The 243793-nt window shown below is 39.2% G+C and overlaps 2 protein-coding genes and 2 non-coding genes across 4 annotated transcripts; 2 read left to right on the top strand and 2 right to left on the bottom strand.

Moving 5' to 3' along the window:
* Positions 1 to 8314: 8314 nt before the first annotated feature.
* Trnas-uga (transfer RNA serine (anticodon UGA)) lies at positions 8315 to 8396 on the bottom strand. Its single transcript has one exon. It is a non-coding gene; the product is annotated as a tRNA-Ser (tRNA).
* Positions 8397 to 9110: 714 nt separating this feature from the next.
* Trnas-cga (transfer RNA serine (anticodon CGA)) lies at positions 9111 to 9192 on the top strand. The gene has a single exon. It is a non-coding gene; the product is annotated as a tRNA-Ser (tRNA).
* A 16966-nt stretch (positions 9193 to 26158) lies between these two features.
* LOC134531057 (exocyst complex component 4) lies at positions 26159 to 170479 on the bottom strand. The gene is made up of 15 exons (XM_063366571.1): positions 170330 to 170479; positions 162326 to 162487; positions 150204 to 150373; positions 148846 to 149011; positions 140436 to 140641; positions 139017 to 139164; positions 124518 to 124793; positions 105692 to 105919; positions 104992 to 105309; positions 95576 to 95796; positions 87053 to 87287; positions 73056 to 73253; positions 57896 to 58069; positions 56403 to 56609; positions 26159 to 27337 (listed from the first exon to the last, which is right to left on the bottom strand). The coding sequence occupies exons 1-15, from the start codon at positions 170399 to 170401 to the stop codon at positions 27170 to 27172; spliced, it is 2949 nt and encodes a 982-aa protein (XP_063222641.1). The 5' UTR covers positions 170402 to 170479; the 3' UTR covers positions 26159 to 27169.
* A 52062-nt stretch (positions 170480 to 222541) lies between these two features.
* Positions 222542 to 226279, top strand: LOC134531056 (serine/threonine-protein kinase mrck-1-like). Its single transcript, XM_063366569.1, has one exon. It carries the CDS (start codon positions 222632 to 222634, stop codon positions 225308 to 225310), a length of 2679 nt encoding a protein of 892 aa, XP_063222639.1. The 5' UTR covers positions 222542 to 222631; the 3' UTR covers positions 225311 to 226279.
* Positions 226280 to 243793: the final 17514 nt, after the last annotated feature.

The following is a 243793-nucleotide window of genomic DNA, read 5'->3' as shown; positions in this document are numbered from 1 at the left end:
ACGATTGCAAGTCTTAAAGGTTACGTGATCGCGAGGCTATAGGACTACGAAGCTTCCAGAACGCATGGTCACGCGACTGCATGACTAATTGGCCGCGTGGCTACGAAACGTCATGTCTCTAACTGACTACAATAGCAATATTCAGTGGTGAGAGTTAATTTATCTCATGCAAAGGTACTTGGTGCAAGTAGTTCCGCTTTTCAACATCAGATGACGTCACGTGTTGCTTGCATGTAAATAATATTTCCTTTATGCGGAATGCGGGATGCTCACTATCGATCGCATAAGAAGGATGGCTTCAAGGAAAAGGAAGTTCATCCTTCCTGCTAGTGCTTCTCAGATTTCTCACGGTCCGCCATCTTGGAATGCATCGTCACGGCGGACATATTGGATGGGTGTGACCTTGACCTTTGACCGAAACCGCAAGATTGATCGCAAGCACACGGAGAAAACCACCAAAATATTGACAAAAATAATAAGCACACGGAGAAAAACGACACTCGTTTTCTTTGAAATCATAAAATTACAGGGAAAAAAATTTAATAAATAACAAATAAATTAATAAAAAATTTAAAATGGCAAAAAAATACAAAAAATACATAAACAGATTCTGCTAGCTTGTGAACTTCTCATTGTTTAGCAAAGATATAGTTCTAGTACAAGCCAGAATTTTATGTATTTTTTGTATTTTTTTGTCATTTTAAATTTTTTATTAATTTATTTGTTATTTATTAAATTTTTTTCCCTGTAATTTTATGATTTCAAAGAAAACGAGTGTCGTTTTTCTCCGTGTGCTTATTATTTTTGTCAATATTTTGGTGGTTTTCTCCGTGTGCTTGCGATCAATCTTGCGGTTTCGGTCAAAGGTCAAGGTCACACCCATCCAATATGTCCGCCGTGACGATGCATTCCAAGATGGCGGACCGTGAGAAATCTGAGAAGCACTAGCAGGAAGGATGAACTTCCTTTTCCTTGAAGCCATCCTTCTTATGCGATCGATAGTGAGCATCCCGCATTCCGCATAAAGGAAATATTATTTACATGCAAGCAACACGTGACGTCATCTGATGTTGAAAAGCGGAACTACTTGCACCAAGTACCTTTGCATGAGATAAATTAACTCTCACCACTGAATATTGCTATTGTAGTCAGTTAGAGACATGACGTTTCGTAGCCACGCGGCCAATTAGTCATGCAGTCGCGTGACCATGCGTTCTGGAAGCTTCGTAGTCCTATAGCCTCGCGATCACGTAACCTTTAAGACTTGCAATCGTATAGTCTCGTAACCTCATGGCTTGTATTCTCGTAGTAATGATGCAATGGAGCCTCGTAGACTTGATGCTACGTAATCAAGTAGCCTTGTAATTCTTATAACATAATGCTGTTGGAGCAGATGGATCAAAAGAGAAAATTCCGACGAAGACAGATGCGTCAATTGGAGCCTTGTAGATGAGTAGCTTCGTAGTCAAGTACTCATGCAGACTTGTAGTCCTGTATCCTCGCAGTCACTTAAACTTGAGTTCTAGAAGCTTCGTAGCTCTGTAGCCTCGCAGGCATGAATAACTCCTAACCAGCTAGATCCTTTTAGACTTGTAGTCTTGCGGCTCATAGTCTCTTAGACTCGTAGCATTCTAGCCAAATATATTTGACGCTGACGAGACAAAAAGCAGTTGGATCCTATGACTTTAGAAGCTAATGACTTTTGGAGCCAAAATACTGTTGTAGTCAATGACTTTTGGAGCCAAAAGACTGTTGGAGACAATGAATATTGGAGCCAATGACTATTCGCGTCAATGTCTATTGGAGCCAATGTCTATTGGAGCCGATGAATATTGGAGCCAATGAATATTGGTGACAACGAATATTGGAGCCAAAAGACTTTTGGAGCCAAAAGACTGTTGAAGACAATGAAAATTGGAGCCAATGAAAATTGGAGCTAATGAATATTGGAGCCAATGAATATTGGAGCCAATGAATATTGGAGCCAATGAATATTGGTGCCAACGAATATTGGAGCCAAAAGACTGTTAGAGCCAAAAGACAGATGGAGCCTTTTGGAGCCTGTTGGAGTATTTGGAGCAATTGGAGCCAATTGATAATGTAGCCCATGAATATTGGAGCCAATGAATATTGGAGCCAATGAAAATTGGAGCCAATGAAAATTGGAGCCAATGAATATTGGAGCCAATGAATATTGGAGCCAATGAATATTGGAGCCAATGAATATTGGTGCCAACGAATATTGGAGCCAAAAGACTGTTGGAGCCAAAAGACAGATGGAGCCTTTTGGAGCCTGTTGGAGTATTTGGAGCAATTGGAGCCAATTGATAATGGAGCCCATGAATATTGGAGCCAATGAATATTGGAGCCAATGATTATTGGAGCCAACGAATATTGGAGCCTACGAAAATTGTAGTCAACGAATATTGGAGTCAACGAATATTGGAGCCTACGAAAATTGTAGCCAACGATTATTAGAGCCAAAAGACTGTTGAAGTCAATTACTTATGGAACTACTAACTGGTGGATACATAGACTTATGTAGACATTATATCCTAGCTTAACACTGACGATCGCATCCTATCGAGTTTAATGTAAGTGTGAATGTACCTCCTTTTCGTTAAATGAGCTTTCGTTTTGTAGAATGTGCTTCCTTTTTATTGACGGCGCGTCCAAAATGTGCTGCCTTTTTGATGGTGCTTCTATTTTTAATGTAGATTTGACTCTAGTATTATTGTACATGGTTCTTGATTTGACTAACGTATTATTCCATACGGTGCATGTATATAAGCGAGTCCTAGACATCGGGTCGCTCAGTTTGTTACTGACGACGTTGTAAGGATCACCTAATTTGATTCACTGGTGCATAAGTCACGTAATTACTTGATCTTGCGAACTCGATGGCATCTTTACCGACTTTAACGACGAATATGATGGACGTTGTAGCATCGTCTACGGGAACCTTGACGTCAGCGACGACTAAGAAGGTGCAGATCCCGTTGGCAACGAGGACGACAACATTGGAGGAGACTTCATCAGTCGTGGTACCACCAGCAGAAGAGAGCTTAATGACTACAGAGCTGGCTGTGCAGGAAACCACGACGAACAACGATTCGAACTCGATGGAGACTTCAATGGATGCTGATTTGACAACTAACGAACATCGGTGCTGTTACTGCGACAAGATTTTCTCAAACAACAGCAATGCTCGACGCCACGAGAGGAGCGAATGTGCCAAGAACCTATATCGCAAAATGTTTGTTTGTGAGAAATGTCATAAGCAGTTTGCTAGAAAAGATAATATGAAAACGCACATGAAGGCATGCAAAGGTCCTGCCGTGCGGCAGAAAGTAAAGGTTTCGGCGCAACAACGATGCATCGATGTGCATAAGAGTATGCCTGGAAATGGTACTACTGTTGCAACGCCTGTATCTGGATTAGGTCTGAAAGGCTCGTCTATATCTCCACGGTATCCTTGCAGCTACTGTGATACGTCGTTCGCATTTTCGCATGGCGCACGAAGACATGAGCGGAGCAAATGCATGAAGAATCCTTCTCGCATGAAGTTTCGCTGTGATGAGTGCCTTAAATGGTTTACTCGAATTGACAGTTTGCGACATCATGCGAAGAAATGTAAAGGTGGAGTCTGTGCTCCTACTGCTGAACTACCTGCCGACATTTCGACTCCTCGCTTTAGATTGAAGGCTCGTGAGCGTACAATCAAAAAAACAGATGCGCAGCAACCGATTGCTATGACGACTGAACATGGACCTAAACCTAAGACTGTGTTCGGAGCATTACAAGTGAACGATAATGGCTTCTACTTGGCGCAGACTGCATTTCGTGGAACGTTGAAAGACTACTATTATCTAAATACGTTCGGTGAGTCGAAGGATATTTGTACTTTTCTTGATGATATCAGACAGGACATAATCAATCAGCTTACTGATGACGTAGCAACAAACGGACCATTAAAATATAACTTGTGGTTGGACTGTTTATATGGAAAGCCATATCCGTTAGATGACAAAGTGAAGAAGTGTGCATTCAAGACATCGGCTGCAGTAATTTACAGTTCTAACGATGTGAAGCAAACTGTTAAAAACGGTATCCAGAAACTCTGTCAAGAAGAGGAGAACTATGTCAGTAAAGGTTCTGGTTGGACTCTGTCTAGTATAAACCGATTGGAGCTAAGAATTAGTCATTTCACACCGATGCGGAACTAAATGATTGATTATAAAGTTGCTGGCTTTCGTAAGTGATCCTGTAGTAGAATAGAAATTATGTAATAAATATTATGTTTGTAAAAGAACTTGTGTTGCTTTATTTCTCGGACCTGCCACTATTATATTTAATATTTTTTTCATCGATCAGAATCATACCAAGGACCTAAGTCGATCTAATTAATCGGTACATTGATTGGAAATTTATTTAATGATTTCTGAACGTTTTAGCGAATCTCTAGCAATATAATTACGAATTTTCCAAGATGGTGGTGTTGATGGCTTATAGGATGATGGTAGTAGAGGTTTTAAAGTCTCTTTAAGAATGATGAACATGGTTTATTGAAATTATTATTTTTTTACATAAAATTAAACATTATTGTATCGATCGGGTATCGAACCAAGGACTGAAACTGAACGAATCAATCTGTAAAATGATGAGTGATTTATTTAATGAATTTTGGAATTTTTCCCAAATTTATAGCTAAATAATTATGGATTTACAAGATGGCGGCCAAATGACAAGATGGCGGGTGTCACAGCAATAATAAATGATTACTGCACTCTGGCGGATAAGAACTAAACTAACATGGCATCATCGCACTCTCGCCGATGAAAACAAGATGGTGGTCTCCAGCAATGAAGACAAGATGGCGGACATGACGTCATACTAGGTGACGTTATATATGCTTTAAAAAAAAAGTGTTGGGAGTCAGTCTGCCTGCAGCCACTGTGAGGAAGGATCGGTCGCCATTTTTAATTTTTTTTGCCCTCGTCGTGATCGAACCGAGGACTCCGAACTCCGTGTCTAAAAAGTACAATTTTTAAAAAAAAATATATTAAAATTTTATTAATTTAATTTTTTTATAATTTTTAAAAAAATTTCATTAAAATCGAATAATAAATAAAAAAGTTAAAGATGGCGGGCGTAACGGAAAATGCAACGGTGACGTCATAATCCTATAAATGGCTTAACTGAGGCTTGAGTTAAGGATGCTTAAGCCAGTTTTAGGAATTTTCAGCCGCTGGGATTTTTAAGGACTAAAAACGGGAATTTTTCCCTCGAAACGGGAAATTTTTCCCTCGAAAAGAGAAATTTTTAATTTGTGGAATTTTTTGAGATTTTTTGGCGGAATTTTTTTCCACAGAAATGGAAATTTTGGCGAATTTTGAGGAATTTTGGGCAAATTTTGCCCAATTTTGGTGGATTTTGGCGATTTTTGAGGATCAAATTCAAGGTCAAGGTCAAAGGTCAAGGTCAAGGTCATCCAAGATGGCCGCCGTGACGTCACAATCCAAGATGGCGGTCGGCACCACAGGCACCACAGCCAGAAGCCATGTCCCAGAAGCCCCATTCCTATACTACTTAGGTGGAATAAAAGTACCATCAGCACAAGCGCAGACGACTAGTGTATGGATCTGACCTCGTTCCCCATAAGTTCTCTTGTAAACATATTTATTCCCTACTTGACAGACAACCTTATTTGGTTTGACCACATAAGCAAGTCCAGTCTCCTCCACATTCCAGATTCTTGAAGGCTGATCTTTAATTCCTAAGTTACACAAAAGGGATCTAACTTACTGAAATAGTCATCAATAATGACAGGGTTTGACATTGAAGCACGATATGCAGACAAATTTTCAGGAACCCTTAAGCACAAATTATAAAGTTCCTTGAATTTTGACCACCACCATTTGCTGGCAATTATTTTTAGCAGGATTTAACAAGTGTTGACGATTCACAGACTCGGCGAGGTCGTAGCAAGCTTTCTTAATTGTGTCACTGTGAGTCCAAATCCAAGTTCTTGCATTTCAATAATGAAGTAAGTAAAACACACACTGTTCAATGTCTGCAGGTAGTGCGTACGGCCGACCCAGTTTAAGCACTTGACACTTGAGGATGATCTAAGTCTTCATTATCTTTAATTAAATTTTTCAGTGTATTATATGGTACACCAAACATCTTAGTAGCCTTGTAGATAGTTATGTTTTCATGTTTCACTTTTTTTTTTTTTGCAGCATTGAGTAACTCAGAAATGTCATAGTTTCTGCAGCGTGCCAAATTTTTATCACTAGACTTTATTGAAGACATTTTTCGCTCCACTTCACATAGGGCTATGGAAAATACTCTGGCTGACAGACATCACACAAAGAACTGCACCTAAAAAAGGAATCGTATTTTATTAAATTCGTAAATGAAACATGGGTAATGTAAAACCATAAAACGGTGTATGATATGTTAAATATTACTTACAATCAATCAGTTTCCATAAAACAAAGCAAATGCAAATTGTGTAAATATAGACAGGTAAGTTCACATGGTACCTTCAAATATGGGTATGTAATTTCTAATTTGGCAATAGTCCTAAACGTAATAACTGTAAAACTAAATTAAAAATAAGACCTCCTTACAAGCAAATGTAATATTTAAACAAAACTAAATAGCTCATTAAAGCTGGAAATAATACTTGTTTCCGCACATTCTACCATTACTTCAAAATTTGGCTCAGATTGCTAAGAAACAAGGCGTGATTGCTAACGCCATAGCGTCAACAGAATAAGGAAAAAAAAAAAAAAAAAAAAAAAAAAAAAAATCGGAAATGAAAGGTTAAAAAACTACGTTTTCGGCACTTGTAACTGTATATAGTATAGTCATTGTTACTTACATGCATGTAATTACAAAAAAAAAAAATATTAAAAGATGTATAAAATGGTCTTTCATCACAATATGAAACGCCACCGTACGTTTTCACGATTTCTGTGGCGCGAACTGCCGTTTAGAAAGAAACACGCAGATGTGTGCTCCGAAGCGGACAGCCTATGCTACCTGTCGGAGGAAAGACTTCTAGCACGGAAGGGAAGTTAGCAATGGCCTAGTGAAAAAATATTGCGAAATTACCTGTGCTGCAAAATAACCTTACTTTACCCTACAAGGTGCCATTAATAATGAGTTTAGGAGTTTCAAAGCCAAAAAAAACTACTCTATTAATATAATAAAATATTCATAGATTGTATGATTTATTGATTTTTTTTTTTTTTTTTTTTTTTTAATTTTCTTCGGGGAGAAACCCCCTAACTTCCGTTTTTTTTTATTGGACATAGGTACTCATTCAAAAACATCTCTCTACAGCTCTGGAAAGTATCGCGATCCTACTGACATGGGACAGGACATCAGGAATATTTTTTTAGCAAACTAACTCAGGACCAGCTCGGGCCTGTTGAAGACAATATTTAGAGGAAAAATATGGGTTTGCGTTTTTATGTACGCGTGTAGAAGTTATACTTACTTGGCTCAATAAAAAACTAACTTAAATTTTGCGTGCAAATAATTAATAGAAATGCAATAATAAAAGGATTTCAGTGATACGGTTGGTAAGGTATTTATTATTTAATATTAAAAAGTTTAAATAAATACTCATTATTCAAAATTAATACAAACATATGTATAAAATTAACTAAATCATTTAGTGAAGGCATCGAGATAAATAGATAAATATTAATTAGTAATTAAAATTATTAAATATGCTAAGTGTTTATTCTAATTTATTATGTTTAACTATGTATTTATGTAATCATTTATAATTTATTTTGCAAAATAATTTTACGTACGGGATTCTAACCTCACTTATATAATCATACCTGGAAAAACTTATAAACACAATTTATACCATTAAAATTCACAATAAATAAATAATATGATTTAAAAGCACATAGGTCTACATAATTTTTATTAGTATGTAGATTTTTTTTATCCTGTTAATTTTTGACGCAAGCAAGGTAAAAAATTACTCTTATCAATATTTTACATAACGCGCCTAAAGAAGTATAACTAAAAAAAACAAAACATTAAAGCAGATATAAAGTTGCATTAGCATTTCAGATCCTAGCATGATATGAAATGTACGCCAATATACTATAGATAATCTATAATGTCAGTCGGAGTGTGCCGTGTGTGCTTGGCAGCATGGATTTCTTTATTGAACATACTTTTATGAAAAATCAACTAAATATAAGAAAAAAAATATTAACATTCATTTCCAGCGAAATTAAACTAAATAGTCATGGACTTTTATTTATACTTCAAAAAAATTCGCTGCGGACAGGATTCGAACCTGTGCGGGTAGAACCCATTGGATTTCAAGTCCAACTCCTTAACCGCTCGGACACCGCAGCCGACTGATTAACACTTGGGAAATTTAATTATTTATCATATGTAGCAAAGTAAAATCTTTTGTGTGTTCATGTTTATTATTATAGCTTTAAGCTGATATTTAAAACACATTCTTAAGATACAATATATAAATTACCTTATAATTAATATATTTGAGTTAATATATTAGTGAGCATTACATTATTGACGTACAAATAAATCACCCTGCAATCCATTACAAAACGATTTTTACATAAATTTAAATTTTAAAAATAATTAACCATTTGTGTTTTGACAAAAGGTATTTTCAAATACATTTAGGTTTATAATATTACTTTTTTTGTTTGTATATTATATTTTTCAGAGAAAATGTCTAAACAATTGCACAACGCATTGTATTAAAATGCATTTAAATATTTTTAATGTACTTGCAACAGTTTTTCGAACGATATCGATAACTACATTGGAATAAATATTAGCCTGGGAGAAAGATAGCGCTATCGTCGTATATGTACATACTAGTGCCATCTTCCGTGTTTTAAGGGAACTCTCTTTACTATTCGCAGTACGTTATGCAATCTTATTGAATATAATGCAATTTTATTGAATTTATATCAGCTCTGGGGCACGTTGTAAGAAATATATTATTAAAATAAATTATTATAAATAACATTAAAAATATAAAGTATAAATAACAAACTTTAAATACTACAATAGTCATATTAGATTCCAACTGCGCTGCGGTGTCCGAGTGGTTAAGGAGTTGGACTCGAAATCCAATGGGCTATGCCCGCACAGGTTCGAATCCTGTCCGCAGCGAAACCTTTTTTTTATAACGCAGTCAATAATAAATTGCTGTTAACATTTTTAGACATGCAATTACTTTTTTATTTTCTCTCTTATTTATTTTAATAGCTTCATGACAGTAATTATTCCTTCTAAATTCTTATTTGTATTTATTACCACTTGGTTTTAAATATATTTCACCTTTAATTAAAACAGCTTTATTACAATTAAATGTACTATACATGTGTTTGTAACATCTGCAATACATTTTGTGTGTAAAATTGATTAGTTCTTTCGAGCAATGAATTGTACAATTCAACTTTTATTAACCTTTCAAATAAAATTTATGGATTCAGTACAAAGTAGGTTCTCTGCATTATCAAACTATATAAATTACATAATTTGTTATGCATTTAGACATTCATTTTAACATTTCTGTTGGCAATACTAACTGGTCAATGCACAGACCATAGTTTCCAAGCAAGTAGTAAGTATTACATAACAATCTGTACCATCAACTGCCATTCTGGTTGTCAAAACATCAACTAAAGTTAATAATGCAACTGTCAACATACATTGCAAGAATCAGGGTCGTAGTCAGGATTTTGAGGAGGGGGTCCGGTTTAACTATTATATCATTTTTTGTGATTTTTCTTTAAAATATAATTTCTGGGAATAGTATGATTTTATAACTCCACCGTTTATACAGAAATTTAAGCAATGCATTGACTTGAGTAAAAACAACTGAAAATTTTTAATTTTGATTTTTATTTAATTGTTTAAATACTTTGTTCTTTAGTCAATTATTTCAATAATTGGTTGAAACAAATCATAAATACATACATATTGTTATTAAATGTATGAAACATTAATGTCAGGTGTGTATGAAAGAAATGTTTCACAAACACGCGTGCAAACTGAAATTAACAAACTTGGAAACACAATTACTGCTGCTTTTGTGTGTGTGAGGCAAGTCGGGCTATACCGGTAATGGGTTAATGGGTAGAATATATGTACATTATTGTAGCCCACTAAGGATTATAAAAATCCTTCCAAAATTATGTCTATGTAACCTTATGTAGCTAGGTTGCTATAATTATGTTATTCGGCTTAGCTTGTTTTTCCTCTTTTAACTCCTGGAAGGGAGGGATCCGAACCCCCGGACTCCCCCTCACTTCCCACTCGGCATCATCCCTGCAAGGAGCTTATCAGCCAACAATAACTTTGGAAGAAACCACACAAACCTCTTTTATACTGACTGGAATGTAATGAATGGAATGAATGAATGATAACATTTCATCAACACAAGAGGTCATAAAAGACAGATGACTGGTGGAATGTTGATGTGGAGCAGTGGGGTGAAACAAACAGGCTTGCTGCGGTGCCAGCGGTGTCAGACAGGCACAGCGACACAGCTTCGGCGCGCCGCTCGGCTCGGAGCGCCGTGGTGGGGGTAGCTCCCCATAAGCCAGCCTAGGAGCACAGTCCAGGCGTGCGCAACACTATCCTGTGCGCGGCGCGACATTTCTTGTCCTGTTTCTTCCAGTTTTGCTCGCTCTTCGAGAATGATGACGGCGCTGTTTGTCACGTGTTATTGTTCTACTTTAGTGCGTTTAGTGCGACGTTTAAAAAGTTTGTTTTAACTACTAAGTTAAGTTACTCGTTATGGCCTTGAGTAAATTAACAGTCTCGGACATAAAATCACTGGTGTTCTCTAATATGTCTTTGGAAAGGAAAATCGAAATAAAAAGGATCTGTGGATGCGAAGAAACCAACCGGCTCTATTGTTTTCCCTGCCTGCTCTTCGCGAAATTAAGTGGTGAATCTAGTTGGGTAAGTTTTGGCATCTCAGATTTGTCTCACTTAAGTCAAAAAATAAAGAAGCATGAGAGTGCAGAAACACATTTGAATTCCGTCCTGGAGTTTCATCTTTTGGGGAAATTAGACATTTGCCAACAACTTGATTGTGCCTACCGTTTGAACATTAAACAACATAACGAGCAAGTTACAAATATCGTTATGTCTTGTCTAAAATTATTGTATAAACTTTTGCGGGGCGTTTGAACTCGTGCTGCGAGGTCACGACGAGACACTAGAATCTGCTAATCCTGGAATATTTAGAGGGTTAGTTAATTTTTCAGCAGAGTTAGACAAATCTTTGAAAAACCACCTTGCAAATGCAACTGTTTTCAAAGGGACTTGTAAAGAAATCCAAAACGATTTGCTAGAATACATCAAAAAAGAAATTTCATGTGCAAGTTTTGTTTCAGTGATTGCAGACGAAACGACAGACATATCAGCTTTATTCCAATTGGTTATAGTTTTTCGCTAGGTATGTGTTACCTAAACGGACAAGCAGTAGAACGATTCTGGCAGTTTGTAAATCCTCCAGGACATGATGCTGCATCAATCACAAAATGTATTAGCATTGTTTTGGAAAGTATTGTTGACAAACCCGAGAAATTGATATCTCAGAGTTATGATGGGGCTAGTGCGCTAGTGTAATGAGTGGGCATTACAATGGTGTTCAGGCCATTATTCAACAAAATTATATATATGCACATTACATGCATTGTTATGCGCATCAGTTGAATTTAATTGTGGCACAATCTACAAGCCAAACCAAAAAACCAGTGATGCTCAAAGAAAGTTCTGTCAAAGGAAAAGATTAAAAATTAAATTAAATTTGTGAATACCATATGTTTATATTACTATTGTGCTACTGTAATTATATTTTAGTGCTTAAGGAAAGTAAGTTCAAAGGAAAAGTATAAACTACCGGTACCTACTTCAAATTTTGTAAGTCAATGCTGTATTTAAATATTGTAAATGTAATGCTGTTGTAAATACAATATATATATTTATTTACATATATATACATAATTACCAACAAAACAATGGATAAAATGATAGACCTTATATAGATTTCAATAACACATTGCTAGCAAACTGTATCAGAATTTTGTGTACTTTACATTTTATGGTAATCATTTGTATTTATTTTAAAAATACTTCACACTGCATAATTTAACATTTGCTACATTATCAGTGTGAGTGGCATATCTGGTGGCTATTTTGGAGGTACAAATTTCACTTTCGCCCCACAATAACTTGGAAAAAATTGTTGGTATTTATGTGATTTAAAATGCCCAAAAAGCACCATTTTACACCTTAATTCCAATTTTTTCCAGGGGGAGACCCCCCGACCCCCTGCTTCAAAAAGGGGGGGGGGGTTGGTGATTCTTTACATAAAGAGCCCAATGCTGTGAACCCCCCATTTTCAAAAGGCACCAGCCGCCACTGCTGCCATGATGTTGCAGGTGTTCTCGGTGCTGCTTGGGCGAATCAAAACTCCAGCTCATTGCATTTGGCATGGAAATGCGGTATTTCCATGAAAACACAAGACTGTGAACTGGTGTGGACTGTGGATTTGTTGTCATGCAACTCTGAGATGTGAGTGGTAGCCGTATCATATCACAGTAAAGGAAGATAAAGATGTACTACAAGTCCCTTGAAATCTTTCAAGAATCTATACCGGGTATTTCATGCCTAAAAATTATTCTGAAAACATGTGTTTTAGCCATTTTCAATCTTCTAACAATAGAGCTTAAAAACAAAATACGGAAATAGAACTACTCATATATACTCAAAAGTATTCTGCAATGATTTTCGAAACAGATAACACTACACTATCTTGTGCAGTTTTCAATTGCATGTTTATTTCTGAATCTCTGCACGCCTGCGGGGCCCTTGAAGGAAAATTTGACTAAATAAGTGTTATAATGTGTTTCTGTTATTAATACAAGATATATTCTACTCCTTTTGCAAACCATGTGCATTATAGGCAACTTTTTTTAATTTTATAATAATTAAGTTTTTTAATTTTTAAAATTAAACTTAAATTTATTGGCCTACTGCATTTTTCAGCCCAGTGTACGGCCGGGTAAATTCTTTTTGTAGCGTGTTCTTACCTCTCCACCCCTCCCCCTATTCAAACCTTCAGCTCTCAAGCTCGCCGAAGCTGAGTTAAGCAGCCATCTCCTATAATTACCGCCTCCAGTCAGGCCCGGCGTCTCAAAACCCTACACGATTTCGTGACTAGAAAAGCTGTGGCGAGCACTGGCGTCACACCCAATGGACTTCGTGGAAGTATGGCCATCAGCAGTCTTCAAGCCGGAGCAGACACGTAGCGGCGTTCGTTCGCCGCGAATTTCCATCGCCCAAATGGAAATTTCCCCTCTCCCCGTGCCTAGAACCCTGCCTGAAGTGACCCCGGGCGGTCATAGACCCCTATCGGTCACTGTTCCTGGCTAGGTTTCCCCTTCCCCACAGGGCCGCCATCTTGGGGAGGCCTTTCAAAAAAACTTCTGGGCGCTCGCTCCATCTAACGAGAGAGACACCAACTAACCATGTGTCCTTCCCCCAGACCACCACCAGAGTGCAGCACTGTCCACCCCCCTTTTTTTTGCAAGGCAACTCGCAGGAGTCGACCATGCGCTCGAGGGTTCGAGAGATCGAAGAGTTCCCCCTCCACCTGGACACAAAGGGCAGAGCCCCCGCTTTTAATTAGGAAGTCCTCTTGATCGAGGAGGATTCTTTGGGCAGCTTTTCAACAGAGCAGACGGGCGGGTTCACCGCTGATCCGCACCTCACACGCATTTCGCCGAATTCCGTCATCCGCCTGCGGAATGTAGTTACCTACATTAAAGGCACCCTGGCCTTATTACTTTAGTCTCACATTTATTCTTCGGTAGTCTGCCCAGAGCAGTTAGAAAAATTTGTAAATTATTTGCATATTATTAAGCTTCAAGAACATGGCTTCCGCGAACGACCGCGTCTTCGCGCTATGGGCACCAACCCGGTACCGAGACGGCTGAGTTCTCCCCGCTTCGGCGGGTTCAAGAGTAGCGCCAAGATTCCACCAACCTGACGGCTCCAGGAGTTCAGGCCAAGCCTCCATTGTTCAGCCCCATTAGCCGGTCATCAACTGGGATACCACCATTCTGGTCTTAACTTCGTCCCGGGCAACTGGGCAGAGAATTTCCCACCTTCCGCCGGCAACATGCCCTGAATAAAATCAAGTGCCAGCTGGGAGATAATTTAAATTTAGTTTTTTTTTGGTCTTTATAAATGTATGTTATATTATATTATATTGTGAAGAATTTAACCTTAATGAATAACTGGTATAATTCTGTGTAGGGCCCGGGCCAACTTAACTTAGTTGTTGTTGTTTAAAAGAAAATAAAAGAATTTGAATGATTTAATTTAATAAATCAAAGGAATGCTAGCAACCCTAATCTTGACTTTTTATTTAAGCTCATAACCAAATGATCCTCCAGCTCCTTGTAAGCCATTTAGGGGCTGTATGAAATTTCTTGTACCCTCTCTCTCTCGTGCACCTCTGTTATTCTTTTTGACCAGTTCGTTTCCAGCAATTTCTTGTAATTCAGATTTCCATTTCAGAGTGTTTCCTAATTTTGATAAGGAACTCAAATAACTTTTACAAGACGCGAGGGAGGAGCGTAACAACCTCTACTTTTTGTATAATGTCTGGCAAATAATGATAAGTAAACATTTTTGCCTGACTAATTGAATCATGATCACTTATTAGATGTTAATTTTCTTGCTTTTTTACAGCTGGGTAATTTATACAACTTTGAATCATTTGTCCTTTTTTTGAAATATTAATTCTAAAACAAAAAAAAAATTAACAATATAGTTAAAGTTGAGCCTTGTATTCTTCCACAGAATATCTAAATAAAATTACCACTGTTATAATGACTTTTTGTTAAGCATCTGAACAAATTGAAAACCAAAATAATTCATTTTGGAGGCCAGAAATAGAACATATAATTTTTAAGATATAGTAGGTACTTCGTAAGAGAAATCTTTGTCTTGACATACTTCCATTCGAACTGGTGTGACCCCGACAAGAACAAGTTGATTCATTCAATTTTTTTTTAAATCAGAGATTGTTTTCTTGGGTAGGGTTTAAAAGTTTTGAGATAAGCATCAATAAACTGTACACAATGTGAACTTTTAACTGAGCAAAGACAATAAAAACAACTGAACTAGTTGCTCTTGGATCTGGAGTGACCGGTTTTGATTACTAAATTATGGCAGACAGAAGTGTGCTTCATAGCCAGCGCTATGTGAGCTATATGGGGATAAACTTCCTACAGTAGTGCATGTCATTAGTCTGTCAGCTTCAGTGATACAGTGAAGAAGCTAGGCTGACCCAGGGGCATTTGCAGAAGGAGGGGGGGGGGGGGAAATCCAAAATCCACACAGTAGGCAAAGAGGTTCTATCTCCCCCTACTCCTCGAAATTAAATTTTGTGTACTCTCCTGGGCTGGCCCTTGGAGCCTGGCGTACAGTTTGCATTCTACCACCCCAAAAACCACAAACACTGTATTTTGGATAACCTGGTTACCCAGCTTATGAATACAAAAGTTTTTTGATATTAAGATTGTTTCCTTCAAGTTTAGCAGACTATACCTCCACTGTACTCACAAAGAGTCTACATACGGCATGTGTCGGACAAGCTTACTTGATGTCAGAGCAAGAATGTGTCCACACTTGGATTCCACAAACAGGTCAAGAAAAAAAGAAGCTGCCAAAGTGGATAAAATGACTGCCTACTAAAAAAGGTTTGATTTTAAAATTTCTAGCTTTACTTTATTTATATTTGTACAATAAAGTGTGTGCATTTTGGTGTCATGAAGTACTAAGTACTTCCATTTATTGTTCACAGTACAAGTCACATCCTTGCAGAAAAATATAGTTGGTGAATTTTTTTTTTTAGTATTTATATTTGCTTTGTTACAAGCATTACAGACTATCTATTCTGATGTACTTCCTAGAATAAAAAAAAAAGTGGCAGGTTGGAACGGTTTTTCTTGTAATCATCATGTGTGACAAAATTTCATGTTTAAAATTAAAGCAAAATAAATTTTTAATTTTTAAAACAGCATTTCCAAAAATTATTATTGAATGGTCTTTAAGCTCTTATCATTCACTATAACTTCAGCTAAAGTGTCATATTTACATAACTCTATGAAATTTAGTTGATTGAAAGTTGTAAGATTTACAAGCTACCATATTTACTGTTAAAGCAATTTAATATATAGACATACACACACACGCACACGCGCACACACACTTTGGAACAATGCTATGTCATTTTACCTGACCGTAAAGTTTACCATTCTACTGGGTAGATATTTACTTACGTTCTTTAAATGATTCATGTAATGTGGAATTTTGATTTAATACAACTTCTTGGACATACATCATTGCAAGAAATTGTATTATATCAGATAATTACTTAGTTAACCAGCAAATATATCTATCCAAAGATAAAAAAAAAAAAAAATGTTAAAAAGCCCTTTGAAAATTCTTACACATGACCTTAGTCACCCAATATCGACTATACATAAACCTTGTTGTCGGCCAGGGGCTACGTCCCTCCTGCGAGCCCGATGTGAGCCTCCAATGACCACCCTTCCACCTTCCCTTCTCCGAGTGTTTGAACCTCCCGCCAGCTGCGTGCGTGTGCACGTGTCGTCACAATCCCGCCCCATGAGAGGCACAAGCAGAAATTAACCTAAATAAAAATGATGGCATTTCCACATTTATCATTTCACATCCCAAGTGTTTTGTTTTACATGTTTAGTATAATAAGGATGGAGCGGCCCCATGAGCAAACATTTCGAAATGCTCCCTCCCTAACTAGAGCAGGTTAGTTTTCAACTTTAAAAATTATTATGTAAATGTGTACAAAGTATTATTAGCTCCAGATAATTGTAATTTAATTAGTGAAGTTTTAAAAAGGTTACACTTACCATTGGCACACTTTTAAAATGACCAAAAGGTGATCGGGGGACTTCCCATGCAGCCATGACACCCTGACCACTCCCTAGTGTCTCTCAACCACTGCCCAGACTAGGACGCAGCTGTCACACCTTGTCGACTTCACATTGTGAGAAACTGACTGTTGGCATCTGCCATTTATTTAAGTACTCTAAGTCCTTTCTTTTATCTTTGAGCCCTACTCTGGAAGGCAAACTGTTTAGCCCAAATAATTTGTTTAGCGATGGACATTTCAAATGCAACAATGATATTCTAGATGAGGTCACGTGGTGTTCCGGTCCGCACTTACATTATGTGCTGGTTGTTTTTTCACTGTTTGAATTTCTCTGACATGTGAAGTAACGAGTATAAAGTAAGTGTGGAATACCCTAAGAACCCACTAGCGACCATCTATCCAGCAGGCCAGGTCATGTGGTTGGATGAGTCTAGAGCACACACGGGTCTCGTCACAGCCCCATAACGCAGTGTCGCCCGGGTCCACGCGCCCTTCCACGAGGTGGCATCCATGTTAGAGGACCGACAACTCCTGGCGTAAGAAAACCTCTTAACCCCCCGGAACATAAACCTTCTGTCTGAATAAACTAATTGCATACTGGAGTGCCATATTCCTGTCAAAACTGTCTATGAACCTCCTCTGCCAAGCCAAGCCAAGCCAAGCCAAGCCAAGCCAAATCTACCAGTGGTGGCCCTCTTAATTGCCTGCCCTATGGTATTTGGAATGACAAGTGTTGTGGCTGACACTTTTGGCTATTTACTGACTTAAAATCGCCTTGAAGTTTCTACATGCCCTGCACAACACATTTTATTCCCCCAATACATTTGTCATCTGCAGTACTTAACATTTGACTTAGAAAGTACAAAATTTAACTATGTACACTGTATGCAGGGCCACAGAGAGAAACCACAGGCTAATAATAATAATAATTTAAAATGTTACTATGGCCACAAATGTAAATGTGATCTGAGGTACGTTTTGCAATACTTGTAAGGTTTCCTATGAATTTAATTAACACTTGTAATTTTCATCCCATCGGAGTCAACCCACTCTTTAAATAAATCTGAAGACTCAACCAGGCCCTCCCGGTGTCTGGCCCCGGCATCCCCGCCACTCACATAGGTATGGGATTTGCAGCCACGGACTCATCACCATCTTTCTCATCAGTTTGCTTCAACAGCACACATTCATCTGCAGTTCTGTTGGCACATTACCGTTGCTGGGACAAGCATCAATAAACTGTATGCAATAAACTTCCTAAACTGGTAAAACTTATGTACTAACACCAAACATATGTTTTTCTAGACTAATCTTCCTTTTATATTTGTGTATCGCAGTGTTCTGTCAACAGCTAGGTAATTAAAGATGGAAAGACACAAAATTATTAGGCTGGAACTCCAATCCAAATCCTTCCTCAATCAATAACAGTGTGATATTTTTACATACTCAACACAGCTTTACTGCCACAGTGACTTGACAGTGGATCACATAACTTGGCTCTTGCCCAGGTAATCCAGAGTCCATTCCCAGAAGGAATCTGTTGCAGCTTCATCTCCTCCTTGTGCCACTGGATTAGGGCATAATCACTAGAGACATGCATATTTCGCGATTGCGATAAAACGAATTTTTACGCGAATTTGAGTACATTTTTAAGAATAACGCGAATTTCTCACATTTTGGATAATAACGCGAAATCCTTGAATTTTCGGCGAACAGTCAGAACATTTTCCTCATTCGAACACGGCAATTCAATTTGTAAATACAGTAACAAACGTGAAACAACAAAAAACCAAAGATAACTACCCACACAGTGTATTTTATAACATGAAAAGTTGCTTTTATTTCTAAACATGTAACAATTTAAGCCTAGGCGTGTAAAAGTCCGAGTAATTACAGCAGGAGACAATCTAAAATGTACTAGGGAAAAACGTAAACTCACGAATATAGAAACGTAACGGAAATGTCGGAAATATTATCGTAACATTGTAAGTGCTGATACTGTATTTATGTCACAACTTAGCCGAAATACTGGTACGAGACATGAACTTCACAAGATAAAATGAGTGGAATCTTGGTAACTGTTTTATACGTATTATATAATTTCGGAAGTATTATACTGTTGACGCATATTTTTTAAACTAACCATTTATTTGTGGGGATCGTAAATTATTAATTATTGGTATCAAGACATCAAGATGAACGTAAACTTGAACATGTCACGGCAGCGAGTAAGCGGGTGCGTATACCAATAACCTGGTATTAAAACTGGACAAAACTGGTACACGGGAGGTGGAGCTTATATTTTTTTCCGCTAGGCTCGCTTCTATTGGCTGGCTGCTGATGGAAGGTCACGAGTCTGGGCGGAGCATTGAATGAGTTATACTGCGCATGCGCAGCTCAGAGAACAGACGCCGCACTGGGCCGCACTGTAACAACAGATGATCGAGTACAATGACCTTTCTCCGCGCAAGGCGCGCAATTGACGGTAAATTTTCATCAATTTGCGCCCCTTTTTTATTTATTTTTACTGTGTAATGTAGCCCGTTCTGAACGCGGCAGGATGCGACTGTATTTTAATTAACTTTAACGTATTTCTTACTTTTCCCTTTATTTACACTTTCCCGCTTTTTACACTTTTTTACTTTGTCCCCATGAAAAGTGCAAATAAGGGGTTTTGCTGTATTTTGATATTCGGCTCGCCTGGACAGTCGATTATCACGGTGTTTACAGCAGGTTGTTTCTCGAAGCGTTGTTCTCTTATATAGTCTTTAGCGTTGTTTGTCCATTGCGTCCATTTTTATTAACCAAATACCAAATTTAAAATGCAAACACGGTGACGATTCGTAACATTCTGTTGTGCGCAAGTTAAAGTTTAACGGGTCGAATTTTGTTACAGATAGTTTTCAACGTCTGTGAAATAAATTAAAGGTGTACAATTTAAAGGTCGGCTAAAACATTAGGCCTATTAAAATGCCTAAAGTGCCGGTAACTGCAAAACAGCGAGCCTCTGAATTTTCTCAACACGGACTTTATGCTAGTGATTCAACCACACTTTTTTGTCGTCACTGTAATGTCACCGTCTCTTGGGATAGGAAAGACTCATGTGAAAAACATGTAGGCAGTGAAAAACACAAGAAGCGTCTCTCTTCATTGCAAGGCTCATCTAGTGCGTCTGAACGCCAGTCGTCAATATCTTCAGCGTTTCAGACAGCAAAAAATAATGTCCAAAAAGACAAAAAGTTGGAATTTATAAAGGAAACAGCAGAGACCTTTATAAAGGCAAATATACCCCTTGAAAAGCTTGATGATCCTAATATCAGGGCATGGCTGAACAAATACATCGAAGGTGCTGGAGACATGCCACTTGCGAGAACAGTCCGTGAGAAATATGTAGGGGACATAGCCAAATGCAGAATTGAAGATGCCAAAACTGCATTAAAGGACAAAAAAATTGACATACTGTGCGACGAAACAACAGATAAAATGGGTAGGTGTGTATTTGTTGTTTTATTTAGAATTCTGAATCTTCAACAGGATAAACCAGAAATATTTGTTGCAGGAGTTCACTTTCTTGAAGCTGCTAATGCCACAAACTGTGTGAGGGCAATTTTAGATTCACTCAAAATGTACAATGTACAGTATGGTGATGTGCTCTCAGTAGTAACCGATGCTGCTCGTTATATGACCAAGGCTGTTAGTACTCTCGAAGTAATCCTTGGAGACCAGTTAACGCATGTCCAGTGCTGGGCACATAAGTTAAATCTAGTTGGCAATGTCTGGGTGAAAGAGTTGCCTGAGTTGAACAATGCTATGAGCAAAATAAAAAATGTGTTCAACAACACCAGGAAAAGAAGGCACCTGTATGCTAGCTTTCTTGAAGAAAAGCATGGAGAGAAACGTCCATTGTTCCCACTTCCTGTTGTTACTAGATGGAATTCCTGGTTCAACAGCGTTTTTTATGTAGCAGACTACATACATGACATTGTTGATTTCTGCAAAACAGATGAACTAAAGGCAACACAAAATTCAGGGGTTGAGTTTCTGTGTTCACTCACAGAAAATGACATTTCTCTCATTCTTTGTCAAGCTGTCTTTGTGAAAGAGCATGCCAAGAGCCTTGTAGAGCTAATACAGAAACTTGAAGGTTCTTTGTATCCAACTGCCCATTCACTATATGGGGACTTGCAAGGTATAAAAAAAAAATTTGAAAACATCACTCGTGGCATTTATTTTGAGGCAACCAGTAGAGCTTTGTCTAACATGCCCCCCGCTAAAGCTGCTGAAGCTAAAGTGTCCATCACAAGAACAGCAACACAAGCCCTTTCCAAACTGAACTCTCTCATGACAACTGACCCAAGTAGAAAGAGATTTGAAGCAATTCAAATTTTTAGTCAGGAAAGTTTGTTGCTTGCTAAATTAAACCCAGAAATGGTGCAGAAACTGAAAACTGTCCATAGTCTCTACTCCATAAGCACTGAAGAATTAACAGCTGGTTTTGGTCAGCTTCAGGACATTGTTACAAAACAAATGGAAACAGACAATTCAGTGGACGTAGTGAAGTCATTGAATGTAGTAAAGCTGTCACAGCCATTGTTTGCTTCCAGCTGCCTTGAAGCCATCTGGATGCCTTCTGCAAACGTTGACTGTGAACGATTTTTGTCCTCATATAACACAGTCTTAACAGACCGCAGGACAAATTTAAGTGAGGCTAATTTGTGTATCATGGCTACTTTTGCTTTCGAGAGCTAAAGTTTGAGGATTTTGTTCCATGTGTTTATGTCACTATTTTAGAGACTTCATATTTATTCTTGCTGGTTTAGGTACTAAAATATTTTCAATTACTGTATGTAAAAAGTGATGTGTAAATTCGATTGTAAATTACTGCTGCTAGTGCAACTGTACAATGCAAGAATGTGTCCAAAATTTCAAGGTATGCTTAGCTTAATTTTTTAAATTTATAGTGCTAAAACTATTTAAAAAATAACACCGCTTTTGATGTATGATAACACCACTTTTAAGGGTAAATAACAACGAATTTTGCTATAAAATAAACCCCAAAACTGCATGTCTCTAATAATCACCCATGCCCGTTTTTATTATTTTTGAGAATCACAACATAAATGTTTGGGAACTCCTTAGCATGAATGTGTGGTCGATGAAATATTATAATGCCTTAAATTTGGTACTTTCAGTTGTTTATTTGGACGCACACTCGGTTTTGTGCAAGCTCAAATGCTTCATTATTTATTATCAACAAAAAAGAAAGTTGACATATGATGATTGTGTTCTAAACAAACACCTATGCATAACTGCCAGTCCCATTACATTCAGGAAACTTGTGAATTATGATTATTCTTAATTCTGTCACTCTGCACCGCCACCAGTGAGTGGCTTATTTCCATTAGGGACAGTCCTAACTGCCACTGCCAAAGATACAAAAATGAAGTTGCAGCCTTCACACACTGCAGCAGCTATACAATTTTTTTGTGGTCAGCCGGTTGCACGTGGTCAAGTCATGTATAAGCATAAAGCCCGTAACCAAGTGGTTTGGAGACCACAGTTAATAAGTATGGCTCATTATCCACACAGACGAATAACAGTATTTATTACTGTAAAAAACTAACCAATCTATACTAATATTAAAATTGTTAGAGGCAAAAAGTCTGTACATTGGATGAAAAGAAAAAAAGAAAAAAAAAACTTTTGGAAATGGATATTTACATAAAAACATAGATTTTAAAATTTTTGTCTGTTTGTATGTTCCAGCATCAATTGAAAAATTGATGGATTTTGATTAATTTTTTTTATAAGAAAGGTCTTTGGCTAACTTAAAAACTAGGCTATCAGTATATTACTACAGAATACAATTCTAAGGGAGTGAAAAAGGGTAGATATAGCTTTCAGATAATTAATTATATCTCAGAAACTAATTAAACATCAGAAAATTATTCAGTATCAATAATTAACATATAATATCTACCCAATATAACTTTATATTTTGTGTAATTCAACACCTGAAAGGAGAAAAAGGATTAAGAAAATTTTAAAAAATTAATAATTATATCTCCTAGTTTAATTAAGCTTAATAAATGATGTTGGGTATCCATAATAAACATACAAACACTATCAAGCACAAATTTTTCATATTGTAAATTCAACCTCTAAGAGTTGAAAAAAGGGTATGTATTTATGTTTTTTTACATTAAATATTATTTCTGTACACCTCATATGTCTGCACCTGTTCCTCAGTCCTGGGTACATGACTGCCCACTTTGTGGATCCACCCCTTCCACTTGAATAAAATAATACTTAAATCAAAATTTAAAATAATTTTATGCAACAAAAATTTATTTTCAATAAAAATAATGGAACTAATTATAAATATCCTATCTTGGATTAAACAATCTAAAGTTTTAAGAATATTTAGTTTTTTGTATTGCACAGTTGTCTTTGTTAAGGCAGGAAAAACTCATTAGTAATTTATACAAAAAGACCAAAGATAAAGTATTAAAAATGTAGAATGCAGTTTCAATTAAGGTTTGAAATAATTTAACGTTAATGGCCACAAACGTCTGTTGTAGAGAAAGGATAAACTGTTAAAATAAAATATGCTCTAAATAGAATTTTACAACTGAAACAAACATGGCATCCATGAAACAGCATAAAGTCTAACAGTTGTTTCTCTACTTAAAGACTTGCAAGGAATATTGAAGGGCGTAAATCAATACTGATGGGTGAATATAAAAATAAAATTAATTAAAAATAAAATGCTTGGATGTGCAAATGAATGCCCCCTAAAGAATCCACCTTACAAATTCAACACCTCTAGGCCCCTCCTTCATTCGCTACGTGAAAGACAGAAAAACAAAAATCCATTCTTTACTATATAGATCATTCAGTAACCAGTACTAACAATACATTAAAATTATAAATCTTTCCATTTATTACATGTTTTTGACACACTATAAGTTTTGTAGACCTTGAAATAGAATTAAATACAGCTAGATCAGCCAAACTTCATTTTATTTCATTTCATTTCATAACTATGATACTTTCAAACTACAACAGTTCATGGCTCAATTTACTCATCCATGCAAGATTAATCAACAACGATGATCCAACTGAGTTTCTGTAACAATTATAACCACCAATTTGTTATTAAAGTAAAAGTTATTTTCTTTATTGAGTATTCTGGTGACCCACAATACTAACTACACCTTGGCTTCAGGACCAAGGCCACAAATGTTAACGTGGTGGTGTGCCTGGTGTTTCAGCATGAATTGCACAGCCATCACCAAGGCAAAGGGCAATCAACAACTGAAGGACAGTAGTAGTTCTACTTATACAGGACCATTCATAGTAAGCTGTGGTTGGTCCCTGTGGGTGGCCATGATTGGATGACGGTCTGGCCAATCAGGACAAGTCTGACTAGTAGGTGCACCCACAGGGGCACGATGCATTGTTATAGTACTTGCTACTTGGACCATACATCTGAACAACCAGCATGACATCATGTATATCATTAATTAGAAAGGCTGTAAAATTAACAGAGGTGAATTGTATGGATTATGCAATATCTGGAATTATTTGTTTTACAGCAACCATAAATGATTACCATCCACTCATACGTCGCACTCAATGATGCTGCACTTACAAAGTACTTAGCACTGTTTGGTCAGACCCTTGTCCAATCATTGTCACCTAATAAGGAATAAGTATTAATAAGTTTTTATTATTCAAAAATTATTTTGTCAGAAAACTTTTATATTAAAACGAAAGGCTGCTTATACACAACACAAGTGTTTGTACCCTGGTATTAGCAGACAGTACAAAGCAGTATTAAATAGGCCTTCTACTGTATCAATAGTGACAACATGTATTATAAATGAGTCGCAGATAGAAAATATTACATTTCATCACTAGGAGATTACGATACTAATGAAAATCGTCAATATAAAGGTAAAAAAATTAATGCTTGTACATCTACTGCCATAGTGATAGGTGATTGGCGCGCATAAAATAAAATTAAAAATATACAAGAATTTAACAGTTATTTAACATTTTTTAATATTATAAACATTATTATACTTGCAATCTATCATGTAGCAAATATAAGTTACTTATAATAATCGTATATGGCCAACATACACGAGCAACCCATTGCTGATGTGTCAGCCAGTGTTTGTTGCACTTTAACGTGGTTTTATTATAAGCATATTTGTTTCAGATGGGTTTTTTTAACAATATACTTCAGCCTTCTTTGAATACTTTCAGGTTCTCAATACGCAGAATTTCATTTCGGGGCAAGCTTTTTGCATTCAAATTATTTCATTTTAATTGCGGGAATGATAGATTTATTTGTTACTTCTTAGGCTTTTTTTTTTAGGGGAGGGGGGGAGATTTATTCCCACATCTCACTCTGCATACATCCCTGTAGATTAAAAAAAAATTTAATGCGGACCACATGGTACAAACTCCCCACCCACTACATAGCAGATTTTCCTACACCCACTCTTGCCATACTGCACCTCACATGACTGGGTCCAGGACCTAGGTCCCTACCAAGCCCTGATCCTCCCAAACATCACTCCACTTTAGTTTTATGTTCGGTTAGGATGAAATATTCGGCATTCAGTTGTAAATGAATCTTGAACATGGCATTTTAATGGTGTGGCATCAACCCAGAAGCCAAAACATTTTTGGTGACTGGCTACGAAAGCCTACAATCTGGATCTAGCGTACTCTTGGTTTCATGCTGCTGAAGCACAAACTATCACCTACCATTTCAGCCTTCTACGTTACAAATTGTGTTCAGTGGATGGCATGGCCTGCATCTCTTGTGAATACGTGAAGGCCACTGCACATCAAATCATAAAACACAGCATTACATTAATAAGAAACATAAATCATTAGTGAAAGGAATTGTGGTTGGACTTGAAAACCATTGAGAAAAAAATAAACATATACGTACTTTTCAAATAATTTGAGAACAGAGAATGTAGACACTATTTTCAAAAGGTGTGTTCTATCCTTAATGCTAGATTTGCACAACCTGTTCATGATTATACGAAATTGATTTGTGTCAAGATAGTACAGTGGTTCCTTGTTCACAATTATTCATAAAACAAAATATTACAAAATTTGATTTTATTCATGCAATTAACATTAAGAACAATTATCAGAGGTACATAATCATCACAGTTAACTGATTATAATATTTATAATAATACAGGCTTTATATTTTACAATATATAATATACACTGAATAACTTTCCATTGTAACTCTTTCTAAAGAGCATATTATATGTATGCAATAAATAAGATTTAATCTTTCTAACAATCTTTCATTTGGCTTAAAGCACATCATATACATTTAAACAAAAACAATTTTTCCATATTGCACACTATATATCTAAAGTGTTGCTCAAAATGAGTATCTAAGTAAATCAAGCTAGCCAAAAAGCTGCACACATTATGCCACAAATTTATAATGAAACTTATGTTGTTAGCAGTAATCACTAAGATGAGATAACAGCAATAAAGCTCTCAACTCAAAGCCCAAGGCTTCTTTTGCTATGATGTAGCATCACACAGTAGCTCTTGACACAGGCTAGGGTTGAACCATGAACTAAAGATGAGTGTATAGTGAGTTTTGTCTTCTGCTCACAGATCCAACATTGGCTCCTAATCTGACAGCAGAACTGTCAAATACAGCTAATGTAAGCAATATCACATGCCTTTGTTTACAAATGGTTCTCCAACAGACACAAATTTTTATTAAAGTTATTAAATATGAAGCAATAATTTGATGCAGTACATGGTTTCAATGCATTAGTAACAAATGCATATCAATAGAGGGCAGGTATTCACTACTAGACTGCAAAATGGTACACTGGCACATGCAGGTTTTTCCTTGAAACTGGCAGCCATCTGTGAGAGAAACTGTTGTTGCCTTATTTGATCGAACCACTCAGATGGTGTTTGCTTCCGAAATGAATTACTTTGAATCTTTTTGCAGAAAATGCATGCTCCTACGTATTATTAATATTATAACCTTTACTGCACTGAAATTGGCACATGCAAAGTGATGGGAGACTTTAAACCCTCAAAATCGCACCAGCTGTGACCACCACGTGACAGTTGTCACACGGTGACCCCAACCTCGCCCAGGATGTCCGACAGCCGGCCGAGGTGTGCGTTGACGGCAGCAGGGTCGGGCTCCGGCTGGCTGCGGTGGAGCAGCTGGAAGGCATTCATGTACTCCAGCTCAGAGAACTCCGGGCCCTTCTCCATGACTGCGCTTAGTATCTCCTGCAACACCACCAGGACTCTCGCTAGCTGCAATAACCACCCAGCACTGCCAACTTTATTTATTAGTTTTTTCTGATTTCCTCATCTCATCACTTTCACACTTGATTACAACATAAATTATGCAATATATAATGAATGAATTCATTTTTGATGTATAAATATCTTAGCTCTCGGTATACGACATTTGGTAGGAGGAATTTTGTGAATATGGAACGGAAGTTGATGAACAGAAATGTGACACGATGACACACCCACATGTAGCAAAATAAACTCGTGTACAGACACTTTCGTAAACATTAGGGGACATACCAAACATAAATAAAAAGGAATCTCAAGTTTCAAAACACAAAGAAAAATAGCATTACAAAAATTATATTACATATTCTCTCTCTAAACTGCCAAGAGGCTTAATAGCACTGCGGTAAAGTGCATGCTTGTAAACCTAAAGAAAGGAAATGGTTCAAATCTCATCCTGAGAATTTTTTAAAAGTTTTTGAATAACATTATAATATGTTGAATCAGCTCAATAAGGTTAAGGTTTGTTTGCAGTTAAGGGGCCGTTCAAGTATTACGTAAGCACTATAGGGAGCGGGAGGGGGGGGGGGTCCTTTGCTTTGTTTATTTTTGATGACATCTTTAGGGGGGGGGGGGGGGGTCTAGATGGTGATTGCTTCAGCAGTAGTTATTTACTTTTTTACACATATGGCAACCCACACATTTCTATGTTTGAAAACGAAACACATTCTTGGAGATTCCCACAAATAATATATACGTTTAGGTACTCGATTAGAACCGAGTAGGAGAATTACCGCGCGCTATTCACTTGTCTAAATTTCTTACGTCAATCTATTGTTTTCTTTGGTATGATTGATTTGACGTATTGAAAGCAAAGCAAGTTAATGTTTGTGTTACCGTTGACCCACTTTCGCCAAAGTTGAATTGTTTAATTATGATGTCGTTTCAAATAGACGAATCCAAGTTATACCAAAAATTGTTCGAAAGTTTTAAAAAATCTCATACAAATACGAAGTACAAAATGTACAGAAGTTACTTAACGAAGTGTGGCGTAATTATAAGTTACAAGCAAAGTCCGATAAGGAACTTGATATTATTGTCTCTAAGAGAATTGAAGAAGAATTGCAAGCAGCGACTAAGAATAAATCCGATATAATACGTTATTTTTCCAAGGTGAGTGATGAAATCATTTTAGGTATGAGTACTAGAAATATTACACTACACTAGAGATATTAGAAATTGCCAAAAACTATCTCTTTACATTTTGTAAAGAAAATAATTTAGATGTTTAATGATTAGCAGATATATTATGAACTACCTCAAATTTTAGAGGTAAGTTCATTAGATAGATTTATTCCTTATGATTGACTCCATCGATTGGTCACAAAAATACAGGGTGTTAATTTTCTGTAATTGACGGGTTCGATTCCCGGCTGTGGCTTTTAAAAAATCTTTGAATGCATTTTTTGATGTGGCCTAAAAGAGTATTTCAATCACAATAAGAAATAGGATTGATAAGCAAAAAAGTATTTTGAGTTGATTAATCATTTTTCTCTTACAAAATGTATACAAATTTTTTTCTTCAAAAATTAAGGACTGTCTCTTAGGCACACTTTCTTGTAACTATAACAGTATCATACCCTTACTGACACGTCTCGATAATCAACCCTGTATTTGATCGGATAAATGTATGAAACTGCGAATTCATTTTCGCTATGTTAACGTAAATTAAACATATTAAATGTACTCACTATAGTGTGTATGTAACAAACCTTTTTGGTCACACCTTTATATTTTTGTAGCTTAATAAGAGAATCATTAGCAGTACCTAATATAGAATGTTTTAATTTTTAGGCAACGAATACCTGTAAGCCTGCAGAAAAAACACAAATTATATAGCGAGCTTCAAATACTAAAGAACAGGAAGAAGACAACATAACACCCAGATTGGAATCACAACAGCAATGCGAAAACACAAAAAATACAGATAAACAGCCGAGAGAAAAACCTTCTCAGGAAGCTATGAAAAAAAAGATTGCTCTACTCTAAAAAAATCTGAATGCTTTGTATTCTGCCAGAGATACTATGCCAAGCCATGTTGAAGTTGATAAACAGATCATTAAGTTGTGCGACGAATTAAAAACAGCGAAACAGTCTTTAAACAGGAAGATTCAAAACACAGTTACCAAAAAAAAAGAGATGGTATAAAAAGAAAGTTAGAATATATTTGTCATGAAAATCCAGAAAAAAAAAACTATCCCTGAGGGATTCAGTGGGACGTCCTAGCCTAGAAAACGATCAACCATTACTATTGAAAACAATTGCGGGTATTACTTTATTTGGGAGTGCAGCAAATGATAGAAGACGAACGGAATCTATTCGCAGTGAAAAAACTCTTAATGAACTCACACAAGAATTACGTAAAATAGGATTTGGCATTAGTCGAAGTGGGACATATCTTCGTTTGATTCCCAGAAAATCTAATTCTGCAGAGGGACGAAGACATGTATCGACAGTCCCTGTTAAGCTCATTCGGGCTCACACTGATTACCACAAAAGCCACTTAGATAACAATTTTGCTGAAACATCAATCCATTATTTGGAGAACATAGCATCCATACTTGGACCAGATAAAGTATTTTTCATATCTCAAGATGATAAAGCTCGGGTCCCTATTGGTGTAACTGCGGAAAATAAGCAAGCACCTCTTCTAATGCACATGGGATATAGAATCAAATTGCCTGATCACGACTGGTAATTGCTGAGCGGCATAAATTAATACCATCAGTTTATGCTGGTATCAAAATGACTTCCAGCATGCTAGGACAACTGCAAGCCGTTGGATATTCTGGACCAACACACATCCCTATCCGAAGTGGAAAGCATAGTTCATCTACTGCTAATACTCATGCTCAGGATTTCGAGACGCTTCTTGAACTTGAAGAGTTTCAAGCATTAGCTAAAACTGACCATGGAGTGGTAAAACAAGTGGTAATCATGACAGGTGATGGAGGGCCAGATAAAAATCCATGTTATCAAAAAGTTATAGTGTTTGCTATACAACACTTTAAGCGACATGATCTCGATGCATTGTTTTCAGCTACCAATGCTCCTGGCAGAAGTGCGTTTAACAGAGTAGAATGCAGAATGGCTCCTCTTAGTCGGGAACTAGCTGGTTTGATATTGCCTCATGACCATTTCAGGTCTCATTTGGATGAATGTGGCATTAAAATTAATGAACATTTAGAAAGATCCAATTTCGAGTTTGCAGGAAATGTGTTAGCTGAAGTATGGAGTTAAATGGAAATTGATGGCTATCATGTTACTGCAACATATGTTGGGCCGGGCAAACAAGATATTCCTGATTTCCCAGACATTAAATGGTATTCAGAACATGTGCGTGAAAGCCAATACTTGCTTCAAATTGTAAAATGTAGAAACATAGAATGCTGTCGTCCAAGAAGTGGCCTATTTAGATTACTAGAGAACAGGTTTCTTCCACCACCAGTAAAAGTAAAACAAACAGTTGATGACTTGGTTTTGGATGACGGAGGGCAATTTCTCAATCTTCCAGTCAATTTAGCTCTATGCTTAAATGCTTCACTTAAAGATTTCCTGCAAATGCCCTACGATTATTTTTGTCCAACGGTAAAATTGAAGCTATCAAGTCGAACATGCAAAATATGTGGTCTTTATCATGCTTCCGTCAAGTCACTAAATCGTCACATCGAGAAGATCCATAAAAAAGTAAACACGCACACTGATATGAAAGTTAGGCCTATAAGAGTCGCTGCTTGTCGTGCTAATGAACTGATGTGCATTATTCAAAATTTAGAGCATCACGATGTTGAATGGCTCAATGAGAACGACGTAGACATTCCAAAATAGGATGAAAGTGAGCAGACACACAACATTGAGCAGCAAACATCCAATATCATCAAAAACTTAGAATCATGGATTCGGGTGTCATGGACTGAAGACTGTTAATTGGAATTAATATGTATACCAAAAATTTAAAAGAAGTTTGTTTTGTTCGTAATATTACTTAAGATTATAATATCTGTACCTACTCTATGTTGAATACCGTGTCAATAAAGTTTGTTTAAATGAATATTATGTGCGTTAAAGTCCGCTATCCAAAATATATTTTCTTATTTCTAGAATTATAACTGCTGCTCATGAATCAACAAAAAAAAAATTAAAAGAAAAATGCATACAACAATGTTTAGGTAAGCATGGGAAGAGGAGGGAAGGGGGGGGGGGGGTGTAAGAGCTTTGCTTACTTTTACTGACAAGGGTGATTGGGGGGGGGAGGGGGGTAAATAATTGTAATAAATCTGCTTACGTAGATTGGGGGGGGGGGGGGGGAGGGGGGGTAAATAATTGTAATAAATCTGCTTACGTAATACTTGAACGGCCCCTAAGTATTTACAGACTGATTTCAGTCACTTAGGCAAAAACAAATATACAGCATATACTTAGGGTTCTAATAAAAGTTTTCAAATGTTTCAGGTTAATATTTTAGTAATACTTCAGAAGGTTTTATTGGGGCCGTTCCTAACAGTTTAAAATTTCAAGTTGTTTCGTGCTGCTATTAGAGATGAGCGGTACTATTTACGATAAGCAGTATATATAATGGTTATGAAACAATAACAGTTTCATTACGCTGCTGGGTCTCTGATAACTGGTTATCTAAGAAAGAGAATCTAATTCTCAACTGTACGGTAGCACAAATCACAAGATCTAATGGGTAAATAAAATACTGCGAGTTAAACTCTTGTGCTTAACTAGGTATCACAATACATGCATTGCATTAGCGGAAGTCCAGTTCTTGCCATCAATAGTACAGATTCTCAAACAGCAACAACTATTTTCTGAATGAAACTATCTATACCATGCTTTTCTTTCACACAGTTCTCGGTTATCAAATAATTGTTTAGCAACTGACATTTTTAAGTTCTTAAAGTAATTAAGCAGGTAAGTTCTTGAAGCAATAGATAATTTTCTAAGTAACATATTATAACAAAGTTATTTGTTCACGATCAAAGTAAATATTTCCGTGCTTTCGATCAACAGAAACAGTTATCTGCTCGCAATCAACATAAACAGTTCCCTGCTCACATTGTTACATTCCAGGTTGGCCCAGCTACCAGGGTTGGAAAAAAAAAACAGTTTTTTTAAAAAAAAAAAAAAAAAAAACAGTGTTTTTTTAATGTTTTAAACTGTTTTTTTTTGTTTTAAACAGTTTGTCATGTTTTAAAGAGTTTTTTTTAAGTTTAAACTTTTTTTGTTTTTAATATTAATTTTAATCAAAACCACCACAATATGTTTTGCACATATGGTTTCAGCAGAAGTCCCATCGGGTGTAAGGTACATGTATTGCTACACATTTTTGAATATGGAATTCCCTGACATTGCCTGGTTTTCCCTGACTTTAGCCATTCTGGATATTATTAAGTACAAGGCAAAAAGTTCACCTTTCAAGGAGTACTTATTCAGTCCTGTAACACTAAAAGAGATTAAACCTCTAGTATGGTGGATGGCTTTGGAGAAAAGTACTCATCATGCAACTCTGAACCTGGCACATCAGTTACACAGTGCAGTGGCTTCGTCAGCTGGTATTGAACGTCTTTTCTCCACATTCGGGTTTGTGCATAATACTGTAAGGAACCGGCTAGGAACAGAGAAGGCTGTCAAACAAGTAACTGTTTTCCGTGCACTTAACTAACAGAAACAAATTTTAATTAGGTTAGATGAACATAGTGAAACTGGCACCCTAAAAGGTATGACTGGTTTGACCCCAAGCAGTGCTGGTATTTTATGTTTACGTGAGGAATGTGTTTCACTTCAAAACTTCTCATCCTAGTCTGGATATTTATCACAATTGGTGACTTACAATGAGACAGTGATGCTTGCGATGAAAATGTCAATATGCAGTTTTCGTTTTCGTAAGAAATAAAACTTTTTTAAAATACATATAAAAAAACATGTTTAGAACAGAATGTTTTAAACATTGTGTTTTAAACTTGTTTTATTCAGAGTGTATTGTTTTAAACAATTTTGAACATATTGTTTTAAACATTTTGTTTTAAACGTGCCAACCCTGCGCAGCTACGAAACCCAGAATAATAACAAGACACTTAAATCATCGAAAAGTATATGATGTTAATTTTTATGACTTCGAAGTTATGTTTTTAAGTTCCACTGATTGCCAACATTAAGAATAAATTATTCTTACAATTGTTAAATTAAATATCAATTCATTTTCACGAGCTGTTAACTACACAACCGCACACAGCGACAATCGAGCGACTAGTTGAACAAATAAGTTGTTATCCCTTACAAAGATGAAAACAAGGGAGGCAAACCTGTGTCAAATGACAATCACAAAACAGAACCAGATATATGACCATATACGGAAAGTGCGTTTCTAACATCTGTTCCCTTAAAGTTTGGAAAGTATCATCACACCACATGGTTCGTCCTGATTGGCTGGCAAGGTAGCACCCTGTGAATGTTCTACTCCACAGCTGCACAGTTATGTGCCTACGTTGTGGGTTTTCCTAACAACGCACTAACTTGAGGCGCGAAAAATAACTTGCTGGCAACAATGTGTTATGCCCGTTTCTTTCTTTTTTTAACACTTTCTCGACTGTTACAGCCTCACTAACCAGAAGATGCTTTAAAATAAAAATAAAAAGTCATTATTAGACATTTTATTTTTTACTGACCAAATAAATAAGAGTGAAAAAATATAATCATCTTTATGTAAAACCTAAATAAAAATAATAATATATATTTAAGTACAAAAAAATATCTTAAGTACCTATGCATCATAGAAGAAACACGATTAAAATTAATTATGAAACCTGAAGAGCACATTCTCATTTCAAATGTTATTAGTAGCAAGAGGGGGGAGGGGGGAGGAATTATGATATGATACAGCATTTGACATAAACCATTCTATGCTCACGATCAACATTTTAACCAGTTCTCAGTTATTTAACAACTATAAGGAACTGGCAGTTATTCATTATTTTGTAATTGTTTGGTTTTAACAGAGTGATTCATGTGTGCATCAATAGACTACTTATTCTATCTGCACATCAAAGTTAAGTGGAATATGAGCTAAATTATATAAAATGTGTCATTCATTCAGTCAGTAGAAATTTATTCGTAATTATGCATAAATAAGGTGCTTGGATCAAATTATATTGTTACGAACGTGACACGTGCAGGTGCAGAGCTGGCTGGCGGCCACCGCAACATGAGACACGCCATGCACACCTGGAAGATTACAAGGATTGTTGCTCTCCCCCCCCCCCCTCCTACCCACCACTCCCCGTGCGGCACTGATAGCTAAGACACCTGACAACTCACAGTTGCGGAGTTACGCGAGCAGCCGACACGTGTTTCGAGAGATTTCTGCCGTCGGGTCGGCGCGGAATGACGCGACTGGCCCCAGCCGTGCTGGGGAGTTCTGGAAGGCGTCTGGGCCTATATATGTGCCCGGGATGCCGGCCTCGGAGTGAGAGTTCAGGTGGGAGCTTTCCCGCGGCGGAGTTTTCAGGGCGATAATGCCGCGGGTGCAGCAGAGTGGCGAAGTCCTTGGATGAAGGTTCCAGGGCAGGGAGTGAGTGAGTTCAGTGGAGTCGGGAGTTTTCCCGCGGCGGAGTTTCCGGGCAATAGAGCAGCGAAGTCCCTGGACGAAGGTTCCAGGGCGAAGAGTTCAGTTCCGGGCGTTAGTGTCGCGGGCGCGGCAGAGTTCCGAGCGAATCGCCGAGTGGGATCTCGGCGAAGGGAAGTGCGATGGCAGCGGCGGAGTGCGACGACGGAGTCCCGCGACGGAGGACCACGAGGGGTGCTGCGGCGAGAGTTGCGTCAGAGGTGCGGCCCAGCGAGGCGTGCGGTGTGCATAAACGAATGACTGGGGAAGCAACATTTTTTTAAGTGCAATTGATTATTTGCCATTTTAGAAGATTAATTGTAAGTGACATAAGTAGTGGCCATCAATAAAACTGCTTAGTGTAATAAAATATTTAATTGGGCTATGCTTTACGAACCCGGTAAATCATAACAATATATAATTATATCAGCAACCACAGCATAATATACTTTTCTTTTGAATAAAAAAAAGAGGAAAATTAAAATGAAAGTACTAACACTATGCCATAATTTCTGATAGCTGTAATGATTTTTAGACACACTGTAGTTGAAACAGTGAATAATTGAAAACAGACCTTCATGACCAATAACAGACACCGGTAATCATCTAAATAACCAGTTATTTAATTGAAACCATAACTGCCATAACTAGAGTTGGAAAATAATTTTGCTCATCCTTAGATGCTATCTGCGTTTGATGGTGGCAAGCAATGTTTACGATTCAGGCAGCGAATTCTAGTGGTGGGCGTAGGAAGTGTGTGTGAGATTCACATCCAGAAAATTTGGCATTTGAATAGTGAATATTTTATTTATCAATTTATCATGCTTGGCATTATTGTAAAAAATTATACATTAAATTTTGTGTCTTAGTTTTGTATTATAAGTTTATTTGCAACATGAACAACACAAGAAAACATGCATTTCCTTGTCACTGAGGTTAGATGTTTATACATCACTGAGTTTTCTAAGTTTCACTAACTTGCTAACAATTTCATAAATGTTCTTAAATAGAGCAAGATGATGCAGTGGTAAGACACTGGGTCCAGGGTTAGAGTCTTCTATATTTCAGTTTTCCGTGGTTTCCCTGTATCATCCTAGGCAAATGCTGGGACAGTTCCTCTCTACAGGCCACGGCCAATCCCCTCCTCAGGTCTCTTGACCATAGTTTCTTTGAAAAAGTTGAAACTTTGCTGTGGACGAGAGACAAAACCAAGAGGAAAAACCAATTGGGTGTATTTTTCAAATTTAGTTTATTCAAGTTCAGAAAAACATCCATAATCATTTATATTGAGTAGAAACATGTAAATGGTAGTAAATAAAATATATACCATTTAGGCAAAAAGTTAAAATAATATCAATTTGAATACCACTTTTACATTACCGGTATTTTTTGTAATACATTTGAAAAAAAAAATCCAACAACTACTGACCACTAATTAAATATATGTTGTTATTCACTTAATACCCTCCAGAGATGCCCAAATACTGCAATCAAATTGAGGACCCCATCCAATGTTTTTCCGGCTCTCTTTCTCTCTGTGTGTGCGCGTGTGTGTGTGCGCGCAACAACTAAATTTCCTAAAAGGGGGGTGGGGGGGGCAATATACCTTTTTATAAAGAATCATCGATCCACCCTATTGAGGCGGGGGGTCCGGGGGTCCTCCCCCGGGAAAATTTGTATTTCAAGGTGGAAAATGGTGCTATTTAAGCAGTTTTACTATCTAAAAATTGATTACACAGCACTTTCTTTGCCCCCATTTGCCCCCACTTCAAGGTTTCAGAGGGGGGGGGGGGGACAAAATACCCTTGACCCCCCCCTGTTGTTGCGCTCCTGTGTGTGTGTATGTAAATATATATAAAAAACAACTGAGATTTCTATAATTAAAACAGTTCTAATTTGGATGTATGTAATTGAGAACAGACACAGTAAACAGGCTTATTTTTAGATAATGAAACTCATATTTTACGTAATCATTATAGCAAGTGAAGTGGCATTATCGATTAAATATTTATTTTTATTTTTTCTTGGTTTTCACGTGCGAGCCGCAGACACCACTAATGGCTACCTCAATAATATATTATACATTTACAATAGTGATGAGTTGGTCCTGATTCTCCGTTCCGTCGGTTCTCAGAAAATCAACCGGCACCGAGAACTGTAAATATATTCCCAGTACCTGTACCAGTACCATGGAAAGCATAACAGCTGTACTTTCCCATGTGAACATACACTAGACTTTTGATAGAACACCATGTCCATGGTATATTTATGGCTACTAACACATCTTTTTTAACTTCACTTTAAGCCCCATGTGACAACTGAAGGGTTCTTTAAAAAATTACACGTTCCACCTACAAAGGGCAGTCTCCCCTTCCCTTCTAGCCTAGGACAAAAATGTTTCAACACCTAAAAAATTTGTCCACAGTTGAATTTTTGCACAGTGGTAGAATCTACTATGCTTAAAAACATACCAAAAGTTTACTGCTGTAGATCTTGCGTGTATCACTGAAAACATGCAGTTAAGTTCCAGATGACATTGACATTTATTTGTCCATTAAAATGCATCCCATTTATACAGTTTTTTTAACGTTAGACTCTCCATAAACTTACCAAAAAAATCTAGAAACACTGTTATACACTTCATGTTGAAAAAATTTCCGAATGTTAATATTAAAGGTATGATATAAATCAATTACATGATGAAATAAGTTTTTGACGTGACGTCTAATACATCGATGAATGCCGGCTGCACTCACGAAAAAGTGTTCCGTAATGAACATTGTCCCACTACGATGTGTCCCGTTACGCTCATTGTACGCTTGCGCCGCATCTCTCTTCCACTCGATTGGAATAACCATCGATTTGACTTTTCAATCATGTTTTCGTCGTTTGAATTATTAATATTATGTAATTTAACGATCGTCCACCGATTTTAAGCACAATTGGTATGGTTATTTAAAAGTAATGTTGAATTTTCAAATATGTTTTTGTACGAACAATGGTGTTTTACAGTTACACATAATAATTCAAATTACACCCAGGATCTTTTGCACAATGTTTGAAAAAATATTGTAACACATTATAAATAAGTTTGGTGTATTTGGGATGCGTATTTGTAATAAAATCGTATTATAAAAACTAAATAATATTCCCCTACGGTGCCGACATCTACAGTGACGGACGCGAACTGAGCGAATCGCGCTTTCTATCCGCTTCAGCGGCAACTAGGCACTTGTTAATACATATTTTCCTTTGTTTAATGCGAGAGGCGTTATTATTAATGAATTAAAAATAAAATTTCGTGCCCGGGGTCACAATTGCATATCATTTTGAGCACTGGAAAACATAAAAACGTAAAATATTCTCGACAAATTTTAATCTCTGCCCCAGCGCACCACGAGCATCTGGGTTGGAGATTAAAGCCGAAATTCTTTCTTAAACTTACTAATACTTATTTTATTAACTGCAAGGGCATTTTTATTAAATTCTACATTTAATTTCACGACGAACAAACTTTGTCGTTAAATGTGTAATTACGAAAAAGATTAAAACATTCTCGACGATCTTGAAGTTAAATATCAAACATGTATAAAAGTTATAGTTAAAATAATTTCTTCGTTAAAGTAATAAACATATTTTAATTAATGAGTGCAAATAAAAGTAAATTTATCAATTAAATTATAGATTTCATTTCACTCCTTATTTGTATCCATACAAAATAGAGATAATTCAATAAAAATGATTCAATTTTATTCATAAAAGTATGAAATCATTTCATCAATGTTTTGTTATGACGTTGTCACGTTAAACTATCGTCCGTCAACTGACTTTACAGACTACCAATTTTTTTTTTATCACAGTTAAGGATATAAAAACCTGATTCACATAAAAATAAAGAGTCCAACATAATAATCACTTTAACAAAAGTTGTTGCTTATTTCTTAATATTAAAAATGACACATTTTCAAGAGGCTACCGTAATTGATTGCATTGCTAAAGCATTCAGAGTGTAGGAGTGTTGTGTACATACTGCAACAGTGCTACAGCCACAAGGGCTGGGGTGACTCTCGCTCCCACAAATTAAAGGTTTTTTAATCTCTGGAAAATTCGACTCAAAGAGAAATTTAGTACAGTAGTAATATCAACATTTTCTAGTAATTGTGAAAATTTACCTCTGCATACCTTGTGCATCACACAGAAAACGTGCAAGTCAAGTCCTAAATAATAGCTTCTTGAGCGCTCCACAATATTGCATTCCGTAAACATTAGGTATTATTGTAGTAGACTTTACGCAAACCAAACCTAATTAACTACAAACTATTTCTAAATGATAATATTGATAAAGGTTTCAATTGGTATGTTTTACTAAATATGCAATATGTTCAATAATATTAGGAAAAAAGGATTTTATTCAAATTTAAGAGGAATGAAAATATATATTACATAAATATGAAGAGCCTGACATGTAAATCCCATAAATAAATGTTGTAGCATATTTCGTAAGCTTTTTTTTTTTTTTTTTTTTGAGAGTCTGGTACAATTATACTGATCACTGAAGCGTTCCGAACTGCATAGTATGTACAATACTGTGGTGGTGCTAAAGTCACTCGAGCTAGGATGATTTTCGTTCCTAGGAAACAAATGTTTTTAATATATAGAAAATTATTCAGACTGAACTTCGTACAATGGCAGAATCAACATTTCTCAGTAACATATCAAAAGTTTATCACTGTTAAACTTGTGCTTCACACTGGAAACACGCAGTTAAGTACTAAATGATAATTTCTTGCCATGATCCACAAAAAAGCATTTCGTAAATGTAATTTATACAGAATACTCTCAGTATGGACAGCAAAATAATTGAAAAACATTCCCTACATGACGATTGTGATTAAAGTGATATAGTTATAACATCTTATCATCAAAAGACAAAATAATTAAAGTTAAGAAAACAAATCTGATTCCATTTTCTGGAAATATATATACAGTAGTCTCGCTAATCCAGACTTATCCAGACCAGACCCTGTCCGGATCACCAAAAGTCCGGATTAACCGTAATCAACTTTAAAATGTATCAAAAACAAGTTTCATAGGCTAAAGAAAAAAATCTTTATGCTTAAAAATCAACTGTGTTTTATTATAAAGTACTTAAGAAACTATGTACATATGCATGTGACATATATAAAACAATAATATGTATTGTACATACCTACATGTAATTACAAAGTATAAAACAATTAAAGGTTTAAAACAATTACAATTTACACTAAAAAGTCTGTAATATTCTTTTGTTTAAATGAAGATTGCCTTCGTTTTGCCGTGCGATCTCGTACGCGCCACAAGGTCAGTAGCTCAGCAGACAATATGTCACTTTGCTTCTCAAAGTAACTCAGCAACCCCTCCAGCATTGTAGTCGCTTCGCCATGAGTTGGGCCAGCTGATTCCTCCGTACCTCCATCGTCATCTTCTGAACTGTCTGTTTCAGTTGCCGTGTTTGCAATGCATGCCTCCACGATTTCATCTTCACTTAACATTTGATGTCCAATACTGCTGTCACTGTTAATCCATTCTGATATGTCATTCTCCTCTATGTTGGCACAACCCTCCAACTGTTGAAAAACATGTACAAAATCAAAGCTAGTTGAAGTTGGTTGAGTTTTGTCTTGTTCCTGTTTTTCCTGTAAAATGCTTGGCCACAAATTTTTCCAGCTTTTTTGAAGAGTTGACGGCACGGCCTTAGCAATAGCTTTCACATGGGCGGGGGGGGGGGGGGGGGGGGGGGGGAAGGTGTCCGCGGGTTAAAGCTAAAAATCTAAACGCTCAAATCATAGTCATTTAGCAATTACTTAAACATGAAATGGGTACACACTAGTTCAGCAACATACAATTAAGCTACATACAAACAATAGTTACTTTAAGTACATTAAAATAAAATTTGTAGGTAATGTCCGTAAAGAATTTATTTAACTATAATAAGAGTAACAAAGTAGAAGATAGATAACATAAACATAATAATGTACATCAATAATTTTTTTTAAAACTACATAGGTATTTTTATTCTATCTTTGTGATGCTTCGGCTTTTATTTATTTCCATATTGCACATAAAACATTTTGACATAAAAAAAGACTACAATCAAGTAAAACATTTGGCATAAAAAAAACCTTCAAAATAAAATAATAAATTAGAGGTAAAAAGTTAAAAAATTGAAAAATTCAAAGTATTAAATTTAGCCATTTACATCTTATGGCCAACATATTTATGATTTCATCCGAACACAGTTCAGAAACTATGTCACGATGAACGCTCATCAACGCAAGCCCAGTTAGTCGTTCATCTCCCATGCTGTTTCTCAAGTAATTTTTTAACCTCTTTAGGGTTGAAAAACATCTTTCTGGGGTTGCTGTGGACACTGGGAGTGTGGCCAAAATAGTGAGCAGCTTTTTTATAGTAGGAAAAAATTGATTCTCGTACTGATCTAGACTTTCTAGTGCGATCGATGGTTTTTTCGCCATATGTTCCCAATGATTCTGCCATATTTTATACTCATTTGAAAAATTATTTGCCTCAGTTTCTCCCAAAAATAATAGTGCTATTTTTTTAAGCCTTTCGCTTATCCTGGAGTCCTTATTGATCTTCTCAGGCAGAAGCATTTGAATCCCTTCTATTGTTTCTTCATGTGGTTTAAAGCATACATCAAATTCTGTAATCACATGGTCAATGAAAGGGTAAAAATCATTTCGACAATAATATATCTCAGCAGTTTCTCCTGGAACATTACTGCGCTGAGTTTTCCTTCCAGTCGTTCTTGGAACATTTATGTCGTTTAAACTGATATTCTTTGCTTGCTCGAAAAGGATCGCGAACTTGTTTTCATTCCAAATATTTTGTAAAGTATTTTTTATTGTTTTAACATAACTGCAAATATTGGTCAAATCGACATTGATCTTTTGCATTGCCTTATTTAGATTTACTGTATATGAAAATACTTTTCTCAGTACAAGTTGAAGCGTCAGGATCGCCGCATCATTCGAAAACCGCGCGTCTGCGCGGGCATTGGCACGTCGTCCCCTCCTTCCTTCCCCCTCCTAGTGTGTGCTTGCTTGTTCCTCGCCTCCCCTCCTCCGGTCGGCGCATGCGCGCTGTACCGAACCTATGCCTTATATACGGCTGTAAAGCCTTAATTCGGTCTTGTTTGTCTTGTCTCGTCTAGCTTGTCTGGTCTCATCTTAGTCGCTTTCGAGAGCTTGAGTAGCTAATACAGCATGTAGTCAGTTAGGCTTAAATTTGTACGACGTGCGCGAGCGACCTCGGGGGAAAGAGAATGTAAGTCTGGTTTGTTTGGAGTGAGGCGGTGGCCCTTGCCTTAATGTAAGCTTTTGTAATGTAAATTCTTGTTTGTTTTGTTTAAATTCCCTTTCGGCCACCACCTAGAAAATTTACGTTTGAAATTAATTGAATAATTTAACTTCACTTTGCTTGTAACTGTTCTCCCCTGAGACGTCCGCGTACGTAAAACGTAATTTTAATGATTTGTTTCAGAATGTAACTTAACCATGTAACTTATGTAGTAGGTTTTCCCTAAATTTCAACTGATCGACTTTGTTGTAAAATGTGCTGTTCTCAATGCGTCTACCTTGTGACGCCCCCTTTTGATGGCCCGTAATGGGACCGCGCAATGTTTCGCGCAATGTTTCGCCGGCGTAACTTGTTAAACTTAAAACGTAAATGGAAATCTGTTCTTTAACTTTTGTGGCCTTGATAATGGCATTCACTTGCAATTTTGCTGTATCTATAATCAATGCATTTGATTCTGGATATAATTAAGCTGTTGTTTCAGTATTCAATTTGGTTTTTTGGCCTAATTAAAATACGTATTTCATAACTATTGTTCTGTATGCAAATACCTATCCTCAATCCTTGCCATGCTATGGCCTCCTTCCCCACCTCAATGCTTATAGGCATTACAAACTAATGACACAATGAATTGGCTGTTTTCCATAGCTATTTGCAGTTGGTATGCTTCAGTGCTGACATTTATATTAGCAGAATCCTGAAGTGTTTCAAGTGCTGTGGTACTACTGGAAGCATTTCTGCGAATCACTCAACAGCCACATGTTTTTCTGTTCATCGCGTCTTACAAAGAGAGATAAGCATTGAATGAGATGAGTTATTTTGATCCACAATTTTCTTCATAAGACTGTCTCTAAGTGGAGATTGACGAAAAAAGTTTACTATACTTTTTAAGGTTCCGATACAGTTTCTTATCATAGGTACCTCACTTGAATGCACTAGAACCAAATTCAGAACGTGAGCCATACAGTGTACGAACTGCGCTTTTGGGTATTGTTCCGACTTTCTGTGTATATAGGTAGTTTGAGCATGTTTAGTGTAGTGTATAGACTTTGAAAATTTTAAAATTCCCGCCCTGCAGGGCATTGTGGTTGGTCACTCTGGAGTGGCCAGGAAGTAGGTTGGTGCACCTGCGCACAGGAAGAGGACAGTCTGATAACCAACATTGTGGTGAGTGGACGTTGGTTATTCAGTCGAGAAGTCAACATATCGTAAACACAACGCTAATTGCTCTCTTCGTGATATGTCCTGAGTTTCATCTGCTAATACAGTAAAGAAACCTACTTGTCGAACCCTTTTAAGCATTTGTGTTTGAATAGTATTACCACATATTGCAATCAGTTCATTTTGTATAACTGATGAGGTATACATGGCTCTGTTGTGTTGGTTTTGTGTAATTAAATGATTTTTAAGTGCTTCATCGCCCGATAGTGCACGAAAACAAAAAAGCGCGCGTCATTATGCATGGGTTCGTTTATTCCAATTTCTCCAGAATCTCGACTCCCTCTTAACGCCATTTCCTGCCGCCCACAAAGAAGAATTGTTTCTATAATAGCTTTCAATCTTTTTGTATTTTTTGCAGCAATCTTGTTATTTCTACATTAATACACTCACTATTATCAAGCGCCTTGCCTTCCGTAATCTTCATGAAATTTGCTGCTTGTTCGATAGCGAACTTATGATACTTCGTATCTGCATGGTGATCAAAGCTCTCTAAAGCTTTCTTACAGTTAGTAAATGGCTTACTAACAAAGGCTCCAAGTTCTTGGTGACCACGACCGCCTTGCATTTTTCCAAGTAAAACACATACTTTGCAAAGTGCTCCCTGCATGACATTTGAATAAACAAGCCACGAATATTTGGCAATCCAATGATGTTGAAAGGACAGATTCTTTTTACCAGTGACTGGAAACTTGAATGTATCCGGTGGAATCCAAGGTTCTTTTAATGCTCTTAGTTTTTCCTCATCATTGTTTGGAAGATGACATACATATCTTCCAACATCATAATTCATGGATATATCCAGAGACAAATCTACCTTGGCTGTAAAAGAGAGAGAGAAAGAAAGAGAGAGAGAGAGAGAGAAAAAAAAAAACTGAATGACACAAAACACAACACTGTTTACATAAATATTAGACATGCATCAATTTTCAATATTTGAGTAAGTACATATCTAGTGAAATTAATTGACTAAAAGATCAACACTTCACGTGGTTGCGTGAAGAACAAGTGTCATTCATGTGAAGTTCGTGGGATGGAGATTGGCTGTTGTTTATGTTAATAAAATAATTTATCATAAATAGAACTAATGTCATTTTTTATGAAATCAATTTGAATGATTAAATAAATAGTTTACTGAAAATAAAATTAATTAAAAATTCCAGGCGCTGTGAGATATTTAAAATATCATAACTACCTTCGCTCCAAAACCCGATTTTACCAAACTTGGATATCCTATCCGGCACTGGCAAGCCAAAGATTTGTTTTCTTAACTACATTACTGATACAGTAGAACCTCATTTTTACATATTTCAAGGGACTGGGAAAAAAAATATGTGAAAACCGGGGAGAAAAAAAAAAAGGAAGGAACTGTTAAAAAAAAAAATTATATATATATATATATATATATATATATATATATATATATCACTATGATAGAAACAATAAGAAGCAAATATATCACACTAAATAAAATGTCAGGAATGCTTATGCTATTTATATATTTAAAAAAAATATTTCACACAGTAAAAAAATTCATCCATCCAATCTTCCAATTCTTCATGATTAGGCTTATTAAAAGCTGAACATGAAATTTCCAGTTCTTGAGTAAGAGATCTTCATTTTGAAGCTACCCAAAATGTCCACTTAATATTTTGATATTTTTTTTGCCCCTTTTTTTGGGAATTTGTGTGTGTGTATAATCACGTATCGAACATTTAATTTATTTCAGATGTTTATTGTAAACAATTATATTTAACAAAAAAAAAAGTCTTTCAAAAGATTGTTTATGTCTAGAAGTAAAAAGGTCAGTGGTTTCCATTGAAATGTTTGGAAATTCAGTGCTGCGAACTGCCGTTTCAATAATATTTCAAATGTAAACGATAATTGGCGAAAATGCACGAAGACGCTTATTTTCAGGAATATGGTAAATAGCATAAAATTATGTCAAAAATGGCCCAGTAATCCACTGTTTATGTTAAAAAAAGTATTTACCATTTATTTCATGCATAATACATTGAAGTTAAAAAGAGAGAGAGATATAAAACTGAACTTAATTTTGTTGTCACGGCACCAAAGTGTAAATTCATGGCTGTATGGTTTACCCTGGTACAAAAAGAAAAGTTGGTTGTTTACAAACAGCGAACAAAGTAGCATTTGACCAAACACAGAAACGTTTGATACATTAACTTCAAACTATTCACTTTCAACTTTTATTGTTTATGTTTAGTAAAAACTTTTCTGGTGGTTTGCTATTAAAAGCAACGCTGTTGCAACGTAATTTGCGAGAAATGCTTTCGCATAAAACGGGAAAATAATGCATTAATATTATAGGGAAAGTTACGATGCAAGTAAAAAAATGTTAATTACGAGACTTCGATCCCAGGAAGATAAAAATTAGGTTGCATTGTATATAGGTACTTAGGTGTTAGCCGTTATTAATTACAGATAAATAGTACATAGCTACAACTGTAAGACTTACCTTTCTTCGCTTCATCTTCATCGTTAATGTTTGTGGACGGGCCCGCGTCCGCTCCATCTACTTCTTCAAGGTGGGATTTCACTCTCTCCTTTTTTGCAAAAAAATCAAAAAGTGATACTTGGTTTGATGACCGTTTCATAATAAATTTTTATTCAAGAGTAGACATTTAATAGCAACAAAAGATGGCTTGAAAAAACATGTTGGCTGGCGATGGCGCGTGGTTCTATCAAGGTCGCGAGACTCAACTGTTGTGCGCATGCGCAGTAAGCGCGTCGCGCGGGAGGCGGGTGTGGCGCATGCGCAGTATGAATCGTGCGCAGCAGTCGGGAGAGGGGATGTGCAAGGCGCAGTGTCCACGTAGCATATATAGGTAGTTCATTGTTGTGACGCGTGCTCATATTTTGTGGGACAGATTATATTATCCGTCACCAATATTCTGCTAATTTTAATTATGTCGTATGCTAAGGGGGGGGGGGGGATCCGGATCACCTGAAACACCCCCCCCCCCCCCCATATTCGCCCATGGTTGATGGCTTAATTTCTTCCCATGCTTCTGTAGCCAAGTAAATGACAGTCTTCATTGTCACTTTTTTAATATGATCCATTAAGTTTGCTGACGGGTCTGCTTCGTGTTGCTCTAAAAGAGACATGATCAATTTTTTCCTATATCGCAGTTTTATTGCTTCAATCACACATTGATCCATAGATTGTAGCAAAGCAGTCACGTTTGGTGACAGAAATTTTACAAAAATTTCACCATCTTGCAATTCTTCTTCACTCGGGTGGCATGGTGCATTATCAATTAACAACACAGCTTTTTCTGGGCGGTTTTTGTCTCTCAAAAACATTTTTGTTTTAGGAACAAATGTTTCAAAAAACAAAGCTTTAAACATTTTTCCGTCCATCCATGCTGATTTTTGTTAAGTGCACTGGGCTGGAAGAGCATTTCTAGTAAGATTTTTAAGGGCCCTAGGCTTAGCTGATTTGCCTATAACCAAAAGTGGAATTTTCAAGTTGCCATAAGCATTACTACAAGGAAGCAAAGTTACTTTTTTTTTTTACCTTATGACCTTTGGCTACAGAATCCAATTTTGATTCTAATGTTTTTTTTTTTTGGAAGCATTTTGTAATTTAATCTCGTTTCATCAGCGTTAAACACTTGGCAAGGCTCTAAGTTTTTATCTTTAAAAAACTTTTCAAATTTTACTTTAAAGTCTTCACTTGCACTATTGTCACCTGACAAAATTTCACAACTTACACTAAGTTAACGAACACCGTGTCGATCATTCCAATGAGATAACCATCCCACACTGGCAGTAAAAGCATGATCACCTTTTAATTTTTCGTTGAGTTTGAGCATGAACGCTTGTAATGTTACGCCTTGTTCACGTTGTTGGCAAAACCAAATGTACAAAGCCTCGTCTAAAGTTTCGTTGGATGGTTTTTTAACGTGCTTCTGTATTAACAACCCAGAGGACAGCCTTCCTCATGCAATCCATTAATAATAATTTGTTATAAATTTTTTTGTCATATTTCAGGTTAGGTTTTCAAATTATGTAAAAAATTTTCCTTTTAGACGTTATTGTGAACAAAATTCTCCGGGTTTATTGTTTTTATTTTTTAAATTCATAAGTTTATTTTCAAGTATTTTTTTTGTGCTGTCTTCTTTGTGCGGGAAGGCATGCTGATGTAATACTTCTTCGTTTTTCCACGACCGAGGCTTTGTTTCACATGCTAGGCGTGACTCACGGTCACGGGAGTGTGAGAAAGATACAAAATTGCTGCATCGTGGGAACAGAAGTAAGCATTTCGTGAAAGACTCTGTTGCCATGCGCCGTGATTGGCTGAAAATTACGTCAGTGAGCCCAGGACACTGCCTGCACAAAGGGAAGGAAGGCTGTAAAGTTAGTCATCGTCCGAGCACCGTGCCGGGTGGTTGTTGTTCGGGCACCGGGCCGAGCAGGCCGTGGTCGGGCGATGGCTCTGGGGTTTATCTTCTTTTTAATGTATATATAATTAATACTTATGCTGTTGTGCTAAATATTTTGTGATTTTTACATGAAAAAGAAAACAGGTAATACATTGAACATGGAGCAAGAATTTTTTCGTGACCTGCCACATAACCTGTATGTTCCACTCATCACCTAATTTTGAGCTAGCCCCGGAGGTGGTGAGTGGTGACACTGTTACCCAGACTGTCCTTACTCACCATTTTGGGACTGTTTTGTATAGAGACGTACAACACTGTAAAATCCATATAAAACGAAACAATTAATAACAATTCACTCGCGAACAACTCGATTGGCAGCAAGCGTGCACGATAGCACAACTTACCGCCATGATGGTTCAACAACAACTGTTGCTTCGTTGCCGGAAGCTGCAGGGCTACCTGCCTTGGCAGGCAGCCAACTTGAAAAACTTGGCGTTGCTAGCAAGCAGCGCGGGAAGTTCAAAATTCAAATGTTTCAAACACTATACACTAAATTACACACAATATTTACAAGTCCAAACAGGGACAATAATCTTAAATTTCTTTCCGATTTTTTTCCCTAATCAGAAACAGTTTGTTTTCCGACTCCTAAATATTCAATTCTAGTTAATGATTCACCCGCATCAATACGAAATAAGACTTGGGTGTTTTTGCTCCATTGTTACCGTCACTTTCTTACGTTTAGTAGCCATTACATTACGCTTAATATGTGCACACAATACAACACTTCCACTGAATAAAAATAACTGTAAGGAGCACGTATCACCAGCACGAGTAACCATCGACTGAAAGGAACAAAACAAAACATCTCGCAGGTATAGAGTGAGTCACTTCTTGGAAAACAGACGATGAGCGGAAAACTAGCGGTAAGACTCCCGGCAACTGAGGGCAAATGTATTTTCTTATTTTCCTTTGTCACAAATTTTTTTTTTCATCATTTTTATTTTTTTAGTTTCGTCCGGATTAACCGGATGTCCAGACTAGCGGGGTCCGGATTAGCGAGACTACTGCATTTAGAATTACATAAATATGAAGAGCTAGACATGAAAATCGCTTGAATAAAGATTTTTGCATAATCCATAAGCTTTAAATTGGTATATCTGTTGAGAGTCTGGTAAAACTGATATGACCACTGAAGCGTTCAGAGCTGCGTAGTGTGTACTGTACTGTGGCGGTGCTAAAGTAGCTCAGGTAGGGACAATTTTATCTCATAGGAAACAAAGGTTTTAAATACATGGAAAATTATCTCAGGGCTGAACTTTTGTACAATGGCAGGAACAACGTTTCTCAGTAACATAAAAGTTTACAGCTGAATATTGTGCGTCACACCAGAAACGTGCAGTTAAGTCCCAAATGATAATTTATGGCCACAATCCACAAAAATTGAATACAGTAAAACCTTTTTGTTGCGACCCCATTTATTGCGACCACCTCTCTATTACAAACCGATTTCGAGGAACCGTGAAAAAATTGTCGAAAATCCGAAGAAAATCGGACAGAAAATAAGTTTCTTGTGGTGAGTAGCGTGTTACTGCGTTTCTCTTGCCGAGTGCTGTGCTGCCTTAGGCATCGCATATCTAAAAATATATACCACTTCCTGTCGAGCACTGTCAGCGGTTGACAACCCCCATTCAATGTCCCTTTGCCGGCAGGGTGCAGATAAAGGTTTATGTGGCAACATGGTTACATTTAGCTTTTTGCGAGTGTCTAGTGTGGTACGCAGTTAAGGCAAAGCTAACTGCTGGATTTCTCTTGATTTTGATTACTATAGGTTGACAATGTTTGCTTAGTTTTTGAAGTTCGATTTGGTATATTTTCTGGCTTTAATTTGTTAACTATTGTTGACTTATGCAGGTTTTTTTTTTCGATTTTGTATATTATGACTTAATAAATAAATAAAATACCATTAAATATTTATTACTATTAATACAACGCACGAAAAACCCTCTGGCCGCAGCGTGTGAACATGGTAGTCGGCCGCTCGCTCGCCCTCGCTCACCCTCTCCCCGTACCGTGCACTGCGGACGATCTCGGATGCTGCTTGTACTTGTTAACAATCACGTTATCTGCTTCATTTTAACGAGAGTAAAAATATATTAAAACTGTCAGCAAATTGATAAAAGCTTTATGTGTCCGCAAAACAGGGCAAAACACTGGCCCGCCAGTTGTTTTAATTCAAAACATGGCTAAAGAACTTGTATGGATCAGGCTGAAAACATCCGGCAATACGTGTAGGTTATAAGTAGAGCCAAGATTATATGGTTTTATGCGAAATCACGAATTTTCACGTGAAATTCATCCCAAACCGCGAAAAATGCGAAATGTTTTCTAACCACAAATAAACATCCAATATTGATTTAAATCGTTAACTACCGACTATTGGTTGATTGACAAAAATTCCGTATCTGTTTGTAGAAGAAATGGTCGTCATCCAACTGCAGTGTGGTGGTTATTTAATGCGTTAATTATTCATCTTAAAAAATTACAAGATATCACAAAAATTGACGATTTCACGTACAAAAAAAGATCGTTATCGGAGTTAGGTTAGGGGTAACGCATCTAGTCACTAGAGATCACGCAATATTAACAACTGACGATCGTAAACTTAAAATTATCAAGTTAACAAACACAACAACGTGAAAAATCTCAGCGCCTTGTTTGCTGTATACTTTGAAAAAGTGAAAAAAAACTGCATTCATTAAATAAATACGTATGAAAATAAAATAAAAGCGAACATTGATATTTAATGATCACTTAATATTTAATGAAATTTCACTGTAACGCAATTTTGTGTGCTTGTTGAATAAGCAGTTTACCGTGAAGCCTTCATTTTCATTTCACACTTCACGTTCACAGGCGAGAGTGCCAAAATCGTAACATAATCGAAGTTTTCCGATCGCTAATGAAAAAGCACCATATTGCAAGGATTTATTTATTTTACGGTCATTAAATATTTTAAATAACGCTTACCTACCCAACCCTCCCGGAAAATAAATAAAAACATTTATTTCACTGACCTGACATAACCTAACCTTTTACTTCGGGTTGAGTATATGGCTCTCTCGCCTGTAAAAAGTAGGCTTCCCGCGGTTTATTTTTTCGCTAAACTTCAGTAAATACTAGTTTTTGGTACCTCCGGGCTTTGTTTACAAATGACGTGCATAAATGAAAGCTAAATTTCTTAATCATGCCGAAAAATAAAGCTACTGCGGCATCACGTGCTGACGAGTTTAAGAATGAGGGATTATATGTCAGTGACGGAAAAATACTTTTCTGTAAATATTGTAATTGCCGTTTGGAGCATGAACGTAAGGACACGGTAAACAAGCACATAATTAGCGACAAACATGTAAAAGCTAAACGATCCCCATGCACTTTGAAACGACAGCTTTCTATCCCAGAAGCAAAAGTGGCGCAAATATGCGCAAAAAAACAAAAGGAAGATTTTGTTCTCGAAACTGTTGAAGCCTTTGTAGCTGCAGGTCTTCCTCTTGAGAAACTTGACAACAGCAAGCTGACTGCATGGATGCAGAAGCATGTAAGTGGTGCTGGTGATCTTCCAACAGCGGATTGGATGAGGAAAAAGTACATTCCCCTACTTAGAGAGAAAAAAGAAGTGGAAATCAAGCAGCAGCTCTTGGGGCAAGATGTGGTCATACTCGCAGATGAAACCACTGACAAGAGTAATAATTGTGTTTTCAACATCTTGTTTAAAATTCTGAAACCAGGTGCTGAACAAGATGTTATCTTAGGGGCTTCTTGTGTCCTTGATGCAGCAAATGCTGTTTGTTGTTCTCGGGCAGTGATTGATGTATGCTCCAAATATGAAGTCAAGGAAGAAAACATAATTGCGTATGTTACAGATAGTGCCAGGTACATGACAAAATCTGCTGGTACCCTTGAAGGTGTATTTGGTGACCACATGTACCACATACAATGTTGGGCCCATAAAGTAAACAAAATGAAAGCGGATTATCCTGAATTTGCAGCTGCTGCTTTAAAGTTAATATGGATACCTGCAACGAATGTGGACTCAGAAAGATCTTTTTCTAAGTATTCTGTAGTTGTAAGTGACAGAAGATGATCTCTAAAACCAGAGAATGCTGAACTGCTGACAATGGTGGCTTTTTCCTGAGCTTAATTATATTGCATTTATAGAACAAAAGTTTAACTGTAGTTTCTATTTTAATTAATTTAGACTCTCTCCTGAACTCAGGAACAGTACTTACCTGCATAAGAATACTAAATATTTTAGTTGTTAATTTTTTATGTACTCTCAACATAGTATTGTTTAATGTGCATATTTTAAGTCTCTAACCACGAATTATTGAAGCATTTGATCAAGGCAGCTCTGCTAGGTGTGTACATGTTATTACATGTGTTTTAATTTTTTATGACAATAAAGACGAAATCCACAATTCTTAATGACGAAAAGTCCTTTTTCATAACACCATAAAATCTTGGCTCTAGTTATAAGGAATATTGTTATGAATTGAGATGTTATGTTTTTCGAGTAGACATACACAGCGACGGACTGGATGCACACCTGCCTCGACTTGTTTTAACTGCCGCAGCGATGTTTATTTTGACAGCTCAAGCAATTATCTTTTCCCGTGGGTTGACAGAAAAAGGTCGCTTCACCCAGCATAAAAAAAAGTCTACGCCATTTATTCCCAACGCAGGAAACACACTGGCTGCCGTCTGTCTCCCCTGCATTTATCTTTCTTCTAACATTCCACGTCTCGCCTCTCGCGAGCAATAACGAAGCCACCACGCATTGGGCCGTTTTATGCTTTGTTTGGTGACAGCAGCTTCATTTTATTCGGTATATTCCTTTTCATAGGACCCTTGCTATTAAAATACATTTATATTTAAGTTTGAAAGCTTGTAAATTCCTTGCCAGAGATGACTGAACTCGAACTTGGTGTGAAAAGTGACATATTTTGACATACTTTTTTTTTGGGCGTGTTTGGAGAGGAGGGAGGGGTCCGAAAATATTTACAACAATCTTACCCCTCCCTCTCCCCTTTAGTACCCCATTCATAATAGCCAAATTTTACGGGAGAAGGAAGGATGAAAAGAGCATTTTCTCACTGAAGGTTTTTCAAAGGGGAGCGAAGTTGGGGTGTTATAAGGGAGGACACTAGAAGGTCTGTGTGTCTGGGAGGGATGAGCTAGCCTTGAAGAATGTGAACGAGGGGAGGGAGGGGTGAGCTTATGCGTCATGAAGCCGCTGCCGCCAGCCAGCCGGGCGAGCTTAGTGTGTGCCCACTCGCGTTGCAGAACCTACAACTGCCATATTTTTAAAGGAAAGGTCCCATTATTTTTTGTTACTCTTACATGAACATTATTGGAAGAATTAAAGCCGACACAAAAATACGCTGTGTGTTAAAATTAACATATTTTAATGATCTTTAATTTTTTTTTAATTTTTTCTGATTTCCACATTTTGGTCAAAATGTCCAATTTTTTGACGGTTCCCGAGAATTTATTCGTAAAATCACTGCTTCGTTAATTCCGGGGTTCGTGACATCAGGGTTCTAGTGTATTTAACTACGGCAAGCAGAAAACGTACATGTAAACTAACCAGTAAAAATAAACTGTCTTTTGACATATTTTCATTAGAGGTGGCCTGTAGGGCGACGGACTTGTCATGAAGGTTGAAGTGGGTTTAAAGCAAAAGCCATCTAGCATTGTGAGTTACAGCATCCTGCCATTGTACGGCTGGTTTCTTAGCGAGTAGCGGTTGAGGGAGGGGGGGGGTTTGAAATAACTGAACATTTCGGAAAACATCTGTTACAGCATCCTGCCATTGTACGGCTGGTTTCTTAGCGAGTAGCGGTTGAGGGAGGGGGGGGGTTTGAAATAACTGAACATTTCGGAAAACATCTGTTACAGCATCCTGCCATTGTACGGCTGGTTTCTTAGCGAGTAGCGGTTGAGGCAGGGGGGGGGGATTTGAAATAACTGAACATTTCGGAAAACATCTATTACGACCCCCCCTCTTTTACGACCCTATTCCTGGGAACCGTGAGGGGTCGTTTCAGAGAGGTTTAACTGTATCATAAATGCCATTTCTAAAGTAGACTCTCAGTATGGACAAAAAAATACTCTAAAAATATTACTTTGTCGCGAGGCTCTTCTCTGGCTCTTCCAGAATGGCCTTAAGGGTCAATCTTTAGTTTGCTGCCTGGGTGAGAAGGGAGTGGCCCCACGTTGGGCGCCACTAATTGTCACGAGGTGAGGGTTGCTTCCTGCTGGAGCGAGTCCCCTCCCTGCGTCCAATATTTACTGTGCTGCCTGAATAAGAAGGGAGCGGCCTGACTGGCGCGAGTAACTTCTGGCTGGAGGTTCCTAAGAGGGGTAGGTAGGATTCTCCCCCACCTTGGGATGCCCTGAAAGTGGCTCCCAGTGTCCCTCTCTGATGCTTACTTACGGGCTGCGGCTGGTTTGGCTCTGCGGTCTCCCAGTAGTAGGGCTGACCTGCTTGCTGGCTGGCTGGCTGGCAGGCGGGCGGCTGGCTGGCTGGCTGGCTGGCTGGCAGGCTGGCTGGCAGGCGGGCGGTTGGTTGGCTGGCGGACTGGCTGGCAGTCGGGCGGCTGGCTGGCTGGCTGGCTGGCTGGCGGACTGGCTGGCTGGCTGGCTGGCTGGCTGGCGGGCGGTTGGCTGGCGGACTGGCTGGCAGTCGGGCGGCTAGCTGGCTGACGGGTGGCTGGCTGGCTGGTTGGATAGGTCCCCGAGGTTCGCCCTTACCCCGAAAGAACACTCTCCGATATGCGGTACGAGTTTTATTTCGCACACTCGCGGTTGGTACTGACAGCCTCCCGATACACACTAACTCGCGGACCCAGTTGTCGGTCTTCTGCTCTTGGCTGGCATGCTCGGCTGCCGGTGAAGGCGCGGTGAGCGGTTGATGGCGCGGTGAGCGAGGCTCGGCAGCCAGTGGTGCCTCGAGGGCACCGACTTCCTGGCCCAAGGGCCGGCCTTATATACCCCTCCTGAGGGCCAGGGCGTGACGTAGGAAGGGCCGAGGGTTCCAAGAATCACGGGCGCTTCCAGGAATTCCAGCCGGCCTACGTGACTTGGACGGACCTCGGCTTGGAGGGTAGGGGAAGGCGGGAGGAGGCGGCTGGGCAGGCCTAGGTGGGTGAGGAGGGGGAGGCTGCGCGCGCACCCGCTCGGCCTGGCAAGAGAGGGGTAGGCGAGGGGTGGCGGCCGGTAGCGGTGGTGGGTGAGGAGGGGGAAGCTGCGCGCGCACTCGGCTGGCCTGGCGAGAGAGGGGTAGTCGAGGGGTGGCGGCCGGTAGGAGTGTGCGCGCGCACCCAGCTGGTTGGCATGGCAACCAAGGACGCGGCGTGGTTGTCCTGGCAACGGGCGACGCGGTGTTGGCCGGACGGTGACAGCTGTCGCGGCCGTCAGTGGCGGCGGCGCGCACACGTGTTTAGGAAGGAAGGGGCTGACGGCTTCGTGATTATAGACGTGCGCGGCACGTCGCACGTCAACTTTACATGGTAATATTGGAAAAAAGTTATAACGTGTTAATATATTATCATTATCACAAATCAAAAAAGTTGGGAAATAAGTTTTTCTTCCAAATCCATGGTAATAAAAATACAGATTACATAAAAATAAAAGTTTCATAGTAAAAATCATTTAAACCAACGTTGTTGCATATTTCGTAAGCTTTGAATTGGTATATTGGTTGAGCATCTGGTACAATTGTTCTAACCGCTGAAGCATTTCGAGCACGGTAGTGTGTACCGAACTGCAGGAAATAAAAGCTACAAACATGCTATCGACAGTATACTGAAGTCAACACGCAAATTCTGAAAGAACAAAGTTGAGACACACATGTCCTCTTCTTTTCTACAACCTGTTTTCAACGACCACAACTACCTTGCTTCTCCTGAAAGTAACTAACTTTCTGTCAACAACCTGCCTTCCCAACCCCTTTCCTCTTACTCATGTTCTGTCAGCCACAAAACCTTACGTAAGTTTCACTTTAGAAAATAACATAAAAGAAAAAATGGGTGTTAGAACAGGTGATAGAAGTGAAATTTCATACATTAATAATCCACTTGAACAATAAAACAAAATATTTGATAATTCACTTCAAAAATAAAACTTAACAATGGCGGTTCACAATTATACTGAACATGGTGATGGAAAACCTGCAGTGTTTAAAATTGTCTTGGATCTTTATTTTATTTGTTAATTACCCCCCTCCCCCACAAAATTCAAAACTGAGTCAATGCCTAAACTTACCTACTGGCTTAGAGAACCAGTCTAGTTTAGTTTGTGTGTGAATTTGTTCCTGATGTACAGCTGATACCACGCTCACCTCCGGTGTCAGGAAGAAGAGCTCGTAATAGTGGCGGGCATAGTCCAGCGCCACCTCCCGGGACATAGTGATGTTGGTGAGGGTTTGCTGCAGAGCAAACACATTGCGGCACATCTTTTGGATCCCTGCTTCGTCTATGCGATCCATGAACTGGGCCGAGGTGATCAGGATCTTGGCTATCAGGTGGCCCAGTCCCTCAAAGATGTACTGTCAGAAACACAGGAAAACGCACCTATTCATGAAACACCAGCAATAAGGATACAACAAAACTATGTGAGTAATTTACAAACTAAATATTAAACTTTTAGCCTCAAGAGAGATGGTTGGTTTGACTAAATAATCTGTCGATGATGTAACTGACACTGGGAACCGTAAATAAGTATGATCACGGTACCACAGAAATCTTAACAGCCAAACCTTTACCAGTAAAAATTTATGAAAATACAGTAGAATTATGGTAACACACCCATTTTAGAAGGACATATACTGCATTGTAAGGAGACACACATACTGCCACTGCAGGTGACCTACACACATATTTCCTTTTAACCAATGAATAGATACTAATCAGCACCCTGTGAAAGTGCATGAAAGTAAAGGTTTGTTTACAAGTGGGAGTGAATTGAAAGCATAAATAAGAGAATTTAAGGTAGTGTGCAGAAAAATATCACACATATTATGAAAACTATTTAAATATTATTTTCTCTGACAATTCTTAAGTTTCAATGAATTATGGTATTTTTGCAATGGATTTACGTTGACTCTAGTTACAGTAGAATCCCGCTGATGCGACCCCTCACGGTTTCCGGAAAAACACACTTATAAACGGAATGGTCGCAATAGAGAACTCGGGCCAAGGTTTTCATGATGCTATTTATTTCCCACATTTGTAACTGCAACTTTTCATGACGAACACTGCCGCCACTGCACTGCAAGATGCGCACATATTGTAGCCTCCTCTCTTTGATTTACAAAACTTTCCTGTGTTATGTCTGTGAAAAGCACACATTGGAGAATTGGTGTATGAGTGCAACTTACATATTCCTCCAGCCTGACATAAGTTTCTCTGCATGCTAGTTTATGAAAGCACAAGAAACTGAGAAGAAGGAATAACTGCTGTTGAGGGGTATAAAAAATTAATAAGAGGAGGGAGGGGGAGAGGAGGGGGTGACAGCCGCCTTTCCACAGACGGAGAAATACAGCATGGACTTCACTCGTCCTCAGAATTCTACTGAAGACAAATATATGATGCGACCCAAATTCAAGGGTGGCCCTTACCGTAAAACGGATCATCAAGGTTTTTTTTTTTTTAAACATAATTTTAATTATCTGAGCAGCAGTAGGTCCCAACTAAAATGAATAATTGATAGTTTACTGTTCTTTAATGTAATTTCTAATTAAGAGCATAAGTAACATTTTAATGTGGTTTATGAGGATGATTTATGGGAAAAGAAGAACGGGATGCAGGGCATGAAGCAGATGCGGGGCCTCACCTTGGACTTGCGGACCTGCAGGCTGGAGTTCATGGCCTCGTCGATGACCACGAGCACACGGCTCAACTCCAGCACGCGGGGGTCCGGCTCCTGAGAGCTGAGGCCGCCTCCACCCACGAACCTATTGTACGAGTCGGGCCGCGGCAGCAGGTAGTGGAAGCACTGCACTCGCACCTGCACATTAACACAGCCACCTTCCTCACACTGCAAGGCAGAGAGCTGGAAACTAAAACCATCCACTCAGAGCACAATACTGATTACTTTTAAATGAAAAAAGGTGAAAGGTTATAGATTTACATCTCGTTGTTGAGGTCATGACAGATTGACACGTATACCACAAGTTAAGGAAACCAGGGGATCATGAACAAAAGTAAGGTACCGACCACATCCAAGCATTTGTTTAAAATGGTTTCAGAAAAATGATAACAGATGGACTGATATTCAAAACCTCGAAATTACCAAAGGTGAGCCCAACATTTTATCATTATCTCTCTTCATTCCGTAATAAAAGTAATGAAATTGTAATAATGGCTACAAATATTAAACTCTGTTGAAAAGGTATGATTTTATAAACATGTTAGATTTTCGAGAGAGAAAAATTGCACTATTTTGAAATACATCTTAAAACCAACTCTATATAGGCGAGTGAGAACTGGGTACTATAAATATGTGTGTATGTTTTATTTGAACATTAATGATATAACTATAACTAGTAGGGGGATTGTGCAATGAAAAACTTTACAACCTAAATCAAAGTTGTAGACAAAGAAATCGAAGTAAGTCACAACATTTTTCAACATTAAAAAAGTTCCATAGCGAACCACTGAAAAAGTGTTTTAACAGCACATCCTGCATAAAAAAAACATATTAAATAAGAACATTGTGAGAAACAGTTAGCAATTCAACCAGCTACCACTACTTGTAAATAAAACATACATTGTAAAACCAGAAATTACTTATGCAATATTTTAAGTTGAACATACTACATTAGGCACTGTATGTAACTAAGTATGTTTTGGAAAGGATTAAAAATTAAATGAAGCTGCTAATGCTGGGCAGGACAGGGAATCATGTGTTGTTTAATTTCCTACCATTCTTGTTGGCACTGTCTTTTCTTCAAGACCAAATTTTGCAGACAGCTTTGTGGTGATAGAAGATATGATGGATCAAAGACTGAAAAACAATTCTGAATGTTTTCAATGAATGTACTGAGGTACTGCAGATTCAATTTCTTGAAATTAACATAGGTATTTGGTTTTGAGTGGTCTAGAGCACATTTATTAGAGTACATTTCCTAGTAAGTAACTACTTCATGATCATTTAAGCCCTCAAAATCCTTCGACCTCTTGAGCTTTGTGATGGTTGAATCTACAAATGATCCGACAATACTAAGATCACCATTCACTTGTTGAAATAATTTTGAAAGAATTATTAGAAAGGTTTATTGAAGGTAGTACTTTACACATAAAAAAGAAAAGTAGCAACAAATAAGATCTCAATTTAGTCTTCATTCGACGCTCAACCACCAAGTTTGACTCGGCTGCTTTACCTTGCCTTGTGGGTCCTGAGGAAAAAGAGACTACAATTCCTGAAGACCAGCACTTCTCACAGAGCTATTTTGATTAAGTCAATATCTGCCTTATATTGTTACAACATTTTTTTTTACTCAAGTTGTCTTTACAGCTGTATGTGATACAGCCAAATTCAATCTGTGGCCAGCACAATGGACACTTACATCTTCGTATGTGTTGACAATTCCTAATTCTTGTTGAATTCTATTTGTTCCTGTTGAACCTATTTAGAATCCCATTATTTTTACCTGTAAGTATTGGTGCACTTTATGTCACAATACCATTTAAATTTTAGAAACACAGATCTATAGTTTCTAAATATCTAAAAACCACATTTGCAATATTACTCGAGTTGAGTGCAACAGCTGGTGAATCAGGGATCGGAGTTTCAATGTAACCAAACTTACCGCGATACAAAATTTTTAATAAAATATATATATTTTTTTATTAATTCATTACGAATATATATAGCAAGTGGGACTCATTCAAAAAATATTTAAAAGAAAAAATATGTAACATGTGTGAAGCTAAGAAAATTCATTGACAAATTTGGATTTGTTTTCTGAAATATAGCACATACATCATTTTTATGTGTAACAAATAAATTGTGATTTATATATTATACACACACACACACACAAACTTTATTTTTAAGTATATAACCAGATAGAGCAGCAAAATAATTTTCAACTTAAAATTTTATTTGTTAAGAAAATGCATTGCCAGGTTTTTTCTTTATATTTAATTTTCCACCATTTTATTATGGTTCCATATATTTCTCTTTTTTCCCTCTTACTGTATTTTGCACAACATTTTCTTGATCTCCAGTGAAGTGTGAAAAAAAAAAATTTCATTCATTGTACGGAACTTAATTATGGAATAGCTGCAAGACAGTGTGCTATGGGGAGCCGGTATTGGCTTCGTCAGCAGAGAGAGTTCGTTGCCCCTCGTGGTAGAGAGACAGAGATGTGGTTATATTTGTCAGCACCTCCTACTATTGTGCGGAGATCCCCCCCCCCCCCCCCACAACCAACCATCGCATAGTAGACCGTCAGAGGTTACTCACTGAGGAACGGCCTTACAATAGCTTCGCAGATGGACGTGTTCAGAGAAAGTTAAGTTTTAACGAGAGCTAAAGTAATAATAGTTGTACCGCAAAGTGCATAAGATTGACTTGTACAACAGAATGAAAATATCAATGAGTATAGTGGGTTGCCAACCCCTTTGGTCCGTTGGTACTTAATGCAAGTCATGCACGCTGAAGATCTTCGGTTTGATACTAGGGAGAGTACTCATGCGACTACCACCCCTCCTTTCGTCTCCGCTGAAGTAGGAGTGACTTGGACCTTCTGGGCGATTCGAGGAAGAAGGGGAAGCGCGCCTGAGGAGTATATGTACCCCTGATCTGAGCATAGAGCACAGAGTGCAAGAGGAAGGAGCATGAAGCACACCTCCACGATCGTCATCCTGCCACCGCCCAGCCAGACCACCAGGAACGTCACTATGCCCGAGCACGCATTGAACTTTGAAAGTGGACTTAGTCTCTGGGACTGGTAAGCTCAACTTACAAGTTACTTTGGAAATTGGACTTAACCCAGTCGTCGAGGAGGGATCCAGAGTGCAGTGCTGCAGAGAGTGACTCTTAGCGAAGAAGGTAATCATCAGCGATTTGGGGACTTGTCGGGCGAGTTTTATGTGAAAGTTGCTCTACTGTTTTAGGACCTGTGGAAGGTGGACAGTAGCACCCGAGGTCTGAAAATGCTTGCAGTTGATGTGTCACTTTTTACTCACTGAGCTAGTACGAGATAGTAAGCAGAAACTCTGAAGGAAATACTCATGGCTTATGTGTGTGACTGCGGTGGTTGGTTTGTGGCTGGCATGTCATGGCTGTGTAATGATATACCCGACTTTGAATTTCTTCCCGACAGTGACTTTTAACCCCAAGGCAACTATTATTGACTTTTTGTAGGAGTGTTGAGGGTGTGCAACGTAACTGTTTTTTTAAGCCCCCTGGTTTGAGTGTAACAGGGGCGGACACACTGGACGTGGATGAACAGGGCTGTGGCCTGTTCACGTTGCTGTGTTGCAGTCGTTGGGGCAATTCGTTCCTGTTTGGAAGCCCACCATCGAAGTCCGGCTTGAGTGCTGTTGGGGCAGGAGAGTGACAGTCGGCAGGTGTGCTGGTGGAAGAGACGACTCGACGGTAACCCGGGACAGTACGCCCTACGAACTGTAAAGCGAGTGTCCGGCCAGTTTTTACCCACAGACTAGCGAGGTTTCATTTAAATTTGGTAGAGTTTTTGTGGTTAAAATACCGTATTTACTCGCGTAAAGGCCCCGCCCGCGTATAAGCCCCCCTCCTTGTTTTGTAAACATTTTTGAGAAAAAATTTAAAAACGTGTTTTTCTGGGTTTATCTGAGGGCAGGGCAGCTTGGCATGCATCAAACAACAAGCCATGTATTGTGAGCGGCGGGAGGTGATTTTGTAAGTGGCAGTGATACAGAGACTGATTGTCCATTCTCAGTAGGACTGTCGTGAGGCATGCCAGACGTAAGCAGTTAGTCCTATCTCAAACGACATAAATATAAAGAAAGCTGGACTCGCGCGCTGCCGCTGTGTTGATGTGGAGTGTTGTCGGAGTAGAAGAGAGGAAGTGAAGGAGGAAGGGAAGTGGGTCAAGGATTCTAACACTCCTTTGTCTGGTTGGCTGGCTAGCTGGCAGGAGGGAGGTTAAGCCACGCCTCTGCCTCTCTCTCCCCTCCTGACAAAGCGCTGCCTCTGCATCTCCCCCCTCCCCCCCCTGCGGAGTCTTTGCCTCTCTCTCCCTCCTGCCGCGTCGCTGCCTCCCCTGTCTTCCTCATTCGAACAGACGCACAACTTGAAAAGAAAAATCTATTTTTTCCTCCAAATTCGCGTATAGGCCCCCTCCCCTTTTTTGGAGTCAAAATTTGGGAAAAAAAGGGGGGCCTTTACGCGAGTAAATACGGTACTGAAGTTTGAGGCATTGTACATGCAATCAAAATATTGGAAGATAATTGTAATATTGTAAATAGTTTGTTAAGACATTTTTTTTTGTCAAGTCATTTTAGCATGTGTATGCCTCAGATATTATGCGCTTAAAATATTATTTGCTTGGCTTAGTTTCATTTAATGTATGTGAGTTTTCGATTTACTTCAGTCTTGCTACTGTAAATATTGAAGGCAATAATTATTGTGTAAACATAAACATTCACTTTGTTCATTTTTGTGAATAATAAGATTCACTATATGTTAAAGCTAATGTACGACTTGGTGATAATAAAATTGTGTTTGTTGATTGGCACATTCTGTGCGTGTCCTTGAGCAAGTCAAGAAAGAAAGAACATGTACACAAGACCAATTGAGTGCTCGGGATTTATCTGTCTTTGTTAACCATATATTTCCAGATAATAAAATGTGTGGCTCTCACAAGCCATTTCTTTGGTTTTGCTCGAACACAAACCTTTCTTGTTTCCCCTCACGGGGGATGGGGGGGGGGGGGGGGTGCAGGGAACAAACTCACATAGCAACATGCTTTCAATTATTCAAAAAATAACACGGTTTACGAGTAAAGATAAATGTTACATAAATGTTTTATTTGTGAAAAATAATTATTATATTAAAGTAGATTACAATATTTTCCTGCCCAGTATAGAAAACTAACTTTGGTTTGTACAATTAGTATGGAAAAGTATGTACAGCAAATTATGGTTTTAATCTACACTAAATTTTTTTGAAATGTGTTTACAAATTAACAAATATAACTGTGAAAAAAGCAACCCTCTAAATTTTAGTAAATGCTTATATTAATTTTGTGACTATACCATATCTGAAGGAAAAAAAAAGGACATAAAATGCATTCTGGCAACGAAAACTCCAACTACAATGAGAATCGAAGGTAGTGAGTGAGTATGGCATCATAGAATTTACTCAACACAATCCTAGTCATAACTACTGCACCCATTGTTTTCCTCTTGCATTATTTCAATAATTAGGTACAGTAAGTCCTCTATTTACGTTGTACCGATTTACGTCGTTTCGGATTAACGTCGCTAATGTTTGAGTACTCATGTTTTAATTTAAGTTGTCGCCGATTCACAATAACGTCGTTTACAATGACCGTAAATCTTTATTTTAACCAAAACACCGTATATAATTCGTTTATAATTCTTTGTTTCCTTCGGTAGTTAATTTATGCTATGTAGCGTAAGCTACACGTTCACCGCCTTATCTTATCATACATCATGAGGGACGCTTCCTGCTCTTACGTACAGTATGTACTATATATCTGTTTTTATATTTCAATCAATAAAGGTAATAAAGCAGCTGGTTAAATAACCATTCTATAAAGCTGAGAAGTACTAGTTGGACTTGTTTCCCACGCTGTCGGTTGTCATTTGCTGATAAAATTGCCCGTTGTCACATCTGTATGCCAGCGCTTCCGGCCGACCTTGGGCCGTGGCCGGCCGGTGGCATGAAACATGGCTCATTTTGCGTCGTTTCTATTTACGTCGCGGTTTTCAGGAACATAACCCCGACGTAAACCGAGGACTTACTGTATTTAAAAATGGGCCTGAAAATGTACTGGACCAAGGCGACCAAATATGAGTTCTACCAGAGGCGGAAAACGAGCGGCGAGCATTCAACATTTAGAAATTTTACACTCAAGAACAAATGGGGTGTAAAGGAATGGACAGTAATAAGCTAACTTAAAAATAAAAACACTGAAATCAAGTATTTTAGCCCATAAATTTAATACTGAAATGCCTCCACAGTTTTTGTGCCATTTTGGCTATCCTTTCAAAAGATACACTAGAACATATGGTCTTTAGTGGGGGCAAATAAGTTGTTCCGGCAGGAAAGCAAAAAATTACTACATTAGTTAGTTAACGTATTAATTTTGTTACAAATCATTCACCCATAAAAGTTAAACATAATTACTTTCTTCTTTCTTAAGTTAATTAGCCAGTCTGGTGATTAGCTTTTAGTCTCAAAGAAGTAAATTTATAGTTTTTACCTTTCAGTTGTAAAAATTTAGCTGCAAGCATGAGTCAGTGGGTGGAAGTTGAGACGGTCCATGAGAAGGGGGAGGGAGGGAGGGAGGGAGGGAGGGAGGGAGGGAGGGAGGGAGGGAGAGAGAGAGAGAGAGAGAGAGAGAGAGAGAGAGAGAGAGAGAGAGAGAGAGAGAGAGAGAGAGAGAGAGAGTTCACTCAGAAGGATTTTATAGGCCAAAACTGGTACTCCGAGGTAGTTTCCCCATCACTTGGACCCCACAGAATGTGGGGGTTGTCAGGAGTTTGCTAGTCCCTGGTAGGAGACGACCAGGGCCCTATTTCATAAACGTTACAATTCTACAGGTGACAGGTGACAATGAATTGTCAGACATATTTACAATTCAACATATGTTCGTTTCATAAAATTTGACAAGTCTACACAAATGTATGTCACGACAAATATGTATAAATGTATGACAATTTGACATATAGCTGTTCCATAAAAGTTTAAAGCTGACAGGTAAAAATGTGACAAATGTGTCACATCTGACAGGTAATACTGTTTTATGAAACACAGATATGTAAATTGTATTTAACAATTTTACAAATTTGTAGAATTGTCAGAGTGGAAGTGACAGGTAAACCATTTAGTGTCATCTAATGATTGGTAATAACAGCAGTGCAATAGCGTGTAAAAAATTGGGTTAATTTGATGTGATTGGACATAATGGACAGTAGTAGCAGCATTAGCAGTAGCGGGAGTGATGAAGAAAGACAAAGGCGAGTTCGTAGAGTTTTTAGGCCACGGATTAACCTAACCTTCAATTTCAGTGACTTTGTCTTCAAAGAGAAATTCCGCATTAGCAAGGTAACAGCTGAATACATTATAAATAGGTTAGGGCAACAGTTGCGGACAGAAACAAAAAGAAATCATGATCTTACTGTTCAAGAACAACTTTTGTGCGCATTGCATTGGCTGGGCACAGGAGCACAATATCATGTAAATGCAGATGCACATGGCTTATCAAAAGCCACTATCCACCGATGTGTAAATAAGTTATGTCACTTACTGGTTCACACCTTTCTTGGAGAAGAGGTTCGCTGGACATCTGAATCTGTCCAAGCAATTACACAGCTTTTCATGAGTGCAGCAAACATTCCAAGGGTTGCTGGAGTTGTAGATGGGTCATTGATCAAGATAGATGCCCCACATGATAATGAAGTCTCATTTGTAAACAGGAATGGCGACCATTCAATCAATATAATGGTAGTGTGTGAACCTAACCTAGAATTTTTGTATGCCAGTGCTCGGTGGCCCGGTTCAGTACATGATGCACAAGTACTACGATGTTCATCGTTGTCACAACAGTGGGAAAATGGATGGAGACCATTTACACATGCAATATTACTGGGAGACAGTGGATATGGATTAAAAAAGTGGCTTATTACACCAAATATCCCAATACAAAATACCTCGGACAAATGCTCTTACAAGTTTTCTTCCAGCCTTTAAATCTACCAGACGACTGGTGGAAAATGCACTTGGTATTTTAAAAGAGAAGTTCCCATGCCTTAATCATCTGAGAATGCAGCCAGTGTCAGCATGTAACATTATCTTGTCTTGTATAATTGTGCATAACATTGAGAAACGCCTAGGATCAGAGGTGTATGAACCATATGAAAACGATGAAAATGTAGAAGGTGAGGATGGGGAAGCTCGTGAGGATGTTGACGCAGCTGATCCAGAGGCTATTGCAGTATTGCAAGAACTGATACATGTGTTTGAACATTAAGTGGTTTCTTTGTTTCTAGCCATATACATATCAATGAGTTTGCTTTGTATCATGCACTGACATTTCCATTATAATTAAATCAACAAATATTTATCCACTATTACAAAAACTGAAACGAATAATTAGGTACAAAATATACATAACTATTAAAAATTAACATATGCTTGTCTTGAAATGTCCGTTTAATTATTTTGGTTTCATTACCACAAGATTATATACATCAGATGTTAATGTTTAGAACATATATATTAGTTATTTTCACATGTATTGTTAACGATGACAATACCATATTCAATTACACTGTTTGAAGCACCAAATTGCAACATTTCGGTGTTAACAGGAAATATTGTTGAATTTGTCAAATGAGCTGTAAATTAAGATGGCGGAAGGCCTGCTTCTTTCTCCTTTTTCAGTAACTCTAGACCATTTTATAAGCTTTCTCGTTTTGCTGTTTCGAGTTTCTGTACCAGTAATAACGTTTGCAGTTTAATTTTTTTTTGTTCTTAACAATTCATATTCCTTCTTTGCAGAATTTATGTTTCTTTTCCTTGTGTTGCCACCTGTGTTTGCAGATGGTGTTTGATGAGTAACGCTCAAATTGTCAGATGCATTTGGACACGTTGGTTCAGCAACACCATCTGCATTATTTACAATAACTTCTCCAGTCTGATTTCCTAAATCCTCGTGGTATGCGAATGTAATTGCAGCAATGTCAGTCCCAGAAGATTCAGGAGCCATTATTCCTTCAAGAACAGGTGATTCTTTTCCAATAATGTCCATGATAATATGATCTGCCTCGTCATAAATACATTTCTTCCCACCTGCACTTCCAGTCTTTGTTCTGCTATCTTTTTTCTCCTGGGCATGAAAATGATTTAGGTTTTAGTAATTGAATTATAATATACATCCTATATCACTAAGGCGTGTTCCATTACTAGCACAGGCAGATACAAAAGCTCAAATTTTTTTATTTTTTATTTTTATTACTTAAACCATATTAATTAGACTACTGAGGCTAAATATCAAGTGTCATACTATATTAGTGGCTACTTGAAGGTAATTGTTAAGTCTACCTACTCATCGAATATCCACAAAATTATTGATAATATAAGCAAGATTTATTAAAGAAAAATGCCTCTTTTGTTACGAAAATGAGTCCCCTGTAAAAATGTGCATGTGGCACGATTATTTTTTTCTCCGATTTTCGTAGATTTTCTGTTCCACAATCAAAACAAGCTAAATGTTACATGTAATTTGTACACAGAGACTAACCTAACATAACATCACACAACATAACCTAACTTAACCCAACCTAACATAGGTTTATTATTATTTACATTAGATTATGTATGCTTACGTTAGGTTTTGAGATATGAAAGCCAGCTCTATTTGTGGGAAGCTTGAAAATGAAGTGTGGAGAATATTTGGTAGCCCTGAGTTGCTCATTTCCGATAACGCGACATATTTCACTTCAATGTTTTCGTTGGGGAACAAAACAAGTTCATACCAGCCTGTACTACCCGTGCCCAAATTTGGTGGAGCGTGTGAACAAGTCGATCAAGGCGGCTCTGACCATCTTTCACCATGAGAAGCAAAGGGGTTGGGACACTGAGCTGTCATCTCTGAATGTCGCGCTGAATTCCGTGGTTCATGGGGTGACTGGAAAGATGCCCAGTATGATTATGTTTGGTAGGGAGCTCCCCCATCCCCTGCTAAGTCTATGGGGTATTTCTCCTGGTTGTTTTGAAGAATCTGGTGTAAAGCTGGAAGAAGTTTGGAGTAAGACGCAACAAGCGTTGGACAAAGCGCATGCCATCATGGGAAAGAAGTACAATCAAGGGAGGTTGGTGTCTGATATCATTCCTGGTGACTTGGTGGTGTGTCGAAAAGTAAATCTTAGTAAGAAGGTGGATTTCTTTTCGAGCAAGTTGTGCCCTGCCTTTGATGATCCTTATCGCGTTTTATCTTTCCTGACCCCTGTAACAGTTAATTTGGGAGATCCTGATAAAGGGTTTGTCATAAAGAAGGCTCACATATCTGCAGTAAAAAAGTTCTTTCCACCTTAGAACAGCCCAGTTGGTGGTTTGACCCTAGTTGCATGCGTTCTTGTGTCCTTGGAGTTTCTTATTTTGTGTGGGTGTAATGAGTTTGGGGTTTTTGTAGCTTGTAATCGTTTGTTACGAGGTTGGTGAGTATGCTTAGCTTTGGTCTCCCTTTTGTTTGAGCTGTTATCCCTTGCGTTGTCCGAGGGGGAGTGGGTTTTTAGGCGGGGAGGCTGTGACGTTAGCTTCGCTCGTCACATATTTGTTTTCTTTGTGACCGCGCTGGTTATGTGATTGATTACACATTCTGGTGAGGTGGTTTTGAATTAGCCTTGCCTTGTAGTTCTCTGATTTGTCGTAGGAGGTCTCTGTATGCTGGGTGCTGATAGCGCCACGATGGAGAAATTTTTGTTGGCCGTAGCCAACTGTTGGTAGGGCTAGGGAAGTAATTTTTTGTGAGGTTTGTGTCTGTATGGCGAGTTGTAATTGAAAATGTTGCGGTTTTTGGAGCGTTCTGTCGACGATGTAACTTCTACGAGTGGAGTTGAGCCACTGTATACTATGGGAGTATTAAGCAATACAATTTACGAGTGGTATTTGTGACGAGTGCATGCTAATAGCTATTGCAGAGAATACTATGGCAATATTAAGCATTACAGTTTACGAGTAGTGTTTGCGACGAGTTTGTGCTGCTAGCTATTGCAGTGAAACGGGTTGGTGCCTGGTTGTACTTCAATTCCGATTACAGCAAACGTGACGAGTTTAATGTGATTCATCGTGGTGGACGGTTACCGCATTTAACCAGGAAGTTCCGCTTGGTCTGGCACTGCTGCGTTTTCGGCCAGGTTGTTTTTTTTTGAAGCATGTTTTGGAGACCTGCCTTATGTAAGCGTTTTCGTTTACTATCGACGAGGATTTGAGCTGTTTTCCTTTGCTCATGATGAGCGATGTTGGGCAGCAAAGTAAGTTTTTGGCACTTAGTTTTAGCACCTCCCCGAATTTGGAGTACAATATGTGAGTGAACTTACTAAGACTACCCACAAGTTAAATGAAAAGTGTCACAGTCAGCCATTTATATTTTCAGTAATTTATTATCATTTTTCAAGTTTGGCTGTTAGTGAGTTTTGACTATATGGTGTAAGATACAGATATATATTTTAATTTGAGAGCGCTACTAGAGAGAAAGTTAATTTTTTTTTTATTGAGGAAAAGTAAATAATCAGTGACATATTGTTGATGGGTTTTTCGATGGTGCATATGGTAGGCATTTAGATGTGTTCCTACATTTTTCTTGTAGTGAAAAAGAAGTTATATCTTGAGGCAGGTATGCGTGTATTTTAAAGTGTCTTACCTTGTATTATTAACAGTTAACTGTTCTTTATAACATGTACCTGAAGCAATTTTTTTTTTTAAAGTTAATTAATATTCTATTATGTATACACGCTAAAGATTTGCTTATCTGAAGGAAGTAATGTTAAAATTAGTTCTGTTAAGATACATGCTGGTACATGATCTTATTTGTGGTAATAGTGATTTTTATTTGATGTTTTACTAATATTGTGAAGTATTTATTATTGCAAGTATTTTACACAGCCTGTACTGTTTATGTATGCATCTTATTATATTTGTATTCTTGGGGGGAGTACAAAGTTATGCTGGCATAACCTGTGCTGTATTTGGAGTCTGGTTATTAATACCTGTGAGTTGGTATTGACTCAGTCTGAGGCATGTGGTGTGGCCTGCGACTACCATCTCCAACCCCTCCATACTTTCATTTAATATTTGTGCGTTATTATTTTTGGTAAAAGTAATGGATTTATTAAAGTTAATAATTGATTACTATTATAAATGTTCCAACTAATATTTAGTGATCAGTGTAAATTTGCTGTGGAAGCGGTCAATGTAATTGTTGATGAGTACAGTATTAATTTTGTGGACCAGTACAGGTAATAAATTCAATTCACTTTGACCTAGGATTTTTTTTTCTCTATCAGACTGCCCTACTACCTCCTTTTTCCCCTTAACGCTGTGGTTTGTGGAGATAACGGTGGTCTCAGTTTGTTAAGGTTTGGTTACTTTTGGTTAGGTTACATTATGTGACGTTAGGTTGGTTTAGGTTATGTTAGGTTAGTATCTGTGTATAAATTACAAGTCCATACATTTATTTTGCTTGTGGGACTTAGAAAATCTCAGAAAATCGAAAAAATTAACATCTGCAACATGCTATTTTTGTTTCTCGCGACAACTTTTCATAACAAAAGAAGCAATTTCATTAATACATCTTGCTTCCTTTTTCAATAGTTTAGGCGGTATACGATGAGTAGCTATACCTAAAAATTATTCACATGAATAACATGCCTCTGTGTCCATACCTAACCTATTAATAATCTGGTACACATACAATTTGTACTTAATTCATTCTCTTGCGCCAGTTTTGCCATGTAGTATTCCTAAGATACTTCCAATCCCTTGTAAAGGCTCCAATGGCTTTCACCTTTTCAGTTACGCGTTTCCATGTGTCCATTTTCTGTTCAGGTGTCAAACTGCATGAAACTCTTCCAAACAACACCTCCTTTTCCTCACGAATGAGGTTTAAAATACTTATCTTATCCACACTGTTCATTGTACTGTATGTGTAAAGGTTATATATGTCGCATAAATATTTTACTGCTTACTTTGTTGTGATACAAATCAATTGTTCTTGAAACGCAAAGGTATGGCAGGGTTAGGTTATCGCACGCACCACTTGAAAGCCAACTAATGTTTTGACATACACGTGGCCGCGGGCAATTGTTTTTTGCCACATCACTCAAAAAAAATTTGACCTACAATTAATTGTCACATACGGTCGTGTTTATGAGACAGTTGTTTTTAATTGTAGCTATTTAAGATTCTTTGCCTGTCAACCTCTTTTTATATGAAACGTACACTTGTAATTACAAATTGACATATTTGTAAATTTTGACATAATTGTCGCATATGTCACAGTTTTATGAAATAGGGCACAGGGTGTAACAACCCGGATTATAGCCTTCCCCATGCAATCCAGTATTAATAATTTGTTATAAATTTTTTTGTCATATTTCAGGTTAGACGTAAAGTGTTTCACCGGGTTTATTGTTTTTAATTTTAAAATGCATAAGTTTATTTTTGAAGTAAATTTTTTTTTTGCTGGTTTCTTTATGTGGGAAGCCATGCTAACGTGATTCTCCTTCATTATTTCCATGACCGAGGCTTTGTTTCACACGCTAGGCGTGCGAGTCACGGTCACCGGAGTGAGAGAGAAAATCGCTGCGTCGTGGGATCAGAAGTAAGTATTTAGTGAAAGACTCTGTTGCCATGCCCCGTGATTGGCTGAAAATTACGTCAGCGAGCCCAGGACACTGCCCGCACAAAGGGAAGGAAGGCTGTAGAGTTAGTCCTTGTCTGAGCACCGTGCCGAGTGGTCATTGTTCGGGCGGCGGGCCGAGCAGGCCGTGGTCGGGCGATGGCTCCGGGGTTTATCTTCATTTTAATGTACATTTAATTAATATTTATGCTGTTTGAGCGGAAGATATTGGAATTTACATGAGTAAAAAAAGTAGGTAATACATCAAACATTGCGTATAAATTACTCCGTGACCTGCTAACCTGTATGTTCCACACATCACCTAATTTTAAGCTAGCCGGAGGTGGTGAGTGGTGACAAGGGCCCCAAAGGTGTGAATGGGGAGGGATGAAAAGTAGGTGGGGATAATAAAAAATGGGGAGGAGTAACTTTCTCCTGAGCGGCCAATGTGTGGTAGGGTCGCAAACAAAAAACTTTGGCATGTGCGGGCGTCGATAGGTTGTGCGTCCCATAGTTTGCATGGCCGCCCGTAGGTAGCGCTCCGCCACGCAGTGGTTGGGCCTGGAGCCTGTAGTAAAGGCCTCAGGGGTAGATGCTGCACCCTATCAGATACAAATGGTACTTAGCATCGGAGAAAGCCTACGGTTTGCGCATGTGGGCAGCATGCACATGTTGAAGCCATGGGTGTGTCCAAAGTGCCAAAGAATAAAGGGGGAGAAGGGAGGGGGGGAGGTCACGGCTCTTGTCCCAGGTTCCCAAAGAGACAGCGTGAAACAGGGTGGGTGCAGGAGCTGGGGTGTACTTGCGCTTTACCATGCAAACAGACACACCACACCAGGCATGCTTCAGGAACGTCAAAACAGGAGCCGGACACCTGATGACAAATGCCGAGCCCAGGGGATACTTTACTGCTGTCTGTGACGAGGCGCTCTGAGTTAGGCTGTAGCCCCGAGATTGGCTGTTAGCCAAAGATACGGCAATCGGGAGCAATTTCATGCTGGTTTGTTCACCATAGCAAAAGAAAGGGGAAAGGACAGCTAGCTCTACATGGAACTGTAGTGCATTGAGCCCAGGCGCTGGGACTCAGTCTAAGCTCTACAGAAAAAGTTTAAGTGAGAGGGTACAGTAGGGTAAAAAAATATTTAATAAGGGACCTTAAATACTGTGCAAGACTGTAAATAAAATAAAAATTTGTGCCGCTCAAGAATAGATTGGCGGCACACTACTCCCTAGTAACTACCGTTACAAATTTTATTTTATTTCATGCTTTCATGAAATATGATATATTACAGCATTTAAACCTAAACAAACTAAGCAAAATGAGAAACTTATTATCTACATATAAAATAAGTAATCTAAAAAAAATAAATAGGTGTTTGATTGATACACGCAGAGTAACGGGTGCAAACATACCTCCAGATGCAAGACCAGCAGACATGTGTTGGCCAGCTCCTCAAACTCCTGAGCCAGCTGGAAGAGGCCGTCCACAGCGGACTCTGGCATCAGCGGGACACTCTCCGGGGTCACCACCACGTTGGGACCAGGGGAGGCCGAGCTGCCCGCTCCAGGCAGCTCCATTGCAAACTTCAGTAACGACATCGAGAACCATTCCTGTCACAACAGAATCCTGTCAAGTACTACAACCACCTCCTAACAAAATTTAAATACAGAAAAATGCAGAAGATGAACAGAGACTACAAAAGTTTAGCAGAGTAGAAAGAGTAGCTCGACTCACTGTACTTGACAGGAAGAGAGAATACAGCAGGTTTCTTAAAAATTGTTTAATACGGCTAAAGCTAGTTACGCCTTCGCCTGTGATTGATGCCTACTACGGTATTCGGGGTCAGTGAATTTTCTGCAGGCCTGACTTGTGATGCATTGGCTGCAGACGGAATCAGCAAAACTTAGCTAAATATTCGGGAACAACATGGAAAGGGGAGCTAAGAGTCTGTAAATCTGTCCTAGGAAAATTATGATGCAGAGTTTAAGACTGCTAATCAGTGAATGCAGAGAACATGACAAAACATTCTCGAAAGATAATATATCTGAGCACAAACCCATACATACTGTATTTACCCATGTATTGGTCTCACATTTCATGCTGTTTTTTAGATAAAATATTTAGTGCGATTATTATGTGAGTTTTTCACTTATGATTTAAAAAAAATTAAATCATTGCACTGTGTAGTTGAATATGTGAGTAAAAAATTACTCTATGTTGGTTTTTAATAAATTTAACTCCACGAGTAATTATTTGTTTAGTAAAATATCTTGGCAGTAGTATAAAGCTTCATGAATAGCGCAGTTATTACACGTCTAGCATCCTCCCTGTAGGCGCCAGCAAGTAACATAACTGTTAAATCAAAAAATGAACTAGCAAAAAAAAGAGAGAGAGAGAGAGAGAAAGAGAGAGAAAGAGAGAGAGAGAATGTGTGTGCATAAGTATGTATGCATGTGTGCGTGAGGCAATGTGGCAGTGTTGACAGTTCTTCCTCCCTCTCATCGTTGTAAATGTCCTGGAAACTGACACCCTAAACAATTAAGGTGTCTATCATGACAGGTGTCTGATGCAACTTTGCTCAAGCATTACTGTTTTAGCGAGAGATTTCTCACACTTTCGACTGAACATTTCATGTATAATTGCAGCCAGTCATTGGTGTTTTGAAGTATGACTTTTCCATTCCTCCAAATACTCACAAGTTTGTCGGTAACGTGTGTGTGCTAGTTTTTATAGAAGGATCTAACAAAGAGTAGCCTACCGCCTCTTCTCTCTCTGCACAAAAGCAATGGGAACGAAAAAAATGCAATAGACGGAAGAGAAACATGGGTAAAAAAATTAGTGGTCTTCTCCTTTATCTTTTTGTTAGGTAGTGCAAAAATTGTTGAGGTCTTAAATATTGTGTCGGGGGGGGGGGGGGGGTGGAGGGTTACGTGGATGCAGGACTATTGCCTCACACCCTCTCTTATAGCAAACAAAGAAAAACAAAGGAACAACACCAGTGCTGTATTTCTTACATGCCAATAAGCTGAGACACCAACACAAACACGTCACTTGTATCAATGGAATTGTAAGGAAGACATAAATATGGTGTGATCGTTATATTGAGGGCAACCCTTACTGTGAAAGAAAATGTTAGATTTTAGGCCAATAATTATAAGTGCAACCTAAACGCAGGGGCGACCATTCTGCTGGTAAATACGGTACTATAGGGAAGGTGATTAAGAGAAAACAGAATGACAGTTTGCAGCAAGACCCTACTCAATGGACGAAAAGCTAGATTGGTCAGTGACTGGCGATTGATGTGACACTCGCATTACAGGAACCACAGAATTGTAATGGAGATCAGCATGCACAGATATTATTATGATGGAGGCCTTAAGGCTCACCATATCGATCAATATCAGACCTCTAGAGTGAGTTATACTGTAGATGGTTCGAGCAAGTGGGGACTCGGAGAACCAGCAGTATTCCATATGCACTAGTGGCAAAAGAACTCATCTGCTACATCTGGACATCCAGACGCAAAGGCAAGTGAGTGTTGACTCGCCAACCCAAAGAGTGACTCATGGATCAATTCCAGGAAGCCCATGTGGGAGCTTTTAAGTAGTCGGGAGACATGGACGGAGAAGGACAGAAGGACAAGATCCCGCAGAACAAGTGTCAACTCGTCATGTGAGTCCTAACACGTTAAGCGAATGAGTGTCTCGAGGAGCAAGTCCTTGTCCGGAGTAGTTTTCTCGTAGTGTTTATTGGCTTTAAGACACTTTAAGTTATTTTAAGAATGTCACATTTTCCAGAGTCAACTCGCAACTAAACTTTTAAAGCAATCATTGTTGTTTACGTATCCTGGAATCATATAGTGTAACAGTATAATATAGACATAATAAGCAAGGATCTCTAGTGTTAAAGTGAATTTAATTCCGTATAATAATTTATGCTTTCTCGCTAATTCATAGGTTAGAAGTCTAGTGTGCCAAGTGGTGTTTAAAGAACAACCACCATCACCTGAGGAGTCACCACATGGCCGGGTGGCCAAGCCCACCTCTGGGACCCTGGAGCAACTACCAGTTGCTTTGTTTACTCTGGCCCCAGTACTCCCTCGCTCTCCCTACTTACTTCTGTGGACTTCCATTCTTTCACTATACTTAGCTCTAATTAGATTAAAAAATTGAATAATGTTTGATACTTTGGAATGGTATAATTCAATCAGATATAGACAAAATAGAAAACATTAAAAAAAAAAAAAAAAAAGATAATATGATTTATAATAAATTTTCCGTGCCGATTTTAACTTCTCTTTTGGATTCTAGAATTCACATACTCATTTTTTGTTAAATATTGTTTGAATTCCAGAATCAGTTGTAAATATATACTAGATAACATAGGCCTAAGAGTTCAATTCCATAGCCGTATATTATTCATCTTATGTACCTTGAACAGGAACAATGACCTCCTATTCAGATTAACAACTAATTATGGCAAACACTATTTATTAGAAAACTATAATTAACTATAAATAATAAATATTTAATAAATATGATAAACATATTTTTCATTCATTTCCTGTTAACTTAAACTTGTTGTGGTCTTTTACTTTTATTTTCATACATATCTTAATTCTTCTGTTGTATGTTTCATTTTATTAATATTTAAAATTTTTTCTCTCTCCATTTTAATGATGCTCTATGTCTATGTTGTAGTTTATGTTTCTGTTGTATTTAATCTCTGTATCCTGTATTGTGTTGTCATTTATTTTTTATTTATGGTGTACATTCCTTGCAATCTCCCTAAGGAGTGATGATGTGCATCTTGACATGGTCGGGGGATTTGGTAGGAATTAAATCGTACGTTTAGTGGGCGCCATAATGTCTATGGGGCACGGACCCGGCGAGAAGACTCTGTCTCAGGTGTGACGTAGCCCGTGTGGTGGCGTGACTCGTTTCCCCCTTCAGCAATTACCCTAACCAATGACCTGGCCTGCTCTCAGCGTCGGGCACGCTGTTTATAAAAACCACGCAGTGGGATCTCAGGGCGCCCCACACGCCGACAGACAACACTCGAAGCACGCAAACACAATCGCTCTATGAAAACGCCTCGCGGCACGACAGGCACAGCTGTGGTCCAACCACCTCGATAGGCGCACAAAGGCAAAGTCCTCGGAGAGCCGGAACGGAGCATCTTTCTTCAGGTAGCGACGGGAAGCGACTGCGCGAGCAATGGCCGCAGAGGTAGCGGGAGGGGGGGGGGGGGGGTGTGTGTTTTGCGCCAAGCACCCTGAACAGTTACCCTGTTTCCCGTCGTGCCGCGGACGTGGTTAGTAAACGAAATACATAAAAATTACAATCAATTTGGATATAAAAACACATGGCACTTGGAGAACAAAACAAAAGATTTGCACAGTATTATTATTTCTTGGGGAGCGAAGCACTGATTCTATAGCGCCCTCTTGCGGTGGCGCGCTATTTAAAAACACGTCAGCCGGGAGGATTAACAGGAGGGGAGGGAGGTGGTGGCACATTGGACTCAGATGGGCGCAGCCCTGGACGACGTCAATCTTACAATATGAAAATAAAAAAATAAAGTCAAGAGAACACAAAAGGAAAAGAAGAGAAGGGGCGCTAGGTCGTGGTGGATGAAAAGGGAGAGGAAGAGTGGTTCTTGGTCCTTACAGCAGCCACACATTACACTGGTCCTCTAGGGTATGTTCTCGGGTGGCTTTTGGCGAAGTTACACATTATTTTGCCAAACAATAGGATAAAGAATATTGCATATTGCCACATATAAAAATTGGCTAAAAATTTGGTGAACATTAAAAGAAAATCTTGCTTAAAAACATTTTAACTTAGTAGGTATTTAAAAATAAAAAAAAACAAAGTTGCGCAACGATTTTCCCTATACCTCAGAACTGTTGGCCAAGAGAAAATAATAATTTGTTAAAGGGTTGTGAAAGCATAACTTTTGAAATAGGTACCATGTATACGGTGTTTATACCATTAGCTTTAATTACACTTAATTTTTTCTATTTTATTTCAAAACACTATACACAATTGAGTGTGAACTGAAAATATTTAATATCATATAACTGAATTATTTTGCAAAATTAATTTTTATTTTATTAATTTTTTTATTTTAGTTTGTAACATGACCACCAACAGCCGAGGGCTTTAGCGGTGGGCACGACACATAGACAGAATACAAAACAGGAAATAAAAGGCAATAAAAAAATAAAACAGCAACAGAAACCAGAACAAAAATGGTCTCTGCAAGTACCTGGACATTCCCCCTCATCTGCACCAATGTCAAGCTCTACCTGACGAGAAACCACAGCAGGTAGGCATATCCACAGTTCGCCAGCACTCCAAGACTAGTATACCAGATACTTACAGTGATCAACATAAAGACTAGTAAAACAGAAACATGACCCATACACAATGGCATATAAAAACATAAAAATTAAGGACTGATTAAATAGAACATTAATAATCAAGAAGCATATAAAAGAGAATATATCGAGCACATGTATAATAATATAGTAGAAAATACAATAAGAAACCTTATAAAAACTACAAATTCAAAATAAGACTAACTATAACAACAAATCTTGATAATATATAATGTGATATTAAAAATAAAAAAAATATTTGAAGATTTACTAGTATTGTGAGTGGAATAAGGGCTCTTACACACTGGCTACTTTCTGTCGCAGCGACTGAGCGACAGAAAATCGCAGCTTCTGGCGACAGTCGCTTGACCTTGCACACGAGCGTTTTTTTTGTCGCAGTATCGAGATGGATTTCGTAGAGTTAGCATGCCTTTCTGTACTTCTTGTTTGAAACACACGTGATAAAAGAAAAAAACGAAGACTGCGATGGGTGCATCCGCTAGTAAGTCAGCGACTTATTAAAGGACAGTTTCACAAGATATATCAAGATCTGAGATGTAATCCTTCTAAGTTCTTTAACTACTTTAGGATGTCTGTAAATTCTTTTGATGAACTTCTGGCTTTAGTTGGTCAAAAAATTACATACCAAACAACCAACATGAGAAAACCTGTGGGTCCAGAAGAACGATTATCTGTTACGATAAGGTAAGAAAAATTGTACCATCTTAATTACTTAAAATTATTAGCTTAACTGAAGTCTCAGTTTACTTCACTGTAGGTATGTTGTATTCAACGAATAAAGCATACAATTGTATATATATATCCAATACTGGCTATAGAAATAAATGCCCACCTGCATTATAAAACATTTTTTTATAAAAGTTTTGCAGATGCTAGTAAAATTAAAATGGGTTAATCTTATGTCAGTAATGTATTCACAGTGAAAAATACAAAACTTTAAAAAACAAAAATAAAGTGTCCAAAATACATTGCATAAAAAATTACATCGACATGCTTAGTCTGTTAAAAACATTTAAGTGTTTTTGATCTGTTGCACTGAAGAAATATGATTCACTCTACTCACATTATGTAATGCAAATTAGCTTTTATTACGTCAAGGAAATAAGATCAATTTTAAATTTTTACTTAATATTAGTTACACCTTAATGAAATGTAGATGAGTGTCATTACACTGCATGATAAACACTTGTAATCAGAATGTGTTAAGCTGATTGTACGCTCCTAAATCCAAAATGTCAGAACTTTCGCTGCCAATGCAGGATTCTACTGACACAGGTGATGTCGCATGAAGCTGAGACGTTGAAGACCAATGAGAGCATGTTGGCTGCAATTGTTGCAACATGTTCACTCTGTTGTTTCCTGACTGCTGCAAGGAAGGAAGTGATTGTTCTGGAGTAGTCTGTAGAAGATTTTGGCATTCCCTCTTGCTGATATCGTTCTGAACCCTTTTAATTGTATTGATTAATTCTACCCTTATAAGTAGATTGTCGCTTTCATCAAATCTTTTAAGAGTTGGTAGAAGAGAGAGTAAAAACCTTTTGTCATCATCCTTATCATCTTCCTGTATTGCCCTCTTTTCCAGCAATTGTAAAAGATCCTTTTCGAAAGAACTTGATTCATATTTTTTAATTTTGTTTTGTTTTTGTTTTACTTCCAACTGAATCGGAGTTTGAAAAGCTTCATCTGTTTCTGTGTCATTTTCTGCAGCATTACTTGTTTCTTCGACACGTGGAACGGATGATGTGGTCTGCCGCTCTTCAAAACAAGGTAGCAGGAACTGGAGTTGATCGAAGTAGATGTACTTTCGTCGTTTTGTATCTGTAACAGATCCTGTAGGAGCTTTTCTTTGCGATGCTATTTCCCTTCGAAAACAATCTTTCAGTGACTTCTACCATTTCTGTACCTCATCTCCTGAAAGGAAAAAATTTTATCAAATATTGGCATGTTTATTTTTGTTTCAGGTACTTGGCGACAGGGAACTCCTTTACTTCGCTTCACTACGAGTTTCTTTTGGGGATAAGTACTGTAGGATGCATTGTTAAAGACACTTGCCAGGCAATATGGGATACGCTGCTTCCTATTTACATGACAAATAAAACAACAGAAGAATGGGTGAAAGTGGCTCTACAGTTCTATGAATACACACATTTCCCAAATTGTACTGGGGCTATTGATGGTAAGCATGTCCGCATTGTAAACCCATGAAACGCAGGTTCCCAATACACTAGAGTCCCGTTATAGCGAGGTGTCACGGTTCCGGGTTTGATCCACGCTATGACCGTGTCCTCGCTATAACCGTCTCCTCGCTATAACCGAATTGGACAAATTTTGGCCCCCAAAAAATAAAAATTAACCAAAAATAGCATAAAAATTGTGTTTAAACCTGTATAATTGGAAAATAACAGGTTATATTAACGAAATCTTAATTTCTGTAAAAGATGTGTGAATTCTCTTTAAAACGATACCCCATAAGTACGGATGCGATCACCGATTGCGTCAAAATAACCAGAATACTCTACCACGCCACGTAAGTATAGCATCTCAGCCCGCGGCCGACGCAGCATTGTCCTGCTATCTATTGCCGACGCGGGCTGTCTGCTGGCGGCCATGTTGGTTCGGGATGTTGCTAACAGGTGGTGCTAGTGTAGCGCGACGATTTAATTCCTTACAAAATAGCAGGAGTGCAGCTGCGGCAACGCACGTACGCCTCAAACGAAATAGTCGCTGAAACACTATACTTTTTTCATTTAAAGAAACCTGTCAACTTTTTTAGAAAATAAATTTGGGATTAAAGTCAAACCATCACCACCCCTTTCCCGGACAAATACCCCAACAAATACCGAAACAAAAGTTGCAAGAAAACTGTCCTAGCGATTCGGAAATAAATACCATGGTAGTGCCTACTAGAGGTGTAAAAGTAACGAAAAAATGCGTACCCGTATGTATTCGTTACTATAACAATTAGTACTCGTTACTATCGTTACGTTACTCGTTACTTCTGATACCGCATAATTTGCTATGTTATGTTGCAGCAACGAATCCAGTCGTATTGCGTACGCGTACAGTATGACGTCGCGTAAATAATAATAAATAGAATATAAACAATTAATAGTTTTTGTTAACCAAGAAACAATTAAATCTCATTAGAGCGTCTTTTTAATATTATCTCTTTTAAGATGACAACAAAAAAAAAAAGTGAAAATATACGCGATTATAAAAACAAAAACATACATATTTCTAATTAGTAAAAAAATACTTTCTTACATTGTTTCTGTTCCAATATCAAACTTTGTCTACACACGGCACAGATAACTAACGGAAGTTTGATAAAATAAAGAAAGGACGGGATTCTATCTTTAAAGCCACGCACTTAGGTGGCGACTGCACGGCTGAAGAATGTGACAGGCGTCAACGGCAAGATGTCTAGTGGCGAGCGAGAGGGGTGGAGATAAAGCAGACAAATAACAAAAGCGCGCTTCAAGCTCTCACGCCGTAAATTCCTCAAAAATACCTCGTTATAGCCGTGTTCTCGCTATTACCGTGCTCGCTATAACGAGATTCTACTGTAGTATTTCAATTACAAACATTTCTTTTCCTTAGTACTGCTTGCCCTTGTTGATGCAGATAATTGTTTTTTAGCTATTGATGTTGGTGCGTATGGAAAGAGCAGTGATTCTAATGTTTTCAAAAATTATATTTTAAGCCAAGGAATAGAAAACAATCAAATGAATTTCCCCCCTCCAAAACAACTGCCAAATGACAATAACGGGATTAGTATGCCCTATGTCATTGTTGGAGACGAGGCGTTTGGTTTAACACAACACGTACTGCGACCATATCCACAAAGAAACCTTGGTGTGAAAAAAAGAATTTTTAACTATAGGCTAACAAGAGCAAGACGAATGGTGGAATGTGCATATGGAATATTGGCTAATAAGTGGCGTGTTTTTCATAAAGCTATAGACGTAAACGTAGAATGTGCACAGTTAATTATTCAATTGTGTTGTGTTTTACATAACTATGTACGAAAAAAAGAAAGAATCCACTTTGAAGACACTATGTACGAATGTCCACTGCAGAGTATACATCAGTGCGGGGTGAGGGGAAATTTGCATGGTACTGCTAACAGAGATTACTTTGCTGAGTATTTCATAACGGCTTACGGTTCTGTACCGTGGCAGTATGATAAAATATGATGGGATTGACATTGAAAGTCACAGAAAGTTTTTACATTAAAATTTACAGGCATATATAAGTGAATTATATGTATTTTTTATGTTACAAATGTAATTCAAGGTTTTTCACTTACGCATGACTGTACCAATTTTGCATAGGGCCTATATAATGTATACATAAATTAAAAATTAATGTTTATGAAAGACAACAGTGGGTATAAGTGATATATAAAACAAGCAACAACAAATATTGCTATTTGTTACAGAGTATTTTACAAACTTATATTGAGAACCTTAATGTAAAACCTATTAAGAAATTATCACTTGTTTGTAATTTGTATATCAATAATTATTTAAATTGTTTAATAAATACGATTTCCTACCTTTCTCTTTCTTATCTTCTACACCCAGGTCATCCCAGTTTCTGATTACATTCTTACATACATCTGCCCACAACTTCATTTTCAAATTTCTGTCACTATAACTTTTTAATGCACAATTATAAAGTTCAGGTCGTGTTTCTACCTCAGAAATTAACAGTGTCGAATCTATATTCATTTTTGAATGTCGTGTCAATGCATTACTACGAGGCGCGAGCACCCTGCTCTGGCGTATCGGCTATACTGACGCGGCAGTCGCAGCTACAGTTCTGTCGCCCGTGTGAAGGGACAGGTTTAAACACGTGTGTTCCATTGTCCTTGGCGATCTCTCAGCGACTGTTTGGACGCGGCGATTCGCGACAGAAATGGAACACGTTGCGACTTTTCTGACGCGGCGACAAAAAAGTCGCTCGTGTGCATGGGTCAATTACAAAGCATTAGTTCCATTAAGAGCGACTTTTGAGTCGCAGCGACAGAGCGACAGAAAGTCGCTCGTGTGTAAGGGCCCTAAGTGTAGTAAATAACTTCTAGATTTCAAGATTTCATAATTTGTTTATTGTGGTTGGAGATTAGACTAAAGATGAGGTCATTAAGGTTATGTCAAGTATAAAATGTTGAAGTAAACGGGTATTTAATTGAGGAATTTTTAGCCCAGTATTGTAAAGAAAATATGTACAATTAATTTTAAAATTATAGCAATTTTGGACAAAGAGTGACTCTAAGAAGTTCTACGTTTAACATGGGGAATCAGATTAGGTGGAGGGAAGTTCTTAAGAATTATTAGTTGGATTAATCTATTTTGAATATTTTCTAGTTTATTTATATCAGTCATATTGATGCCATTCCAGAGTATTGAACAGTATTCCAACTTAGATATAATTAATGCAACGTAGAGGGAAGAATCCGGATTAGTAGCATAAAAAGTAATAAATTTAATAAAGGCAAGAGTTTTACGAGAAGAGAGTATAAAATTTTTAACATGTTTATGAAAGAATAATTTAGAGTTTAGAATGACACCAAGTTCTCTAATAGAAAGAGATTTGGCAATTACCCTCTTTTATTGCATAATCGTCGCACTCATTATTTTGGGCTTAAAAATTTGGATAAAAAAAAACTAGGGATGGGGCGAATCCTGATTTCCTCGAATCCGAATCTTAACTCAAATCCTCGACTGGAATTGCCGAATCTCGAACCCAAACCCGAATCTTTTAACAGATGATGTCCACATATCTAATGTGACAAAAAAATTTTCTTGAGAAATTTCAGTTTTAGTACAGATTAGCGGTTAGGATTTTTTCTATAAATAAGCTAGAGGTCTGTGAGCCTGAGCCTAAGAATTTTACTTCGAGCCGAGCTCGAGCTTTAGTGGTACAGTTACACTTTTGGGAAATTATTTTTATCTTAAACTTAGTATAATGTTTGAATAAAGTATTAAAATGAAGTGGGCTTATTAATTTTGGGTAACTATTTACAGTGTGTGTTTACATTTTGCACTGCTAGAAAAAAGTAACATTTTTTTCCATTGAATCTTACCTGTTTCCATTGGTTCATTAGTAACTAATATCATCCAACTAACATAACCAAGTATATGTTTGTGTAAATGTAACATATCTTTGGGAAAATTTCATCCTTGTCAATTTTTCTGGAGTCCTTACTGAGTTTCAACAAACTTAGCACCAACAATCATGTTGTTTGAAAAGTACATTCACATTGTTTCAACATTTCCACTTTTCAGCACAATAATTCTGAGAGAGATTGTCACAGAGTATTAAATTCTGTTCTTTAATCTATCATGCAGAACAATAATTTGTTCTGCACGTTCAGGAGTTAAATTAGCTCTACGATTGGAGATAGTGTTTCCAGCAGAAGAGAAGCATCTCTCGCTGGCAACCTGCTTGGCTGGAATGCTTTAGTAAAATTGCTTAACCTCAAAATTAGTGTCATAAATATCTGTAACTTGTCATTAAAGTTTAATCAATTGAAAGTAATAAAAATAAAAGCATTTTACTTCATTCAATTTACACTTGCAAAAAAAACATACACACATAAACCTACATGGAAATTAAAGTCTTTTTCAATATCCTGAAGTCTGAAATATGTTTACTCATGTCATTAAATGTAGAGCTGTATTGAAGAAGCCGATTTTGCCAATATTTAGTTGAATCGGCATTTCTGCCAACTTCCGATACAGTACGCTTGTTAATTTTCGGCCGATATTACTGAAAAACGAAAGAGACTGCCATAACCTAAAAATCCACGAGTACCATTTTCACTTTTCGTAGTAGTACTGCATTCTTTCACATCGCATTATTTCTTAGCAAAATGTGCCAACCGTACATATCAAGGTTTAAAATCCATTTTTTTTCTTTCAACAATGTTCTTTAATTTAATATGTCATAAATAAATAATACATTACTATCACGGTAAATATACATCTCTGTTGTTACGGTAACTATAGTGCAAATATGGTAGCTATCAGGCTTCTGTAGTAATTATGGTATTCTACAAAGAATCTTTAGTTCTTATTATGGTAATTATCTTAAAATATCTATTGGGTTTGTACTGTAGTTATGGTACATCATCTATTTCTTCGTATGTTGTTGTTCATTTGTCTTTTCTTCATATTTACGTTCGCCATTACTATTTGAGACAGGAAGTTTCAGAAAAAATTTTAACGGACTTTATATCACACATTTAATGGCGTAAATGATGAGACCTCGGGCAATTTAAACGCTTTATACGGAAAAACCTATACCATGCGGGACCTCGTAAGCGAGTTTTACTGTATTTTTTTTCCCCCGTAAATAGTAAAAAACCGAATCCTTTGACGAATCCTATATCAGACCCGCCGAATCTTCGAATCCCTAGGATTCGGCGGATTCGGCGGATATTGGATTCGGTCGCCCCATCCCTAAAAAAAACCTCTCGCGTAAACGTCGCATGATGTTTTTGGTTCCGCTAATAGATTCGGAGCGCTTTGTGTGGTTATTTTTTCCGTATAAAACAATGTATTTTAAAACAGAAATCTAATATTTATTCGGACATTACCTCTTACTTATTTAATTAACGGAAAAATGTACTTGTCTGATGTGTAAATTTTCTTTTAAAAATGTTTATAAACATTATAACGTTCATCTTTACGTCCGCTTACAAAAATGTAGCCAGCGCTCGTTGCAATCATTAATGTTTGGTTATGTTGCTTCCCGTATAGAGCGCGCACACGTAGCCCAATATCGATATCTCACCGAGTGCATGCAGATCGCGCTCTCGGTTGAGTGCCGAGTTAACTACATCTGATAGCCCACACTCTTTCGTGGTGTGTATACGGCGATAGTTACGCGTTCGTTCGGCTTGCATTTGGATCACAGATTTTATTTTTCTATTTGAAGTTGAAAGGTTCTTGTTGCATGACTTATTAATTTAAATTGTTTGGCGTGCTCTTTTATACTTCACGTTTTAAATAAACGTACTTTCCATGAATTGGTTTTGTTTTTATGAATAACCTTATCTAACAAAAAAACTTTTTTCCGCATAATCGTCGCACCCCAACTTTTCAAACTTGATTTTAGAATAAAAAGTATGAGCATTATGCGAGAAAACACGGTAAAGTGTTTTCTGATAGGTAGTTAAATTAGACAGGTTGATATTTCCTTATAAAGGATATTATTTTTGTTTTATCTTTATTTGGTGAAACAAATTTTTTTGCACCAATTATCGACTTCTATAATGTCATTTTGCAATAAGAAGCAATCATTAATTATTGCAATTTTCCTGTATATTTTTAGGTCATTAGCAAAAAATACCAACAGAGTGGTTCATAGCCCGAGTGATATCATTTATAAATATTGTTACGAATGCAAACCGGACCGCAACACGCGCCAGGTTTCGAACTAGCTGGCGACCCTGCCAGGCCACTGTCATAATGCGCCGTGTCACATGGGGTCCACTGACATAAGGGTAGCCACGCATGCCCGGCCATAATCAAAGGGTCGTCGCTATCCCCCTCCCCCCTTCACACCCCGCGCGACATCACGCCTTGGCACTGTTATCAATCGCTGAGCGGCCTGGGGAATTCCACGGGCCGCTGTGCGGAGTGGCGCGAATTGATGCTGCTTTTCTGGTCTGTTCGGGAGTCGGGTCGGCCCGGGATGACGCGACTTGTTACCGCTGCTCTCGTCGGTTCTGCAAAGATGACCCATGACTACTTAATCAGCGATGCCGGCCTTCGCGGGAGTTCTGAGTAGATTCCGAGCAAGTCCTGCGACAGTTCCAGAGCTCTGAGAATCCCGCAAGCAAAGAGAAGTGTAACATCGGCGAAGAGGGTGAGACAACATGAAAGCAGTGTTGAGGTCAAAATGTAAAAATGGTACATTTTATCTGCACGAATATAGAGTTTTCTGGTGAATCGGGGTCACAGTGACACAGAGTAACATGCCGGGAATGTCACTGACCATGCTCTCCTGCAACTGCGCCAGACCCTTGAGCTGACACACATCAGATAGGATCTCATGTGCGTTGACGCCCCCCTCGCCCAGGTTGCTGGCCAGAATCTCCGCCTCCTTGATGTTGCGCTGCCGCACGTCCTCGGGGCTCTCCTCCTCCGTGGTCTCCTCCCGCCGCAGTGGCCACCGCCGGCGGTGAGCCGCCGCCTTGTGGGCCTGCAGGTCCGCCCAGTTGGGCAGCGACCTGCGGCATGAGCGCACACCATGCCCATCTGCACTCACAGCACACATCATACACAGCGAGGTGGAAGTGGACTCTCACCACGCCCTTGTCTGCACTCACCGCACACAACATACGCAGTGAGGTGGTAGTGAACTCGCACCACGCCCTTGTCGGCACTCAATGCACACAACATATGCAGCAAGGTGTAAGTGGACTCACACCATGCCCATGTCTGCACTCACTGCACACAAATACTTAAGAGAGGTGGCAGTGGACTCCAATTCCACAGACCAAGGTGCAACTCTTGGTCTGGCCATCTTCATTTTGGTTTTCCTTGCTTTCACTAAACCACACCATTTCACATTATTCCCATTATCCAACGCCTTTTCCATTATCCTTGGCCCATGTTTGTTTCTGACTGTAATTACCTTCCTGTCACCGTGACATTGATACAACATAATAATACAAGTAGGCAGCTTGACTACAGGACAGGACACATTTTAAACAAAATAATTTTATTTTATAACTGATAAAAAATCGTCCAAATCATCACACTGTGTTGAAACTAAAGAAGGTATCATTTTGGTACTTTGACAGAATCATGCATATTAATCTGACCAAACAATTACCTAAAAAAAGATAATATAACTGTAAGGTGTCATTAATATTAACGGTTTAATGTTTTAAGTTGTATAGAGGAGAAATAAATTATTATTTTTAATTATTCTTTTTTTCGCTAACCCACCCTAGGGTCACACTGGAAAAAGCTTTCAATAAAATAAAATTAGCCAATATTTCCAGGTTTTCCTTAGTTCACAACTTATTCTCAAACTGTTTTTAAGAAAAAGTTACTTGATTCAATTAAAGTACTACTAAATTATAACTACATTGTCACATATCAGTTGGGGTGTGCAAAGCTTTGGAAAGTTGAATCAAAGCCTATTTTCTTCCACTTGCAAATTAAATTACTTCGAAGATTCTGAAGACTATTCTTAAAGCAGAATATATGAAAGTTGGAAATAAAGCTGTTGTTCAGGGCCACAAATGACATCCGCTGTCAGCTACTGCATTTTTACCAGAGAATAGAACCAGCCAAGCAGCTAAAAATGGTTTAGAATTGTCAGCACCATTTTTTGGCTATGTATATGATACACATGCAGGCACTCCCTAACCTCCTAGTGAAGTATTTAAATGCCACTGGTTATGTTTATGTGACAGCTCAAAAAAATGGTCGACTCACATCACAAGAAAGTAAAAAAAGAAAACATGCTGGTGCCTTCCACACAACCACACAGGCATTGGAGATAAAATAAGTGGTGTATGTCATGCATGGTTGACACCTGCATTATATTCCCAGTACATGCACACATGTACTCCCCCTCTTTTATCTAAGAACCTGGTGCTGAGCTATGACTGTTGCCTCTCTCTTGACCCGTTGCCCCCATCTAGGCTTTCAATACACTCTGTTCATTATATAGGGATAGGCTAAGAAAATTTGACAGGTGACGGACATACATTGGCACCCAGGTATTGTTATAAAATAAATACTGATGTGTTGGTCCATTTTCCCGGTTAATCTGGTTCTCTGCAATTTAACCAGCACAGAGAACCATAAATATAATCACGGTACCAAGCAAATCTTAGCTGAACATTTTTTGGTGAAAATACAGCAGACTTCACGTAAAATGCTGTTGTTGGAGAACATCAATCACCTCAAGTCTTTCTAACATTCCTTCGTGCCACTAATTACCTAGTTAATTTTTTGGCACAATTAAATTTTTTTGATGAAAAACATTTTAAGGAACACCAGGAAATTTAAAAACTTTTCTTAATAATATACTCATATTTGGTGTGAATTTGAACTTTTGTTCATTGTCAGCCTAGGCCACAGCTTGCTTCCCAGCGCTAGCCTGCCCGGCACTCCTCTAGACCCCCTTTCCCATGCTGTCCCAGCAGCGTTTCATGGTTACCTGCGCCTCTGCTCACATACAGTGTCTGTTATTCAGCTCCTGCACCATGCTCCTGCAAACCTGCGCCTTTGTCACGCACAGTTTACATCTGCGACTGCTGCCTCTCTCTTGACCCCTTGCCACTGTCTAGGCTAGCATCATGGCATCAACCCCTTCTTCTTCTCCTCTTGGTATGTCCACAGTTTATACCTAGGCTTGTCACGCTGCCTCTGTACATCTGGTGTCCAATTATGAACCACCTCTTTCAGCCCTATGGCAACTTCTGAGCCCTGGATGTCATCTGCTGGTGCTTTTAAACTTTTAAACTTTGTGTTTATGCAACTCTGGACAGTATCATTACACACACTCTCAGATTCTCCACTTACAGTTCTATAGAGAATTCCTACTCTGTTCTTAAATCTGTCGAGCCAGCCATTCGAAGCATGAAATTCAACACCTAGGTTATGTGCTATTTTTACAGCTTTCTATCTTAAAATGGGGCTATTCGTTGTAATTCCAAGTGCCCTCTGTTCTTTAAACCACGCCAAGAGTAAAATTTCTACTTCTTCGTATTTACCAATTTTAATTTTTTTACACTTTGACGAAACATTAGTGGCCAAAAGTTGGTCTCGCTTCATCATGATTCCGTTCAAAGTAGACAGCGGCATCCCAAGTTTTTTTTTGCCATACTCACTTTTGGTATCAAAGGATTCGCATCAACTTCTGATATTATTTTCAGTTTTTCTTCAAACGACAATGCCTTGCGTTTAATGGTTCCTCTACTATTTGTAGATGCCATTATGCACTGTTTGCCAAAACACAAAATATTTATTATGCTTGATAACCTTAAAATCACACCTAAAAAGATCGCAAAACTAAAAAAGAGAAATGGCTGGTAGTAAATATGGCTTGCTGCGTATTCATCACGTGTTATAACACGAATAGGAAAAAAGGCATGTAAATGGAATAGACTCTTAGTCTATACAAATGCAAGCAGATGATTGGTCGAAGATAAAACTTGTAATAGCATGCGGCGTGTGGCACAGGATTCGACAGCCGTGCACGTTTCTCATTCGTCAGATTTTCTGCCTTGAATGGGGGAAATGGTGTGCAGATGGAACAGCATCTCAATGCAAGCAGATGATTGGCGTGCGGCGTCTGCAAAGGTTTTGACGGTCTTGTGCAAGTTCAAATAATTTTGTTATCGTTCAGAAATAAGTTAACTTTTGAAAATTAAAAATAAGTAGAGTTTAAAAATTTAAAGATAAAAATTATTTCATTTATTTTTCCCACAAACGCTGAACGTTATATGCGGGAAGCATCTATTAATGCAAACGTTATGAATGGTAAAAATTAACATAGGAATATATGGAAGTGATCAAGGGAATAATTTTGTGAACTTAATAAACAGGAAAACGTATTATGCGGGAACGTCTTAAACAAGTTTTACTGTATCTGTCTACAGTAGAATACAAGAGAAGTCTTTGTTCCCTGTCTCTGCGCATTGGTGCACAAGAGATACGACACTTGTGTTACCCCTCGATCCTCTTTTTGACTGCTTTCTGTGCTACTTTATTACTGTAGGAGGGAGTTAGGCAGAATTCTTGAGCCCACTTTTCTCCCCCTCACCATTACTTCTTTACAACTCCTAATAACAAAAGGTGTATCCCTTCCCAGCTATTATATTTTTTTTTTTTAACCAGTCCTGTTCCAGAACAGACAAAAAAACAGCAAGCTACCCTTTCTTGTCAGTTTCTTTTTTAAAAACTAGCATGTATGTTACAGTCAGTGAGAAATTCAAGCTGAAGAATGTAAAAAGCCGGGCTTTGAAGTGCGGCTTTCAAAGCCTTAACAATGGCTAGAGACCCCGAAAAATGGTGAAGCGCGAAATTCACGAAATAACGTGAAATTTTGATACTTTAAACGAATTTTGCGACTTTCCTTTGATTTTGACATAATCGCGAAATTCACGCTTTTTCGCACAAAATAATGTCCTTATGTCGTAAGTTCTATTTATTTACGCCATCATAAACATAGGCGTGAAATAAACATAGACTGAAAGACTAGTGCCGTGATATTATCTTCGTTTTGACACGTTACTGAAATCCACATATTTTTATTACTCTGTTTACAAGCAGTAAATATTGCCATCGCAAATGAAAACAAAATGTAAAAATGGTCAACAATCGATATGTGCGCACTACCAACATAACAAATTGACTCCACAGTTTTCGTGTTTTGAATAATGGTCGTTTCTGCCGCAAGGCGCACTGGTGTCGATTTTTCTAACCTAATTTAATCGCATCGAGCTAAGATGGCAGTCATTTTTGCGTGCACATTTCTGTGAGTGTTTACAACTACCGTCCACATTTTGTAAGTTTTATGATACAATTGAATTTGTGGCTAAGATATCGAAAACTTCGACAATGTTTGATCGCGAAAGAGAGATAATATCGGATGATTTTATATTTTTGATCAGCGGGACAAAATTATGATGTGCAAGTTCTGCAACGTGCGGGTTGATTGTACACGCAAAGACACGTGCAAAAATCATGTGGCAAATCACACACACAAAACAAAACAAAAAAGACAATTATTTTGTCAAGTATTCTACCGTGTCTAAACAAATCTCGATAGGCGACAGCGTGAATAAAGCAAACAAGCCTGAAAGTGCAGAAAACAAGAATTTTTTTTCTGATTTTGTTAATATGATGCTGTAAGTTAACATTCCTTTGGAAAAAGCTGATCATCCAGCTATGAGGGAATGGTGTAACACCCATGTTGAAGGTTAGCCTTATTTATTTAGAAATGTTTTCCCCCTCTAATAAAAGTTCATAAGCATATGTAGGCCTACAATATTATCGATTAACTTACCTTTACTTCAAATAAATATGCAAGTACCTCAGATTAACAAACACATAAATAGGATGGATTGCATTGTGAAATGGTGAGCACACCACAATATATTTTTGACTGATTGATTGATGGTTTGACTCTGTAATCCAGCAGTACCTAATCTAGAAAAGGTTAGGTTAGGTTTGACTAAGAATTGTTTTGAATAAATTAGCCCATTAATATTTTTCAGCAATAACCTTATAAATGCTACCTATTTATAAGTATATTGTAAGTAGGGATGGGACGAATCCACATTTTGGTCGAATCCGAATCCTTGTTCGAATCCTCAGTGTTTGTCATCGAATCTCGAATCCCAGTCCCACACTTCGCTTCACCACATGTTATTAAAAAAAATCACACATTTATTTTAAAAAATTACATAGGCCTATGTATTAAAAAAAATCACATGTGTATTTATAAAATTATAAAATAAGTGCATAGTGTATACACCTGATATAAAATAGAGACAAATAACTTCAAAAACCACACACGTAAGTTTGCATCTGTCTAATTCTCTGTTAAATTAATCCTTCCTATGTTTTCAATAAAATACGTTTGTATAACAAACACCATTTAAAAAAAGTTACGTTTTTTTCTGCAATGTTATATTATTGAAAGTTGGAAATGATAGAGTAGTTATGCTAATTGACAAAATGCAGCGTAGTTTATCTTATGTTTGTGCCATTTCCGTTAACTTTATAATATAGTTTAGGTATACCTACAATTTTCTAGAGCTGGACGAACCTCAGTTCTCTGGTTTCGAACCGAGCCGAACCGAACCTCATACAGAAATAATTGTTTTCAATTAAAATGAACCGATGACCAGCATTTTGGTCTTTAACTGAGTGGTGAGAAAGAAAGGTTCTCCATCCATATGTAAAATTAAAACATTATATAGCTTAGCTTATATATATATACCAACTTTTAATTCGTGAAGAAGTTACATCTAAATTTCAAAAAGACTATATTCCTTTTTAAGTGTACACTAACCTTCATTTTAAAAAAATATTATAAAGATGACGAACATTCAGCATAAGGCCACATAACATATTTTTGTGGTAGACATAACCTAACATTTTTAATAAGTAAAACTTTTTAATAGGACATAAAAAAAAAGACGAATGTGAATTAAGTTACCTATCCACATATTATTGTGGTAGACATAACCTAACATTTTTAATAAGTAAAACTTTTTAATAGGACATCAAAAAAAGGCGAATGTGAATTAAGTTACCTATCTACATTACAAAACCCGCTGTCTGCAGTTGCTGTTTTCTTGGAAGAATGCTGCTCGTTAGAAGAAACTTTAGACGGTTTTTTTGGGGTGGTTCTGGGTCATCCGGGTCGTCATTATCTTTTCTCCATTTGTAAAACTTCAACGACGTTAGCCTGCTCATCGCAAATCACCTCAAGAACAATAGTATTGTAAACGTAACGTAAAAAGTGTGGTTATAGAAATTTGCGTCGGAAAAAAGAAAACACGAGAAATAATGATGGCTGCCGCGACTACGCTAGTCAACTTAGTACCGTACTGTAACATTTACTGGACCAGTACTTTTAATACACAAGATTATATTAATATTTTCATTACCTGACTGTTATGACCAAAAAGGCCAAAGAAAATAAATACATCCCAGTAATTTAAAATACGTAATTTACGTAATCATTTCCTACCGCATTTGTCTTGTGTTAACTTGATCACGTTAGTTTTGCCGAAATACGAGAGTTCTCGTACAAGCGCTTTAGTTTAACGTATGGGGTACGCAATGTTTGGTGATTTTACAACACTTCTCGTATACGCACTATAGCTAAAGGTATAATATACAATACCTTTGGCATTTGTACGATAGTTTATATTACGTAGTACGACAAATGCATACAAAATTCTCTAAAGTAATCAAAAAACAAAGCGCGCCCATATGAAAAGATGCTATGCGAGTTATGCGACGATTAATAATTTTATTTTTATTTTGTCTGCGCTTGAAACTGTTGAGGCGACGATTATGCGATAAAAGTCGGAATATTACAAGTAATAGAATTTTGTTGAGCTGTTTTGTGAATGGTCTCAAATGGGGGTTAGAAAATTAGAAAAACTTATTTTTTTTTTAAACGAACGTTCGGTTTTTCGAATATATTTTAAGAGGTTTCGAACCGAACCGAACGTAAGGGTTCGGTTCGGGTTCAAAATTTTCAAACTTCGCCCAGCACTACAATTTTCAATTACTACCTAAAACTCTTAAAAACCCACCTCGAATCCCACCTCGAATCCCACCTCGGATCCTACGAATCCTCGAATCCATAGGATTCGGTATATTCGACGAATCCAAGATTCGAAAATCCCATCCCTAATTGTAAGTTATGTATACATTTTAGGTGCAGGGGATTTGCCATCATCAGCCAACACTCTTAGAGAAACTTATGTCCCAAAAATTGGCCAGGCAAATAAGGAAGCAGTAAGGCTGTGAGGTTTTTTTACACCGCCAATGGCATAAATTTTTCACAATTTTTTGGGGTCTCTACTGATTGCTTATTTTTACACTGATTTTTTGCACCGCTTGCTAATTTTTACACAGGTTTTTTTGCACCGCTTTTGTCATTTTTTTGCACCGCTTTTGTCATTTTTTTACACCGAAATGAGCCAGTTTTATTTACCATTTTCTGGGGTCCCTAACGATGGCTGTAGTTTTCTCATGGAATGCTGCATTTAAAATTGAAGAATCTCACGCAAAAAAAAATTATGTTGGGTCACTGTTGCATCTTAAAAACCTGTTGAAATAGACATGTGGAGATTGTGCCAGTTCACTGACATTTACAAAGTGTGGGGTAAAGAGAGAGGGAGAACCATCAACCCTGCATAACGACACGCACTCACAGACACACACATACTGGCTGGTTTATTTTTATATTTCCCCTCCTCCAGCCGAATGCCAGCGCAGCAAATCACGTCACTCGCCGGCGCCAGCTGCGGCTGGGTGACTGGATCGGCAGCCAGGCAGGCGCCATTCATAGTGCTTTTTACGCACTGCTCATATATTTTAACTAAACAATTTATACTTACTCGTAACATTCTTATTAAAAACAAACACAGGAGAGTTAATCACACACTTACGACACACCGCAATTAAATAATTTCTCTCTTTTTTTTTTTACCAAAGTTATAAATTTGCATAAGAATCACACTATCTGAAAAAAAAAAAAAGATCACAGGAGCATGACATTTTCTCTTCAAATAACTACCCCTGGGAGAATTTCCATAACTTTTCCAGGAATTCAAGTAAATTGCCTTACTTTCACAACCAATTATAACTTGCCTGAGTTTCCCTGACTTTCAGAACGTGGACACCCTAAATAGCAGATGGCGTACTTGTCGAACTGACAAAGGAGCCGTTCACATGATCTACATGTACTTCTTTAGGCGCGTTGAGGATGAAAGTGCAATGCTGCAGCGAGAGGGAGGGGCCTCACTTGATGAAGCGACTGATGTCCTCGTCCTTGAGCCAGGCGGCGCTGCAGACGCGCTTGTCCTCGGAGTCGGGCTGGACGATGCCGCGGTAGGCTGCCTGGCAGGTCTCGCGGTAGTTGCGCAATATGCTGCAGATGATGGAGAGGAAGTGCTCGGCATACGCGGGCAGGGCTTGCATCAGCTGCCGCAGGTCCTGGATGCAGCTCTCCACCTTCACGGTGCTCTGTGCGACACACAACACTCCTGGCAACACTCCGCCACATACATACAAGTGCTAATGCAAAATAGTATTTACAATCTTGACAAAATTAAATATGTAGTTTTAATGCAAACCAGTTCATATTGACTTTTAACTTTATTTGTCCAGTAAAAAGCTTCTTAAAATTAAAAAAAAAAAAAAAAAAAACTATTTCACACCTTTACACACATTTATTAAAATCGGGAAATAACTCAAAGACAGGTACAGTAAAAGTGTTCTGTTCTTGCAACAAAAATTTAATTCCACAGAATATTACACAACAATTGTAGAAAAATTTAAATGCTACAATTTTAGCCAGAACTGAAATTTGATCCCAGGTAACACAGAAATCTTTACAGCCAAAACTTTCATGAGGAAAGGTGGAAAATTCCATTTTTGGGTGCTATAACATAGTTTGTGTAGGTGAGACGTCCCTCTTTTTAACTCCCCTAAAGCCAATAAATACTTACTATCTGAAGCCTATGTGACACATAAATGAATGATTATTAATTCTTCGCAAATTGCGAGCAGTGGGCAGCAGGGCAGTAGCAGAGTGCATTCACTTGTGGGAGTTCTTTGAGACTAGGTCCAGACCTTTTTTTGGTGAACATTTTTGTAAGGAGACTAGGGATGATAAGTTTAACTAAAATTAAACAAGTGAAAAAAATAACACATCTTCTATATATGTACTTATAAAACTTATCTTAAAAATAAACTACTGTAATTTATAACTGTTCACTATTCATGAAGTGCCTATTTTCAACCACTTTTGCAGCCCTACACCACTTTAACTTGACCAAATAATTTTGAATATGAGGTATGAACACCAAAATTCTTGGGTGATTTAGGAAACATTTTTGAGCAAGAAATAAATGTCATGAGTGAAAAATCATGCATGGAAAACCAAATGCCATGTTAATTTATAGAATGCATTAATTTATATAATGCATTGAATAAAGAATAACTAAACTAATTATACTAATATTCTACTTACAATTATATATTTTCAGAAAAGCTATTGGTAATATGTACTTATTTAATAAAACAAAATAGTTGTTTTCATAAGAATTGGGCAAGATCCCAAGATCCCAATTTTCCGATGAAAAGATTCTCTCCCGAAACGTGAGTCTGGAAATAACTTTATTCCGTTTCCCGAATTTACTGTGGAAGTATACATGTTAACGTGTCAAAATTGTTTGTAACAAACAATTTTCAAAGAAAGCTCTGCGCTTCAAAGTAAGTCAATTCATGCACGCTTCAGAAAATGCACCATTTTCAGCAGTTCAAGATCAAAACTATTAACGGTAGCATATAAACATTCACGTGATCATAAACAAGCACTTTATTCAGCATTTAAAACACATAATAAATAGGGACAAGATTAAATGGTAAATACTGATAAAAATTAAATAACACCAAAAATGATGTCAATACACCATATAACACCGAAATGGGAAAAAATAAATTAATTTGCATATTTAATCAAACAAAACTCAGATTAAAAAAAAATTTAATCTTTTAATATATTTAACATGAAAATTATTTTGCGTGGAGTTGGTACCAAAATGTATGTTCTTAATAGATTTAATTTTTTTACAATGCAACTGTTATTTGTAACTAATTTTTACATAATGATATTGGTAAATTTAAAAAAAAAAACATATATACTTTGTGATTTATTTTTACCAGTAGTTTGACATGCTTATTACAAATTATTATACTGTAAAAATACATCGTGTATGTCAAAATGACACTGTATTGGTAAAGTAAGTATCCTTGAAAATGGTGCTATCTTCATGAACAAACAGCATTCATAAAAACTAAAAATAATAACACCAAAATCTCCTTTTTTAAAAATGAAATTGGGGTAAAAATAAAACTATAAAATTTTGTGTCTAATAATAAATTATCAAAGTTATTTCACATCAGTCCGAAACAGTAGCAGAACGAATCATCCAAGATAAAAAAATACTAACTATTTAACATAATAATATTGTAAGAAAATTAGTTTGTTTCGTACCACATACAGGTACAGTAGAACTCCAATTATCCGTACTCCAGCTATCCAGATCACTTTGAGAAAAAAAAAAAATATTTTATCAAACCAATGAGTTATGTTTTTTCGTTCAACAGTTATCAGTTTTTACTGACATATCAGTGCTTTATTATACTCTTTTTACAGTGAGTGTATTGTAGTGACTACTGCGTACACAGATGATGAGTCATCAATCAAGCCAGCACTGTTCGTTTTGTCAGTGCCAGTTGCCAGTTAGTTCTTCTGTGTCCTTCACTCAGACTGGTTTGTTGTTATTCATTCCTTCTTCCATGTACATTTTTGTTTTGTGCAGGTGTTTTATTTTTCTGTGCATTATGTCATCTAAAAGAAAACGTGTTGTGTTATTGTTGGCAGAATAAATAAAAATCCTTGAAGTAGTGGATAAAGGAAAAACAGGCAAGCAGTAAGTTGAGGAGTTTGGCGTTGAAACATCATAGGGATGCACGAATCCTTGATTTTCAGTTCGGTTCAAATCTGATTTGAATCCCTGGCAATTTTTGAGGTATGAATCCGATTTCGAATATTAAGCACAGAATAATTTAAAATAACCGATTAATTAAAAAATGTGTGTTCTCTTTTTTCTAACTGTAACTACTGGCAATTATTTCTTACACTGAGATTGAAATGTTTATAATTAAGTAAACTTAATAATAAACACTATAAACGATGAAAACCAAAACATGAAGCAAGTTTCAAATATTCCTTACTTGGCCTACCTAATTCAATTGGTTTTCACAAGTTTCTATTACATGAATGCTTAAAGACAGCTCATTTATAGGCCTATATTGATATGTTTTGGTGCAGTTTGAAGTACATAATTAACTGTATATCATATTCATTTATGTAAGAACTTAGTTGTAGCCGTAATGTAAGCAAGCTAAAGCAGTATTTTTTAAATAAAAATAATACAATATTCTATGATTACTGCAACTGACTGCAAATCAAGCAAAATATGTTGGGCTACTCTTTTTATACATCTAATTTTATTATCAATACTATTGTTCACAATAATAATGATATAGGCTAATACAACATGCCTACAACTATTTATAAGAACAAAAAAAAAAGAAGTTGGTAACTTGTATGTATGTAATTGTTTTTAGTTTCTAGTTTGCTATATGACGATATTCGTAATTACAGTTTCAGCTCTCGAAATCTTGAAATTATTTTAATGTCACTGAGTTAATTATTTAATTTACGTTTCTTTCTTTGATACATCATATTATAAATACTTACGTAATAGTAGCCTAATTTAATTTTTCACTGCTAGTATTTTAAGCCTATTACCGTATTTGCTCGCGTAAAGGCCCCGCCCGCATATACGCCCCCCCCCCCCCTCCTATTTTTGTAAAAATTTTTGAGAAAAAATTTAAAAACACGTTTATCTGAGGGCAGGGCAGCTTGGCATGCATCAAACAGCAAGCCATGTATTGTGAGCGGCGGGAGGTGATTTTGTAAGCGGCAGTGATACAGAGACAGGTATTATAGTTTGTCCGCTCTCAGTAGGACCGTCGTGAGGCGTGACAGACGTACGCAGTTAGTCGTATCTCAAACGACATAAAGATAAAGAAAGCTGTACTCGCGCCCTTGTGTTGATGTGCAGTGTTGTCGGAGAAGAAGAGGGGAAGTAAAGGAGGAAGGGAAGTGGGTGCAGTCAGCAAGCGCTGCTGATATTTCTAACACTCATTTGTCTCTCTTTCTTTCTTTTTTTTTCCTAACCTAAGTTAAAACTAAGTGTGTAAGGGAGGAATCTAGGTAGGGAAGACTCTAAGTGCGTCTCAGGGCAAGCCCTATACGCTCTAAACATGCGGGTTTTTAACCATGCAGAAAAGGTCACGTGCATCATGTGCTAGGAGGGGATTGGCCAGCCATGGCAGACGTTTTCGCCATGACTAACTCCCCTCACTCTTAATTCTAGACTAAAACTAGATAAGTTGGGCCCAGGTAAAACCTCCATAGACAGAGGCAAAACCCTGGGCACATACATGCGGGATGCAAAGGTCATGCATTATTACAAGCAGGTGGATTACAGGAATAGAAGGATGGTCCTGGAAGAAGAGTGGGGCGTGTTAGAAGTTCTACGATGCAAGGGGTGGGGCACTTGGACTTTTAGTCCGCATTGGTTTGGTCAGGTCTGGTCTTTTGGGGGCGGCTTATGCCGTTTCCCGTCGTGCTGCCAGTTAGCACTCATTGTGGCTGTGTAATATGATCGTGTAAGTGGGGCGGTCGCGAACTGTGGCGTCGGACTAGACTCCAGAGTGGTGACAGAGCTTCAAGTCGACCTGTCGCCAGTAAAAAGCTGTCGGTCAGTTAGAGAAATTGCCACCATCTGTCATTGAAAAGTCCTAGCTGCAGTACTACGCTGTGTGAGCTGCGGTCGCGAGCAGAGTATCGAGCCAGACTCCAGAATGGTGACATAGCTTTAGGTCGACCTGTTGCCAGCAAAAGGCAGTCGGTCAGTTAGAGAAATTGCCTCCTGTCATTGAAAGACTCTAGCCTAGCATCTACGCTGTTAATCTTCGAAGGATAATTTATTTATTCCATTGTGAGTGACAGCATCCTGCCATTGTACGGCTGGTTCCTTAGCGAGTAGCGATTTGGGAAGGAAGGGGGGGTGTTTGAAATCAACTGAAAATTTCGGAAAACATCTATTACGACCCCCCCTCTGTTACGACCCAATTCCTGGGAACCGTGAGGGGTCGTTTCAGAGAGGTTTGACTGTACATAGTTTCAGATTCTGCTAGAAACATGAAATCTGCAGCTGCTAAAACAAGTTGGCATTCATTTAGCGGTTTAGGGCACACTTTGCAGCTAGCCATAAATGATGCCAAAAAGGAAACTCCTGGGATTGAGGCAATGTGCAAAAAAAGTTGTGCTATAGTGGGGCACTACAAACGTAGCTCCCAAGCTCGTCAGCGTCTTCATGAATACAAAAACAGATGGGAAAACCAGAACATGAATTGATCCAGGATGTAGACACCCGATGGAACAGTGAGTTTGCTATGTTGAAACGACTTGTTGAACAAAAAGAGCCTGCAGAATTAGCTTCTTCTGATGGTGTTGACAATTTGACTGCCAATGAATGGAAACTCCCAGAAGAGGCAGTCAGAATTTTAGAGCCAATAAATGAAGTAACTAAAGAATTTAGTAGACAAGACTACCCCACACAATTTCTCTAGTTACAGTAAAACCTCAATTCTACGTACACTCACGGTTCTCCAAAATTTGTCCGTACGACTGAGTTGTACATACGAACCAGTGAGGCCTAAATCACATCCATTTGTGGTTACTCTCCCCCCCCCCCCCTTCCCAACCTTTTTCCCTCTGCTGCCACGGGAAATGAATTGCTGTTGCCGTGTCTATAAGGTCACGTACATGTGCCTTTGGCAAACAAGTAAGGTTTTTTACGTGTATGTTTATTATGCTGATGTATTTTCGATCGAAATGATATCCTATTCATGCAGAAACAACACTTGAGCTAATCAAACATAAAAATAAAAATAAAAAGACTCAACACTATGTCTAGGCCAAATATACAGCTTACGAAGGCAGTGTCGTACACCCCGTTTTTACATTTTTTATATTTTATATCAATAAAATAATAATAATTAACATGTGTAACATATTCGCTCAAATAAAAAAAATACCGTGGGTTCTTTATAAATGTAGATAAGATTAGCTAGAAGGCCTAAAAACATTGTGAAAAACGTAACGTTTATAGTCGGCAGTGAGCATTTTAAATCGCAAAATATATATATTTTATACAGTTTCTTTTATTTCTAAACATGTATTAATTTAAGCCTAGGCGTATAAAAGAAGCATAGCAATGGGTATCACATGCTACACAGAATATTACGTCGCACTTTAAGGCCATGCCGAAATACTGGTACGAGACAAAAAACTTCACAAAAAAAATGAGCGGAGTCTTGTAACTGTTTTATACGTATTTAATAATTTAAGAAGTATTACACAGTTGACGCATATTTTTTAACTAACCATTTCTTTTTGGGAATTGTAAATAATAATTAATCATTGGTATCAACACATCAAGATGAACGTAAACTTGAACATGTCACGGCAGCGAGAAAACTGGTGCGTATACCAATAAACTGGTATCAGAACTGGACAAAACTGGTACACGGGAGGTGGAGCTTATATTTTTTTTCGCTAAGCTCGCATCTATTGGCTGGCTGCTGATGGAAGGTCACGAGTCTGGGCGGAGCATAGAGTGAGTTATACTGCGCATGCACAGCTCAGCGAACAAAGAGAGCCAGCCGGCGGCTACCACCACGCCGTAACAACAGCTGACCGAGTACATTGACCTTTCTCCGCGTACGGCGCGCTATTGATGGTAAATTTCCATCAATTTGCGGCCCTTTTTTTTAAATTTTTTACTGTGACGCAATGTGTATGTAAACTGTATTTGTTATAAAGGCTGTATTTTAATAAACTTTAACATATTTCTTACACTTTTCATATTTTTTTGCCTTATTTTTCACGGTTTCTGAAAATCTGTACCCTGTATATACGACCGAGGTGTATGTACGAACCGGGGGCCGTACGAGCGAGGTTTTACTGTATATCAGTTATTGATGGGATAAAAAACTTGTTAAGATACATTTGTGTGCAAAGCAGAACCAGGCGAAGGCATAATTTTTGGACGAAATTTGTTGAAGGCTGTATTCTCAAGATTTCCTGATTACAAATCAAAAGATGAATCTGTTGCTGCAATGCTTGTTGATCCTAGATTTAAATCAGTACTTTTGAAGGATCATGAGAAAAAGAAAGGTGTAAGTATTTTAAAAACATTAATTTCCAAAGACTGTGCGGATAGCAGCCATTCTAAAGCACAAAGAGTTGAAAGACAAACTGAAACCTCAGGGAATTTAAGTGTTTGGAGTTGCTTTGAAGAACAGTCTGCAAAGTTGGATGCATCATGTTCAAATACTCGGAAAGATATGGTGAAAAAGACATCCTTTTGTACTTAAATGAACCCATTCATAAACGTACTACTAACCATATCAGTGGTGGCAAGAAAACCAAGTTCGCCACAGATATGTTTCTGATGCTGCGAGAACACTATTGTGCATTCCTGCAACATCTGTTCCAAGTGAACGCCTGTTTTCCTCGGCAGGAAATATCGTAACAGCACGGAGAGAGAATCTGTCTCCTGAAAGTGTAGAGCAGTTAACCTTCTTACATCAGAACCTGTAGGCCTAATTGTGAAATAATGTAGTGTTCAAAGCATTTCTAATTGGGACCCAGTTATCACCTGAAAAGTGTTTATTTGTTAGCAATTACTTAAAGCTGCATTGAGTTGTATAGTGTAAATATTAACATCCTTCAGTTATGTACCTGGTATAACATAAGGCAGGTCTCAGGTCCCCAACAGTGTTAAAATGAACTTATTAGTTACATAGGTACTATTCCAGAATTGTCTTTCTTATTCATTTAAGTTAAATACATATGGTTCAAAATAAATGCAATTTTTTTGTTTTAGTTATTCCTACCAGACTAATGACTACCTATGTAGATAAAGTTACCCAAAGAATCAAAATCGGAATCGAATTTCAACTCTTGTGGTGAGAATCGAATTGGAATCGAATTGAACTGAGGCGAATGTAATCGCACAACTCTAACATACAACGATTCCGGGTTCGGGTAGTCGTGGATTCAAACCGTACCCGAAAATATCGGGTACCCCCACATCCCTAAACATCGACAATTTCGGGCATTAATAAAAACAAGTCCTCAATTTAAAACTTTGTGTCTGTCCTTGAGAATGAAGATGGTAGTTTATCTAGAAAAGCGATGAAAACAGCAAAAATCAAAGTTTTTGAAGAGGCTACATTCAAGTGGTTTTTGCTGCAGGAATCATTAAGAAACCATTTATCAAGGCAGACTATTTGTGAAAAAGCAAAACTATTGGTTGGGAAAAGTGACAACTTTTCTTCATTTAAACTGAGTGATGGGTAGCCAAGGAACTTTCAGCAAACTATAAAGATGCAGAAAAATTCATTGAAAGATTCAAAAGTAAAGAAGGGTTTGTGTATAATGCAGAGTTTGTGTATAAGATAGATGAGGCTGGCCTTATTTGGAAGACTCTGCCTAAATCCACTCTAGCCTCTAAAAGAGAAAGAGGTGCGCCTGGCAACAAGGTTAGCAAAGAGTGTGTTACTGTAATGAATTGTGCCAACTCTACAGGAAATCAAAAAGCCCCCGGGATTTCAAAAATGTAAAATTACTTCCCAACTTTTACAAAAATCAACCAAATGCCTGGATGACCACTGATTGCTTACCGAATGGTATGATTAAATTTTCATAACTGAAGTACAAAAATATCAGAAGGCTATAGGAAAAGAGGACAAGAAGGTTAACAGAAAGCCTTCTTGACAAAGAAAATGGATGTTTTAAAACCCTTTTCCTGCCGCCAAACGTTACCAGTTTGCTGCAGCCAATAGATAAATCAGTTATTGAAATTATGAAGAGACACTATAAATATGTACTACTGTTGAGGAAGCTTTTGAAAGAAGACGAAAATGAAGAAGGCATTGTGGCTCATTACCAATAATGAATTAATTTAAAAGATTGCTCTTATATGGTGGCAGAAGCACAAACTGTATTTCGTAAATGAGGGTTTTTCCCCCCCTCATTCTTCAAAAATTCCATGGCTATCCTAAAATTGAATGAATTTAGCAATAGTACCTAGTATTTTGCAGTTTTCTGAAGATTAAAAATTCTGAAAATTTCTACAATGATGGCATACAGGTAGAGACAGAGAATTATTTGAGGGAACAAATATAATGTTTGGTCATTGAGAAGAGATCAGCTGGTTATGTGGCGTTAGGGTCATAGTGACCTAGTTAATACTTGGAGGTCCTCAGGTGAATGAACTATGGTTAAAGTGCAGTGTTTTCCTTTAAAATAGTTTTTAAATTCCAATACTAGCACATAGATGTGCATAGTTGTGCAATAAAATCAGGGTATGAGAAAAAGTAACTTTCCCCCCGAAGGAACTCTCCAATTAATGACATTACTCCTGCACAGAACTAAAGACAATTGATTCCAGTAAAACATAAATATTAAAAAATAAAGCCATTTAGCTGAAAGGAAACAAGTCTGACCTGGAGCAACGGGCGAGTGACGCCGAGGTCCCTCATGACCTCAGGACCGGTGGTGGCTCGCCAGGCATCCGCCGACTTGGTCGCAGCCTCGATGCTCGCTGCCACCAGCGCGTGGTGGCGCCCCAGGAACACCTCCTTCACGTAGTCGGCCACGAACGCACTGAGCGTGCACGGGGTGGCGGGCGCACACCCCGTCGCCCTCTCAATTTCCCCCACAAACTCCATCAGCGGGATGAAGACGAGCATGATGTTGCGCGGGTCCGGCTGACACACCAGGAGCTTCTGTCGCTGCGGCCGAACAGCACTCTCCGGCTCCTTCTGCGCCAACAACACACACTCCGTGATCCACACCTTGCTGCAATCACACACACACAAGCAATTATGGTTGAAGGTCACCTATCACTCTTTACTTGAGCTAAACTCACATATAAAAATACCACACCTACATGGCCGATGCCAGGATTTAAAAACCTAAGCCCTGCACACCGTAGCTGACATCACTACCAACAAAGGAAAAGAGATTACACACATATATACAGACCAAACCCTCAAGTAAACAAATGATTTTATTTTTACGAGAAATATACCAAAATATATATGTTCATTATATTCTTGGAAAAATTTCGCATGATTTAAAAATAACATACACCAACAAATGAATATAATTTACACACCACATTCAAAACAATTTAAACTTTACTTTATACTTGGCGGCATCCTTCTGCTGCTCTTTGAGGTAGTTGTTGATGCTGAGAGCGTGAGATGAGTAGTCGAACCGGAAAAGAGGAGTCTTCTTCTGACGCTGGATCTTCCTTCTCACGAAGAACATGGATATGTCACTTGTTGGCTCCGAGAAGGATGCAGGGGTCTGCTGGGACTCTCCCGCCATGTTCTGGATGTCTAGGTAGTCCGTCAGCAATAGCTGCAGCTGGAAGAAAATAGACAAGACAGAAATAAATTGCAGTGCACACCCAGTTAACACAAATAAAGGGGGGAAAACCATTTTGGATAATGATGGACATGAACATCTTTATTTTTACCTAATTACAGTATGTAATTCTGAAATTTTTTGAAGGCCAAACCAATTAAAAACTCTTTGAATGCTACTCTTATATTCATTATTAAAATAAAAATTACATTTTTAGGTTTACTATACATTAATATTAAATTAGTATAAATTACCAGTTGTAAAAACTTGGTAATTTTTGTTTGTTTCTTGCATCCCTCCCAAAATTTTCGAGCAGCAATGTCCAACCATCATTTCATAAGAAGGATGTCAGCCAATGTTGACTCCCTTTATTGTTCAACAAATCTTAAGGGAAAAAAAAATTGCACTGGATTGGATTTGCAATTTTGGAGGCATTTCCAATAACCCAGGTTTTTGTTAGCCAGAGTTTGGTCAGCCGGGGTTTTACTGTAATAAGATGTGACAAAGCAATTTTCCAATATAGAATTTTGTAAGGACACCTTTACTTATGAAAAAACTTACTACACTATGAAGTTGTTCCAGAGTATACTTGTAACTAGAGCATATTCTATTCGTACCAGGCGAGCTGCAACTGTTGTATCCATACTCAAGCAAGGCCATGGTGGTAGAGTAGTCAGTTTGTTCATGTCTCACCAAGGTTCCATTTGCTGCAGGCTCAAACCTGGATTTTTCACAAGTGGAAAATGTGGAGGATGTTGCAGTGTGCCATTGGGTTTTCTCTGGGTATTCCAGTTTCTCTTGTCCATTCATTCCCTAAATACTCAATCTTATTTTAAACAAGACATTAAGCCCTAATACCTATTTTATTCTGTCAATCATACTAAAGCTCATTTATTGCGGTCATTTGCTGATACCAACAACTTTAAAACAACGACTTTATATTCTTTGGACTGGGTTGCTCATAGTTAATAGCTAAATTTACAACATGCAGGAATGACAACCCTCTAGAAGTAACATCCTTTTTTTAAGGAACAGTGAAAATTTGAAGAATATAGACTGAAAAGTAGGTAACTTGGTAACATTTATTTTGGGCAATATGTAACGTCTGTAATGATTTCAAAACATAAATAGTCTACTGGCCTTTATTTAATACTTTTCTATGCATGCATTAAAAACCATGCACCACTATAGAATTCCCAACACCAAAATGTAAACAATCAGGAGTAATTTTAACTCATTACTTTTCATTTTCTTCTGAAATATTCTAGTTAACAATAATTTTTCTCACTTCAAAAATGACAATACTTTGGCATTTTCAAAGGTTACATCTAGAGGAGCTGAGTCTACAAATTGTTGAGTTGTTACGACCCAAGCTCTGTTCAGTATAAGCCGAGTAGAGTTGAGACTTTATAATATTTTAGTAAAGTCCTTAAAAAAAATTAAGCTCAAGTAGTTGTAGAAGTTTTTTTTTAAGTGTGGAAAAATTAGGAGTATTAGAATGGATTATAATACTAATGGTCAAAATAAATAATGCATGCAAAATTACTAATGCTGATTAAACTGATATATTTTGCAATTTTATGAATAGTTTCTGGCTGGGTAATTACGTAACCAATTAAAAAAAAAGTGGATGTAAAATACATGCTTTAATGAAGGGGGGAAAAAAGCTGTATCCAACTTTATAGACAATCAAAAATATAAGATGTATCACTTTCATGTTCCTATGTTTATAACAAAGACTGATAGTATCAACTGATGCTGAAGTAGAAATAAAAAAGTTCAAGACAATAAAATATTTTCTTTTAAAAGTTTCTTTGCAGAGTTAAAAAAAAATGACATACCTAAGACCATTCATTCCAAAACGATGTCTCTATTTTCATGTTTTAAAACATTATATACTGTACTTATCCAAAAATAATGTGACTCAGAATATAATTTTTGATTATGAGTTAATGAAAAAGACTTTATGGACTGGAAATTGAAATATAAGTACTTAAATTATTAAATTTATTCCATTTTTACAAGACTCTTTCTGGTGCCAATTTCATCAGTAGAATGATTTACATGGTCTCTTTTGGAACTCAAAGCTGCAGTTAGGAAACAAAAGTGGCTGTTCAGACAGCAAAGAATGTGGTGATATATGGTGGTCAGTGGACGCCAGCGGCCACAGTGAAGAGAAGCAGAAGGAACCAAGTGACCAATTCCACTTTCACCCTCTCCTTCATCCAGCATCTCTCATCTGCCACGCCTGTGCGGAGGTTCTGGAAGCCCCAGACTAAAGAGGCATAAGTAAGGCAGTTTGCAGGCAGAACGGATAGTTTTTTAAATCAGCTGTTCCCAACGGCAAGATACACTTTTAGTTTACACAGTTTTGACAATTATCATAGCATTATACTCCGGTAAATACGGTACATTTCATGGGCACTGTAATTATGTCAACTAAACCGTACTTTAAGAAAACTGCCATAAAAATGGGAAAATATAAATGGTAAAAATATAAACAAGAAGTTTCGCTGTTTAGCATCTGTAAAATAGTGGTGTGTGTTTTTATGCTCGCTGCAAATGTAAAGTTTTAAGAAAATTTTTATTTATTCATACCTCCGCTGAGAACAGTAATCTCAACTTTCACTGAACTGTGCTGGAGATTTCAAGTCTTAATCCATCTATAATTATTATTTACATAAGTACAATTATATAAAATATACCAAATTTAAAAGCATAACTTATTACTCTTTATAGCAATTAATTATAACATATCTTAAACTATAAGCAAAACTTATAAAAAGAAAAAAATTATTGCAAGGATTTGTCTAATGGTCATATAAAATTAAATGAATGAATGTCAGTCCAAACCCTCATCACGAAGCTCTTTAGTTTTTACCACTAAACACTTGTCAAAAACAGGAAATTATTGGCATCATCACAAAGTTATGTAATTTATTCATTAAGTAATGAGGGTTAGTGTTTCAATGTGTGGTCATAATACCTTTGTTAAGTTCCAACAATCACATTTTTTGTTGCAACACTGTACTAGTGAATAAATTTAAAAAATAATTTTTAACACATTAATGGACAAAGCAGAACAACAAAAATCTTTGCACCATACCTCTAAAACTTAGAGCATTAGTGTTTAACCAATGGAAATGTAATTCTGCATCAAATCAAGCAGAAAGCTTATTTTAAATATTAATTACTAGGCCTGTGAGAATATACGTTTTTTTTAGTTCGAACATAATACAAATACGAATACCAAATTTGAATAGTAAAAATGAAAATTATATTTTTGCTAAAACATTTTTAAACGTCACTCATGTAACAACTTCTGGAAAATTAGACAAACAATACTACAGTTAAAGGTTGGTTAAGTTAAGTCAGCTACAATAATTATACGAAAAATGTTTGTTAAAATATTTAAATTATGAAAGAATTTTTTTCTTAAATTATGCAGCTAACCTAACTTAAGGTGGGACATCCGGGCACACGTTAGCAAGATGTCGTAGTGTCTGAGGAACGGGCTGCGAGGGGAAGTGGAAATCCCGAACTTTTAGCTACCCCCACTACTAGCAGCCGGGGGTGGTGGAAGGAGTCGCTGTTTGCCACCCCAAACCGGTTATTCTGTAGGTGTTAAAACGGGGGGAAGGGGGGTTGCGAAGGAGGCTGTGTGGTATTTGGCGTGGACTCGCTCTTCCTCTGTCCCTTGAACAGGCGGAGACGCGGAGTCATCCCTTGTTCATAGGCCAGTGACCTTGAAAGCGCTGATTCAATAATATGACAGTGGAGCGTTTACTTGCAAACTACTGGTAAACTGTCAGTGAGCATTTATCGTACACAAAATGTGTACCAGTTTTGAAATAAATGTTTAATTAACATCGATAAAAAAAATTATTTATTTAATTAATTATCTTGAAAACATGCTTTGCAGCTCATATTCGTGCGGACAAAAGTTATTTGTTTAGGGTGATAAGTAAAGAGTATGATTTTCAATGCAACGCGCAAAATATCGAGGAGTCGTAAAACTTTCTCATCCTAACCAACTATTTAGTTGCTCCGATATCATCGCTAGGTATTTAATATACATAAAATGAAATTGATAAAATGAAAGTGTAAACTGAAGTTAATGTTTAACTTGTAGGAAATAATCGTGTGAATACCTGGCATTATTGTACTGTATCGTACTGTTGTACTATAAGCGGTAGGTTTGTAGGCAGGCTTTGATCTATACTCGCCCTGAAACTGAATACAGATTTAAAGACGTGATTGACCATTAGATACAAATAAATGTATTTAACCAAACTACCTATTTTAATATTTATTTTCCCAATAAACTCACACAGATATCCTATCAATTTGGTTGGAAATGTGTAGGCTATTGTGTGTACCTTGACAGGAATCTACTTCTCAAAAGTTAGTTAAGTTCTGGTGCGGTAATAATATTTTAGTGTTCGTCATTGTATTTCATGACAAAACAAATCAAATTAAGTCGTTTCAGTAGGTAGCAAAACATTTGACGTAAACATGGAATCTGAAGAATCACGAACTGCAAACCATTCGATAAATAAGTTTGTAATTGTGTTCACTCATATTGTAAATATTGTTGCAAATGCAGTGTATCTCAAGCATAGGATCATAGATATGATGCTTGGCAAGTTCTTCAGAGTTTTAGCGAGCTGATTGAGATATGTAAAATATTGTTTCATTCATAATACGAAACAGTACTTTACATAACAATAACAGTGTAATTATACACTATTAATTGTTATGATTAGTGCTCGTTTCAGCTAATTATAATATTTAATCATGAGAATTGTTTGCAGTCTAGCAAAACTTTACAACTCTATAAAACATTTTTCAGACAAACAAATAAAAGTAACAAAAAACTATTTCAATGTAGCAACTAAATATTTTATTTGGTATTGTACATATTAAAACTCACCTGCCTGCAATTTTTTAACAGAAACGAAATCGTTGTTAACATTAATTCTCACAGCATATCTCAGTTCCTACTCTGTATTTTAAGATTCGTTGGTGTCGTGTTAAAACCGAAAATAATTTAACTTATACTTTTAATGACAATGAACCTAAAACAATTCGACAGAAACGCTTCATTGTGTTCAGTTCTCAAAGAAAGTAAAGGAACACTGTAATAAACTCAATACAAATAGGCTACATTCAAGGCGAAGATATTACATTTGTAAACTTTAAACTTTAAAACACAAACAGTAGCCTTTTTTGTAAATTTCATTTTACTGTGTTCTTTCAAATCGGATTTTCCATAGTAGCAAATATTTTAATGTTGATAACTGTAACTATGTATGTCAATGTAGGGTTAGGCCTAAATGATATAGGCTAATTTGTAAATAGACAAATTTTGAATTCGGCATAAATTTTCATTCAATAATCAGTTAAAATCACGGTTTAATCTCATGAAATAATAGGACAATTTAGTAAAACTAATTGGGAACAATATGACCAACAATAAATTTTCAATACCGTCTGCTATGTGATATTTGAAGATTATTGCCTTAAAAAAATATTGCAACTCGTAGTTACAAAATTCTGTTATATTAAATAATTAATGATTTTTCGTTTATACTATTATTATTTCTAAATATTACACGTCCTTTCGGAAACCTTAGAAAAATATTAAACAAAAACCGTAATTTGTTGGATCATAAATTCAATTTGTATTTTTAGTCATCGTTTCAATACATATTTACAGCAAATAATACATTCACTGGCAAACACTGAAGTACAGTATAAAGTAATTCAGTTTGCACATTGCATTCATTTGAACACACATTTATAACATATAATTCAATTATCACAAACATGATTTAATTATAAAGCTCTTAATCATGTGCATTCGATTTCATTATATTCCTCAAATATTAAGAACCATATAAATATAATGCGAGTAAGAACTAGAGAAAGTTTATAAAGTGTTTTCATTCGTAAATTTAATTTAATGATTCTGAAAAAAGTAACAAAGTAGTTGATTGATAAGTATGTGTACCTATATAAACATATAACAGTAAGAAAGTATGCACACCTTAAAATAAAACTTTTAAATTATTACCTTTATTTATGAAAACCTGTCACTATGAAATAAATATCTCACCATAATCACAAATGTAGTTTTTTGTTTTGTTTTGTTTTACTGAACTCACTGCTGATCCTGAAATCCTACTGAAATTGCTGGGCACTGCTTCCCAGCATTCAGTATGTAATCAGGATTTCTTATTGGCATAGAACGTGTGTATCTAGGGTCAATTATCTTTGGTGATAGACAATCCATGTAAAACTTATCAAGTTTATCCTTCATTTCTTTCTGCCAGTAATTGTCATCCCTTTTTATACATTGATAATACATCCCTTCGTAGTCCCGACAATGTATATGCAATAATTTCTTTTTGTAATATGTAGCTGTCCCTGCACTTGAAAGAAATGATGATGAGGTTTTTTGTTGAGTACAATTTTTCCATCTTGGCACTTAAATGATTTGATCTTTCCCTGAGCTATCGCATCTTCTGGATGTAAGTCTGCTGAAGAAAATGGGCATTTAACTTCCATTATACCATCATCATCTATGATACCATCTTGAGTTACTCGTCCACGAACAGACCACATGGACGAATAGATATTCCTAAAGAATTATGCAAATCTTCTAGTGCTACTTTCTCGTTTTCTCGACCATGCATGATTGCTTCATTCCGTAGAGATGTTCCGTACAGAATACTTTACACAGGCCAGTCACATTTCGTTGTTTTGCGGCGTTTACAAACTGACCCAAAATGTGAAGCAGTGAGTAGTTTTCTTCGTTCTTGCAACCACACTCCACTCCCACTTTGAAGTACTGTAATTTTTTCTAAGTTTTTTCCTTCTTCATCACTTCTCAGTGAATCAAGAAATAAAGAGCGTTCTTTCTCAAACTCTTGATCATCTATGTCTGGTCGTTGTGCATTTGGTCCATAAAAACTATCTTTGTCACAAAAACCCGAAAACAACTTCTTTGAGAATTTCTTGGACTGCTTTGGATATTTCTTCTGCACGTTTCTTAAATGTCTCTTTAAATCTGTCCGTTTCCATTTAAGTTGGACGTTTTTACAGAAAAATCCAGGACTTCTGCCATACATTTGCTTGTATATCGTGTAGTGAGCTGTTCCTGTGTTATGCTGTACTACTCTCCAGCACATCTTGTTTGGTAACTATTTCCTCTACAAAAGTTGATTCTTTTCCCTCCAGTGTATTTGGAAATGGAAGAATTGTATTGTTCAGTAGCATTGTTGTCCATACAGTATAGCAAACTACGAGTATTCCTGGCAAGGTGTTTTGCTGCAAACATAACTTTTTCAAACAGTCCAGTGCTTATCAAATCATTGATAATGGAGATTTCTTCTGTTTTTGCAGCATCACAGAAATACCCCCGTTCTGCACAGTTACTATGGCTCCCAAATACATGATTTGGCCCATTCAAAATATCCTTTCTTAGCTCGGAAATGCTTAGCATCTGTCATGGTTTTATTCCTGTATTCTGCATCCTTGTTCACTGCCATTCCAATTCGCAAAATAGAATTTCCAATTTTCTTCCCAAGACAAAAAGGATAACGGCCTCCATCACTTGTTGCTGCAATGACTCTCAATTTATTACAATAATTCCTTAAAAGGTGGTTCGAGCACTCAATTTTTTCTACAGTCAATGATTTGTAAGGTCTTGCGTCTAGAATATTTTTATATACACTGCTGTCTCCATCTACAACAATTTTAGCGTACCTCACCGAATACATTTCCTCACTTGCAAGAAAACCTTCAAGAATGATAGCCGATTCCATGTTTGTTGATGTTTGGTGAACACCCCAGTTCTTACTACAAGCATGATCGGCAGCAGTTGCACCTTTATTCTCTGCGCGATCGCAAATCGTGCAGTACTTGTTTTTCATCCCAATGAAGAGCACCTTCTTCGTGTAGTATCCAACAATAGCAGCCTCCAAAAAAAAAGTTATAGTTGTCGATAAATATAACAAGAACAAACGACAAAAAAAAAATATAAAAGAAAAAGTTGTACGTTGCAAATTAAAATTTCAATAATATTTGTACAGAAAACAGTTAAATAAAAAAAATTAAATAATGGCACGTTGTAAACTTTCAGTTCCTAATTTGAACAATTTGTATACAGTCAGCGATAAAATACTGCAATGCTAATGTCATGTAAATCAACGAGAGGTACACAGGAAGTAATGAAATAGCTGATGTGTAGTAAGATGTTAACTGCACCAAGAGACACGTATAAGGTCGGGTGTAAAGTATTCTGTACGGAACATCTCTACGGAATGAAGCAATCATGCATGGTCGAGAAAACGAGAAAGTAGCACTAGAATATTTGCATAATTCTTTAGGAATATCTATTCGTCGATGTGGTCTGTTTGTGGACGAGCAACTGGAATTTTTGGGAGCCACTCCAGACAGCTGTAAATTTGGGTCTGCCATGAGCTGTGTTTGTTTCATCTGACAACCTGTAAAATTGGAATAGCCCTTATATTTTTGCCGCTTATAAAACTTGATAGCTTGAACGTTTATTTTACGTAACCATATTATAGCTTACCTTCGTCTCTTGCAAGAATCCAGCAAATTCTTACTGGCCTACGTTTTTTTTCCGTTTTGTCGACAGTTTCAATTGCCGTGTACCTTTAGTCGACCAACGACTATAAACTGTGGTCTTCCCTTTTAGATAGAGCTGTAGCAAACCGTATGTATTCGGTACTGAGTAACGGGTGCGCCATCTAATGCCGAGTAACGAAACCTTACACACGGCTGCATTTCATTACTCACATTTTTCATATGTTTTACGCATGCGCACGCATATTCGATTAATTTACGTTACAAAAAACGATGTTTGTTTATCAAGTAAATTATAATTTGGAAATTCGTCGTCCAAGTTTTTTACTGTTTATTAAAGGTATTATGTGTGTAGACAAAGTTTGAGATTGGAGCAGAAACAACGTAAGAAAGTATTTTTTACAAATTAGAAATATGTATGTTTTTGGTATTTATTATCGCGTATTTTTACGTTTTTTGTTCTTATCTTAAAAGAGATAATATAATAACGCCGCTCTAATGATATTGAATTGTTTCTTGGTTAACAAATTATCAAATATTGTTAATTTTTTATAATCTATTTGTTATTATTTACGCGACGTCATACTGTACGCGTACGCAATAAGACTCGATTCGTTGCTGCAACATAACATAGCATGTAATGCGGTATCAGAAGTAACGAGTAACGTAACGATACGATAGTAACGAGTACTAATTGTTATAGTAACGAATACATACGGGTACGCTTTTTTTCGTTACTTTTACACCTCTACTTTTAGAGATTCAGACATTTTGTTTTCCGTCTATTCTCATTACCCGCACACTCAGTAGTGTAAAACAAAGCACAGAATAGGATAGCTGACGAAAACTCTGTATGATCAAAATGAAACGGGCGCTTTGTGAATCATGAATCTAGGTAAAGGTGTACAAGGTGAAGGTATAGTTTCCCTTCGAGCGGTTCCAGAAACGGAAGGAATGCGAACTTAACATACCGGCCAATTTATTACCCCCACAGAGCGCAGGGGGAATATGAGCTCGCCGGTGGTGGGGGAAGTATCTTTAGAATGCGCTCTCTTCCGATAAAACCTGGAACTAAAAGTTAAATTTTACGTGCCTGTTTGTATCAAAACGGTTACTTAAACACATGCAATCACGTATATATTTTAAAAAGTTATTTGAATTCCAATGAAGCTATGGTATCGAAAATCAAATTTTCGCTACTTGAAAATTTAACAAGTTTGATATATTTTTATTATTTCTCTAATTGTGTAACATTAAAAATTCGACAATAGCTTTGTTTTCCTCATCGTTGTCTTTGATAGGAAAAAATTCCATTTTAATAGGATGATCCAGCTTTGAGCTATAAGTCACGAAAGTCGTAAGATTTCTCCATATGAAATCCGTACGGATGTCCCACCTTAATCTAACCAACCAACCAAACAACGTAACTTTCATTTCAGTTACTATTCACCTATTTTCCACAACCTGCTATACTACATATTGATTCGAAAATTTTGCAAACAACAAAATACTATGAAATCCATTGCAATGCATTTTACGAAAAACGTAAATCTTTTTTTAAAATGCTGTATTCCCAAATTAGTGATTGAGTGAGCTCACGTTGTAACAAGTCACAATCATGCCCGGCTAAGTCGATGACTGTTCCCTGCAAAAACATAAATAATAAAAAAAACTCTTGACAACCTAACAAGTAGTGGGGTATAAAACTCTGTTAGTGATTATAATATTTCTCGAAAAGTTAACGATGCAATTTAAATTTAAAAAAGTTTTAAATTCATTTTACAATGTATCCATATCACGACAATTCTATCGCCAAGCCACAGAGATGACACGACCATTCGGCTCGACCCTCACACGACTGACGAAACTCAGCACAACACCAAATTAAGGAAAAAATCACTTGGTGGGGCTTCCCTTAAAAGCTGCTTTGCTATTGGCTACAACACTTATTCTTGAAAATAACTAATCAGTGCTTTTACGCTCAGCGGGCCTTCCCCTGGTTCTCTCCCATGTCTCGGTCACTTTAAAATCTAATACACTATTTTGGGGTTCTCCAGTCGTGTAGAAAGTCTGTCTCTCTATTACACACAATGCGATAATATTATCATCTATCATTTCGGCGCCACTGTGTTGCCGCACTTCTATTTTTTTTTATCAGACCCATTATCATACTATCCAAAAACGTCACTATCACACTATGAACCACATAAGTAATCAAATTTATAATTTAAAAGAGACTATTTAAAGAAGATAACATATTAAAATCCACACTTACTAAACAGTAACCCAGCCAACCAAGTGAAATCTATAAAAAAACATACTTAACAGCTTTTTCTACATAAACAAATTAAATATAAATTTTACTTACAATAATTATTAAAAGTGATGACCACCAAGTATTAACTAAGTCACTATGACCCTAATGTCATATAACCAGCTCATTTCTTCTCAATGACCAAATATAATAATTGTTCCTTTAAAAAATACTTGTAAAAGCTGGGGAGGGCAGGGTCTTTTAACTGTTACGAACGTGGCCAATACGTGACATGCGCCAGACACCTGGCGGCCCCACATGGCCACTGACGTCATGCGAGGTAAGGGGGAAACCACTGTTGAGCCCCGCTCCAGTGAGGAGTGTGAACTGTGAACTGGACAGATATTTAGTGATTTGTGAACATTCATTGTGTGTAGTGATTTAAATAGTAATATAAATATCAGTAGCAAATATAACTGTATAAAAATTAATTGGGCTATCATTACGAACCCGTTTTCAAAAGTAGGCTAGCCCTAATTAAAGGATTTAGGATTAATTAAAGTGATTTTTTAAAAAATAATAAAATTGTAAAAAAAAATTAGAAAATAGATTTTTGAGACTGAAATTAGTGTTAGGATCTGTAGTCAGTTTTGAATGCAGTTGCAGACCTGCCAACATTCAAATTAAAAAAATCATGAGGTCCTCGATAAAAATTTTCAGGCCCATAAATACAGGTTAGATATAAAAAAACAAATGAGAATCTTTAAATTTAAGTGACATACCTTTACATATGTTACATGGTCTCTGCTTCAAAATTTATTTTAACAAATTATCGGTTGCAGATTTAATTTAGTTGAACATAATTTAGCGCTGTCGTGTAGTGATCATGCAGGGCCGCAACTAAAAAGATGTAAAATAACATTCTGCTCGTGTAACACTATTATCACTGTTCACAGCAAAATTAATTTTTTTTATTGGAAGCAATACACTTCACGTGTTAGCTGTGTTTTTTTGTAGTGACATGTTTCACAATGTCTCCTCTTCCACTATGCGAGATTGAAAAATCAGCACGGCACACGCTACAAAACGCAAAATTGCTTCCTTTACGTGACTCGAGTATTGATGGAAACTCGTTACTGTAAGCTTTCGTAAAACTTGTTTTGTAACTTTTACAAACAAAATCTTGGGGCCCCGAAAAATCGTGAGGAAACACTATTTTGGCGTGAGGGCGTGAGATGAACCTTAAAATCGTGAGCCTCACACGAAAATCGTGAGAGTTGGCAGGTCTGCAGTTGTAATAAATTTAGTGTTAGTTTTTAGAAGGAGTTTAGGTTAACTCATAGGTGAAATTATGGTGTAAAGACATTAGTGATAGTGCAAGATTAATAGTATAATAGTGTATGTGGATAAAGAAAAAGGCTGCCGACAAACTTAAAAACATAATGGCTCTCTTGGCTAAAATCAATATTAAAATAGAAAGCAACCAAAAGGAGATGAAGAATGAAAAGTGGCCAAGAAGAAATGAAGAATAAAATTGATAACTGTCAAGAAGTGATGAAGAATGCCATGAAGCCTGAAATTGATGACATGAAGAGGGGTCAGGAAGATATGAATAATGAACTACTAGTGGCAGTTCAAGAAGAAACAAAAGGGGTCAGGAAGAAATGTGAGGCGAATTGATAGCTCCTCAAGAGGAACTAACAATAAGATGGATGAAATAAGTATTCAATCGGAAGGTAAAGAGCAGTGTTTTGAGCAACATCTTGCAAAACATGTGCAATAGTTAGCCCAACCCGAGCAGGCCACCGAGCAGCGAGTAGCAGCAGTAACAGGAGAATGCCAAAGAATGATCAAGGAAGTTACAGCTGCTACGAAACGGACAAGTTCTTACGAGGAAGTGAAAGTGGAAGGTGCTGCAAAGAGCCACCTACCTTTGATGGCCAATCGTCGTGGGCTGTCTACAGGCGACAGTTCGAGGCAGCTCCTGAAGTGAATGGCTGGGGTGAGGACGTGAAGGCTACAGCACTTGTCCTGGCTCTCAAGTTGCTTCAGACCATAACAGTTCCGAACCAGAAAAGTCTATGGTGTACTAATAGAAGCTCTTGAACTGAAGTATGGCAACCGACCCATGGGCGAGGTGTATAAAACGGCCCTGAAGATACATAAACAGCGATCCTCGGACATATTCCAGCTGACATTGAGCGGCTTGTGCACCTTGCCTACCTAGATGCACCAACAGAGTTCCTGCAGCAGCTAGTCATCGGTGTGTTTATAGGAGGACTCAGATGCGGCGGTTCAGCAAACTCTTAGTTTGGCCGGCCACAAAAATATCTGCGATGCTCTTGTTCACGGCCTAGAAATCCAAGATGCCTACATTGCCTCAAGAAACATGAACATCAGGGTGAGGCAGGCTGTGATAGAACCTTACCACAAAGTGAATGGCAGCTCGAGTACTAACGAAGAGATTATTCTTGGGTCATTAAGAAAGCGGTTGAATGGTTCACAGTTTCGAAGAACAAGAGAACGTCTGTGGTGCTTCGTGTGCAAAGAAATAGGACACACTCAGCGCGACTGCCCGAAACAGGGTAAGAAAACCAAGAGAGAAGAACAATGCTGTGATAACAAGATTGGACAGAAGAGTATACTGGTACGAAGAACAAGAGGTCGCCCATGGTGCTTCGCATGTCGAGAAAGAGGTTATGTCCAGTGTGATTGTCCGAATCATAGGAGGAAACAGAAGGAAGATCAGTGATGGAACAATGGGATTAAGAATGGTGAAGCTTCAAGGAGCAGGAAGTCGCCTATGGTGTTCTCCGTGCAAACGACAGGGGTACGTTCAATGGAAATGCCCGGAACGGGAATGTGCCCAGTGGGGCTGCCTGATGGAAAGAGAGGTGCCACGACAGCAAGTGCAGAAGAGTGAGGACCATAGTAATCGCAAAGCGGACATATGGCCCTGAAGAGTTCGACGATGGCCATGATGTTACATCTGCCAAGAAGTGGACCATATTCAGTACAATTGCCAGATGCGTAGGATGGCTTTGCAGCATGGACAACAGCAGTGCTGTGTTACCTGTTTGGGACAAACAGGTGTCTAAGAAGGGGCTAATGTTACAAACATGGAAGACAAGAGCACAATGCACACCAAGCACAATGGCAGCCCTGCACTCCCCTGGCCACACCACCCCCCTGCCCCCGCATCCTCATTCCACGGTGCTGTTATTTATCACTTAACAGCTTGGGAATTTCGCAGGCCACTGCGTGGAGTGGCGTGAATGGTGCAACGCTATTCTGGTTGCTTCAAGCATCAGGCCGGCCAGAGATGACACGACACATCACAACCACTCCAGTTGGTTCCAAAACTGTCAAGGGTAAGCAGCGATGCCGGCCTCTGCGTGAGTTCTGAGAGTTCCAACCAACAGGCAAGAAAGTGAAGTGCGAGTTCGGCAAGGAGGATGAGTGGAAATCACCACCCCCCACCTACCCACCCTCCATTGTGAACGGCACGACGGGACCATGCGAGTGCGACAGAGTTGCGTGAGACTGTGTATGTGGAAAGGTGCGAGGTAAGGGGCTAACCACTGTTGAGCCTAGCTCCAGTGAGGAATGTGAAATTTGAATTTAGTTATTAATGAATGGACATTTTTAAGTGCGAGTGATTTGTGACCAGTCAATGTGTGTGGTGATTGAATTAGTAATGTAAATATTAGTAGCAAATAAAACTGTATAAAAATTAATTGGACTTTATTTACAAACCAATTTTCCTCACTTGTAAAAATATTTAAACCCGTCATTCAGGAATTATAATGCTAACGGTTGCCAGGTAAATTGTATTTTAGTTCAGCAATATTATAAACACAATTTAGGCTAATTTCATCTGGAACCTTAAACAATTATTTTCGTTTTTTATATATTTTTGAGTTGCAACATCTGTTTCATATACCTATATACAACAAGTAAGCTACTACTTCATCACATGATGTTAGATTGATTGTGCCTATCGATTTGTAAGCCGTTGAAACTATAACAATTACTTCTTTTAATGCGTATCTCAATGAAACATCCATGTTTTGTGGTGTTGAAGTCCATAGTTGTCAATTTGCTTATTTGTTCTCACTTGCGGTATATGTAATGAAAAGAATACAAATTATATTCTGTTTTCAAGTATGAAATGACAAATATACCGCATTTTGAATGGTTTATGCTATTTTTTCAGTTACTGTTTAGGGAGACAGTATCGGGGAGAAAAAAACTTTAAATACTTGCATGTTTAAAACATCCCTTATTATGAAGTCCCATTAATAGATCAAACAAGGTACCTATTTATATTGTACAAAATACAAATGACAATAGCAGCAGTGAATGTTGGTACGTACATGACAAACCCACGAGGTATGTTATGTCAAATACTCATAAGCAAATGAATATTCGTAATTTCAAAGTGTTAGCATTCAAGCTCAAACTAAATACAAATAGTTTATTATTCATATTTTTATTCCATAATTTGAACATTTGCACAGGTAGATAATTACCTTAAATGGTTTGAGTACACCATACCATTCAAACCGTGGTAACACACCAAGTGTAAATACAGTGGAACCCCGATTTAACGAAGTGCTATGGTTACCGAAAATGTTTACTCTAAATCGATGTTTCGTTAAATCCGATTTACCGATTTTCAATGACCCCCGCACTCATAATCACGTCCCTACGTTTCCATATCGTAGACAGGGTCGACGCTGATATCTTGTGCTGCCATGCTATCTCAGACTTCGTCAACTTTACATCTTCAAAGTCTTTTAATCTCGCTCGTACGGCCCCCGGTTCGTAAGTACACCTCGGTCGTACATACAGATTTTCAGAAACCGTGAAAAATGAGGCATAAAATAAAAAAAAGTTTAAAAATATGTTAAGTGTAAGAAATACGTTAAAGTTTATTAAAATACAGTCGCATCCTGCAGCGTTTATAACAAATACGAGCTACATACACATTGTGTCACAGTAAAAAATTAAAAATAAACAAAATGGCCGCAAATTCATGGAAAATTTCCGTCAATAGCGCGCCGTACGCGGAGAAAGGTCATTGTACTCGGTCAGCTGCTGTTACGGCGCGGCGTAGCCGCCGGCTGACTCTCTTTGTTTGCTCAGCTGCGCAGCACTTATAAAAAACGTATTCCAAAAACTAAACACCGCGCACAAAGCTCTTACTGAGAATATAGAGCTGTAGCAAACCGTATGTATTCGGTACTGAGTAACAGGTGCGCCATCTAGTAACGAGTAACGAAACGTTACACACGGCTGCATCTCGTTACTCGCATTTTTCGTATGTTTTACGCATGCGCGCGCATATTCAATGAATTTGCGTTACAAAGAACGATGTTTGTTTATTAAGTAAAGTATAATTTGGAAATTCTTCGTCAAAGTTTTTTTACTGTTTATTAAAGGTATTGTGTGTGTAGACAAAGTTTGAGATTGGAACAGATACAACGTAAGAAAGTATTGTTTACAAATTAGAAATATGTTTTTTATTATCGCGTAGTTTCACGTTTTTTTGTTCTTATGTTAAAAGAGATAGTATAAAAAAGCCGCTCTAATGAGATTTAATTGTTTCTTGGTTAACAAAAACTGTTAATTATCAAATATTGTTAATTGTTTATATTCTATTTATTATTATTTACGCGACGTCATACTGTACGCGTACGCAATACGACTCGATTCGTTGCTGAAACATAACATAGCATGTTATGCGGTATCAGAAGTAACAAGTAATGTAACGTGATACGATAGTAACGAGTACTAATTGTTAATAGTAACGATTACATACAGGGACGCTTTTTTTCGTTACTTTTACACCTCTAGAGAATAATGATAATGGCGTATTGGTGTGACGTGATCACACGTTGAAAAAACCTGGAGGATGGAAAAGGGAATATTTGGAAACGTGTGATTATTGGCTAGCACTGTTACTATGCGGGCGTGTTTGGAAGATAACGTGGTGAGTCAAGCCAGGGATATTGAGGGGGGAGGGGGATGCGGACAAAGAAACCCTTCATGACGTCATGTGTCGCGGACAGTCTATCTATCCAGGCGCGCAATGGCACGCACCTACGCAATTCAGTTACAGCACCCGGAGATTTTAAGTAATTTGAACAATTTTTTTTTAATTTTTTTGTATTTGGACAGATGATGCAAAGGCACATATTAATATATAGTACCTCCATTCTATTACTGACACCACATAGTGTAATTTTTAATAAGATTCCATTACTATTTACTTTCATCTTTTGGAAATCTATATTATTATTTTAATAAATTAGTGGTTTTTGATGGTTCCTGAAAACCTTTACGTTAAATCGCTGTTTTCGTTAAATCCGTGTTCGCAAAATCGGGGTTCTACTGTAAGTAAATGAGGCGTTTTGTTTCCACTGCACTGGTTAAAAATATTAAATGTCTCTCCTTCACTTGTTTGAAATGTGCAATTTTCTGTTCTTTTAAAGTCTTACTTTATTCTGGACTCAACATGTGACATTACTTAGTAATTACAAGGAACCATACCAAAACATTACAACACAATGCACTCATGTTTACACACCCACAAAGCAAATTATGCCTCATAGCACATTACACATAAAAACTTACAAATTCAGCTGCATAGCATGCTACAAGTTGCCTTGCAAGGTGCTCATAGATGCTTAATTAATCATAAGAAATTATTTTTACATTAATGACCATAAACCATAAACCATCTTAGTAAATGTAAGGTAATAAATGTCCATGACGTATATTAATATTATGACCATCACCGTGTCATCACATGAGGGAATGAGGCACTGGAAAAGATGAGAGAGAGGCCTATAGTGCATGAGGTGCCAGTTTATTTTAATGAAAAGGGTTGTGTGTGAACTCACGGTAGAACACGAGTCTATGGAGGGGTCGTGACGTGGCCAAATGGCATGAAGACACAGGAAAGACTATCTCAAAAAAACTTCCCACTTTCTGCCTTTGGGACATAAGGCTATACATAAAAAACAAATTCAAAATTACTAAGTTTTTAAGGTAGGCGATGTACTGTACATGTCTGACTCGAGCAGTACTCCCGTGGGGCTCTTTACTTTGTGACGTAATGTTGCACAGTTGTGTTGACCCGAACAGGCAGGACACTAAAACAGATATTACTAAGATGACACTAAAACAGATATTACTAAGATGACACTAAACAATGCAAAACATGGCGATGACTCAAGGTACGAATGAAATGAATATTATGACTGCAAGCTCCTGGTTGAGACTGTTGCCTCCCTGGCTCCCAGAGTGGCAGGAAGCACGGCTTTAGGGCCATGTGCAAAATTACCGGATCCTGAAGCCATGTTGGGTGTTCAGTGGCAAAGAAACTCAAACATTAGACAACTACATACACATTAATAAACAATGGATGTAATTTAAATTTCAGCTGTGAAAAATAACACATTATTTAACTGATATATGATTTATAATTTTTGATGCTCCCCAAAGACTCTTGCATAGTTCACATAATTACATGACAATGTGTTGACAATGGAGAGGGGCTGAGCCTCGTAACAACCTAGCCTGGGTCCGAAGGCACCAACGGCATGACGAAGTCAACCGTTTACTTTCCAAACCACCCACCACAGGATTAAAGACAGCCAGATATCAGCACGTGTATAAAGGAGTAACTACAGCAACGGCAGTGAAACACGCATGCCCACTTACAACAGCTTGCATCTTGGACCAGACGTCGGGCATCTCGTAGAGTCGCACGTCGACACGGTACTTGTCGGCGGCCTGGGCCAAGCTGCGCAGGACGGACTGGTGCGCTGCGGCCACCTGCCGGAACTGGCTGAAGATGACGTGCATGAGCTCCGGAAGGACGGGCTTGGAGGCCGCCTGGCCATGTGGCTGGGGCGGCATGGCCGAGGAGTCGAGGATCTGCTGTGTGGTGCGCGCAATGATCGCCAGCAGCTCCGTCTGCATCTCCACCTTCAGCATCTGCCAAACACAGCCATCGCTAGGTCCCACTCAGACATTCCTAAATAGCTTTGTCACGAACACACAGATCTGTTGGCATGCTTCGAGTAAGGTTACATGGTTATATAATTGGAAGTATAAAAATGTGCTAAAATTATTTTAACATTCATCAATTACAATAAACCATTTACTATAGTAATCCCTTTCAAACTCAACATTTTTTGTAGGAAGATAAAGTGACGAACTACTTTTCTTGATAACCTAACTGGGTTCATACCAGAGTGAGAACACCTTTCATTTTCAGTTTAAGGGCCCCGCCTACCTGGGCACACATACTCAAGATATCCGAGTGGGGCCTATTTACGAATAGCATTTAAGAGTTTGCCGAGGGCCGAAAAGTACTTTTAATTTTGGATTAAGTTTTTAAACTTTATTTTTAGAAGCGTAAAAATGCCTAAAACGCGTGTTTTCAGAGTAATTTTTTGGCATAAAACAATCAGTACAGATTCTTGAAAGCACTTAAGGGGCTTGCATAACACCTTTATCTTCATTTCTCCGCCATATAATGTTACGGTCACCGCTCAAATTTCACAGTTATCCTGTGACGACGAGACGAATGCGCGCTAGTTCAGAGACTTGCACTTAGAGGCTATACTGCGCTAGAACCACCAGCGAGCGTCGCGCTTATCATCCCGCCTCACTAACACACATACACCCCTGGCGAGGCGGGCCCCTTAAGGATGATTTCTAACGTGTTCACATGAACTGTATAGTTGAGCATCTCCCCCTTAACAGCCTGCAAATGTACAATGAACTAATTATAAATTCATAAATCATAATGACATCTTGCAACTGTTTTGTATGATTTGCTTACTATGTGGAGTTCAATACATCAGTACAATAGTGTTACAACTCAAAAAATCTCATATTTGAGTTATTTACACTGCTGTAATCAGCACAAAATTCTCTATTAAATACATCTTCCTCTGTTCCTTCACCAATGCTCTTCCCATTTCCTCCTTGGTCTTCCTTGGGGTCTTTTTCCTGTGTACTTCAATTCCATGATTTTCCTAAGCAGCCTCTCTTTTCCCATTCTCTGTACATGTCCATACCATTTCATTCGTGCTTTTTCAATGATCTCATTCAAGTCTTGTACTCCAGCTCTTGCTTGTACAATCTTGTTCCTGATTTTGTCTCACCTCGTAATTGACAGCATCATACTCATAAACTTCATTCCTATTGCTCTCATCGTCCCAGCATCTCTCTTGTCAACAGTCCAAGTCTCTGCTCCATATGCGACTATGGGCACATACTAGGTATTATACAACACTGTTTGCATTTTAATGGCACCTCCCTCTTTCATACCAAATCTCTCGCACACCTTACAATGCGTCCCCTTGTTGTCCTCGCCTTGCAGTTTCCTCCTTGTTTATGGCATCTCCCTCCAATACACTTCCCAGATACTTGAAGGTTTCTATCTATTTCAACTCAACACCATCTAATTAAATACAAAACCTAACTCCATTTTTGTTCCTTGTCATGACCATCACTTGAATTTAAATATAAAAGTGTCATAATACAAATACTAATAGTAAATTTTTTTTTTTGAAATAGTTTAATATGACATTGTGTAGGAATACAGTTTTTTTTTTATAACAACACTGTTACTCACAGTTTAGCACTTTTGCACATACAAAGTCCTAATACCATTTTGAGTTGTTACAGCATTGCTTTTTCGGATATCTAATAGGAGGTTCATGATATAGTTACGTTTTATAGTAAAGGTTTCAAATTAGAGCTTTGCAGGAACATTTTTCAATACAAGAAATTTTCGGAAAGGAAAAATTTTTTTCCATGGGAATCAGGATGGGATCAGAAAAATAATTTTAATGAACTAAACACTGTTAACTATTTCTATAGAATCAAAGGCTTTCCTGAAATGTCTTTCGTATCATTAAAAACAAAAATCTTAGATTTATTAGGTAAATTATGTATGAGGTGTTCTGTTTTTTGATAGACGATAGGTGGGTCAATATATGATTTATGATATTATAATTAGTTCAGCGTACATTTGCAGGCTGTTAAGGGGGAGATGCTCAACTATACAGTTCATGTGAACACGTTTGAAATCATCCTTAAGGGGCCCGCCTCGCCAGGGGTGTATGTGTGTTAGTGAGGCGGGATGATAAGCGCAACGCTCGCTGGTGCTTCCAGCGCGGTATAGCCTCTAAGCGCAAGTCTCTGAACTGGCGCGCATTTGTCTCGTCGTCACAGGATAACTGTGAAATTTGAGCGGTGACCGTAACATTATATGGCGGAGAAATGAAGATAAAGGTATTATGCAAGCCCCTTAAGTGCTTTCAAAAATCTGTACTGATTGTTTTATGCCTAAAAATTACTCTGAAAACACGCGTTTTAGGCATTTTAACGCTTCTAAAAATACAGTTTAAAAACTTAATTCGAAATTAAAAGTACTTTTCGGCCCTCAGTGAACTCTTAAATGCTATTCGTAAGCAGACCCCACTCGGATATCTTGAGTATTTTTGAAATCGCGTTGTTTTTCCTGAAGCTCTGCACACCGTATGTGTGCCCAGGTAGGCGGGCCCCTTAAGGGGCCTCCCTAGTAAAAATGTTTAGCGCGGTGGGCCACTGGCCACGTGCTACGGCCAGTGGTTGGGCGGGGCGATATACCTGAGCCTGTCGCCTGCGCCGGGATGGACGGGGGAGAGGGCGTTTCAGCGAGGGGGGCGGAATAATGGGAGGGTTGTCATTGTGTGGAGTCCATTTGCTACTTATACCTGCGTTATCTGCGAACAAGATCGTGGCAAGAAAGGTGACTGAATTGTGACTGTTTTTCCCTTTCGCTACATTCAACCAAAAGGATAATGTTCTCGCATTGCCTTGCTTGCTTCCTGACAGTGTTTATTAACTTGAAACATTAAATTAGTGTTGCGATCCAGTCCATATCCATGAAATGCAAACAATCGTCAATTCTGTTTAAAACATGTATTTTTATTTTAATTAACGTTCTACATAATTAAGAGATTTACGTACATTACAAAAAATGCTGTCACCAACAATCGATGTGTTAGCTTGTGTTTTCAGGGGGGAAAAAATGCAAAAATTATATCATTAAAAAAATTTCCAACATTATACTTTCGAACTGACATTTGTGTGATGAATGGTTTTGCACGAACAGTTATGCTTTCATTCATAAAAGTATTCCGCACCGCGACGAGAAATCACGTCCTACTAATAATTGAGTAATAAAACTGGGAATAAAATGATGAAAATAATATTAATTATTTTTAATCTTAGACACAAATCAACTTTTTAAATCGCAATAACGACAAATAAATTTTTAACTTACTTCCTGAATAAAAAGTGCATGTCAAACTTACTTTTAAATTCTGTAAAGAAAAAAAATGTCAGGAACAAACAAGTGTTCCCACCAACGACACATCGTCAACTTTGTATTCTAGGGTTCACGTCGTATTTAGTTACACTAAATATTACTGCATATTATTATTTTCTGGCTCTTATTACACGTTTAGCATTTTATTTTATCTTTGCATATTTTTTTAATGACTTTAACGTTGCATAATATGATGAATAATTATACACGAATGAACTGGAATCACGTTTCGAGTTACATACAGACTGTTCACTACGAGCAGTGTAAATTTCTTAGCTGTTGCAACAGCGGCCTACAGGTGGATTCTGACTGCAGGCTTAGTCAGTCACGCTGAATCCACCTGAGTTCAGATTTTATCGAAGACAAGTGCGGGTGGTATGGAAGAACTCAGTGTGCACTGACTGTTTTGCTCAAGGTGTCAGTGAAATGTATAGCTGGAATCACGGGCGAAAATTTGTAGGATTCCCATGAGGCCCACGGGATAACGTGAAGATTTTGCAAATGCCAGCGGGGCCCCCTCAGACGGACTTTTTTATTTCAGGGAGGTTCGGGCCACCCTGAGATTCTCCCCTCCTCCCGGAATCTACGCATGCAGCTGGAATTAATTTTTAGCCAAGTACGTCATTTGGTGCTGTATTTAGGCTGTCAAAGAAGATACGAAATATGGCTGCTTTGATAATTGACGATAACTCCTTTTTATTGTGGAATAGTACTTACCCATCTACAAATAAATCCCTTAATATACCACCACTACTGTTGGGGATTTTCTATACAAACTATCAAAATAATTTTGGTTTCGTCACTGTCACTAGCTATTATTGTATCATACGAAAACATGTATGTTTTGTGTATTAATTTACGGTATTCATCTCTGTCAAAAAAATATATTTTTCGATAATAGAGTGTAAGCAAGGTAGAATACAATGGCTAATTTTAAAATAAAAATGGAATAAAGTATTTTTTGCTTGCAGTAGTTCAAATTTTTGAATTAATTTAGTTGTTTGTTTAAAAAACCCTTCTAAAATCAAAGAAACTACCTACTTCCTTAATAGATAAATAGTGCTTTAAGATCACACGCTTTCATAAATATTTAAACGCCAACATTTAAAATGTAGATTTCACACAATGATAAAATCTTATCTATTTTCATGGTCACGCCTAATGGAAATAATACACAACAATTCGTCATATATGTTTTTTATGCTTTTAATAACTACTCTACACATGTGCAAATTTCAATATACATAAAACTGAGGAGCTCTGCATTACATTTTTAATATGTGTACGACACTAACAGAAATTGAAGCATAAAACAACATTTTAATTTTTTAATTAATAAGTATTTCATCAACGTGAGCTTTGCTTTCATCTCAATGAAGTCACTCTACATAGAGGAAGTGCACATGTATTCAGTCTTAACATTAGACCCTCCGGATCACAGAGTAAACGAATGAATGGAATTCATAACATTACGCAGGGTTTTATGACATATTTTCCCTTCTACTCAATCGCAACATCTCACTTAGCGCGTAAAATGGTTTCAGTAAACATAACATAAAAAATATTCCCCCCATGTACAGTAGAGGAAACTAAAATGTTTGGAACACTGTAAACTAATTGTATTGTCATTTCTGTAGTCGCTCGAAGTGGCAAACTATGTATCTTTGTTCAATAAAACGAAATATTAAAACAAACAAACAATAACATTACGTTCAGACAATTCGTTACGTGAAGTGAATGTAATAAAATACACAAGACAGTTACACACACCATTACCAAAACACAATCCCATAAAAATCAAAATATTACATGTCGACTTAAAATTATTATTATTCACCATGATAATTTCTTGCGGGTAGCCAGTAACAAAGGGACACAATTTTTATTCATTTAATTAACTTTGACAAAACTTGTAAAACCTGGCATGAGCAAAGTAAGCTGATTCACAATTTTATTTTGCGTCAAAATATTAAACATCAACTAGTAATGAATTAAGAGTATGCTTCGCTTGGTAGAACACCGAATATAGTCATCTCCAGGTATTAAACTGAATTTTGAAAGAGGGACTCAAGTTTCTGAAGAAGTTGTTAACTTTCCTGATGATCCATCGACAGTTCGTAAACGGTCTCATCGTCGGGATGTCGAGCTTGGGACCTTTTTCCTCACCATAGTCCCGTGATCTGTTCTACCATTCGCACAGCTATCCCAACCTATACAAATAGCCGAGTGATACTACTCCCGTTGCTTCTATCATGGAGCTCGCCCGCAGTCGTACTTCCCTATCCAGCCTGCGTAATACACGCGTCCTACCTGCTAGCCGCCAAGAACGCGTCCATTTGTGAAAAAGCCTCACCCGCCAACAATACTAACTCATTAATTATAATATGCAAAACATAAAAACATTACATATGCGATAAAACAAAATTTGCTGCTGTCATAAGCCGAAGAAAAAGAATCAATTTGAAATATAACATAGACAGATAAATACAAAATGGAGTTATCAATAGTAATGTTTTAATAAACAGAATAATATATGTCGTATTACACTAAATACGTGTTCTTACTGACAACCGAATTTAAAAATAAATTAAATTACTTTTTCTTTCTTTTTAAACCATAACCGCATAGAAGAAACAATACTTTTGATACAATTTTTTGCATAACTATACGACAGGACTAAAAGTATATTGTACGTAATAAGTATTTGCTTATAGGAATTAATGCTGCAGAATATACGAATAGATTCAAATGCATAGAATTTAATATATTGTCAAATTTATTTGGAAATATGCATGTAACAAAAGATTGAATTTGAAATGAATTATCTGTTTTTAACTACAAATATAATTTTATCATATCTCACTTTCATTCAAACTTAAGAGTGTCATTTTCAACAACAAAATAGCCACAACTACACTTAAAAATATTTTAACTTGATACTTATATTGTATAACTTTTGATGAAATTAAATGTTAAGAGGTTCATTTAAGTTTGTAAGGAAACATAAATACAACGTTCAAAATAAATAACAAAAATTTTGTGTAGTTAGGAGCTCCGCGTCATGCAAATAAAGGAAAGTTAAACTTTTCAGTATACGGCTGCAATAATTATAGAGGAAAATGTTATTTATTCTTTACTTTTAATTCCCGTTTGGAGAAAATAAATCGAAAAGTACTATACCGAAAGTATAAAGTTGAAGTTCAATATCGCTTGTCAAGTAAGTTCAAGAACAAAATTAAAAAAAAGAAAATTTGTTTTCTTGAATCTACTTTTTTCAGAAAAGTATACATACATACAATATTATTATATTATAAAAATAAAATTTTTTAGTCCTTAAGTATAAATTACTGAAATATTTTTTAGTTAATTAATTTTTTCATGCGAAGAAATATTTAATTGTTAAAATCACGAGAACATAATTTATTATATTTATGTTTTCCAAAAGCTTATGTTAAAGATCGACTATATGCTATTCAATTTGCCCAAAAATTTTACTGAAATAGGAGAGCATTACAAAAACACAATTTAACTAATGTAGGTATTATAACAATAAGTTATGTTCATAAACTATATTAATGGGAAACAAATATTTATCATTTAATTATATGCAACTATTTTCTTTTGAGGTGAAAATTGAGGTATATTTAATGTAATAAGTAAATCCTCTCATAAAATTTACTGAAACTAATATTCTTCATTGTCCGTCATATTATGATTCCAAACAGTTTAAATCAACTGAAACATGAAATAAAATAGTAAGGTTAACCATGAGGTGTGGAAGAAATTAGAGATTACTTTGTAAAATGTTTTAAAAATATCTCATGAAATATTGTGATTATTATGTTCGTACATAATGTAAAAAAAATTCAATACATGAAATTCAACACATACTTTGTATTGCAAGTTATTAAACATATATTTTAAAAACACATGTGCGTATCTAAGTCGAATTGTTATGTAATACATGATGAACATTACCGATACAACTTCCCTTACAAATAACTTTCACCCAAAGATAAGGCCGCGGACAAATTAGGTATACACACTGGTCGCACGAGGAGCTGAAATAAGTAATATAAGAAAGCCGGCCGGAGTAATTCTTTTCAAGCCAAAGCTAAAAGTAATGGATGTTGTTTGTCTAAAGCAGGCAGTGAAATGACATACAAGTTTACAGAATAGCCATATAAGATCTTTGACGCTTCTTATCCCGTCAGTGGACTGTACGCGAAGAACCAACTGCATCATGGCCCGCCGCCAGTTTTATACTTACGTATGAATACACTTGTAAACGTTGGTTTGTATACTTATGTATGTTGCCGACATCGATAGGTATTCTTTGGCAGCTCGATGTGGATTCATTCGAACACGTTTGCGCTAAACACGACATATTTTTACATGAGAGTGACATCGCGCACTGAAAAAAGTTGCAGGTCTGTAACGCAACAGTGATACAAATATTACATAGTTCGAACATTTTCTGGAGCACGACATTCACTTTGGGTAATGCTAAGCTACTTGATAGGTACCCTTTACCCGCTTTAAAAGTGATAACTTAAAAAAAAAGTGTACATGAAAGCAGACTCAGCCATATGTTTATTGCTGTTGTATTTGTCATAAACCTACCCTACGTTCAATACAACCTGTAAGTAGAACCATGTTTTTTTTTTACTTGTGTACAAGCTGTGGTTGTAAAGCGAATTTATATTCTTAGTTAACTAACGTCTATCATAACATATTTGGAATAAGGCTACCTTAATTTTTTTTCTAGATTGCTATATTGTTATATATATAAGTATTACTTAAACGGAAATATCTGGTAATAAAAATAAATGAAAAAAAGCATGAAAGGTTAAGGATTATTTTTTTTCAACAACAAATAATTTATGGTTTAACTGCTTTGTGTACTATATGAAAACAGAACAAGCTTTCAAAATTTCAAAATTTCTTTGATTATCCGTTATAGTTATGTTTGGTTTTAACTCATAAATATTTAAGTTGATTGCCAACGTCACGAATGTACAATAATTTATTTCACACCGCTCTGGGTTGCAGGTAAAGTAACAGGCGTGCAATTTGATCAGAAACGCGTTCTACTTATTCAGGCCCTTTAATTGGGCGTGACGGACCATGTGCCAAATATGTAACAATTATAAGTAGGTGAAGTATAAAAAAATAAAGAACTTGAATGCAAAATAATGCATATAACAAAAATAATTTGCAAGGTTCTTTCGTGGATGTTGTAATGTGTGGGCAATATTTACTTAATTTTGGTTTTTGGATAAATTAATTGTGGTTTAAATTTTTTTAATAATTTTGTATAATTGCTGTAAAAAATTTATTTCCTGCCCTTATTAACTAATTGAGCTGTAGAAATAAGTTTATCTGAAAATTTACGTCATCTTTATTAAACATTGCCACTAATTATACTTTTTAACTTCAAAATGGTTTTTGAATTTTGTAATTAATAACGTACCATCCATAACTACATATGTGAGCGATCGGTCACTGACCTCATCTTCAATCCTCCTCGTGATTCCTGCGCCAGGAGGAACATTTACATAATTCTGACTAGCTTATTTAATATAGAACTTCCCTAGTTTTTATTTTTTTATATATCATCCCATGAACATTTTTAAAACAGTGCAGGCAATCAGATATCTATCTAACCATAAAGCATAGCAAAATGACATTTAGTTTTCAAAATACGATTTTTCTTTTAATTTAAAATACATTTTATATAAAACCTACATTTTTAAGTATCAAAACTTTTGTAAATAGTTAACCATTTGGTTAATACCAGTATAAAATTTTTCCCCGGCATTGTAAGATGTGTAAAATTATTTTGGAAAACTAAAATAATTTTAAAAAATATTGGGTGGTATAATAATTGTTTCTTGAATTTTTATTAAAAATAAAAGGAAAAACAATGAAGTGTATTTTCATGTTAAAAATTAAATATAAATTTTGTCGAATTAGCTAGCGAGACTGTAAAGCCACCAATAAATAGTTTGTAGGACAACTTTCAATGTGTTGATTGATTAGTTTCAATACTTTATTTCGTAATACATGATCTAGTATGGTAAGCTTTAGGATATTTGTAGTTTAAACAAAAGCAATGTTTTAGAGATACACGAATATAGTCACAGAGTAAGTCGAGCACATGGTACTGTGGCGAGGCACACTAAAAGCAATTCTGAGAATTTCTTTCGGTCACGGGATTATCTTTTACCGGTGCCGGTTGTGGGTTGTCTCCCTCTCACGCACGCACGCACACACAGGTAGCCTGCCTCCCCTCCGGGCCAGGGACCCCCACCACGCTACCTGAGCTGTGGCTGCGAGCTGGCTTCGCCGAGCGGCAGCACGAGACGGTGGAAAACTTTCAGGATTTGCGGAAATTGTGGAAAAGATATCTCGGAATTCAAAGCGATGACTATATGTTTTAAATACATGAATTTCTTCAGAAAAAAATTATCTTTTTTTCTAGACTTGTACTTTTTTTCTGTCATTCTCCTAAGCAGTATAAAATGGCCCCAAAGTTGGACAAGTTGGTGATTTTTTATTTCATATTTTGATAGAAAAAAACAAAAATGTAAAAGTATACAGACAATTCGTGTATTATCTTCTCGTGGGTGAAAAATTTTCAGATTCGTAGTGTCGATTAATAAAGTCCCATCATTATTTTAAAAACATAGTGTTCCGCTAACTTCTGATGCTACTAGGGAGGCCCCTTAAGGGGCCCGCCTCGTCAGGGGTGTATGTGTGTATGTGTGTATGGGTGTATGGGTGTATGTGTGTATGTGTGTATGGAATATATATATATATGTATATGTGTATATATATATATATACACACACACACACACACACACACACACACACACACACATATATATATATATATATATATATATATATATATATATATATATACACACATATATATATATAGAGGGTAATTAAGTCTGTGAAACATTTCAAAAAATTGGTACAGTGAAATGGCTACGAATTATGTAACAAATTATATACCAGGTGAAAGAAAAACTCTCAAAGTTTTTTTTTTCACTAGTTATAAATGTTCTATGTGTCCACCTTGCATCACACAACACACATCTAATCGATAGTTCAATTCTGCCCATACCCGACCCAGAATATCAGGAGTGATGGTAAGAGCAGCTGCTACGATGCAGTGTCTCAATTCGTCAAGGTTCTGTGGTAGATGTGGAACATAAACACTATCCTTGATGTATCCCCACAAGAAAAAATCTCAAGGTAAGTCCGGTGATCGTGGTGGCCCCGGGAGAAGCACTTGGTCAGCGGCCACCCCACGGCCTATCCAGCGATGTGGCAACGTCTCATTCAGATAATCTCATACCACAGTGTGGTAATGAGGTGGAGCACGATCTTGTTGGAAGATGAAGTACCTGCTATCAGCTTCAAGTTGAGGCATAAGCCACAATTGCAGCATGTCGAGGTAGGTGATACCAGTGACAGTTCTCTCAGCGAAGAAGAAGGGGCCATAAACTGTCTTGTTTGACATGGCACAGAACACGTTAACTTTTGGCGAATCTCGGACGTGTTCGAAAGTTGCATGTGGATTCTCTGTCTCCCATATGCGTGTGTTGTGTCGGTTGACTCTTCCTGAGAGATGAAAAGTGGCTTCGTCTCTGAAAATTAATTTGCTTGCAAAGTCATCATCTTCAAACCGGTTCTGCATGGCAATACAGAACTGCAGTCGGAGCAATTTGTCATCGTGGCTGATGGCTTGCAGAAGCTGCAATTTGTACGGCTTCACTCTTAATCGCTTACGAAGAATTTTCCACACTGTTGGCTGAGGGATGTTCAATTCTGCACTAGCCCGATAAGTTGACATCTTGGGACTCCGCACCATCACGTCCCGTACACAATCCACTGTCTGTTGTGACATGCCTGGCCGACCCGACCATTTTGCGTCGCACAATCAGCCGTCTTCCTCGAATTTCTTGTACCACTTCATTATGCTATTGTAAACTGGTGGTGTTTTGTTAAACATGCCACGGAAAGCTCTTTGGACACTCACTACCGATTCGCTACGGGCGTATTCAAGCACACAAAAGGCTTTCTATGCCTGGTTCGCAGCCATTTTCAGCAACTACATGCACTAGTGCCCCTGTTGGTTGTTTTGGCGCTACATTCATAAAAACTTTTGAGAGTTGTTCTTTCACGCCGTATATAATTTGTTACGTTATTCTTTTCCATTTCACTGTACCGATTTTATGAAATGTTTCACGGACTTTATAACTACCCTGTACATATATATTTTATTTATATATATATATATTTATATATATAAATATTTATATTTATATATATAAATATTTATATTTATATTTAAATGTGAATATTAGATTCAGTTTGTAAGTAAAACTTCAGAGGCATATTCAGATCAGAATAAGTGAAGCAAATAACTGCTGTATAAATAAGCAGTTGGCCACAATTAATGTATGTATATCTGTTCTTTAAAACTTCTGGGATGTGGGTTTAAATAGAATGTACACAGAGAAGTTTGTAGCTGAAATGGAAATTTATTAAAACTATATAATTTAATTAGTTAATTTCTCTGTGAAAATAAATTCCCTTTAATTTAAGAACTTAAATTTTTTAATTATGTAAACAGTAAGAAAAAATGTGAAATATAACATGCTACTTTCTTTATCTGTCATGTGTATGACTCCTTGAGTAAAAGGAACCAACCTTTTCTTGCTTTATTTATGCTGTGAAGCAACCCTTTCTTTTTCAACTCTTGTGAAAACACAAATGCCAGAGCTTTCAAGATAAAAATTGCCTGACCACAGTTACTTCACTAGGAGCGAGGGGGTAGCTGTGCATCCGGTCAGTTGCGGTGTATTATCTACCCAAAAAAACATGTTAAAGCATGTTAGGATAACACAGATAGTCCTTACGTTTGGAGCTGGTTGTTTTTCCACCAGACATACTAGTTTTCTTCTCCACGCTTTTAGCTTCTCGCAGGCTTGTATAAAGCTATACCTGTTTGCCGACAGTTCTAATATTTTTGAACTCTCTTTACGGTAAAATGCAGTTAGCAAATAATGCAGAAGGTTGTTAGTTCTGTCCTGAATAACCATGATATATCTATATTTTTCTTTATTAGATTTATCTTAATTTATGCCGCTGAATGCATTGAAGAATAAAAACCTCAACATAAATAACCAACATTAAAACAGTTGAGATATTCTCTTCACGCTGTGTGTTACATACTTTTTTTGATTGTTTTTCTGTTTTTGATACTGTTCTTTTTTTCCAAGAATACTACTAATATTAAAATGAATAAATAATTTCTTGAAATAATGAAAGTTGTTGAGACTTACTAATGGACTGCTTTAGACAATGCAGATTGAAAATGAAACATGATTTACATTCTTGTTTTCTTATGTAAGTATGGTGATAAAAATGTTTTTTTAAGCCACAGTCATTAAAAATGTGGAATACTTTATGCAAGTACTCATGCAAGACTGTCACATTCTAAAATATAGCAGCATTAATTATGCACAATGTTAATTTAAAAAAGGCTTTTCTCACAATTCTATAACCATATGTTATATAAAATACAAAATACATAACTTTGCTGAAAGTTTCAATAATATCCTAAATTTTAACATGCTACAGTAGGTATTTAGTTAAAGAAAGAGCATTCACTAAAAATAGTGTACTGAAATATTTTGAATTTTAAGTTGTAACACTATTGTAATAAGGTATTGAGTTATGGATTAGCTAGTGCTCAGAAACTAGTTTTCCCCCCCTCAGTAAACTATAATATTTAACAGGCTAAGTTTTAATCAGAGGGGTGAAGAGGAGAAGTGATTGGGCTTTCTAGGATCGACACCCACTTCCACGGCCCTCCTTCCTGGGCTCTGTTATCCATCTCTCAGCGGCCTGGCAATTCAGCGTGGAGTAGTGTGAATAAGCACCGTTATTCTGGAATCTTCGAGCTTTGGGTCGGCCTGGGATAAACACGACACGTCACAACCACTCCAGTTGGTTCCAGAAAGACTGCCAAGGGTATAAAAGCGGCGACGCCCGAGTACGTGAGAGTTCCGACAGGCGAGGGAGTGAAGTGCGAGTTTGGCAAGGAGGATGAGAACCCCCCCTTTGCGAGCGGTGCGACGCGGAGCAACGGAGCCGTGCGAGTGCAACCGAGTGGCAAGAGACTGTTTGTGTGGACAGGCGTGAGGTAAGGGACTAACCACGTTGAGCCCAACTCCAGTGAGGAGTGTGAACTATGGACTGGACAGATATTTAGTGATTTGTGAACAGACATTAAGTGCGGTGATTTAATTAGTAATGTAAATATTAGTAGTAAATAAAACTGTATAAAATTAATTGGGCTATCCTTACGAATCAGTTTTCCCCTGTCATAACAATATAATTACATATTAATACTAATTATTTATTGTGGGCGATAAAATTCCATGTTTTGTTTGCCAAGTTTATTTTATGTGTCAAGTTTTTTCTAACATTTCGCTTTCTAAGAAAGCTAAATTTTACTTACTCTAATTTTTTATTTTAACTAAAAAAACTTTTTTTTTTTTTGCTATCTTGATATACAAGATCTCTGACCTCTCATGAACTTATATACTCACATTTTGAAAATTCAATGAATCTCACAAAGTATAACTCAAATGCATAGGATCAACAGCTGACACTTTCACAAATGACAAAGGAAGGTAACAAGTCGGTACTTCAGATTGCAGCATAAGACAGGTTAAGCAATGTTGCACAACAAGAAACAAAAAGCTCAAAACTGACAAAGTTAATCCACACAGATGCTCTAACCTCCACAGCATCTGGAATCTTGTTCAGCAAAGCCAGACATTCCACCAAGATGGCCATGAAGTGCTCTGAACTGGCTTCAGGATCCACGGCATCTACATCCTCCTGAATGCTATCCATTTGGTCACTTCCCAAGCTGTTCATGCCAGGTCTGAAAATCACCATTAAGACAACTACTGCTTGTTTCATTAACATTTCAATACATTTTTTTGGAAATGTAGGAAAAGGTTTTTTTTTTCCCCTCTTTTATTTACCGAAGTTGTGGTGGCCTGTAGATGTTTCATCAGCTTTCTGTTCATCACAAAAAATATAGATTGGAAATTGCTTAAATCTTGAACATGTGGTACGTTAGTAATGATCTGCAACTGTTTACTGGCACTGGGAATAGCAGGTACTGATCATAATTCATTATAATTTGGTTTGTTAGATGAAATCAATGTCATAAACATGTCAAGAAATGCTAAACTTAAGCAAGCAGGTCATAATTATTGAGTGAGTGCCAAACCTTTAAATTAACAAGTGCTTATACAAGGAATGCAGTATATAGATACAATATCATAGTGCAATTAAATTGGTAGAAGGCTGCTTACGTTGTAGACCTATGAGGGAACGTTATAAAGAAAGTCACAAAAGATAATTAAAAAATTATTTACTGTGATAATGTTTCAAAATTATTTCTATTTCTCAACTTAATCACCATCAATATTCATTCACTCATACCATCATTTTATCATTACCCAACACCAGATGAATAAACCTTTTTTGGTTGCTGTATCAGCCACATTAAGACATATTGCTATTCTACCTTAATATTATTGAGAATCAACACCACCATCACCATTTTTAAATAAATAATGCATACGTGCAAATGTTAACCAGTCAATATGAAATTAATATCATAAAGCTGGATAATGCTGCAATTCTGGAAAGCATAGTAAAGTCCCTCATAACCAGACACCTTTTAACCAGTTACCACCACGGTAAATCAGCAGTTCAACTGAACTCAATAGGCTAGAGATTCGGACAGGTCCGTGAGTCATCATCATCACAAACTTGTGGAGGTCAGTTGAAGCAAAGGCAGGTTAAAATATGGCTGGTTAAGATGGAATCCACTGAACTAGCTATCTTGCCATTACTTGAAGATGAATGTCAATTGTAAATTACTTAATGACTTTCCCTCGCACTTACAGTTCATGTAAGAAAGGTGGGATGAGCCAAACAGCTCAATGGCGTGCAGGAAAGGGGAAGGTGAGTCAATTGTCGCAGCCATCTGAGGGAGACGGAGCTGGAGACGTTGAGCAGGGCTCGCCTGGCCTTGGGGGTGCGGGACGAGCCACGCAGCTCGGTGGCGTGCTGGGAAGGGAATGCCGGCCAAAGCCGCCTGTCAGTGTGCAGCCCACGGCACGAGCGAGGACCACCCACCTGGGGGAGGCGGAGCTGGAGACGTCGAGCAGGGCTCGCCTGGCCTTGGGGGTGCGGGACGAGCCACGCAGCTCGGTGGCGCGCTGGAAGGGGGAGGTGAGCAGGTTGTCTCGGCCGGAGCCCTGCCGCTGCAGGGCTAGCACCTCCTGGGTCGACCGCACATACAGGTGGCAAGTCAGCTCCTCCATCAGCTTGACGTGCAGTTGCTGAAAACAAAAACACAACGGTCCAAGTACGGATATAGACAGTGCGCACATTTTGCTTCTAAGTATTTGTGTCCAAATTTCAATTTTTAAATATAAAATACTATGAGTACAAGGAAAAGGTAATCTAGGGTGCAGCGGTGTGCACACAATATACGTGCTGTCATTCCTCGCCACTTCAGAGCCGACCGGACAGGTAGCTGCTCGTCGCCCGCCCACCCGCCCTCCTCTGCGTTGCAGCTGGTTTTGGATGCTTGCATCTCTCCCGTAGCAAACATTACAGAAAATCTACTGTAAATTACAGCATATCATACGGTATAATAGTGCCCACCTTTCATACACACTGTTATTCCTATGATCACATGAATAGTCACCTGTACCAGTTGTGAACAGCATGTGGAATGTTAATACTAATTACTGTCATATTTTTTTACAGACCTATAAATTTTTAACATATCTCTCGTAAAATAAACAAGGGAACCACGAACAGTAGAACTTAGTATTTGACCGCTTTTACCCCCATACTTAATTTGCAACCACTGAGACTTTCCTCCACCCTCTTTTGTTAATTACACCCAAGAACACGCCAGTATCCAATCTTTACAGGAGAGAGAGAGAGAGGGATGAAAAGAGCAAAAGAATACTTCTGGTTAAACAAGACTGCCCAGTGCCTGGTTGATAAGCTGTAAGTATTTCCCGTCTTGTATTTCTACACGCTTCCCCAAATCAACTTTACAAGTTAAACTTTAACAGCTTGCCGTTAAAAATGTTTAATGGACAATGATTACCAGTATAGAGGGGAAGAAGTACATAGTTCAGTGTATACCTATATGGTTTCATTAAAATGGTCATAGGCGTTTGTGGTTAAGAAAATAACTCTACTGTAATGATAAACACATCCATTAAAATATAATGTACATTTACGTGCGAGAGACCAGTGGATTCTTGAAGGCCATTTAGAATTATTTGTTTATTTAGCAAGTAAAAAAAAAAAACTTTGTTGGCTCGTCAGTGCAGAAGACAAGATTGTTTAAGACTGTTTGTATATCTAGGAGGGATGAACTTTAGCCATGAAGAATGTAAACCAGGAGAGGGAGGGGTAAGCTATGCAACGCCATAATACCATCACTGTTGGCACGTGCCAGCCTAGTCCGATGAGTTTCACGTGAGCTCACTTCCGTTGCAGAAGCTAGTCGCCAAATTTTTAAACCTAATGTCATTTTTTGTTGTTCTTCTTATAGAAACATAATTGAGAATTTTAGAGCCAACACAAAATATACACAGTGTGTTAATAAATAACATGTGTAGTTTTATAGAATTACATTGTATTTTTTTAATTTGCTTCTGATTATATTTTAGAGTCAAAATTTCCAATTTTTTGACGATTCCTGAGAATGTATTTGTAAAATCGCTGCTTTGTTAAATCCAGGATATGTAAAATCAGGTTCTAGGGTATGTAATATTTTTACCAAATGGGGAAACTGGGTTTAAAAGGATAGCCCTATCAATTGATTAAAATGTCTCTACTTAACACTAATATTTACATTAATAACAGTTTACAAAGTGATTACCATCTAATTTCTCACTTCTCACCCTTCACGTCAGAGTCCACACACCACAGTCCACGAACACAAGTTGACCCCTAATCACATTTGCCTAGTTGCCCCGGGTCTTCTTCCTTGCTCACAAAACTGCAGCACAGTCAATACGTAGTCGCCAGAGAACTTGCATGTTCGCTGTTATTGCCAACCGCAACCCACTGGTATCACTAACAACACCTCCGTTTCAACGCTGGTATCGCTCCGAGGACTCACCTATATCACCACAAGCCTCTCGACTGAACTCTCCCGGACTCTCTACTAGTCTACTGTATGCTCTCTTCCCTCCTGCTGCTCATCGGCTGGTCCTTTATATACCCTCTGTCTTAGAAGCTGCCTGCGGCCTTCTGATTGTGTTGTGCAACCAGGGTCTCATTCCAACTCCTGCAGGCACTAGCTAGGAATTGCACAAGAAACGCGACCACCCCGGAGACTGAAGAAGCATCAAGACTTTGACAAGGCTAGTGAGGAAAATAAGATGAAGGGGGTGAGTGAGAGGTGTTGAAAGGTAGCAACTAGATGACATACACCTCACAATCCAAGGCCAGGCACATGCCACGTGGTGATTTTGCGCTTTATGCACTCATTGGGGGGAGTGGGTAGGCACTACCAGGTATTCATGGTAGACAATTTTGTCAAACCTTGTGTTATTTTTATTGATATTTGGAGGCATTTAAAATAATGCTAAAGGTTATTTGTACCTATTTTGCTAGTTGGTTAATTTTTTGGGTGTCATCATGATTTTTTGTTTACTTATTTTGCTGTTATTCTTTGCCTGAAACATTCTGTGGCAGTGAGCCATGTTAAATTTTAATTCATGATTTGACTCAAATTTTCACTCTCTTTACATATCGTCTGGACAGTAATTACATTTCAGACTTCTCATAAGAATTTGAAAGACATATGTAATGTTGTGCAGATGCAAAAATTTTTAATGTCAAAATTGGTACGTTTACAGAACATTGAAAAAAATTAATTTTAAAGAAACTTTTTTATTAGAATGCTTTATTACATTGATTGGTAGTCTTATGTAAAGGTTACTTTCTCCAGATCAAGTGATCACAACAAAGAATTGGTTAACTGAATGTGCTAATATTTGTTTATAAATTATTCTTTGCATCAATACAGCAATTGAGGCGGTCTACGTAAAACAGGCGTATAAGCAAAAATGATGTTTTGAGAAAACACAAAAAGAATATTTCATTGCTTTCTCCTGTTGTCATAGTAATCATTATTCCTGTAATTTAAATTTAATATAGATACTAGATCTATATGAAAACACAGTCAATATAAATAAGCAGCATCATTCAGGACTATCAAAACATAACATAACCACAAAACAAGAAAACCTGACTGTGAAAACCAGCTGACATCACCTCACAAAAACAGGTGTACCAACTTCAATTTTCAAGATATTGCGATGAAACTTGCACCACTGAATTCTACACGAAATGGCGGATCAAATAAAGCGATCTGCGTAAAAAGGGCGTATGGACCCATACGCCCGTTTTACGTAGACCGCCTCAATTGAACTCTATGGAATTGTCTTGTTTGACTACTCTTTAACATCCTTAACTTAATTTTATCTTTGCTTTTAAAAAATGTTTTTTATGACCAATACTAAGTCTTCTTTGTAATTTATTGAATGATCTAATTTAGTTTTATAAATTAAATCGGTTGTATTAATGAATAATGTTTCTTGTAACTGAATAATACTGATACAGAGTATTATATGTCAGTGTTTCAAATGTAATAAATGACCTTCAAGATCATTTTGGACATGTTATATGAAATAAGGTAAATTTGTAACAGCTGTGCTGATTGGTCAGTGAAAGTTTAGACGAAACAATAAGTAGTGAAAACAAATTTTGGAACTTTTATTATCTATTTAGTTACTCAAGTGGATGGTTGTGTCAAAGTCAAAATTATAAATTTGAAGATTTCATATACGTAAAGGGTATAATGACAGTGCTTGAAGATAAGTTTTGTAAGAATAACCAGCAATTCTTCGATATTTTATTTAGATACTGAAATTATTTGACAACTCTGATTTAAAATGAGACCACAAATTATTTTACTGAGCTGTAATTAACATTTGACAAAAAGAAAAATTAAAAAAATTCTACAATTATTGTAATTCAAGAACTAAAATACAACAAAAATTATATATTTCTACAAAAGAAAGCATTGAAGGTACAATGTGACTTCAAAACCTGTGACCAGAGTTGTAGATCTACTAACCAACAGATAGTCGTAAGAAATATTATCAAATTGTGGCGAACTACAACTTCTAAAGCTGTAATTGTGTAAGGAAAACTTTAAGTCGACAAACCAATGCGAAAGACATAAGGACTGGGCGTATAGAGTATTACTAAGAGGTATGTGGGTAATAGAACAAGGTATGTAAAAGGGTTGTGTCATTTTGATAAAATTAAGCGTATGTAGTATTCAATTGGTTTGGACTTTTATATGTGACTGCCCAGTAATAACTTTTATTGTTTGTACAGTACACGCCCAATTATGCGCGAAATTAAGTGGCAGGGCCACCGCGGATAGTGAAAATCACGGATAATCCGCAGAAGAGCCGAAAATGGGAAACGAAAATGGAAACATTAATTTCTACTTAAAAATTTAAGTTCATTAAAAAATACAATTAATAGTAAAAATATTTTTAATGATGCTAAAATGTTAGTATTTTACTGAATAATTAACATACAATACATTTCAGTAATGTAAACATAAAAGTGCTCGGTACTTACTTTGTAACAAGGATACAGTACTGTACGTACTCAGAGACTTCATTAGACACTAAAAAAGCAACCATACAACTAGAAACAAAGAGCGACAGACAAATGACTTCATTAGACACTAAAAAAGCAACCATACAACTAGAAACAAAGAGCGACAGACAAAAAAAGCAATGCATGCCAGCCTACTGAGTGAGTTCCGAGAAGGCCTGTGGCGTTTTACTATATACTGCACACAATACACTAGTCAGTAGAGTTCAAATTTGCTCAATTGTAATAAAATACAGATTTACATATGTGCTGTATTTTTTCATAGCAGGCACGGATCATCCGCACCGCAGATCAAGCACCCGCGGATAATAGGGAGTTTACTGTAATTGGTTTTTAGTTTTACACATAAATACCCAGAGTGTGATGGTACCGGCTTTACCGCCGACTCATCGGGTTTTGTGGTCCGGCTGAAGATGAGCCGCCGGACGAATAACTTAAGCCGAACTACTGGTGTTTCTAGTATTCATTTATTATCATATGCCCACAGGCCAGCACTTATTACACAGCACGGCGGCGCTCGGCCATTCGCTCTCGCGTCACACAACACAACTAACTAGTTCCTTCCTGCCCTTTTTCATGAACAGCACTTTTTTAATCCAACATGGCGGACACCATTGGCTCCACCCACAATCACAATTAAATATTACAAAGTTCAGCCAAGTTCCTCATACTGGTTGCAAAACACATCTAGATATATTAACCAACTTTGGACTGCTCACCTATGACAATTAAACATTATAATAAGCCACAAAGATTAAAGTTACATGCGGATGAAGAAATAGTCCCGCGGAGGGATCTGTGCCCGACAGCAACATGGAACAGTGTTCTTCACCCATAATGTTCTAGAACGAAAGTGGGCTGCCAATGCAACTTCCTGTAATACATTCACATGAGAGCAAAAAGGCACCATCTCCATAATTAAAATAAGGGAGGTTAACTAGAACAAAAAAAACTTGTTAAATATAAAATGAATAAAAATGGTTATCAGACATAAAAGATCAGAAATAAATCAGTGATCACAATGGTACCTAAATAGTCCGTGATATTTAGTATTTAAAATTATATTAAATTTAATGACAATAGGAATTTGAAATTTAACTGTACCAGCACCATTTTCCATGTTACTGACGGTTACCTCAAAGGACCAAACACATGTTACACCAGGTTAACATCCTTTTCTATAATTATTAAACTATTAAGTGACAGACATTGAAGCATATAAAATTATGTTTCTTGTTCACAAATTAAGGGAATACAATATCAAGCACAAAAAAAATAAAGATTACAAATATTCCAATTATGGTTACCGTGAGCAGTCTGCTAACTAGTTAAATTATAATAAAATTGGCCTTTGCCGTAACCCAGGGGAAAATTTATATTTTACAGTAATTTTATTACAGCATTTGGTTTTAATTAATAGTCCAAACAGAGAAAGAAAAACCATAAACATAAGGTATTAACTCATTTTTGTCCTTCCAGTTGCATTGTAGAAGATGCTCATAAGTTCTTACTAGCTTATTTGTGGATTATTTAAATTGTAACACCAGATCGCCATCTGTTTTATATATATATTTATTCAAACACCATGATGTCATCATCACATACTCCTTAAATCACTCACACACGATGCTGTAGATCCTGGTTGTTGGTGCGTAGGGGAAAGCATAATGACCCAAAATACATTGACATACCTTTGACAGAGGCCAACTAATTCACCCGGCTCGTCTGAATAGAATGCATCCTGGCTACATAAAAGTTAACTATTATATATAAATCAAAAAGGTTGGGCGGGTGGAAGGCCAGGTTCTTCACAAGAGGTTTGAATGAATGCAAAGTCTTAATATTTGTTTACCCTGTTTAAGTTAACCTTGCTTTTTTTAAACATATTAATTTAAGTCAAGTTCAATAATATTGTTTATTGAAGTAATTAGAATTAATTTTACTTTGTGATTATTCATGTTACAATAAAAAAAAAAAATGATATTTTTTGCACTCTTAATGTAAACTAAACATTGACACTAGTTGGATTGTGGAAGGAAACCAATTTATTATTAATTATAGCTGTTTTTTTTTAATTATTGAATTGTGTGAGAGTTGTTACAATATGTTAAAGTGTGCATTAACATGGTTTTATGTTTTGGATACAAAATCTGGTAGTTCAACTTCAAAAATTAATTTTTTGATATTTAATTACACAAAATAACAATTTTTTAAAAGCAAAGATAAAATTAAGTTAAAGACATTATGTAATGTGTATTTATGCAGGACAAATTCATAGAATTAAATTGCTGAATTGCAACGAATGATTACCGTATTTACTCATGTATAGCTCGCCCTCGTGTATAGTGCGCACCACGATTTTTGCAACAAATTCCAAAGAAAAAAAAATTACAATTTTTTTCCCCATAAATAAATTTTACTAACATTTTGTGGTACCTGTTAAGTAATTACTTATGAAACAAATGATTATTTACATTGATGTGTGGTGATGTGTCAGGAAAATACTTAAATTAAATAATCTTTCACCTGAAAGCGAAACTTTTGTGGCATACTGTACCATCTGAAAAGACACGAGCAAGCTAAATTCTGCTGTGTAGACAGAAGATAATGAAGTTCTGTATCGTCACAACTGGTACAAGGGCGGGAGGGAGGGAGGCAGGCAGGAACGGGACTATGACTATCAAGTAACCTGGACAGTTTACAGGACTAAAATACCACCACTCCCGTCATGTAGCTTCTACATAGATATTTCAACTGATAGTTAACATTTTTAGGGACACGCAAAATGAAGCGTGCCATGCTACGTTACTATGCTGGCGCGGAGGACTAGCTGACTCACGGGTAGCTGCTGGGATAAGGAAGAGAAGGAAGTAGGCGGGGTACTGGTGACAACATATGCTCTCAATCTCAATCTCTCTCTCTCTCTCACAATCTCTCACTCTCACAATCTATCTATCTATCTCTCTCTCTCACACAATCTATCTCTCTCTCTCTCTCACACAATCTATCTATCTATCACTCTCTCACACAATCTATCTATCTATCTCTCACAATCTATCTATCTCTCTCTCTCACAATCTATCTATCTATCTCTCACAATCTATCTATCTCTCTCACAATCTATCTCTCTCTCTCTCTCACACAATCTATCTATCTCTCTCTCACAATCTATCTATCTCTTTCACTATCTATCTCTCTCACTATCTCTCTCACTATCTATATATCTATCTCACTATCTCTCTCTCTCACTATCTATCTATCTCACCTCTCTCTCTCTCTCACTATCTCTCTCTCTCTCACTATCTATCTCTCTCTCTCTCTCGCTGGAGGCGACAAGTGGCGAAGTGGCATTTCTCCACCCGGCACTGTTACTAGCTGCTGCGCTGGCTTTCTGTAGAGGGGGAGGTCTAGAAATAAACAAGAGAGACCATGATGTGCGAGCTTGCGCGCGCACGTGTGTGTGTGTGTGCGTGTGTGAAAGAGAGGACTCATTGCTTGTGCGTATGTGTGGGGGCTGGCCAGAAAAAAAACACCCCCCGCCTCCCCCCTCACTTTTTTTCCGTGTATAGCGCGCATCCTTGATTTTTTTCCCCTTTACTTGAGGGGAAAAAAGGGCGCGCTATACACGAGTATATACGGTAATACATATATTCTATTAAAAATTTCTTTATTATTATCACTTGATCTGGAGAAATTGTCCTTTACAGTTACAATAATTATTTTCACATGTAGGCATCTAGAGCAAGAAATTTTCACCAATTTTTGTTTGCCAACCCTGTAAAATGAAGCACGAAACTTCACGATGAGGTACCTGCTTCTTGGCCTGCAGATCGGAGCGGACTTCCCGGAGGGCGTCCACCCCCTCCAGGCTGCCATCACCGAGCGTGAGCGCTGACACCAGCAGCTGTGTGGCGTGCAGGTAGTGCTTCCTGGCCAGGTAGACCTCCAGCTGGCCGGGCACCTCTCGCAAGTGGTCGCTGCAACACGAGCCCTCCTCTCTGCCACTAGCCGCCACTCTCTCCGGGCAAATATCATTACATTAGAAAAAGTATGTCATAATTCCACAATGTTGGCTAGGTTACTGTTTGTGTGTGATTTCAAATATTTTATTTCATTTAAGTATCTTTTTTTTATAAATATAGTTTTTATGTATGTGTTTTGTAGAGCATTTAGTATATTGTGAGACTGTTGAGACAGTAGTTTCAGTGAAAGAAAGAAAGAAAGATGTGCGACGCTGAGGTGCCGAAATGATAGATTATCGCATCCTGAGTTAGAAAGACACAGATCTTAGCAGACACCGTGAGATAGCTCTCGGATCGGGAAATCCCAGAACAGTATTTGTAAGTAATCGTTATTAGCTGATAGAAAGGCAGTTTTTCCGGGGAAGTCCCCAGTTTGTACTGTTTTGTGTATTTTTTTTGTACAGTGCTTTGTCTCGTCAGTCTTAAAAGAGTGCCATGCCGAAAGGGCGTAACTTTTAGTTGCTCCACAAATGTAAATTTTCGTCATGAGAAGAATATATATTTCAAACTCTTTTATTTAATTCAACCAGTAACTGCTTTCTAAAAGGTTAATGATCATAACCAGAACTCTACATCCCACTTTGCAACTTCAGATGGGATATTTTTCAAGTGTTTATTTATGTATCTGCAAACAATCGTCATCTTAGAATAGTACGATTGTGACTTGTTACAAAACACAGATAACCTCTGAAGTTTACTAGTTAATTTTATTTCTTTATTCTAGCCTGTTACCATACCCCATGACATTAAAATTTAATGAATAGTAATATAAATAAGATTAAATATGTATTGAGTCTGCAAACAGTTTGTAGAACACAACATTTAAAGAGTTGAATGTTTCAAAACCATAGTTAAGTTAACATTTTTATTTCTCGTGCAACATTTCACTTTAGATCCTTGAGACCTAGTTTCGGATTCAAGGAATATATTCCGGGTACATTCGGAATTCTAATTCGACATTCGGATTCAAGAAAACTGGGGTTTGGCCCATCACTAGTTAATATGTATCAATTTACCCTTTTAATGAGTATTCCCTAATAAAAAGTCTAGATTTCTAAGTACGTACCTAGGGATTTTTTCTGAACAGGGCCATACTGTAAATGTGAAAGCATGCTGCGAGATGTGGTTCTGCAGTGAGGACACTCACATCTCCTCCAGGAGCTGCAGCACGTGCTTGTGCTCGACACCCTCCAGCCACAGCTTCTTCAGCTCGTCCCGCTTGCAGCGCAGCAGCATCTTGCACGCATGCAGGTTCTCCTTCACCGCGTGGATCTTCTCCCGCGAGGCTGTCACCCGCGACGACAGCTTCCCGAACAACTGCCGGGCCACCGACACGTCAACGTCTCACATTTTGCAAGCACATATTCATGGGGGGCTTTTATGTTTACAAGAGTTTATTAAATTTGTGAACAATTTGGTTTCATTAGTTTTGTATGAATATAGATGTATTATTACAAGTACATTTACACCTAAGTTTTTACATTAATGAATCATAAGTTTTAAGTGCTGAGGGAGCATCATAGACATTAGATTACATTATACCCACATACTATCTGAACCATGTTGTCTGATCTCGTCGCAGCGGAGATAATGACACATCGCTCAACAGTCAGATGTCTGACAACCCCCCCCCCCCCCTCTTTACCTTCCCGACCAGGTATTACGCCCATGCCTGCATCACAATGCAGATTATTGGACACAGCTACCGATCCAATTGTTTCATAGGATGCAACCGGTAATTTAAAAAAAATCAAATCAAATCAAAGCATCAAGAATTCAAGATAATAAAAATATTATATATAAAAAAGGGGCATTCTTATTTGAATAAGTACTTCAATTCTAAACCCATATTAACACCAAAAGAAAACTCAAAACATATCATTTACATCTTGTTCAAAACATGTAGAAGATTTAATACCATTGTAGTTCACATTACTGTAAGTTTTGTAGCTACACTGGCAGATAAAAATGACTGCACCTTGCCATAATGAACTTGCATCTTCATAGCTTATGTCTAAACTCCATGAATAAGTACTTTGATCTTCAATCTATTCAGGTGCGATCATTCTAATATTTAATGTATAAAAAATAATAACTTACAAAATAAGTAAAATAACTGAGTTATGGCCAATGAAACCTGAATAACACTAACAGATACAATAACCCACTTTCTTGAAGCACAGTTAATTAAACTTTAGTTATACTTTTCATCGCTTAAGAACACTACCGTGTGACATCTACATACCATATCTGTACAGTTGTGACAAATGACCTGTTAGGATTATGTTTGACATTATTTACTTCTACTCGTTTATTATTAAATATAATTATACTTTTTTATAACAAATTAAATTCACTTTGATTACAAAATAATTATTGAAATTTACACATGTTAAAGTAAAAGTTACATTAAACCAGAAAAAAAAACTGCAATTTGTGCTAATACTATTGGATTATTCAGTTCTTTTTCCAAAAAAAATGGATGTGTGTACTTATGTACGCATGTGAAAAGTTATACTTCTTTGGCATCATTAGTTTTTAATTATAGTCAATAGTTTTTAATTGCATGCAAATAATTAAATACAATAAAATAATAATAGGGCTGGAAAAAGATAGTCAACACAGTCAATAAAGTTCAGTTTAAATTTGAAAAATAAAATAAATAAAATTTAGAGAATAATAAATATATGACATAATTTGTACTAAATATTATAAGATTCTTAATTTTAAATATTTATTATTGATTATTTAATATTTTAAAAGAAAATAAATAAATTTAATAATAAATTCAAAAATTTAATTTAAGTTTATTCATTTTTTAAATATTTATTATTTTCTTAATTTAATATTTCCTTTTCATTTTTGTCAAAAAGTTTTCATTAAATTGGTTCATTTATTTTTATAAATATTTATTCTTTATCCAATTTAATAATAAATATTAAAAATTAATATTTTAATTTCATGTTCTATTTTTATTTTTATCAAATTTTTTTATTAAATTTATTTCTTTATTTTGTAAATATTAAATAACCAATAATAAATATTTAACATTAATAATTTAATAATATTTAGTATTAATTATATTAAATAATATTTTAATTTATATCAATAAATAATACATACGGATAGTTAACCTCAATTATATTGGAGCACTTGAAAAAGTATATAAGCACAATTTTTTTTACTAATATTTACAAATAGGAAATAATATTAATCAAAATATTCAATTTAAATCACTACTGAATATAATTTATTAGCTCATATATAATTTGTACTTGTATGAAACTAAAACACGTGTTGTGAATGTAGAAACTAGAAACATGTGGATAAATATTATAAATATGAAAACAGTGATCAGAGGCGACGAGCGTGCCAACATGTGCGACTAATAGAGGTTCTATTTCTATTTTGTTGGTAGCTTTTTATCGAGACTTAATGAGTGGTTTAGCGGGCAGCTTCAACCTGTTAATTTTGTGTTACAGTGATGCGCGCATCTTAAAATTTCACTCTCATCATTTTTTCATAACGCACCTTAAGTTGTATAACTTCAATAAAAAAATTGTTATAGTACCATTTTGAAACAAGAAGTGTTTTCTGAGCCCTCAAAAAACAACAGTCAAATCATTATTTTCTGATGCTTTTTAGTCAGTCATTGGGTGCTCAAAAAGGGGTTTGCCTGGAAAGTTTTCTGGGAGTTTTGAAAATTGGTATTGTTATAGATTTTGAAATACGTACTGTTTTTGAATGTTCACTTTGCCACCTTGTATCTTTGCTGTTTTACCTGCCACATTGGAAAAATGACACCTAAAACAGTTGTTGAGAATATCTCCATTCAGAATCATTTTAGGATGAAAATAGTTTCACAATAAAATAAACTAGAGAAAATTTGCTATAATTTATGTAGTGACTTTTTTTTTTGTAAAATCAATGTTTAAGCGTACGAGTGCCACAAACAAAAACGATGTTAAAAAATTAATATGGGTTGGTTGTGCCAACATTCTCCTTTTCCAGAAAAAAAGGAACTCATAACAATAAGCATTGGAATTATCAGAAATGAGAAGATAAACAGTCACATGTTTCAAAAATCATCATCCGGGATCTCTATACTGAAAAATTCAAACGGAATGACAGAGTGAAAGCACTTGGTGTTATGAATTCTGGCATCTGGACAGAAAACAACATTTTCCCGATTAATCTGTTATTAAATTTTCAAAGAATGTATATTACAAACAAATCTGATAAGGAACTTAAAAAGGTTCCTTACTTACAAACTAGCTCTTTTCCGTTATGACTTTTCAATGAGAAAGGCATGCACAAATACTTTAAATCTTCTCTATATAAGGCATTTGAGCAATATTCTGGAGATATAAATTGAAATAATGTATTGTAAATAATGCTATGCATGTTATCGACAGAGGATACTTACATATTTACTTATTGCACCGAGTCATTTGGCATCGCTGTGAATCATTTACATCCATTTGCAATAATTATGTCACATTCGTTCAATCAAAATATACATCTAAGCCATCAATTCTATTCTATGGATATCCAGAAGCTGTAGCAGACCGCAGTACCAAATATGCAGAGCGATCGCGAAAACACGCTTCAATAGACATTGAGACAATGATCCTATTGGTCCAGGAGCCAGGGTCTATTTTTGCAAATGATCACTATCATGCTAATTTTTCATGAGTAGCTTCATTTTGATGAGACACCCAACTTTTTCTCTTACAAAAATTTTCGATTGCGGTAGCGAATAGGGGTAGCAGGGATAAATTATGTTGATTTGATGATTTTCAAAACTTGATTACTAACTGTTTTTTTTTTGTCAAATCTCAAGATAATTATCTGAATTATTCGAAAAAAATATTTGTCCTACAAAATGTATGGTATCGATAACAAGGTCATCAAAAATGTTTACTAACCAGGTGATTTTTTTCTGATGCTTAGTTCACATATACATTGTGGCCAACCCCCCTTATACCGGGGTAGTTGAACACGTCCGCACCCGCCACGCCAGTCCCGTATACGCGTCTCTACGGACATATTGATAATGAAAGTGTAGTAAAATTAACTTAAATAGACGCGCATGGACTGGCTTAAAATTTGACCAGTGCGCAAGAGCAATCATTAACGTACTAAATTAACCGACAGCCCTGCTAAACTTATTGTGATAGTTAACATATATATAATGAATTACCAGAAATAAAATGACCAGCATTAAGTACGGTAAAAAAGGAAAGCAACCTATAAATCCAATTCGTGATACCATTTCAATTACTATAATTAAATATAATGTACGTTGGTGACATTCGCATACAAACACTCTTACACTATACTTAAAATAAACCAAAGTCCCATAAAGTCTATTACGGAGGAGGGGAGGGTGGAAAAACGAAATAGTGACGTCTAGATAGTTCTACCAGTAATTTCCATCGCCGCACTCTGTTTTAAACACGTTGCCCGCAAGTCACACCAGCGGAACCAAAAGTTACAAATCCAGTTCTCGCACTTACTTGTTCTAGAGGCATACCTCTGTAGTCGGTGTGCGCCGGGGTCGGATGTAAACCCCGCTCACCTTGTAGCGCCTGTAGCATCGCGCTACATTGATGACCAGTGCACTAGGCCCACGATATCGCATTCTCATACACCACGTCTGGTGTTACTTCGCCGAGGGTGTCGTGGCATTACCGTCATCTTCAATATTAATCACGTAACGTCACACTCGTAGCTCATCGCTGAAAAGCCAATTGTCGTCTCTGCCGGATAGTTCCGCGGCCCGCGGTCAACACACAGACTGTCCGTCAAAAACAGCTGACCGCCGTTTCCCCTTCTTACGTCAGCTGACGTCACCACCCCCTCCTGTACTGCCCCCCTCACTCCGCTCGATCGTTCTGGTTATTTCTAGCGGTTGCCACTACCAAATAAGAATAATAAGCGTACAACAAAACAACGAATAAATAATTTACATACACCATTAACTAGTATAATACTATAAATAATATTATAAAACAATTTACTCATCTTAAAACAACCTTTACGCACCATAAAAGTTATAATAAAAATCAAGACGACTGAGGCCACCACAAATGGCCTCAACATATATATATAATTTAACAGTCACATTGTCCTACAAATTGCATGGTACATTATCCTGGTCCTCCAATTGAATACATATTCGAAATTCATGAAATTAAAAATCTATTTCTTTTCTGCATTTCGCTACTACAGCGGAGTCACATCGGTACGCATGCGCAGAGCATTGCTTACTATGTATCAGGTATCCCATGTTAGTGTGGACCATAACAGTGCAAAGATTTTTTCAGTCGACGTGTTTGTCTCTCAAGAAATAATTTAAAGAAATGTTTTTTTGTGCTGCAAAATAATTATGGAGTGTTTTTTATGTAATTTGCTTTGTGAAAACCCTACTTTTCGAGAGAAAAGAGAAGTAAAGAAATTTGCTTTCTTGCATAACTTTTTTATCTGCTCGGAAGCATCATCAACACAAATATCGAGATGTGCTGCCTGATAATTGGAATGACGAAATAATAGGTTATCATTCCTATTGCTACAAAGAATTTCGAGTGTAATCTAAATATTTGTCTTATGAAAGGTAAGTCATTTGAATATGTTTTGACTTAAGTTTTAAAATAAATGAAATATATTTTATTAAGTTCATATTTTCACATTATTTTGTAAATAAAATCAAGCATTAGTATTGTGAAATTATTGTTACATTCTGTCAACAATAATTTTAGAAAGTACATGTTATTTTACGTATTTTCTTAATAAATTTGGAGTGTAATATAAATGTATTCAATGCAATAGTAAATTTTACCATGTATTTTTAATTTACTTGATCAAGAGTCAGAGAATTAAGAGTATTATCGGAAATGCTCGACTGTTATCGGAAGTACTTAAAAATTATTTTATCCATTGCTATGCAATATACACACTGAATTTTTTATCATTGAAATTTATGTTTTTGTATGATTGTTTTACTAAATATTAATTTAATATGGGATAATTTTTTTAATAGTATGTTTCTCATATAAACAATTCTTATTTTTTTTTTAAATAATTTCTCATACACAACACTGAGCCAGCTTTGACATCATCAGCATCTCAATCGTCTGGAATCATTGATCCCTTGATATCCTTAACATTTACTCCAAATGTAGAAGCTGTAACATAGCATAATTCCTGCCCCCTGCTACTAATAATACCATAACTGAGAATGCTATATTGCTGATGTTTTCTTCATGTTTCATAATTAATTTATACTCATGTATCATCTATTATGCATAGTTATTATATTTAAGGTATTTTGATTGTACTTAAATATTATTATTAGTTTTGGCTAGATTTTACATTAAAATGAATGTATTTTTTTGTATAAATATTTTTCTATTTTATTTGATGAGTTCAAATTAACATATTTATTGTTACGAACATGAGCAGGGCCGCGGCGCGCACAGGTTCAGAGCTGGCTGGCAGCCCAGCATGGCCACTAACGCACGTGGCCGCCGCAACGTGAGACGTGCCGTGTGCACCTGGTGGATTACAAGGGTTGCTGCTTCCCCTCCCTCCATCCCTCCATTCCCCGCACGTCGCTCTGTATCGGCGGTGTTAACTTGACACCTGGCAGCTGCTGCGCGAGCTCCCAATGCGTGTCTCGAGATTTCTGGCGTCGGGTCGGCGTGGAATGACGCGACTGGCCCCGGCCGCGCTCGTGACTTCTAGAAGTGGCGCCTGGTCCTACATAAGCCCAGGATGCCGGCCTCCGAGTCAGTTGAGAGTGGAGTTGATCTGGACGATAGTGCCGCGGGTGCGGCGGAGATCCGGGCCGAGAGAGTCTGTCGCGGGTGCAGCAGTGTTCCTGGGCGAGGAGTTCCTCGGCGAGCTAGTTTCTCAGCGATAGCTGGGTGACGAGAGTGCAGCGGGTGCGGTGAGAGTCCCGAGCGAAGTTCCGAGCGAAGCGTCGAGCGGACCCTCTGCGAAGGGAAGTGCGACGGCGGCGGCGGAGTGCAGCGACGGAGTCCCGCGACGGAGGTCCACGAGGGGTGCTGCGGCGAGAGATGTGCCAGAGGTGCGGCCCAGCGAGGTGTGCGGTGTGTAAAAACTGAGTGACTGGGGAAGCACAATTTTTAAGTGTAATTGATTAATCAGCATTTTTAGAAGATTATTTGTTAGTGATATAAATAGTGGCAATCAATAAAACTGTAGTAAAATCTGTAATTGGGCTATCCATTTACGAACCCAGTAGTTTTCCCATAATGATTTATTATTTCATTTTAATAAATCGTAACAGTATTAATTACATTTTTTTCAATTTTAAAGTATCTTCTGATTAGTAAGAAAGGAAGACACTGGTGAGACATGGGTGCAAATATTTGTCGCACAAAGTTATTTCTCACGCCTCAAATTAGTGGGTAAACCCAGCAAATAGGTGCACGACTGCACAGCAATGGACCAGAACTTTTGCTGGGTGCTGTCTCGCCAGCCAATGAGGACAAGCCCTGGGGCCCAATTCTTGACGCTGTTGGAATAATTGCACTGGCGGAATGATCCGCAAGTTTCATTCAGACAGAAAGCTAAATGTCTATTCTTGAAACTGATATACTGGCTATCGGAATCAACATTGTCAAGTTGACGAAAAGTCTCTATGGAAGTGTGGCAATGTTGCTTTTAGTGTCAACGACTGGTAGAAGGCCAATCACAATGAGGAAAGCAGCGTATGTTATTTCTCCATTATATTCATCTCTGCCATTTCTTTTACTGTTTACAACACAATTTTATCGGTTATTAATTTCTGTCTCTTTTTTTTTGGGTGTGGAAGTAATCTGTATGAATATTAAAGTAATAACTAAAAATGAGTTGTAAAGTTACACCCAAGAAACAGAAAATTCTATGACTTATATGAAAATAAAAAGATGTTTAAGCAGGGAAAAAATATTGTGTAATGCAAATGTCAATTTTATTTCTTGTGAGCAAAAGTACAATACAAATATTTATACAAAATGTTTACACAATCAAGTGTTCTTTAAAAGTTAAAAATATCTTATCACTTACAAAGACACCTTTTTTAGTCCGTAGTGTCTGCTAATTTGGCTCCAACTTGTATCATAATTTTGTGTCTACTTTGAGGTGAAAATAAATTTTAAACAGTTCTTCTTGGTTCAGCAAATCATTTATGAATGTGTACATTAAGATTTTTATATTCACAGCAAGTCATTGCAAAATGATAACTTTTATGGACAATTCATTGGCACTTATTTTGGTGAGAATTTTTTTAATTTTTTGGAGAAGGGGCTTCTTGGAAAAAAAGTATGTAATTATCAGAAAATCTTTCAGCAACTATATTGTCTGTCGTTATTAAATAAATAATATATGATGTTAATTATTGTATGTTTTTGATTATATTTTCTACATGTGTGTACCTCCATGGTAGGAATGTTGGCTAGGTTAGCAAGATAGAGAGGGGTAAAAAGGATTACCTTTATTTTTACAATCAATTGTTCCCGAGCGAAATTCATGTGTAAATGGACTCATTGCGAGTGCACTTTAACTTCGGAATAGATGAACCTTTTTACAAATAAAATGAGCATACCTAGTCTATATAAAGCTACCACTCTATTTCTGATCCTCTCAAAACATGATACATTTTTGCAATATTTAGTGTGAAAAACAAATTACATTATACGGAAACTATGTACCTAATAGTACTTAACATGAAACAACAATTGAGTTATCAAATTTTTACACAGCAAAAATTTCCATATTTGTTATGTACATTAGATAAAATGTTAAGTAACCAACAATTGTAAATATAACTTTTGTTAATACTTATGAAACTGACATTGCCAATAACCAAAATAAATGTAATATTCTTAGACTTTGATTTTTAGTTCAATCACAAGCTATTTCCTACAAGCACACACATTTTAAAGGTTGGAATGGCACTCATGATGTAATTTTTAAATGTAGTAAATTGGACATATTCTTAAACCGAGCGCATATGAGTTTATGTAAATAATGTTTTGGTTCCCTTTTAGAAATAATTAAAATTATATCCAATAACCTGCAACTCTGTGAACAAGTTATTGCTGGTTTTAAATGTAGCTAACCTAACTTAACTAACCATCCACGCGATTTTTAAGTATTTCAGAACCAAAACAAAACCTCCATTTTGAGCAAATCAAAGTTTCAAAGAACAACAAACACTAAAATCTCTATTAGAATTGTAATTCCGCCAGCAAAGGAGGTGATGGAATAATTTCGACAGTTTGAGACGTAATTCCGATACATAATTCTGCTAGCGAGAGTTCAAGAATTGGGTTTAGCAAATTCTGCTAGCGAATTATTCCGACCATCAAGAATAGCGCCTCTGCTGTGGTGCAAAGTTACTTTCCAAATTTTAAGGGAACAAATGTCTAAAACGTACCTACTTTCCTTATATGGTCATGTACCTGGTTCTGTTTTGTGATTGGTAGTTGACCCACTGGGTTGCTTCCATTTGTATTCACCTTTATAAGGGAAAGCAACTTCATTGTTCACGAAGTTGTCACTTGACTGTCACTGCATTTGGTTGTGTCGTCTGCAGCTCACAAAAATGAATTTATATTAACTAATAGATAATTTCACGCCTGCTGCTGGCTCTATCTTCGTTTTTGGGTCTTTCAAATATAAATTCTACCCCAAGCGTCTGCATTGGCCCAGGGTGACCATTGTTACCCTCCTGGGACATATCCGTGGAACACTGTACCATCGTTAAAAGTTAACAAAGGGAAGGTTTTTTTTTTTTAATTGAGCGATGAGCTACAGTGAACATGTGCAGAAAATCATCTGGACATACTTACGTGGTGATCCATGTATTGGAATAAATCACAATAAAACAAAAGACTGTGCAAAGAAATCCTTTTATTATAAATTCTAGTAGAAAAAACTTAAAAACATAACTTCAAAATCATTGTATAAAGCATCATAAACTGTCCAGTGATGAAAGTATCTTATTACTACTCTGGGTTGTTAAGCCGGGCCCACCTGGAATGTAACACACCCAGCAGCGAGCACAGTCAAGTTCAGCTGATACAGATGGAAGGTTCCTGTTGGTGCGCTGGTAGCCAACACTTTTTTTATCCTGAATGCATTTGCTAAATGTATTTCACTTGCCGAAACAAAGTTAAAAACTCTGTAACCACTAATGAAAATGCAGTTAATCCATATTCCCGGGCTATCCAAACCCATACAAGGTGGATCAGACAACTTACATAATTTCGGTGCAGCAACAGTTGTCGGTGGGCGTTTCTTGTAGGCGGCTATTGTTGCACCCATGCTGGCAATGTGGACGAGCCATTTCGATAACATCAGCCTCAGCTGCCGCACAAGTCCCCTCAGCTTGCACTCTCGGCATCTTCCTGCGCTCACTGCTTCTGTGGATCTCCCACTCTCGTTCTCCACTTATCTATTTGTGCACAGCCTGCGGCCATCTCCAGCAAAAGAAATCCAGGGCCGCCAACAGTCCACGTGCCAAATTCCCCAACTCGCGCATTTCTCATAAGTCATAACCATTAATACTGCTTGCAAGCACAAATATAACTTAGAAATTTTAATTTAAATTGACAAATAACTTCTAGAATCAAATTAAATATGCAAACATAAGATAGGAATAAAAAATACTGAAGTAAATGAAATTACAATAAAACCTGATAAAAACCAAAGATGCAACACTTTAAAAAATAAAAATAAAATAAAAACCTTTTAACAACGGAAATTGTGGTAGCAAGTATGTATCACATGTTCTAGAGCAAACCTATAAAGCAATTGAGGAACAAGGTGATTCCAGTGAAGCTGATAAACCTATTGCGGATGATGTAAATGAAATTTCTATCTGTGACATTTTGGTCAGTTCAGAAGATAATGAACCTGCAAAACCTTGTCCATCACGGATAGCGAAGGACATTGCACTAAATTTTGTAATTAGTGCATTACTTGTGTAGACCTACAGGGGATTGCACAAAAAAAATGTGCCACTTACTATAACACACGGTGGTGCGTAAATGAGTTTTTTCTCCAATATGCGTGTTGGAGAAGACTTTGCAGCACTTCTACGCTGAAACTATTGATTTTACAAAAAAAAAATATTACTACATTAATCATAGCAAATTTGCTCTAGTTTAATTTATTGCATAACTATTTTTTATCATAAAATGAGTCAGAAAGGAGATATTGTCAAAAAACTGTTTTTAAGTGCTATTTTTACAATATAGTAGCATGAGCTGCAAAGATACAAGATGGCAAAGTGAAAATTCTATAAATATACCCATTTTCAAAACTATCCGAAGACCTTCCAAGTAAAACTCCTAAATGACTAGACTATTAAAAGAATCAGCCCTTTATATCAGGCAATATACAAATGTCCATGTAAATATCAGCTCGTAACATCAAAAAATCACACAAATAAATAAGAAAGTATTAATTTTAGATGCATGAAAAAAAAATTTTTTTTTTGGTTGATTCACACTCCATTTAAAATATCCAATGAACTACACATTACCACAAATAAATATTGAAGGAAAATCACCTAAATTTCTGCCACATAAATTTCAAAGCAATTGTAAAATTCTCTCTTCAATATTTTCTTGTTTTTTTTTTTTTATAGTATCTACTTTGTTTATACTTCAATATTTCCCTGGATTTCACTGCCCTCCCCAAAACTGACTATTGCAGAATCTTGTGAGTTCAAGAACTCCTCTTTGCAGGACAATCAAGCAACATTAGTAGTAGTCAAAAATATGTTTCAGATTTTTTTTTATATATGTACTACCTTTGTACAAACTTACACACACAAAATATCTAATAAATGCAATAAACTTACCTAAACCACACTCACATTTTTAACAGTACAGTTTCTCTCATGATTCTGATGGCTTGATCCAGTATAATTGATCCTGTTGTATGTATATGATGCTTACGTTTTAATTTAGTACATAGAAAGATCCTGGCCAAAACAAAAATATTACAATACATACAAAGATGTCATGTCTTGTGGAATTTTTTTCTTTCGTATTTAAACTTACTATCATAAGTCATTATTAGGTAAACACAAGCTTTCGCTATGTTCAGGATCTTTCGACGTACTAAATTAAAACAGAAAGCACCATGTACCACAAGATCAATGTATACAGAATCAAGGATCAGAATCATGATACAGAACTTTTACAGTTTTAAAATATTTTAACATATAACCTACATTAGGAAACCTACCTGCATCACTTGGGTAAGGTCTTGATCATGAAGCAACACCAGTTCATCTAGCTTCTGATCACTTCTCTTGTACTCTTTCTCTAGTTTCGCTTTCTCTCTGTCCCTCTGTTCATTTGATTCGCTTGCTGACAAAGTGCGGATCACTGACATAAGCAGCCCGCTCTGCAAGAGAACAAACAACTTTCAAAACAGCAACTGCAAATCTGCCAAGATAAAGAATTTTAACAAGGGCAAAATTTGTTAAATATCATCTAATACTTTATGAATATATATATATATATATGCAACTGAGCTTTAATGAAGATTTAGAAACAATTTAAAGCTTAAAGATCTCTATTGCCACAGTAAATGATAAGCTAATGATTATCCAACTATAAATTATCTAAGTCAAGGAATAAACACAGTTTATGCTATGCTCGCTCCCCATGCATTAACAGGATGCTGACAAATGTTTGGTGAGCAGATTTCAGGACTTTCAAATAATATTTTATTATAATTATTTTTACATCACAGTCATTTTATATATTATATAAAAAAAAGCAAAATCAAACAAAATACAAAATAGATTTGTTGGCAGGAATGTGCTGATATTTTAGAAAACAAAAACCTTTCCAATGACAATTTTCATATGCTCTACGTGGGCAGTTTCCAACTACTATTTATATTAAATGTGACGCTACAAACTGAAGTGAGACACGGAAACATAAATTGCAAGTAATCAAAACGCTCCTGGACATTAATGATTTATTGTTTATTTAGATACTTTTACATGGCAATGTTCTTCAGTTTTATTACTTTTACATTACTTTAATAACTTTTGCTAGATGTAGACTTCCTGACCAAAGAAAGCAATATCAATGCCAATTGGCCCAGCAAAAGGTTAAGCAATGTTGCAAACAAAAAAAATAACCAGTCTAAATTTTAAAACGTGCTTATGTGGGACAACCAACCAAACATTTGCAGCACACAAAAAACACAATTTTTGGAATTTATAATATATATTTTTTTTTAAGGAAAAGCCCCTAAAAATTGGCATTGCCCTTGGATGGCACGAGTGTACTCGTGGCTCTCAGTTCTGCTTCAGACAAGATTGGCCATGTTGGGTGGTGGCGCAGTGTGAAACTTCCTCCGTGTCCCTCTCCTTACCCCTCATTTGACAGATCTCTCTTTCCCTTTGCGCATGTGTCGGGTTGAACTCCAGATGAGGCGATTTACGCTCTCACAATGCGGGCCTCTCTCTCATTATTGTTTGTTTATTGAGTGTGTTAGCTTGTTAGGGTTGACAGTGGCATAGAGGCCGATCGCGGGTGCAATGTAAGTATTTGTTTCACAGTTGGAGTCATCATGGTATCTGGTGGCAATATTTGGTCAATAGTTTGTGTAATGCTCATTAACATTTCTAAAACTTAAAATTGTTTTTAGCTGCAACATATTTTGTGCTCTTTGCTTTGTCCAGTCTTAACTTTGTGGTAGTCGTTTAGTTACGTACCCATGATCACCACACATATTCTGCTTCTATTTTCCCATTTTTGGAATCTCGATGAACATGTAGTTAATCTTGTAGTATAGTTGTCCCCTAGGATATATGAATTCTGTCTAGTCAGTTCATGCCACTATGAAAAGTTTTTTGCCATTTGTATGGGCATAATTAATTGTATCCCTGGATCACTGTGAATGTATATTCTTAACGTTTTGTTTATAATGTTAAATTGACTGGTTTTGCATTTCTACTCATCCAAGCTTTGTGTCTTTATTTATAAAACTCCCTACCAACAGTTTTAAAATTTAAGGAATAGGCACAACATAAAGAAAAAACCAAACATAAATAAAATGACACACAAAGGACACAACATGCACAAATATATATTAATTTAAAATATTCTAGCAGTAACAAAATTTGCCAATACAACATACTGAGTGATTCATTACAAAACAAAAGAGATAATAAATAAAATAAATTAGACAACTACTAATGTATGAATAAATAAAGTAAAATTTAGAACTAAAACATTTAAAAATTATAGGAAATAAAGAATACCATATTATTAAAGACTTAGGGCGGAATTCATAGTGGTGCATAATAGCAATACTTTCAACAAGTACTGCTTATGTAAAATATTTGCATAATAACATTAATAAAAATTTTAATCTCACTGCCAGGTGATCTTTACAGTCTCGAAACTATACAGAAATGTAATGAGGATTTTGTAAATATTTTCTTGACAAAGTAACAATTTTAAAAAAGCATGATTTTATTGCAAAGCAGCAGTCATAATTCATTAATGACAAAAGAGAAAATATTAAAGAGTCTAACTTTATAGTAAACCTAGACTTCTCTAAAAACTATAATATTGCAGTTCAGGATAAAGCTCAAAGTTTCCACTGGGCAAGTGATCACGAGACAATACACCCATTTTTGAAATTTATTACATAGAGAATAATAAACTTAAGCATTTAAGTTTTGCTGTAATTTCACCAGTTTGGAGCATAACACTGTTTCTGTGTATACATTCCAGAAAAAACATGTTTAATTCATGACAACAAAGTTTCAATCAGTGCCAAAAAAGATTTGTTATTACTCATATGGATGTGCTGCACAATATAAAAATAAGAAAAACTTTATCAACTTAAGTTATCATAAGCAAGATTTTAATGTAGAGGCAGAATAGCATTTTTGCACTCATGGAAAAGGACCATGTGATGGAGTTAGGGGCTCAGTGAAGAGACTTTTTGCAAGAGCAAGCCTACAACGTCCATATAATGACCAAATTTTAACACCTATCCAACTTTATGAATGGGCAGTTGAAAATTTATCTGGAATTAATTTCACCTTCTCCACACAAGATGAGAATGCTGAGTCTAACAAATTTCTGAATAACAGTTTCAGCCCAGCAGTAAATAAAAGGGAACACAGCCATATCCTGCTTATATGGCTGTAAATTCAAGTGTATCAAAGATATGTGTAAAAATATTCTCTAAAGATATAACAGAGGAAACAATGACCATCCAAAAATGCCCTGAAAAAATACAAATGACAGAAGTTAGTATATGCATATGACCAAAAATAGTGGCTGGCATATGTGTTGGAGAAGAATGAAGAGGAAGATGAACTAAAAGTGACATTTCTGCATCCTGCTGGTCCTTCACCATCATTTTCATATACAAGAAAACAGGACATATTGTGGATACCACTGACATGTACTTTGTAAAGTTGATACCACCACTCCTACAGGAAGGATTTATGTACTAACATCTGAAGAAGCCATTAAAAACTTCACAAATCATGAAGTTCTGAATAATTTTTGCTTAAGATATGTGTTAAAAATTTAATTTTAAGTTCACAATTAATGCAATATAGAAAAAAAATCTGTAGTAGGTAGGCTGACTAATAGTTTCATAAAACACTTTTTTTTTTAATTATTATTCAACTATGAACCCATTAGCCTCCCACTTTGAAATTTTGAGATTCACTTAGCAAAAGTATAAACTATTTGTAGGAATTTTTTAAACTTTTCAAAATACACTTTTTGAGAAAATCAAAATCAAAATTTTGAATTTCATTTCTCAAAAACACTTTTTATATATGTAGTGAATGTTGTGTTGTACATCGAAAGAAAGAGCATTTAAAACTCATTAAAATAACACCACTCCCATCTCTCTAGCTCAATTAGGAGAAAAGCTATGGTGATTTCAAAATATGTCGGCTATGTTTTTTTGGCGGATTTTGGGAAACTTTACAAAGCCATAATTTTGAAACCGTTTGAAATATTTGAAAAAAAAAAATTTCGGCAATTTTCTTAATCTCTATGAGGCCAACCTTCATACCAAATTTCATCAAATTCTGAGGTGGTCAAGTAAATTATTTTATATTAGTGTGTTGATTTTGTACGGAATGACCCGACTGCTAATTGGGGGATTCTCAAACCTGTATTAGTAAGGACATGATTGCATTTGATTTTATAGTTACAAACCATTTCTGAACAAAACAAGCATCTAGTTGAATTCTACAATCTGAAAGAATAGTATGAGTTGGTTGTGGAAGTTTCTTTATATTAGGTAATTAGTTTATTTTGTTTTGAATACTTTTCTATTTTATTACAGTCTATTGTATTAATATTAATCAAAATAATAGATTAATATTTTCTAATTTGGTTCTAATTAAAGCAAAATAAAGTGATAGGATTGAATCATAATTATTAGCATAAAAAGTAATGTATTTTATTAGGACCAAGATTCTATGGAAGGAAGAATATAGACAGTCAACATGTTTATGAAAGTATAATTTAGAGTCTAAAATGATTCCATCTTTAAATGCAGTAGGTTTTAGAGATTTAAAGTTGTTAAGATTACAGTTATAATTGACTGGAAGGTAATTATCTTAATTTTATTTTTATTAAGAGTAACCAGATTTCTAGTACACCAATTATTAGCTTGAATAATGTCATTTTGGAGTTGAATAAATCATCTGGTGAAAAAATTTTAATGTAGAATTTAATATTGTTTGCAAAAAGAACGCCCATTATGATGCTTTTGCATTGCTTTAAGGTCTTTGTTCAATAATTGTGTTAGTACCTACTAACTTTTACTTTGCATTTTTGATCATGCAAGTTGTCCCACAATTTAAGCGCCTAAGTTTCTAAGCACGCAGCGCAGATACTAATGTGCGATTATCAATTCAGGGTAGCTTATTGCTTACTAGATCATGCACAAGTAACTTTTGCAACAAATTATTCTTGTGTTAAGATCCACCAAGCTGTATATATTGATATTAAATAAGAATTTTCCCGTTTTCCTCGCTCTGTTGATATTGTCTGAGACATATATGTATAGCCTACTGGCTATTTATGCTTGATTGAGTTCCAAGATATCTTTTGAATATTACACCTGGGCTGCTTCTTATCCCTGGGAGAAGGGTCTTATCACAGCAACTCATTATATCCTTGTGAGCAGGCATGGGGCCTGCAATGATGAAGATATCAACTCCACTTCACCCTTTGGAACCCCTTTAGGATAAAATTAAACAATTTTCTCAAATAAATGGCAATATGATAGGAAATCATTTCCAGAAACTGCTAATTAGAAAAATGTCTGAAAGTAAAATATTTAGCTTTTGGATTATTTTATTCATATTAATATGCCCCTCTGCTAGATATATACAAAATAATAAAAAAAAAAGGTTAGGTGCATTTACATTACGCATTTACTAAATAATTGTTAACACCATTTTTCCAGTATTTTAAATTTGATAATGAAGCTAACCTAACCTCAAAAACCATTCAAAGTGAAACATGCAATATCACAACTCCCTTTTAATGAGAAAAAAAACTCATTTTCAGATTTCTATGGTTATTTTCCCGAATTGTCCTTTTCTTCAACACTATCCAATCTTTTACAGTATGCATTAAAAAAAAATATATATATATGTATATATATATATATATATATATATATATATATATATATATATATATATATAACCTAACCAACTATTCACATGATTACACAAAATTAAAGAATTTTTCTTGTTACTACATAACCTAACCATATTTAACATGCCAAACTAACAAAAGATTAACTTCAAAAAAGTATTTAAAATACCGCAATGGCATTTAACAGAATGCTCATAAAGTATCAGGAACTAAAGAAAAATGCAAAATCTTTTTTTTCTTTACCGTTTCCCATGTACACTTCTGTCCATCACAATTAACGCAACTTCCTCCAATATTTCCTTATACACTCAAAGGGCCACTTGCAGTCAAGTAATTGAAACATAAACTAAATTTTGCAGGTTAATCAAATTAAGAAATACACCCCTCTGCCTGTGTACGCCGGCCAACGTCAGTCCAAATTTCCACATCATGAACAATATAATAATAATAATAATAATAACAATTTACACCTGCAATTGGGCTTCCGCCCGGTGGCAAGGAGTTCCCATCCCCCAACTACCATCACTCCTCCCCCCTCTGGAGCCTCCTTCGTAAGTCCTTCCCTCCTCCCAGATCCAGTGTCCTCCCCTCAAGTTCGTTCCACTCTCGCCCCGTCCTCACAAGGAATACCTGTCTTCCTCTCTCTGTCCGTCTCCATTCTCTCTGAATCTTCCACTCATGATCCCTCCTTCCTCGATACAGCCCTCTGTGCAACCTAGCTCCCAGCTTTCCCCAGCCCCCCTCCCCCCCACGAATTACCTTATTCAATCTCACCAGCCTTTCCACCTGTCTCCTTTCTTGCAGCGTGGCCCACCCCAGCTCCTTCATCATCACCGATGGTCTGTGTGTTTCCCCCATCCTGCCTTCGCCTTCCCTTCTCCTCCACATATTCGTCACCCATCTCGCTGCCTTGTGCTGCACCCTCTCCAACTCCTCAATTTCCTTCTCCACATAGGGGTCCCACACCGCCGCGGCATACTCCAACACTGGCCGTACCAATGTCACGTACGCCTTTTCCTTTACATTCCTACCTGTCCCTTTCAGTGTCCTGCTAAGCAGCCCTAACCCCATTCTGCCCTTCTTCACCACCTTCTTGACCTGCTTTCCCCACCCCAAGTCGTTCTGCAGGATCACTCCCAGGTACTTATACTCCTCAGCTTCCTGGATCACCTGTCCCTTCCAGCAGTACACTTTTCCCTCCACCCTTCTCTTCCTCGTGAACCTCACCACCTTTGTTTTCCCTACATTTATACCCATTTCGTTTTCCCTCGACCAGCACTCCAGTTTCTGCAAGTCCTCTGCCAGGTGCGCCCCTTCCCCCACAGTTTCATAGAGCACACAATCGTCCGCAAACAACCGCAGTCTACTTTTCAACCCCTCCCCTACATCATTCATCATGATCAGGAAGAGCAGGGGTCCCATGACACTGCCTTGTGGTACCCCTGACATCACATTTCCCTCTTCTGACCATTCCTTACCCACTCTCACTCGCTGGATCCTGTCCCTCAAGAAGTCCCCTGTCCAATTTACCACCCTCCTGTCCTCTATCAACCCCTCCACCTTTTCCATCACCCTCCTGTGCGGCACCCTGTCAAACGCTTTCTCAAAATCTATAAAAATAGCGTCTACCTGCTTCCCCTCATCCACTGCCTCCACCAAGTCCTCCAACAGCCCCGCCATCTGCGTTTCACAGGAGTAACCCCTTCGGAAGCCGTGCTGCCTCTCATCCATCCAGTCCCTTTCCTCCACCCTCTCTACTATATACTTCACTACCAGCCTCTCCATCACCTTGCCTACGTTAGACGTCAAGCTGACCGGCCTATAGTTTGCCGGGTGTGCCTTATTCCCACTCCCTTTATAGATGGGCACCACCACAGCCTCTTTCTACTGCCTCGGCAGCTGTCCCTCCTCCAGTGACTGCGCATACAGTACTTGCAGGTACTTTCCTATCACCTTCCCTCCCAGCTTGAGGTGCCTGTTCCCTATCCCATCTGGCCCAACCGCCTTCCTCACATTCAGTCTCCTCAACTCCCTTAGTACATCATCCCTCCGTATTTCCAACCCTCTCTCTCCCCCTGACTTCTCCTCTTGTGCTCCGCACCATACTCCTCCGTTTACAAAAACCGATAAGTATTGTTCCTGCAGTAAACGAGCCTTTTCCAGGTCACTCACATACTCTTGCTCTTCTCTCCCCTTTAATACTGGCAATCCCTTCTCCCCCTTTACTCTCCTAACATATCGGTACAGATCTGCCCAGTTTCCCCGCCCCCCTTTCTCCATCATCCTTTCCATGTACGCATCCCGTGCTTCCCTGGTTTCCTTTCCCAGTTCCTTAACCACCTTCCTAACAAAACTAACTAGTCTACTCGGTCTGAAGTAAAAAAGCCTTCATTAAACCCATAATGTATGTATTTCTTTGGCCACATTAACTGCCTCAATCAGATCCTTTTATAATAAACTAGCTACCTCAAATTGACATAAAATTACGCCGCTGAAATCATGTAGTATGTCACACAGGTTTCATTTCTATTAACGCAATTTAAAATAAAGAAATATAAGTTAACTAACTCCGTACCGTTTCTCGGGGTGATTTTACACCCCGAGGTGGCTTTGTTGGTGGCAATGCCATTTCAGCTATACACAACATATCCAAGTTCCAAACATTTTCAAAACTCTGTTGCTTTCAATTTTCAAACAACATTAGGGATGCAAACGATACATCGATGTTTTCAAAACATCGATGTATCGTTCATGAAACATCGATGTTAGCATCGATGTTCTGAAGAGCGATACATCGCCGATGCATCGACGAAAAAGTCCAAAACATCGACATCGTTCATCATTAAAATTACCCTAGTTTTTTATAATATTTTGGCTATCATTTCATGAATATTTATTGAATATATATAAAAAAACGTTACGATACATTTGGTTTTTAAGATACAATTTTTTAACTATCTATACTTACTATAAAAACCTACATTTTTAAGTAGGTATCAAAAATGTTGTAAATACTTACTGAACTATTTGGTTGATTTCAGCATCAATTTTTTTCCAGTACTTTAAGATGTGTAAAATCATTTGGAAAAAATAAATAGGTACCGTTGTTTACACAAGAATTTTCTTTTAAATTTTGAAAAATATAAGGAAAAAAGCAGCGAGACTTTATGGACAATTTCATAGCTTGTTGTACATACAAGCTATTAATTGGTACCGATACGGTCTCGCTAGCTCTATCGAGAAAATTAATGTTACATTTGAAACCTGCACATATACTTCATGCTTTTTCCCTAAATTTTTTTCCAATTAAAAATAAATTGTGTAAAAAATAGTTATTTTTTAATTGAATATAGACTTATTCAAATACTGTAAAAAAATAAGGATACCAACCAAAATGGTTTAGCGTTTATAACATTTATTTATACTTAAAAATGTAAGTTTTATAAGTATCGAAAATTAAAAAAAAAAGTTTTGTTGAAAACTAAATGTCGTATCGCAATGGTTTTTGGATAGATAGATCTCTCATGATCTGTACTATTTACAATATATTCACGAAATGATAACTAAAAACCTAAAAGACAAGGGTAATTTTATTTTAAATAAGCCTGTGTCTTAAGGCTGCAGGCTGCCCGGGCACACATACAGTCAGTGGCGTAGCCAGGATTTGTGTATTTGGGGTGTTAAGAATGCCCCCACACCCCCCCTGTATTAAAGTGGTGGGTCCGGGGGTCCTCCCCCGGGAAAATTTGGATTTTAAGGTGTAAAATAGTGCTATTTCAGCAGTTTTCGGTACTTAAATTTAAATATTGTAATGGTAAAATTTTTTATTAATTTTTAATATGAAATTTATTTGAGTGATGAATAAGAAATTTAACTAAAGATTTAACGCTAAAGGGGGGGGGGGGAAATTGAACCCCTAACCCCCCCCCCCCCCCCCCCCGGATAATCTCCTGCATACGGTGCACAGAGCTTCAGGAAAAACGTGATTTGAAAACTACGTAAGATATCCGAGTGGGGTATGTTTACGAAAAGCATTTAAGTGTTCGCTGAATGCCGAAAGGTACTTTTGAATGCGGATTAAGTTTTTAAACCGTGTTTTTAGTAGAGTGAAAATGGCTAAAAGGCGTGGTTTTGGAGTAATTTTTAGGCATAAAACAACCAATACAGAATCTTGAAACCACTTAAGGGCAGTGCAGTACACCTTTATCTTTATTTCTCCGCTATATAATGTTACGGTCACCGCTCAACTTTCACAGCTATCTTGTGGATATTGTGGTCAGGAACCTGTAGTAGGTATGATTTTTCGCTACATACTATAATTTAAATAATTTTGGCATGTTTTTCCTGATATTTAAAAACATCGGTTAAAACATCGATGTATCGGTTGTCAGAACGATTTTTTTTTACATCGATGCTTTTTCTTTTGAACATCGATGTTCGTGATATCGATGTTTTTAAGAGCGATGTTGCATCCCTACAACATACTCGGACCTCGGTCAACTTCCATAGGTATATGCAAAAAGCAACAAAATACATACTGTATTCTACCATATTGGTTTCCAAGACATAACCTTTGGACAAAAACATTTACCCTAAACATTTTAAAAGCAGAGATCTTTATTAACAATAAAAATAAAGTCTTATCACTACGATATTTATAAATACACATAAATTTATAAAAAAAAAATCTGAAAAACATTATACTGTCCACTTTTTCTAAATGGATCCACAGATTTTCTGTATATGCTTTTCGCAACAACTCCGTGCATGAAAAACTGGATTGAGGCCGCGCGAAAAATGCTATGAATTCAACCTTTTATAAAATGTTATTGGTTTCATTTACACCAATGAAAGAATAAACACACTTCACAAAATGTTTGCCCTCATCAAAACTAATATTTATTTAATTTTTTTAAAGCATAGGTCTTTAACAATACTACATTAATAAACACCCTTGCACCTCAAATTTTTTAATATTTTAAACAATTCGAAGCTGACAAACTAAGTAATGTGCAGATATACCACCTACATCAGTCGATTGCTACAAACTTTCACCACAAAATGTACTGTCCACTTTTTCAAAATGGGTCGAAAGATTTGTCGTGTCCTGCATTTGGCCTCGGCCACCTTGTGCGAGGCTACATGCTCATCCCTGAAACAAACATGGCTGCCCCGACACCGCAGGATATTTTTTACCTAAATCTCTATGACTACGCTCATATCCTGTAAGATGGTGATGCACTGGGCGCCGATAGATGGCGCGTGCTGCAGAATACAAATAAGTGGAATTCATTGTGTCATTACTCAGGCAAGAAGCAAGTTTCCGCTCTTGTTGGGAGCATTCCAAGAGTCATAAATTAACATATGATTAGGACAGTCAGTGACATCTTATGGAACATGCTACAATGGCTAAATATGTAAATATTGACAGTAATGATATTGTACCCAATTTGTATATAATCTTGGCTTGTACAAGCAGATGGGAGTTCCCTGCGCCCCATTGGGTAAATGAAGGATGGTAGTGCGTGAGGATTAAGTGATCATGCTGGGGGCGGCCTATTAGCTAGAGATAAAGGTGGGTTGCGACTGGGGTAGAGGTGGGTTGGGACTTAGCTTCTTGAAAACTAGTTTTGTGTTTATATGTATTTTTGTGTGTGAAACACATAGACTTGTTTGCATTTATCAAACAGATATTGCAACATATACAGTAGCTACTACCTTTATTATTGTTTTAGGTATAAAAATAATTAAAATTATAAAAAACCTAGAATTGTTGGAATTCATTATTTAAATACCCAGAAACCCAAACACCATTGGAAAAACCCAGATCTGGGTGGAAAAACCCATGAGTGGCAGCCCTGCTTGTAACAATATCGCTTTGCGCCTCTCCTTCAAGGCTTCAACGCCTTCCCCTGCGCTTCCTCCCCTACATTCTTTCCCTTCTTTATCCCTTATTCGTCGTTCCTGCTCCCTCCCCTTTCACAAGCTCCGCCCAAGTGACCGTCATCTGAGATCGGGTACTGCGCTCATTGGCCGTAGTGTTGTTCCAGGTGAATTCTGAACTGATACTAAAATCTCTGATACTTTTCAAGTGTACTCGTTTGCCGTTCCTGATACAGGCGCGTATCAGTGACAAAGTATCAGGTTAATACTTTTCGACCCACCTCTATGATGGGCAGAACGGTTCTTTTGACAGATCCGGTACTTTCGGATCAGTTACGTGAAAGATTCGTTCAGAACGATTCGTTGATCTCGGTCATTTCGTTCTTTTTACATGCTTTATATTAGCTTCACCTGTATGTTTGTCTGTCCGTCTGTAACTCTTTCGACTAAGAGTGAGTATCTCATAACTGTAAAATGTCCCACAAATTACGTTACGTTCGTTAGCTGAGTGGTCTAAGGGCCGGTTTTATGACCTCCGGCTAAAGTTCCGGCTAAAATTTAACCGCAGGCTAGCTCTTATTTCGGTTTTATGACTCCCTGTTAACGTCTACCTTCCAGTTAAAGTTCCGGCTAACCTAGCGGGTGGATGAACCGGCCGCTAGCTGCTTAACCGGAGGCTAAGCAACAGAAAATAAAATGGCGATGTATCAGGCGAGGTTAGTTGTTGATAGTGATGATGACTATTTGAGGAATTCTATTGAATATTTGCAGGATGCGATGGAATAATTTATTTCTAAATGTAAAATGCTTCGCCGTATTCGTCAAAGTTTTATTAAAAATTACATGGCATGAAAGTGTAGTCACGCTTTTCTATTCTCGTCGAGTCGTGTATTATTATTTGACTTTAATTGATCACGAAGTACATAAACGTATGCTATGTATATAAACTTAAATGTTGCTGTTTAAGAATATGTGTAAATAAGTGAATTTTAAAATTGCAAAACGAGGGTTATTATTACCTATAAAATGTGTGTTTTCGTGGAAGTTGTATCTGTGAATTTTTATTCGTAATACAGTGGACATATGCCGGGAATGAAATGCACTTCATACGACTTCAGACGTGGTTCTAATTCAATGAATACAATTGAATGTGAAAATAAATGTTACCCAATTATCCCTTCCCTATCTTACATACCATTAGGTACTTATTATCTAGGTACCTACCACGCAAGTGCAAAACGAAAACAGCACTGGAATTATTTTGTTTACCGTATCCAAGTTTATCCCTTGATCCTATCGGCATGACCCTTTATATGTTGGTCTTGTTTTACATTATACTTGCTGTTTTAATTTAGAATGTTGAAAAATTCTGTACATTACACAAAATACCTAACATATCACGATGCAAACAAATTATGTCAGGTCTTGTAAAAATATATATTTTTTTTATACATTTTACAATCATAATTATTTCCCCAGTGAATATATCTAGGATCTCTCAACCTACTAAATTAAAACAGCAAGCATCCTATACCACAAACTAATTCCATCAGGATCGGATTAATTTGGATACGTGATACGAAACTATTAGTACAAAAATGAAACCTACACCAGTGAAATGAAAATCGACAAGTATTTTCCCGAAACGGGGTCTATATTATTTGATTATGAAATAAATTTATGAAAGAAATAAGTGTTCTCTAGCAAAAATGGCATCCCTATTTATTTGTTGGTATAGAATTACTTCGTTAGTTTTGGCTTAATATATAACCTAACAAAATCATGAGTTTCTATACAAGAGTAAAGTTGAAAACACACGGTTTTGAATCGTAAATTGAAATTTTATGGTTTAATACAAAGCAGGTTTGACGTCAAAGTAGTTTTTGGTTAATTTAATTATATCTGTTGCAAGATAAAGTTCGCGGCATATTTCTTTACGGCAACTGTAAACATTCCGAATCACAAAACAAACAAACAGCTGACTAACATTCTACCAGAAAAAATAACTGTCTTGCAACAAAAGTTACCAAATTCTGTTTTATTTCATTACCAACACAACCATTATTACACCACACGCTTCGTCAGGTTCCGGTTAGCCAACCGCAGGCTAAGTATGGGTCATAATACACCCCTCTTGCGTTAACCGGAGGCTAGCCTTACCTGGAGGCTAGCTAACCTGAGGATTTAGCCGGAGGTCATAATATCGGCCCTAAGGCGCGCGACTTCTGTGACGTCAGCTTTCGGTTTCTGCGATCGTGGGTTCTACTCCCGGCCACGCCGAAAGAAAATTTTTTTTTCTTTTTTCTCTCCGGTAAATTCTAAGATTATATCCATACATCTAACTGTAAATGATTCGGAGAGACTTTACCATTTCTTTGTGACGTTGCAACTCCAAATAGTTATCTCAGATGGTAATAGGTAGTGTCGGTAACTCATTTCCCTATGATAATTATACATAAATATAGTTTAAAAAACTAAAAAAACATGCTTTTAAAGAATATCAAACTAAAAAGTTAAAAATAAATATAGTTTAAAAAACAAAAAAAAACATGCTTTTAAAGAATATCAAACTAAAAAGTTAAAAATAAATATAGTTTAAAAAACTAAAGAAACGTGCTTTTAAAGATTATCAAACTAAAAAGTAAAAAATAATTTTAAAATTTAATTTATGACAATATTATATAAGCAATACTAGTATAAATGAGAAAAAAGCATGGGGCACTTAATATACAAAAAATATGGCACAAAGCGCCTCAAGCTTTTTTCTCATTTATACTAGTATTGCTTATATACTATTGTCATAAATTAAATTTTAAAATTATTTTTTACTATTTAGTTTGATTTTCTTTAAAAGCACGTTTCTTTATTTTTTTAAACTATATTTATTTTTAACTTTTTAGTTTGATATTCTTTAAAAGCATGTTTTTTTTTAGTTTTTTAAACTATATTTATCTGTGTATAGGATCTGGCTCTTTTATCAGGTGTCGTAACTCGTTCATCCTTTAGGGCCGATATTATGACCTCCGGCTAAATCCTCAGGTTAGCTAGCCTCCAGGTAAGGCTAGCCTCCGGTTAACGAACGAGGGGTGTATTATGACCCATACTTAGCCTGCGGTTGGCTAACCGGACCCTGACGAAGCGTTTGGTGTAATAATGGGTGTGTTGGTAATGAAATAAACCAGAATTGGGTAACTTTTGTTGCAAGACAGTTTTTTTTCTGGTAGAATGTTAGTCAGCTGTTTGTTTGTATTGTGATTCGGAATGTTTACAACTGCAGTAAAGAAATATGCCGCGAACTTTATCTTGCAACAGATATAATTAAAATAACCAAAAACTACATTGACGTCAAACCTGCTTTGTATTAAACCATAAAACTACAATTTACGATTCAAAACCGTGTGTTTTTACATGCTTTATATTAGCTTCACCTGTATGTTTGTCTGTCCGTCTGTAACTCTTTCGACTAAGAGTGAGTATCTCATAACTGTAAAATGTCCCACAAATTACGTTATGTTCGTTAGCTGAGTGGTCTAAGGCGCGCGACTTCTGTGACGTCAGCTTTCGGTTTCTGCGATCGTGGGTTCTACTCCCTGCCACGCCGAAAGAAAAAATGTTTTTTTTTTCTTTTTTCTCTCCGGTAAATTCTAAGATTATATCCATACATCTAACTGTAAATGATTCGGAGAGACTTTACCATTTCTTTGTGACGTTGCAACTCCAAATAGTTATCTCAGATGGTAATAGGTAGTGTCGGTAACTCATTTCCCTATGATAATTTGACGTCGTCCGACCGACGACCATCCCTAAGCCCGACCTGCAACCGCCAGTATACTCTCCCGCTAACGGAACGCACCCCTGGCCGTGGCCCACCCGAGTCGAGCGAGCCACCGAGCCGAACGGCCAAACCAGACATTATTATTATAAAGCACACTAAATCCGAGTGGACTAGAGACGAACCACACCCATTCCCCCTCAAACAATTAATTACGAATTTTGCGACCTTAAAGTCTCTTCCAGACGCAGTCATTTAGTTTTTAACGTAATGAGGTCAAGCTTGGCGCGGCAGGGGCCGACGCGCCACCGGACGCCATGCCAGTTCCGCAGTTCTACTCGACTCGCGGACCGGGGCGGACCTACGTCCCACGGAGAGACCACAACCATTGTCTTCATCGCAAGTAACGTCCGGTAAATATAGTCATTTAGCATAAACCAAACCTTTTTCTATTCACCTCTCTGTGCGTGCCCGGTCCGTTTTTTACGGTTCAGGACCTAATCCGACCGCGTAAACGTAAAGATGCCCCGCACCACACCTGGTGCGCAGGGTCGTTCTTCAGCATACGGCACAGGCCGTCTCCCGCAAACCACAGAACTTTCTTAAGGCCACGCGCCTTCGCGCGGACCACAAACCCGCAAGGGAAACTTCGCCAAGTTTAGTGGCGGTGCGTGTACCACCCAGTGGGCACGGCACCCGCGTAGAAACAATCGCTTACGGGACTGGCCGACTCCAGTCACACACAAACTCTGTGTGCCACGTCATTTGTGCGCGCCTAATTTTCATTAAGGGTACTTTTTTAACGTAATTTTGCGCCACGTCATTTGTGCGCGCTTAATTTTCATTAAGTGTACTTTGTTAACGTAACTTTGCGCCACGTCATTTGTGCGCGCCTAATTTTCATTAAGTGTACTTTGTCAACGTAACTTTGCGCCACGTCATCTGTGCGCGCCTAATTTTCATTAAGTGTACTTTGTTAACGTAACTTTGCACCACGTCATCTGTGCGCGCTTAATTTTCATTAAGTGTACTTTGTTAACGTAACTTTGCGCCACGTCATTTGTGCGCGCCTAATTTTCATTAAGTGTACTTTGTTAACGTAACTTCGCGCCACGTCATTTGTGCGCGCCTAATTTTCATTAAGTGTACTTTTTTAATGTAACTTTGCGCCACGTCATCTGTGCGCGCCTCTCTTGCATCAAGTGTACTTGGCCTGCATACTGTTACCCGAGAAACCAGTGCCACGAAACATTGAACATGTCCCGGCCTACACCCTGCAACGGACAAGTAGCCCTCAGGGGCATGTCTGTGCTCAGTAATTGTATGGTGTGACGTCAAACCCTTGAATAAAGGCACGTCGCTACTACGGCAATCCCACGCATTCTTCTTTAACGTAAATTCCCAAACAATACCGCCGACGGTTCTAGCGGACCACGCTGGGGCAACGAACCACGAAACCCCATTGGTTAGACACCGAGCTAGCCTGGCGCCCTCCCGGAACATAAAACGTTAACCAGACCAGCCACCCCGCTAGAACTCGCGCCCGGACTCGAACACGAGACCGCGGCTGACGGCAAATTATACATAAATATAGTTTAAAAAACTAAAAAAACATGCTTTTAAAGAATATCAAACTAAAAAGTTAAAAATAAATATAGTTTAAAAAACTAAAAAAAACATGCTTTTAAAGAATATCAAACTAAAAAGTTAAAAATAAATATAGTTTAAAAAACTAAAGAAACGTGCTTTTAAAGATTATCAAACTAAAAAGTAAACAATAATTTTAAAATTTAATTTATGACAATATTATATAAGCAATACTAGTATAAATGAGAAAAAAGCATGGGGCGCTTAATATACAAAAAATATGGCACAAAGCGCCTCAAGCTTTTTTCTCATTTATACTAGTATTGCTTATATACTATTGTCATAAATTAAATTTTAAAATGATTTTTTACTATTTAGTTTGATAATCTTTAAAAGCACGTTTCTTTAGTTTTTTAAACTATATTTATTAACTTTACTCTTGTATTGAAACTCATGATTTTGTTAAGTTATGTATTAAGCCAAAACTAACGAAGTAATTCTATATCAACAAATAAATAGGGATGACATTTTTGCTAGAGAACACTTATTACTTTCATAAATTTATTTATTTCATAATCAAATAATATAGACCCTGTTTCGGAAAAATACTTGTCGATTTTCATTTCATTATTCATTGGTGTAGGTTTCATTTTTGTACTAAGATTCGTATCACGTATCCAAATTAATCCGATCCTGATGGAATTAGTTTATAGTATAGGATGCTTGCTGTTTTAATTTAGTAGGTCGAGAGATCCTAGATATATTCACTGGGGAAATAATTATGATTGTAAAATGTATACGAAAGAAATACATTTTACAAGACCTGACATAATTTGTTTGCATCGTGATATGTTAGGTATTTTGTGTTATGTACACTATTTTTCAACATTCTAAATTAAATCAGCAAGTACCTATAATGTAAAACAAGACCAACATATAAAGGGTCATGCCGATAGGATCAAGGGATAAACTTGGATACGGGAAACAGAATAATTCCAGTGCTGTTTTCGTTTTGCACTTGCGTGGCAGGTAGATAATAAGTACCTAAAGGTTTGTAAGATAGTAAAGGGATAATTGGGTAACATTTATTTTCACATTCAATTGTATTCATTGAATTAGAACCACGTCTGAAGTTGTATGAAGTGCATTTCATTCCCGGAATATGTCCACTGTATTACGAATAAAAATTCAGACACAACTTCCACTAAAACACGCATTTTATAGGTAATAATAACCCTCGTTTTGCAATTATTTTAAAATTCACTTATTTAAACATATTCTTAAGCAGGAACATTTAAGTTTATATACATAGCATACGTTTATGTACTTTGTGATCAATTAAAGTCAAATAATAATACACGACTCGACGAGAATAGAATAGCGTGACTACACTTTCATGCCATGTAATTTTTAATAAAACTTTGACGAATACGGCGAAGCATTTTATATTTATTAATAAATTATTCCATCGCATCCTGCAAATATTCAATAGAATTCCTCAAATAGTCATCATCACTATCAACAACTAACCTCGCCTGATACATCGCCATTTTATTTTCTGTTGCTTAGCCTCCGGTTAAGCAGCTAGCGGCCGGTTCATCCACCCGCTAGGTTAGCCGGAACTTTAACTGGAAGGTAGACGTTAACAGGGAGTCATAAAACCGAAATAAGAGCTAGCCTGCGGTTAAATTTTAGCCGGAACTTTAGCCGGAGGTCATAAAACCGGCCCTTAGAGTATTGGCTATGTGTTTGCTTCCAGCCTCCCCTCGTTATCGCGTGACCCGATAACGAAAGGAGGCTGGATCGCGTGGGTGGTTATCTTTATCTACTCTGCATGGGTAAATGAAATTTCAAACGTCTAGTTGTATAATGACTGTTATAAAATTATTGACTGTTGATCGCTGCAAATGCTTCATGCAGTGATTCTATATAATACGGGAGCATTAAATCTAAGAATGTTACGAAAGTGATCTTTCTTAACTTTAATTTGTAATCGCACTATTATAGCTAGTACTTGAACATTGCTTTTCGTAGCCAGTGAATCACAGTTGCGTATATGAAACAAGATTATTTATATTGTATTACTTTTTAAATTACAAATATTAATATACAGGCTATTTACACTCTAGAGAGAGTAAAGTATTTACATGTAGACCAACACATTTAGAGAAAAAAAGACGGAAATTGAATACTACTACTGCGATTCAGTATGAAGAGAGAAAAATGAAGTACATTAATTAACACCTAAATGGTAAGTGTGAACATTTGTAGTTACTTTCCCTGTTATTTTTAATTCATGTTTTTTTTTTAGTTTTTTTTTCTTTTTTTTCTTCCAAATTTGTGTATGTAATGTGTTTGGTCATACGAAAAAATGGACTGTATTACACCGATGACCAACATCACATGTACGGCAAAACAGATTGGTACCGAGTGTACCCGAAACGACGTCTTACCGGCCAGACTCCATGATGACGACTGGTTACATCCGCCTGCCGCCAGGGACACCAACTGTAGAAATTTGGTAGCCGGATGTGTTGCCAACTCACACAGTGAATGCAGTGAGGGCGGGAGATTTAAAACACAGGAAATGTCCTCGTCTACGCACTAGTGTGAATCAATAGCTAGGAAGTCCTAAGTATAGTTTTCTTGCAGAGCACCATACTGCACTGAACCATAAAAGCCACACACTGAATTTCATTAATTACATATATACACGATCAAACATTTCCGCCCACCTTGAAATAATCCATTTCAACACATGTATGGGAGTGGGCACAATTTTACCAATGCACGCTTGAATGGCCCGCTAGACGTGCGCACAGTAGCGACTCTCACCACTCCGTCCCTTCCAGGGTGCAGTTCCGTGACATGCCCCAGATGCCACTGAAGGGGTGGGAGTCTTTCTTCTTTAAGCAGTACGAGCTGGTCGAGAGCAGGACCATTTCCCGGCTCATGCCACTTCTGACGTTGCTGCAGGGTATGGAGGTAGTCACGATGCCAACGATGCCACAAGTCCTGCTGGAGACGCTCGACTAGTTGCCATCTCTGTAGACGATTAAGTGGAACATCTCTCAGATCAGGTTCAGGTAAGGCAACTAAAGGCTCCAAAGTAAGAAAATGGCCAGGGGTTAGCGCATTAAGGTCGTTAGGATCGCTACTCACAGGGCACAATGGTCTCGAATTGAGGGTGGCTTCGATCTGTACTAAGACAGTGTACATCTCTTCAAAAGTCAGTACCTGTTCCCCAATCACTTGTCGTAAATGTGTCTTGAAGGATTTAACTCCAGCCTCCCAAAGACCTCCAAAGTGAGGAGCCGCAGGGGGATTGAAGTGCCAGCGAACACCGAACTGGGACATAGAGTTTGCAACGGTTTGTTGGTGTGCAGCAGAAGACAACAGTTCGGCCAATTCTTTTAGATGATTATTAGCACCGACAAAATTGGTACCACAGTCAGAGTAAATGTCTGAGGATCTACCTCGCCTGGCTATGAACCTGCGATATGCCGCCAGGAAGACATCAGTGGAAAGATCTGAGGCAAACTCTATATGCACCGCCTTTGTTGCACAACATACGAATATACAAAGAAAAGCCTTAACCACAGGTGCCCGCCGGACTTTAGCCGCTTTGATCAAAACGGGACCAGCATAATCCACCCCGGTATGAGCGAATGGCTTGACTTGTTGTACCCTCATAGCAGGAAGATTACCCATAGGGGGTTGCCAAGTTGCCGGTCTCTGTCTGAAGCAACGGAAACAGTGGCGCAGGCGACGAGTGATGGCATCCTTGTCTCCGAGAATCCAAAATTGTTCCCTGAGGATGCCTCTAAGCGTCTGCACACCAGGATGGTTATTCTTTTCGTGGTAGTGGGTAATAATGAGGTCAGTCAATGCACTAGACTTGGGCAACAACACAGGATGCTTTTGCTCAAAGGGAAGCTTTGACTCAGACAGCCGGCCGCCCACCCTTATCAGCCCATGCTCATCAAGGAAGGGGGCCAACTTTCGAAGCTGAGGACTAGGGCGACGCTGTTTCTTGAGAGCCATGATATCATTACTAAAGAAACTTGCCTGAACAAACAATAACCAAAATTCCAATGCCTTGTTCATGTCCTTTGGGGTAAACTCATCAACGATCCGGCTCTGTCTGGAGGTGCGACAGTTGAATACGAAACGAAAGATGAATGAAGTGATTCTCAACAGCTTGATCAACCGACTGACACGGAGCAGCAAATAAGAAATTGACAGACCTGAAGCAACAGTAGTGAAGGTAACAGACTTCTGTTCCAGCAGGACTGTATCCACTTCAGTAGCACCTGGAGAGCTTGAAGGCCAGTGGTGAACAGACTCTTTCAGCCACACCGGGCCTGTCCACCACAAGTGATGTTCCAGAAGCTGCACTGGTAGTAGACCTCGTGAAGCACAGTCTGCTGGATTTTCCGCTGACGGTACATGCCTCCACCAGGCAGCATCAGTGAGGTTCTGAAGTTCGCTCACTCGATTCGCTACAAAAGTTTTCAAATTGTGAGGAGATGACCTTACCCATGCCAACACTACCTGCGAATCAGTCCAGGCTGTCACCGAGGACACAGTGATGTTTTCTGTATAACTCTGAGTGATATGGCTGAGTAACCGGGCAAGGAGTAGGGCACCACACAGTTCCAATCTTGGGAGTGACTGAACCTTTAGAGGTGCTACCTTTGACTTCGCCATCAACAGATGGATCTTAACTTCATCAGGGCCAAGAACACGCAGGTAGACGACTGCTGCGTAGCCAAGCTCAGAGCTGTCTGAAAAACCATGCAACTCGTAACGGCAACAGTTTGACCCTCTTATACATCTGGGAATCATTATGAATGACAACAGGGGTAGATCCTTGTGAAATAGGTTCCAGCGATGTGCCAGATCTTCAGGAAGATCACTATCCCAGTCAACAGTTTTCAACCACAGGACTTGCAGCAGATGCTTAGCTACCATTAACAGCGGACTAAGCCAGCCAAGAGGATCAAAGATTTTTGCAACTGTAGACAATATGGTGCGTTTGGTGGCACGAATGGAGCTACTCTTAATCTTGTACACAAACATGTCAGAGACTGGGTTCCACTGAAGCCCTAACACCTTTACAGCCAACTGGCTATCAGGGTCAAGACAAAACAACTGTGGCACTTCCAAATCTTCAGCTGGCAACCAGTCAAGTAAAGCTGGGTGATTACTCAAAAACTTTCGCAGTCTGAACCCACCTCGTTCAAGGCATGAAATCAATTCGCGCTGGATTTCCAATGCAGAGCTGACAGACTGTGAGCCTGTCACGATGTCATCAACATAGATGTCTGCCTGCAAAACTTTAGACGCCAAAGGAAATGCCACAGATTCATCACAAGCTAGTTGTTTCAATGTGCGAAGGGCCAAGTAAGGAGCTGCAGACACACCAAACGTTACTGTCTTCAGCCAATAATCTTCAATAGGATCGGTGCCAGCAAATCTCCACACAATACGCTGGTACTCCTGATGCTCAATACAAACACCGATTTGGCGGTACATCTGTTTTATGTCTGCTGTAAAGGCAACCATGTGCAGTCGTAAGTTGGACAAAATTTCAACAATATCACGTTGCAACTTTGGGCCAGTCAGCAAGTTGTCGTTCAGGGATAATCCATTGGACGTTTTTGCAGACGCATCAAAGACTACACGTAATTTGGTTGTTGAGCTCTCTGGTTTTACTACAGAGTGATGTGGTATGTAGTATGCCTGTTTCGAATGCACCTGTTCGGGGGGAATCTTTTCCATATGCCCAGCTGTCAGATAATCCGTCATGAACTCAAGATACATGCTCTGCAGTTGAGGGTCTCCTCTGAGACGTCTTTCGAGCCCAATCAAACGACGAACCGCTTGAGAACGAGAGGTACCTAATTCCGGCTGCGAGGCACGAAATGGCAGACACACAGTATAACGACCCTCGCCATTCCGGGTATGGCTGTCAACGAATGTCCTTTCACAGATGTCATCATCAGGAGAACAATGCCTTGTGGCCGGAAATTCTTCCAACTCCCAGAATCTTCTCATGGTGTCCTCTAACGGAGGGAATAATGTGAAAAGTGAAACACAAAATGACTTAGAGCACTGAGGTGGCTCAGAGGGCACCCTTCCCATTAAAACCCAACCGAATACAGAGTCAAGAGCCATAGGTGGGCCACTGAGCTTGCCTCCAGTGAGCAGTTGGGGAAACAGGTCAGCGCCGATGAGCAAATCGACAGGGCCAGGTGTGTCAAACGTAGGATCTGCAAGTTTCAGGTTAGACACTGCCCTGCTAACTTCAGGTGACAACTTTACACAAGGCAGATCCGCAGTTATCCGAGGCAAGACGAAGACATCCAAGGCATATTGAGGCCCAACCCCACCAACAGGAGCAATAACAATGGAGGCAAAGGCTCGAGCGATATTGACAGGTGTGCTTGACAAGCCAGTGACTGGCAGGTGCGCCTTAATACGAGGTAAACGTAGCCTCTGCATGCACTTCTCTGAAATGAAACTAGCTTGGCTAGCGGAATCCAACAGGGCCCTAACTGTACATGCATTCCCTGCAGAGTCCAAAACCGCAACTTGAACTGTTGATAGCAGAATGGTGTGTTCTGAGTTAGTAACTGCTGACATAACTGCTGGAAGAGTAGACACACACTGATCTGGTGATGAGGTGGCCGACACATCATTTTTGTCAGAACAAGTCTTCTGTACAAAGTGTAACAGGGTATGATGTTTCTTACCACAAGTGCGACATGATGTAGATGGGCAGTTTTTTGACTGGTGAGACTTTCCTAGACAGTTCAAACACAATCTATGTTTCTTTACTATTTCAAAGCGATCACTGGGAGTCATACATCCGAACTCAGGACACTGGTGCAAGGTATGTGATGAGTTGCACAAACAACACTGTGATATATATGAATTGACAACAAAGCTGGATGAATTATGATTCTTAGGCATAGAAGAGGACTGCGGCCTTTGGTTCAGTAACTGTGGCCGCGCAGGCTTGGAGCGAGACGAACCAACCAATTCCTGGGCCCTACAGTGTTTTTCAAGGAATGCTCCAAAATTTTCAAGTTTAGGAAACTCATGGCTCAAACTAAGTTCCCACTCTCCCTGCAACTTGGGATCCAACCGCCTTGACAGTATCGGTAAAAGGATCATGTCCCAATGCTCCACTGGAGCTCCCAGTGCCTTCAAAGCAGCAAGGTTTTCTGAGATTACATTAAGTAGCTGGCGAAGTGACTTGGGGGTTTCGAAAGATGCTGAAGGTGCATTAAACAGGGCCTCTACATGAGCGGACACAATCAACCTTTTGTTATCATATCTCTTTACAAGCAAGTCCCATGCAACTTCGAAGTTTGCTTCTGACAATTCTAAAGGCTGAATTATGCCAAGAGGTTCACCAGAGACAGCACCCTTTAAATATGCCAACCTTTCAACAGAGGACAACCGAGAGTTCTCCGTGACAAGTGTCATAAATAAATTTGCAAAATTAGGCCACTTCTGGGGAGTACCATCAAAATGAGGAAGATGAATCTTCGGCAAAGCAACGTTCAACTTACGGCCATTTGAAGTCTCGCCAGCGGAGGTCTCCAGCAGGTCTGGTTTACTGTCCACAGCGTCTACAGCGGCCATCACACTGTAGTATTGCTCTTCAAACGTCATCATATGCTGCAGGTGCAGTTCTGCATTATAATCCTCGAGGTCAGCCGATGCTGCTTCCACTGTGATGTAGTCTGCATCATACGACGTTTTCACGGCAGGCAAATCACGGACGGTAGCTAACAATAACCTCACCTTTGAAACATCACTTGCCGCGGCAATTGAGAGATCGCTTGCACGTTTCATACGACCTTCTGCGAGACGTAACCGCAATGCTGCCGCCTGAGCACCAGCCATAATTGAGGTTAAGTACAGTAAACCAATCCACGAGGCAATAAATCGGCGAAAATCTACTAGGCAATGTTTAACAAGATGTCCGCGAATGCGAACAACATTTCGAAAACACGTGCTCACTCGCGCACTTTGTTAGGTTAATTCGTTCACGAGACACGCACCGGCAAATTATTAGCCTCACTAACACAGCATAACAGAGAATCTGAACGGTAGACGGCGTGGAATACCAAACAACTTTACACGAAGCGGAATTTAACGAAACAGCTGGCCGATAATACAAATAAATGCCCGCGTGGCAAACGATAAAACGCACAACACAATAACTTGCGCACGATACGAAAATAACTGAAAATATCCGGCCCGGAGGACCAAAATGTTTGGTCATACGAAAAAATGGACTGTATTACACCGATGACCAACATCACATGTACGGCAAAACAGATTGGTACCGAGTGTACCCGAAACGACGTCTTACCGGCCAGACTCCATGATGACGACTGGTTACATCCGCCTGCCGCCAGGGACACCAACTGTAGAAACTTGGTAGCCGGATGTGTTGCCAACTCACACAGTGAATGCAGTGAGGGCGGGAGATTTAAAACACAGGAAATGTCCTCGTCTACGCACTAGTGTGAATCAATAGCTAGGAAGTCCTAAGTATAGTTTTCTTGCAGAGCACCATACCGCACTGAACCATAAAAGCCACACACTGAATTTCATTAATTACATATATACACGATCAAACAAAATGTGAAAACGCAATTTTAAACCACTACTTAACAGTTGACATTTTCAGGTATATATACTTTTCATGTTACCCTATTTTATTTGATCAGTTATCGTTTGCTCTTATGAACATGCGTACGCTGTGATTACTAATTCTTCAGACTCCTGACGTCATGAATCATTTCACGAACGAATCAGACCGGGCGCGTGGCCGGTTCTCTCATCTCGTTCTCTCGTTCTCTCCGCGTTTTCGTTCTTCCGAATCTTTCAAGGTACCGGCTCTCAAAGAGCCGGTTCTTTACATCGCGAACGAATCTCAAGATTTCGTTCTCTCAAAGATTCGTTCTTTTTGAACGAATCATTCACGAACGACCCATCACTAGCGGATACGTGAGCTCAGCTCGAGAGTTGCAATAGCAGTCCGCGGACCACTGGCCGGCCTGTGGAGTCGTTATCACGACTGTCGGGGAGAAAAGTAGCCTGAATGTAGCTCGGCGCGCGGCAGAAAGCAGCTTCGTCGGCGAAGGCACCGCAGGGGAGCTCGATGTGCCTTAGTAGCGAAGTGTAGACGAACTGCGGGCTGGAACTTGCGGAGCTGTGGACTGCCGCGCGCGCAACGGAACTGAACAGCATCGGAATTCTGATGGAAGAGATGGCGGCGCCTTCCAGTTGGGGCCCTGTTGGAGCCAGTGGTAGCCTGGGCGGCGCGACCTTCAACCGACCCGGGAATTTGGGGGGCAAGAGGGTCCGACTGGCAAGATACTTCATTCGCCTGAACGAGTTACCCCCACCCTGGCTTGAAAGATCGTTGGCTGTTGACTGGAAGAAGGAAGATGAAGATGGCGCCATGTCAGGCTGCCTTTCGCTCTGAGAGCCAGCAGTTCGAGCCGGTTTACTGGCTCGTCTGCCCACTTCTGTTTTAACTGTGGCTGCCTGGGCAGCTGTGGCTGGGCCGACGAGTGAAGTCGCCCGCCCCTGGGGGCGCATGCGCCCCTGGTTAATAATAACCCAGGAGTTCCCAACCTTTAAATGCGGGCCGCAAGGCCCAAGCACCCAACTCCAGCATGGTTGATTTTTCAGCCCCTCCAACTCTTCTTACCTGGACCCTTCTTCCTCTTGTCCAGTAGTTACCTGCTTGCTTAATGCATGTTATTTGATCCCCGTATGAACCGGCCCAGGGTTTTCCCTGTGTCTATGCAGGTTTTACCTGGGTCACATTAGCTAGCTTTTAAGCTAGGCGACCAATGGGGCGTCAGTCATGGCGCCAATCGCAGCCATGGCTGGCCAGTAAACCTCAATAGCACACGATGCACACGCCTTTGTCCTGCATGGTTAAAAGCCCGCATGGTAGAGTGTATAGGCTTCGGCCTGAGACACACTTAGGTCCTCCCCTAACCTGGACCCTCCCCTACACACTTAGAATTAACTTAGGCTAGGAAAAAAAAATCGCAGATGGAATGGGAGGTCAGAAAAAGATTCGGCGCCCGGCTTCCGAGGAAAGAGGACGTCCCGAAGAGCAGCTCTGCGAGACTCTCAAGCCCAGCCCGGATTGAAGAGTGTCAACGATAGAGGTGTAAAAGTAACGAAAAAAAGCGTACCCGTATGTATTCGTTACTATCGTATCGTTACTCGTTACTTCTGATACCGCACATGATTGTCTCTGCCGCATAACATGCAACGAATCGAGTCGTATTGCATACGCGTACAGTATGACGTCGCGTAAATAATAATAATAATTAGAATATATACAATTAACAATATTTGATAATTAACAGTTTTTGTTAACCAAGAAACAATTAAATCTCATTAGAGCGGCCTTATTATATTATCTCTTTTAAGATAATAAAAAACGTGAAAATTCACGATGATAAAAAACAAAAACATACATATTTCTAATTTGTAAAAAATACTTTCTTACGTTGTTTCTGTTCTAATCTCAAACTTTGACTACACACACAATACCTTTAATAAACAGTAAAAAAAACTTGGACGACGAATTTCCAAATTATACTTTACTTAATAAACAAACATCGTTCTTTGTAACGTAAATTCATCGAATATGCGCGCGCATGCGTGAAACCAACGACATATATATATCATAGACCCTGCTTCGTCTATGCGCTCCACACAACCGCCTTGAGGTCAACATTAAACAGCTGATTGTGGGCCACTAGGGTTTGTTATTGTTTGCAACGTAATGGCAATTCGTGATACGAAACATGGTTCTGAATTAATTAGAATACATATGCGTGTATTTGCTGTAAGATATGGTGATAATTAAATGACTTACACGTCAATAAAGGTGCTTTAAATATTCCTGTGGTTTATTTATATCATTTTACTGATGTACGGCGTATTTTGGAGCACAATGCGAGGTGTTAGTGTTCGTCCTTCTCACATCATTTTTTTTTCGAATGTTTTTTTTTTTTTTTTAGAATAACTTTAACACTATTATATTGCGTGTTTTGTTCAATTATAGAATAATTAGAAACTTGAAAACCTAAAATGTTAACTCAGTGTTGGCATAATGAAGTTTTAAATTTACAATAATTTTATGATAGCGTCTCGTTCGGCATGTTGAGCTGGGATGAAATATACAAAAAAGTTGCTAAAATTAAAGAATATTAATTAACTAATTGTAATTTTATCAAATGTCTAAAAAAAATGTCGTTGCGTGAAACATACGAAACATGCGAGTAACGAAATGCAGCCGTGTGTAACGTTTCGTTACTCGTATATAGACGGCGCACCCGTTACTCAGTAACGAATACATACGGTTTGCTACAGTTCTAGTCAACGAGCTACAAAGCTGTGCTAGCACTTATTAGTGCTACACAGTAGTGATGGGCAGAACGGTTCACTTTCATGAGCGGTTCAGAACCGGTTCGTTCTTCGAAGTGAATCGGTTCGTTGATATGGTTCTTCGGTTCATTTAATTTTTTTTTACTAGAATTTGAATTAACTGCGTACTTATCGCAATTACGATGTATCTGTACTATCAACTTAATTTTTATAGAAGAAAAAATTTAATTGCATAGCTAACCAATTAAAAATATTGCCATTATTGGACTGCATTTAAACAAATCTGTTGATTAAGCCCAATAATAAAAAGTATATAAGTACTAAGTAGTAATAATAAAGATGTACTAGTAACTCAATATATATTTACTAAGTATTTTTAATCGTAAAATGAAAATAAAATTGAATGCATATTTGCTCATGATGTGAGAATTATAAATTGTATGTAGAAAAATCCAATTTAGAGGCCTCTCGTGGGTACTAGAGCAGTTATTGTCACTATTAGTTGAAAATGTATCCGCAAGAGGTCAGCACGAATGGCAGCGACGAGCAATGCCATGTGAAACTAAAGAGAAAGAACCGTGATAAGAAGGAACCGATAGCTTTGAAAACCACGAGTACGAGAGCCGGGCAGGTCCTTTGTGGAGGTGAGTGGACGAGTAAAGAAAGAACCGAGAGATTTGAACCACGAGAGCCGATAATTCCGTAAGAGCCGAGCAGCTCACATAAAAATATATCAATTTATTGTTAGTTAAAATTTTTTGATGGACGTGTGACATTTTTTATAGAAAAATCAAAATTAATTTACTTTGAAAAACTTACCTTGTTGTAAACCTAGCAAGTGCAAACTCTGTATAAATAAATTTCTTGCTCCCACATCAGTAAACGAAGTAAAAATATAGGTATATATAATTTAATAATTGAGAAAATTCTACTCAGAGCATACATCAACTGTCGAAGTCAGGATTTCAGTTTTTAATTGTTGCCACGAGCACATATAAAAAAGACCCGCAAGGGCAAACTAAACAGGGGATGATAACCTTGTTCATTAAAAAAGAGCGACGTGTTGAAGGAGTGGGGGAAGGGACGGAGGCTTTTAGTCACAATTATGTATGAGTCACGTGCACTGAGAAAGAAGGAAGAGGAAGAAGAGCCGTGATCGGTGAAAGAAGGGAGGGGAAGAAGAGACGAGACCGTTCACTTGGCCGGGAAGGGGTGGTGAGTTGTTTGGAGTGGGGATTGGTTCTCCCCTCTCCCACTCTAAAGTGCGGAAAATAACCGAAGAGCGGAGAGAACAGAGAGAGAGAGCCGAGAACGCGAGAAGAACCGAGAGCTATGTGAATTGCACGACGCATGAAATCGGGCAGCTTGTGAGGAAGGGAAGAAACAAAGAACAAACCATCTCTCCTTGTAGAGATCGTACCATGGATCGTACGTGTACATCGTTCGACTGAGCTAGTGAACCGCGGTTCTTTTTTCAAGAACCAGTTCCCGAGCATTCCTCGAGGCGAACCGGTTCAATTGAGCGGTTCGTGAACCATTTGCCCATCTCTACTACACAGCCGCCGTTAGCTTGCCTGTGCGCTTTTAAGCGCGCAGGGGTAACAAGTTGAGCTGTTTCCCGACTGACATAGACCAACAGCGCCCAGCGACTGATTACACCCGGGGTTAAGTCCCCCTTGGCCTAGCCGCTTGCGGTCAGTGGGTGATTCAGTTTAACGGCAGTTACGGACTGAGACAACATGATGGACTCTTTGACGATGGCTCCCATGCCCTCCGGCGACGCCACGAGCGACGGCCCATGGCAAACAGTCCAGGGCAAGCGACCAAAAAGGAACCACGACGACATGGTAGGCGTGGCCGGGGGCCCCTCATCCCCCGTGCCCTCCGCAACGCCCTCAACGCCCGGCGCGCCCGCAGCGCCCGCACAGCCGCAACAGGCAGCGACCAGCAAAAAACAAGCGATCAAGCTGCTCTTTGTCTTCCTGGACAAAGGGCACAACTACCCGACCATCTTCAGCGCCCTGAAGAACTCCTTTCAGGAGAAATGGTCGGTGTACAACTGAGGCCGCGACCAACTCCAGGTCCAAACGGCATCAGTTACCGAGTACCACACCGCGATCAGGGCCTTAAAGGCGATTGGCGCCCAGTACTCCGTCCTTCTCCAGAAGGACGAAATTCCAAAAAAATTCGTGTTCCGCGGCGTACATCGCGAAACCCCGGCCGAATTCCTGACAGAAGTCTTCACTGACATGCAGCTTCCAGTCCAGTCCTTCTGGTTCCTGGAGAATCGCCAAACGCGCCAGAAGTGCAACAAACTGGTTGTCGAGGTCCCTCAGACCTGCGACACGGACACAATTCTCGCGATCAGAGAATTCGCGGGCATGATAATCCGCGTCGAGGACTACTGCCACCCCGCGAGTCCTTCACAGTGCAGCACCTGCCAGCATTCTAGCATGTTGGCAGAGGCTGCAGCGCCAAACCAGTGTGCCGCTGGTGCAGCGGGCCCCACCGCGCTCCCGACTGCCCCCACTGAGGACACCGCGACCACGTGAGGTGCGCGAACTGCGGCGGGCTACACGCGGCCAACTTCCGCGGCTGCTCAGTTTATAAGACCGAGACTCGCCGACACCTCCCCCCTCAGCAGAGGAAGGAACGCGAGCGCCAGTCCAAACTGGCCATGCGTGAAAATCGGCGGGCTGCGGCTGCCTCACAGGCGCAGCCCCAACATCCAGGCCCCTCTGGCCAGCATCCAGGCCCGTCAGGCCAACAGGGACCACTGAGGCCCAACCTATGGGGCCCGCCCAGGTACCCGGAGCTGCACTACTTCGGCCATTACATAGCTCCGGCAATGCAAAACCGGTATGCTCCGATTGCGCAGGAGCCTACTTACAACGAGATCGACTACCCGGCCATCGCAAATGATTACCGACCGCGCCGCCAAAATCGGGGACAACCAAAGCCGCACTTCAAAAAGCACCACAGCGGCCACAAAAATGGCGGTGGTGCTTCCCCCACGACGCGCGCAGAGAGAGAGACAGGCAGCCGGCCACATCCGCGGCACCTGCCCCCTCACCTAAACCTACCCCGCGGGCCAAGACACAAACTCCCCCCGCCCCACCACCTGCCGAAACAATGGCAGTCTACGCGGCCACTGGCTCAGCGATTGAGCCCCTGGCAGCGCCACACAGCGCACCTGCACCTGCGCCAGACATGTCCCAGTTCCTCCAGGTCCTGGAACAGTCAGAGACCTTCAAGGCCAATCCCATTCTGGCCGCGACCATCGTGCCCATGTGCCAACTCATGGCAATATGGTGCAACCCAGGCACAGAGCTTAAAGAAAAGATCAGAGCCACCATGGGCTTCGTCCAAGTAATTATTGCTAGCCATAATGGCAGCAAATAATCAGACACACAACACAACACAATCGACCAACAATACCAACTTACACAAAATCCTTTTCTGGAATGCAAATGGAATTAAAAATAAAATGAACGAATTTATTCATCACCTCGACAAATATAAAATAAATATTGCGGCAATAAATGAAACACACTTGCAACAATCCGATCGGTTCACAATTTTAAATTACGTCACATACAGATGAGATAGGCAAAATAATAGAGGAGGAGGCGTGGCCTTAGCGGTGCATAAGAGTATAAAACACTCAGAATGCCAGCTTCCTCCCTTTCCAAATTTAGAAGCAGTAGGAATAAATCTGGTAATAAACAGGCAGCAAATTAAATTAATTTATATTTACGCGCGACCAGGCAGATCACTAGAAGTAGCAGACCTAGATTTATTATTTGATGTAGGCCCTTCGTTTTTAGCTATCGGCGATATAAATGCGAAACATATAGAGTGGAACTGTAGGTACCAAACAGCGAATGGTAGACTACTCTGACGTCGTCTGGCCGACGACCACCCCAGAGCCCGACCTGCACCCGCCAGTATACGCTCCCGCTAACGGAACACACCCCTGGCCATGGCCCACCCGAGTCAGGCGACCCGAACAGCAATTAAAGACAAAGCTGCGGAAACCTGAGTAGACAAGAGAAGAACCGTACCCATTCCTCCTGAAACATTAAATGAGGATTTTAGCGACAATAAAATCTCTTCCAGAGACACCCGTTTGGAGTCTAGCATAATGAGGTCACGCCTGGCGCGAGAGAGGCCGAGCCTCCCTCGGACGCCATGCCAGTTCGGCAGTTCAGCGCAGCTCATGGACCGGGGTGGACCTACGTCCCACGGAGAGGCAACATCCTTTGTCTACATTGAAAGTAACGTCCGGTAAATATAGTCACTAATTAACCAAACCCCTTTTATTACTTAACCTCTCCGTGAGTACCCGGTCCCTTTTTTCGGTCCCGGACCTAATCCGGCCGCATCAACTTAAGGACACCCCGCACCACACTTGGTCAGCGGGGCTGCTCTTCAGCATACGGCACGGGCCGTCTCCCGCAACGTACAGAACTTTGTTTAAGGTCACGCGCACGGCGCTGACCACAAACCCGCAAGGGAACTTGGACAAACTTAATTGCGGTGCGTGTTTCACTACATTGGGCACAACACCCGCGCCGAGACATTTGCATACGGGATTGGCCGTCTCCAATCGCCCGCCCCTTAATTCAGTGTATTTTTGTATCCCGTATTTTGTACTGCTAACTTACGTTACCCGAGTAACGAGTGCCACGTAACTTGTGCGCGCCCCCTTAATCCAGTGTATTTTTGTATCCCGTGTTTTGTATTGCTAACGTACGTTACCCGAGTAACGAGTGCCACGTAACTTGTGTGCACCCCCTTAATTCAGTGTATTTTTGTATCCCGTATTTTGTATTGCTAACTTACGTTACCCGAGTAACGAGTGCCATGTAACCTGTACGCGCCCCCTTAATTCAGTGTATTTTGTGTCCCGCCTTTGTGTTACGAAATTACGTTACCTGCGTACCCAGTGAGACGTCTGAGACATAACAGCATCCGAGGCCACGTAACGCGGAACACAAACAATACGGCGCCACGGAATAACAAGTAAAACCCCCCGGGGACCTCTGTAGAGTGTTGTATTGTGTACAACTCGCTCCTCTGAATAAAAGGTACGACACCGCCACCTCAACTCCACTTCTCTTATTTAAAATCATCTCACGCAACACCGCCGCCGGCCCTAGTGGGCCACGCAGGGGCACATACATCCACGACCCCAAATTCACGACTAGAAACGAGCTAGTCTGGCGCCCACCCGGACAACACAGATCAAGAACCGCCTTTTCCCACTAGGAGCCACACCGGGACTCGAGCCCGAGACCCCGGACGACGGCAACTCTACATGCACCAATTAAATAGAAACTATCATGTCTATGCTCCTTCAGAGCCCACGCATGATTCTGGTAGACAAAACACACGACCAGACATTTTAGATATTGCACTTAATAAAAGAGTAAATTCCGGATTTGAACTTGAAGTTGTACATGAAATGTCTTCCGATCACTTTCCTGTACACATTGTATTTGATGACGCAAAAACAGAGTCAAACATGCCTCGTAAAATCAAAGATTATAAAAAAGCCGGCTGGGGGGGGGGGGTTTCAAAATATCTCCGAAATAATCTACCGGACGCGGCCGAAATAAACAGAACAGACAGTGAAAATCTAGAGGCAGCAATCACTGAATTAACAACAAAAATTCAAACCGGAGTAACCAGGTGCATTCCAGAAAAGGAGATTAGGTTAACGCATGACGAGCTGCCAGCATACATAGGCCAATTAATCACACAAAAAAGTCGACTGCGCCGCGAATACACACGACGTAGAACAGCCCAAACCAAGCGCCGTGAATTACGAATAGTAATATCAGACGAAATTGTCCTTTGGCGAACGAGCACATGGGATGCAAAAATATCTAGGCTCAAAATCCAGGACAATAGCGCCTGGACTATGACCAGACGTCTCCTAAATAAAACAGATAAAATACCACCACTACAAACAGACACTGGTATTGCCTTCCAACCCCGTGATAAGGCTGAGGCCTTTGCGAACACACTTGAAACTGCGTTTCAGCCTCACAATCAACCGTGCGACAGGCAATTTACAGCCCACATTTACAGGGAACTGCGCCTAAAACTACAACAACCTGTAGTGGCAGAACCAGTCCCTACACTCGCGCAAGAGGTCAAGCGAGTAATTAAACGCATGCGACCTAGGAAAGCCCCGGGGAATGATAGTATACAGGCTATCGTCCTAAAACAACTTCCCGACGAAACACTCGATTACTTAGCTGCATGCATAAATGCAATGCTAACACTACACTACTTTCCGACACAATGGAAAGAGGCAAATGTTATAGTATTTCACAAGCCAGGGAAAGATAAATCCTTACCGCAAAATTACAGGCCAATTAGCTTACTATATACACTCTCTAAAGTAGCAGAATGTATACTATTAAACCGACTTAAAACACACATACGAGAAAACAACATTCTGCCCAATGAGCAATTTGGTTTTCGTAGTGCACACTCCACTGTACAACAGCTAGTCCGCCTAACGGAAGAAATAACTAGCGCATTTAGGGCCGAATTCAGAGAGCTCTTACGACGGTCATCCACACACCGAAAGGCTTTTCCATTGAAGCTGCTCGGCAGAGACGTTTTTCAGTGGTTGGTTGACTGCTGGATAAAGAGAGCCAACCACTTGAAAGTGAATGTGGTCTGAAGCTCATTCGAATGACTGTTCAGTTGAAAATCGGCAGAGCAGTTGATGGTTTTAATATATAATTCCCACATAAAAACGTGTTCATGTATGTTTGTAATTGTTTAAAACATTTTTGTCATATGGCAATTATGTAAAATATGTTTTGGAATTAAATATGCGTTTTCAAAGAAATCGTTTCGCCCGCAAAGTGTGCATCAGACACGTGTTTTGTAGCGATGGCAGAAGATTTGGATGAATTTCCAAATCACATTGACGAGGTTTTTGAATTTTTTGATGATCTTAAAAATAAAAATCCAGTTCCGCGAAGGTATATAAGAAATTTAGCAGACTCGTTTGATTTTTGTCGGGATCAAGAGTTCGAAACACAATTTTTTTTTCTCTGTAAGAAACTGCATCTGTTTTTTTTTTTGTTTTGTTTTCGATTACGGTTTTGTGCTTTCTCACGAGATCAAAAATAATCGCTTTTTCATCTGGAGAAAACACTATAATTTTAGGCAACGTATCCATTTTAAGAAAATTTCTCAACCTCGTGTAGGGTTACCAGACGTCAGGCAAAAGGAGGAGATGTCCTCCTTTTTATGTATGTTTTTGCGTCCGGCCGGATTTTCCTTAATGCTCCAAAATTTCCGGCTTTTTTTATAAAGTGAGATAATTCCTGCAGTTACACTCTGGGCAAAGCGCGCGCTGTCCGCAGAGTCATCCCACTAGTAAGTAGTACTATGACAGCTTGATAGGTAGCAGCACATGCAGAAGCACATGTTTTTAATATGCTGTATATGCGTAGTTTGTTTGATTCTTTATACTGAAACTGTATTAAATGCCAAAACATTGTAAAATATCGTACTCCATTGTAATTAATTCATGGCTTTTTTTTTAAATATATATATTGTCCTCCTTTTGCGAGATGAATGTCGTCCTTTTTTATTATCAGTGTCTGGTAACCCTAACCTCGTGTCCAATCCAAACAAAATGTTATTTTCAACGGGAGAGCAAACAAAAGACAATCGAAATGAAATAGGGCGCTTTTCCACACACACTCCAAGTACTTGATCTAAGAAAATTTTTGTGTCATGTTGCCAGATCTTCACTGAAAGTGGATGGGAACAAGCTTTCAGCTGGCAGTCATTCGAAAGGCGTTTTTGAAGTATGAGAGGTGGAGAGTCTGCCAGATGAATGAGAGTTGGATGCGCTTTCGAAGGTCAACTCTGAATTCGGGCCTTAATGTCCGGGACTATGTAGTAGCTACATTCCTGGACGTACAAAAAGCCTTCGATCGAGTTTTTCACGCGGGCCTAATCTATAAAATGTATGAAACAGGCTTTCCTGACTGTTACATCAAGTTAATTACGTCATACTTGGCCAACAGGACATTTAGAGTCACCACAGAGGGCTCTAAATCAGACATCAAACCTATTACTGCAGGCGTACCACAAGGCAGCATTTTAGGCCCTGTTTTATTCAATATATACGTGAGCGACATGCCAAAACCCGCACACCGCCTCGTAAAACTAGGCTGCTATGCAGACGACACAGTCATATACAGCCGATCACATAACCTACAAATAGCCACAAATAGACTACAAACCGCACTCAGCTCCATGCAAGACTGGTGCACAAAATGGCTCATAAAAATAAACACTACAAAGTCTGAAACTGTAATTTTCACGCGTAAAAATCTACCACCACACGATCGCAGGCCTGAATTAAACCTGTTCGGCGACCAAATTCCCCATAAAGATGTTGCTAAATACTTAGGTGTTCAAATGGACCGCAAACTACTATACATGATTCACATAGATTCGAAGAAGGGACAGGCACATGGCAGAATGTGTGCATTGTACCCAGTAATGAGTAGGCGCCTCGAAGGCACAGTTAAAAACGGACTGCTGCTCTATAACGCCCTCATCCGCCCAATAATTACATATGCAGCCCCTGTGTGGGCTATAGCAGCTAAATCACACCTTGCAAAACTACAGCGAATACAGAACAGATGTATTCGCATTGCTACAGACGCTCCCCGATACTGCCCAATCGAGGCTCTCCATCGGGAAACGAACACAGAAACATTGAATGATTTTTACGTCCGAACCACACAGACATTTTATGACAAATGTGCAACACATGAAAATCCACTTGTTTCATCACTAGGACAATATGATCCAGATGAAATAATTAAATTTAAGCGACCGAAAATGGTACTTGCGCACCGACCACTGTAGAGCGCTGTGATTGGCCGGACCCTCCGGCCAATCACAGCGCGCGCGCGCCCAGAGTCCGGACCCCGACCAAATGGTTGCGGACTGTTCAGAGAATTCCGTCCAGCGCCGAGTGTGGCTATACTGTAATGGGTGGCCATGCCGCTGGGTACAATACACGAGCCTGCTGGCAGCTCAAACACTTACATCAAGCTCTCACACAGCCCGTACAACACCGTTAGAAATAAAGCGTAGGAGTTGTTGTTAGGGACCCGCGATGAAGGAGTGGGCAATTTCTCTAACCGACCGACTGCCTTTTGCTGGCGACAGGCGATCTGAAGCTATGTCCTCTCCAGAGTGTGTCCCGACACATCAACTTGCGGGTAACACAATACAAATTAATTATTCGTAGCTTCATAGCGTAGATGTTGCGGCTAGGGTCTTGCAATGACGGATCAGGCAATTTCTTTAACTGCCGACTGCCATCTTGGCGACAGGTGACCTGAAGCTATGTCTGTTCCGGAGTACGACCCAGTGCCAATACTCGCAGTTAATTAATGCAATGAACAACATCGTGCGTACACAACATATTACACTTCTTCCTTATTTTATGTACGCGAGCTGACTGGCAGCTTGGTGGGAACAACAACATGTTGCCCCTAAAGACCAGTGCCCACCAAAACAAATGCGGACAAAAGGTCCAAGCTCCCAAATTGCTTAGTAGAATTTTTCTATCTGCCCAACTCTTCTTCCAGGACCATCCTTCTTTTCCTGTACTCAACCTGCCTGCTAATAATGCATGATATTTTTGCATCCCGCATGAAAGTGCCCAGGGTTTTCCCTCTGTCTATGGAGGTTTTACCTGGGCCCAACTTATCTAGTAATTAGTCTAGAATTAAGATAAGGGAGTTAGTCATGGCGCCAATTGCTGCCATGGCTGGCCAATCTCCGAGCAAAGCACACGATGCATGCCTCCCTTTCTGCATGGCTTAAACCCAGCATGATTAGGCGCAAGGGCTTCGGCCTGGGACGCACCTAGAGTCTTCCCTAACTCAGACCCCTCCCAAACAAAATACACTTAGTTTTAGTTAGGTTAGGGAAAAAAAATTGCAGATGGGATGAAATCAAAAAGTGTAAGCTGCACTTTGGTGGAGGATAGACATTTCTTGAAGCTGCTCAACATGTCAACCATGACTAGCATCTAGTGCTGCCCAGCGCTCACTTCCCCTAAATGTGCTTCTTTCTTATAAGTGTAACCTAGCGACAATGAAAGATGCCTGTGTACAAAATGTGCTCAAGTGGTCAAGGTTGACAGTATGTAAGTGAAAGCTGATGGCCGACTACCTTGGCAACACCCGGGGAGTTAGATCCCCTTTAGTTTAGCCCGAACCCGGCCGACTAGCCCCGGGGGATGGTCAGTGGGTGGACCCAAGTGGTAGGCGGCAAAAGAACAGAGAACAATGACCAGCGAAACTGTCGACATGGCAGTATATGAGGCCCCTTCAGGGCCGAGCTCTGACGATACAAGTGGGTGGACAATGGCCACCGGCAAGCGCGCCAAACGCCTGCACACGGAGGTGTCCGGTGCAGGCAGCGACGACGAGGCGGGCCCCTCCCCCCACCCACAGCAGACAACCACGACCGAGGCAGCCAAGAGGACGCCACGCATAAAGCCCCTGTTCGTGTTTCTGGATCAGGGACACCAGTACCCACGAGTATACACCGCACTGAAACAGGCCGTGCAGGATAAGTTCACGTGCCAAAACCGCGGCCAAGACGAGATCCAGGTTAATGTGGCATCAGTTCCCGACTACCACAGGGCAGTAAAAGCCCTTCATGCAATTGGTGCGCAGCACTCGATCCTCCTTCAGAGGGACAAAGTGCCTAAGAAGTTCGTTTTGCACGGGGTACACCGCCACACGCCATTCGAATTCCTCCAGGAGGAATTCAGTGCCCTAAATATGCCGGTCCAGAACCACTGGTTCCTGGAGAACCGGCAGCGACGAGAGAAGTGCGATGTACTCGTGATTGAGGTGCCTCAGAGCTGCGACTCTGAGCGCATCTACGGCCTCAAGGAATTCGCCGGCATGCTTGTGCGTGTCGACGACTACCGTCGCCCCTCAGGTCCCTCTCAATGTAGCATCTGACAGCGCTACAACCACGTTGGCAAGGCCTGCCACGCGGCCCCTGTGTGCCGGTGGTGCAGCGGGCCACACCGAGCACCCGACTGCCCCAATGGGGGCAACCTAGATTTTAAGAAGTGCGCGCACTGCAAGGAGGCACACTGCGCTAACTACAAGAGCTGCCAGGAGTACATGAGGGAGACCCGCAGGCACCTCCCGCCCCAGGTGCGCAAGTAGTGCGAGCAGCAGTCTCGCCGCGACTTGCGCGACAACAGGCGAGCTGCAATGCAGCCCCAGCCACAACTGTCGCATAGGGCCCCACAAGGCTACTTCGGCCCCCCAAGACACAACCCCTGAGGAACACCGAGGTACCCCCCTCAGAACTTCGGCGACTACCTGCAGCAGGCAGGTGGCAACCGATTTGCACCCTTGGAACAGCACTGCGAGCCCAGCTACAACGAGCTGGACTACCCAGTACTGGCAAATAACTCCTGGCAGCGGAAGGGGTTCAAAAAGCATCCGACGGGCCACAAAAATGGCTAAGGCAAGCCCCCGCGACCCACCCAGGACAGGCCCCCGCAGTCTGGGCCGGACAGGCCGCGACAGCCTGCCCAGGAGAAGCTCGTGGCAGCCAAGGCTGTGCCAGCTCCGGCGAGGTGCACGACCGTGCTCACCCGGCCGCAGGTAGCCCCCGCACCTGAGACTAGCATGGCAATAGACGCAGCTCCAGTGCTGCCAACTGCATCGCCCACGCCCCAACAGCAGCCAGCCACGAAACCAGGCTTGGCTGACTTCCAGAAAGTGCTCGAGCAGTCGCGCACTTTCAACACGGATGCAAATCTGGCGGCCACAATTGTCCCCATGTGCCAGCTTATGGTTATATGGTGCGACTCATCTGTTGCCCTAACAGAAAAAGTCCATGCGATGATGGGCTTCGTCCAGTCACTGGCTGCCAAGCTCAATGGCAGCCACTAGACAGGCTCCGAGTTGTGTAACAACCCCGGCCGATAGGTTAAGCTTACACTCCCTCCTCTTCTGGAATGCACGCGGAATTAAACATAAATTACCGGAATTCATCCACCACCTGTAAAAATATAAAATCAAAATAGCTGCAATTAACGAAACACACTTGCAGCCGACCGACCGACTGACCTATAAACTATACAGTTTATAGGCGCGATAGAGAGCAAAATAGATGGGGAGGAGTAGCTCTAGTAGTTCAACGTAGCATTAAACATACTGTATGCCAACTACCCATTTTTCAAAATTTAGAAGCTGTTGGAATAAGCTTAAACATTAACCAACAAAACATTAAACTCATTTCAATGTATGCTCCACCAGGTAGGTCCCTCAGTGTGGCGGATCTGGATGCCCTGTATGGGGCCGCTCCGAACTTCCTCGCTGTAGGTGACATAAATGCGAAACACCTGGAGTGGAATTGCAGGTGCGCGACGGCAAATGGCGGGCTTCTCTATGCGCATCAGCTTGATAAAAACTATCATGTTCATGCTCCTACTGAGCCCACATTTGATTCAGGCAGACTGAACCAGCTGCCAGACAAAACTAGACATCGTGCTTAACAAGCGTGTCACCTCGGGATTCGAACTCGAGGTCGTACACGACATGTCATCTGACCATTTCCCTGTTCACTTACATTTCGACAATGCGAACACGGAAACCAACCCGCCACGTAAAATTCGGGACTACAAACACGCCGACTGGGAAGGATTTAAAACTCAAGTCGCGCAAAATTTGTCAGACATCTTGGACATAAATAATAGTGAAAGTTTAGACACCGCAATAACTAAATTTACTGCGGAAATCCAGGATTATATAAGCCAGTGCATCCCAGAAAAAGGAGGTTAAGTTAGTACACGACAAGCTGCCAGTATACATACGCGACTTGATATCGCGCAAAAACAGACTGCGTCGAGAATACACACGACGACGCACTATCCAAACAAAACAAAGAAAAAACGAATTACAAATAATTATTCACTCGTAATCCCCCAAGTACGCGGGGGCCCTCCGTGCCCGTGTGGGGCGAGAGTCTGTCATCGGCTCTGCTCCAGCTGGCGGGGAAGGGGTAGCCTTAGGGGTGGATGTGAACATTTCGCCAGTCCCCTGGCTCAGGGAGGTAGGAACCTCTCGCTGTATGGGGGTTGCCGGCTCATCCGCCTCTCCCTCATATACCCCCTCCCAGTGTTCCCCCTCGTTTGACCACCCCCTCCGCCAAACCTTCCGTTGCCCTCGCCGTGGGTAGCGTCTCTCCTCCGTCTCCTCCCCTTCAGAGTCAGGCTCCGTCACCGTCATAGTGAATGTTGAATTCGTCAGACTAATGTCCAGTGGCCAGCGTGGGGCCCATGTCCCCTCTGTCATCTTTTCTCTCTCAGAGTCCGGTTCTGTAACTGTCATAGTGAATGTTGAGTCTGCTAGGCTCATGTCCAAGGGCCAGAGTGGGGCCTGTGTCTCCCCCTCTGTGTCGTCCCCCTCAGAGACTGGAGCGGTGGCGGTCCCGGGGAACTTTGAATCCGTTCCCGCAGCGTCTGTGCTCTCGCACGTCATGCCCTTGTCAGTTTCGTCCCGCTTCCTCGTGTCAGACTCCGCGCATGCCGCCTTCATCGTCTGTCCCCTCATCGCGTCTGTGCTGCTCGCGGCCTGTGGGGCCAGGGCCTGGAGTGACTGTCCCTCCTTTGTGGCCATAGGAGCCTGCCCTCCCACGTCAGCATTTTGTCCATGTCCCCCGTCCCGGTCTGGGGGCATGTCTCCCTGTGTCACGTCGGTCCGTTCGGGCTGCGCACGTGACGGCGCGGCGAGGTGCGGCGTGATTGCACCCTGCCAGGTTCTCTCAGGTTGGTGGTGCCTGATTGGAGTGGTGGGAGGAGTGGTCTGTCCCGCCCCTGTGCTTGGTGCTCGGGGCAGTGGTGCCTCCCCAGCGACCATACGCAGGTCGTCTCGGTGTATTTTCGCCGGTCGGCCACTTTGTGTCTGAACCAGGTAGGACGTGGGCCCCGCCTGGCTGATGACCCGTCGAGGTCCCTGCCATTTGGGGGCCAGTCCGGCATGAAATTTCTTGGCCTTGGAGGACAGTGGGTGTTGGCGAACGTACACCAGGTCCCCTGGACACAGCATGTTTGGGGGCCTGCTAGACAGCGGCGTGTGGTGCTGCAGATACCTCTCCTGGTTTGCCCTGGCCTGCTCCCTGATAACTTTCAGCTTTTCCCGAAGCTCCTCTCCCCACTCCCCTTCTGTTGCTGCTGAGGCCACCTGGCACTCTCCCGGGAGGGCCAGGTTCTGCCCCTGCACCTGCTCCGCGGGAGAGTACCCCGTGACAACACTGGTACGTCGTCGTAGACAGTAGAGTAAGTTTGGGATGTGAATGTCCCATTTGCTGTGGTCGTCACCCAACCGGAGGCGAAGCTGTGCTTTGATTTCCTGATTTCGCCTCTCAGTCGCGTTTGCCCTGGGGTGATATGTGGGGGTAGTGTGGTGCTGCACACCCCACCTCCCACACGCCTCCTTCCATCTGTGACCTCGAAACTGACATCCGTTATCATTGAGCAGTACCTCCGGATACCCAAACCGAGGAAACACTTCCCCTTCCAGCAAGGACACCAAGGTGCCGGACCTCACATTTGAGGTGGGGTAAGCCTCCACCCACCTGGTAAAAAAGTCTGTCACCACTACTAAAAAACGTTTCCCTCTGGCTGTCCTGGGGTAAGGGCCCATTATATCAAATGCAATGGTCTGGAAAGCTTTTTGGGGCCGGCGGGGGCGCTGGGGCTCCTCCCCCTCCGTCCTCCTCACCATCCGCTGTTGACAGGTGTGGCACTGCCTGACGTATTTCCTGATATCACTTGTCACCCCGGGCCAAAAGATTGACTGTCTCAAGGCCTCCAGGGTCTGCTCGGCCCCGGGATGTCCTGCGAGTGTGTGGTCGTGGAAAAAACGTACAACCTCAGCCCGCACCCCTGCTGGTACCTGGGTACACCACCTTTCCATGTTGCCTGGTACCCGGGTCTGTAACACCCCTTCCAGACAGCGCTGGAATGGCATGACGCGCTCGCTGAACTCCGCCACTGCTACCTGCGTATCTGCGTCACCCAGCTTAGCCTGATGCACTGCCTGAAAGATTGCGTCCAGCGTGTTCGCGGGGCTCGGGTCGGGCAAGAACTCTGGCTGTGTCACTGTCACGAGGGTAGCCGGCTCAGGAACCGCCTCGTCCACCCGCCGGCGGCCCTGTGGGGGCACCAGGTCCTCCCAGCTCCCCTCGTCATAATATTCCGTGTGTGGGTCGGGCTGCCGGGACAGCTAGTCAGCTAACTGGTTGGCTTTCCCCGGCACGTGCTCTACATGAAAGTCATAGTTTTGCAATGCCATGGCCCACCTGGTGAACTTAGACTTCCTTCCCTGCATTGTGTCTAGCCACTTTCAGCACTGACTGTCTGTGCGTAATGTGAAGGATCTCCCCTCTAGATGGTGCCGGTAGCGGCCTACCGCCCACACCACGGCCAATCACTCTTGTTCATTCACGTCATACCTGCGTGCTGCTGGGCCGAACTTCGCGCTCGCGTACTCAATGACCCGTCGCTCGCCATCGGGCCCCCGCTGATACAGGACGGCCCCCATACCGACCTGACTTGCGTCTGTCTGCAAGTACAGGGGCTCGTCCGGTCGCAAACGTGCCAGGGTATGACTCCCTGAACAGGCGCTTGACCGTGTTCAGGGCGTGGTTGGCCTCCGCCGTCCAGCGAAACTTAGTCTTGGGCGATAACAAGTCTGTCATAGGGGCTGTGACTGAGGCAAAATCTGGAATGAAAGTCCTTAACCAGTTAAGCAGGCCTAGCAGCCGCTGCAGCTGCTTCCTTGTTCGGGGGCTTGTTTCGCGGTGATTAGGTCAAGGTGCTCTGGGAGAGGCCTGCACCCCTCCGCGTTAACCAGGTGTCCCAAAAACTGAAGCTCCCCCGCCCCCAGATGGCACTTGCGCGGCGCACAGGTCAGCCCATGCCTCGCCAGCCACTCGAGAACCATGGCCAAGTGACGTGCATGGTCCTCCCGCGTTCTTGACCAGATGATCACGTCGTCCAGGTAGGCCGTGATAAACTTGCCAACGAACCCGTCCAGGACGCGGACCATCATGGCCTGGAACGTCGCGGGGGCATCCATCAGTCCGAACGGCATGACGCAGAACTGGAACCTGCGGCCGTCGGGGGCAGTAAAGGCTGTCTTTGGGTGGTCTGCTGGGCGGAGAGGCACTTGCCAATACCCCGACTTCAAGTCGAGGGATGAAAAGATGGTGGCATCGCCAAGACCCGCCAGGGTGTCTGTGATATTTATTAACGGGGGTGGTGCCGGGATGGTGACAGAATTTATGGGTTTAAAATTAACACAAAACCTCAATGTCCCATCCTTCTTCCTGGCCATGACTACCCTGCTGTTATAGGGCCCCTCGCTGGGCTCGATAACCCCGTTGTGGAGCATTTCCTCGATCTGCTCCTGAATGACCTGTCGTCCATTGGTCCCAAAGTCGTGGGGTTTTACAAAAATCGGGGTGTGTGGTTTGGTTGGAATACTATGCTCAGCTACCGTGGTCCGCCTCAGCATGTCAGTGGTGGCGAATACCCCCGGCTGCTGGGCCAGCACGTCCTCTAACAGCTCCTGGTACTCCTGTAGAATCTCATTGCGGATTTCCGCGAGTCTGATTAGTGTGTGGGAGACTGGGGGTTGTGGGAAGCCGACGCTGTACACCATTCTACGGCCCTGCCTCCCCACATGTAGCTTACCCTCACTGACGTCGATACTCGCATCCTCCTGGATCAGCCATGGAAGGCCTAAGATCAGGTCCTCCCGTAAATTCCGCATCACTAGACAGGTGGTCCGACTGCACTGGTCACGTATCTCGATGTTTACCTGGGCGCGCCCAGACGTGGGCGCGCTGGCTCCCTCTGTTGCTAGCAGGACTTCCTCCCGCTCTGGCTGACAGGTCCCCTCCTCCACCAGGTGAGACGCGACGTAGGAATGGGTAGCCCCCGTGTCCACCAAGGCGTGGATGGGTCGCCCATTCAGGCGGACAGGCACCCACAGAAGTGCAGCCCCGTCGCTGCCCAGCCTGCCCTAGCTGGCTGGCTCTGCCTCGCGCACCGCTGGCGCTGCTGCCGCCGCTGATGAGACCTGGACGTCGCCAGGTGATGTGGTGTGTGGAGCAGTGGCCCTTGATGGGTTGTTGCTGCTGCGCGGGGTGTCTGCCACAGCCATCTAGCCATGTTGGTTGGCGGGGACAGTGGTGCTGTCGGTGGTGTATTGGCCGGTGGTACTGTTGTCCGCACGCCGCTCCTCGTCGGGGACCTGGGGCGAGTTAGGGGCGGGTCGCCCCGGCCCCGGTCACGTTCGGTAGGCATCGTGTTGTCCCTCTGGTGGTCCGCCGGGCGAAGGTCCTGGGGACAGTGGCCGGCTGTGTCACTGTCCCCTACTGGGAGTTTCCCGGACTGCGTCCCTCCCGCTCCATCTTGGCCCACACAGCGGCACAAGTGGGGCAATCCGCATGCCAATGGTGTTCTGTGCTGCAGCAGTACTGGCAACGAGGTGGTCGGCCTCCTCGCGGTTCCCTGTCCGCTCGTGGTTCGTCCCACCGGGCTGCTGTCCCTGGTCTAGGTGCCGTCGGCATCCGCGCACCACGGCTGCTGGTCGGTGTCTGGTACGGGACTACTGCCAAAGCGTCCTCCGTTGCTACTACGTTCGCCGCTCGTGGTTCGCGGCGGGTCCTCTGATGTCCGCTTCCGAGTCTACTCGCCTGTACATCTGCTTCCACCTCACGCGCCCTTTCCACGAATTCCGATAAGTCCAGTCCCGTGGCACCAAGCATAAATGGCCTCAAGTCCGCCAATAAGAGTTCACATATCACTGGCATAATAACACTAGTAGAGCCCTCTGGATCCAGGCGGCGGTACAGGCGCACCTTCTTATGAATGAAAGCTTCGATGCCCTCGCCCTCGGCCTGCCTGTCACTGTACAACATCTGTTGACAACTGAATCGTGCTGACTGCCCGTCAAAATGTCTCTCAAACAATTTTACGAACTCCTCCCCCTCTATCACGTAGCTTCCTGTGTCCGTCCACCACATCCGCGCCCCGCCTCGTAGCTGTCCACACACTTTGTCCACCCACTTGTCCTTTGACTCGTGTCGCAGCCTGGCTTTGCACACCCTGACGAATGCCCTAGGATTCTCATGTGGTTCTCCGGCAAACTCTGGTAACGACGTCGAACCCTGTACAAGGCGCATGGCAACTGGCAGTTGTCCGTAGTTGTCCTCACACGTCACACTGTCCCCGGCGCTGCCCGCGAACTGTCCGTAATCGCCTCGGGAGCCTCTCCCTTCACCGCCATGCTCCATGGACACCGACACGTCTCCTCGGTCGCCCCTCTCATGTAACTCGTCACTGGATATGTTAAGTCACACCACGCACACGTGTTTCCCGTGTTCCCTGCCACCGATAACATGTTCTCCTTTTCGCGGTTGTTATCTCCGTGTTCCAGGCTCGCCTGACACTTTACCTCCCGGCTGAAGTTACGCGGTATCTCCGCCGCCTTTTCGCTCAACCGATCCCGGCGTAAGACGCGCCGTAATACAAGCCGACTCGTTATCTTGCGCTCCGTGCCGCTCTGTCGCACCGCTCCATCGCGCCGACTTCCTCTGCACCTGCGTGCCTTCCTTCCCGTTCCGTGGCGTACGTGACCTGCACTTTCACTGTCTTTACCGGATTTTCCCAAATTTGAAAAAAATTTGAAACTTTGTAAAATTTGAACATTTGAAAATTTAAAAGTTTGAAAGTTTGAAAATGTTTGATAGGCCACCAAGTTGGGCGACACTTGCCGTCGCCTGGCCGACTAGCCCCTGAATGATAGTATTTTGCCGGCTACTCAGTGTTCGGTAGAGAGGGGTTCGGGCCGCATGGCCAAGGGACTTAGTCACCAGGATAGCAATTGACACACTCAAAGACAGTTTTCAGGTTCTTTATATACGGTAAATCAAACCCTTTACAAGGGGCTGCCGCGTTCCCGCCTGTGACTGATTCTGTAGGGCGAAGCCCGGTTCCGCGCACTGTTACTGTATGGGAAAAATACGTGACGTCCCGTTCGTGACGAGCAATACCCGTGTCGCTAAGACTTGAACTCTATATGACTCGCCCCCTAAGCTGAACGACTGACCAGACAACACGGTGCCCGGGAGGGCCCATAAATTACCGTGCAAACGATGGCGAAAATCCGGTCCGCAAACAGAACTCCGCGACTAAATGATTCGGAGACACACTCGCCTAAATGACAACACGACTGAAAGTTAGGAATTACTTCCTCTCGGCAAGGCCTGAACTCCAGTGAGACACCGCGCCCGTTCTCACCGTCTTGGAGCGATGCCGCAGACACGTCCGCTGTCTCCAGCGCCCAGCTGCCGACTGACTCCCTCCCCGCCTCGCGCGACCCAGCGCCCGCGTCCCACCCCTCATCGCGAGCCCGCGGAACACACTGATTGGTCACATGCGGAAGCCACGGCTTTGGCGCCCGGTGAACACGTGAGAACTTATTCTACATAACATTTCATACAATATAATAAACTATTTACAATAAAGAAAACACGACCCTTCAAATAATAAAATACACAAGTTACAATAAGTAATGTTAAAAAATATATACAACTATTCGTCCCGTCCGCTTATTAAGTATTTACATTAATTTTCACTGGCGCGTGAACCTCTCTGCCCCCCCCCCCCCCCCGGCCAACCCAAGCCACACAACACTGTCATCGCACACGCAACACAGGACAGGAGAAGGCGTTGGCGCGGCATAACGGGCTGTGAGAGCTGGGTCGACACCTGGGTTGACGTCACCATATAGAACTTTACCAAGCTCATACAGGGTCACTTCGGTCAGGTATGGTAACCTTAGATTCACTGACACGGGACGTTGCCTACGAGATCTCGTGGGAAGCCTAAGTACTACAAAGAGTTGAAGACCTACCCGAACATGCCCGAAGACTTCACCTTCGGCCAACTTCGGGACTTTGTTTTTCTTAAACAAGATGCGCGGGAATTTTGATCAGTGAAGGCCCACCGCCCATGTTTAAGGACAGAGACTATTCCTATCTTGTAGAATCTCGTTACTGTTCATCTATTTAACAGAACTTAACTGAATTCAACATGTTTCATGATAATATTTATTTTTTATCTATAGCATGTTTCAATTGTTTTTCAAGGAAAATTCAAAATCAGCTTTATATATTTACAGCTTAAAAATTTTCTTTTCTTTCCGGGAGGGTGCCAGGCTAACTTATGCAGCTGTTGGGTGGGTCGTGGGCCAAATCTTTGTTCACTAGGATTGTGGCGGTGGTTTAATTACTAACAAGAGAAGTCGTATCAAACTCCTCAGGCAGCATGGTTGGCTGATGCCTAACTTAGGTAAGGGGGCACTGGAAACCACTGTCAATTTGTTCTTGCATTTATTGGCATGCTATGCGTTGCGGTGTTACACTGACGTCGACCCAAGTGTCTCCTCGGCTCCTTCAGGCCGTTATGCCTCGTCAACGTCCTCCTTTGCAATACTAGTACACCGACTGTGAAGTGCAGCGAGCAGGGACGTACCCGCGTGCGCCCTAGCATGCCAGTAGGCTTCTTTTTGTGTTATAAATAATTATGCTTTTTATGTATTTTTAAATAGTCATGAGCCTCAACAATTGTGTATATTTTGTAACGTAACAAAACTCTCACATCTGAAACATTGTGTAAATACTTCGCTTGTCATTTATTCGTAACTAATTAATTCATGTGTAATTTCGTTTTTTAATTAATTACTCGTTATGTTGTGTTAATAATTCTGTGATTTTTCTCAAGTGCTTATGCCATGTTAATAATGTAATCGCAGCCTGGAGCATCGCGGGGCGGGCCTCTACCACGCCGGCCGATTTCCCCTCCCCTCCTCCACGGCCCGCGGGCCTCAGCTCGCTAGCGGGCGGGGGACGGCAGTGGTGCCAGGACGCGACAGAGAGCAGACGCGCGCTCCGCTCCGCACTGCTCGTGAGGCGTGCTTTCTCATCTCGAAGTTCACCGACAGTGAAACGTCACGGGTCGTCTCTGCAGCTGAGCTGCATTCGTTATATCGCTGAACGTATTCAGTTTTACGAGTTTTTCCGGGACTTCACCATAAAACTTCATAGGCCGTATAAGTGCATCTCCGGACCGCCGAACTTCTCAGTCAGTACGAATACTCATAGGACCTTATTCCTCTTACGTGACGGACCGCGTACGCGCTGTGCATCATTACAGAACAATCGTAACCGAAACCATAGCTACGGGGTTACCTCCCCTGTTCGTGTCAGGACGTATTCTAAAGACGAGACATATTTCCGGGAGTCCAGGTCGCGGTGGGGAGGGCGCTCATTCCGCGACGTGCCAGCCAGGCTGCGGCAGGTTCTCTATGCGAAAATAAAAGGGGCTCGTGGAAACGGACATCACCGAGTTATCCTTGGAGCTGCCTACCGTTCCTCCTTTCCACCTATAATTCCCTCCAGGTCCCGTAATTTCCGGTCCCGGCCACGTTGGCCTGAACTCACTCCTCACCGACGAGAGCTACTCGGGCAAAACAGGACAATTTCGCACACGGGAAATCAGGGACCTAAAGCAGAGGGACGTCAACACTATGCGTTATACCTTATACTTTACCCTGACAAAAGTTTCTGATAGCTTCATTACATGCTTACGTTACTTCTAACAGAAGTCTTATTTGGGATTTTCATGAAGTCAGCCATACCCGTAAGTTTTTGAATTACGAAACGAACAGGCTCTGTGAGCCGTGAATCTACAAGTGCTTTAATGACTTTGTTGGGGCCAGCAGACATATGCACGGCTACATTAAATTAGAACGCTTACCTCTGAAGTCAGCCAGTTCCGTAATTGTCGACCCTGAGGCGTGGTCACGTGGCAGGGTTGAATCTAAGGTGGTTGGGATAAGCCCGGCTCCGCAAAGATGACCCAGAGATGTGTGGGTAACGGGAGAAAAACGATTTAGAGGTGAGAAAGTCTATAAAACATTTATCATAATATTTCAAGACATGTGTGTGAAAATGCTGTGTGTTAATATTGTGGTCATTCACTAAAAACTGGTTTCATTATATTTGTGAGGTTCATACTGTGCAGATTTAAATTAATTGTATGTATTATGTTGGAGTGTATGTCTCATACCCTATCACAAACAAAACTCTTACTGGATACAAAGAATATTGAATCTAACACTTTCATTAGTATTTATCAGAATGTACAACACTTCAACTAACCACTGCATGTAATATACTGGCATACTGAATTAATTTAACCAGGCTTACACAAAATCTGTTGGCCAAAATAATATACAATTACTTATATGCCCAAACTAGCTGCCTGACTCTGCCGTCAGCCGCGGTCTCGTGTTCGAGATCGGGCGCAGGTCCTAGCGGGTTGGCTGGCTTTCTTAGCGTTTTCTGCTCCGGGAGGGCGCCAGGCTAGCTCGGTGTCTAACCGTGTGATGGTCGTGGGTTCGTTGCCCCAGCGTGGTCCGCTAGAACCGTCGGCGGTGGTGAATTTTGTTTCCTGATTGGGTTGTTTAAGTTAATTGACATACACTGTTTGGTTCTTCTACGGGTCGCACGTCGCGCACGGGGGGTGCGGGGTGGACTTTTTATTGTTCACGATTGACACTGGTTCATTACATTGGGCGCGAGGTTTACTCGGCGGTACATGACTGCCAATGGGGCGTCGGAACACTTAGAAGTTTTGATTACACTATGATTACAATTACACTTGATAAAATGGCACTCTGTGGTGCTTTTAAGTACACGATTACACTGCACACGTTATTTGAGAGGGGCACCTGCGTGCCTCTACGTGCATTTACTTAAGTCCTCACGCTAGTTGCAGTCGAGGGAGAGCCTTCAATTAGCATCGGCTAATTTCGTAATCTGTAATTGGCGACGCGCAGGCCCACCTGTGTGGACCGCGGCTCGCTACTAAATTTAAACACGTTTAATCTTGAAGTTAGCCTGTGCCTGTGCACTAGGCGATTAAATAAAGTTCTGGGGTGTCGGGAGACGGCCCGTACCGAATACTGCACGGCCCCACGTAATGCTTTGTGTGGGGCGTGTTAAATTGATGCGGCTGGGTTAGGCCCTACACCGGAAAAAGGACCGGGCGCAAACGGGGAGTATTAAAAAGAGGTTTTGGTGGTGACTATAATTACCAGATGGACGTTCGGTGAAACAAAGAGATGCTGGCTCCCCGTGGGACGTGCGTCCGTCCCGGTCTGCGAGTCGCGCTGTACTGACGTGCAGCCCTGGCGCGAGGGGAGGGGTAAGCTCCCTGTCGCGCCAGAGTTTCTAAAGTTCCGTTATTCGTAAAAATCTATATAATTAACTACTTTTAAGTGGCTCTAAATCCACATAATAAAACATAATGATTAATCTAATATCTATATATGTTATAGAAATGACATTTAATAAGTTTGTCTAAAATAAGTTTGAATATTAGAGTCAAGCTGGAGACTGTCTGTTTCTTGAAAACTACTCCAGTGGCGAACGATAATGCTAATTTGGGGTTTTGTTTGAATTACGTCACACGTTTCCCTACTGAAATTAGGCTGAAGGCCGCAAGGGTTGCACTCACAGCTGTTTTAGCGGAGAACTACACGTCGCACTTTATTAATTAGGGGCTTTTGATTGTTTTTGATTACGTTATTATTGCCTGGGGAATTTTGTAGGCACGGTGACTGCATTGCATGCATAATTAGAAATGGTTCGCTATTCTCTACCTTGGGGCTGCGGTCCGCTCACTTGACTCGGGTGGGCCATGGCTAGGGGCGCTTTCCGTTAGCGGAGCCGAGTACTGGCGGGTGCAGGTCGGGCTTTGGGGTGGCCTTCGGCCGTACGATGTCAACTCGGCTTTGCACGGCTATACTAATGGGAAAAAATTAAGCCACATCTCCCATTTACAGTAATGGTAAATAAAAAAAAATCAGTGAAAATTTATTACAATGCTGTATAATGTACCAGAGAGAAAATCAATAGCACCGATGGTTTCCCGACTTGTGCACGCAACGTACAACTGATGTACCCATACTTCGCTACGGCAGTCTATAGGCAGATTACTCTTGCACCGCTCATACATGCCCCTCCTTGTGGGTACGCCACTGCCGCGCGATACCCGTTGCCATGGAGACACAGAAGGCATGAACAATGCAAAATCCTGTTCTCATGCAGACAAAGTACCCACTGTTACCTGGTTTTAACCACCCATGGGATCTAATTTTCGGAAAATGTCATCCTGCGTAACATAAGGTGTTCCGCCGGGGCATGATTGCGCACCGCACATTGTCATGCCAAATGTCCAGTATTCGAAACCAAGTCTACATTCATAATTTGAGAAGTGATAGCAACTCTCGCCTGGCTCTGGAAAGTCCGCGTCGGCCCAGGACTAATATGCTTCCTGGAAGTCGTTCACATTTATAGCGACGTGCTGCCTCTGTCACGCGGTCGCGGCAGACTGACCCGAGCGACGGATCAGGACGTCCATGACTGGGCGCGAGCAGGTAGAGAGGACCGTCTCCCCTCACCCCTGAATCAGTGTCCTGTGCTAGCACGCCTCCTGTCCCGTGGAAGCCTGGTGATCCGTGCACAGCAGTGAGTGACTGTCTCTCTCTGTGTCTGTGACGTCACTCAAATCAATCCGCGCCGAGCAGCTGCTGCGCGGTTGCGATGCGCCCTTCCCGTGGTGCCGAGCTGTAACCGATCGCGGTGAGACGCCGTGTAACCAATCCCGGCTGTATCTCGCGGTGCCGGCATTATCAAGTCGCGGCGAACCCGATCCTCGTGGTTCCCATCGCTATCTCGCTTCGTCGTCTCCCGTCGCTATCTCGTGGCGCATTCTCCCGTGACCTCGTGGCGCGCCGGCTTCCGCTGTCGCCTTGGTGTGAGACTGTCGCGTCGGAGTTAAGAAAATAAAATAGAATTTTTAGAAATAACAAGTGTTATTTAGTGAATATTCCCGAATTGTTACAAAAGTCACATAAGCTGAATGCCTCTTGTCGGCCCTAGAGCTAACTCGTGTTTGATTAATTTTAATGCACTTTGAAGTTTGAAAGTCGTTTGAAAGTTTGTTTTTCTAAATCCACACTAGTTGCGCAACATTTGACGCCACTCTCGCTGCCTGGTTAAGTTTTTGAGTAATTATTAATCTGAAAATTATCTCAGAGGGCAAGAATGGGGATTTGGCCTAGTGGCTGCAGGCAGGAGTGTGTCGCTGTCTTAAAACTACCCGGGCTGTTTAGGCCACCCAGGACGCCTTGGAAATAAACGGTAAAGGGATTGAAAATACACTGCATTTTATTAAGACCGTTAAGCTCATCGCACACTACAGCGTGCCGTGCCGCTCCGCGCCGTGCAGCCCTGATAGAATTCCTGCTCAACACTCGCACACTAAAGCGCGCCAGGCCGCGGAAATTTCCGATGGTTCTGGAGGGGGTCGCACACTACAGATGCCGTTTTCTGATTCCACGCGCTCAGTTCCTTCAGTGGTGACCTACGGTACAGGAGTACCGAGGGGCTAGTTTAGCTTCCGTTTAGTTGTGTTGTCGGTTTTCAGGATTAGTTTACTATTTAATTTCAAAGTCATGAGCAATTCTGAGGAGGAAGATATGTTTCTATATTGTTTACTGGAATCGGAAGAGGAAGAGAAGAGACAGAGGATGATGTGGGTTCACGCGTTTAACGAGAAGAGAGAAATATACGGGGAATTCCACCACGTGTTTTCCGATTTACTTAAAGATAAGCGGAAGTTTTTCCAATACTTTCGAATGTCTCCGGAAATATTCTATGAGCTTCTTGATATGCTTAGACCTGTGATAGAGAAACAAAACACTACATTTAGACGAACGGTATTACCAGAAGAAAGACTGGCTGTTTGTTTGAGGTAAGTTTTAATATAATTCTTGCCTAGGCTTAACTCTTCTTCCTGCTAATCTCCCACTCCACTTGTCTACTCTAGCATATTCTTTTCCACATTTCGCACCTACCTCCATATCCTGCCTTTTACTACAAGTAAACAACCAACAAAGTGTTTAGAAATTTATTTAATGATACAAAAGCCTTCAAAAAGGGACTTATCAATATATTTCATATAGTTTATATTTCAGCCTATAGTTTGTAAAATAGGTCCTTAGCGAGCTCTACACAGCACACTTGGGCTCTACACTACCACCTGTTACCAAAATTGTGCATGTTCAGATATAAAATAAAATAACACTGTAATCAAAAAGAAAAATACAGTAATAAAGCAGTAAAATTACTTAGTTTTTGAATAATAGTAATCTGTAGGAGATGACACTTCAGTATAATTTAATTGATTAATTTAATGAATACTTAAAGTTAAAAAATATCACCAACTTCTTCAAAGATAGTACACATGGTCCACAAAGGATACCTATTTCACAAGTCCTGGTTGATATTGTTATCGTCATAATCCACAGGTGATATTTGGAATGTAGATGCTGCTGGGCTTGAGATGTTAGATGAAGAAAAATTTCTTGATCCAGGAGAAATTTGGTTTGCTGAAAATTGTGCCTCTTCTTGAGTTCTCTCATAATCTCCAATCTGAAGAAAGGATGTTGAATTTTGCTGGGGAATATCAAAAAGTTGTGTTTGAGAAGCGGGTGGCACAGAAATTGATGACGTAGCTGGGCATTGCCGAGGATAGTCAATGTTTTGTAGTGGAGCGGATGGCCGAGTAATTGCTTCCAGCTCTGCAGCATGAATAATATTTGAAATTTTAGACTTTACTCTAATTTGTATTTCCTTTGGAAGAGTCCTTACAGTTTCTTCCACTCCTTGGATGTATTTGGTTAAATGATCCGCATGAGGCATGCCTGCTTGAATAGGCATGTTATTTGCTTGTTGTTTTTGGAAATTGACATATTCTTGAAATACAGCAGCTGTAGGGGTCATAGTTTTAGGTTTCTACCAGCCGACATAAGCTGATCCCCCATTAGTAGGTCTTTTATTTAATGATTTGGGACTTCGCTTCTCACTATTTGTGGCCTGCTCAGATTCCTTGATAATTTGCTGTTGGTCCACGCCAATGGCTGATCCCACATTTTCAGTAGACATACTTCCTTCAGTTTCTGAACTTTTTGCATTATTCTCATTTAGAGTATCACTCACTTGTTCTTGAGACTTCTCTTCCCTCGCAATTACTGTTTCTTCGTCAGAAATGCTACTTTCCTGTTCTCTTTGAATATTAACAAATGGCCTTACGAATTCCATCTGTAATTCCAAACGTCAGGGTTTTATTTTTTTGTGTGCTTGGTCAGATTTGGTTTCCCTTTTCTTCTGAACATTTCTATAGCATTCCCGCAATGATTTCCACTTCTGCTTGCATTGTTCAGCTGCAAATAAAAAAATTCTGATAACAAGTAATACATTTTACAGCATGCAACCAAAATAAAAATGTTGTTTCTTACAATTCATTGTTTTATAATAAATGTATACATAATTCTAAGTCAGCTATACGGAGGATCATAACAAGTGGGCACCCTTAACAACTTTGCTTACTCTGTTCACCCCATTAACCAACTGAACAAACTAAATAGTTATAACATTCCGATCCATATTTGTAGATCAATATTTTTGCTGATATTATAAATGGTTAATTAATAAGTAAATAAATTTTCAGAGTCAGTACAATATTCTAATTGAAAACATTGTTTTCAGGTTCCTATCTACTGGTGACAACTTTAGAACGATTGCATTTAGCTATCGGCTAGGTGAGACAACTGTAAGAAAAATTGTATACGAGGTATGTAAGGCCATGTGGTCTTTTATGCAACCTCATTTTTTGCCTGAACCAGACAAAAATGTGGGAAAAAATTGAAGAAGAATTCAGAACAAGATGGAATTTTCCCAACTGTATTGGAGCTATGGATGGCAAGACTGTTCTTCTTGACAAACCACCCAATAGTGGATCTCTGTTCTACAACTATAAAAAAACATTCTCAATTGTGTTTCTTGCTCTGGTTGATGCTCATTATAAGTTTGTGTTAGTGGATGTTGGAGCTTTAGGCAGGAACAGTGACGGGGCAACTGTGCGTTTGGCAAGAAGCTGCAAAAAAAACAAACTGAACATACCTCCGTAAAAATTCATTCCAGGAACAGAGGTAGTCTTACCTCACGTTATCGTTGCAGATGAAGCATTTCCCTTACAAACACATGTAATGAGGCTGTACCCTGGTAACGAGTTAGCTGACGACATTGAAAAAATAACATTTAACTACCGACTTAGCCGAGCACGAAACACAAGCGAGGATGCCTTTGGAATCCTAACAAAACGGTTCCGCATTTACCAAAGAAAACTGCAGATTTGGCCTCAATATATGACGTGTGTTCTAGCTACGACCGTACTACACAACTTTTTGCGTGAAGATTGCATCAACCTACTTGCTGGACTCCCAGATGAGCCTACATTAGTTCAAGATATCAGATGGGTCGGAGGACAAATTTCTGGGACTGCTCTCATAGTCAGGGACAAATTCAAAACCTACTTCAGCTCATCAGAAAGATCCGTACCGTGGCAAGATCGTGTGGTCACAGCTGGTACACTGAACTCATGATTGTTTATACATAACAAGTAATATTGTTAAGTTGTTATTACTTAAAATTGATAAAAATGTAATATTATTGTATAGGCCAGTAGTTTTCTTTTCTTTTGTGATAATTTAAAATGGGAGACATACATATTGCAATAAAATGTACTTACCAGGTTGGTTCAAACGAGAGCTTATTTCTTGCCATGAATTCATTTTAACATTGTTGTCGTGGTATTTAGGATGAGATAAATCGTAAAGGTTAGGATAATCTTGTACACATATAAGTAGCTCCTCATCATACATTGTCTTGTGACGTTTCTGGAAAGAATATTTGCATGTTTTAGTTTCATATAAATTCATATACAACGTGACCCATCACTAATTTAAATTTTCGAAACTTAGGCAACATTAAATTAAAGGCCACAAAAAGGAGAAGGATAGCTATTTGACTGATACGTTAGTTTGAGGTTAAACCAAATCTACACTTCTGTGATCTCAAAAACTTTTTTTTCCCGGCCTGTTTATTTAAGTTTGAAAATTGAATCAATGGTTAACCCATTTATATAGTTAAATCAAAGATATAAAATAAAGTAATCTATGCTTTAACTTACCTAAAATAGTCTTCTGTGTACACTAGATACGTACAGCCAGTGTGCAGGTCTTATAAAATAGACTCAAAAAAGAATAATGAACGAGAAGCACCGAAGAAACCCGGCACCCGAAGGTTATCTCAGCCCATATTGTCTTCTGTCTGTCACCAGACACGATAGCGCGCCGCTTGGCGCCTCGCCTCGCCCACCTCCTTGGCGGAACAATTCCGCTCCAAATTCTCCCGGGAGTTCCGGCGCATGAATAATTCCGCGGCTGACAGGGCGGCGCGCCCATGTGTGCACATCCAGGGCCGGCACGTGCACAGGGCCGGTGCAAGGTAAATTGGCGCCCTAGGCGAAAAACCTTAAAGCCCCTCCCCCTCCAACCCGCTGGACACCCCAAAAAAAATTTCCTTGCCTCAAAATACATCACGTAAGCCTAAGATTTTGTCAACAATCAAATGTAAGCAGGCCTGTGATTTTTTTTTTTTTACTTTTTTACTTATTACAAATCATAAACAGGTCACCGTGGACTTTAAATAAATACTTATAACAATATAAATCTTCAAAACTGTTACAATAAATCCATTTTCATCTAGTTTCAATAATCGTTAAACATATTATATCAGCTGTTATGTGTCGTGCTGTTCCGCCCCCAGCTACTTGGCGCCCTAGGCGGTTGCCTAGTTCGCCTATATGGACGCGCAGGGCCGGTGCGGAGGGGAAGTCATTTGAGATCAGGCCGGCACGAGGAGCGGTCGCGTCGCTGAGGAGTCATGCCTCGAGACGGTCAATGAGGAGTCATGCCTCGAGACAGTCAGTGAGGAGTCGTGCCTGGAGACAGTCAGTGAGGAGTCGTGCCTGGAGACGGTCATTGAGGAGTCGTGCCTGGAGACTGTCACTGAGCATAAGAGTCGTGGCCAGGTAGGCGCTAGGAGCGTTCATGTCACGGGAAAGTCGTGCCTCGAGACGGTAGCTGAGCTGTAAGCCATCTAGGAGTAAGTGCATCGCGATGCAGGCATAGGGGCAGCTAGGCGTCAGTTTCCTAATTATAGCTTGCTCTTTGATGTGGCAGAGAATAGTAGCTTCTACAGTGCATATAATATCTCGTGGGGCATTAGGTTTTCATACAGTAGCTCGTGGCATAGTGTGTTAGTGTCGCATCACCTTTCCGAGTGCTTCTGAACTGACGTAATTAGCACGGTGCAGATTAGTCAGAGCGTCACGTGGAGTATTCAGTCAGGGAACAAACCTTCGCGTCGCAGCGCGCCAACCATACTGTCACAGGCGGTGTGGGGACAGCCCCATGTAAAGGGCCTTGTAACAATAAATCGGGTGTTCGTCGCGGACTGGTGGATATTAATTCTACATCTTAGCTTGTCCCTCCCGGGCCACACTGGCCGAACCCCACTCTACCTAGTACATCTGAGCAACCAGGCGTCGAGCGACGAGGGAGGGCGAGCGGAGCGACGACATTATATGTTTAGGCACTAAAACCACTTAAATAGCACCAATTTGCCCCTATAAATTCAATTTTGCTCCTGAGAGGACCCCCGGACCCCCCCACTTCATGAATGGGACGGATGTTCCCACACCAGTAGTAGCTTCCCCTTGTGGAAAACTCACCCCTCGCCACTGGCTGTAGGCTACTCGGCTGGCTTAAGTATGGGCTGCAACGATGTGCTTGTTCCAGCAGCATTAAAGTGCAGGCATGGCTTCAGCACTTGCCTCAATCTGGCGAACTCCCTTCATTTTAGAAACCATTCATTCAAAGTGGCCTGCGATGGTCGGGGCCCTCGGCCACCTCTCTTGTCTGTTTAGCCGCTTTCTGCTGTTTCTAAGATATAATGGTATGTCTAGGAGGTGACATAGCTGAAGTCATCTGAAATTTATAATAAAATTAAAGTTAAATCCACTGTAACTATTGATGGGCATTTATTATTAATTATATTTATATTTGACATTTTTAAGGGATACGAATTTAAACTAATGTGACCACTTTCGTCTTAATCTGTACACGTACTGACGAGTTATATGCAAAATAAAGCCTTGTAAGTGTCAATTTTTAGCCTAAACTGTGATGTGTGACATGCAGCACTGGCGCCATTTAGATGCATGAGTTAGAGGCCGCGAGTAATGGCTACTTTGCTCTACTCAACGATTTGTAAATGAATAATGTTTGGCTCATAGTCACAGAGCTACAGTTATCACCGAGGCGACATGTTTTAGTTCCATGCGTTTTTAGTACGCGGCCCCTTGCTTACCGAACAGAAAGACGTTTAACGGCAAAAGATTACATAACAATCTCTTTTAAGTCTTATGTCATATGGTTCGCACACGACTCGTCAAAATTCCTACACGACAATAATAAACCATTCCAGTAGTATACATAGAGTCATTTGTTAAGTACAAGACTAATGCTTCCTTCATTATTTTTAATTTTTAATCATACGCTCACGTTAAAATAAAAGGATGCATTGATTAACTTTTAGTTTTAACCTAATGTTTCTCTAATTTGAAGAAATAAACTTTATTAAGACCGTGAGATAGATAATTTTTGATAACATTTACAAATGATAATATAAATTTTTTAAAAAATAATTAAAATTTTGCTTGTAGTGAAAAAATAAATACGAGCTTCTAAAAATGTTAAGATCAGGTTCCAGTATATTTTACTTGTTTGACGAGAAATAATTATGTTTAAAAAAAATTTTTTGTTTTTCTGTTTTGAAAGAAATTATGTATAATTCTTAAGTTTTTGGTGACTCTAATTGCTACATTAATTTATCTTTTCAGAGGTTGGTTAAGTATATGACGGTTCACGAATCCAAAAACATACAAACACACTTCAAAAATTGGCGGGTGCATGTGTGTTTTATAAAATTATGCGAATGGTTATGTATATTTTGTAATAAGTTTGTGACAACTGAATAATGGACAATTCTGTAAATAACTGTTTAGAAGAACGCCTTCAACAGCTCTCTAAACTAGTTTTAAATACCCCTTTGAGTAGTGAAAACACGTCGAAGCTTGATTTTTTAAATTTACTTGATGCATTTTTAGTTTTATATGATGAATGTGAAAGGACTGAGAGAAGACATGAGAAACACATAACAAATTTTTTAAATTCATACGCCACACTTGTGTCTGATCTTCGTGGATTACCAGTAAGTGCAGCGGACTTTCAGGAGGTTCAGAAGTTTGGTAGTGGGCGTTTTGGAGATGTTAGTGTCGTTAAAGAGATAGGAACTGAAAGACATTATGCACTTAAAGTAATGAGGAAAAATGATGCTCTCCAGCAACCAGATATTATGTGTTTTAGAGAGGAGAGGGACATAATGGTTCAGTCTTCATCACCCTGGTTGTCCTCTTTATATTATGCTTTTCAGGACTCTGATAATCTGTACCTAGCAATGGAATTTTACCAAGGAGGTAGTTTATCTGATCTTATATACTACTTCAATGGTAGGTTGAAAGAACAAATGGCAAAATTTTATCTTGCTGAACTTTTGCTGGCTTTAAGGAGTTTGCATAAAATGGGCTATGTCCATCGTGATGTTAAGCCGGATAATATTCTCTTAAACAGTGGGGGACATGTCAAACTTTCAGATTTTGGTTCAGCTGCTAAATTGAACTCTGATGGCCATGTAATGAACTGTGTTTCTGTTGGGACTGCAGAATACATAGCTCCTGAAGTTATAAATGCTGTGGAAGGTGTTGGATGCTCTTTTCAAGAAAATCATTATGGTATTGAATGTGATTATTGGTCGTTTGGCATTGTCGCCTTTGAACTTGTCACGGGCTTTACACCATTCACTGGTGAAAATGATATGCAAACCCACAGAAAAATTTTATGCCATTATAAGTATTTCATGTTTCCAAAGGACATAGAACTTAGTGTTGAAATTACAGGTCTCATATCTAGACTAGTCACAAATGCAGCTTTTAGAATTGGTGGTGAAGAATTGCTTGAACATCTATTTTTTAGTGGAATTGATTGGGAAACTCAAATTTATAGTCACCCACCTTACATTCCAACAGTAATCAATCCCACTGACACTTCCAATTTTCACAAGACTGTGAGTAATTATAAACCTCTTCCTGCTACAAATAGTTTGAAAAAGCTCAAACCTTTCAGTAATGTGCCTTTCGTGGGTTTCACATTTTCTAGGTCATTTGTTGGAACAACTGTTAGCAGCTTAAGTGATTTTTCTCTGCAGTGTAAAATTACAGAAATACAGGATGGTATTCATGACCTTGACATACAGTCCAGAGCTGTGGAAAAATGGCATTTGAAATATATGTCTGAGAAGAGAGAATTAGTACGAAGATTGAAACACACTCAAGAAATGTGTGCTCTAACTGAACAGTTAGCAGTGAGTTTTGTTTATAATGCGCGTTCCATGTGGGAAAAGCAATATCAGGTTGAAAAGGATGAAATGACTACCAGAGTTGAGCAGTTGGAGCAAGAGATAAAAGATAAGTGTACGGAGTCAGCTCATAATATTACTAACAGAAGTTTGAAACAACAATCAAGAACTGTTGAATCTGAAGATGATTTTATGGGTACTGTTTGTGAAACTGTGAAAGTTAAATTGATTGAAGAAAAAGGCACTCAGGTAGATACAGTTATGTCAGAGTTAGACTGTGTAAAAGCAGAACTGGCAAAGGTAAATTTTGAGAAAGAAGCTAAGGAAACAGAGTTGTTTCACTTGAAAGAAAATGTGGAAAAACTGAAAAGTTCACTTGTTCTCGAGAAGGACAAAACTGAGTGTTTGAAGCAGGAGTTAGAGCTTTATCACAATCGCAAGTTGGCTTTTACGAGGGATGAGTACAGCAGACTTGTTGATTCCATCATAAAATTGCAGCAAGAATTTGAAAACTCATCAAGTGGTCAGACACTGACAAGCCAACCACAAGCCTGTGATAGCAAACATACTGAAATGGAGCTCTCGAGAGAAGACATGGTGGAAGCCGTGAGCCAAATAGCAAACAAAGTCAGGCTCATGAATAAAGTTGACGCAGTCGAGAAACGTAGCACAGTCGACGTAGAAGTCAATACGGAACGTGCCCTCTCTCTCCACAGAGCTGTTCAGACAGAAGAGGCAGTGGTGGATCCTGTGTTGCTGGAGATGCGGTCTGAGTACCAGCGCCTGGAGAAGGAAGCTGCGAGGGATCGGGCCGAGCTGTGCAGCACTCGGGCCGGCCTGAGAGCGGAGATGAGGGGCTTGCTGGACACCAGCCGAGAGCACGCGAGGGCCATCGAGAAACTGAGAGACGAAGAGCAGGTTTGCGCAGAGGAGCTGGAGAGCTTCAAGAAGATGTTCCTGGACAAGAACTCGGAGGCGCACGGTCTGAGGAAACAGCTGGAAGGGCTAGAGCGGGAGCTGCAGGAGGCGGTGGGAGAGGCAGGCGTAGAGCGTGGCGCGCTGGTGCGCTCCCTGGGCCACATGCTGCGGCAGCTGCAGGCTGACAACCGTGACCTGCGGGCGGCCAACCAGGCCCTGGAGAGGGCGTCGGCCGACCTCGAGGACCAGGTGGACCAGTACCACGACATGGTGACCCAGCTGCAGTCCCGGCTGCTGTCTCGCGACCCGTCCCGGGACAGCTGAGCCCACGCCATCTCTCTAACTACCTCCGGCTTTCAGCTCTCTTTGCTTACCACTTCACTTACATCATGCGTCAACTAATTTATTTATATTTATATTAATATTGTCATTCATATCTCCTCAGCTTTGTGAATAACCTAGTTTTAAGTCTGTGCATCCATTTATAAAGATGTATTTTTGAAGTATTTTAGTTCTTTGTTCCTAAGGTAATTCTTGCATTTAGAAAAATATTAATTTATATTCAGGTTTTTTTGAGCGAGCTCGAAGTAAGTTCCGTGTATTAAGTAGTGCTTTTAGAGTATCTGTGTATGTGAATTTTTTTAGTGTTTTGAGTATGAATAGTTCATATTTACAATTTGCAAGTACATAGGTAACTGCAAGTTCTTTGCTGCTGCTGGCCATCTTGTTATGCAATATTTTCTGTCTAAAAAACTTAATTTTTTGGATGTACTGCTGATGAAGTAAGTCATGTGTTATGTTGTTTGTTTGCTTGCATTCAGACATTTTGGGTTTGGTAATTGAGTGAGAGTAAATTTTAATCAGTGGTTAGAAATTAGAAAATGGTGTTGGTGTTCTGTGACCATGGTCCATTGTTCTTAGCTTGCTGCAGTTTTGTGTTACTTAGGTAATAGAAAATTGAGACTAACATCAAATACTCAATATTTAAGAATTTTTTTAATGTTTAAAATAAATATTTCTTAGTTATTAACATGGGCCTAAAGTGACATAACCTGATCTTCAAACCAACTCTGACTTGGCACTCATAATTTTGGATCTTTCTGGAGGCTGGAATCAAAATTTAAAACTTGTCATATGAGCAGAATGTGTTGGGATCAGACACCGAGGAACTTCTTATTGGCATTTTTTTTATGAATTAATATGATACCTAATAGAAGTAAACAAATTTTGCAGTTTAAAAAAAATTATAATGACTTTAATTAATTGGAAAACTATAATGTTAAATGTATAATATGTGCCTAACTGTTTAAGTTTTATAAACAATTAAAGTCATAATAATTTAACTTAACCATTTTAAATATTTTGCAAGCTAAGAAACCTTGATGAGTGATGTAAATGAGAATATATATTAAGAATTTTTCTTAGCTATCTTTTTGGTGTTTAGAATAGTTTTTTTTTTTAATTTTGGCAAAATTTTTTATCTGCATAATTTTTTTCTATTTTGATTCATTGATAAAAAAGTTTGATCCTTTATGTAAAGAGAAATTCATAGGTACTGTAGGGCCGCGACGTCTTGGCGTGTCGTTTTGCGGGGAAGCGGGGAAGAGTTAATGAGAGGGGAAGCAGCTGCGCGCGCACATCAGCCGCTATGCGGTTCATAGCAAAAACATCAGGCGCCACGCTCTCAGTCTGAATTGAACAATGGAGCCCGACGCAGGACGTTCAAGATACAATAAAGTAATACATAGTGGGGAGAGGGAAATTATAAGTAGTGTAATCCAGTGTTGTGATGAAGAAGCTGCCAACAAATGTCTGCTAGTACCTCTAACAAATGCAACCGAAAGAGCTGCGCGATACACAGGTATAAGCCAAAGATCAGTTTCGCGCATCCGAAAACACAACAGAGAGACGCCAAATAAAAAACAAACAACAACATTATAAGTTTTTCAACGCATTCCCCGTAATTTCACCCGCGGTTTGTTTGTTTTGCATTTGGCAATTTTCCAAACTTTCTGCACCGCTTATTTGAATATTTTTTATCTACAAGTGTAGCCGATATTGCTACACATTATATTGCATTATATTACATGATATTATATTACATTATATACATTATATATTGCATTATATATTTTATGATATATATGATTTTATGATACATATTAATGTATATTATATTAATACATTATTTATTTACAATTTATATGTTTATATTTACATATATATATCACTCCTTTATTTGACCGTTAAACAGCCTCTCATGTTTAATTATTCATTTCAAGCAAAAAAAAAAAAAAACTGGGAAACGTTTGTTGTCAGTTGATGACTTTGATAGAAGAGTGATCAGAGACACTAGCCACGAATTTTATGCAGTAAAAAAAACGACAAGGAAACTACTGCCAGTTTTGAAAGAAAAAATCGGATGGAGTTAGGGAAAGACATCGCTGCGTAAAATACTCAAAGAAATGGGTTTTGTATGGAGAAGAAGCCAAAATAAGCGAATGCTTCTTCTCGAAAGATCTGACGTTGTTGCTTGGCGATAACGGTAGCTGACTCAGATGAAACAGTGCAGGGAGGCTGGGAAGAATATATTTGACATGGATGAATCCTGGGTTGACACTAATTTAACCTTTCAGAAATGTTGGCAAAAGAAAGGTGACGTTGAAGGTGTAGGTAATGGCAACAGGAAATGCAGCGCACAGACTGATAGTTTTAAGCGTTGGTTCTAGGCAGGGTTTCCTTCCTGGAGCCTATCTTGTTTATAAAGCAAGCACAACAACAGAAGACTATAAAATACGCGAGGATGGTTTGTTATAAATATGGTTTTCGGACCCCTCGAAATTACTACAATGGTTCTTTCAGAGTGCTGTTATGGAAAAAATACCAACCCGTGTGCATAAAAGTGGTAAGGTTCTTGAAGTGCGTGAAAGTGTCATGTCGATCGTCTTCACATTTCAGCCAAACCAAATGGAAAAGTAAGCATCAGCGAGGGAGTTACATGCAAGTCTTAATTAATTGTGTTTCCTACAGCAACCCACAATTACAAATTTAGTTCTTAACTTTAAAGAATTGTATAGCTATGTTTAACTATGTTTAACTAAGCTGCCCAGTCGAGCAAATGGTGCACTACCTTTAAATAATAAATTACCGTAAATCATTATCGCATCTTTGTATCATTAAGATCTGCGCTGTGTTGCACCGTACGTGAGATTGTTCTCGACCAATGTTTTCGAAACGGCATGGAGACTTCCAGGCCGTTGTTATCTGCGGAGCAGACAAGGAGGGACGTGTCGATTACAAGGTCGCTGAGCTCTAGGGAGTCGACCCGCCAAGACGTCGCGGCCCTACTATACTTGTGTATGTATGTGTTTGTGTGTGTGTGTGTGTGTGTGTGTGTATATATATATATATATATATATATACACACACAAAACATATAAGTTACACATATATACATACACACTTTATTTTATTTCAAATAACATTTAAAATAAATTTTTAAATAGCTTAACACATGGCTCAATTAATCAAAAGTTCCAAATTTTATTTTACTTATTAATTTTTTTTTTACAAAATTATTAAAATTCAATATCAATTTTGGTACTGTAATAATTAAATACAATGAATAGGTACTATGCATGCATTGAGGCTGATGGCAAACTAAACAGTTCGAAAATTCACTTTAATTTAATAAAGTAATTTTAATAGCCTAAGTATTTTTTTATTTTAAATGTCTCTAACCTGTCTCACTCTAACTCACATCGAGAGTCATTGACATAGACATTCAGTCTATCACAGACCAACTGAATTCAATTTTTAGCTTTTAAATAATAGTTTTGTATTATCACACGATGGTTTGCCATAAATCTTGTTAAAGATATTACAGACTTTGCAGTGTATGTTCAAGTTTTATTTAAACTGGTGCGAAGGTTATATTTGTTACTAACAATTTTGCTATAGCCATCACATAATGGTCACATGTTTTAATTTTGTATGTAACATTTCTTCATTGTGGTTTTGTATGATAACTGTAATATTGTTTGTATGTGTTTATGAAAATACAGAGAGATATTTTGTATGTTGTTAATTTTTTTAGGTTATATTTTTGATGGCCTTCTCACATTTGTTTTTGGGTAGGATGGTGACATTTATGATAAATACCTGACATATTTTTTGTAGGAATTATGTGTCAGCTCGTAGCACCGCTCCAAGATCCAATATGTCATATGAGTTAATTGTTTGTTTGGAAGACTGCAATGGTGCGAAGGTAAGGTAAAAGTCACCTTTTAATCTCAAACTTGTATCTTGCCGCTGGAAGATGTGAATTCTGGCGCCCAAGGCAATTAGTTCCTTTATTGATAGTTCGTCCATATTAAAAAAAAAATATTTATTTGAAAACATGTTTGTGTACAGAGAGTAAATAATAATTTTTTTTTCTGGCGCACAAACTGGAGCCTGAATAGTGTGGTTATTTTGTGTTTTTTTTTTTTTTTGTGTGTTATACTGGTCATTGTATATAAAATATGGAAACAAGAGGTAGGACCAAACTTGTCAGCCAGGACAGCTCCAGGGACAGTAGTGTTGAGTCTACACACTCTGTAGAAGGATCTGTCTCACATCACCTAGCCAACTACCTCACTCAGATTTTGTTACCCCAGTAGCACATGCTGGAGCGGCTAGTTTGGAGACGACACAACCCCAAGCTATCACCACACCACACACACCCTTACCTATGTTGCCAGCTGCCATAGGTAACGAAACCAGTGCCAGCTTGCTCTTTATGCTGCAAAGCATGTGGCAAGAGGTGAAAGCTAATCACCAACAACAAGCTAACCACCAACAACAACAAGCTAGTTTACAAAACAGTGCTCAGTGTGCTAGGCTAGAGGAGTCTCCAGGGCACTAAGGATAGTATTAGACAGCAACTGGAAGTTACAGATAACACTCTTCAACGTGAAATGAATGAGGTCAAAAATAGTGTGTCTGCAATTTCTGTGCGATTAACCGAACACGAAAATTACACAGAAACACAGTTGCAATTGATACAGCAACAGTGTCATAATACTACAACTAGGTTAGCCACCGAGTTAACTACCCAGACCAGCCAGCTGAGTGACAGACTGAACCAGTTAGCTGAGCAAGCTGCTCAGAACAGCTGTGGCCTGGAACACATTCAGTCTACATGCCAGACCATGGTCGAGAATGTGGTAATAAATGACACCACAGACATGAGGGAGCAGGTGGACACTCTCGTGAAGAGGCAGACAGAATTTTCACTAGATATAGAACAACAGGTAGGCAAGTTACAAGAGAGTGTTGCAGTTAAGAGTAGAAAACCTCACACACACTGCCAATCACCATGTTGTACTAACACCAGCCCTGCACACTAATGCAACTGAAGTTCTCAGTAGCTGTGATTCACCACAGGTCGAGCCACCTGAGATCACAGTATCACGCACCAACCCGGTAACCAACCACACAACATTAGATCCTGTAGCAGTGATGCACCACCCGGCACGCCAATGGTCAGAGGCAATGCCTAGATTCTCTGCCAACAAAGGAGAGAATCCAATGTGATTCCTTCGCCGTTTTGAAGAGTATGCTGATATGTTCAGGCTAAGCGATTCTGAACGCCTGAAATGCATGGCCATTGCACTGAGAGACCATGCATACTATTGGTGGGAGGTACTGCAGAGCAACATTACTTCCTACAACGAATTCAAATTTCATTTCAAACAACAGTTTTGGAATGTAAAAATACAGGGCACACTGCGAGCACATCTGCATACCGAAAGGTATGATAACAAAAATAACCGAACACTGTAGACCCACTTGTCTCATATGTTCGAGAGGACAAGGTACCTCGAGCCAGAGATGGTTGACATTGAGTTTATGGTGATGGTGACATCCCAACTACCCATCAAATATCAAGTTCATTTGACAGGACGGAGCTTTAATAACATCACAGAGTTCCGCGAACAGGTCCTCGTGTTCGACAGGCTGGAGCGGCTATCCAGACACAACAGTAATGAAGTACCAGTAGAGAAATAATTTAAGCCGGCACACCCGAAAGCAGCACCACTCTACACACCCTGGCAGCGTGGGAACGACAGCGGCAAGGCCAAAGTCCACTGTACTTCATGGCAGCCTGCAAAACAGTATAGGACCGGAAAATGGGTGAAGAGGAGGGAGTTCCAACCACAACACCAGGGGGATCGCCAGCAGCAGAAGCCCTACCCCCACAACCAGAACCAGTGGTGGGTGAGTGAGTGAGTAGCTGTGAGTCAGTCACGAGCAATTTTGTCTACCCTTAACCACCCCATGCAGCATGGATACTTTGCTCGGCAACAGACGATTCCATCAAACTGCACAGCCACGCAGTTTCAACAGACTGAGAATTACGGCTACACACATGCTGTAACTGAAGAGCCCATGAAGCCCTATGCTCTGTAAGGTCGGAGGTGTTACCACCAAAACTTATATCTGAATGCGACACACCTGGACAAGACATGGAGAGGCCAACACAACAAGATATAGAAGAGTTAGTTTGAGACAAGTTGACAAGAGAAGCCAACAATAGGAGGAAGAGGAAGCCAGCCTCTCGGATCAGCAAGTTTACAGTAGGAGACTTCGTTCTACGCCGAACATCACCAACCAGTAACAAGTGGGCTCATGTAGCTAAAAAGCTGTTTTTATTGTATTTAGGACCTTACAAGATAGTAGCTGTAGAGAAAAGCAACTGCTACACTCTACAAGATCCTAATACAGGGAGGATTGTAGGAAATTATAACTTAAGTCAACTTAGGCCATACAGAACACCTGTAATGTGTTAGTTGTAACACCATACATGTATAATTATTACTTGTGTTATGCTAGGAACATTGTACTATTTATGTTGCTAATGAAATTTAATATGATATATCCTCGTATGTTGAGAGAGGTAATACATGTGTATATGTACCTCATTGTTTCGATATGGTACTTTATTGTCGAAGAATTAGGGTGTTCGTCAGTTGAGAATTATGAATCCAACTGATATTTATTTTGTGCTTGGAGCATATGTTCTGCCTGAGCAGTGGTTCGGTACCTTATCCTCGAGGGATATACCGAATATGATGTACTGTGTGTACAGTTACTGTGTTAAGGACACAGTTTTTACAACCTTGTTAGTCGATTTCAACCGTATTAACAATGAATATACATGTGATGTTTGAGTAATTTTTGGTATAAGTTATGTGTACAGACACTATGTGACATGTGTACAATGTGAGAATAAGGCAACACACAATTAACTCCTACATATATACATATAATGGTCTAGATGAGTTGACAAGATCCTAACAAATGAACACACAGTTTGATCCAGGCTACTGCCTTGCCCCTATCTATACTTCTTCGTCATCTCGTAGATAAGAATGCACTCTAATTGGGTTCCCACAGGACACCCGAAACTATAAGTGGATATCAACATAATCCACACTTCTTTATTTATTAGGATGTGAAATCACTTCATTTTATTTTGGAAGAAGAAATATGAGAAAGAATTTTAAAGACTGTATTTAATGAACAGCTGTAAAACACAAGCACTATACACTTGCACTCACTCAAAGATTGGTATCTTGATGTTAATGAGCTGAGTTGAGTATAATGTTTTTTTTCTTGTAAATAACATCTGTATTGTACATATTGGGTAACATATGATGAGGGAAAATATTACCATATGTTCAGATGAAATCATTTTAAATATGTTCTTGTTAGTAATGAAAGTTCAATATTATTAACATGTCTCAATTATGGAATTGAAGGATATTAATTATTAGGTGATGGTATTATATTGATGATATCAAATAAATAGTAAATCTTTAAAATATTATTTATCAATCACCAGCAACACTGTTACAGATAAACAAATAACATGTTATTGCTAAGTGTTATGTAAAGTTATTGTTGCAAGTACTGCTATTTTATGCAGAACATTATTTATTTAATAGGGTGATTAGGTGTTTAATTAATATTTATAATTATTATTAAGTTGATATGAATTATTAAGGTTAGGAGTTTGAAGAATCTCGAGTCATTTAATTTATGTTAGATTAGGGGAGCAAGAGAAGAAGAGGGGTTAACCATAGCATGAGGCACGATCACAGGACGCTTTATAGTCATATCGCGCAAGTGATAGGAGCTGTTTATAGGACGTGTGACTGACGTGTGACTAACGTGTGTGTGTCTTCTGATTACCGACGAACTGAACGAGCCTTGTTGCTGTCTCCTTCGACACCATCTGCAGCGGTAGACGCAGCAGCAGCGGTAGATGCAGCAGCAGCAGTCCAAGGCACATGTAGAATAGTGTGCTGGACACCTGACTCAGCCGCTCGTATCGGTAGGTACGGCCCCAGCTAACACGTCGCAGACCCGGTGTGTGCACATCAGCACAACACCACAGCTACCCTCGTGATGTCAAAGGTGACATCAGGTGATGCAGTCACCGACGAACAGCACCCTGGTCCAGCAGTCTTCACGACGTCGACCGCCTACAACAGTGTATTGTTGACTGAACTGCCATCACAGCACTGTGGTTTACACCGCAGTTGACCTCTCTGCTCAGCTGTTACTTACCATATATGGATATTGGTGAGCTGTCTTCTACGTCCTTGCTTCACCTAATCAGGTAACTGATACTCCACAGCAGGTGAACAGCTCATGTTTACAAACGACAGTGTGACTTTCCAGCCTACGTAGTGTAGAGTGTCGGTTGGCACGAATATAATGTTTCTCAACCGTCATCGCAGTGTTGCCACCTTGTAAAGTAACCAGATCCAGTTATTTTTTTTTTAACGATCTAAATTGAATTTAACTTTTGGACTGTGAAATATAAATTTATATCGGGAGCGGCACTGTAATACTTCAGTATTAGCAGATTGACTGAAACTGTTTGTTTATTATTTTACGTTCGAGGCTAATTCACTTCCCGGACTTTTCGGCAGTGTTTTGTTTTGTTTCTCGCGTGGCGGCGCGCGCATCTTTTTCTGCGTCGTCATGACGACACCTCATGTAAATAAATTGCTTGGCTCTGGGACAGTTTCGATTTGCCTATGCATGTTTTCAAAGTGAAATTTAATTGGCCTACATGGAGAAGACGAGTACGTGTCACGGCCGTGATTGGTCGGTTTTAATTAACAATGATATTTAGTCAAGAGAGAAGAAAAGAGTGAAAAATGATGCCATTCAGTTATCGTGGAGTTAATTCCTTCAGGGAATTTTATTATATGGCGAGTTAATATTCAGTGTTTTCGTCGTAAGAACTACGTCTTCCGCAAGAGGAATTGTTGGAGCAGTACTGACATTGAATGCCAGTCTCAGGCATTTATTTTCCGCGAGTTACGGCGGATTTTGAGACTGTAATTAATCGTCCAGCTATCAGGTATGGCCGGTGTTAGCATTGTGTAGTGACGCCAATGCGATATTACCGCTAATATCACCCCAGATAATAAACATTGTTCGTTCCATTCATAATTTCATGGTTAACTAAATAAACAGTGACATTTTGGCATAAAACTATTAATTAATTCAAAATACTTCATAATAGCTACACACAGGTCGAGAGGTCTTGAAGCAAGGACTCTCGTGCGTGAGCAAACCGGAGCAAAACCCCAAAACCGTTACGTTTCGAACACTTTAGAGGAATTAATTAAATTTTATTGTTTTAATATATATATATTTTTTTAATATTCAGACATTACGCAATAAATACCATAGACTAGACAATCATAGTTATCTCATATTTGTTTTGGTTTTAATTATGACTCAAGGCTTTTCTTTCTGAGATGTGTAATTTAATAAAATAAACATTATAATTTTTGTTCAAGAATCTTCATTTTTTTTTGTTTCACATGTTCTACTTTTCTGGCGCCCAAGGCAATTAGTTCCTGTATTGATAGTTTGTCCGTATTAAAAAAAAAATTAATTTATTCGAAAACACGTTTGTGTACATTTACTTGTATATCATGTTCTTTATGAAATTATCAAAAAGTTGATTTAAGTTAATGTTACCTCACATCAGTAAATGTTTCAACATAAAACTTAATGGCATATTATTTTACGATAAGACATAAGTTCTTTACTAAAAAAAAAAAATGAAAATCAACATGTAGTTTCCCATTCTTTAAATAAATGATGCAATGGGGAATTTTGATTTAATACAATTTCTTGGACATACACCATTACAGTTATGCACTGTTTGTCATTGAAAAAATCCAACAACCCTCACAGAATATCAGCCTTTAGATGTGTTGCCAATCAGGGGGGCCCTTGTCTGCCAGTGTCTGTGCTAGGAGAGGCGGTTGAACATACATAAACCCCCTGTTTTCCAGTGACGGATATCAGTCTGTTTGTGCCTGACGACGGGAACAGTTGCCAGTTCTCGAAACGTCGCAACTGTTTTGTCATTGTGTTGGCCATAATATATATTTATCTTCAACGTTGTGTTTGTATATTTGCTGCATTGTCCAGGTTTTGTTGTCTGCCTGTATTTACTGTTATTGTTGAAACTGTCTCATTATTGTTTGCCACTGTGTTTGTCTGTGCTGTTATTTTTTCATGACTAAATTTCTCTCACGTAATATTCTTGTGTTGTCTGATATTTAAGTTTGAATGTGTTCGTCTGTGCTGTTAGGTTCATTGTTGGGATTATCTGTTTGACAACTGATTATGGCTTGTTCTCTTTGGGTTTATGTTTTTCTTAGTTTGCTTTCTTGAATTTTTTCCATGACAAACAGTGCAAAACTGTAATGGCATATGTCCAAGAAATTTGTATTAAATCATGTAGTTTCCCACCTAAAATTGCTTATTATTGTGATTTGTTATTATATTTGCAAATAAGTATATTACTTGTAAAGTCGTAGTTTCTAAACCGTAGGTGTCCTACACTGCCTCTTGGGAAGCTAAGGTTTTTAGGCTCATTTGTTTTACAAATAAGTAGTAAGTTTATTCTTTAGATAAAATTTTTTTAAAGCCAAAATACTCAAGCAGCACTTTTTCTTCATCTAAAGTACAAAATTTTAAATTTTCTATTTTGTATTTTACTAAGCTTTTTCAGTGTAATTTTCAATTTAATACAATTTATTAAGGTTTCTCCACAAGAATGCTCATTTGATGACTTTTCAATGCAACTGAGCTTTTCCCATTAGGTCTTGAACCATGCACTTAGCAAAATTCTGTAATAAGGTACTGTGGACTACATTTGTCCCCTATGCTGTGTCTGGAGATTCACAAGTGCTACAGAGCAGTGGCGTAGCCAGGATTTGTGTATGGGGGGTGTTAAGAAGCCTGCCCCTCCCGCCCCCCCTGTATTAAAGCAGGGGGTCCGGGGGTCCTCCCCCGGGAAAATTAGGATTTTAAGGTGTAAAATAGTGGTATTTTAGCTGTTTTCGGCACTTAAATTTAAATATTGTAATGGTAAATTTTTATTAATTTTTAATATGAAATTTGTTTGAGTGATGAATAAGAAATTTAATTAAATATTTGGGGCTTAGGGGGGGGGGGGGTTTGAACCCCTAAACCCCCCCCCCCTGGCTATGCCCCTACTACAGAGTTGGAGAGGTTTCGTCCTCATTTTGTTGAGCCTTCCATGGAAGGGTGCATCATCCATGGTTCCACTGACGTTCTTCAAGCGGGCAGAGTAAACATTGCCTACTTTTAATCTTGGTTTCCATGAACTCTGTTTTATCTGTCTTGGTCATTATATACCCATAGTTAGGATGTATAGTTTGATATGAATGCTTAAAACATCTTGTATAATAGTTATAATTCTACTTACCTGGGATAAATATTTGTCTTTTATTAATTTTTTTATGCAATGCTGCAACAACTCATTCTGTCATTTCCTTTCATTATTTTTCTTCTAATTTTTAGATACCAATACTGGCAATACATTGTCTGTGTTTTTTTTTTCTTAAATTAACTCTGTTCTCTAGCTTTCTGGCATTATATTTTATTATTTATGTAACTATTCATATTTGTGAAATTTGTATGAAATAGGCCAAATGATAACAAGAAATGTTTTGTTGATGCGTTTAATAGTTATAATTTAAAGAGAGAGAACTTTGTGAAAGTATAAATTTATATATAAAGAAGCCAGATGAATAAAATAAAATTCTGTAACTGGTATGCAGCACTATAGAGTTACTATATATATTTATTTTGCTCTTGTGCATTTCAACAAGCATTATGAAAAGTTTTTTAACTCTAGCTAAGTGAAAGGTGGAATAGGTATAAAACAGTTTTTGTTGAAGATTTTTATGTACAGAACTTTAAATTTTTAGGACTTCTTTCAAAAATATCAAAACATTTGGTTTAGAAAAATAATTTAAAATCAAGATTTTAGGCATTGATAAATTTAGCCATTGTTAGCGGTTTATTGACAAAATCCATCGTGAGTGGCACCCTGTGGCTAGTATAAGAACTTATAACTTACATGTAAAGGAAGGAGTGAGGTGTGGGGAGAGGCCTAAATGCTGCTGGTAGAACCAAGATTTGTCATAATAAGCTGCTTGCAAGCCTGAGTGATAGGATTGGTAGAGTGTGAGAGGGATAACATGTTTTTAGAAAAAAACAAAAACAAATACACAGTAGAAGCAAACATGTTCTGTCGTAAAAACAGAGCACCAATTATTTTCAAATGTTATCCCAGTCAAAGGTGCTTTCATAGGGTCATTTGCTCACTTGGTGATCAGAAACACACAGTTTCAATTCCTGCTGGAGAAGAGAGAGCGCAATTTCAAAATGAGTTAAGCACTTTTGCCGGTCTTGTGATATACGGTCAGTTGGAGTGAAGGTGACCAGATTTCATCTTCATAATGAATTTTTGCTAACAAATTTTAATATGTTTATTTATCTAACTATGTACGTGTATAGATCTATACTTGTTTTCTGAAATGCTGTCATTGAAAGAAAAAATTACTAATATTTTAATGATGTTTTTAATTTTTTTATGTAATTGGACATGTTAACCCCCAGTGGAGTGAATGTGACCATTAAGGGCCGATATTATGACCTCCGGCTAAATCCTCAGGTTAGCTAGCCTCCAGGTAAGGCTAGCCTCCGGTTAACGAACGAGGGGTGTATTATGACCCATACTTAGCCTGCGGTTGGCTAACCGTAACCTGACGAAGCGTGTGGTGTAATAATGGGTGTGTTGGTAATGAAATAAAACAGAATTTGGTAACTTTTGTTGCAAGACAGTTATTTTTTCTGGTAGAATGTTAGTCAGCTGTATGTTTGTATTGTGATTCGGAATATTTACAGCTGCAGTAAAGAAATATGCCGCGAACTTTATCTTGCAACAGATATAATTAAATTAACCAAAAACTACTTTGACGTCAAACCTGCTTTGTATTAACCATAAAATTACAATTTACGATTCAAAACCGTGTGTTTTCAACTTTACTCTTGTATTGGAACTCATTATTTGTTAGGTTATATATTAAGCCAAAACTAACGAAGTAATTCTATACCAACAAATAAATAGGGATGACATTTTTGCTAGAGAACACTTATTTCTTTCATAAATTTATTTCATAATCAAATAATATAGACCCCGTTTCGGGAAAATACTTGTCGATTTTCATTTCACTGGTGTAGGTTTCATTTTTGTACTAATAGTTTCGTATCACGTATCCAAATGAATCCGATCCTGATGGAATTAGTTTGTGGTATAGGATGTTTGCTGTTTTAATTTAGTAGGTCGAGAGATCCTAGATATATTCACTGGGGAAATAATTATGATTGTAAAATGTATACGAAAGAAATATATTTTTACAAGACCTGACATAATTTGTTTGCATCGTGATATGTTAGGTATTTTGTGTTGTGTACAGGATTTTTCAACATTCTAAATTAAAACAGCAAGTATAATGTAAAACAAGACCAACATATAAAGGGTCATGCCGATAGGATCAAGGGATAAACTTGGATACGGTAAACAGAATAATTCCAGTGCTGTTTTCGTTTTTCACTTGCGTGGCAGGTAGATAATAAGTACCTAATGGTTTGTAAAATAGGGAAGGGATAATTGGGTAACATTTATTTTCACATTCAATTGTATTCATTGAATTATAACCACGTCTGAAGTCGTATGAAGTGCATTTCATTCCCGGCATATGTCCACTGTATTACGAATAAAAATTCACAGATACAACTTCCACGAAAACACGCATTTTATAGGTACCTACCGGTAATAATAACCCTCGTTTTGCAATTTTAAAATTCACTTATTTACACATATTCTTAAGCAGGAACATTTAAGTTTATATACATAGCATACGTTTATGTACTTCGTGATCAATTAAAGTCAAATAATAATACACGACTCGACGAGAATAGAAAAGCGTGACTACACTTTCATGCCATGTAATTTTTAATAAAACTTTGACGAAAGCGAAGCATTTTACATTTAGTAATAAATTATTCCATCGCATCCTGCAAATATTCAATAGAATTCCTCAAATAGTCATCATCACTAACAACAACTAACCTCGCCTGATACATCGCCATTTTATTTTCTGTTGCTTAGCCTCCGGTTAAGCAGCTAGCGGCCGGTTCATCCACCCGCTAGGTTAGCCTGGACTTTAACTGGAAGGTAGACGTTAACAGGGAGTCATAAAACCGAAATAAGCGCTAGCCTGCGGTTAAATTTTAGCCGGGACTTTAGCCGGAGGTCATAAAACCGGCCCTAAGTTCATTTGCAAATTCATAAATTCAAACTTTTAAATAACTACTAAAAATTTCACGACTTAATTAATAATAATAATAATAACAATTACACCTGCAATTGGGCTTCCGCCCGGTGCAAGGAGTTCCCACCCCCCAACTACCATCACTCCTCCCCCCTCTGGAGCCTCCTTCGTAAGTCCTTCCCTCCTCCCAGATCCAGTGTCCTCCCCTCAAGTTCGTTCCACTCTCGCCCCGTCCTCACAAGGAATACCTGTCTTCCTCTCTCTGTCCGTCTCCATTCTCTCTGAATCTTCCACTCATGATCCCTCCTTCCTCGATACAGCCCTCTGTGCAACCTAGCTCCCAGCTTTCCCCAGCCCCCCTCCCCCCCACGAATTACCTTATTCAATCTCACCAGCCTTTCCACCTTTCTCCTTTCTTGCAGCGTGGCCCACCCCAGCTCCTTCATCATCACCGATGGTCTGTGTGTTTCCCCCATCCTGCCTTCGCCTTCCCTTCTCCTCCACATATTCATCACCCATCTCGCTGCCTTGCGCTGCACCCTCTCCAACTCCTCAATTTCCTTCTCCACATAGGGGTCCCACACCGCCGCGGCATACTCCAACACTGGCCGTACCAATGTCACGTACGCCTTTTCCTTTACATTCCTACCTGTCCCTTTCAGTGTCCTGCTAAGCAGCCCTAACCCCATTCTGCCCTTCTTCACCACCTTCTTGACCTGCTTTCCCCACCCCAGGTCGCTCTGCAGGATCACTCCCAGGTACTTATACTCCTCAGCTTCCTGGATCACCTGTCCCTTCCAGCAGTACACTTTTCCCTCCACCCTTCTCTTCCTCGTGAACCTCACCACCTTTGTTTTCCCTACATTTATACCCATTTCGTTTTCCCTCGACCAGCACTCCAGTTTCTGCAAGTCCTCTGCCAGGTGCGCCCCTTCCCCCACAGTTTCATAGAGCACACAATCGTCCGCAAACAACCGCAGTCTACTTTTCAACCCCTCCCCTACATCATTCATCATGATCAGGAAGAGCAGGGGTCCCATGACACTGCCTTGTGGCACCCCTGACATCACATTTCCCTCTTCTGACCATTCCTTACCCACTCTCACTCGCTGGATCCTGTCCCTTAAGAAGTCCCCTGTCCAATTTACCACCCTCCTGTCCTCTATCAACCCCTCCACCTTTTCCATCACCCTCCTGTGCGGCACCCTGTCAAACGCTTTCTCAAAATCTATAAAAATAGCGTCTACCTGCTTCCCCTCATCCACTGCCTCCACCAAGTCCTCCAACAGCCCCGCCATCTGCGTTTCACAGGAGTAACCCCTTCGGAAGCCGTGCTGCCTCTCATCCATCCAGTCCCTTTCCTCCACCCTCTCTACTATATACTTCACTACCAGCCTCTCCATCACCTTGCCTACGTTAGACGTCAAGCTGACCGGCCTATAGTTTGCCGGGTGTGCCTTATTCCCACTCCCTTTATATATGGGCACCACCACAGCCTCTTTCCACTGCCTCGGCAGCTGTCCCTCCTCCAGTGACTGCGCATACAGTACTTGCAGGTACTTTCCTATCACAGACCTGCCAACATTCAAATTTAAAAAATCATGAGGTTCTCGATAAAAATTTTCTGGCCCATAAATACATGTTAGATATAAAAAACAACAAATGAGAATCTTTAAATTTAAGTGACATACCTGTACATAAATTTACATGGTCTCTGCTTCAAAATTCATTTCAACAAATTATAGGTTGCAGATTTAATTTAGTTGAACATAATTTAGCGCTGTCGTGTAGTGATCATGCAGGGCCGGAATTAAAAAAGATGTAAAATAACATTCTGCTCGTGTAACACTATTAACACTGTTCACAGCAAAATTGCATTTTTTATTGGAAGCAATACACTTCACATGTTAGTTGTATTTTTTTTTAGCATCATGTTTGACCTTGTCTCCTCTTCCACTATGCGAGATAGAAAAATCAGAACGGCACACACTACAAAACGCAAAATTGCTTCCTTTACGTGACTCGAGTATTGATGGAAACTCGTTACTGTAAGCTTTCATAAAACTTTTGTAACTCTTACAAACAAAATCTCGGGGCCCCGAAAAATCGTGAGGAAACACTATTTTAGTGTGAGGGCGTGAGATGGACCTTAAAATCGTGAGCCTCACACCAAAATCGTGAGAGTTGGCAGGTCTGCTATCACCTTCCCTCCCAGCTTGAGGTGCCTGTTCCCTATCCCATCTGGCCCAACCGCCTTCCTCACATTCAGTCTCCTCAACTCCCTTAGTACATCATCCCTCCGTATTACCAACCCTCTCTCTCCCCCTGACTTCTCCTCTTGTGCTCCGCACCATACTCCCCCGTTCACAAAAACCGATAAGTATTGTTCCTGCAGTAAACGAGCCTTTTCCAGGTCACTCACATACTCTTGCTCTTCTCTCCCCTTTAATACTGGCAGTCCCTTCTCCCCCTTTACTCTCCTAACATATCGGTACAGATCCGCCCAGTTTCCCCGCCCCCCTTTCTCCATCATCCTTTCCATGTACGCATCCCGTGCTTCCCTGGTTTTCTTTCCCAGTTCCTTCGCCAGATCCTTCATTTCTGCGTTTAGCCCCTCCCCTCCACGCTTCTTGGCTCTTGCGTGGAGCCTCCTGCACTTTCGCTTTAATACCTTTACCTCCCGTCCATGGTAGGGCGGGTCGCCACCCTTTCCTACCCTCCTTTGGGGTACGAAGCACTCCACCATTTGCTCCAATATGCCCCTCAAAACCTCCCACTTCCCTTCTAGTTCTGCAATCCCTTCCCACCTACAGAACTCCAATTCAAGAAATGCCTCCGCCCCTGCTCTATCCGCCCTGCTCCACTGTCTTAACACTTCCTTCCTACTTTCCTTCACCTCCCTCCATCCCATATCTATCTCCACCACCGGGATTTTGTGGTCACTGATGCCCTCCATCACCGTAGTGCCGACTACTACCTCCACAGGCCTCACCATTACCACATCTAGTAGGTTCCCAGATTCCCCCTGTCCTTCACCATTCCTCATCCTGGTGTTCTCCCCCACCACCTGCTCCAGTCCACTATTTACCAACTGGGTTGCCCATCTTTGCTCCCTCACCCCCATTTCCTCCGGTCCTTGCTCCCACACCACCCCTGGCATGTTTAGGTCCCCCGCCACTATCACCCACCTATCCTCCCTCAACAGCGACAGCCTGTCCTTTACTCCTTGTATAACCGCCTCCCCTTGCCCTGGGGGTCTGTACACTGCCAGCAGCATGAAGTCTTTCCCTTTCCCTTTTATTTTCAATTCCATTATTTCCACACTTTCCCCCACCCATTCAATCTTTCCTACTAGTCCCTCATGCACACATACCATAATCCCTCCTCCTGTCCTGTTCCTGTCTCTTCTAAATATTTCATAGTTTGCCCCCTGCAGTTCCCCATCCCCTATTTCCTTGTCCAGCCACGTCTCTACTGCTATGGCAATGTCCACCCCATATGCTTCCACGACACTCCAAAACTCATCCAACTTTCTATAGACACTCCTACAGTTTATCACTGCCACTCTCACCTGTTTTCTTCCTTCATTCACTTCCTCTCTCCTGATCCCTCCACTCCACCTCCCTCCCTCTACTCTTTCCACCCCCTCCATTGACAGTCCTAATCTCTCCCCTTCCCCTATCCGCTCCCTTTCCTTCCCCTCATTTCTCCGTTTCCCGAATGGTCTCCCCCTCCTACCACCGCCCTACGCATTTTTTCGACCTCCACCTCCAGGTACCTGGCTAGCTTGCCTTGCCCTCTCTGACTAAGATGGATGCCATCCTCGCTGACATCTACCTCCCCTAGGTGTTTTCCCACGTTCACATATCTTCCTCCTATCTTATCACAAATTCCCTTCATCTCCCTGTTTGCCTGCTCTATCCATCCTGCCGGGACTCCTTTCCTTGGGAGAACCCCATGCACTACCAGGCCCGTCTCCTGGCCCCATTTCTTTCTTATTTCCCTCACAAGAATTTCCAAACCCTCCTTCACATGCTCTACCCCATCCGCATAAATTACATCATTTGTTCCGCCC

Source organism: Bacillus rossius, chromosome 3 (genome assembly GCF_032445375.1).
Source record: "Bacillus rossius redtenbacheri isolate Brsri chromosome 3, Brsri_v3, whole genome shotgun sequence".
Classification (NCBI taxonomy): Eukaryota; Metazoa; Arthropoda; class Insecta; order Phasmatodea; family Bacillidae; genus Bacillus; species Bacillus rossius.
This window is presented reverse-complemented; position numbering and strand designations above follow the sequence as displayed.

Coding starts and splice junctions, on each gene's coding strand:
- LOC134531057 (XM_063366571.1), bottom strand. CDS start 170,401: ATGTTGTGTATAGCTGAAATGGCATTGCCACCAACAAAGCCACCTCGG. Junction 162,488..170,329: donor TAAAATCACCCCGAGAAACG/GTACGGAGTTAG, acceptor GTTCTCTTGCAG/AGCGGGCTGCTTATGTCAGT. Junction 139,165..140,435: donor TCCAGCTCCGCCTCCCCCAG/GTGGGTGGTCCT, acceptor GGTGATTTTCAG/ACCTGGCATGAACAGCTTGG.
- LOC134531056 (XM_063366569.1), top strand. CDS start 222,632: ATGGACAATTCTGTAAATAACTGTTTAGAAGAACGCCTTCAACAGCTC.